The 237,893-nt window shown below is 41.4% G+C and overlaps 2 protein-coding genes and 2 long non-coding RNA genes across 7 annotated transcripts; 1 reads left to right on the top strand and 3 right to left on the bottom strand.

Moving 5' to 3' along the window:
* Nucleotides 1–18,611: 18,611 nt before the first annotated feature.
* LOC309352570 lies at nt 18,612–70,956 on the bottom strand. The gene is made up of 2 exons (XR_014161383.1): nt 70,742–70,956; nt 18,612–19,134 (listed from the first exon to the last, which is right to left on the bottom strand). It is a non-coding gene; the product is annotated as an uncharacterized lncRNA (long non-coding RNA).
* Nucleotides 22,767–26,374, bottom strand: LOC309352563. The gene is made up of 2 exons (XR_014161376.1): nt 26,195–26,374; nt 22,767–23,544 (listed from the first exon to the last, which is right to left on the bottom strand). It is a non-coding gene; the product is annotated as an uncharacterized lncRNA (long non-coding RNA).
* On the top strand, nt 31,332–182,384 carry VPS13A (vacuolar protein sorting 13 homolog A). Of its 3 annotated transcripts, none has more exons than XM_081880886.1 (72): nt 31,333–31,527; nt 34,903–34,946; nt 37,924–37,966; nt 41,094–41,189; nt 42,207–42,308; nt 44,772–44,878; nt 48,382–48,441; nt 49,851–49,910; nt 60,061–60,141; nt 61,192–61,249; nt 63,476–63,603; nt 67,875–67,981; nt 71,928–72,099; nt 76,332–76,394; nt 79,045–79,174; nt 83,640–83,734; nt 85,102–85,244; nt 92,935–93,136; nt 93,226–93,340; nt 93,976–94,112; nt 98,185–98,317; nt 99,256–99,373; nt 100,476–100,614; nt 103,579–103,666; nt 106,376–106,545; nt 108,990–109,146; nt 110,499–110,578; nt 111,585–111,644; nt 111,734–111,884; nt 112,892–113,008; nt 113,116–113,219; nt 115,021–115,188; nt 116,962–117,269; nt 121,667–121,814; nt 123,144–123,294; nt 125,904–126,031; nt 127,043–127,215; nt 128,246–128,469; nt 130,522–130,754; nt 131,798–131,890; nt 132,233–132,589; nt 134,192–134,293; nt 135,294–135,452; nt 135,737–135,998; nt 137,227–137,387; nt 137,719–137,822; nt 139,090–139,387; nt 140,709–141,104; nt 142,298–142,402; nt 144,580–144,726; nt 146,993–147,121; nt 147,964–148,097; nt 149,551–149,680; nt 150,421–150,653; nt 151,302–151,455; nt 153,310–153,456; nt 155,841–155,922; nt 156,775–156,844; nt 157,039–157,147; nt 157,837–157,950; nt 160,354–160,499; nt 160,593–160,674; nt 161,046–161,159; nt 162,894–162,969; nt 163,077–163,240; nt 164,945–164,990; nt 165,666–165,789; nt 167,369–167,483; nt 175,653–175,738; nt 178,444–178,567; nt 180,160–180,234; nt 180,539–182,384. In XM_081880886.1, exons 1-72 carry the CDS (start codon nt 31,428–31,430, stop codon nt 180,587–180,589), a joined length of 9,582 nt encoding a protein of 3,193 aa, XP_081737012.1. In that variant the 5' UTR covers nt 31,333–31,427; the 3' UTR covers nt 180,590–182,384. The 3 variants fall into 3 exon arrangements, with proteins under 3 accessions (XP_081737014.1, XP_081737012.1, XP_081737013.1); XM_081880887.1 differs by having other exon boundaries at nt 127,046–127,215; XM_081880888.1 differs by lacking the exons at nt 175,653–175,738; nt 178,444–178,567; nt 180,160–180,234; nt 180,539–182,384 and adding an exon at nt 170,099–170,641 and having other exon boundaries at nt 31,332–31,527.
* A 264-nt stretch (nt 182,385–182,648) lies between these two features.
* On the bottom strand, nt 182,649–221,276 carry LOC309352512 (guanine nucleotide-binding protein subunit alpha-14). 2 transcript variants are annotated; one of them, XM_081881067.1, is made up of 7 exons: nt 221,084–221,276; nt 198,330–198,514; nt 189,899–190,053; nt 186,486–186,614; nt 185,975–186,104; nt 185,153–185,306; nt 182,649–183,635 (listed from the first exon to the last, which is right to left on the bottom strand). In XM_081881067.1, exons 1-7 carry the CDS (start codon nt 221,208–221,210, stop codon nt 183,445–183,447), a joined length of 1,071 nt encoding a protein of 356 aa, XP_081737193.1. In that variant the 5' UTR covers nt 221,211–221,276; the 3' UTR covers nt 182,649–183,444. The 2 variants fall into 2 exon arrangements, with proteins under 2 accessions (XP_081737193.1, XP_081737194.1); XM_081881068.1 differs by lacking the exon at nt 221,084–221,276 and adding an exon at nt 200,017–200,092.
* Between the last annotated feature and the right edge of the window lie 16,617 nt (nt 221,277–237,893).

A 237,893-nucleotide genomic window follows, 5' to 3' on the forward strand; every position in this document is an offset into this window, starting at 1 on the left:
AAGACTTTCATGACTTCAAACATGGACATTAATCAAGTTTTTATCTTCTTACATAATCCTGCCTTTGATGTCACCAGATTGAAGCCTCTCAGAACAGAAAGAGAAAGCTGTGAAAAGAAGCTCAGTTAATTTATACATTTAAGTGCCACTGTTCTAATTTGCTTGTGTAGCATTTTCATCGTTTTCTGCTTTGCATCCTAAAGACAGGCTTACGCCCAGCAATTATGAATGGCCCCTCTGAACAAATAATTGAAATTCACAAGTGGTTAAACAAAGTCCTGGTTGGAGGTGTGAGGTCAGACATTCTCCCAAAGGCATTATTCAATTGTAGGATACTATTTTCCTTTGACCTGAAATACGTATGTTTGTCTTACATTAGCTTTATAGTAACAACTGATCAGACAAGCTACATGACTAAAATGGCAAATAAACTGTGTGCAGCATTTATTTCCCCCCCAATATTTACCCACCTAACTTTTTCTAGCCTCCTTTTCTCTTGCTAACAAAATTATATATATATATACGAAAGCATATATATATATATATATAGCATATATATAAAGCATATATATATATATATATATATATATATATATATATATAAGCATTGTGTAATTGGAAGATACTTACAGGGCAGCATTAATTATTCTGTCTTTAAAATCGCTCTTAGCCAAAGGCCTTTACAAAAATCCAAACTGACTCAAAGGTATACAACAAATCATATTTGCAAAATGCTGAAAATTTACTATATAAATAAATTGCAGTAAATAAAACACAGAATCAAAGATTTTTAAAAAGATTAAAAAGCAAATAAAATAAATACGAAAAGTATGATCAAATGAGGACATCAACATGTCAGTTTATAGCAATCTCCAAAAGTGCTTTTGCGTGGATCCTTGCAGCAGCCAGAACAAAAAGAAACACTGTGTAAGTCACAGAAAACATCAATATCTGTTAATGGATAATGATATCTTTTCTGAGATGATTTTTGAGTGCAATCCCAATAAAAGAGTATCCAGAAACTTAAAATGTACCCCAGATAGAAAGGACAAAATGAGATGTAATTTGAAGGAGGTCCTATCTGACCAGTTCCCTAAATGGAGCTATGCTGAACCAGAGAAGGAGGATGATATTGGCTAACAATCAGGGCCAATGTCATAATTTGAAAATGAAAAACTAAAAAGACTTTCCTGAGCACTGACAAATTACTACTACTACTACTACTACTACTATTACTACTATATTGTCATTTATTACATTTTTTTGTCTCAAAGTTGCTTCTATCATGGTCCTTTTTACACAGACAAAACCACTGAGAAAATTCTGAACTTAAAATTATTGTTCCATCAGGCAGTGTGCTTTGCTCTGAAATCCTGCAACTGAGTTCAGCATCTGCACTGTGGGTGATAATAAGACTTTTAATCTCACATATGGAAACTAGGAACCAAGGAGGCAAGTATGGAATGTCCAAAGGGAATCTTGGCCACTGCGCTGAAGAGTGATTCCCAAATATCTTATTGTAATCACATGAGCTAGTCACTGACATATACCTGCATGTTAGTTAGAGCTTTGATTGTATATAATCTTGATGAAGCAAGATCCCAAAAGTTGGATTATTTCTTTTTGGGTGCAGTATGTCTGAATTCACCTCATTTTTGTGCAGTGTGCGCCCTCTTTTTTCTCTTAAAAGTGCCTTGTATTATTAATGTAATAACATCACGTGAATCATTTTACTAGTGGCCCTGTCTTTAACAGGATCATCAAGGTTATGTCATTAATTCTTTATTTGTATGTCCACATTCTTAGTCAAACTACCTCTGCAATTTGTGCTAAAACACTTAGTATGGCCCAAAATAGTTTGTAGGTGCTGAGCTGAACAATATTTTAGTAAAAAGATAAAACATCCAATTCACTGCCAAGGCTTCCTGACAAAGTATCCTTTCAAATAACCCAGCTATAGAAGAATGTTATGTGGGTTGACCACCAAATTAGATTTTCACCAGTTTGGACTCTGCTCCCTTATTTCCTCCACTGGAAGAGACCCAAAGTATCAGTTACCAGAACTGATGGATAATAATCACTGTCAATCCTGTTGCAAACCTCAAACCTATTTGATAGTAAAATAAAGAGAAGGAAAGTGCAATATAATCAATGGTACTAGCACCTCAATTAGAAAAGTACGTATGGGTTCCAAAAGATATATCATACTCAGTACTATGAATGCAGCAGAGTTGATAAAAGGATAAGTTAAAGGAATTTCAGGCCTGGTTACAGCAGGAAAAGCAAGTACAGTGGTACCTCGGGTTACATTCGCTTCAGGTTACATATGCTTCAGGTTACAGACTCTGCTAACCCAGAAATAGTACCTCGGGTTAAGAACTTTGCTTCAGGATGAGAACAGAAATTGTGCTCTGGCGGTGCGGTGGCAGCGGGAGGCCCCATTAGCTAAAGTGGTACCTCAGGTTAAGAACAGTTTCAGGTTAAGAACGGACCTCCAGAACAAATTAAGTACTTAACCCGAGGTACCACTGTATAAGGAGGTTGCAGGGCTACACTTTTAGTCCTGCTTGCGTCATTGCAGTGCTTGTGCTGGTGACTCACAAGTTCAGCTAAGACTTCTGCAGCAAGGATCCTCTTGTACTCATGGATGCAGCAATGTAGGGGGACATGACTATCTGCAGCCCCCATGACCCCTATTACTCACTTTCCCTCTTTGTGCCAGTAACGAGTGCTATTGTCTTGGGTGGAAAAAACGCTGTGAAAATGCTTTTTTCAAAACATTTTGAAAAATAGATTGAATTTGCCATAGCTCACAATTGCCATCTAGTGTCACATTTGTATATTGCACTTTACAACACACTTAAAATGTTTTATTTGCAGCAGTATAGCGGAGTCCTTGGTCAATATATACACATTCTGTCTGTAACGGTAAGCTAGTAAAGTTTTATCAAACTAAGGCAAGGTGCAACTAAATGTTTCCCTCTGATGCCTTTCAATGAAGGGTGGGATATACAGTCATGTAGAATCTTCTGGAATTTAATGCCCTGCTCTCCTCTGGTTCCTAAACTAATCAAAACCACACTGTACTGGGAATCAATTGGAGAGTCCTGAGAAGAGTCCTGGGGAAGGAATGTAGCTCAGTTTCTGAGCATCCAATTTGCATGTAGAAGGTCCCAGGTTCATTCCCTGGCATCTTCAGATACAGCTGAAACCTTGGAGAGCTGCTGCTAGACAACATTGAGATAGGTGGACCAACAGTCTGATTCCATATAAGGAAGCTTCCTATATTCCTCACTTTAAATTCCACCTACTTCCTACTTCCTTTGTTCACAGAATCATATAATTGTACAGTTGGAAGGAATCCCAGGGGTCATCTAGTCCAACTCCCTGCAATGCAGGAATCTCAGTTAAAGCACCCATGACAAATGGCCATTCAACCTCTGTTTAAAAACCTCTAAAGAAGGAGAGTCCACCGCCTCTCGTTGGAATCTGTTCCACTGACAAACAGCTCTTACTGTCAGAAAGTTTTTCCTGATGTTGAGTTCCTGATCCCATTAGTTTGGGATATACATTCTGGAGCAGGAGAAAACAAGCTTTCTCTACCTTCCACGTGACAGCCTTTTAGATATTTGAAAATGGCTATCATCTATCCTCTCAGCCTCCTCTTTTCCAGGCTAAACATACCCAGCTCCTTCAACCATTCCTCATAAGACTTGGTTTCCAGATCCTTGATTATCTTGGTCACACTCCTCTGCACAAGTTCCAGTTTGTCAACATCCTTCTTAAATTGTGGTGCCCAGCACTGGACACAGTATTCCAGTTGTGTTCTGACCAAGGCAGAATAGAGTGCTGCTCTGACTTCGTTTCTAAAATTCAAAAATTCTAAAAGATGATGCTATTAAGGTGCTACACTCAATATGGCAGCAAATTTGGAAAACTCAGCAGTGGCCAGAGGATTGGAGAAGATCAGTCTACATCCCAATCCCAAAGAAGGGCAGTGCCAAAGAATGCTCCAACTACCGCACAATTGCACTCCTTTCACACGCTAGCAAGGTTATGTTTAAAATTCTACAAGACAGGCTTAAGCAGTGTGTGGACCGAGAACTCCCAGAAGTGCAAGCTGGATTTCGAAGGGGCAGAGGAACCAGAGACCAAATTGCAAACATGCGCTGGATTATGGAGAAAGCTAGAGAGTTCCAGAAAGATATCTACTTCTGCTTCATTGACTATGCAAAAGCCTTTGACTGTGTTGACCACAGCAAACTATGGCAAGTTATTAAAGAAATGCGAGTGCCTGATCACCTCATCTGTCTCCTGAGAAATCTCTATGTGGGACAAGAAGCTACAGTTAGAACTGGATATGGAACAACTGATTGGTTCAAAATTGGGAAAGGAGTACTGCAAGGCTGTATATTATCTCCCTGCTTATTTAACTTATATGCAGAATTCATCATGCGAAATGCTGGACTGGATGAATCCCAAGCCGGAATTAAGATCGCCGGAAGAAATATCAACAACCTCAGATATGCAGATGACACAACCTTGATGGCAGAAAGTGAGGAGGAATTAAAGAACCTTTTAATGAGGGTGAAAGACGAGAGCGCAAAATATGGTCTGAAGCTCAACATCAAAAAAAATGAAGATAATGGCCACTGGTCCCATCACCTCCTGGCAAATAGAAGGGGAAGAAATGGAAGCAGTGACAGATTTTACTTTCTTGGGCTCCATGATCACTGCAGATGGTGACAGCAGTCACGAAATTAAAAGACGCCTGCTCCTTGGGAGAAAGGCGATGGCAAACCTAGACAGCATCTTAAAAAGCAGAGACATCACCTTACCAACAAAGGTCTGTATAGTTAAAGCCATGGTTTTCCCAGTAGTGATGTATGGAAGTGAGAGCTGGACCATAAAGAAGGCTGATCGCCGAAGAATTGATGCTTTTGAATTATGGTGCTGGAGGAGACTCTTGAGAGTCCCATGGACTGCAAGAAGATCAAACGTATCCATTCTTAAGGAAATCAGTCCTGAGTGCTCACTGGAAGGACAGATCGTGAAGCTGAGGCTCCAATACTTTGGCCACCTCATGAGAAGAGAAGACTCCCTGGAAAAGACCCTAATGTTGGGAAAGATGGAGGGCACAAGAAGAAGGGGACGACAGAGGACGAGATGGTTGGATAGTGTTCTCGAAGCTACAAACATGAGTCTGACCAAACTGTGGGAGGCAGTGGAAGACAAGAGTGCCTGGCGTGCTCTGGTCCATGGGGTCACGAAGAGTCGGACACGACTAAACGACTAAACAACAACAACAACTGACTTCGCTTGATCAGGATACTATACATTGGTTGATTTAGCCTGGACTGACATTAGCTTTTCTGCTGCTGCTTCCCACTTTTGACTCATGTTAAACTTGTGGTGCACTAAGACTTCTAGATCCTTTTCACATATACAGAGGTGGAACCACAGAGGCACTTACACACACACACATACAAACATTGAATTGCTACTGTTCATTCGGAGGAGTCTTTGGCAGGGCTTTTTCCCATACTGAACTTACCAGAACTGAGTTCTGGCACCTTTTTGGTATGTTTTGACACCTCTGTACCATTGTGTCACAGTAGCACAGCATCATGGCGCTCGAGGGTGCAGAGCGGAGGCTGCAAGTGGCACAATCAGTGTGTCGCAGTGGAGGGTGACATTGTAAGGCTCCAAAATCATTGAGAGTGAGGGGGCAATCTCAATAATTTTGGCTGGGTGCTCCCCTACTAAAGCTCAACATGTGGGTGCACAGGCAAGAGCTGTGCACCCACCTGCACAGTCTCAGTCTCCACAATGCCACCCAAGCAAGCAGCAGTGATGCCAGTGGCAGAGGGGTCTCCAGGGCTCCACCCCATGTGTTGTTGCTTTTTTTCTGTACTCCCGCTTCACCCAGTAAAGCTTTGCCATAGCCAAGGAACATTTATTCCTTTTCTTTGGGAAAGGGGGACTTTCTTGGCCCTCTTCCTCCTTTGTTTAGATAGAGCATTAAAAAAGAAAGAAAGTGATCTCTCTCTCTTGCTTGCCCTCTCACTGCATTGAAATTGTCCCTCTTCTTCCCTTCTCAGAAGCTAAGAAATTGCTGGGCACCTTCCTGGGGTTGGCAGCAACTCCACGACTCATCTTGCTTTTACTCCTTTCATCCATTCTGCGATGGCCTCCTAAAAGTAACTATTAAATCGCAACTTTTCTATATTTTCTTGATAAAATTCCATTTCTGATCTCAGCCTGAGTACTTTACAAGATCACACTGCTATTTAGACTAAATGATCCACAGTTATGCATGCTGTACTCTTTTATGTTTGAAAACATGATAGTTTCTGGCCATGGGTGTAGCCAGGATTTTTTTGGGGGGGGCAGTCTTTATGTTAGGGGGCAGAACCAAGTTATCTGTGAGACAGTTGGTCATTTAGTTAAGCATTGTTATTCATCTACTTTATTTAGGGGGCATCTGCACCCTCCTGCACCCCCCTGGCTATGCCCACGTTTCTGGCACTGGACAAGCAACAGCCTCTCCTCCAACAGAAGAAATCACAAGTCACTGCAGGAAAAATAGTTCCACTAACACATTTAAACTAAACCCTGTCACAAAGTAATTTGTGCCCCAGAAGGACTTACTCCCTGAAAAGGGAGTTGTATATGGAGACAAATGTCCTAAGCAAGTGTGGCAACAAATGATATTTATATAATTCATTGTATTTTATTGACTTTGCCCTTTACTAGAAATGAATATAGCCAAATGTGTCCTTTCTAGTGCTAAACAAAATGTTATCTAAAGCAAGTCTAACCTATTCATCTTAACCCTTGATTATGGTCTTTCCTAATGGCTATTAATTTTTAATTTCCACAGAGACATGTTCCCTTTTTTCCTACTCTCTAATGGGAGGTTAATACATTTACACCCTGTTTATTAAAGGTTGCTGTTCCAGACTTTATTTCTCAGGAGAAATATTGCTGGCTTTTATAGCTGACCATAAAACAAATATTTGACAATAACAGCAACCTCTGAATCACTGTGTCTGGATCTGTACTAGTATTCTAACACCAGCCTTTTACACTTAATCATCCAGAATCCATCTAGCCATGGCTATATGCACACAACTCTGTCCTGATCCATAAAGACTAGGTGGTATGATGGTTAAAAATATAGCCCACACATGATCATTAGTATGGGCAAAAAAAATGAGAGGCACAAATACAAGATGGGTGACACCTGGCTTGAGAGCAGTACATGTGAAAAGGATCTAGGAGTCTTGGTTGACCACAAACTTGACATGAGCCAACAGTGTGAGGCGGCAGCTAAAAAAAGCCAGTGCAATTCTGGGCTGCATCAGTAGGAGTATAGCATCTAGATCAAGGGAAGTAAGAGTGCCACTGTATTCTGCTCTGGTCAGACCTCACCTGGAGTACTGTGTCCAGTTCTGGGCACCACAGTTCAAGAAGGACACTGACAAACTGGAACGTGTCCAGAGGAGGGCAACCAAAATGGTCAAAGGCCTGGAAACGATGCCTTATGAGGAACGGCTAAGGGAGCTGGGCATGTTTAGCCTGGAGAAGAGGAGGTTAAGGGGTGATATGATAGCCATGTTCAAATATATAAAAGGATGTCACATAGAGGAGGGAGAAAGGTTGTTTTCTGCTGCTCCAGAGAAGCGGACACGGAGCAATGGCTCCAAACTACAAGAAAGAAGGTTCCACCTAAACATTAGGAAGAACTTCCTGACAGTAAGAGCTGTTCGACAGTGGAATTTGCTGCCAAGGAGTGTGGTGGAGTCTCCTTCTTTGGAGGTCTTTAAGCAGAGGCTTGACAACCATATGTCAGGAGTGCTCTGATGGTGTTTCCTGCTTGGCAGGGGGTTGGACTCGATGGCCCTTGTGGTCTCTTCCAACTCTATGATTCTATGATTCTAGTATGAAAGGGTTGCTGGTGGTGATAGAATCTTAGTGGTCATTTAACACCTGTTGAAAGCCTTTGATATGATTACACATGTTCATGATGCATCTGAAGGACCTGACAGATGTTGCTGAACTGCACTTGAGAGCATAAGGGGTGGCTGCTCAACTCTTCCCAGGCCTGTCCCTGGTTTTATGCTGACTTCTCCATGAAGCTCTATCCAGGGAACTACGGAGGCAGGTTTCTCACTGATACCTGGGTAGGAAATTGCCATGTATTCCTACAGATAGTGTTTTGAGCTGTCTTTGAGCAATTGTATCCAGAAGTGTTTGATATCTGATTATTTGAGAGGAGGAGATAAGAAGAGTTGTCAAGATCCTCAAGGAGGCAATACAGTGAATTCAATGGACATAATCAGCAGGCTTATATGATAACAACTAGACACTGCCATAAATATGACAAAGGGTGACTCTTAATAGGCCAGACCCATTAACTCAGTGGTGGAGACTGCTGAAAGAAATAACTTGTAAGTACCTCTTATACTCTTAAACATATGACCCCCACATACCTATGGGGAAATAGCATTAAAATGCAGAGCATGAGAGCTTTCACTAGACACAAAGGATATTTATCTTATGTTCAGGGTAATGTTCTGTGCTGAGCACAATCAATGTGTTTCTGATTGTAATGAAAATCTAGAGTAGGACCCTGACTTTTAATTTAGAAAGCAAAATAAAATGCTTTTATATTTTACCAGCATCACAAGGAATAGGTATTGCAACTCTTACAGCACAATTATCCTATGTATGTTTACTCAAAAGTAAGTCCCACTATTTTCAATGGGACTTACTCCCAGGTAAGTGTGCATAAAACTGCAGCCTTAAAGGGTTTTCCTCCCTTCATTAGCAAGTGAAGAACTGAGGAAAGCAGATACTTTGTGACTGGAAATACTGGAAATCCTCATTGAAAATCAGGCTTTGTAATTAGGCCTATATTTTACTATGGTTTAAATGATGAAACAAAACTTTATGCAAACTTGCTTTTGAAATGGTGGCATGATATAGTCTCTCAGTGTTTTAGATTCTTTTGGGAAGTGCATACATGGGATTATAGAACATGAAAAAATAATAGTAAAATTGATAACAACAACAACAACAACAACAACAACAACAACAACAACAACAACAATTTTTATTTATACCTCGCCCTCCCCAGCCAAGGCCGGGCTCAGAGCGGCTTACAAGCAATAATAAAAACAAGTTGAATGATTACAAAATTGATGTCTTTCTAAAGTTCAGATAATTGTTCTCCAGTAGGCATTTGACCTGCTGGGTTGACGAATTTGATTGGCACTGAGTTTCATTTTATTTGCTGTTGCTGTCTTCATTTTATTGTTTTGGAATCTTTATTATATTTTGGTAATTATTTTTAACTTGTATGCTGCCCCCTGAATACTGCGGGGGGGGGAGAATATACTTTTGCAGGGGGAGGGCAGAATGTACTTTCTTTCTTTCTTTCTTTCTTTTTTAGTAAATTATAAGTCAATGGAGAGTTTCAGAGGTGATTTTGGAGAGAATCAAACTTCAGATTCTTTACAACAACTCAAGTCCCCACAATTCACAAGGTGCTCATCTGACAAATGCATTTATTGCTGGCATTTGATTACAATAACATTTCTGAAATAATGCACAATTAATGTCTATGCTTATGATTATAATTGTGTCTGGAGAATGTCTGGGTAAAGCTATAGGAAAACGGGAAAGAGCAGGCAGTTTGAATATTGGTTTGTTTGGTTTTGCTACTGGCATAGTGAGAACAGGATTGTCATTAACAAAATATTATAAAGCAATGGTTACTATACTTGGGAAGTCATAATTAAATTGTAGAAATGCTTCATTTATATTGAATACACAACCCTGCGTTCATTGGACTAAAGAGGCTTATGTGACATGCCATGAATAAAATACATTTAAGATTTCAAATATCAATGTTACATTTTTTAAAAATCTGTTAAATATGAATATCTAAATGAATAAAATATGAGCACATCAGTAAATCACCCTGTTTTTGTGAACCCTGACTGGAAAATAGAGGTTTGCATTTTTTCCTGATATGTGAATGGAGATGGAATTCAAGATAAGGTATTAATCATAATTAGAGAGACTATGACAGGTCTGCAACAATAAATTCTTAACAACGAGAAATAATGCTCATCCATAATGAACTGCTTAATACATTAATTTTCTTATTAAAATTGGCCTTACACTAATAGGTTCAAGACAAAGTTTATATAACTTTATATTTGCATTCTCTATTTTTATCAATTTTCATTTAAGTAGTATATTATTCAGAAAATTAAATAAATCATTAAAACATATAATTGCATATATATATTCTCACAGATAATTCCCCTAAGCAATATTGTGGTTATAAGGTGTCAGTGTGCATATTAATTCATCATAGCAACTAAGTCATGTTCATTTATTTGCTAGTAGCCCTTGGAAAAAGCACGCACTGCTCCTCTTTGAAAGTGCAAGGAGACCAAGTATTTGCTTCCTGCAGTTTATCAGGACTTGAAAATTACTAATTACTGTTCTAATATGTTTGTATGCATGACTATTTATGAACATGTACTAAGTATTGCATAAAATGATGCTTTGTGCTTTAATCACTAATACATGTACAGAGAAATAATATTTTAAAAATCTGAATACTTCACTTCAGGGTGAAAATATCCCTGAAGGTGTTTCATTTGGTGTTTCTCAGCTGAATAATTGAACTTCCTCTCTTAAAAAGTATTGTGTTAAAGCAAACGCTAGGTAGCGTGAATTCTCTGTCCACCGTGTTTGATTTCACCACTTACTGTTGAGGTAATCAAGGGATAAAAATGTATGTGCCATATGGACCCTGCCTAAAGGCTTCCCTTGCATGCATGGTAGGGTTGCCACCCATCCCTAGAAAAAGGTGATTGTCCCTTTTTTGGGGGGGGGGGGGATAAAAGTGTCCTCTGTACTGTTTGGACTTCTAACGGGATGCCTTTTATCACATATTCTAGCTCTTTCTCCTCCTCCAAACTGTGTGGGCAGAGGGTGGGTCTGGTGGGAGCAGAACCAAGAGTGAGTTATTGCGGGATGTGGGCAGAGGGTGGAGTGGGGCTGGGAGAGTTGAGAGAGAGAGTTTTCATGCCGGCAGAAGGTGGGTTGCAGAGAGTGAGAAAGGGGGTTTGAGGTGCCCAGGCCTGCTATGGTGGAGTCTCTTAAGAAATAGATTCACAAATTTTAAATTTCACAATAAAACGCAGTTGCTTAAAAAAACAACAACCCTGGCTTTGTTTAAAGCAGTCCTTAAGCTCTTGTTTGAGAAGACTTTAAGACTGAAGTCCAAAAATCAAAATCTGCTTTCAAATACATTGCTGTGATATACAGAAATCTTTCCACTCCATTATGTTGCCAAGGGGCTCCTATAAGGGAAACGTATTGCTGTATAGTTACACACAGTTTATAACTAGCTTAGGTATTTTCGATAAATTGAAGGTCATTGCCATAAGATGTTAAGATAATAAATCTGGCTTATCAACACACTCTCCTGGTAGCAAGGCCATATCCTCCTGAGATCATTTATCTCCAGTTCATTATCTTGTCTGCATTATTCAGCAGCCCCACTCATGCTCAATTGGGTTTGAATAGCTTTTAGCTGCTGAAGTCTTCTTCAATTTTGACATAATCTTTTACTTGTTCTTTAGTAAGAATTTGAGATCCTACTTTAATCGCTATCTAGATAATTGAACTGATGTCAGTGTTCATTGTTCCTTTCCTGTGCATCTCCAGTGTTATTGTTAAACATTTAATATTATCTTCATGGTTCCAAAGTAAGTGTGCATTTAACTATTATGATATTTTACACACACACACACACACACACACACACACACACTTCTTATCTATAGAGGAGATAGGAAAAGATAGCCAGTTAGCAAGAAACAGCTAAATTCCAGCTATCGTCCATAGAAGAAATGAAGACTAAATTTCTCATGGTTATATTTTGTGTACTAGCAGCTCCAGAGTAGCTCTCCCTCCACACATTTCAGAACAGATTTCACTAAACACCAAACTTTCACAACTAGGAAGACTTCTGTAGTGTTGAATATAAATCAATCAAAAGTTTCTCAGTTTGCTAAACATTAGAGGTACATCATTCTCCTTCCCACAATCACACAACAAAGACATAATGTTATAAAATCTTTTCTGTGAAGTTAGAAAACAAAATGAGCAGTGTGAATAAATAATAAAAATATAAAATTAAATATAGTCACGTTTTTCTCAGTACTGGAGTGTATGTATACAGAAAGAGAGGTATCTCTTGTAGGGTTGGGAATATGTTCTTGTTAGAGGTCAAGCTTAGCAGGAACATGACTGGAACAAGAGTGTCACTGAAGTCCTCACTCAGAATTAAGTGTTCATAGGTGAAAGAGATCAGATCAGGGGTGGGGAACCTTTGGCCTTCCACATATTCAAAACAAAATAAAATTTTTTTTCTTTCCAGTAGCACCTTAAAGACCAACTGAGTTAGTTCTAGGTAATAATAATTTTTTAAAAATAAAAAATAAAATTAAAAAGAATTTTTAAAAAATATTTTTTTAAAAATAAAAAATAATTTTTTAAAATTATTTTTTAAAAATAAAAAATAATTTTTTATTTTTTATTTTTTTATTAATTTTTATTAATTTTTTAATTTTGTTTTGACCATGGCAGACCAACACGGCTACCTATCTGTAACTTCCACATGTTGTTGAACTACAACTCCCATCATGCCCAGCAATTGGCCATGCTGGCTGGGATTGATGGGCGTTGCAGTTCAGCAACATGCAGAGGGCCAAGAGTTGCCCACCACTTGATTAGATGATGAAAACAATTGTGAATGATTGCTAGGGAATCTATATTAGGGCCATATATATTTATCATAGTTAATGCTGCACTTAGTATGCTGACCGCTAAAACTGTAAGCTGGAAACTTTTGATCACACCCTTTGGTTTTGATTATTATTACTTTTTAAAGTTCTACTGGCACAAACATCTCACACCCATTCTGTGCAAAGGCTATCTTTATTTGAGAGAGGTAGGTGAGTTCCCTGTAAGAAGGCTCTATTAGCCTACAGTTTCTTCAGTTCAATGTGAACCTATTTCCTATTGTTTGTACCTAAACCCCTAACACTCCTGGTAACAATGTTTAACTACATGTTTACTGCAACGCATAGGTGCCATGAAGGGGCCGGGCACCCACAAATTTCAGTGCCAGGGCCATGCACGCTGCATGGCACTTATGGCCCCAGGCACCCACTGTCGTGGGGCCAACCTGGCACTCCTGCTGGAACATATTATATATAGGGCTGCTTCGGAAGACAGTTCGGAAAATTCAGCTAGAGCAGAATTCAGCGGTCAGGTTGCTCACTGGCACAAGGTGTTTTGAGCATATCATACTGATCCTGGTCCAACTCCACTACTAGCTATAAATTAGCTTCCAGGTTCAATTCAAAGTGCTGGTTTTGAACTATAAAGCCTTAAACAACTCAGGACTGCAGTACCTCAAGGACCGTCTCTCTACGTATGAACCTAGCCGGACCCCGAGATCATCTTCTGAGACCCTTCTTCGTGTGCCTCCTCCACAAGAGGTCCAGAGGGTGACCACATGAGAACGGGGCCTTCTCTGTGGTGGCTCCCCATCTGTGGAACACTCTCCCCAGGGAGGTTCGCACCTTCATTATACACCTTTAGGCACCAGGCAAAATGTTCCTTTTTAATCAGGCCTTTGGCTGATTGACACCCAATGCCCTTTTTAAAATGGGTTGGGGAGGGGGGATTTTTGGGTTGTTCTTGTTATTTTTATTACTTATTTTGTGTTTTTATGTTGTGATTTTATGTTGTGAACCACCCTGAGATCTGTGGGTATAGGGTGGTATACCAATTTTAATAACAACAACAACAACAACAACAACACAATACATGTCAACTCTCAATTAGGAGAAAACAGAGGTGTGTAACAGGAAAGCAAGCATGCTCAACCTCCATCTTTTACCACAATCCCGAAACCAGTGAAGAAGGCAACCTAAGCAGAGCAGATTATAATGATGTGTGATGTTCTCTGGACCTCCTCATGATGTATCCTGCCTATCAGCAAAAGAATATTATACAGAGACATATCTGTATCAGATATATAGGACACAAGTCAGATTATATGAACCGATTAAAAGAAGTGCATTTATTTACCAAAGGGCAAACAGAAGGATAGAATAAGGAGAGTAACAAATTTAATAAGTAACGTGACCTATAGAGACCAAAACAACTCAGGACACAAAGTAGAAAAGCCATCTGCTGAAACCAAGCCAATGCTTCCAAAAAGGGAGGGAAGGGGAAACAACCACCAAAGGAGCCAAATTGGGGATCCATCCCCAGAGACACACAGAATTTATTTTTTAATTCCTTGAACAGGTATACAACATTAACCCTATTCATCAATTTCATACCCGCTTCTTAAATAATGCCAGAATTACATTAGTGTTTAATATCATAAACAAAGTCCAAGACCACAGCAGCTGCACAGATAAAAATGCAATCATACGAAGGGTTATTGGCATTATGAACAGAGAAGTCTTGACACTACTTGACATTCAGTCTCAATTACCAGGTTCGGGTTTTTCTCCTTCACTGAACAATGCTATAGAACACCTCAAGGAAACGAGTGGATACTATGCACTCATCATAGCAAAAGTAGCAATCTCCACTTTTTCGAAGGACCTGGGTCAGCTGACAAAACATCAGACATTAAATTACATTTGACAGCATACACAGACTATGGGAAATACAACTTGCTCTTATTTTTTTCTGATGGAAGAGAGCACTCACTCTTTTATTACAACAATAAAGCCACTTATAATGATTTATTTTTTAAAAGGAAGAGGCAGCAGTCTTATTATTATACACAGCAGCATCTTAATTTCTTTTTCCACACTTCTTTTCACCTACAGGTACTGGTGACGGTGTTTTTTCAGAACATAGAATTAAGGGCAGATGATAAAGAGCTGTCAGAGTTTGTACTCAAAAAAAATTGTACTCAAAAAAATACAAAACTAGACATTCAATGTATTTGAGAAAAAGGAGTTGTGCCCAACTTCAGGTACAGTAGGCAAGGGGAACTTCCAGCCCAAGGGCCTAATGTGGCCTGACAGGCCTCTTCACTTGGCCCCTGAGATTGACATGATGCCCACGAAGCCAAACTTGCTTCGCTTGCGCCACAAAGGAAGCCATCTCTCCTCAATGGCCATCTTTCATCTCATCCAGCTGAGAAAGGGCTCCACTTTTGCAATGCACAGAGGGGAAATGAAGCAATCTCATTATGCAGAAATTTCCTTGTATTGCCAGATCATTGTGTTTCAATGATTTTATTTATCCCTTTTCTAGGAGCACGGCAAGAAACTCAACCTGTGTGTGAAAAGGGTTGCTTTGTGCAGCGGCGGAGCAGGCTCCAGCGGCGCCCAGGGAGAACGTGCCGGGGGGCACAGAGGGCAAAAGGAGCCCAGCGCCCGCCCAACCCAGCCCCCCTCCGTGCCATTTGGCAGTGTGGCCTGGGGGGGTGGCGCGAGAAGGACTTGTGATGCCGCCACCCTCCCTGAGCCAGCTCCGTTTGGCGAGATTCAGATGGGGGGGGGCAATGTGAGAAGGGGGCAAGGCTGGGCTCGAAGGGCAAAGGGCATCCTGCTCACGCCCCCCCCCCAGCTGCTTTGTGAGGCTGGGATCTCAGCAGGGCTGAGCAGCGCCCCCTCCTGGAAAATGTGCCTGGGGCAATCGCCCTGGCAGCCCACCCCCCTCCCCGCTCCGCCCCTGTTGTGAGGAAATGGTACCGTGTGTTTGGCCCCAACCAGTCTGGATATTGACACTACCCACTATAGGCACACCAATTCAAAGAAATTGGGCAATTATTACAGTTTAATCCTATTCCTATCTACTCAACAGAAAACACCACTGAGTTCATTAGGCCTTTTTGTCAGTGAAATGTGCATAGGATTGCAACCTTAAGTTATGAGAAAAAACTTGTCCTCCAGCCGTTAGGAAATCTGACCCAGTTTGGGTCGTATTTACACTATGGAGTTCACCACCTTCAGATTTGTGGACTTAAGGAACACTAGGTTTTTCTTTATTTCTACTCTTGCCTTACAAGGGACTTCAATCTTTCAACAGGTGTCACAAGCAGATCTGAAGCACTGCTGAATTAATTTCCAAATATTAAAGGGAGGGTATCAATTAATTTTTCATCCAAGCAAAACTTCCAGCTACTGAGATATTTTGGTACTGGGTTTATGAGAATCTTATTAAGATCCTGTGCACACAGACTGTGAATCATCCCCATTGAAATAAATATAACTAACCTTTGAGGAAACATATTTAGGACTGGGCCAAACATCTGCCAATCACCTCAGCAGCTAAGATAGTTACAATCTGCAGACTGGGCTTCTCCATCACACCCACCAAATTCTCCATAATCTATTGATTAATTTGTCTACATATTGTGAATTCTTGAGAACTCAAAGCTTGTGATATTCAAATACTCAAATATCTTGTGATATTTAAGTTGGTCCTAATAAAAGTATTGTACTATTGTTGAGTTTTGATTTTTTTTAAGGTAGTAGACAAATATAGTAACTTGACATTTTTATTTACATGCAATATTTGTCTTATAATAAGCAATTACAGTTGATGATATCTGATTTTTTTTTTTATGGAATTACAAACTTGGTAGATCAGGGAAATGTTGTGGACATAGTGTATCTTGATTTCAATAAGGCTTTTGACAAAGTATCCCATGATATTCTCTTGAGGTAGCTGGTAAAATGTGGGTTGAATGAGGTAACTATTAGGTGGATTTGTAACTGGTTGACTGACCGAACCCAAAGAGTACTCATTGATGGTTCCTCATCATCCTGGGGGGAAATGACAAGTGGGGTGCTGCAGGGTTCTGTCCTGGGCACATTTTGTTCAACATCATGTGAGGGGTAGCTAATGCGGCAGAAGACAGAATCAGAATTCAAAATGACCTTAACGGATTGGAGAATTGGGTACAATCTAACAAAATGAATTTCAATAGGGACAAACGTAAGGTTCTGTGCTTGGGAAGGAAGAACTAGATGCACAAATATAGGATGGGGGCTTACTAGCAGTACATGTGAAAAGGATCTAGGGGTCTTGGTGGACCACAAGCTTAACTTGAGTTAACAGTGTGATGCAGTAGCAAAACAAGCTAACACTATTCTAAGCTGCATCAACAGATGTATAGAGTCCAGATCAAGGGAAGTAATAGTCAGACCACACCTGTAATACTGTGTCTAGTTCTGGGCACCACAATTTAAGAAGGATGTTGATAAGCTGGAACGTGTGCCGAGGAGGGCAACCAAGATGATCAAGGGTCTGGAAACCAAGCCTTGCGAGGAACGCTTGAAGGAACTGGGTATGTTTAGCCTGGAAAAGAGGAGATTGGGTGGAGATATGATAGCCATCTTCAAATATCTTAAGGGCTGTCACATGGAAGAGGGAGGTTGTTTGCTCCTGCTCTGGAAGGTAGGACTCAAACAAATGGCTTTAGGTTACGAGAAAGGAGATTCTGACTAAACATTGGGATAAACGTTCTGACAGGAAAAGCCATTCAGCAGTGCAACGGGTTCCCTCGGGAGGTGGTGGACTCTCCTTCCTTGGAGGTTTTTAAATAGTGGTTGGAGGGCCATCTGTCATGGATGCTTTAGCTGAGATTCCTGCATTGTAGGGGGTTGGACTAGATGACCCAGGGGGTCCCTTCCAACTCTATTAATCTCTGATTCTATACTAGACAGATGGGCCTGATCCAGCAGGGCTTCTCTTATGTTAACAGACAGGATAGCTCAGCTGGTTAGAGCGTGGTGCGCATAATGCCAAGTTTGCAGGTTCGATCCCCATAAGGGACAGCTGCATATTCCTGCATTGTAGGGGGTTGAACTAGATGAGCCTCAAGTCTATGATTTCCCACTAAGTCACACTCAGAGCAGACCCACTGAAATTCATCAACTTAGATCTAATGTACGATCAATCTGCAGACAATTTCTAAATGTAGGGTGGTTGAGCCCTCTCTCTGTCTGAAAGCCATGCTAACCTTCCTAATCTTAAAGGTACTGGGCATGCTGTTGTTGCTTATTGAGGAGATTTAATTCTGTGCATTCTGAGAGACGTTGCTTTCTAAGACTAAACCATGGTAGCAACAAATCCTTAGCCAAGGGTTAAGCAACCTGAAAACGCTGAATTCATTCTCTTAATAACAAAACGCTCTTACCTAGCATGAGCAGGTGAAAAATAAATTAGAGCTCCTGCACCTTTAATGCACCCTGTATGACAAGTTGCACCTGGTGAAATTCCCTCTTCAACACAACTATTAATGGGGCAGATACCACCATTAACTCAATTCTGTTCAGTCACAGGTTAGGTAACTGATAGCACTAGCTTTGGGATTATGCCTGCTAAGTATGCACACTAAGAATGCACATTATTGCAACCTTAGCGCAACCCATGTCTACTCTATGCTTCAGTCTCCCACTGATTTCAAAGAGGCTTACTCCCAGGTAGACGAGTGCAAAATTGCAGCTGTAAAGTAAGCTCAAGTTGACAAGAAAGAATTGTGATATATATATATATATTGCCCAAAATGTCATTTATTTCCATTAAAATCTGGGAACTCTTCTTCCCACTGCCTCAAGATGTATGGACATTTTGTATCTTTCAACTTTCAGAAATCTTTAAAACAGATTTCCTTGTGTATGCATGACTGGTGCAAATGTTATTTTTTGTTGTTGATCTCAATAGTCAAAACAAGTGCATTTTATTTATTTATTTGTTTATTTATTTATTTATTGCTTGCTCTGATGGGAAGAGGTTCAAAATAAAGAATACTGTACTCCTCAACACCATCCACTGCCATCTTCTGGCCATATTAAAAAGAGCAAGTATTTTTAAAAGCCACTGGAAGTAGAAAAGAGTGCTCAGAATTTAGTAAAAATAACTGCAGTAACAAATTAATAAAACCTACTGACAGTTCACATGTAGAATAATTCTATTCTTCAGTTTAATGGTATTTTCTTTCACCAAATTTTCATCTACCAAGTTAACAAAAGTCAAATAATTTTAATAATTTTAATACTGCCGTACTAACAGGATTTTTAAACTGCAGCAATCACAATGATTACAGTGGCACCTTTTGCAATATGGCGATCACAAGAATTGGTGTGATAATATGCAAACTTTTCATGTTGGTGACACACTTTTTAGACATGCATCATCTCACAACACAGTAATTCAGTTTGATTAGCAAACCAGAAGTCAAAATAACCCCTTTCCAGTCCTGGGAGGAGTGCGAGGAGCGTTCATGCGACACACCTACACACTGCAGCCGACACACTAATGTGTCGTGGCACACAGTTTGGAAAGCTCTGCCATAACCAATTCACCAGTTCAGTGATGTATTCATACATACTGGTACAGCAATGTGTGTGTATTTCACTTTGTGCTCTCTGACTTATCACATTTTAAGGCTGGTTGGTCTACACACAAACAGTACTATCAGAAGGTTGGCAGTTCAAATCCCCGTGAGGGTGTGAGCTCCCGTTGCTCTGCCCCAGCTCTTGCCAACCTAGCAATTTGAAAGCACGCCAGAGCAAGTAGATAAATAGGTACCGCTGTGGCTGGAAGGTAAACAGCGTCTCTGAGCGCTCTGGTTTCTGTCATGGTGTCCTGTTGCGCCAGTAGTGGTTTAGTCCTGTTGGCCTGTGGACAAACTCCGGCTCCCTCAGCCTGAAAGCAAGATGAGCACCACAACCCATAGTCACCTTTGACTGGACTTAACCATCCAGGGGTCCTTTACCTTTTTTTTTTTTTTACTATAAGTAAATATGAATTATTCAAGCACCATACTTTATGTTGCCAAAACGGCACTATCTACACAAATGAGGGAGATATCAATAGGTTTGGGGAAACCTAAAGGTTTGCAGAAACAGAAAAAAAACCTCAGTAATGATGGAGCACCCCAAAACTGCCCAAATGAGGCCTCAGCATAGGGAGTAGCCAAAGACAACAAAGAATCCTGGGATAGCTTAAAGACTAACAATTTCTTATCACATAATATTTCATGGGCCAGAAGTGTTATTCTAAATTGGGAGGCATATACACACACATGGTTGGAAGGTAGAATGAAGAAGAGTGTGGTCTTAAGGAAACATGAATCAAGAGTCAATATCTGAAGATGCATGGTGTAATCATAAATTAGGAGGCATACACACACATATGGTTAGAGAATGGAATGGAAAGGAATGAGATCAAACAAAATGCAAAGAGTAAATAGTGATACTTATTTAAAAGCCAAAGAGTTACCATGACAATTGAAAAGACAAATATGTGGCATCGGGTCAACTAATTAACATGTGTGGTCTGATTAAATCTTGATTTAAGTCACCGATGATTGAATTGAATTTCCTGATTAATTGTAATTCAGCAGTTTCATGCTTTGAAATTCCTTGGTTTGAGGATGGCCACCTTAAGAATTGCTATAGTTGTTGCTGTTATTAATAATTCAAATTTTTACCTGCCTTCACCATAATGCCTCAGGGTGGGTTACAGCAATTCAAAACATCATATTAAAAACAGTTAAAAACTAATTACAGTCACAGGAATAGTTACAGTTCAGTTTTGCTGCAGATGGACATCTCTTTTTCCCTCCTAGAAAAAAGAGCCTGTAGAAATCATTGTGGCATCTGGGAACAGAAAATTCAAATATGCTGTCTGCCCCAAAAGGTAAAATAGTGGATTAGCATTGGAAAAATGGATAAATGTGCCTCGCAAGCTGTTTGACCTCCGAGGCGCATTTGAAAATGGAAGCATTCACTTCCAGGTTTTCGGCGTTCTGCTTCCGAAACATTCGGCAGCCAAGAAGTTCGAAAACCGAGGTTTGACTGTATTTCAGAAGGACTAGTCCTTCATACTTCAGCATGAAGAACCAATGAAATAGTAACAATGAAAGGGAGATAAATTAAGTGATTTTGAAGTATCCAGATTTTAAGCCATTATTCCACAATGCAAAACATAAAAATCACCCGAAAACTGGTAAGTGCCAGCAACTGGGTTTTTTGTGTTGTTGTTTTTTTAAAGTTCCCCCCTACACACCAGTACCTCAGTTAAAAACACCTTTACTTTGGAGTATGTCTCACAGATTTACTTAGTATTTGGTACGAAGTTCCACATAATAGCAATTCTAAGTCCTGGCCAGGGAACAGCAGAATGGAGTAGTCACAAAATTCAGTATTGAAACAAATTGCAGTCATTTGCACTGGCAAAGGTGGAGGGTAGAACAGTTTTTACGGTACTTCTTTTTTGCTGCACCAGTTCCAGGCTGTTCCAGGAAATAATTAAATAATTATTTAATTAAATAAGGTGATTTAAACTGCAAAAAGGCGCAAAAAAGCCTGAAAAGAGTGGAAAACGTGTCAGAATGGTGCAAAAATAAATAAATAGGAAAGCTGCTAGCAAACCCAGGAACCTTGGCAACTGCAACCCCCTGAGTCTTTGCATCAACCTCTGAGGACTGTGAAGAGTGAGAGACTGAGAAAGGAGGTTGGGCGGGAGCAATTGTTGTGGATTTTTGTGGATTTTCAGCCAATGCTATTGACCATACTCTGTTATACCAAGAATAATTGTTCAGCCCATCACTGGTTTTCCAGTGGAATAACAGCAACCATGAGTCCCACAAAGCTTTTAGAAATGGCATAGCTCCGATCAGTCATGTTGCCTACAGGCAACTCTCCCAGTAATTGCATAATATTATCACTAAGCTAAGCAGTGGGCAACAATGTTTAAAGGAGGCTCCAGATGAATATATTTGGGGAAAATGTGTATAAAAGTGAAGATATTAGTGAAAATAACAAACTTGCATTTTATTTGAGAAATTGCTTGCAAGAATGTGTACATTAGTCAAAACTGCATATAAAAATATGTTTATTAGGAGAAATTTGCACTAAAATTGTGATGAATTTCCAGGAGGCTTTTAAAGTAGTAATTACAGCAAATTGCTACAAAATGTTGAGAACATAATGTTTTCGAACGTAATCCGTTCTGGAAGACTGTTCAAGTTCCGAAACCAAAAACTTAATATGGAAGCCTCAATACAATACGGAAAACTCAATACGGAAGCTGCGGGGCATGTTTGACTTCTGAAAAGTGTTCGAAAACTGAAACAGTTACTTCCGGGTTTACCATGTTTGAAAACCGAAACGTCTGTCAAAGGAGACGTTTGAAAACCGAGGTACCACTGTATTGGAAAAATGAAAAACTGAGAGAACAAAAATTGGCAGATCCTTCCATCTCTCTTTAAGAGTCATTAGCATTTTCTCATCGAAGACTGGAACCCTCTGAGAAAGTATAGGTGCCTGATACAGCAAGACAGTCCAATTTTTCAAAGAAGCTGGACATTTTCCCCCAAGCTGGGAAAGTGCTAACTAGGCTTTGAGGTGGGAGGATTCTAGGACCCTGTCAGAGCCCTCTTGCCTCCTTCCCAAAGTTCAGCATCTCGCTTACCAGGCTATTTCTATGTTTTCTTTCCATGTTTTATACATTTTTTAAAGAACCTTTTGAAAAGTACTTAGGGCATTCTTAATTTAAGAAACAAACTTCCCCAAACTGATCACTGAACATAGGTTCTTGTCAGGGCATTCTAAACATTTATTTTTCTTCTAATGTGAAAACTAATATACTTCTCTATATCCAAGTATGCAAAAACCACTAGCTCATTTTTGGTGGATCAGTATAACTTACAATATGATAGGCAAAAGACAATCGTAAGTTTGGTATTAAAGGGCATGCTATATATGTCTACTCAGAACTAATCCCAGTGAGTTCAGTGGGACTCAGCATAAGGTTAAAGCTTAATGCTTAGTAGAAAGCTTCTGAATTGGGTATCTGTTTAAGAAAAAGAAGCTTAATTTACCAGAAAGTAGACCTGGCATTAAACATGGTCAACTTAAAGAAGAAAGTGAATATACAGAGCAACGTATACACCCAGGATACAATTATATTGCTAGGGAAAGCAAAACTGTCAATTTCAATAAAATTATAGCTCGCATTATCAGCTTCTAACTTGTGCATTCAGTAATGGGTGACATATGAGTATTGAATCAATGCAGCACTAGAGCATGGAGGCCCTAGAGAGGGGATGCCTCTGAACAAGGAGTTTAGAACTGTGGTTAACACAAGTAATCAATTCTAATTAATAAAAACATTTGGGAAAAGTTCTGTCCAAGGAAAAATAGGAAATTGTTTGTCCACCAGATGGTGCTATTTGAATCAACCAATAAACAATTTTCTTCATTTTTGCTATAATTTGTTCAATTTAATTTTCCCAAAGAATTTGTAAAACATAATTATACTTCTGTCTGCTGTGTTCTGGAATGGTGTCTGTATTTTACGTAGTACTGTACATTTATTTGAAAAATAGTGTCAGGGTGATAAGCTCTGCAGCAATACAGCCCTTTGTCTTCCATATGCCTTTCCTACAGAACTAACAACCTAATAGAAAGGGAGTAAAATGAATGAATGAATCATCATCATCATCATCATCATCATCATCATCATCATCATCTTTCCACTGCCAAACCCAAAAGGTAACCCTCGAGTCGTGTCCAACTCTAGGGTTGTGCGCCCGTCTCACTTAAGAGTCCGGGGGCCAACGCTGTCCGGAGACACTTCCGGGTCACGTGGCCAGCGTGATGAAGCTGCTCTGGCGAGCCAGCACCAGCGCAGCACACGGAAACGCCGTTTACCTTCCCGCTATAAAGTGGTACCTATTTATCTACTTGCACTTAGAGGTGCTTTCGAACTGCTAGGTGGGCAGGAGCTGGGACCGCAGACGGGAGCTCACCCCGCCGCGGGGATTCGAACCGCCGACCATGCGATTGGCAAGCCCTAGGCGTGAGGATTTACCCACAGCGCCACCCGCGTCCCTGCCAAACCCAAATGCAGCATTAAAAAAGACAGGAAATTAATTTTAAGCAAAACATGCCATTTTCCCCTTTGTACATTTCATACAGAACAAACAATAGTCAAACTAACACACTCACTAAGCAGAGCCATGGCTACTGGGGAGGCTAGCTGGTAGCTTTTTTGCCCCAGGTGAAGCCTCCAGAGGGGCACCATTGAGGCTTCCAGCCTGTGTTTGTGTGTACACAAATGTGTGTGGGGGGGTGCCAAACTGGGTCATTGACCCAGGTGAAATAAAGCCTTTTTTTTCGCCCCTGCACTAAGCTAAGCGCTGAATTTGCCTTACCCACATGCCCATGTAGCTGTGGGGTTGAGTCTCCTTACATAAAGTGAAAACTAGACCTGTATACTTAAAAGATTTTCCATTTCCATTTCCTTTTACCAAATACAAAAATAGCACACAGAAAGCATAGATTATTTTTGCAGAGCAGGATACCATGAATTATTTTAAAACTACAAATAGGTATAGCAGACCCTCCAAGAGTCCCTATTTTTCAGGAACATCCCCAATTTAGAGATGCTGTCCCGGTCTCTGATTTGATCCTGGAATGTCCCACTTTTCCATAGGATGTCCCTATTTTCATTGGACAAATGTTGCTGGGTATGTGATTACCTGGAAGTAAGCAGTACTACAGAAGAGGGAAATGATATCCACTCTAATTCATGTGGAAATCTAGATATGTCAAATATTATACTGGAATCAGCAAGGGATAATCCACATGACCTGAAGGTGCTGCTGTGCAATGCCAGGTCAGTGATTCATAAGACCACTGCCATCCATGACTTGATTGCGGATGGAGGACTTGACCTGGCATGTGTAACAGAGACTTGGTTGGATGAAGCAGATGGGCCTGTCCTCGCCACTGCTTGTCTACCAGGTTTCTTTTATGCACAGCAACTCAGGCCTTGTGGGCGGGGAGGGGGGGTTGCAGTGATTTTTAGGAAGTCATTAGTTTGCACCAGGCATCCTATTGGGAAGACCCTTTTGGTGTACCGACCTCCCCGCTGCACCAAGGATTCCCTGCCCGAGCTGCTTCAGGCCGTGGCGGATGTTCTCCTGGAGAGACCTAGTTTGGTTGTCCTAGGGGATTTTAACATCCATGCCGACACGACCTTACAAAGGGCCGCTTGGGACTTCGTGGAAAGCATGGCCTCCATAGGGCTGTCTCTGAATAAGTCTGGCCCAACTCTCAGCCGCGGACATGCCTTAGACCTGGTGTTCATTTCTATGGATGTTGGTGATCTAACACTAAGTAAAAGCGAAACTAAAGAAGTGCCATGATCAGATTACTTCCTGGTGCAACTGGACTTCTCCGTGACCCTTCCCCTCTGCAGGGAGGTGGGACTGATTCGGATGGTCCACTTAATGGATCCAAATGGTTTCCAGAGAGTGGTAGGGGATGCTTTATCCCATGTTGATGGTTGAGAGCCACTGTGGTGTAGTGGTTAAGAGCAGTAGTCTCGTAATCTGGGCAACCGGGTTTGCATCTCCGCTCCTCCACATGCAGCTGCTGGGTGACCTTGGGGTAGTCACACTTCTCTGAAGTCTCTCAGCCCCACTCACCTCACAGAGTGTTTGTTGTGGGGAAGGAAGGGAAAGGAGAATGTTAGCCGCTTTGAGACTCCTTTGGGTAGTGATAAAGCAGGATATCAAATCCAAACTCTTCTTCTTCTTCTCTTCTTTCAGCTGATTCCCTGGTGGCCCGCTGGAATGTGGAGTTAACCAGGGCTATTGACTGTTTGGCTCTGAAGCGCCCTCTCCGATTACATGGAGCCCAAACAGCCCCATGGTTTTCCACAGATCTGAGTGCAATGAAATAATTGCTGAGACGGCTAGAAAGCCAGTGGCAGATAACTCATTCTGAAGCTGACTGGACACGGGTTAGAGCTCAATGTCGAGCTCACCAAGTGGCGGTAGCGATGGCGAAGAAGACTTCACCACCTCTATTGCAGCAGCAGGAGACTTTTTCAGGTGGTTCGCAATTTAGCAGAACCACCTGCTTCATCAAGGCCCAGTAAGGGCCACATTATCTCCTGCAATGATTTTGCAAAGTTTTTTTGCAGATAAAGTTGCTCATATTAGGGAAGAGGTAGACTCTACAGTGGGAGCAGGGCCAGGGCGGGAGAGTGCTAGAGTCCCATCTAGTCAAGTTGAGTGGGATCAATTCCAATCTGTTACCTCTGAGGATGTGGACAGGCTGCTTGGACCAGTGAAACCAACCACCTATCTCCTTGATCCTTGCCCATCCTGGCTTATAAAAGCTAACCAGAAAGGTCTGGATGATGGGCTTCACAGGGTGGTGAATGCTTCTCTCTGTGAGGGAGCCTTCCCAGACCTGCTAAAAGAGGCGGTTATCAAAGCGCATCTTAAAAAAACATCTTTAGATGCAGCCAATATCGCCCAGTCTCAAATCTTCCATTCTTGGGCAAGGTGATTGAGCGAGTGGATGCCGAACAACTCCAGGCACGCCTGGAGAATGCTGACCATTTGGATCCCTTCCAGTCTGGATTCAGGCTTCATCATGGGACTGAAACTGCCTTGGTCGCGCTGGTTGATGATCTCCGGCGGACTAGGGACAAAAGTGAGCGATGTTTCCTAGTTCTGCTGGATCTCTCAGCGGCTTTTGACACCATTGACCCTAACATCCTTCTGGACCGTCTAGAGGGGCTAGGAGCACTGTTATACAGTGGTTCCGCTCCTTCCTCCTGGGCCGTGTTCAGAAAGTGGTGGTGGTGGGGATGAGTGTTCAGACCCCTGGGCTCTCACTTGTGGTGTGCCTCAGGGTTCTGTCCTCTCCCCCATGATTTTCAACATCTACATGCAGCCGCTGGGAGAGATCATCAGGGGGTTTGGGCTGGGCATAATCAGTATGTGGATAATACCCAGCTCTACCTCTCTTTCAAATCAGAACCAGTGAAGGCGGTGAAGATCCTGTGTGAGTGCCTGGAGGATGGATGGCGGCTAATGGATTGAGGTTGAATCCTGACAAGACAGAAGTACTGTTTTGGGGGGACAGGAGGCGGGCAGGTGTGGAGGACTCACTGGTCCTGAATGGGGTAACTGTGCCCCTGAAGAACCAGGTGCGCAGCTGGTTTTGGATTCGCAGCTGTCCATGGAGGCGCAGGTCAATTCTGTGTCCAGAGAAGCTGTCTACCGTCTCCATCTGGTACACCAGCTGAGACCCTATCTGCTCGTGGACTGTCTCGCTAGAGTGCTGCATGCTCTAGTTATCTCCCACTTGGACTACTGCAATGCGCTCTACGTGGGGCTACCTTTGAAGCTGACCCGGAAACTACAACTAATCCAGAATAATAATATTATTATTATTATTTTATTGGCAGGGGACTAATAGTCTTTCAGCAAAAGTGTATTGTTGCATTACAAAAACACTTAAGAAATAAATTTCTGCAGAGTTGCTGCAGAGCAACCATACTGAAAGGTCATCTATTAGAAATATGCTTACCCCAAATTCTGAACTCTGAATATTTTCCGTTCCTAAAAACAATCTACCTGTATATGTTACGCTGTCAAAAGAACTGGTCTTTTGCCTCCTAGTTCTGGATCTCTGTACTAAGAGTGAAAATCAATCTCCTGATCATCTCAGAGCATCTTAAATAAATTTTAAATAAATTAGATCGTAAAACTTTGACTGCAATTTTAAAATCAATGCTCAGTACTTCATTGACTTGTTAATGGGGTGTATCTTTTACTTTGGAAATGTTGGAAATGTTACGCTGATAAGATGCACCTTAGGTGTCTTAATGATTTTGGCAGAATGCCTTTCTTTATGGACAGCATGGGAAAACTTCAATCAAGTTTCATTGGGGCAGTGGTTTGGGTGTTTTAATTCTAAAATGGAAGCACTTTCAAACAAAAGAAATTTTAATTGGTGGCGGGATAGAGAGCGGCAGGCGTTGAGGCTCGCTGGGCTGCCTCTTCGACGGAGGTGCGTGGAGCACCGTGCGTTTTGCGCGTACAGGCTGCTCCCCTCTTACATTCGCTTGGGGCGGCTCACATGTGCATTGCCATTGAAATGATGTGCATGTGCCGTGTCTTGTGACTGATTATGTGGGGAGGGGTCAGGTGCATAGCGTGGAGGAGCCAGGGGGCCCATGGCCCCAGGCACAGATTTCTGAGGGGGCTCAACGAGGCGCCCCACTACAGACTCCCTCATTAAGGCCAGAGCCATGGAGACACAAGCCAAGCTGTGCCCGGGCCAGGCCTTCAGGGCTGGTGCAATAGGCTCCATTCACCTTCCCCCCCCCCCAGCATGCATGTGCCCGCCCCAGGTGCTGGCAACCCACACTACACTGCTGGGCAAGACTTAAAGGTAAAGGTAAAAGGAGCCCTGACCATTAGGTCCAGTCGTGACCGACTCTGGGGTTGCGGCGCTCATCTCACTTTATTGGCCAAGGGAGCCGGTGTACAGCTTCCAGGTCTTGTGGCCAGCATGACTAAGCCGCTTCTGGCGAACCAGAGCAGCACACAGAAACTCCGTTTACCTTCCTGCCGGGGGACCTATTTATCTACTTGCACTTTGACGTGCTTTCAAACTGCTAAGTGGGCAGGAGCAGGGACCGAGCAATGGGAGCTCACCCCGTCGTGGGGATTTGAACCGCTGACCTTCTGATCAGCAAGTCCTAGGCTCTGTAGTTTAACCCACAGTGCCACCAGCGTCCCTCTCTAAATTCAATATTAATGTATAATTAATATTAACTGTATAACTTAGCCTATCTTATGTTTACTTTTTTAGTGCACTATATATTCTGTTTCGGTTAGCCATAGGGTAGGGACATAGTGATAAACCTGCAACTGGTTTGTTCAAATTGCCCGTAAGTTTAACTATGATTCTTTACTACAAACAAACCACAATCTGAAACCATGTGGGAGAAGTTATGGTTAACGTGTGATTTTTTAAACAACCAATGACTTAACATTAGACGTGAATCAGTGTGTTTACCTGAAATCTTGCTTAGCCCCCACTCTCATTTCTGAGATTTTACTAAGCACAGTCTTTATATTTTTAAGCCTATATTTACAGTCTTCTGTAGAGAAACACAATTTAAAGGGAAAGTGAGGGTGGGTGGATGTCAGGGCAGGTTGATGTAGAATTTCATACCCAATAGTAATTGGTGAACCATGCCATAGTCCTGAATCTTATAATTATGTATGCTAAAATAGGCCTGGTCTGGTTGGGAGGGAAATAATTTGCATTCTAATAATGGAATTTGAGGCTAATTCTCTGTTGCACGTTCTTCCTGACCCTGCCAGATCTCTCAAAAGTATTCTTCATAGATTTTTTTAAAAGTTGAAGAACAGTTGTATAACCATGCTAATAAAATAAAATTTAAATTGAATCAATTATCAAACCATGTTGGTCAGCACTTGCATTTGAATGTAAACCTCACCTCTGGCAGCTATACAAATAAACACTTCAAGGAACACACTGCAGTTTAATGGTATTCTTCCTGCCATTAACAAAATAATATACTGTATTCTGATGGTCTATGTGTGTGTTTTGAATGCAGCTATTTATGGACATAGAAACTTTTAGCTATGCCCAAAGGAAATGTTGAATTTTTAAACTTTCAAATTCCAAAGATGATGGGTTGCGACATGACTTGGGAATTGAAAATATATTTTGGATATAAATATAATTTAGTTTTGCTTGGTAAGTTAAATTGTGTAAAATTGCATTGAAATAAATAAAAATGATTGCCAAGTACTTGCAGTTATGTTATGTTATAATTACTTAGCATTACCTGACATTTTCAGAAGGTAAAATTTATTTTGTTTTCCGAAAGCAGTTTATGTACTTCTTCATCAAATGTAAACTTACCACGCTAAATGTTGTCCAGGTAGATGGCCATCTGTCAGCATGGGTGTAGCCAAGAGGGGGCATCCACAGATATTATTGAAAAGCATTTAATTAACTGAGGTTCTGCCACCCGCCTCCTCCATAACGCCTTCCTTTTCAGAAAAAAAGTTAAACTAAAGGAGGTGAGGACAGGTGACCCCACCTAGGCCCGAAGTCACCCCCCCCCCCAATAATCACCCCAGGCCTCAAAACTGTCCAAAATTCCTTTCGTCTTCTAAAAATCCACAGCTAAAGCTTTCCTCTGTTTTTCTCATAAGATGCTGTGCATAATCAAAATGTTACTTTTATCAGCACGAGAAGGCTTCAAAAAGCTAATGAATAGGCTCTGTTCAGAGCAAGCCTGAGAAATGACTTTTATCTCATTCAGTTGCAACATCTTGGACATGCTGAACCACGAGGCTCCTCAAGCCCCCCTTGGTTTCTCACCCCCTTTCCTGGGAAGAGCCCCAAGAGAGGAGCTTTCTGTTCATGCTCAGGGGAACTGGAGGCAGGACTTCGGAGGAGGAGGAGGAGGAGAAAGGGGAGGGAACTTGAAGGGGAATATATGCTCTGTGCAAATGACTGTGAACCTGGGCATGTTTGTGAACGATCACACTCGCTCCTTCTACCAGTTCATGGATGGTAGAAATAAAGCTTTTTCTCCAAAACTATTCCTTGAGTGTCTGTTGACCCCCATTTTCCCTTTCCCGGGTGCAATACTTTTTCCCACCCGAGAGCAAAGCCTCATAAGGCTGCACAACAACTTTGGCTGACCCCCCCCCATGTCTGTCATGCATGACCTACTTGAGATTCCTGCATTCCAGGGGGTTGGACTAGATGACCGGGTTCCCTTCCAACTCTAGAATTCTAGATAAATAGTTTCTCTTTTTTAATACATAGAAACGTGTAAATAACACCCGGAGGGCTTTAGAAATCTTGAAGTGACATCGACGCACCCGGGAATTAAAGGGCTGCGCAGCAGACGGCGACCCTCTCGGTGCATTTTGCACCGCTTTAAACCCTTCGCGGGTCCCACGGATCTTTGGGGCTGCTTCGGACGGGGGAGCTGCGCTTGGGCGCCGGCGGGCTTCCTCACCACGCCCCTGGGGCAGAATTAGGTCGACACGCGGCCCCCCCCCCCTTGACGGCACGGTGAACGTGAGGAAGGGCAAGGCACCCGCGGAGGGCGGCCCTGGGGGGCAGTTTAACCGACGCCACAGTCTCGCGCGACGAAGAACGCCGCCCGCCTGACGGAAAGGGGGCGGGAGGCCGCGCGTGCGCGCCGCCGCCAGCCTATCTTTGGCGCTGCCTCGCTGGGCGAAGGGAGAGGCGGGAAGAAGAGAGCGAGCGAGCGCTTCCCTCATGGCCGGCCCTCGGTAGCGCCCCAGCGTCGCCGGTGCGCCTGCGCGGCAGGGCAGGGCCAGTCTGAGGCAGCGGGCGGCGGCGGCGGAGACCTGTGTCGAGCTCGAGAAGGGGCCGGCGGGCGCGGGCGCTCCTCCGCCTCCCTTGGCGCCCTGAAGGCGGAGCGAGGCTCGCCGGGAGCCGCTTCCCAGGATGGTGTTCGAGTCGGTGGTGGTGGACGTTCTGAACCGCTTCCTGGGCGACTATGTGGTGAACCTGGACAGCTCCCAGCTCTCGCTCGGCATCTGGGGAGGTGAGTGAGGGGCGAGGCCGCCCTTGCCCGACCCCTCGCCCTCCAAGGCTGCTCCTCCTCCTCCTCCTCCTCCTCCTCCTCCCCCCGAGGCCGCCTCTCGGCCGCTGCTGCTGCGTGAGGGAGCCCGGGGCGGCTGCCTCACGAGTCCCACAGGCGGCTGGCTCTGCCTCTCCCGGCCCGCGCGTCTGGCCGGCGCTCCTGCGCGCTCCGGGGCAGCGCCAGGCCCTGTCACGCGCGCCTCGCCCTCCCCGCCGCGCCTCGCCTCGCCGGCCGCAGCTCTTGCTCCCGGGTCGGAAGTTTGGGCGGCCAAGAGCCCTGGCCGCCCCGGGCGCGGGAGGCAGGAGCACCTTATGGGCCGCGCCCTGCCCAGCTCGGTGGGGGCGAGTTCTGGAGTTGGGGTGGAGCGGAAGCAAACAAAAACCCACCCATCGTAACTGCTTTTGCCGCTGGCACTGCACGTTTTTTTCTGTGTACATCTGACCGCTCACTTTGTGGAAGCAAAGCATTCGATATATTTTTGAGCGACAGCGGGGGAAAAAAAGTTTCATTTGCATCCATCTGCACTAATCTCTCTGCAGTTTATTTCATATCCATCCTTTCAAGGAACTCAGAGTGGCATTCATAAAGTTCCACCCTGATCATATAAAGAACTGCTTAGTTTCAGCGAGGTTGCAGTACTATTTGCTTTCTTTTTAAAAGTGGAATCCTGTACAGTATATAGAAATTGGTGTGTATTTGCATGATTATTCTGCATCATTGTGGTCCCTCATTTTGTGACACTAACCTCTCAGTATTTTTGAGGAGGCACCTGCCATGCTGCTTCACTGCATTATTGAAAACAAGTAATAAGTACTTTTAAAAACTGTATCAACTGCATTTGTCACAAATGAGTGACTGTTTTTTAATGGAGCCATTGCTTTACTAAACTTTTTGTAGAAAGAAAGAGAAACACTGAAGGCTGCTTTTACAGATTACCACTTTAGCAGGTAGATCCTGCAGGTCTGTAATGTGTATGTATATTTAAAAAGCTGATGTGACTATATATTGGCATAACAACAACAACAACAACAACAACATACATTGCATACAATGAGCAGATGGCTCTCAGCCACATGTATCCATTGTGTACATCTCATGTAAAAGGGCTGCTTCAGATGTTGCATGTCTGTAATGTATACTGGCTTTGAATGCAATAGAAGGAGTTATGTACAAAATGTAGACAAACTGGTTTTCCATCTTGTCAGTGTATTGGCATGGTTCGTTTCAAACAAGCAACACAAAATTCGGTCTAATCTAAGAGCAGGCAAATTCTGGCAGCTGCACTAGTGTGAAATAGTGTCACACGTAAACCTAAATCAGAATGGTTACTCAGCAAGACTTGTCTTGAGGTATTAGTGCCCGGATCTTCAGTATATAGCTTGCAACTAAGCCAGATGAATCTTGAAAGCTGTGTGTAAAAGTGCTTGTATTTAAAAGTATCTTTAAAGTGTTTAGAGTGAAAATAACTGGTGGGAACTGAAAAAAGATAAACAATTAAAGTAGATAGCTTTGTCTGAACTCTGTAGTTAACAAGAGGACATGCTGTGCCTATGTATAGTAAAGGAAATTCATTTTTTCCTAGATTTAATGTAATGTCTCTTAAACCTTATGTGATATTAACAGTAAAATTAGGAAGTTTGCTTGACAGAGTTAATCTGTACCTTCAATTCCATCCACAGAATTGGCACTATTACTGGTGCCATGTAATATTATGTGTAAGAACCTAATGGTTTAGTATGGAACTCTATTGATATAAAGCAGGTGTCTTCAATATATTATTTTCAGTGCCTGCTAAAAATATTCTTGTTTAGTCAAGCCTATCCAGATGCTTATAAAAGCTGATGTGAGTTTTAATCTGCTTTAGTATTTTAATTTCTTGTCTGTTTTAATTTATTGTATTTTCCCCTGATTTTATGGTGTTTTTGTAAACCGCTTTCAGGTTTACCACAACCAAGCCGTGTATACATAAGTAAGAGTGACAAGGCGGTTCAGTTTGGTTAGCACATTTAATTGGTATAGGACCTGGGCTCATAATGTAAGAGGTAGAGGAGTAAACAAGAAACTGGCCTCAGTTGCACATGCTCTGGTTATATTCTAGACTAGGCTACCATAATGTTCTTTGTGTAGGACTTTCTTTAATAACAGTTCAGAAACTTCAGCTGGTGTAAAATTCAGCCACTAGAAATCTTGTGCAGACTACTTGGTTTGATCAAAATTGAACTAGTTATCTATTTGGTTCCAGGTTTAGATTAAAGTGCTGGTGTTGACCTTTAATGATCTGAATGGCAAGAGACAAGTTATTAGGTCCAAAGATCAGCCTGAGAGGCCATGCAGTCTGGGCTACCATTAAAGTTGATCAGGTTTGCAATATTAGGGCCCTTTTAATGGTGACCCCACACTTGTGGATTTTTCTTCTTTGAGAATTGCACATAGCCTCACATTTGCAGTCTTTAACTGGAACTCAGCCTGATGATGTGGACAAGGTGCTTGCAATAATGCAGCAAACCATTTATTGCCTCATCCCTTGTCTGTCATGGCTGTCTATAGTTTCTGAGGGAGTATGACTGGGTGGATCCATGGAATAGTAAATACATCTTTGAGGGAAGGAGAGATCCTGGCTATCTAAGAGGCAATGACTTGACACATCCTGAAAAAGCCTACCCTGGACCCATTCACTTGTGACAACTACCACTTGGTTTCAAATACCCACTTTCTGGGAAAGGTGATTAAGAGGGTTGTGACACAAGGGTAACCAAATACTCTTGGATGAAACTGATTGTCTTGACCCATTCCAGTTGGGGTTCGGGCCTGGCTACAGGACTGAAATTGCCTTGTTTCCCCTGACCTTAACAAGAGGACAGCAGGAATGTGACCATATTATTCTTACTAGATCTTTCAGTGGCTTTTGATACCACTGACCATGGTATCCTTTTGAATTGACTATGTGAGATGGATATTGGGGGTTGTTTTATGGTGGTTCTGATCCTATCTCCAGGGTCAGTTTCAGAGCATAGTGTTAGGTGATTATCTCTCAGTCCTCCAGCAGTTGTGCGGTGTGGTGCTGCAGGGTATCATCTATATGAAGATTTTGGTAGCAGTCATTTGGAGCTTTGGGGTGAGATGTCATCAGTACCTTGCTAATACATCGAAATCAGGAGAGGCCATGCAAAACGTGATGCCTGGTCAAGGGCAAGTTAACTGACATTGAATCCTGGGAAGATAGATGTTATGTGGTGGGCAGTTCCTAACTTGGGGTAATTTGTCAGTTGCCTGCTATAAAAGATATATGTTAAAGTAGTTTGCTAATTACAATTATATATATATATTTCATAACAGGAGCTGTAGCACTTAAGAATCTTGAAATAAAAGAAAATGCACTGGTAAGTTCAGAGCAAACAAAACTTTTAACTATGTACTATTGTCAAGTGTTAACTTTGTAGTAGGCATGGGGAACCTGTGGTCCTCCACATGTTGTTGGACTCCAACTCCCATCATCACCAGCCAGTATGGCCAATGACCAATGATTATGGAGTTGTGGTCCAAGAGCATATGGAGGACTACAGATCCCCTGTCCCTGTTCTTTAGTAAATGAACCAATACAGTACAAACTGTGTTGCCATTGGACAAGTAATTTATGCATGTAATTCAAAATCTATTGAGCTTGCTGCCCTTTTTAAGCCTTTTCTATTTCCTGACCTACTGTCTTAGCACCGGACGTGTGTTGCAGAGGGAAATGTAATGTTTTAAGTCTATGCACATTTACTTGAGAAATTTAGCTTGGTGAGACTTAGCTCTGAGTAAACCTACAAAGGATTGATTGAACATAAATTCTCACATTTTTAAAGCTAGCAAAAACACTGGGGTAGTTTGAGACTCAGTCATAATTAGAATAAATCCATAAAATCCATGGAGCTAATATTAGTCATGACTAAGTCCCACTGATTTCAGTGGGTCTACTCAATGCATAACTAAGTCCTGAGCCAACCTGCTCTATAGAACATAATATATAAAGCAATACAGATAAAACATGAGACCCAGTAATCAATGTAAAACACAGTCAGAATTTTAAATTACAAATGAAACATCTTTGAACAGATTTCACACATATTTAACAAATCTGGGCCCGTCTTTTGCAGTAGCAAAAAGCCAAATGTATATTTTAAACATATTTTAAACTCAATGGATAATCATGCATATGGTTTAGTAAATTCTTTTTACTAAATACATTAAATATATAATGTAAGGTAGTTTTTCTGTAGGGTCATCAACAGTGTGGTCTCTTATAGCTTACAGAAAACATTTTGTATCTGCAATTCCAAACTGAAAACACAAAAACATTTCTTAAATTAGCACATCAAAGTTCAATCAAATAAGCATGTAATATGAAATTTAATATTTGCAAAAAGGGACAAAGATCTTTATTTCACGATGCTTGCTAAATTTTGATGAATGTGAGTCATCATTCCTAATATTAGCCTAAGATGGCTGACTACCAGTTTGGGAGCCTTCTCCTGCAGTGTGGAGAAAAAGGATTCATGCCACAAGACGTACAGGACCCCAGCATTGTGACCCTCTATTAAAAAAAGGTGACCGCCATTATTGTATCAGCTATAATACAATCTCCCTGCTGAGTACTGTGGGGAAAGCCTTGCCTATGTACGGTAGTTCTCAGCAGATTACCGTCACTTGCTGACAAGATCTCTCCAGAGTAAAAATGCAGCTTTAGAGTTCAGCAGTCAACAGTTAACATGATTTTCTCACTGCACCAGCTGCAGGAGAAGTGTCGAGAGCAGAGATGCCCCTTGTGCATTGCCTTCATAGACCTGACAAAGGCCTTACACCTTGTCAGTTGAAAATGACTTCACACTGCTGAACAAGATAAGATGCCCACCTAAGCTTCACAATATGATTGTGTCCTTCCACAAGAACATGCACAGCACCATCCAGTATGAGGGTTCATTATCAGACTCCTTCCCTATAAAGAAGTGGCGTGAAACTGGGCTGTGTCCTCGCGCCAACTCTCTTTGGCATATTCTTTCCCCTGTGGCTCTCCTATGCCTTCAAGGAGTGATGGGTTCCTATCTGGGAGATACTGTTTGTAGATGATGCAGCTTTGACAGTGCACTCTGAGGAAGCTCTACAGAGACTCATCAACTGTTTTGCCCAAACCTCCATGGAGTTTGGCCTCATCACCAGCAATAAAACTGGATTCCTACAGATTCCAGATAGCACCCACCTGGAACTGTTGCTGTTGCTCTTGGGGAGATTGCCAGAAAAAAACTATTGGGTGGAGGAATGGTTCTCCCATGACACATGGGGAAAACCATATTTTTCTCTACGCAGTCATCCTGACAGTAATGTAACATACCATAATAGGAATATAGAAAGCTGCCTTATACTGTCAGACCAATCCTCCATCTAGCTCAGTATTGTCTACACTGATTGACAGTGATTCTTCAGATGGGTCTGCAGGTTCCAGATACTAGTGAAGTAAACTGGGACCTTTGTCATGCAAAACAGATTCTGTACCCCAGAACTACAACCTTCCTTGTGAAAGTTCATAAGTTTCCATTGCCAAGGATGAATCAAAATGAAACTACTTGTTTCTGCAAGTGAAATGGCAATACAGTATATATGAAATAAACATTTGCACAACTGTGCAGAAATTCACTCAGGGACATGCTTGCAGCATGCAGCTGTGTGAAAAAGGCTGGGTAGGGAACCCATGGATATCTGGGTGGTGCTGGACTACAAATCACATCATCCCACACTACTAACCATTCTGTTGGGGCTGATGAGAAAGTCCAACAATATCTGCGGGGCCACAGGTTTGCCAGCTCTGATTTATGGAGTCTAAAGTGAACACTGGCATTATAAAGGGGAACAGAACAAGAAATCTCTGACTTCCTAACGCTTCACAGAGTGAACATCATTAGAGTAAATAAGCAGAACGGTTTGTGCACAGGCACCATATGTGTGATCTAGACCCTGTTAACATGACCAAGAATCCAGCTTTTTTCAAGGTCCCCAGTCATGCATGGAGAGTCTGTGCATGGACAGACAATATATACGTGAGTTCTGTGGATTATGCTGAATGAGTGTAGTCCAGTGACAATGGGCACAATCCCACTTATTTTGTTTTCATTAATTCTGTGTTGTCACATTGTATCCAGGCTCTTGGGCTCACAATATTTGACCAACGTAGTTGGTACCAGAAAGTTGTCTCACTTGCTGCATGATATTTAATTAATTATCTTCCAAGCTGAAAAGCAGTAAAATATATGTGTATGGTTTGTACTGTTAAAATAACTAATTTTGTTGCTGAAATAACTTTTTTTAAAAAAATTATCTTTACAGTATCAGTTTGATGTACCATTTAAAGTTAAGGCAGGGCATATCGGTAAGTTGAATTCTATCATATTTTGCTGCAATAAACAATTATTATATTTAAAATTGTCAACTTGGAGTTGAGTTGATTTTAGTTTGTTATTCTATTTTATTGACCTGTATTTGGATAAGCAGTTAATTGTTGACTTATTAGATTTTGATATATTTAGGATTTGAACATTTACTATGCAATACCATGTCTGGGACACGGGTGGGCGCTGTGGGCTAAACCACAGAGCCTAGGACTTGCCAATCAGAAGGTCAGCGGTTCGACGGGGTGAGCTCCTGTTGCTCGGTCCCTGCTCCTGCCAACCTAGCAGTTCGAAAGCACGTCAAAGTGCAAGTAGATAAATAGGTACTGCTCCGGTGGGAAGGTAAGCGGTGTTTCTATGTGCTGCTCTGGTTCGCTAGAAGCGGCTTAGTCATGCTGGCCACATGACCCGGAAGCTGTACGCTGTCTCTTGGCCAATAAAGCTAGATGAGTGCCGCAACTCCAGAGACGTCCACAACTGGACCTAACGGTCAGGGTCCCTTTTTACCATGCATGTCTACTTGGAAGTAAATCCTATTGACTTTAGTAGGACTTTATCTCAGATAAGTGGAATGGAGGTACGCAGTCTTAGTTGAATGTGCCCCTAATTAAAGAGGAAACAGATTTTAAAAAGTAAGAAATGATTGTTCTTAACACAAGTTCTTATAAAAACAGTAGATGCCAGATGTCATCTTATAGACAAAGCATTCCACCTTCTCTTGCACACAGAAAGCATGTTTTTCATTCACATGCAAATTTTATGCATATTTAATCAACTAAAATCCATATGATTAATTGGTTTATTCTGTAATCTTACGCCAGTTTACCCGGAAATAGGCTCATTGAATGGATTAGAACAGGGTTAGGGTACCTCTGGCTCACAGGCCAAATTTGGCCTGCCAGGCCATTTAAACCATGCATACCTGCCCTACATCTGATGTCATATGTGAAGTCCTGTATGATAGCGAGGCAGCTGGATTGGCTACTGCTACAGACACCAGGATTGAACTCCTGCTGCATCAGTTTATATGCAGGGAGTTCATTCCTTATTGGTTCAGGTGCACTAGTGAGTTTCCTGTGGGGAACTCGCTGGTACGCTTGAACCCTGCAGAAAGGAATGAACTCTGTGCATCAGCTGATGTGGCAGGAATCCAGTTGTACTTGGTTTCTATCGCCTTCCATCCTCATGGGCAGCTTGAACAGGTGGGTGGGACAACCTACCTGACAGTCACCTGAAGTCTCTTTATGATGTCAGATGATTGACAGGTGGGTGGTCTCCCCAGTGTTCAAAGTTGCCATTTGGGGTGGGGGTGGGGAGATAAAGATTTGGCTCACGAAGCCATTAAGGTCCCCCTTCCCCTGGCAAAAAAAAAATTATAAGTAAATATTTATTTATTTTGTTTAAAGCATTTGTATACTGCTTTTAAACTGACAATGCACCCAGAATGAGTTACAGAAAAAAACACACCAACAAATACAGTTCCTTCTCTTGGGCAGCAATATACAAGGAAGAACTGAGGAGGACAGAGGAGGAAAAAAGGAAATCCAGGCACCATTTCTTAATATTGGAGTTCTTATAACTACTTGTGAGGCTCTGTAGCATGATAGAATATGTAAATCTAAATATTGATAGGATTGCATTGTAAGACTTCCTTATTTTGGTGTCAGCTCTACAAATAATTATTGAATAGCATTTTAATATGCAGTGTAGTTTTATTTGTTGTGGACTACTAAATGTCCCATTTTCATACAATTTCATTATAGGTTAAGCATTCAGTTATTCTTGTTCATTAAATGTTGCTTTTCATTGATAGGTTATAAAGAACCCCGAATTTCCCAATTAATACAGCTTTCGTCACCTAAAAGTATATATATACATAAACATGAGAAAGTGCACATTTCATTTTAAAATAGCTATTTTCTTACTTCCAGAATAATTTGACCTTTTTGGGCAACTTGCAGTACATGTGGAAGCTGCCCAGAGTGGCTGGGCAAACCCAGCCAGATGGGTGGGGTATTATTATTATTATTATTATTATTATTATTATTATTATTATTATTTTATTTTTGGAGAATCCTATCAGATAATGTTCACTTAAAAAAAAATCAGAGCTGTTTGGTTTCCAGTATGATTAAAGCAGCTTTAGACTGTGGCTTTTTATCTTTTACAAACCTAATTAGAATATGAATATTAATCTTTTTAGACTTCTGACTATGAAATGGTGATTCAGACTTTGTGTCTGCAGTGGGAAGACTGTGGGGTGATAGAAGTGTGAAGGAAGGAATGATGCAACCTGTAGGAACTTCATTAGACAGGACAAACATTTATTTGCACAACTTCTTTGCATTCAGAAGCACCATCCTGTCTACTGAGTGAAACAGGATGCATAAAAATAGTGGGTGATGTGAACCATCTGTGTGACATGCTAGTGACATGACAGATGAGATCTGGGTTGTACGACTTGACCCTTAGGATTCCTTAAGGCAAGGATGGGGAATCTTTTTCTCTCCACTAGTCAGTTCATTATAATGACCTGTCTTGCAGACCAAAATTGACATGTGGGTAGGGCCACCCACTTGTCAGTCAAATGACATCATCAGTGATCTCAGATGATTTTTCTGTAGTCAGGGACATCAAAGCACTTCACAGACAGCAGGGCCCTACTAAGTGATTTCCCCGTTTTGTTTTAGTACTGTATCCCTACACCCCTTATATGATGACAAGTGTAGGGCAGGTGGGTGTGACTTGACCAAAATGACTCTGCGGGCCAATTGGGGAAGCTTGGTGAGCCAGGTTTGGTCTGTGAATCAGAGGTTTTCCACAGCTGCCTTAAGGCGACTGTTAACACTCAGCCCTTGCTGTTTTCTTTTTTTAAAGAGTCAACTTCAAGTTATGTTGTTAGTGTTAATGTGTAGTAAGGCCCTGATTGTGTAAAGCATTGTAATAGTAGGATGTTATATTCCTTGGTTTAAATATGCATTTGGAGGTGTTGCATTGGCTTAACAAGTGGCCAGAAACAGGGTTAATTTTGTTTATAAAAATAATTACATATGATTAAACATAATACAAATATTTGCAGTAAGAGTATGTGTTCCTTTGTATTCATAGGTCAACTGAATTTGCAAATTCCATGGAAAAATCTTTATACTCAACCAGTTGAAGCTGTTTTAGATGAAGTTTTCTTACTTATTGTGCCTACAGCCAGTAAGTAGATTTGTTTCTTTATGTAACTCGGTAAGATAAAATCATGTTTATGTGATTGAATTTCTTTTTGTTTTTATTCATGCAATAGTTTTAGTCAGTATGATCTATATATCAGATATTACCATGTTTTGACAAAACAAATCTTCCCCAATGAGTTGAAAATGCTGCCAGCCTTCCCAAGTTACCAGCCAACAATTTGCCTGGTAATGTTCAGTGTTGTCAAGTGTCTAGGGTCCATTACTAATGCCTGAGCTACCTTACTATGCCTAGCTATATGGTTCGTTAAATATCAGGTTCCACCCCTGTCCAGCTCTATGGAGTGGTTCTTCCTTACTCTGGTATGATCACTGATTATAGGAGCTGCCAGTGTCTGTGTACTAAGAGCATTAGGATAGGTTTGCAACTAGGAGTAGCTGGCAGGGAGGGGCTTCTTTCCTCTTTAATCATGACTAGTAACCTTGGCTAAAGCTTGTGGTTAAGCAAGAAAGGCCTTAATCATGTTACGTTTAATCTTAACGGCTTTACTTACTTCAAAAGCCTGGTGAAGAGCAAAGCAGCTGCAATCTCCTCAGGATCCAGCATGTGCAGGCTAAGCCCTTAGTGCAATATGCAAATTGAGCCATTGTTGGACTCTAATTCTTATCAGCCCCAGCTAGCATGGCCAGTGATAAGGAGTGAAGGGGGTTGTAGTACAACAACGTATGGAGGGCCACAGGTTCCCCAAACCTGTTTTACCATTGCATGCAGACACAGGAATGACTTTTAAGTAGCTTTCCCAAAGTCACAATCCTCATTAAAAATGAAGCACAAACACAGGATAGGACGAAATATAGAAATTTTGAAGTTACTTTGTGATTGTGAAATTCTATTAAACTGGATTCAGCACTACTATGTGAAAATGTCTTAAATCTTATAGCTTCGATTTGTTTAATAAATTATTTGCCTGTTTCATCACAACTTGTCTTTATTGTGATCTTAAAAATGTGATGTACTGTATTAATTCATCCATTTTGTCAGGTATTAAATATGATGCAGAAAAAGAACTAAAGCAGCAACTAGAAGCAAAGCAGAGAGAACTTCAAAGAATAGAAGATGCAAAGCAAAAGATCGCTGACATAAGTAAGGAAAAAGAAAATACCAATTTTTATTTGTGGGAGTAAGGTAAAAGGTAAAGGTACCCCTGTCCGTATGGGCCAGTCGTGTCCGACTCTAGGGTTGTGTGCCCATCTCACTTAAGAGGCCGGGGGCCAACGCTGTCCGGAGACACTTCCGGGTCACGTGGCCAGCGTGATGAAGCTGCTCTGGCGAGCCAGCACCAGCGCAGCACACGGAAACGCCGTTTACCTTCCCGCTATAAAGCGGTACCTATTTATCTACTTGCACTTAGGGTGCTTTCGAACTGCTAGATGGGCAGGAGCTGGGACTGAAAGACGGGAGCTCACCCCGCCACGGGGATTCAAACCGCCGACCATACGATTGGCAAGTCCTAGGCACTGAGGTTTTACCCACAGCGCCACCCGCGTCCCTATTTGTGGGAGTAGAAGTTGCCAAACATCTAAAGCTGCAATTCTGTACCCACTCACCTGGAAGAAAGTCCCATTGATGGGACACAAATAGTCCAATTTTTCATGATTTTCTTTACCTCATGTCAAATTTTCTTAAAATTTTGTACACTTGTTGAACAATTGGAACTAAGTTTAAATCTAAAAATTTAATATTTTATCTCATCCTGTTTTCGTGTTATGAGAGTTTTAAATTTCAAAAAAAAAATGACAATTTTTTTTTGGGGGGGGGAATGACAATTTGGGCCTTGCTGGACTAGCCTGACTAGCTTTCCAAATACCTTTTAATTGAATATCTTTTTAAAGATATGCCTGAAGTAATTGATAATATGGTGTGAAGTCTTGTTTATTGTGTTACATCTTACTCCAGGAAGACCTATTTATCCTAAACAGAACAATGTACAATACAGTAGCACCTTGATTTACGTTACCTTCGGGGTAACATAAACTTTGGGTTGCGAAAGTGGCAAACCCGGAAGTGTTTTGCCTCGCGCGCATGTGCAGAAGCACTCTACCATGCCAAACGCATGTGCAGAAGCAGTCTGTCCGGTTGCGGAAACCTTGGGATCTGACCAGAGCTCCGGAACGGATCCCGTCCGCAACCGGAGGTACCAGTGTGTGTGTGTGTGTGTGTGTGTGTGTGTGTGTATAAATATATATCACTTAATGTGATCCCATTGAGATCCCAAGATGAAATTTTGCAAGAAGCTCATAGAAATATGAAATAATCAATACATTTTGGGGGAGATCATATTGATGTTTTAAATCACTTTCTAAAATTTTAAATTATGTAAATTAACTTTGAAATTTAAAGTAAGTTCTTCATGTGCCATGTCATATTAAAGCCCATGAAGTTCTGAAGAGATTGGTATATTTAGTTTGGAAATATCTCAGTTCTGGGCTGAGTGTTTAAGGTTTTTGTGTAGTCCGGCAAGCCCAAAATTGTCATTAAAAAAAAAATTCCAACTCTCATAACTCAAAACGGAATGAGATAAAAAATTAAAAACAGAGATCTGGGACCTTCTCTTATACTACTTTTAGGAAAGTGAAAATGAAAGTACGGTAATGTAAAATGGTAAGGTGAAAGTCCTTGGATCACTTGACATGGAATGACCCATGGAACCTGTCAGTTTCATGGGCACATTTCTCGTTCTGCATTCATCAAAATTCTATGTAGGTTTTGTGGTATACCATGCTGAGAAGGTAGAGGTTGAGTACCTGGATGCTCTTAAACAGTTCAGTAGTATAGACACTATCTGGCACCTTTGTCATACTATGACCACTCTGGTTCAAATGTAGGAGGTAGTGGGGAAAGTATGCTTTTTATTCCTAAAAGGGCAGCAACCTAACTATCCTAGATCCAGCTCTACTACATTTGCTTTCTTACGCAGTTTTAACATGTGCATAGTCATTACTGTGAATTGCAATTGCTTTTCACTGGGTGAGCTATTCAACAGTGTGTTTCTACAGGGTGAGTCCTTTAAAAGAGGCCCCCCTGGATACAGAGTACACATGTTCCACGGGGCCTCTTTTAAAAGACTCACCCTGTATAATTGGAAGTGGTAGAACAAGGTAACCAATGTTACACCTTCAAACATTTTGGTCTATAACTCCCTTTAGTCCCAGTCAGAGGAGCCAAGTTGAGAGGAGTTGCAGAAGGGCGGGGGGGGGGGGTGTTGTTGTTGTTGTTGTTGTTGTTGTATATGGCAGGCACGGAATTATTTATTCCTGCCTTAAAACATAAGGAGGCACCCAACAGAACAACAACAAGAAGAGCCCAAATCACATCTGCAATTTAATGTCCTAATATTACTCCTATTAGGTCTCTGGTTAAAAATGTATTGAATTTAAGTACATCAATTTGCTAATCAGTCAACATTGGTTAAGTCTCTGTAGAGAATTTCCAATGTTAGCCATACTCAAAGTAGACCAATGTGTATTGATTTCAATGGGTACACTGAGTATCGCCACTCCTTATGCTTAATCATACTAGGTATTCATTAGTTGTGCTTTAATTTAGATAAACCAGAAGAGAAGCAAGACACTTTCATAGAAAAACTAATTACTCAGGTCATCAAAAATCTTCAGCTGAAAATTTCTAACATCCATATTCGCTATGAGGATGATGTAAGTATTTGTGTATGGAATATGTATAAATAATTCAAGATGTGGTTACAGATAATTTGTTATCAAACTTGCAAGCCTACAAAGAAACTGAACATTGCACTGCTGCAGGGAATGACAGTTAGCTTTCTGCATGTGACTGTGCATGATTGCAGTTTGAAGCTCTCTGGGAGAGGTCAAAATAGTATGTTAATTTTTTATGCTTTGGGATATTTGGAGGAGAAAAAGCATGAAGCTGCTCTATTAATCTATTATTTTTGCTAGGCACTGTTCCCAAATCAAAATAGATAAGGCCCTGTCATCATATTATGAGCCAGTTTGTGGATGGAACTGGAAAATGAACTATAAACCACTTGCTGTCTGTGGCAAGTGGATCAGGCCCAAAACACACATTTTAGGAATCTTTTTTTGCAAAAGGGATTGTAAGGATACCTGGATGAAAAACCAGACCACAATCTTGGATCTTCATTTGCAAGGACAAATAACTAGACCAAAAATGAATGTTAAAAGCTTTATTATCTAAAAATATTTACACAGCAAGATGTTCTTTTCCCTTGTGGAGCTTGATCCTGGGGGAAAAGGAAATGGAGTGAAGATATTGCCCTACATAGTACACAAATGCGAAAATACACAGAGGATAGAGTATACTCACACATACACATATACCACGGACCCAGGCTAAGAATCATGTAACAAGCAATAACAGGAAAAAGGTGAGGCCTGCAGATACCTGTTGCATCTTCAGATTTCTGCTTCTTTTAAGTCTTCTCTTAAATTGTCATCCTTTCTTTCAGTTGCAATCCATTTCCCATTTGGCTTCTTCCAATTGTCCTTCTTGGAATTGGTCTTCTCAGTTCCACTTGGTCTTCTCTACCATTGGCTTCTCCGCCCCATATTCCCTTCTTGGGGTTGGTATTGAGAGGAAACTCTTTTTATAGTCACATGTTGCAGCAAACAAACATTTCCCCCCATAAAAATCCAGAAATCCAGTTGGCTTGTGTGAACATAATTCTTCTTTGCCAATATCCAGGTCTGAATTATTTCAGTACAGTGGACCCTCTGGATATGGATTTAATTTGTTCCGGGGGTCTGTGCGCACCCCGAAAAATCTGTAACCAGAGGCGCCGCTTCTGTGCATGCGTAAGTGGCGGAACCCGGAAAAATGCTTCTGGGTTTTCCGCTTTCGCAACCCAAAGATTACATGTCCAGAGAGGTACGTAACCCGAAGGTCCACTGTATTGTCCTTTCCACACACTCAGGAACTTTTCTTAATGTAGCCAAAAGGCTAGGTTGCTGACATCACAAGTATTGCCAGCTTGCTCATCTGCTAGGTTACACCTGCTTCTTTGCTTCTTAGCTCCCATGTGAGCACACACAAACACACACACAAATGTAACTGTTCTGTTCCGGTTGCTATGCAGCCACTAAGAACTGAGCTATTTCTTAGAGTAGAGCTTTCCAAACTGTATGTTGCAACACATTAGTGTTTGGGCTGCAGTTTGTAGGTATGTTGCCAAAACACTCCCTGCACTTCTCCCAGGGTTGGAAAGGGGTTAGTCTAACAGCGGATTTGCTGTTAAAACTGAATTACTCTGTCATGAAATGATGTATGTCTAAAAAGTGTGTCACCATCATGAAAAGTTTGGAAAGCTCTGTTTTAGAGCTTATCTGTTTTTCCCAGAAGTAACTAAAACATCGAACATTTTCTTGCAAAAGTTAAACTTTTAATTAGGTTACAAACATCTTTACAAATAATTAAAGAATAGCATAGAATTTGAGATGTTTCATACCTGTTTATAAAAGCATCTAAAAGCATATTATGTAGTAAAGAAGGTCCTCTTGCTGTGCTTAGAAGCTACAGTTTGCAGTAGTTTTAGTGGGATGATCAGAATCAGGCCACACTATCTTTTAGTTTTTCATTTTTCATTATCGTTTTATTACCCTGCAGACATAAGTCTCCCCCCTCTCCCGAGCACTCCATGTTTGTCTTTTGCAGAAAATGTAGCATCCTGTAGTCAATGAAAGCTTAACATTCTTTCAGTGGTGGTCTCATTCCTTTTTTATCTTTACTTTTCCAACATTTACTTGACACTGACTTAAACATTTTTGCTAATTTATTTGGTGTTGGGTACCATCTGCAGATCATTTCCATGTAATTTCCTTTTTAATTTACTGGCTGTGACCCACATCTCTCACCCAACAGATCATTGTTGATTTTACCATTTCATCCTTGGTTTCCCATTCCAACAGTAATTTATACATCTTAGATATTAATTTATCACTATTTTCTATCAGATACTTTGCAAAATGTGAATTCTGATCAGTGAAACCACATTTTTTACCAGCTTTGAGCGTTTCATTTAATGGATGTTATTGTAACCAGTCTGTCACCTGGGTACCAACATCTTCAAATTTCTTCAATTTGGCTTCTTGCTCCATAAAGTCCAAAAGTTCCTTATATGCTGTCCATCTCCTTCTCAGGTTAAGTTTTTTTGTGAGATTGCATCAATTGGAGAAAGCCATAAAGGTGTTTTTCTCTCTAGCAGGTTTTTATACTTCTTCCAAATTCTCTGTATATTTTTCCTAATGACATTCTTTTTAAAAAATGTATTTACCTTTACCACATCACAAACATGCATTCCAGCCAAAATTCATACCATAACCCTCCAGATCCAATAACTGAGTGTTTTCCAACATTATCCACTCTTTTAACCAACACAAACATGCTGCTTCATAATATAAATTAAAATCTGGGCAATGTGAAGCCCCCTCTTTTTTAGCATCTATTAATATTTTATATTTTATTCTGGGTTTCTTCCCTTGCCAGATAAATCTAGAAATATCCTTCTGCCATTCTTTAAAGCAGTCTGTATTGTTAATTATTGGAGCGGTTTGAAATAAAAACAACATCTTATGTAAAATGTTCATTTTTATGGCTGAAATCCTTCCCAACATAGATTTTCCCCTATATTTCCAGGTCTTTAAAAAACTTCTTTCCATATTTTAACATAATTATCTTTAAATATATTGGGGGTTTTAGTTGTTAGCCATAATCCTAAATACTTCACCTTTTTATTCATTTTCCACCCACTCAATGATTCTAAATCCTTTTTTGCCTACACATCCATGTTTTTAACCAACATCTTAGTTTTCAATTTATTTATCTTACATCCTGCTACTTTATCAAAATTATTTATTTCTTCAATCACTTTGGGTATACTACTCCCTGGTTCCTCTAATGTAAGAACTACATCATCTGCAAATGCCTTCAATTTATATGTTTGACATTCTACTCTCACAAGTTTTATATTTGCATTTGCTCTTATTCTTCCTGCTAGTACTTCAGTACTAAGACAAACAATAGAGGTGATAGTGGGCATCTTTGCCTTGTGCCCTTGGAAATCTGTTTTGTTTTATTAGATAAATAGTCACAAATCTTAACGTTATCTAATCCAAGTTGCAAGTCGTGTCTGTTTTGGTGAATAACCTTTTTTGTTTATTTTCAGATTACAAATAAAGATAATCCGTTGTCATTTGGTGTCTCCCTTCAAAATCTTAGTTTACAGGTACATAACTTTCAACTACTGCTGCATAACCCTATTTTTATTTTTTAAATCATGTTCTACACTCAAAGGTAGATTTTTTTGAACATGCAATAATGATTAAATTTGCAATTTAAATTCTTCAGAAAATGGAATGTTATAACAAATGGTAAAACCCACTGTTAATACAAATATTTTGGTTTTTGGTATTTCCCCTTAGGAAATACATTTTTATAGCTTTGGGGCAATCATACAATGCTTTTTTGAAAAGATATCATAATGGAATGGGCTTGTCTAGGGAGTGGAAGAACTGTGGTGTTACTCACCAGGGATTTCACAGATAGCAGTAGCCAAATGGAGACTGAGACACCTGCTGGCCACATTCTGCTAAAATAGATGGGGCAAGAGGAAGAAGAGGGTGAAGCAGCTAATGTAAATTTTACCTTTGTACACTAGACTTGTTCCATGCACAGTTACATAGTTGTCTCTATATGATAGCCGGGCAGGAGATTGAGGACAAATTCCTACCTTACAAAAACATTCATGGAAGGTGCAAAGCAATCCCAGTAAGGCTGTAGCATGGAGAGAGTCCCAAGGGTGAGCTAAAGGAGACTAGAGGGCCACATTCAGTCCCTGGCCTAAGGTTTCCCACCTCTGCACTCAACTATGGTTTAGCAAGATGTGAATGAGCATTGCTTGCTTTTTGACTCTCATGCCCCCCCATACAGTCAGGAGGACAAGTTTGGAAGGTTTTGCTTCCACTTTCAGTTAACCATAGCTTGCTGTCTCACCGACTGATGAAGTGTAATTCGCATTAACTATGGTTAGTCTAAAATAAGCCAATTTCAAACCATGGTTTTTGAAGCTGACTTGTTTTTATCTAACCATAATGAATGCTTATCACAGTTTGTCAGCTTGGGTGACCTGATAAGCTGTGGCTTATCAAAAGTGGAAGCTTTGCAAACTCATCTTTGGTAGTGCAGGAGGGGAGAGCAGAACACTTCATCAAGAACTGGACCAGACTCTGTTCATAGAATCATAGAATTGTAGAGTTGGAAGGAACCACAGAGTTCATCTAATCCAACCCCCTGCAATGCACATAGCTGTCAACGTTTCCCATTTTTTAAGGGAAATTCCCTTATTCCGAATAGGATTCCTCGCAAGTAAAGGGAAAAGTTGACAGCTATGCATCACAGCAGTGTTTACATCACAAAGTTCAGTGTGATGTGATGCAACTGATAAGCCAGGGAGGGGGAAGTACATTTTCTCAAAAATTTAATATTGTGCTTTATTGTAGGGAAATTTTTCAAGCTCAGTTGATCTTTGTACAGTATTAGCCATGTGATGTTTTTTAATGTGTTTATACTAAAAATAAAATTCAAGAGATAATTTTGTAGTACTTCTTTCATAATAACTTCCTGTTTGTCTTCTAGACTTCAGATCAAAACTGGAATCCATGTATACAGGATGCATCTACTAAATTGTTTTATAAGGTAAGTCTTAGCTTGGAATGCTTCCTGTATAAATGTGTGTTCAGAATGTAATATAAATAGCATATTGCATATTGCAGTTGCATATTGACAACCTTTCTAAATGCAAATCAGTTGCTGTGTGGCAAATCATATTTTGTTGCAATACAAGCTTTCCATAAACACTTCTGAACGTATCTGTAAATTTATGCCGTAAATCTTGACTTTATCCGATGAAATAAATTCCTGTCCTAATCTTTTATTTATAAGCAATTTTCTATGTGCCCTTGTCACATGGGTCTCTTGTAAACAAATCAAGTCCAAGTGTTCTCTTTTCAAAATATGAAAAACCTCACGCCTTTTTCTGGGAAGGTTCAGTCCGTTACAGTTCCAGCTTATAAATCGCAGAGACATTGTTATTTAGTTAGTTACCTCCAGCTGCTCCCTGCAGCTGTTCTTCTTCCGTTGGTGATTTAAGTCCAAATGTCAGGTTTCCAAGATCTGTTTCAGAGGCCAATTCTACGACTCCTTTCTGAAGGTCCTCCTTGTTTCTATCCAGGAATTGTTCTTTATCTTGTACTGTTCTTATTTTAACTTTCTTTCCTTTGTAATTAAAGGACAGACCTTGTGGAAATTCCCACCTGAAAGGTATATTGTTCTTTTTCAGCAAGTAAACCAGGTTCTTATAATGAGTTCTTGCCTCCAGAATGTATTTTGGGATGTCTTTATAAATTTGCACAAAAGCGTCTTCAATCTCAAGAGTTCTCTGGTAATGTAAGTTTAGTATTTTATCTCTTTCCTCTTTAGATCTCAAAGTTATCAGACAATCCCTTGGAGTCTTTCTGTTTTGCCTTCTACTCAATCTGAAGGCGGCTGTTATCTTAAATTCTTCTTTCTCTGAGTTTACCTGCCAAAATTCTGAAAATTCTTTTGTGAGAAAGTCCACTAGGTTGTCCCCTTCACTTTCGGGGACCAGTCTTAATCTTAAGTTCCTCTCCTTCCTCTGCATCTCCCACAAAGACAAGGCCGCCTCATGTTCGTCCAACTTCTTACAAACTGGTTCTAATTTTTCCTGTGTAGTATCTGCAGTAGATTTGGCTTCTTCAGCAATTTTTCGAATTGTAGCGTTTTCTTCAATCAATCTATGTATAGTTTCTGTGTTGGATGTAATGCTTTTGGTGTTCAAGTCTAATTTTGTTGTAAGTTCTGTCAACTGTCTGGTATTTTCCGTACTCTGCTTTGTCAAATTTTCTAGAGATTCATTTATTTTAAGTAGTGCTTGTGTCACTGAATCCATGAATATATTTGTCCCTTTTTCCTGCCCAGCTGCGCCTGTTGGCAGTATGCCTGATATTGAGCCCCTTTTCTTTTGTGCGGCTTTAGCTTTAGATCTTGTTGCTATCTCTTCTGCTGAGCTGCTCATGTCCCAAGGTCGTTCCCACAGGAGCAAGCTTTTGAATGGAAAAATCCAGTGACTTGTTTTTTACAGTCTGTGTTACAACTGTTGCCTTTCAACCCTCTAGAGGGAGCAATTCAATGTATCCAGTAAACAGAAGAAACAAAGAAACCAAAAGCCCCCAGATAGAGAAAGTTTTTAACAACAATCTTCCGATCTTCTAATTGCAACAGACTGTCAATTTGTTGTTTCAGTAGAATCCCAAAATTGTATCAAATAAAGTCTCAGCTTTGCAGCAGATCTTATCTGACAGTCCCCCGTCACAGTGTTTCACCCAGGCAGTCCGTTCCAAGAGTCAGAGACAGCAGAAAGTTTTCTCTTTTAATTTCCTTTCATGCAGGTTAAACCAAATTCCCTTTTCTTCCCCCCTTGCTCCTGCTTGCTGGGGGGAAGGTTCAAGTTCAATGTCAAAGTTAAACAGTTCAAACAGTTCAAAAATACTTTTCCTTCAATTGCAGCTTTCTAGTTCCGTTGCTTTAAATATCATGCAGTCCGGGGGAGGCAGACTTCCTTTATTTACCGTCCCCGTTTTCGGCCAAATTTCAAGCAATTTTTGTAATCCCAAGTAAGTTTTCCAATCCTACTTACGGGTTTTCAATTTCAGTCCAAATTTCAGGAAGGAATCGGCGGTCTCCGCCTATGGCGACGCGGCTTCACTCCACGGGCTGGGTAGCGACTCTCAGCACCGCACGCACCCCCGATGCGACTCCGGAGCCTTTAAAAAGGCTCCTTTACAGTAAGGGGGGCGCAAATGGTGCCCACCGAGACTCCTTGTTCACAGGCTTCCGTGCCTGTGATTTTAAGGGTCCCCGCTTCGCCGTAGCGGTCAGACCCGAACTCGTGAAGCAGTCCTCCTCCGGAGATCGAAGGGAGGACCGCCATTAAGCGCTGGCGCCGACCGGAAGTCCCCCAGTTCTAACTGTAGCTTCTTGTCCCACATAGAGATTTCTCAGGAGACAGATGAGGTGATCAGGCACTCCCATTTCTTTAAGAACTTGCCATAGTTTGCTGTGGTCGACACAGTCAAAGGCTTTTGCATAGTCAATGAAGCAGAAGTAGATGTCTTTCTGGAACTCTCTAGCTTTCTCCATAATCCAGCGCATGTTTGCAATTTGGTCTCTGGTTCCTCTGGCCTTTTGAAATCCAGCTTGCACTTCTGGGAGTTCTCAGTCCACATACTGCTTAAGCCTGTCTTGTAGAATTTTAAGCATAACCTTGCTAGCGTGTGAAATGAGTGCAATTGTGCGGTAGTTGGAGCATTCTTTGGCACTGCCCTTCTTTGGGATTGGGATGTAGACTGATCTTCTCCAATCCTCTGGCCACTGCTGAGTTTTCAAAATCTTGCTGGCATATTGAGTGTAGCACCTTAACAGCATCATCTTTTAAAATTTTAAATAGTTCAGCTGGAATACCATCACTTCCACTGGCCTTGTTATTTGCAGTGCTTTCTAAGGCCCGTTTGACTTCACTCTCCAGGATGTCTGGCTCAAGGTCAGCAACCACACTACCTGGGGTGTACGAGCCATCCATATCTTTCTGGTATAATTCCTCTGTGTATTCTTGCCACCTCTTCTTGATGTCTTCTGCTTCTGTTAGGTCCTTACCATTTCTGTCCTTTATTATGGTAATCTTTGTACGAAATGTTCCTTTCATATCTCCAATTTTCTTGAACAGATCTCTGGTTCTTCCCATTCTGTTGTTTTCCTCTATTTCTTTGCATTGCTCGTTTAAGAAGGCCTTATTGTCTCTCCTTGCTATTTTTTGGAAATCTGCATTCAATTTCCTGTATCTTTCACTATCTCCCTCGCATTTTGCTTGCTTTCTCCCTCCCGCTATTTGTAAGGCCTCATTGGACAGCCACTTTGCTTTCTTGCATTTCTTTTTCATTGGGATGGTTTTCGTTGCTGCCTCCTGTATAATGTTGCGAGCCTCCATCCATAGTTCTTCAGGCACTCTGTCCACCAAATCTAAATCCTTAAACCTGTTCCTCACTTCCACTGTGTATTCATAAGGGATTTGGTTTAGATTGTATCTTACCAGCCAGTGGTTTTTCCTACTTTCTTCAGTTTGAGCTTGAATTTTGCTATAAGAAGCTGATGATCTGAGCCACAGTCAGCTCCAGGTCTTGTTTTTGCTGACTGTATAGAGCTTCTCCATCTTTGGCTGCAGAGAATATAATCAATCTGATTTCGATGCTGCCCATCTGGTGATGTCCATGTGTAGAGTCGTCTCCTGTGTTGTTGGAAAAGAGTGTTTGTGATGAACAGCTTGTTGTCTTGACAGAACTCTATTAGCCTTTGCCCTGCTTTGTTTTGATCTCCAAGTCCAAACTTGCCAGTTGTTCCTTTTATCTCTTGATTCCCTACTTTAGCGTTCCAGTCCCCTATAATGAGAAGAACATCCTTCTTTGGTGTCACTTCTATAAAGTCTTGTAAGTCTTCATAAAATTAATCAATTTCAGTTTCTTCAGCACCAGTAGTTGGTGCATAAACTTGGATTACTGTGATGTTAAAAGGTCTGCCTTGGATTCGTATCGAGATCATTCTATCATTTTTGAGATTGCATCCCAGTACAGCTTTCGCCACTCTTTTGTTGACTTTGAGGGCCACTCCATTTCTTTTGCGGGTTTCTTCCCCACAGTAGTAGATATGATAGTCATCCGAACTGAATTCGCCCATTCCTGTCCATTTTAGTTCACTGATGCCCAGGATGTCAATATTTATTCTTGCCATCTCATTTTTGACCACATCCAGTTCTTACATTCCAGGTTCCTATGCAATATTTTTCTTTACAGCATTGGACTTTCCTTTTGCTTCCAGGCATATCCGCAACTGAGCGTCCTTTCGGCTTTGGCCCAGCCGCTTCATCAGCTCTGGATCTACTTTTACTTGTCCTCCGCTCTTCCCCAGTAGCATGTTGGACGCCTTCCGACCTGAGGGGCTCATCTTCCAGCGTCATAACTTTTATATGCCTGTTGTCTTTGTCCATGGAGTTTTCTTGGCAGGGATACTGGAGTGGCTTGCCAGTTCCTCCTCCAGGTGGATCACGTTTGGTCAAAACTCTCCACTATGACCTGTTCATCTTGGGTGCCCTGCTCGGCATAGTTCATAGCTTTTCTGAGTTATTCAAGCCCCTTCGCCACAGCAAGGCAGTGATCCATGAAGGGGATCACTTTTACCTTTACTTTTACCTAATCTTAAATTACCAAAAGGCAAGCATAAAGTTTATTTGCATTGGTTGGAATCCATTCACTCATTGGGTATGATCTCAACACTCTGCCCTGATATCGACTGCTTTGGCTTAATCCATTTTTATTTACCCCTGCTTAAATTTAACAGCCATTTCCCCCCTCACATAATTGTAAATTACCAAAAATCAAGCATAAAGTGTTTCCTGTAGGTTAGATGTTTTACATATGACTTCTTAAAACCATTAAATTTTGGAAGGAGTTAAGGTGCACCCAGACTGGCTGGTTTTGTGGCCACTTAAAGATATTTTAGAAGGGTTTTTAATGTAATTTATGTTAGAGGTCAGTGACAGACTGATTGTGGGTAAACAAGCTGAGATATACTCCAGATGAGATGGAGGTTTTGTTGATTCAGTGAATGGCCCATAAAGGAATAAGTGTTTAACCTATTCTATATGTTGAAGGCAAATCTTTTGCATGCCTTGGTTACATCCAGATTAAGATACTGCCGTACAGTCTTTATTGGGGCAAATATCTGGAAAGTTCAGTTGTTGCAAGGTTGTTGTTTGTTTGTTAGTTATTTTATTTACAGCTGAATGCCAAACTGAGCTTCTAAGTAGTTTAAAAGTATAAAAACAATCCCACCACACAGTGTTAAAAGCTGAGATATGAAAGCTAGGAGCTAAATGGCACCTTAAACCTAGGTTATGGGCAGTGCTTTTTTTCTGGGGGTATGCAGGGGTACGCATTCCCCTAAGCATTTTGTAAATCTAAGTTTGGCCTCATTGAGGGGCAGTATTTCAATAGGAGTAGGAAAATCAGAGTACCCCTAAACATTTTTTAAGAAAAAAAAGCACTGGTTATGGGCACCACAGTGGAGTGTCTAGGCGTGCTTTTTTATAACAAGAATACAAAGCTGAAAATGAGTGAACTGCAGCTAAAATCTTGTGTTCATTTTTCACATGGTCTAGTCCTCATCTGAAGACTGCAAAAAACAAAGCCATACTTCCCCTGCCCACTCCCCCAATATACTTATGAGGGTCCCTTCTCTGATCTTCAAAGAGTGGCTGGAAGTGGGGAGGTGGAAAAAGGTCCTCCTTTCCTTCCACCAGTGGCAGTTTTAATCTGAAATTTTAGGCATAGTATTGCATCCAGAGCTCAGAAACTGCTTGCATTAATGAAATTCCCTGTCTCAAAACATTAAAAGATAAACATAATTAATTAAAATATGCAATGAAACAATCCCTTTAAAACAGTACAGCAGTTAACTCCCAACCAGAGTCTCCTGGTTTAAGGGAATGGCTGTGTAAATAGGTGCATCTTCTAAAGTACAATGCCAATACAGATCGGGGCCTCTTGTATTTCATCAGGTTCTATATGAACTATATTTCACTCAGTTTTATAAAATTGGTTCTATAAAACCAGTGCCAACAGTAGAAAAAGCTTTCTTCCCCACCATTGCAAGCTGATAATCATTAGGCCACGGTAAAACTAATTGGGTTCCATTTGCTGATCTTAGTGTCCTTACCAGGCAAGGTGAGCAATTCAGCATTGTGCTAAGGTGATCATTTGGCTTGCCAAACAGAATAATCCCTGTCCTCCTGTGCTGTTCTGGGGGTTCTCCTAAAGCTTCCAGAGCCAATTCTGAGTGGAGCGGGAGTGGAGTGAAGCCCTATATATAGTGCTGGGGAAACCCTTAAGCTGTGCTTCTGCTGATGGGATACATTAGTTGAATCTGACCCATGACATCTAAATTTGATTGATGCCTACAAAGTTGTGACTGTACTAGAAGACACAGCCTTTGAAGATGGAAAAATGCTATAAATAGCTTGTTGATGCAAATGCACAACAGAAATAAGGGTTGTGTACAGACATGCTCAATTATAAGAAGGTACAAGATTTATATAATGAGCATCTTGTATAAGTAGTACAATGGTACCTCATGTTACGTACCCCCCCCCCCTGCGAATGCTTCAAGTTACACACTCCACTAACCTGGAAGTAGGTCTCCTTGTCGCAGACTTTGTCCCGGGATGCGAGCAGAAGTTATGCTCTGGCGGCGCGCATGCAGCGGGAGGCACCATTAGCAAAAGCGCACCTCATGTTACGAGTGGTTTCCAGTTATGAATGGACCTCTGGAACCAATTAAGTTCGTAACCAGAGGTACCACTGTATAAGGAAATAGTTAAACAACATGGAACAGCTGATGCCATCATAGCCATATCAAATCGTTTTTGAAACAGATGCATCCTGCTGTGTAGCATTTGTTTTGCACCGATGTGTCACTAATTCCAGACCAGCAGTGGAGGTTAACTTGTCTATATAAGTGACAAGATGTCAGATTTCTTCTTCCAAACAAACAGTGGTTTGTTCACTCATTAGCAATCAGCAGACCATTGGTCAAATTCTTTAGTGCCATATCTTCTGTTGTCAGGGAGACCACAGGTATGTTGCTATTATCAAGTTTTGTGATTTATGCAGTAAGTATTTTGAATGCACTTAATCTTTCCAGCTGTTCAGTTACTTTTAAAAAATTGCTTGGATCAGTTGTGTGTCTGTCATGAAGATAGACAAAGGAGGCTATGCATGCAGTTTTGTTGCCATCCTTTTTAGCTTGAATAGGCATTTTACATCCATTAGACAATTTCTGTTGTAGCGGAAATAATTAAAAGCCCTGTGGCACCTTGAAGACTAGCAAATTTATTACAGCATAAGCTTTCATGGAGTACAGTCTATTTCTTCAGATTCTTGAAGTGTTAACCTGAAGTTTGCAGGCATGTGGATACATGGTTGGTGGACAGAAATTGTTGTTGTTGTTGTTGTTAATTTATTTATACTCTGCCTTTTTCCCTAGCAGAGACTCAGGGCAGCTTACAGATAAAAACAATAAATAAAAACAATCAAACATTGACAGAGTTACAACTACATATATCTATCTCTATAGCTATCTGTTTCTATCTTTCCAGACATATAATATACAAATAATTAAAATAAAAACAGCACAGGACTACCTCTTTCATTACAAAGCAGTCAGTTCCAAAAAAACCTGTTGGAACAGTAATGTCTTCACCTACTGGCGAAAGGACAAGAAAACCAGTCTAACTTCTCTAGAGAGGGAGTGCCAGATTCTGGGAGGAGCCAGTGAGAAGGCCTAAATGTATGCCAAATAATTGCTGTGATCATTTAACTAAGCAATGTTGATGATAACACCTACTATTACAGTTGGGGTGCCTCGTTATATGGACCTTAGGGCACCAATCCTCCCAAGTTACTTGCAGAAAACTACTGACTTTCAGAGGAAACTACAATCCAATCCATTGACAATCTCTTAGAGAATATCATCCTAGCTGCCAAGAACTTTGAGGCTCTTGAAATCAACACCTTCATAAAGATGAGCTGTAAGCTACATATAGGAGAAAGATAAATTGTGCAGAGTAGATGGTGTAAAACTGCTGTCTGACGATGTATGTGAATGGCACAATGAGTTTTTCTTAGTCTTGATAATTTTCTGATGTTGACATGTTTTGGGCCACCTCATTTTTAACTGTCTATAGACCACCTTTAGTCATTATTTCTACCTGATCTGGAATTTGCACATTACTTTTCATACTGTTGACTCTTCTATTTAGTGTCATTTCATGCACAAAGCTTCCTCTCTATGGTTGCAGTGTACAGATCTGGTGCTGAATTATGGCAAAATAAGAAGCATGGCTTTTCCTTTTAATTACAGGCCCTTTATCTGCAATGATTAAAAAGGTTATGGATGCATCATAGTAAATGAAATAACACATTACTTTGCCAAATTATCATTATTTATTAACATGATACAGCTTCAGTGACATGACTCTGGAAGGGTTAGATCATTCTTCCGCTATCTTGCACCTGTTTTAAAAAGTATGACTTCAGGAATTACAGTCTCTCACAGGTGTGACAATGAGCGGGAATGAATGGGCTACCAGTTAGAGGACATTTCTTTTAATTAGGAAGCCTCATGGCAGTCCCTGCATGATTTTGTACCTTGGAAGATCAGGGTTCTAGATCATGTAGGGAGTCTTCATGAGTACAGCAGGCTCCCCCCTTCAAAAGTTTGCTCTGCAGCTTGCACAGGGTGACAGAACTGGAGCTTGGTCTTCCCTCTCTGCCATATGATGCTACTCAAGTGAGGGCTTATAATGTCTGCAGAGCTCTTACGTCTCCTTTTTACAGCCATAACGTGGTAGGAGTTAATACAATTTGGGCATCCAAACAACAAATGATAGGAAATAAGTTGAATAGCAAATATGTTACAAGCCTGAAATAGCTTGTTTAAATTGGATAAGAACTCATTACTTCCAAGGTACAAGTAATGTAATGTTTAAAATCAGCGTGTAATTTCAGTGAGCTCTGTTTCTCACAAGGCGAGGAAAATGGAGGTGATAGCAATGAAACTTATTTACTGCTAAGCCATTGGGCTAGGGGTAATTTTCAAATAAATAATGCATTTCTACAGATTTCTTGGTTATGTATCTAAGTCACTATTAATTTAACAAGAACAGTGACTGCAGTTTTCACTTTGGCCTAAGTATAGCTAGCGTTCTGGGAGTGTCAGTTTTGCACTGTTTATGCCCTTCCCTTTGGGAAGGAATTTCTCTCTCCTCCTGGTGCTGATCTCTCAGTCCCAGTGATCCCTCTTGGAATATGAAGGATTAAGGAAAAGATACTGCTTGGAATATTGCTGGTGCTTGGAAAGATGAGACGAAAGGCTCTTGCACTTCACACACCACCACCTGACCATGTAATATGATAGTACAACACAGCCATGAGAGCTGAATCCCATATGAGATACGGCATTATGGAGTGAAATATTCAACCTCTAAGAAGCAGAGGAACACAAAAAACAGGCAAAATTAAAAACTGCAAGAGCATACTGGAGAATTTTGTAAAACTGCCATAGTAGCTCATAGAAAAGTTGTTGCAGTGGATTGATGTCTAGAGTGTATATCTGGTAACTAATTTGTACTGAATACTTGAGCTATTTTTGCATATTAATAGAACCTGGCCAAACTGCAATATGTTGGTATTCTGGGAGAAAAAGAAAAATGCTGATCCTTAAACCAGTCATAGTATTCTGACCCTTATCCTTATTTTAATCGATTTCAACAGGATTTGTTTTTAATTAAATGTGTCTGTGATCAGATTCTGAGGGTACCATGTTTTAAAAACTTATATGCTTTAATTAATAGCATTAATCCCCCAAAATGTGGCATGTGTGCAGAAGCTTCCTCTCAAACATTTATATGTTTAATATACCGTATTTTTCTGTTTATAAGGCTAGGCTTTTTTTTTTTTTTTACCAAAAATTAGGTTTAAAATTGGGGCTCATCTTATACATGGATAGTGTTTTCTTAATTTGGAGTTTCCAAAAACAGGGGGTGTCTTATACATGGGGCTGTCTTATAAATGAAAAAATATGGTATATGGATCCTATGTATTTCATGGCAAAGTACTGAAGGTGACAATTCGGTTGATTCTACTTAAATTTTTGATTTCAGCTCGTTCGATTGGACAACTTTTTTGCATATTGGAATGTGAAGTCTGAAATGTTTTATCAGGGTGGTTTTAAAGAATCTTTGGTGAGTGAAAAAAGTATGATATTAATGTCATAAATTGTTTCAAGAGAAGGTTTGCTCAGTAGGGATTGCATTTTGTTGAATGTGTTGGATTTGAAGTCTTCGGACTCAAAATGTGTTGTTCTTTCTACTGTATTAACATTGCAGTCCTGTCCTAATTTACTTGGGAATAAGCCCTACTGAACTTGGTAGAAATTACTTCTAAATACATGTGATTTTATTTATTTAAGGCATTTACATACTGTCCTTCATAACCAAGGCAGTATCAAATCATTCATAAATATCTCTCACCTGGGAGCCAGTGTGGTGTAGTGGTTAAGAGCGGTAGTCTCCTAATCTGGGGAACTGGGTTCGCGTCTCCGCTCCTCCACATGCAGCTGCTGGGTGACCTTGGGCCAGTCCCACTTCTCTGAAGTCTCTCAGCCCCACTCACCTCACAGAGTGTTTGTTGTGGGGGAGGAAGGGAAAGGAGAATGTTAGCCGCTTTGAGACTCCTTAAAGGGAGTGAAAGGCGGGATATCAAATCCAAACTCTTCTTCTTCTTCTTCTTCTTCAAATGATGTAGGATGACCAAATGCAAAATAGGAAAAATTCTCAGTGCCTTTAATTATTAGAGAGGGTGGGGTTTTGACAGGTGTACATTGTGTAGGGTTGGGAGAGGTGGGGCTTGCTGAAATTCTTTCTTCCACACAGTTTTTTAAAGAAAGTATATCCCTCTATGCTTCTGATTAGCATGGGAATCTCATACTTGTAGAAAAATGCTGCTAAATAGAAGGTTTGTTACAGAGTCAAGTCTGACCAGTTCCTGTATCTTTCTAGATCATTCTTCTGGAAATGGGATATATATGTGTGTGTGTGTGTGTGTGAGAGAGAGAGAGAGAGAGAGAGAGAGAGAATGAGACACTTTGATTAGACAATCAAACCTTGTATCTTGAAAATATTTTTATATAGCTGCTGAGCAGGAAAGTACAGCTTGACTTGAAGCATTCTGCTCTTGGATGTTAATATTCCATTTTTACGCTTCATTTCTATTTCCCCTTTCCCCTACAAAAGAGTAACTTAAAAAGTGGAGTTGCGGGCACTAACATGATTCCAGAAGGCTACAGTTTCGGTAAGTTCTTCATAGTATCTGTAATTTCACATATGGTTTCTATGATTGTGTAGTTCTCTGGCTCTGGCCCTTCTGATCATGTGTATATTTATTTATTGAATTTATATACTGCCCTATACCCAGAGGTCTCAGGGCGGTTCACAGAACAAAATCAAAATAAAACCATAATATATATAATCAAAATAAAAACAACAACCCAATAACACCCACCAAAAGAAAAATTTAAAAGGGCATTGAATGTCAATCAAATCAGCTGAAGGCCTGGTTAAAAATGAACCTTTTTGCCTGGTGCCTAAAGGTGTATAATGAAGGCGCCAGGCAAACTTTCCTAGGGAGAGCATTCCGCAGATGAGGAACCATTGCAAGGAAGGCCCGTTCTCATGTTGTCACTTTCCAGACCTCTCGAGGAAGAGGCACATGAAGAAGGGCCTCAGAAGACGATTTCAGGGTCTGGGCAGGCTCATATGGAAAGAGGCAGTCCTTGAGGTATTGCTCTCCTGGGCCGTTTAAGGTTTTACAGGTCAAAACTAGCACTTTGAATTGGGCCTGGAAACCAATTGGTAGCCAGTTCAGTCAGACCAGGATCGGTGTAATATGCTCAAACCATCTTGCTCCTGTGAGCAACCTAGCCTTTGAATTCTGCACTAGCTGAAGTTTCCGAACCGTCTTTAGAGGCAGCCCTACGTGTAACACATTGTAGTAATCTAACCTTGAGGTTACTAGAGCATAGACAACAGTGGTTAGGCTATCCCTGTCCAGATAGGGGCGTAGCTGGGATACCAGCCAAAGCTGATGAAAGGCACTCTGGGCTACTGAGGCCACCTGAGCCTTGAGCGACAGCCAGGTATCTAGGAGTACTCCCAAGCTACGAACCTACTCCTTCAGATGAAGTGTAACCCCATCAAGAGCAGGCGAACTCCCACCCATCTGGTCTTGGGAACCACCCACTAACAGTGCCCAGTCTTATCTGGATTGAGCTTCAGTTTGTTGGCTGTCATCAAGGCAAGGCACTGGTCCAGCGCTTCCACTGCCTCACCTGCAGATGTAATATCAGTCATACCTCGTGTTGCGTTTGCGTTTAGTCCGAGTCATTCGGGTCCTAGAGGTCGGCCAGGGCTTTGACAGGGGCGCCAGTCATATCAGTTGGAATGCCCCCCCCCCCCCGAGCTGTTTGGAATCCCACTGGATCCATCAGTCTCTGAGGGTGGACCTTCCTAATAGGTTCCCTGCCTCTGTGGAGGGGAAAAAGTGCTGACATCCTAAATCTCAACAGGAAGTGATCTGACCATGACAAGGGACTTCAAACCCCCACCTTCAAACCACCCTCTTTCTGCCCAAGAAAACAAGGTCCAGAGTGTGGCCTGCCATGTGCATTGGGCTGGTGACATGTTGGGACAGCCCCATGGTTGTCATGGTAGCCATGAAGTCCTGAGCTGTCCCAGAGCTGGCTGCTTTGGCATGGATGTTGAAGTCTCGCAGAACCAGTAGTCTCTCAGCTAGGAGAATATCTGTTATAACAGCAGGTCAGGGACTGTTATGTTGGAATCTTTCTCCACTATGAGCTCCCTGTTCATCATCATCCTCAATAATAACAGTAATAACAACAATGGTAATTTCTTTAAGTAGATAGTGAGGTATATAGCCCAGGTGTGGTCAGAAGGTAAATCAGGGGTTATTTTTAGTTCCTGGGTAATTTGCAGTAGTTATCAAAAAGTTCAGACTCCCATTAATGTGCTGCACTTCTTCAAGGGAGTTTTCTGGCCAACATAAGCTTGCCTATTTTATCCTTATATAAAGTTTAAACCACTAAGTTTGACTGAAAGTTAGGAAAGCTAGTGACTGTCTCAAGGCCATATTGTGTTTTGTTGATGAGGTCTGTTGAACCACCACATTTCATCTACTATACCACACTGACAGCTGAGGAGGTTGCCTCAGGGATGCTGGCTCATTCATAGGTTCCCTCATTTCACAACAGAACCTTTGTTCTGTGCATAGTTCTACTCATATAGACTACATTAGCAAGCACACTGCTAGTGATTGGGGAAGTTTTCACGAAGACAAGCGTTACTACCTGGTGAGTAGCAGGAAATCCTGTTTTCTTCGCTCACAATAGTCAAAAAAGAGAAGATCTACTCATAAATTAAATGATAAAATTGTTTACATGATCCTCTTCCCTTTTGAGTGCCTTGTTCTAAAATTCAGTTTTTTGTTGTTTTTTTGTTGTAGTATTCCGTCCAATATCAGCTAAAGCCAAGCTCCGTATGAATCCACGATCTGATGTTGACTTTTCTGCACCAAAACTAGATCTTGATGTGAATCTTCAGGATATAGCCATAGAACTTAATAAACCACAGGTAACTTTCCAGAAATGATTTGAATTGAAATAAACTTCATTTTTCTCATGGACCTGGAAGCACATTATAACTTGACATTCCTAACACATTCCCTGTTGCAGATGAACTTTATAAAATAATAACAATAATATAATGATAACACCCCCACCCCCCCATCCCTACAGCTGATTTTTATATGGAGATGGTGTACCCCGGCTTTCATTGCTTCCCACTCCCTCTCACTGCCCCAGTTTCCCTCCCCAGAACTGTAGTGTGTGTTCTTCCTCACTTCCAAACCACAAAAGAGTTGGAAGTCTCCCCTCTGTCTCTCCCTTCCATAGCTTCCCTTCAAAAGAATCTCTCTTCCCATGCTACCCCATTTATCTTTCTTTCCCCCCTATTTCCATCATCTGCTACAAAATGTCTTCCTAGGGGCCAGAGAAGGTGCAAGGAGAGGCCCTCTGCTCCAGGTCATGGAAACACCTCCCTCTCCTATACTCCTCCTCGGGTGACCCAGTCAGATTCAGGTGGATTTCTACAAGGGCTGAATACCAAATTCAGGCTCATTCCTTGTGCCTCTTGCACCTGCCAGTGGCTTAGAGAAAGAATTATCAAATTTGTGTTCCTCATGTTGTACACTGCCCTAGAATCTTTTGATAAAGGGTGGGGGGGAAATGAATTGAATAAAGAAATAATTTTAATGTAACTGAATTGTGAGGTCAACAGATTTCATTCATTTCTGTGTACATAATACCATATTATACAATGAGAGCAATAATACACTGAATGCATAAATCATATATATCAAAAGAGACTGAATCTAATTATACAATCCAATTCAGCTCAGTATCCAAAAACCTGGCTGCATTGATAAATTATTCAATACACCAAAGAGTCAAAAATCAAATCCCTTATGAATACACAGTGGAAGTGAGGAACAGGTTTAAGGATTTAGATTTGGTGGACAGAGTGCCTGAAGAACTATGGATGGAGGCTCATAACATAATACAGGAAGCAGCAACGAAAACCATCACAATGAAAAGGAAATGCAAGAAAGCAAAGTGGCTGTCCAGCGAGGCCTTACAAATAGCGGGGGAGAGAAGGCAAGCAAAATGTGAGGGAGATGGTGAAAGATACAGGAAACTGAATGCAGATTTCCAAAAAATAGCAAGGAGAGACAAGAAGGCCTTCTTAAATGAGCAATGCAAAGAAATAGAGGAAAACAACAGAATGGGAAAAACCAGAGATCTGTTCAAGAAAATTGGAGATATGAAAGGAACATTTTGTACAAAGATTACCATAATAAAGGACAAAAGTAGTAAGGACCTAACAGAAGCAGAAGACATCAAGAAGAGGTGTCAAGAATACACAGAGGAATTATACCAGAAAGAAATGGATGGCTCGTACACCCCAGGTAGTGTGGTTGCTGACCTTAAGCCAGACATCCTGGAGAGTGAAGTCAAATGGGCCTTAGAAAGCACTGCTAATAACAAGGCCAGTGGAAGTGATGATATTCCAGTTGAACTATTTAAAATTTTAAAAGATGATGCTGTTAAGGTGCTACACTCGATATGCCAGCAAGTTTGGAAAACTCAGCAGTGGCCAGAGGATTGGAGAAGATCAGTCTACATCCCAATCCCAAAAAAGGGCAGTGCTAAAGAATGCTCCAACAACAACAACAACAACAATTTATTTATACCCCGCCAATCTGGCTGGGCTTCCCCAGCCACTCTGGGTGGCTTCCAAAAAATATATATTAAAACACTGCAATACATCAAACATTAAAAAACTACCGCACAATTGCACTCATTTCACACGCTAGCAAGGTTATGCTTAAAATTCTACAAGGAAGGCTTAAGCAGTATGTGGACCGAGAACTCCCAGAAGTGCAAGCTGGATCTTGAAGGGGCAGAGGAACCAGAGACCAAATTGCAAACATGCGCTGGATTATGGAGAAAGCTAGAGAGTTCCAGAAAGACATCTACTTCTGCTTCATTGACTATGCAAAAGCCTTTGACTGTGTCGACCACAGCAAACTATGGCAAGTTCTTAAAGAAATGGGAGTGCCTGATCACCTCATCTGTCTCCTGAGAAATCTCTATGTGGGACAAGAAGCTACAGTTAGAACTGTGTATGGAACAACTGGATATGGAACAACAACATGGACTGCAAGAAGATCAAACCTATCCATTCTGAAGGAAATCAGTCCTGAGTGCTCACTGGAAGGACAGATCCTGAAGCTTAGGCTCCAATACTTTGGCCACCTCATGAGAAGATAAGACTCCCTGGAAAAGACCCTGATGCTGGGAAAGATGGAGGGCACAAGGAGAAGGGGACGGCAGAGGACAAGATGGTTGGATAGTGTTCTTGAAGCTACCAGCATGAGTTTGACCAAACTGCGGGAGGCAGCGGAAGACAGGAGTGCCTGGCGTGCTCTGGTCCATGGGGTCACGAAGAGTCGGACACGACTAAACAACAACAACAACAAAACAGTAACAGAGAAAACAATGAAATAACCTATGTAATCTTATGGTCCATGAGAGGCTATCTCAGGGACTGTAGGAAGCATTGGACCATCCTTTCCAAGGGCAGAGAGAGTGTTCCAGCCTCAAAGAGGGAGATCCAGTATTGAATGCCCCTTCTCCAGTACCACAGAAACTACTGAGGATCTCACCCTTATTATTTTGGTAGAACTGAAAAGGCTGTGTGCTAGGGGTAGATCCAGCAATTTCTCAGTCCTCTGACATGCCCTCCCCACAAGCAATGGCAAAAACTACCCCCGTCCAGTTCTCAATGACAAGGAAAATATTTTTTAAAAAGCAAAGGAAGGAGGAGTGCAAGAACATTTCTCTGTCCTCATACCTGCCCTGCTGGCAAGGAGCACAGCAGGGCATTGAATGAAGTGTATCAGCTGCCTTAGGTCTTTCCTCTCTATGCCTAAAATAGTACAGTGGTACCTCGAGTTAAGAACTTAATTCGTTCTGGAGGTCCGTTCTTAACCTGAAACTATTCTTAACCTGAAGCACCAGTTTAGCTAATGGAGCTTCATCCTGAAGCAAAATTCTTAACCTGAGGTACTATTTCTGGGTTAGCGGAGTCTGTAACCTGAAGCGTCTGTAACCAGAGATACCACTGTACTTAAAATATGCTGTAATAAATTTTAGATGCAACTTGTTGCCACCTGCTGGATATCAGAGCAATATGCAGGAAAAATAACAAGTGTGTTCTATACATTGCATACATATTCACAGTGACCCCCCACCCCCTGAGTAAGGCCTGAGCCAAGAAGGGGGAAGGACAGGACAGAACAGAACAGTCTGGGATTTAAGAATTGGCCACGACTTTATTGATTCCAGATGTAGGCAGGATTTGGCCTAGGCATTGGGTGTATATTGCTCACATCCCCTCACATGACAGGGTCAAGCCACGGGTCTACACGTATGACCCTCCCAAGCCGCTGAAGTAAGCTCTATGGCCCATCTGCTGCACACCTTGGCTTTTGGGATAGGATGAAGCTGTTGAGGAAGTTTCTTCTTTTGCCTGGCTTCTTATCAGAAAGAAGTTTCAGCATGCCCTTCAGCTCATTGGTCAAAGACTATATGGTGCTAGTATCAGTCGGACATCTTGTTATTCATTGGGAACATCACCAAGTCAGAGCAAGAGCTTTATCAACAATTGTCTGGGTCAAATGGGGAAATTTCTATGTTATGTTAATGTTATGTTGAAAATCAATAATAATTTTTATTTAAAACAAATAATGGTTTGGCTCAATTCCTTCTGGCAAGATTCTTAGGTCAGGGTCTGACATTAAAGGTTTTGCTTATCTGTCTTTGCTTCTACAGCAGTCGTCCTTTTGGACAATTTGCAGTGCAGGATTAACTGCTCATTTTGGGATGAACACTTGATTATGAGCATTCACGTGTCTTCCTTCACTGAGTGGGCGAGAAAAATGAAATTTTCTGCAAATTTCCATTTACTCAGTAAAAAGAACAAAATTCTGTTTCACCCAGTTTCACCCAGTAGTTAATCTATAATTAGTTAACCTGTGTCTCTAGAGCAGAACATGTTTTCACTCACATATTTGCCATGTTTAGTGTGATTTTCTTTTTTGGCAAGATGATGGTTAATGCAGAATCCTACTTGTATACCTGCATTTCTCCATTAAATACATTATTGGCAGTTTAAAAAAGAAAGTTCTGCTAACAAATAGCTTGTACTAAAAATAATGTTTTTAAGGTTCTGTTATAATTCTTTTGTAAGAAAACTCCTAAGTGTAACATTTTTTCCTGCAGTATTTCAGTATTATGGAGCTTCTTGAATCAGTTGATATGATGACTCGAAATTTACCATACAGGAAATACAGGCCAGATGTTCCTGTTCACAACAATGCCAAGAAATGGTAACGTATCCATTTTTTAAAATAATTTGCTTCTAAAAATTACCTGTGAGGTTTTTTTTAATCAAAACAACATTGTTCTTTCTGAGAGAAAAATCAGGCATGAATTCATTTTCAAATATATTTTCCAGGAGGGTTTTAGCTCATCTCTTGTACATATTAATTCATATGTCTTTAAGCTGTGTATTGAAATGTGCACAACATAATTACAACATATTTCAGACTGTTAAACAAGATAAGTTCTGTCCAGTGTCATACTTGGAGTAAAGTCTTTAAAATCAGTGGACTTAAGTTAGTCATGAATAACTCAAGTTCATTTCTAATAGGTCTGTTCTGAGCATGGAGATGAGCATATTACTTACTGGTAATCTGGTACAACCCTATGATTGGAGATGAGCATAAGTACCTCATTTCTGTTCTACTGCTTTTCTTTTGGAGGCTTAAAAAAAGTTAACACTGCCTGTCTCCAGAAGGCCTCTCTTCAATGGAAGAAACAAAAAGTATCACCTAGAGCTACTTTTTTTTACTATGGCTTTTCTGAATTTGTAACTGGTTGGCGGACCAAACTCAAAGAGTACTCATTAATGGTTCCGCATCAACCTGAAATAAAATGACAAGTGGGGTGCCTTAGGGTTCTGTCTTGGGGCCGTTGAGGGGATGTTCATCGAATTTGCAGATGGCAACAAGCTGGGAGTGGTAGCTAATACTGCAGAAGACATGATTGGGGTTCAAAATGACCTTAACAGATTGGAGAACTGGGGCCAAACTAACAAAATGAATTTCAGTAGGGACAAATGTAAGGTTCTGCATTTAGGCAGGAAGAACCAGCTGCACAGATATAAGATGGGGGACACCTGGCTTGCCAATAGTACATGTGAAAAGGATCTAGGGGTCTCCACAAGCTTAACATGAGGCAGCAAAAAAAGCTAATGCTGGCGGTTCGAATCCCTGCAACAGGGTGAGCTCCCGTTGCTCTGTCCCTGCTCCTGTCAACCTAGCAGTTCGAAAGCATGTCGAAGTGCAAGTAGATAAATAGGTACCGCTCTGGCAGTAAGGTAGACGGCGTTGTCAACTTGGAGTTGTCAACTTGGAGTTGAGTTGATTTTAGTTTGTTATTCTATTTTATTGATCTGTATTTGGATAAGCAGTTAATTGTTGACTTATTAGATTTTGATATATTTAGGATTTGAACATTTACTGTGCAATACCATGTCTGGGACACGGGTGGGCGCTGTGGGCTAAACCACAGAGCCTAGGACTTGCCAATCAGAAGGTCAGCGGTTTGACGGGGGTGAGCTCCTGTTGCTCGGTCCCTGCTCCTGCCAACCTAGCAGTTCGAAAGCACGTCAAAGTGCAAGTAGATAAATAGGTACCGCTCTGGCAGTAAGGTAGACGGCGTTTCCGTGCACTGCTCTGGTTTGCCAGAAGCGGCTTAGTCATGCTGGCCACATGACCCGGAAGCTGTATGCCGGCTCCCTTGGCCAGTAAAGCGAGATGAGCGCTGCAACCCCAGAGTCGTCCGCGACTGGACCTAATGGTCAGGGGTCCCTTTACCTTTATTCTGACTTATGTCTAATTCTGGGCACTGCAGTTTAAGAAGGATATTGACAAGCTGGAACGTGTGCTGCAGGGGGCAACCAAGATGATCAGGGGTTTGGAAAGCAAGCCTTATGAGGAATGGTTGAAGGAGCAGGGTATGTTTAGCCTGGAAATGGGGAGACCGAGTGGAGATATGATAGCCATCTTCAAATATCTGAAGGGCTGTCACATGGAAGATAGAGCAGACTTGTTTTCTCTTGCTTGGAGGGTAGGACTTGAGCCAGTGGCTTCAAGAAGGTAGATTCTGACTCAGCATCAGGAAAAACTTTCTGAGAGTAAGTTTTGAGACGGTTGCTGATTACCCAAATGGGTTGGATATTATCCCTCGTCAAGTGATGGAGGCAGGAGAGCAAAGAACTCTGGGAGGCAGGTGCAGTCCCCTCAGTTTTTCTCTCTCCTGCCTGATGGATCAGATCTTTTCACCTGGCTCTCACTGATCTTCCTTTTCAGTTAACTTTTTCAAATTTCAGCTGTTCCTTACTGTTGTTTTTTCTGGTGTTTTCCAATTTTTCTTATTTCCCTTTAATTTCCTTCTGAGTTTGGTCTCTAACTTTCCTTTCTCTCTCTCTGCTGAGGTAAAATAATAATAATAATAATCCTCCTGTGTCTTGCCGCTTCACTCTTACTTTTTCCTTGACTTTCCCTTCTTTTCTTTCCTTTCATTCAGTCTCTATGAGAAAATGTGTCATATTCCTGTCAGTTTGCATTTCTTAGTGCAGAAAGTATTGATCTCATGTGTAAAGATCTTTCCTATTCTTTCCTATTCTGATCAATACAATAAACTACTAGAAGCTTCTATGTGTGAGAGAAGCGTAGGCAAAAGGGTTAACGATTGTTTGGGTTATACCTTCTGGGAAGCTGCTTTGAACTAGTTCAAACTGCATCAATAGGAGTATAGCATCTAGATCAAGGGAAGTAATAGTGCCACTGTATTCTGCTCTGGTCAGACCTCACCTGGAGTACTGTGTCCAGTTCTGGGCACCCCAGTTCAAGAAGGACACTGACAAACTGGAACGTGTCCAGAGGAGGGCAACCAAAATGGTCAAAGGCCTGGAAACGATGCCTTATGAGGAACGGCTAAGGGAGCTGGGCATGTTTAGCCTGGAGAAGAGGAGGTTAAGGGGTGATATGATAGCCATGTTCAAATATATAAAAGGATTCCACCTAAACATTAGGAAGAACTTCCTGACAGTAAGAGCTGTTCGACAGTGGAATTTGCTGCCAAGGAGTGTGGTGGAGTCTCCTTCTTTGGAGGTCTTTAAGCAGAGGCTTGACAACCATATGTCAGGAGTGCTCTGGTGGTGTTTCCTGCTTGGCAGGGGGTTGGACTCGATGGCCCTTGTGGTCTCTTCCAACTCTATGATTCTATGATTCTATGATTCTACTTCTCTTATCTCTACTCTGCAGAGTCATGCTGACCAGAAATATAGGCCAAAAGGAGCCTGGGTCTTACTTTTCTCTTTCTCTCTCTTCCTTCTGGTGTGGTGTTTCTTAGTGCTAAGGTCTAGTCTTATTATGAGTTAAGTTCATAAATGCTGCAACTGGATTTTATATGGACTTAGCCAATCCTGATTGTATTGGATTTGATAACTATTATGCTCATTTGCCTTCAGCGCAAGTGAAGCTCTGCTGAATGAAGTACTATTAGGACAATTGGTCTTACCTTTTGAAGCGTAGATTTGAGAGAGGTTGCTGATGATACAAATGGTGCCCATCTCTACTGTGGTCTGCAGTAATATGGGAAGGAGGGGAATTTACTATACATTTTCCTTTCTGGCTAAGATCAATGTGTAATGCTGCTTGGCAAATCTGAAAAAACTGAGGTGACCGCACCTGCCTCCCAGAGGTCTTTGCTCTCCTGCCTCTGTCACATGATGAGGGGTAATACCCAACCCATTTGTATCATCAGCAACTTCTCAAATCTACACTTCAGGGAGCGGATTCCCTCAGGAGCTTGTGGACTCTCTTTCACTGGAGGTTTCTATAAGCAGAGCTTAGATGGCCACCTGTCATGTACAATCTTGCTGAGATTCCTGCATCGCAGGAGGTTGGACTAGATGTCCCCTGGGGTCTCTTCCAGCTCTACTGTTCTACGATTTTATGAAATGTTACACATTCCAAAAATGGAAAGCTGGACAAATCTGGATTCTGCTGAAATCTTGTTGTGGTAAAAAGTTCCAAAAATTTGGTAGGGAAGAATTCCATAAGCATCCCATGAGAACATATTAAACTTTTGTGTCCTTTGGAGGAAAATCAATAACTGGGTTCTTTTGCACCAACTTAAGACTCATAATATGTCCTTTAAAAGGAAAAATCCTTTTTCATATTGTGTTTTCTTTTCCCCCATTAGGTGGAAGTACGTTATACTTGGCATTCTTGAAGTAAATGTCCAACCGAAGTTACAGATGTGGTCTTGGGAACATATTCGTTACCATAGGAATAAAGTGAAGAGCTATAGAGATCTGTACAAAACAAAAATAACATCAAAGAAGCCTGCCGAAGAATGTTTGAACATGCTGGAAGTTAGTACTTTGAAATTACTGTTAATTTGGAGATTAACTTTCATAATAAACACTAAAAATTCTGTCTGCTTTTCCTGATAGTTTTCTAAATGCTGGTTTTGCATATTTACTTACATATTATGGTACACCATTTTTAGTTTGTGGGGCATCATATCCAGTGGAAAGGGTGTTCAGCCTGTCGCAAGACACTAGACAGGAGCAAAGACGTGTGGGAAGCAGGCTGGACTCAGTTTTTCCTCCTGTCTAGACGCAGACAGTACATTCCTCCCAGCTCTCCTGATTCAGCTAAGTTTTTTACTAGTTTCTGAACCCCCTTTTTTCCTTTAGATTTACCTTATCATAGTTTTAGTTTTACAGTTCTTTGTGCATTGTGGCCCCCTCCCCAAAGCCCCTTTCCGTTGCTCTTTACATTTGGTTGTTCCGCTTATATGCCCCCTTTCTTTTATTCCTTAGTTGTTTTCTTACATTGATAAATTTTCCAGAACCGGTTCCCTTGCCGCAGCACCAACGGCCGTTCATGCCTTCAGGCGCAGCGGCCCACTGCCAGCGCGCTCTTTTTCTTTCCCTCAGCAGCCTCTGCGGCCACTGCCGTTTTTTGGGGGGGGCACAACTGTATTTCTTTCGTTTTGGTGTACGTGCTACTTGTGTGACGGGTCGTGTGGCGTTTGCGTTCTCCTGCCCTGATTTAAAAACAATTTGGCCACCTCCTCCCAGTTAGCTGTTTTTACACTGGCAATTGGAGTGAGTGTCCCTGTCACATCCCTGCCTGGCTGCTTCCATTGGCCTTTGATCTTGAACCTGCCTGCCTGCCTTCTGGTTTGCTTTGGCGGCGATGGAGTGCCTGCCCCTCATTCCTCATCTTCCTGGTCTGCAGCTGTGACAAGGAGAGAGTGTGTAGCTTCTGCCCCCCCCCCCCGCTCCATGGTGTGGCAAACCAAGTTGAGTGGTTTGGCATGAGGCTTTTGCCTGCCTTTTCTCCTGGTCCACAGAGTGGCAAACAGAGACCTTTGGGCTGAATATATCTATTCCTCCTCCTGGTCCATGGTGTGGCAAATGCAGTTGAGTGTTTATTTGGTGAAAATTGGAGGCTTTTTGTTTCTCTCTCTGTGTGTGCGTGCGTGCCTCTGCTGTTCTAATGGCACATGGAGAACACTTGTGGCTGAAGCAGCCCACCTCCAAAAAAGCAAAGCCCTCTAATCTGGGAGATTTGCTAAGACTGTTCTCCCAGACCTTCCAAAGAAGCGTCTTTCTTCCATAATTTACCTTAGTCCCAGGCTTGCCAATACAAAGAAAGCCTCAGCTCCTAAAAGTGCTTCCACTCTGTCAAGTAAAGGTAAAGGTAAAGGTACCCCTGCCCGTTCTGGCCAGTCTTGCCATACTCTAGGGTTGTGCGCTCATCTCACTCTAGAGGCCGGGAGCCAGCGCTGTCCGCAGACACTTCCGGGTCACGTGGCCAGCGTGACAAGCTGCATCTGGCGAGCCAGCGCAGCACACGGAACGCCGTTTACCTTCCCGCTGGTAAGCGGTCCCTATTTATCTACTTGCACCCGGGGGTGCTTTCGAACTGCTAGGTTGGCAGGCACTGGGACCGAGCAACGGGAGCGCACCCCACCGCGGGGATTCGAACCGCCAACCTTTCGATCGGCAAGTCCTAGGCGCTGAGGTTTTACCCACAGCGCCACCCGCGCCCCTATCCACTCTGTCAAAGGCTAAGACTATACTGCCACTTGCTGGCGAGGGACAGATTGATGCTTTATCAGATTCTGAGCCAGAATTCTTAGGTTTTTCGGCAGAACAGGTACAAGAGTGTCATGTTCCCTCGCCAGCCATTTAAGGTTCCCCACTCCACCCACCCACTTCTCAAACCTTTCCAGCCTCATTGATTGAGCAGTTAAAGAAAGCCCTAATAGTTTTTTTTATTAAGCAACCCATTCTGCCACTGGGGGGGGGGGAGTTGGAGTTGGATCTTAGGGTCTCTTCCCCTAACTCCTTCATCTCTATGGGAAAAGAGGCTGAGGCTGAGTTTTCTTTTCCTTCCTCTCCACTGCTAGAAGCAGAAGTTGATGATGATTAGAGTGATGGTTTTGTTCAAGACGAATCCTTTTCTATAAGACTGTTCCAAGAGGCTAGTGCCCTCATCCTGAAACATAAGATAATGCACACATTGGAATTATCAACTCAGTCTGATAAAATGTCAGCCTCAAAACCAGAGAGTGAGGTGTCTGTACTAATAGCAGCACCTCAGCTAACTTTATGTTGGTGCCATCAGTATTGAAGGTGGTTGTTAAGTCTGAGCTTCACACGCCTATGTATTCTAGAAAGAATAATGCCCTGGCTGACGAGTTATATGATATGGGTCCACGTAAATTCATGAAGCAGCTGCCCTTTCCTTAAGAGCTTCCTGGGTTGCTTCATCATGTGACCAAGCATGCATTGTGTGGCTTGAGGACTTCTTGCAATCAACACCAAAGTCTGAGTAAGCTACTAAAGGCTCAGGCCTTTATGGCTGATGCCTCTATGGATTCCATTCAATTTTCAGCTAGAGCAGTGGTGTCCCAGGTAGTGGCTAGATGCACTTTGTGGCTAGAGCTGGAATGCGGATGCAGCATCTAAAGTGAACCTTTCTACCATTCCCTTTTCCGGCGGTCACCTTTTTGGGAATTGAAAAATGTCCTTATTGAATCAAAGGAAAAATGGAAAGTTTTGCTAACCCAGAGAGATTACAAGTGACCAGCCAGTTTCTCAACAAATGCTTCTCAATCTCAGTCCTTTCTCCTCTTTGAACCCAAATAGACAAAGGGACTTTAGATTCTGATCCCACCCCTTTTGTTAACGTTTTCAAGGGAGGCAAGGGTTCCAGCGGTTCCAGGCTTCCTGAAATGCAGACAACCAAACAATGAACTCACGTCTCTTGTGGATGGCTCAACCAAACAATGAACTCACGTCTCTTGTGGATGGCTCATCTTTCTAGCTTTCTTCCTGCCTGCAAAAGTCTGTCTCCGACTGCTGAGTTAAGGAAATTGTTTCAGAAGTTTACCTAATAGACTTCATTTTGGTTCCTCCCGATCATTTCGTTGCTTCTCCACTACCAAAAAAAAACAAACTTTGTCTTCAAGCTGTTTGGTCTTCGATTCACTGTCTTTCCATGGGAGCTATACTTCCAGTTCCTTCCCACCAGCGTCTTTGTGGTCTCTACTCCATATTCTTCATTGTGCTCAAAAATAGGACAGATGAAACGGCACCTCAGTCTCCTAGTGAAAACGCCAACCTTTCAAGAAGCTCTCAAAATATCATCCTTCTCAGCACCTTCTTGGATACAGTGAAGGGGGAAGTGTCTCTCCAGAGAGGATAGTCAGGATCAAAGCAGCAGCATCTCTTTTGATTTCATTGAAAGTAATGTTCATCAAATTTATTATGAGGCAGCCTGGTATATTTCCAGAATTATTCTGTGCTCTTATTTCATTTATTTATACTTCCATTCTGACCCCTGAAGCCCTAATCTTCCTTCATTTTCCCCAAAGCATTTTTCTGTTTTCATAGCCCCTATTTTGCCTACTCCAAATTTCAAGTCACCATTTATATTTAGTCATTAAGTTTGAATTGTACTAGTACAGAAATGAATAATTAATAAATAAAGAAGGACTCCACTGGGCTCTGATTCTTTACTTTTCTCTATAGTATTCTGTAATTTGATTTCTGGTCTCCTGCAATAGGACCTACCTAAAGCCACCCAGCCTCTTTCCTATATCCCCTGTGTCATTCCCTTCAGTACTCCTGAAATTTGTATTTCGCTATGGTGCCTTTTCAGAAAAGAGTTTGGTAGTAATTTAAATACTAATAAATTTATTATGGCATAAGCTTGTGTGGACTAGAGTCTATTTCTTCAGATGCAAGAAGTGTTACTTTGGCAGGTTGATGGAGTAGAGGGAGGAATTGTAAACTGAGATTAGAGGGAAATGAAATGAAAATTACAGTGTGTAATTGCTACATTAAAGTTTAAATATATGTAACTATTCACACAGTAGTGTTCATGATAATACAAATATCATTTAACCTTGATAAATTGTAACGCAGCTGTTTCACAACTTTCTCTCACAACTTCCTCTAACTCTGACCAGAGTGGTGGGGAGAGAGATCTACCATAACATTTCTCTTTTCATAAATAATTATGGAGGAGCCATTTTGCCATTTCTCTGTGTTACATTTTATGTTACTTTCAACCCCCTTTATAGGAACTAGAGAAGACCTTGGACATATTCAACATCACTCTGGCAAGACAACAGGCAGAATTTGAGGTAACTGCTCTAAAGTGAATTTGATTTTATGGAAACCATGAGTTAGTTGTTTAACATCTTTGAGGTTAAAAGGCTTCTATTTGCTCCTAGCTTGGAGAAATGCATAGAAGTCTTCAACAACAGCAACTCAAATTAAACTTCCGTGGAACAGTTTCTGTGTATACATTTCAAATAAGTTCCAGTACCTCAGTCTTGGCATCTCCTTTTGGGATGTCTATAGATTCAACAATTAAATTTTCAAGTTATAGTTACTTATTAATATGTTTCCAGTATAATTTAAATTACCAAGCAATAACATAGGGTTGCACTTGCTCCTCCAGAGCTCCCACATTCTGATACAGATCTTCTACACACTTGCTCTATTCAGGGCTTTTTTGAGCCAGAATGCCCCTGGAACAGAGTTCTGTCACCCCCAGGAGGCCAGGGAGGGTGTGGGGGAGAGACCTGAGCAGCCTCAGCAAAACTCTGCTGCACCTCTGGCTCATGAGACCCTCCCCAGATTCCAAAGCAGCCGTCCTCTGCAGCTCCAGAGGGGGTCTCCTCAGGAGCAGGAGGTGCAGTGGGGTTTTGCTGAGGCTCTCCCGCCTAACAGCTGACCTCCCTCTGCTTCAGCTTTGCAAACAGCCCTGCTCCTCCTGCTTGCTTGCTTGAGCTGGAGAGGCAGGGCCTCTCTGTGAACCAGCTGAGCAGAGGTGCAGGGAAGTTCATTGCACTTTGCAAGCTGTCCTGTCTCTCCTTCTTTCTCAAGAGGAAGAAAGCACTTTTTCATGCCTTTAAAGTCCCCTTTGCTGCATTCTGCCTGTTTGTGAGCTGAGCTACCCAGCTCAGAAAGCAGGATACTGCCTTGAGCAGGGGTCGGCAAGGCTTACTGGGCATGGGCCGGATCACTCCCATGGAGATTCCCTGTGGGCTGGACTGGCGCAGTGCGATGCCGGAAATCGCTTCTGCGCAAGTCCATGGTGCCGGAAATCGCATCTGCACATGTCCAGATGCCGAAAATCGTGCATGCGCAGAAACGATTTCTGGTGCCTCGGACATGCACAGATGCGATTTCTGGAGTAATGGAAGAGAGTCCCTGCGCCGCGCTGTGCCGGTTTAGCGCAGTGCACGGGGACTTGCCAAGTGGGCAGCTTGGTTTGATGGTGGCTCATGGGCCAGTTAAGCAACCCTCATGGGCTCCTTCTGGCCCATGGGCCTTAGGTTGCCGACCTCTGTCCTTGAGCCTTCCCTTCCCTCTTCCAGACAGAAGCTGTTGCTTAAAATTAAGGGGTGGAGGAGGAAATTGCTATTACTTTAAAGCCCCCTTTGCTCCATTCTGCGTGTTTGTGAGCTAGTTCAGTGTTTCCCAACTGAAGGCCATATGCTTATTCCAAGGGCACCACAGGTGAAAAACGTGTAAATAGGCCATAGTGCAAGGCTAGGGGGCCACAGAGGGAAGTGAGAATTGAAGAAAGGAAAAAAAATCATTTTTTAAAATCCTGATTGGCTGACTATCTTAGCCAATCACAAGCAGGTAAGGGGGCAGCCCACCAGGGCCTAGTGCTCCTTTTTGCCACATATATTTTCTTGGAGCAATCCCGGTTTGTTTCCAGGGGAGGAGAGGGTGATTGCTGAGGCTCCTGCTTTGACCAGTAAAGCCCGTGATACAGAACCCCAATGTCTAGTAAGTGTGGGCGTGGGGTGGCAGTGGGTAGGGCTGGGTGAGCCAGAGCTGCTTGTTGCCAGTGCTGGACCTGGTGGCAGCCTGGGTCTGACTCTGCAAGGCACAGGGTGCAATCCACCCCAGCACCTAGCAGAGTGGGGTCGCCAGCTGCCGCTGACTCCTTAACTTCCCCTTTAAAGCAGCTCATTTAAAAGTTAGGATTGCCTCTGAAATGGGAGAGAGCTCTGTTAAGGCTTGAGACAAAACATTGGATGGAAAGGGGGGAAGGGGAAGGAGCTTCTGACGGGACACTGCAATCCTCATCATGTGTACTCAGAAGTAAATCCCACTCACTCCAGTGGGTCTTGCTGCCAAGTAAGTCAGAGTCAATCTAGGATTGTTGGTATTGAGGAGAAGATAGGATGTAGAGAAAGCAAAGCAAGGAGGTAGTAAAGAAAGAAAAAAGGGGGAAACCCTCTGAAGTAGCCCTTGTGTGTGTGTTGGCTCTTGTGGATTCACAACAAGGGAAATTGCCATCTTGAGCAAAGGTGGAAGAAGCAAGGGACCAGACACCTCGTGAAAGGCGCATACTAGGAATCTGAAGTCACAGTGCAAGCCTAGCCATGTTTACTAGGAAGCAAGTTTTTTAAAGCAGGAACGGGGGAACTGAGTTCCCTTACCTTTTAAAAATTAATAGGTGGTGGGGGACTGGAACAGATATATACACCCAATGCCCAAGCCAAAAATCCATCTACATCTCTAATCAATTAAGTTGTGGCCATTTCTAACCCAGATCATTATCTGCTTGAGTTTATTAATCATTTCTTACATTTAGCCACGGGTGGGGGGGTGGCACAGCAACTGCACCCACGATCTCTCTATCTAGCCATTTATTTATTTATTTTGTGATGAGTTCTACTTTTCCCCCCAGGAAAAAAACACTGGCTCTATTGAATAAAGATATTGAATGTTAAACTTTAAATAAGATTGTGTTATTTTGCATAATAGGCAACTAAGGCTGGATTAAAGATTTTCAAAGCAGGGGCTAAACAAGATGATGAAGACTCTGGTGGCTGGTTTAGTTGGATGTGGGGTTGGACTGGAGGAAAAGGCAAAGAATCCACACAAGAACCCAAAGGTATGTATATGTCTATTTTGATTTAGGAATATTGTGAATGTTCCCAAATTGCACAGGTTGGGAATAATATGCTGTCAACAGGCCGGAGGCCTGCTGAAACTGAGAAGTCTTCAAATGGTGTATAGATGCCATCAAAGAGTCTGGAGTTCACATCTTGCAATGTTGCTCTGGGGAATACCCTGATTTTTTAAAAAACAGCTAGATGCCAAACCCTGCAGAGAACTCCTTTTGTAGACTGGAGATCCAGGGATCATCCAATTGCACTGCAACTATTAAGAACGTAATGAGTTCTTTATGTTAAGAAATTTAACTCTTAATTGAAGTTGTTTTTTTTTTAAAATCTTGGAATTTCTATTTCCTAAGATAATACAAGACCTTCAACTTCTGTATCAGTACCAGCCTTCCTATAAGTCCTCAACATTGAACATAAATCATAACCATATATAGCAGGTGACTGGAAAAGCTGAAATTGTTGGATTTCTACCTATTTAATTTATTGTTACTGTTACTGTCCAGACCACTTTTTTCCATGATGAATATAAACCCAAATCAATTATCTGTCAGAAAGTCATTAGGCATATCTGTAACAGGTGAACAGGAAAGTTCTATTTGCTGAATTTCTGCTTATTTACTGAATTTCCCCTGAATATTTAGTGCATTTTAATTCCTTACAAATTCAAGGTGATTTGTACTCTCAGTATGAAAATTGGTACAAAGGATCTCTTGGTAAAGGGATAGAAGCATTGGTAACTTTGAGGCCGGGCTACTGTAATGCACTCTATTTGGGCTGCCTTTGGGTATGGTTCGGATGCTCCAGCTAGTACAAAACGTGGCAGCCAGACTGCTGATGGGGACTTCAGATCAAAAACATGTTAAATCATTGTTAAAACAGCCACACTGGCTGCCCATCTACTACTGAAACATGTTCAAGGTTGAAAGCTCTGAGCAACTTAGGTCCATGGTGTCTTAACCCTTACACCCCTTGATCACTGAGATCATCTGCAGGAGTGTTGTTGGTCATTCCCCGTGTTGGTGAGGCTCATTTGACAACAAGAAACTGACTGAGCTTTAGTTTCATCACCCCTGTGGAATACTCTACCAGTTGAGATTCAGCAGATGCATTCTGTGCCAGCTTTTAAATGCCTGCTGAAAACTTTTCTGTTCCACCAGGCCTTTGCAAGCAATTAAAATTACATCCTTCCACAATGGTTAGTTAATGTTTGTTTTTAACTCTCTTAACTTTTTATGGTTGTTACTTTTATTGCTGTAAACTGCTTTGATAAATATATTTTTATGATATAGTGGTATATAAATGTTTTATTTAGAAAGAAAAGGACAAATTCTAGCAATGTTACAAAGAAACAAGTCCTAGTGATCACCCAAACACCAAACCACCTTGCTTGTTACTGGGGAAAAAAAGGATGCTTGTTACTGGAAAACAAAAATAGAAACCCAGCCTACATGCCTGCTCCATGGGAGAATAATAATACTGTCAATATATATATATAGAACACATATGGAGAAGATTTTGTAGAAGGGAAAAAAAGCAGCTCACCCTTAGCTGAATTAAGTATCACACAACAATGAAGCATCCAAGCTTATATATCAAAACAGTTTAAAATCTGCACCTGAATGCTGGAAGATCTGGATTTGACAAATAGAGTTGAATGTCATCAGCCTACAAATGATATTGAAACCCATGAGAATGAATAAGCTGGCCCAAGGATAAAACGTTAAAAGAAACATCAGGAGACCCAAAAGAGCACATTGGGGAACTCCATCTGTAACAAGAAAAGTAAATGATAAATGACCTCCTATAGAATCAATAAATGTATGGCCTACAGATACTAGGCAACCCACCTTAGAATAGTATCACAAAATCCCAGGTCACTGAGAAACCCAGCAAAAGAGCATGATCAACCATATCAAAGACTGCAGAAATAAAAAAGGATTAAGGATAGAATATAAGCCTTTTGATTTGGCAATAAAGTCTTTACTGATCTTCATAAGAGCCATTTCAGTGGAGTATAGGAACGGAACCTATATTGCAGGAGATTCAGGGCCAAGCTAGAAGAAAGAAATCAAAACAGAAAGAATAGCCTGCTCCTAAAGTTCAGAAGCAAAAGGCAGCAGAGAGATGGGATGATAATTAGAAAGAGAGGAAGGCTGAATAGGTAAATGACTGCTGTTTCTTATACAGTAGCTGTATTCTATTGCTGGTGTTAAAATTTGAGCTGGACTTTCAGATTTTCTTGTATCTTCAATATTTATATGTGGGGTGTAATACAAGACTGCTTTTTGGCTCACTATTGTTTAATCTGTACATAAATGAAGGCTTTTAATAGCTTTCTTGGCCCCATCCCCCAGTTGGCAGTCAAATTATGCAGACAATTTGGCTCTTATTTCATTATCAGAAGTAGGTGTAAGAATATTGCCATCTAAATTTGAAATTTATTCTAAGCAGGAAGGCTGATCTATTAGATATAAGAGCAAAATAGTTGTGTTTGCCAAAAGGCCTAGGCAGCATAAATGACTCTTAGATGGCTATACAGTGGTACCTCAGGTTAAGTACTTAATTCGTTCTGGAGGTCCGTTCTTAACCTGAAGCATCACTTTAGCCAATGGGGCCTCCTGCTGCCGTCGTGTGTTTTCTGTTCTCATCCTGAAGCAAAGTTCTTAACCCGAGACACTATTTCTGGGTTAGCGAGTCTGTAACCTGAAGCGTATGTAACCTGAAGCGTATGTAACCCGAAGTACCACTGTATTATCAAACAGTGTAACTAATTTAAATACTTGGAGCTTACCGTATTTTTCGTCCCATAGGACGCTCCGTCCCATAGGATGCACCTAGTTTTTTTGGGGGGGGGGATAAAGGAAATTTCCCCCTTTATTCCCCCCCCCCCAAACCAGGTCGGGAAACAGCGGTATGGCGGCGCTGCGCCTCCCAGCTGTCCCCCGAGCTTGTGGGGCTGGCCAATGTCTGCCCGGTGCGAGGGGCGCTCTGCTTCAGGGCGCCCCACGCTCCAGGCGGCAGGCTGCTATCCGCAGCGTGGGGAGGCCAGCGGGAACTCCCGCAGGGCTCCCCACGCTGCGGGTGTCTGCCCGGCGCGAGGGGCGCTCTGCTCCCCTTCATTTTTGGAGGGGAAAAAGTGCGTCCTATAGGGCGAAAAATACGGTAAATGTGGAAGCCACTTATGACATCTGCCTTTTTATTGGACGCTATAGAGGTCGTTGTCTGATAGAATCAGTGATAAATGTTTTTGTTGCTAAACATTGTGACTATATTCTGTACAGGGCAATCACAATTTACACTGACAGCTTTATGTAGACCACCAAAAAATAAATAAAAAGGGGTGGGAGATCCTTGGCTACTAACCTTAAAGGCTCTTGAGATCTTGCAAGGAAATCTCAAGTTCTCTGGAGATCATGCAAGGAAAACCATGGAAACAGCTTGCTTACTGAGCTCTGAGGCAGTTGTGCGAGGTCTCTGGGAGGCTCCTGCAGCATCTCACAGGATCTCAGACAGCCTCAGTCTCACGAGATTCTAGACAATGGAGACAGTTCCTGGGATTGTTCTGACTTTGCACAATATTGCCTTTCCTCCAGGAATGTAACCCTTGCGTAAATTGCAGTTACACTGTATTGCCCTTGATACAGTTTTTTAAGGAATAAAGTCCTCCATTAATTTCAGAATTTTGTAGAAGGTCAATCTGATTGTTTTCAGAGGTGATTTTAAAAATCTAAATAGTTTAGGAAACATTACAATTTCAAATTTTGATTACTTGCAGTTTTCTTTTGGGCAGTAGGACACCTTGAAGTGGGATAGTATTCCTCCTATTGCTTGAAGGCAATAAATCAGCACTCCAAAGGAACCTCTCTATTTAACTTTTTTGTGATTTATCTTGTAATGACGATTCACTACAAATAATTCAAGTCTGACTGACAGACACATTGGGTTGCAGCCAAAGGTTCTCTTCCTCTGATGGAAGGAGGCTCTTCCATTCACAGAAAAGTACATTTGGATTCATCCATTATTCTGTACCCTTGATAATGCAAGGTTTTGAATTGGTGGCTGAATGAACTCTGAGATCAAATGCCAAGTCTTCAGGCTTATGACATTGCCTCTATGGAAAGGCAAAGTTGCATAAGTGAAAACGGTGTGTTCACAACTAAATTACAATAATAAAAAAACAATGTATTGATGTAGTGTGTCAGGTATGCCATGATGTATTATGAGAATTGAGGTGTTTTTTATACTGAATGCATTAACTGCATGATGTCTATGACAATAGTGTGTCATACCAAACGTAAACAAACTGAAAAAGACACTATGAATCAAAAATTGAGACACTATACATACTTTTCCTTGTTTATTTGTTTGTTTTGTGACATAAGAAAATCTTTAATAAAAACTAATAATAATAATAATAATAATAATAATAATAATAATTGTTTTAAATGGTAGGCATTGAACAGCTTATGACCCCACAAGAAAAGGCTAAATTATATGCAGCAATTGGTTACAGTGAAACAGCTGTTGATCCAACATTGCCCAAAACGGTAGGTATTATTCGGTTTGTATAGTATAGGATTTGGCTTTATCTAAAGTCATGGTATCTTACAAAAAAAGAACAATGATTTTCAAGCTTTCAAATACACATGATCAGTATGCAAGAAAAATGTAGTGCTGGCTACCTCCCAGAGGTAGCAATATATGCACACTATTTGCATACAAAAGTGCTCTAAACATTATATATATAGCTGTAAATAGACTGGAGAACAATCACTGTGTTTTATACATTTATACATTTTTTTGGCAATATCAGTGATTTTTAATGTGTTAACCTGGTGATTACTGTTTTTCTCCAAATGCAACTGAAGAGGGAGAAAATGTCTGGTGAATTCTTTATTTCTGATGTAGCACTGTCTCATCATGTAATAAGGGGGGATGAAGTTTTGACCTGTGTACTTCACTACAACACTGCTTTAACTTTAGTAGAAATTCACTTGAGTCGTGTCATGTCATATACAATTTGGAATGCCATGTTTTAAAAAAACCTTTTGCATGCCTTAAATTCTGAATACAATTTGAATATTTTTATTCCTCAAAATTTTTCATGTTAGATGCAGTTACAGTCATATGCTAGTCTAACAGTATTACATACATGTCATATATCTAACTCTTCCTGTGCAATGAATTTTTGAATTGTGAGCTGAGTTTTTAAAATCCAGTTCAGCATTTTCACATTAAAATACATGTGAAAAATGCAGTTGCAACTGGACCTCATAATGAGTTTATTTTGGTTTCCCTGCCTATCCTTTTATCTTTTGTGTGTGTGTGTTTGAAAGAAAGGGTGCATTTCCCCCTTTACTTTCTATTAGTTCAAAAGCTTGTATAATTGATTTTATTAGTCAGGTATCAATATGAAACATCTTACATGTTGACCACATATCTTGCAGGGTCAGACTATTGTCCAATTTTAGGCTTGTCAGAATTTTTTGTGAGCAAAATCCTGAAACCAGGGTGTGATTTCAGGGTATGTGGCAAAGTAGGGGAATTTGAGGGAAAGCAAGCAACCAAATGTTTGTCGAAATAGCAGCTCTTCTTCTGTGCCCCTTTAACTCTATAAACCCTGCTTCTCTAGCAAAAGGGGCAACTAGAAGTCTGCCACTTCCATATTTCTTCCACCCAGAAAGTTCCTTTATAACTGTTAAAAAAAGAAAAGAATGAAGATAAGTTTTCATTCACCTCCCCTGAACCCCCCTCCCAAAAAGGCCACTGCAATTAGGAATAGCAATTAGGGAACCTATTTTGGTTCAAGCCTACTGTCATGGGACTCTGAATTTCATATTATAAAACTGTATTCATGTTTGTATTTTATTAATATATTTTGCTAGTCATGATATATTTTTGTCAATTTGTACAGTATGAAGCCATCAAACTTTATGTAAAACTATTAAGCATGACTGTATCAATAAGGGAAAACAATCAGAAACCTGAGCTGCTGAAACTTGCACTAATTGATCTGCGTACAGCAGTAACTCAACGACCTGGTGCTGAAGCAATAAGGTAGGCATTTGTTGCATTCATATTTATTCCTTGAAACAAAATTAGTTGATACTTCTGATTTGAAAACAGAATTTTAAAATTTTCTAGTTTCACTTGGAAAAGGTTACTAATTTATGGCGGTTGCTGATTATCCAAATGGGTTGGGTTACTACTCTCTTTATGTGACGGAAGCCAGGAGAGCAACAAACTCTGGGAGGTGGGCACAGTCTCCTCAGTTTTTTCTCTCCTGCCTGATGGAGCAGAACATTTTCTCCAGGCTCTCTCTGTTCTTCACAGCTAAGTTCCTTTACTTTCAACTTCTCTTTCTGGTTCCCTCTTATTCTCCTTAACTGTTTTGTGATGATGTGTTTTGATTTCTGTTTCTTGTTTGTTTCTATCTCTGTTCTCTGTTGAGGTAAAAAAAAGAACTCACTTTGCTGCTTCACTATTACTTTTGGTTGCTTTCTGTTCCTTTGCTTCCGTTTTCCTCTGCTGCTGGCAAGGGTTTATTATTGGCCAATTTCAGACCAGCGCGCTCTGCTGTGCAGCACAGCTGCATACTCAGCATTTGGCCTCTTAAAAGCCATTGGTTTACCATTACAGTACCAGCCGCTTCCACTACACCAGAAGCCGCTTTTCTCCTCCTGAGTTGCCAACTGCTACTGCGCTGCATGCACATTTAAGTCACCTGAAGGACTTTCTGCCTGTGTCCACAGTACCGTATTCACCAGAATATAAGCCGCACCTGCAATTAAGCTGCATCTTTAAAATTGAAGGGGGGGGGAGAAAAAAAGACAATACACAGGCTGCTTTCTGTGGGGGGAGCCACACTGCTTTTCTGGCGGCCTTCTCCCTTCTTTCCAGTGGAGGCTTGAGAGTGGCGGGTGGGCTGCGCTCCATTGCCCCGTGCTCCTCGGAGGGGGTGGGGGGAGCCATGTCACTTTGCCAGCAGCGTAAGGTCATGAATATAAACCGCACTTATATATTATAAACCTTTCTGTCTGAATTTGGAAAAAACAGTGCAACTTATATTCGGGCCAATACGGTATTTGTCATTACCTCAGCAGTCCGCAGCTCCTGTCAGTGCTCCTGCCTATTGACCTCCCTATGTGCTGTTTTTCGGAGTGTGCAGTAGTGTTTGGGCCAACTGCACTCTTAAATAGCTTGCTCTGTAATGGAATCCATGGAGGCTGTGCATTGCCCTGTTAATGTGGCACCAAAAAAGGCAAAGAAGAAGGCAAAGCACATGGATCTGTCTGCAGAATTGCTTAAGTGGCAGAGATTGGTTATTAAAGGTTTGCATATCAGGCAACATCATGCTTCTGGATTGCTGTTAAGATCTAATACTCCACTTGTTCCTCTTGATGGGAAAGTACCTGCCCAGACTCAAAAAAACATCAACAGTGGATTGTGAGGTACTGCTGCCACCATGTGGTAAACTCAGACCGGATAGTATGTCCTCTGATTCTGAACCTGAGTTCATGGGGTTTTCAGTTAGTCAACTGGGGCAGGGGATGTCACATAGCCTGCCACCTATCTCAAGACTCTGCAAGCCTTAACTTAGCTGCTGGCATGATTGATCAGAGTAAGGATGCTCCCATTGCTTCTATTTCCTCAAACCTTCACATGGGTTTTCAGGCCCATCATGCAAATTCCTTGCTTAAAAAACACAGCTCCAAGGTTAAAAGGGCTGTGGGTGACTCGTCCCCTAATGCCTTTCAAGGACCGGAGGAAGAGATGTTGGCTCATGATGGTCTTTTACCATCCTCTCATTCTCAACTATTTGCTTGTGATGAGGAGGATGAATGGGGTGATGGTTCCTTACAGGATGAGAAAGTTACGACTCTGCAGTTTACTGAGTTCAATTTTTGTATATTGCTTGACTCTCTCTCCACATGGATGCGCCAACCTCCCCTTCTAAACAAAAACCTCAGTATTCTGGTTAAATTGCCGTGTTGACACTTTGCGATAAATAAGTGGGTTTTGGGTTGCAGGTTGGGCACTCGGTCTCTAAAAGTTTCACCATCACTGGCCTAGAAGGAGACCACTTTGGCAGATAAGCTTTATAGTCTGGAGCCAGATTTTATGGCATATCTTAAGGCTTCATCTGCAGGCCATCCAGTTGTAATTTATTGCCTGAGGAAGGGGATGTTCAACTGATGGATATGATGGATAGGCATTTGGATTTTGCCTTGCATAAGGTGCATAACGCCACAGCAGTGTTTATGTGGGCGGTGTGTACAGCTTCCTCTTGCACAAGGGCATGCATGATTGGGTTGGAGGCTCCAGCAGACGTTAAATAAATTATTGAAGGCACAAGCCTTTATGGCTGACTCAGTTTTCTGCCAGGGCAATGTCACCTCAAATTGTGGCATGCCTTATGGTTAAAAAATTGGCAGGCGGATGCGGCATCTAAAGTCAATTTGGTCACTGTTTCCTTTGTGGGGGGGGGGGGGACGACACACCAGTTTGAGGATGGGGCATTGAAGGATGTGCTTATTGAATCTAAAGATGAAAGAAAGGTAATGAGTCAGAAGGAGAATAGGAGATATGCCAGGTGTTTCTTCCCATATTCTCAACAGCCTCAGTCCTTTTGCACCTTCTGCAACCAAAATCAGCAAAGGGACTTCAGGTTTAGGCCACAGGAGTTCAAACCTAGATTCAAAGGCAGACAGGGCTCCCAGTGTTTCTCCAGCTCTGCTGGTCCCCAAAACACAAAAAAACCAAAGCCAATGACTGGATAGCCAGGTGGGGGGTCGACTGAATAAATTTCTCCCTGCTTGGCAACAGTCAGTTATGAACCAGAGGGTTCTAGAGACCATTTTGCAGGGTTACAGCGTAGAACTTACTGTGACTCCCCCACCTGCTTAATTCCATCACCACTTCCAAAGCATCCACAGCATTGGGAAGCAGTTTGGACTTTCAAGTTTGACCTACTGAACATGGGAGCCATTGGTCCAGTCTCAGCAGAACAGCAAATTCAAGAACCTTACTGAACCATCCCGCCCAAAAAGGCCACAAGGCCAGTGCTGAATTTCAAATTCCTCAATCGCTGAGTGGTTTAGAAGAAGTTCAAGATAGAATCTCTCCGTTTCATCAGAGAAGCGCTCCATGTGGGCGATTATCTTTTGCCCATAGATCTCCAGGATGCCTGCCTCCAGTTCCAATGCATTCCTATCAGTAGCAGTTCCTGAGGTTTGCTTTAGGCAATCTTCAATTCCTCGCTCTTCCTTTTAGCTTGGCTTCCTCGCCGAGAATTTTGTCCAAAGTGATAGTCACGCTAGTGGCACATTTGTACCTTCAAGGGAATCGTGTATCTGTACATGGACGACCTTCTTGTGAGGGCAAGAACACTACAAGGAGCTCAGGATCATCTCCAGGCAGTGATGATGGCCCTTCAGTCACATGGATTCTTGATAAACAAGGAAAAAAACTGCCTTGTTCCATCACGGCAGATTATCCATCTGGGAGCCTTGCTGGACACAGTTCGGGGGTTGGTGGCTCTGTTGCCAGAGCGCATAATCAAGATCAAGGTCGTGTAATCTCTGCTGAGATTGTCCAAGGACATGACATCAAGTGTCTTTTGGCAATTTTGGGTCTTTGTATGTTAGCTTCGCAGATCGCGCCATGGGTAAGACATCATGCCCATCTCTTTCAATGGTTTCTGCTTCCCTAAAGGGTAAAGGTAAAGGGACCCCTGACCATTAGGTCCAGTCGTGACTGACTCTGGGGTTGCGGCACTCATCTCGCTTTATTGGCCGAGGGAGCCGACATACAGCTTCCAGGTCATGTGGGCAGCATGACTAAGCCACTTCTGGCGAACCAGAGCAGTGCACAGAAACGCTGTTTACCTTCCCGCCGGAGCAGTACCTATTTACCGTAATTTTCGCTCCATAACACACAGTTTTTTCCTCCTAGAAAGTAAGGGGAAATGTCTGTGCGTGTTATGGAGCGAATGCAGGGGAATCTGCTGCAGTTGTGAGCAGTCCGTGGCTCGCTTTGAAACAGCAAAGTGGGTGTAAGCGGCTCCTGTCAGCGAGCCTAGCCGGGAGGAGGGAGAGAAGCAGAGCGGGCTTGGCTGCTTTAAAACAACCCCGTGCTCTATGTCCCTCTCTCCTCCCCACTGAGCTCGCTAAGTAGCAGCAAAGCTTTTTAGCCAGCCTAGCCGGGAGGAGGGAGAGAAGCAGAGCGGGGTTGGCTGCTTTAAAACAACCCCGTGCTCTCTGTCCCTGCCTGCAGTTTTTTGCTGTCCGATTTTGGATTAGCCACTATAGGGGCTGTGTGTGTGTGTGCTTGAGCTATTGTTCTCCTCCTCCTGCTTCCCGTTCACTCTCCCAGCGCCCCTGCGCTCTCCTACGACTTTAGGATTGATTCTCTCTCTCTCTCTCTCTCTCTCTCTCTCTCTCTCTCTCTCTGTGAGCTATCGTTCTCCTCCTGCTGCTTCCCGTTCACTCTCCCAGCGCCCCTGCGACTTCCAGCGCCCCTGCGACTTTAGGATTGATACTCTGTGTGTCTCTCTCTGTGTGTGAGCTATCGTTCTCCTCCTCCTGCTTCCCGTTCACTCTCCCAGCGCCCCTGCGACTTTAGGACTGATACTCTGTGTGTCTCTCTCTGTGTGAGGGATCATTCTCCTCCTCCTGCTTCCCGTTCACTCTCCCAGCGCCTCTGCGCTCACCTGCGACTTTAGGATTGATACTCTGTGTGTGTGAGGGATAGCTCTCCTCCTCCTGCTTCCCGTTCACTCTCCCAGCGCCCCTGCGACTTTAGGACTGATACTCTGTGTGTCTCTCTCTGTGTGAGGGATCATTCTCCTCCTCCTGCTTCCCGTTCACTCTCCCAGCGCCCCTGCGCTCACCTGCGACTTTAGGATTGATACTCTGTGTGTGTGAGGGATAGCTCTCCTCCTCCTGCTTCCCGTTCACTCTCCCAGCGCCCCTGCGACTTCCAGCGCCCCTTTATGATTGATACTCTGTCTCTCTCTCTCTATCTCTCTCTCTCTGTGAGCTATCGTTCTCCTCCTGCTGCTTCCCGTTCACTCTCCCAGCGCCCCTGCGACTTTCGGACTGATACTCTGTGTGTCTCTCTCTGTATGAGGGATCATTCTCCTCCTCCTCCTCCCCATTCACTATCCCAGTGCCCCTGCGCTCTCCTGCGACTTTAGGATTGATACTCTGTGTGTGTGAGGGATAGCTCTCCTCCTCCTGCTTCCCGTTCACTCTCCCAGCGCCCCTGCGACTTCCAGCGCCCCTTTAGGATTGATACTCTGTGTGTCTCTCTGTGTGTGAGGCATCATTCTCCTCTTGCTTCCCCTTCACTCCCCCAGCGCCCCGGTGACTTTAGGGCGACTTTAGCATGGATCCACATGGATCCTCAGGATTTTTGCATTGGGCTACCACAAACTCACCATCACAGCATGAACCACAAAAATCATACATCCACTGTTTCGTTTAGAATATTTTTTCTTGTTTTCCTCCTTTAAAAACTACGTGCCTGTTATGGTCTGGTGTGTGTTATAGAGCGAAAAATATGGTACTTGCACTTTGACGTGCTTTTGAACTGCTAGGTTGGCAGGAGCAGGGACCGAGGAACGGGAGCTCACCCCGTCGCGGGGATTCGAACCGCCGACCTTCTATCGGCAAGTCCTAGGCTCTGTGGTTTAACCCACAGTACCACCCGCGTCCTCTGCTTCCCTATCAATGGATAATTACACACAACCATCACAAGGTGCTCAAGTTACCTCCACTACTCAATTTGTCCATGAGATGGTGGACAGTGGAATCAAATCTTCAGAAGGGAACTCCTTTTCACTTGGTGAAGTTCACCAAGGAACTGTGATCCCAACAGATGCCAGTTTGCAGGGTTGGGGTGTGCATTGCCAAAGGCACTTCATGCAGAGGCTATGAACTACAGCAGAGCAGGTGCACTCCAAAAATTTATTGGAGCCGAGGGCAGCCTGGTTAGCATTGGTCCATTTTGTTCAGTTCCTGAGCATCGATCATGTGCTACTGCGCACCAACAACTCCGCTGCAAAGTCACATCTGTCATCAAGGTGGAACAAAATTGGCATGCCTACAGAGAGAATCATCACTCCTATTCAGTTGGGCAGAAAGGAATATTCTCAGTATCACAACAGAGCATATTGTGAGGGAATGGATGCTCAACAGGCAGGTCTTCCTTGTGATTCAGGAGTGCTTCAAAGTACTGTTCTTGGTGGCCATCACCCCTACACGTCATATATCAGAGTTATCTGCCTTGTCAGTGGCAAAACATCTATGCATCTTTCACAAATATAAGGTGGTCCTCCGAACAGACCCTTCATTTCTGCCAAAGGTACTTTCACATTTCCATGTCCAGCAGGAATTGGTGCTACCAATCTTTTGCCCAGATTCTAAGCATCCGAAGGAGAAAGCATGGCATTTCTTGGATGTTCGTTGTGTACTGAAGGTGTACATTCAGATAACAAAGGACATTAGACCCACTGATTACCTATTTGTATCCTTACATCTATCAAGTATGGGGAAGAAAGTTACATGCTTCACCCGTGCGAGGTGGATTTGGGCTTGTATTTCTCTAGCATACGAGTCACTTAAGTTACCACAGCCAACACATATATTGGCTCATTCTATTAGGTCAACAGCAGCTTTGGCTACTTTTGCCGCTAATATTCCATTACTATTACTTCCATTTGTAAAGCAGCTACTTGGTCTTCACTAAGTACATTCACCAGGCATTACAGAGTGGACCTGCTCGCTTTGGCTGATGCTGCTTTCGGCCGCACGGTCCTTCATCAAGTGGTTTAGATCCTATAACTTCAGTTGGGGAAAGCTGTGGTATGTCCCGACACATTCGGCTCATCAGCAACCACTGTAAATAGGATGACTGGTTTAGTAGGTTGCTGATGATTCGAAAGGGGCCCATCCCTATAGTGGTCTGCAGTTCCTTGCTTCTTTCCTTTTCTGTTGCATTGTTAGTGTTAACTCTTTCCATTATTTTATTTGAGCTGAGCCAGTAGTGAGGTAGGCAGATATGTACAGATTCCTTTCCAGATATGTACAATAGCTGATGCTGCTGGGCGAATCTGAAAAAACTGAGGGGATTGTGCCTGTTTCCCAGAGTTCTTTGCTCTCCTGCCTCTGTCATGTGAAGAGGGTAGTAACCCAACCCACTTGGATAATCTGCAACCTACTAAATCTCTGCTTCAGGTAAGACCAATCGTCCTTTTCATGTGAGGTTAAGTACCATGTCTGCATTATCTTCAGCATTGTTTCCTTGATGCTGCTTGATACAGTTTTATAGGCAAATGTGCCCCCCAACAGCTTACTCCCAAGATTCATCCTGTATTTTCATTTCCAAGTCTTGTTTCCCACATATGCTTTAGTCCCCTTGCTGAACACATACCTTGTTTCAGCAGTATATCATGGAGCTATATTCCTCTTTTTGTGTCTCTAATATCTGTTATCATGGTTTCCAGTCACACTTTTATATATTACCATCTACTCATCAAATCATGGGATGGTAATATCGTAAAGTTTTTTTTTTTTTTTTTTTAAGGGCAATATAACCAAGAGTCATCTGCGACAGGACTTAACTGTCAGGGGTCCTTTACCTTTACCTTTTATTGAAAAAAAGCCCCATAGCAAAACCCCAACCTTTTGTTGGTACAACTGTATGTATATATGCTCATGTAATTTTCATAATGTGTTTTACACAGATTTGAATCTAGTGTAAGTGCATTTGAAGTTGAAGGCATGGCTCGGGAAAAAACAGTACCTTGTTTACTGTCATCTCACACAGTCCATTCAGAGCACAATGCATCACTCTTCACCATTATGTTTGAGACCAATCCCTTAGATGAGACTGCCAATCAAAAACTAAGAATAGAATCACAGCCTTTGGAAATAATATATGATGCAGTAAGTAGAAATGAGTTCTAGAAGTTTTCAAAAATTAAATTATATATTACATTAGCAATACATTTTCCTGACCTTTTATACTTTTTCAGATGACTGTGAACAGCATAATAGATTTCTTTCGACCTCCAAGTGATGTTCATTTAGAGCAACTAACATCAGCAACTTTAACAAAGCTAGAAGAATTTCGTGAAAAGACAGCAACAGGTAAACATCAAACACTTGGAATAAGTTTTTGAAAGACTAAATTCTGTGTATTCATAGCACAATGAGCACTAGTGCCAACTTTATACTGCGTAGTGTACACGGGTAGTTCTCACTATGTGGAGATTATCTTAACATGGCTAAGTTCTTCATGGAATTTTTAAGGGTATGTGAATTGGCCTTATTTTTCAAATATCTGCATCTGAAACTCATGTAATACTGTTGCACTGTGTAGAATGGTGAGGAGACACTTCCAGCCCATCAGCCTTGTTAAACCCTCCAGGTCTCCCCTTTAGCGGAGGAGACTGTTTTGGCTAAGCCACATACATCTGCCTTATTCCTAGTGTCATATATGACATCAAGTGTGGGGCAGGTAAATAGGCAGTTTCCTCAAAAGAAGCTTTGTAGGGAAAATCAGTCAGCTGATTGGTGACAGCTGCAAAGTGCTGGATACCTGCCTTTGCCCCACCCAGCTGCCAAATTTGGTCTGCAGGGATGGGGGAGGTGTGGCCCGCCAGTCAGATCAAGTTCTCCATCTCTGGTATAGAAGGTCTTTGTTTTGCTTAAATTTATTCACTCATAAATACAGTGTTCTTGTGATCCTTCTTAATTCTCATGCTTTTCTTGTGGTTTTCTAGGCTTAGTGTATATTATAGAAACACAGAAGGTTCTAGATTTAAGAATAAATCTTATGGCTTCTTATATCATTGTACCACATGGTGGATTCTATGAACCAACATCAAATAAGTTACTTTTGGATCTTGGTAACTTAAAGGTAAAATTCTCAGAAATATCAACTACTTAACACTTATTATTCATGTCCTAATTATGACTTGTATTTTATTGTACCTGGTATGTGGATAGTTACATTTGTGCATGTGGTGATGATCTTAAAATGGGCATTCAGTGCCATCTAGCAGTAGCAAGCAAAATTGCAGCTCCAACAGAATTTTGAATATCCCTCCCTCCTTGGAAGCCAGTTTCTAATTTTGCCTCTACTGAATCTGTACTCAAAACATTCTCTGTCTCTTCATTCCTGCTTCAGTGTTTCTCAATTTGTGTGTGTGTGTTTTTAGAGTGTGTGTTTTATCCTGTGTCTTCTAGAGCCCCCTCCCCCCAGTGTTTCTTAATAAAAAAGAATAATTGGAGTGAAAAAGAATTTTTATCTAGTAGGTGTATCATTTCAGGAGGGTGTTGCTGGGCTCCTGAGTTGGGCTTAGGCTCCGCCCTGATGATGAGGCAGGAGGAAAGAATTCTTCAGGGATGTGGTTTGCTCCCAATCAGTTTTTTTTTCTCCTGCCTGCAACAAGCAGATCACTTCCGCTTCACTCCCATTCTTTCTGTAATATTTACTTACCTTTTATCACTATCTTTTAAATTTTAACTTCTCCTAATCTCTTTTTGTCTCTGCCCATCATTCCTTTCCTAAGCAAAAACAAAAGACAAAAATATTTACTTCATATTCCCTCTGTCTTTTTCCTTTTCCTAAGAAAAAAACAAAAAACACTTGCCTCAGATTCTCTCTGTATTCTGTTTTCCCACCATTTAAGTTCCGCCCTCCCTTTGCTTGGATTGGTGGCGGCTGGTTTTTTCATCTGCTCTTTTGGGTGGGAAAGAGAAGGAGCATTTGAGGAGGTAATCCTCTGTGGCCTCAGCACCAGTCTCTCCAGAGCTTTATTTCTCCCGGTCTGCAGCCTCAGAGCTTGTCCCTTGATTCTCCTCACGACCTGCTGAGCAATGTCTGCTCCCAGTCTACTGAACTTTTCCTTCTGGTCTACTTTTCTATCCATTATCTGTCTGATCAGTCTGGCCTAAGGGTCATTCCACATCAAATCAATGCAAAAAACAAGATTTTGATGAAACTTGATGTACACTCATCCCTTATGGTTGAAAGAAACCCCCTTAATTTTTTTCCCTCTATCACAAACGGTTTTGATTTTATAGCACTTCAAAGTTTCGTGAAATCTGCATTTCTGTCCCTCTTGAGATCCTCTGCCTTCTGTACACCCCCCCCCCCATAACCAATGATCAGATCTCTTTGAAATTTTACACTGGCTGCTTCTCCACTACAGAGATGGAGAGAACAGTGATGGCCTTTCATCCCACCCAAATACATCGGGGGGTTGCATTTGAATTCTCAGTTAGTCAGATCAAGAATGCCTTAATTGCATCAATTGCTTGTGAGATGTGACATAGCTCCCCTTCTCAATTTGGGAAGCAGAAGCAACCGTAAGAGAAAACCCTCCTTCCCAGATGCCCTGTTGCCTGATGGTCATGGTGGTATGTCTCTTGGCTCTCCCAGTCCATGTGTCTTGCCCCCGGGTGGCACAGCAGGGAAAGTGTTTGCCTCATTGGCTATGCAATCTCCTGGGAAAGGCTGCTTCCTTGAGTTGGAAGAGAGTGTGTGGAGTGATGGTAAGGTCGCTGAGGAATAGCAATCGCACCATCGTTTTCAGGATGCTCGTTATATGCAATTACTTTGCAGAGCCTTGGCTGCTCTAGGTTTAATCTCCCCCTCAAGAAGTCCCCCTCCTTCTAATGGAACTGCAGTGCCCCCAGGGCCACAGTCCTCTTCCAAGTTTATTCCAACCTCCACTCTGTTTTAAAAGTTGGCTAAATTGGAGCAGGATACCCCACCCCACCCTCAGTTTAAAAAGTGGTCCAGATTGTGACTAAATATGTTATTCTGAACCCTGAATTTATGTCTTCTTTAAAATCTCTTTGCTTGTGAAGGGGATTCTCAACTGAAGGACACCACAGAGCGTCTCATATACTTTGCCTTACGCAGAGTTCACAGGGCTACTGCTTCTTCTTTTAGAGCAGCTTGTACTGCCTCCTTTTTCTCAAGGGCATCTATCATTTTGGGTTGATTAATTACTGAATAACCCACAGCAGGATCCTGCCAGAAGTAGGTGACACCCCCCTCCAAAAAAAATCCAGGGTGGCAGCCTTTATTGTTGATGCCACTCTGGATGCTACTCAATTTCCAGCTCAAGCCATGACAGCACAAGCTGTTGTTTGCTGCACATTGTGGCTCAATCATTGGGAGCCTGATCCATCTCTGGGAAAGAAAGTTTCATCTGCCACATTATCCAGATGCCTATGTGCTTGTATATCTTTGGCTTATGAGTCTCTCAAGTTACCTTTTCCATCACTTATATTACCACACTCTAACAGATCAGCATCTATGTCGGTGGCCTTTGCTGCCAATATGCCTCTCCTGGATATCTGCAAAGCAGCTAATTGGGCATTGGCAAATACTTTCTCTAGGCATTGCAAACTAGATCTATTATCCTCAAGTGATGCAGCCTTTGGCTGCACAATTCTTCATCAGGTTTTATAGTTAGCTCAACTGCATTTGGGAATCGCTGTGGTATGTCCCAATCTGAAGTTTTCATTGTCCACCGTAATAAATAGGATGATTGGTCTTACCTGAATAGTAGATTTATCAGGTGGATGATGCAGTCTTATCCTCAAAGTTCTCTTTCTATTAGCTGTTACTTCTGTTCTTAGAGGATCTGGGTTGGAGGCATTCCTCAGAAAAGCGTTTACCGTATTTTTCGCCCTATAGGACGCACTTTTTCCCCTCCAAAAATGATGGGGAAATGTGTGTGCATCCTATGGGGCGAATGCAGGCTTTTCGCTGAAGCCGGGCGCGCACGGCTTGCGGGCGGCAGCGCGGAGCACGGGGCGCCCTCCGGAGGACAGACATCCGCAGCGTGGGGAGCCCTGCAGGAGTTCCCCGCAGGGCTCCCCACGCTGCGGATGGCAGCCTGCCGCCCGGCGCGCGTGACGCCCTGAAGCAGAGCGCCCCGCGCGCCAGACAGACATCGGCCAGCCCCACAAGCTCGGGGGACAGCGGGGAAGCACAGCGCCGCCATCCCACTGTTCCCCGACCTGGTTTTGGGTGGGAAATAAAGGGGGGGAAATTCCTTTATTCCCCCCCCCAAAAAAAGTAGGTGCGTCCTATGGGACGGAGTGTGACGGAGTGTGTGTACAAAGCTTGTAGTGTGAAGGCACGGGGAGCTTTGAAACTTCCTCCACCATCTTCTAGTTAGGCAGCTTTCTCTGCTGACAACCCTTTGATTGATATCTGTCAGGCAGCCACTTTGCCATCTCTTACTACATTCACGATGGAGGCTTATGCTTCATCCAAGGTTGCCTTCACTTTATGAGTCTGCACCTTAGTATTTCCCATTGCAGTTGGGAACCGCCTTAGTTGGGTATGCTGTGGTATGTCCCAACACGCTAGTCCAGTGACACCCTCCTGAAATAATATAGTTGGTTCTTACCTGAACTGTAGATTTGGGAGGGGTCACTGGACTATCGGGACCTCACTCTGGTGTGGCTGCAATGGCCTATAAGTTTGTATTGGATTGCCTGGATGTTTTTCCTATAGGTCTTTGTTTTTCCTTATTGGGATGAGAGTTTACTATCATTTTACATACCCTTACTGTGTTGCTCTGATGACTGTCGAGCTTCACAAGTCCGTAAAACTGATTGAGAGCCAACCATATCCCTGAAAAATACTTTCTTCCTGCCTTGTCATTGGGGTGGAGCGTAAACCCAACCCGATAGCCCAGCTATCCCTCCCATATCTACAGTTCAGGTAAGAACCAACTGTACTGTTTCTTAATGGTTCATTGTATTTCCTAAAATTTCCTTTTGATATCCTGTCTTTAATTATCAGTACAGGATATCTCATTAGATCGTCAAGAAGTCTGGAAAATTCTTACAGGTTTTTTTTCTTGGGGGACAATTTAAAAGTAAGCTTTATCTCAATAAATACTTAAAGATGCATATTTGAAAAACTAACAACTGATTATTGCTGTTATTTTCTTTTTAAGATGACAAGTAAAAGTCGATCTGACATGTGCAATATCAAAATTGGTGAAAACACTCTTGAAGATATTATGTCAAGAGCATATGATAAGTTCGACATTCAGCTCAGCAGCATACAACTTCTTTATAGCAGACATGGTAATTATTCATATAAATCAATGCTACATATATTCATATAAATCAATGCTACATATTAAAAAGTATGACAGGTTTAGCATAATTTACTGTTAGTCTGATTCCAGCACATACTATTGTTCAGTGCATGTTGTCGGGTTTTATCTGATTTTTCAAATTTCTGATGCTTTATATTTATTTACCTGGCATTTAAAAAACAAATAGTAGTATGTGCATGAAAGTGAAAATGAGAGAGATCTTTACATCACCTCAGTGAGCAAGAGGATGGTGACCAAACAGGACCCAATAGCCTAAAATTCATTTGGGAAAAAATACTTTAATTACATGTGCAAAAGACCAGTGATTGCATCTTAGTTTACTAAAGATGTATGCTTAAATATCAAAGAGGAACAAAAAACATAAAAGAATCTTGAGGAAATGTGGGGGGATAATGTGTGCAGGAAAAATACAATACATTAGTTCAATGAGGGGAAAAGGTTTACAATATACAGTATTAGATTAATTACAACTTAATCATGGTTGACCCTTTCATCAGCCCACCTGAACACCACCTTACCTCTAGATAAGTTTACTAGATTCCCAGCCGTTTTACATAGCCTTTTAAGGGAAGAATATAGCTCGCCATCAAGAGTAGAATTCAGAAAACAGGCTCCTATAGTCTTAAATGCCTATCAGCAGATAATTATCAGTTTATAATTATCACAAGGATCAAGAAAATCAACTTAAATGGTATGCACACCACTTACGCATCTAGATGCACCCATGCATTTTGACTTCACAGTAACAAAAAAATACTACTAGAATTAATTAACAAATAAATTTGTGAAGTGGTCCATCATCTCTTTAAAACACTACGTGCTTTGGTGTGTATGCAGGCTTTAGGAAAAATGCGCATGAAACTGAGACTCAAACATTGTAATAGACATCTTTTCTATCTTTAGATGAAAACTGGGAGGAAGCTCGAAACTTACGATCCTCATCTCAGCATATCATACAGCCTCTGGATGTGAAAATGGAACTGAGCAGAGCAATGGTTGTAACAGATGCAAGAATGCCCAAGTATGACATTCTTGCTGTTAAGTGAATTTTCAGATTGCTGGCTTGGTAGAGAGCACAGGCACTGCTTCCATTGTCCTTCACTTTGAGAACAAACCATTTATTTTCAGCTTCCTGTTCTTTAAGAGCTATTCTCTAGAAGAGCTCTTATCCCATGACTTCTAAGTTTACTCAGAAGTATTTGTTGAGGGACATTGTCAAAAACTGTTTTGCCTGACAACAGTTCCAGTTACAGATAGGTAGCCGTGTTGGTCTGCCATAGTCAAAACAAAATAAAAAAATTCCTTCCAGTAGCACCTTAAAGACCAACTAAGTTAGTTCTAGGTGTGAGCTTTCGTGTGCATGCACACTTCTTCAGAAACTGTTGCCTGACAACAGTTTCTTTGAAACTGCTGCCCTGAATTCCTTGACAGAAAGGATGTAAGTTTTAAATAAATGCAAATAAAATAACATTTAAACCTTGGCAGAGCTAATCGGTGCAAGCTGATTGGTGCATGTTTCATTTTTATTATGTCCTTCAGATATTTATTTCAATGCATAGGTAGGGCTGAGGTCCTTTTGCCCCCTCCCCCCCAAAAATTGAGGGGGCCAGCTCCCCCATGTTAGTAGGCATTGCCATTGAGAGCCAGTGTGGTGTAGTGGTTAAGAGCGGTGGACTCGTAATCTGGGGAACCGGGTTCGCGTCTCCGCTCCTCCACATGCAGCTGCTGGGTGACCTTGGGCCAGTCACACTTCTCTGAAGTCTCTCAGCCCCACTCACCTCACAGAGTGTTTGTTGTGGGGGAGGAAGGGAAAGGAGAATGTTAGCCGCTTTGAGACTACTGAAGGGGAGTGAAAGGTGGGATATCAAATCCAAACTCTTCCTCTTCTTCATTCAAATGGCATGTGTGTGTCATGTCAATTATGTGGGGTGAGGCTTACCTGCCCCCCAATATTTTATTCAAGTTGGCACACCTGTTTCAATGTTAATTGTTCTTTTTAAAAATCATATATGCCAACCTGGGACCACTTGTGTTGTGGGGCTGGATTTAATTTATCAAATAGATTAATTCCCTAGTTCATGGCCCCCTTTGTTTTCAGATTGCTTTGTCTCTTTGTGTTATAGGTACAAAATGTTTGGTGAACTGCCATTACTGTCTTTCAATATCTCAGATGAGAAATTGAAATGTATTCTGGATCTTATTGATAGTATTCCTTTACCAGAAGCTCCTCCTGAAACTACTGCTACTACACAACCTTCCAAGGCAAGTGTTGTATTGAACTGGTAGAAACATTTGGTTAAGCTTCAACAATACTGGTAATTCTTCTGCCACTTCATCATAGTGCTCTTTTTAGCAATGGGATATTTCTCACTGTGGTAGACGTTCACACTAAATGAGTTTTTTTACCACCATGTATTTGCCGTGGTAGTGCTACTCAGCAGGACTTTGTTTCATATCTGGCTTGTAAGCTGAGGTTAAAGCAGAATTTCCCAATTCAGATATAATAGGAAACTGTGGTTTAAAGAAAGCATGATAAAAATAACAATGTCAGATGTACAGGAGGGAGTTCATGACTTGTTTGTGACCTGATAAAATACTGGAGCACTGACCCTATTGGTAAGTTTACATCCCTCACCTCCAAATATTGCCAAAATGACTCCCTCCCCAAGTTTGTTGACTTAGGGTTAGCAATATATGTGTTTCCCTTTTTCAGATAACATATTTCTAGATTTCCTGTTTTAGCAGTAAAGCAATTCCTATGCTTTTCTGAAGTCTCTTTGCTATCCTTTATGCTATCCTTTATTAGTCTGCTGCTCCTTAGAATGTTCTTTAAGTTTATTTATGGCTATATTCCTTTGAAATGATTTAAATCATTCATTTAGTCCAGATAGTTTCAGTAACTGGCAGTATAGTTTAGTATGTGAATTCTTACACTTTAGAGTTTTCTGAGTGTGTACAGTGGTACCTCAGGTTACATACGCTTCAGGGTACATACGCTTCAGGTTACACACTCCACTAAGCCAGAAATAGTGCTTCAGGTTAAGAACTTTGCTTCAGGATAAGAACAGAAATCGTGTTCCGGCGGCGCAGCGGCAGCAGGAGGCCCCATTAGCTGAAGTGGTGCTTCAGGTTAAGAACAGTTTTAGGTTAAGTATGGCCCTCCAGACTGAATTAAGTATTAAACCTGAGGTAAGGTACCCCTGCCCATACGGGCCAGTCGTGACCCACTCTAGGGTTGTGCGCTCATCTCACTCAAGAGGCCTGGAGCCGGCGCCGTCCAAAGACACTTCTGGGTCACGTGGCCAGCGTGATGAAGTTGCACTGATGAGCCAGCACCAGTGCCGCACACGGAAATGCCGTTTACCTTCCCGCTATAAAGCGGTACCTATTTATCTACTTGCACTTAGAGGTGCTTTCGAACTGCTAGGTGGGCAGGAGCTGGGATCGAAGGACGGGAGCTCACCCCGCCGCGGGGATTCGAACTGCCGACCTTATGATCAGCAAGTACTGGGCACTGAGGTTTTACCCACAGCGCCACCCGCGTCCCAAACCCGAGGTACCACTGTACTAATACAGAATCCTGAAGAAATGTTACAGTTAACATGTAACTGCAGACTGAAAGTTCCCTAGTCTGGAAATCAAAAAAGAGAAGAACATTCCTCTTCCGCTGGACCTCACTCAGCAGCTTTTGATATTTTATTTATTCGTGACATTCATGTAAACAATCATGGTATCTTGGAATGGCTTCCCAGAATGGAATTTGAAGGTGTTAATTTTATACCTGACCTTCCTAGACAGTTGTTTCCAGAAGGTAGTACTGGGTCTACGGCTGGCCTGTGACTGGTTGGGGCTGACGGGAGTCCAGCAACATCTGGCTAGCCAAAGCTTCCCTATCCCTGATTTATGATACCTATTTTGTCTCCTAAGCTGCTTTAAATTCTGTATAAAACTGGTGGGAGAAATTGTTCAGGGATTTGAAGTGCAATGTCTTTGGTATCTGGATCACACACACACACACACACACACGCGCGCGCGCAAACTCTGTCTGTCTGTGTCTGTCTGTCTCTGTGTTTTTCTTTGCCTCCATCTCTCCTTGCAGCCTAGGAAGAGATCTTGGGGCTGGGTGTGGGCAAAGAAATTGAATCTTAATCCAGACAAGACAGAGGGCCACCTGTTCTGTAGAACTCATGACCAGGGACAAGGATCCATTCTATGTTGGATGAGACTATACTTCACCTGAAGCCACAGGTTCATAGTCTGTGGGTGTTTCTGACCTTAACCCTGGATGCCCTAATGACAAGTGTTCTCAAAGGTGTCTTTGCCCAACTTGGGCTAGAGTACCAGTTTCATCTGTTTCTTCAAGTCTCAGTTCTGCCCATGTTAACACGTGCCTTAATATCATGTCTGGAGTATGTAGTCTGCTCTATGCAGAAATTTAATTCATCAGTAACATAGCATAGAGGTTATTAATTAAAGCTGCCTATTGGGAGCATGTAACTCCCCTTTTAAAGCAATTACACTGGCTGTCCATTTGTTTGAGACCAGTTCTCATGACCTTTTAAGGCCTTTGACAGTTTGGGACCAAGATATCAGAAGGACTGTCTTCTCTTGTTCAAAGCTGCCTGATCACAAAGGTAAACTCTGGAAGCTCTCTTGTCTGTTCCATCTCATCTATTATATTACTCCCAGACAAAGGAGAGAGCATTGCATTTGTGGTAGTCATGTCTAGGTTGTGGAAATCCCTCCCCAAAAAGGTTGATTCCAGCTTCCCCTTTTGGCTTTCCACTGGTGAACACCTTCCTGTTTAGGAATGCCAATGGTGTTAAACAGAAAGTCAATTTATGTTTTTTGTGACTTGTTTCATTATTAGTATTTCCTGTTGATGTTTTTTATTTCATTTTAATTGTCTATATTTATTGTTGTTATTTTTGTATCTTATGGTTATTGTTAGCTATCTTGAACAATCAATAAAGATGACACTTAAAATTGTCAAATAAAATATATTAACCAAATAATAGTCATTTTGTACATATAAATTTTTATTTTTATTATTATTTATTAAATTTGTGTACTGCCCTTCAGTCGTAGATCTCAGGGCACTTCATAGCATAAAAATACAAGATCAAAATACATAATAAAAACAAGAACAAACCAAACTAAGAACGCTCCCCTTGCCCCTACCCGCTCCCACAATAAATAAGTGTTACATATTGCTTTCTGTTTTAGCTTCAGGTATCATCACTGATAACAACACCACAAATGTCAACCTCTGTACTTCCATTTCTAGAATCTCTTTCGGTAGCTGGATCAAGTGGTAAATATTTTCTTCATTTTGTTTTTTGTTAATGTATGTTCAGAAAATGTTTATGATATCCTAATATTTATTATCTACATGTTTAAATTTTCAGGCAGTTTCTTTTCTAGGACCTAAACCAGACAAACAGATATGGTGCAATTTGGTGTGTGTGTGTGTGTGTGTGTGTGAAGAATTAGAGTAAAATTCTCACAAAAGTTGAACTTTTGAACCAGAGGAGTGTAGCTCAGAAGTGGTTATAAAAAAGAAAAAAAAAATCAAGCTGTGGAGTCATCCCACTGGAAGGATCCATCAATTATCAACACCTGCTCAAAGAAGTTGCCTCTGCCCTATTTTCAAGAATCCCTTCTCTCTTTGCCTCCTGTGCCATAATAGCTGATCCCATTCAACAAGATCCTCCAACGATTGGGAGAAGTTTTTCAGGGACAGGAGTTGACATGAGAAGGGGAATGTGGGGAAGCCGGTCACTGCCAGCTCCATGATTTTAATCCATATTCTATAGTTCATTTTCTGTTGTATATTTAAAAGATCTTTAAAAAATAGATAAGAGGTTGCATTCATTCAAAATTAGTTGTACTTAAATTCAGTTAAGTCAAATGTGAGACAGGCACCATCTCTGTTGCCTTTTCAGCAACCACTGAAGACCTTTTAATCAACAAGGCTTTAAAGTAGAGCTCTTTCCCAGTAAGCATCTGTATTTCAGTTGTTTAGTTGCTGTGCCTTTTATCTGTTCTGTGACCCTTTACAGTTTTTTCTTCAATCCTCTTTTTATCCTATAAGAATATGCTGGTGAATATGCTTGTGTATGTTGATGCAGAACCTGTCCTGCAAGGAGTTAAAGATATCTGTCCACTTACAGTAGATGTTACCTTAGCGCTGTTCAATTTGCTAGAAATGTCAGAAGAATCCATCTCTTTATTATGCCAGACTCAGAACCTATGGGCTACTGTAGTCGTAGTTCCATGGCATCCATGTCTGACAGGATCAGCAACATCTAGGATGTGGTCCTAGCTATTCTTCCTCTAAGAACAGTAGGCCTCATGACCTTTACTCAATGGCTTGCTATGATAGCTTTCTGTACGGTCCATCCCGTGGACATACACACACACGACGTTTAGGATGGCTTCTCTTCCTAAGCCAGAAGAAGATCAGAGCCAAGCACCACAATCCATTACTCATCTCTGCCCTCCTGAAACAAACTCTCATCCGGTGGCTGGACGCTGATCATCTCACATAGAACATTCCACTAAAAGGGCCTCAGAGAGCAGTAATCACTACTGATACAAGGCTTCATGGCTGGAAAGCTCATTATCTGCATCTTACAGCTCAGAGACAGTTGAGCCACTTAGAAAGGGAACACAGCTTAAAACGGCTGGAGCTCAGGGTAGTGCACTTAGCTCTCAGACACTTTAAAAACAGGCTTAAACAGATGCTCATCCCGGTCGTAATGGATAGTGTCACCACTAGGGTAGTTCTCATCTGACAGGGAAGCGCATAGGAGAACATGGCCTCCTTGGTGGTGCAGCCGATCAGCAGGGAGGCTTGGAGAATGGAACATTGGTCATTTATTGCAAATATTCATTTATTTGGCAGCCAAATGAGCCTGTCACACTGCACCCTACATATGTGCTTCTCAGTCTTCATTCCTCACTTCTCACTGATTGGGCCTTGCCCTTTTCACACAATGGAGGATTCCTATTTCTTTCATTTCTGTCTGGGGGTGCCTTGGCACCTGGTTCAAAAAGTGTTCAAGGGATTTTCCATGAACAGAAACTGTGGACACAGTTGAAATGTGGAAAAATATTAAAATTAATCTACAAGTTTCCTGCCTGGGCTATTAGGAGATGATGTAACCCACAGTGACTGGCTCACATTATCTGCTAGAGAAGACCCCTTCATTATAAGCAACCAGTGCTCCGTTTGCAGTTGTGAATTTACATGTGAGTTTACAAGCTGCTGCTGCTGCTCTTGCCTGCAAGTAGATACCCCAATTTATCACTTGATGTGCTAACTGGACAGATCTGCTTGGAAGGGACATAATTGGAGTGTTTTGTTTTTTTTTTAGTTATTATTATTATTATTATTATTTATACCCTGCCCATCTGGCTGGGTTTCCCCAGCCACTCTGGGTGGCTTTCAGCAAAATATTTAAATATAATGGTCTGTTAAACATTAAAAGCTTCCCTAAACAGGGAAGAAGACAGCCTTCAGATGTCTTCTAAAAGTCTGGTAGTTGTTTTTCTCTTTGACAGCTGGTGGGAGGGCGTTCCACAGGGCGGGTGCCACTACCAAGAAGGCCCTCTGCCTGGTTCCCTGCAGCTTGGCTTCTCACAGCGAGAGAACTGCCAAAAGGCCCTCAGCCCTGGACCTCATTACTAATTCATAAATTAGTGACTTCAGCAGCAAAATCTGGGAACTGTTATAGTGGAGATACTTTCTGTGATGAGGTCTTGATTGCATCAGTTGTTCCTGGTATGCCAGTGTTTCTCAAACTTCTCCAGCTGTTGTTGGACTAAAACTCCTATAATCCATGATCACTGGTCCTGCTAGCTAGGGATGATGGGAGTTGTAGTCCAACAACAGCTGGGGATCCAAGTTTTTAGTTTATAAAGGCAATTATAGTTATGTAATTATTGGATTATGTTAAATATATTTATGGCTTAAGTGTAAGCATTTCATGATAACCATTTAAACTATTATCATTATTAGAATCTGAAGAAGAATTTTTTGATGCCCCAAGCAGTCCTATAGAAGACTGGCCATTTTTTGAAGCTTCTTTGGGGTCCTCAAGTAGGCCTGGCAGCTTAAAGAAAAAGGCAGTGAGACGGGAATCGTTGAAAAATATGATTGATTTCCAACTAAGATTTGAAATACCTGAGGTAATATACTATTTTACCTTACCTTATGTCTCTTCGTGACTGATCCTAACATACTGCTGTGTGTTAAGTATGTTGCGTTCTTTATCGTTTGCATTTTTGCTTCACTTTTCAACAATAATCTAGCTGTTTCTGAGTTTTTTATTATTAGTTATCTCAGTTATGTGAATGAATAGAATGTAGATATTTCAATTAATTTTAACATAGTATTTAAAAAACCCTAGGATTTGAATCCAGAGTGTGTGGAAAAAGAAGCCAATGGTGCAACAAGACTTTCCCCCCTCCTTCTTAACTCTACATTCCCCTATCCCACACCCCAAAAAGCCTCTCATTAGGAGCAATGACCCTCATAAATGGCTAGAGATATGTTGCAGGTCACTGGAGTAGGAAAGGGAAATCTGTAGGAAAGGGAAATCAGAGGAAGTTTGCACAAGTAGACACTTAAAGGGAGGCTGTTTGGCAAGTACAGTTAGCTGTATCCTTCAATGTGGTGTTCCGCAGGGCTCGTTCCTATCCACCACGTTTAACATCTACATGAAACTGCTGGGTGGGGTTATCTGGAGGTTCAGAGAACATTGTCAGCAGTATGCTGATGACACTCAGCTCTATTTCTCCTTTACATCTGTAGGTGAGGCCGTGGAAGTGCTGGACCAGTGTCTTGCCTCAGTAATGGACTGGATGAGAGCCAACAAACTGAAGCTCAATCCAGATAAGACTGAGGCACTGTTAGTGGGTGGCTCCCAAGACAGATGGGCGGGAGTTCGCCTGCTCTTCACTTCCTCTGAAGGAGCAAATTTGTAGCTTGGGGGTATTTCTGGATACTTTGCTGTCGCTCAAGGCTTAGGGGACCTCAGTGGCCCGGAGTGCCTTCCATTAGCTTTGGCTGGTAACCCAGCTATGCCCCTATCTGGACAGGGGTAGCCTAACTACTGTTGTCTATGTTTTTGTAACCTCAAGGTTAGATTACTGCAGTGTGTTATACGTAGGGCTGCCTCTGAAGACAGTTCGGAAACTTGAGCTGGTGCCGAATTCAGTGGCCAGGTTGCTCACGGTTGCAAGACGGTTTGAGCATATTACACCCATCCTGGTCTGACTGCACTGGCTACCAATTAGTTTTTGGGCCCAATTCAAAGTGCTGGTTTTGACCTATAAAGCCTTAAACGACTCAGAAGCGCAATACCTCAAGGACCACCTTGTTCCATATGAACCTACCTGGACCCTGAGATCAACTTCTGGGGCCCTTCTTTGGGTGCCTCCTTCATGAGGGGCCCAGAGGGTGGCAACATGAGAACAGGTCATTTCTGCTGTGGCTCCCCATCTGTGGAATGCTCTTCCAAGGAAGTTTCGCCTGACACCTTCATTATACACCTTTAGATGCCAGGAAAAATTGTTCCTTTTTAACCAGGCCTTTGGTTGATCTGATTTACATCCTATGCCCTTTTAAAATGTGTTGCAGGGGGTTATTGGGTTGTTGTTTTTATTTTGATTATGTACTTTGTGGTTTAATATTCTGATTTTATCCTGTGAACCACCCTGAGACCTGTGGGTATTGGGTGGGGTATAAATTCAATTAACAACAACAACAACTGATAACATGTTAAATGCTGGTAACTAATCCTTCTGTCTATGTATAGCTAAAAACCTCTCACCTTAACTGGATTATCAGTATGTATATGGGGTAGAATCCAACCAAGTCATCGCTTCTACATAAAGATTAGCTCCTGTGCACCCCCTAAATCTGCTCTGGGAGTTCCCCAACCCTCTGGAGCAGATTTGGGGGTGTTGTGGGATATTTGTGGGGGAAGGAGGGGAGATGTTTTGTTGTATAAATCGTTATGCTGGTGGAATGAGTTAGTAGGATACCACCCATTTCTTCTTCAATATTGGTAGTGTTAGAATAATGGATATCTTCATAAAACTTTTCCCCTAAGTAGTTGGAAATGTACATGATCCATAACAGTTACTGATAATAAATCCTATCTCATTACTGCAGTCATCTATCTACCTATCTGCTTTGGAGTTCTCTTGACTGGACATGTAGAGGATTGCATTGTTTTGTAGTAATTGCCTGTAAATTTAAATTTGGTTCATAAAATATGAACATTGAAGAAATAAATACATTTGGAGGCAGGGCCCTTCATGACCAAATAGTATGCAGTGGCACTGAGAATGAAAAAAAACCCAACAGCTTTTCTTCTTTATATTTCTCACTGGATGCAATTGACAACTTTTAACGGAATAATGGAATAAAAGATGCCTAGGATGATGTTCCAAATCAGTTTTGTAGGAATGTGTAAACCAAGGAGGATTCTTGAAACTGTCTTCTACACCATATTCTAAAAAGCTTTTAAAGCTCTGCTTAGGTTTCTTCTCTTTATAAGCAGCTGCCCACCCCCAGCATGTCTGTTGGTTTGGTTGACTTAGCCCCATATTTTGTTTATACATAGGTGTTCCTTCAAGTGTCTCGTTTTACTGAAGGTATTGAAAAGCCAATTCTTCGTTTGGAGATTTATAGTTTAGGCACTGAGCTTAAGCTAAGAACATATGATATGGCAGCCACTGCTTTTCTTAAAGAGATTTGCTTAATGTGTCCAGAATACATGGGTAAGTATTTACCTCTGTGTTAAAATAATTATTAATTATTTGTGGCTGCTATTTAGGTTTCTGCTGGAAAGAGTTGTTGGGAAAATTAGTGTAAGGCATAGGGGGATTGGCAGACAACTCACAGCAAAGGCTTGCTCTTGAATATAGTCCTCCTTATCATTAGTTTATTTCTATGCCAGTTTTCCATATTAAAGCACACTGGCTCAGCTCACACCAGCGCCAGAAAAAAATGTGTAAGTTTGTGTTGTGAGCAGAATAGCATAGATAGCACCAGGTTCAGAACCACCTCTAGACTGTGCGCCCGTCCTTTCAGGAGAAGTATTATTCCATTCAGAGTCAGATCTAGACTTTGATTTTGATTGGCAGCTTTCCAAGCCACATTACTTCTGTCATATGCAAATTGAGCCTTAGCTTGAGCCTCATTCATTCCAGTGTCTCCTTCCCTCAGTATCTGTTCAGGGTTTCGACTGTCTCCCTGGAGTTACTAGGTGGTGGAAAAGAGAGATAGAGCTGTGCTATCATCTGCAAATTGATAACTCTTCAAGCCCAATCTCCTGATGAGTTATTTCGGTGCTCAAGGGATGGAATAGAACTACAGTGGTACCTTGGTTCTCAAACTTAATCTGTTCCGGAAGTCAGTTCCAAAACCAAAGCATTCCAAAACCAAGGCACACTTTCCCATAGAAAAACCAAGGCACGCTTTCCCATAGAAAGTAATGCAAAATGGATTAATCTGTTCCAGACTTTTAAAAACAACCCCTAAAACATAAATTCAACATGAATTTTATTATCTAACGAGACCATTTATCCATAAAATGAAAGCAATAAACCAGGCATGTCCAACTTCAACTAGGCTGCAATCTACCAAGTATCAAATACTGGCAGTGATCTACCCATTGTCATTGGAGGGACGAGGAGCACGCGCAGGGTGTGTGTATGGAAGGAGGTGGCTAAGTGGACACGGGAGGTGGGAGTTTAAGTGGCGGGAAGGAAAGGGAAGCAAAAGTTATCTCTCCCCGCTAAAGCAGCTCGCTCCCCCTCCAATCCAGCCCTTTCTTTCTCCCCCCCTCAAGCAGTTTCCCCCCCTCAAGCCAGCCCTTTCCCTCCCCCCCAAGCAGCTCTCCTCCCCGCAAGCCAGCCTTTCTGGATCCCTCCCCCCCCCCAGCACCCCTTTTTTTAGTTTAGCTTCTGAAACTAATTATAGAAATGATCTTATAATCTAATGATGATTAAATCATATATTGAGATCCTTTTCTGTCACTATTTATTGATCTGGCAACATAACTTTGGAAATACAGTAAGTAACTCCAGTGAGTATGTCATTTTGGCTATACTGTTCTTTGTTTTTTTAGATGATAAAAATAAGCCAGTTTACCTCATTTCAACACTGGATAATTTAATTGATGATCTTCTAGCCATTGAATATGTAAAGGTAAGAGTGCTGAAGGGAAGATACAAATTTTTTCTTCACCATAATACTGATGTGTTTTAAATACTATTTAAATTGACAAATAATCTTAATTATCTAGGATGCTGTAGAGTGGAAAATGTACAAAAAAGGACAGCTTGGGGGGGGTGACTCTGGGGAGGATACCATTGATATGTATATACTTTCTTCTCTCCATTTACACTAGAACTCGAGGTCATTTAGTGAAATGTATTTATTTAAATTATTTTCATCCCACTCTTCAGCAAAGCAGGGGGGGAGGCTCCCAGGTTAGCTTCCAGATACCAGTAATAAGACAGGACAGACAGAAGAGAGTATCATTTCACCTAAGACATTAATTTATGCATAATTATGTCACAAGATGTGGTGATGACCACAGTTCTAGATAGATTTAAAGTGAGATTAAGTAAATTTATGAAGAACGGCTAAATGGAGCTTCCATGTTCATTAGCCATGTGCCTCTGGAAGGGAAGGCAAATGACAAGGGGTGCCATTTTTCTTGCCTTTCGTTTTTGCTGTGGACTTCCCAGTGGCCATGGTTGAAGACAGAATGCTGGATTAGATGGGCCCTTGATCAAGTCTAGCAGAACACTATTTAAGTTAGTATGAGAGCCAGTGTGGTGTAGTGGTTAAGAGCGGTAGTCTTGTAATCTGGGGAACCGGGTTCGAGTCTCCGCTCCTCCACATGCAGCTGCTGGGTGACCTTGGGCTAGTCACAATTCTTTGAAGTCTCTCAGCCCCACTTACCTCACAGAGTGTTTGTTGTGGGGGAGGAAGGGAAAGGAGAATGTTAGCCGCTTTGAGACTCCTGAAGGGGAGTGAAAGGCGGGATATCAAATCCAAACTCTTCTTCTTCTTCTTCTATGTTAGTATCAGAACAAATACTGAGGAGCAGATGTAACAGCATTATCTATATTTCTGGATAGAGCTGGGTTGTATGGTATATAGTGTTTTCTCATTTTAACTGTCTTTATTTACCTTCTGAGAACAGGCAGATATTAATTGCCCAGATCTGAAAACTACTTATAAGAATGTGGTACAGCTCATAAAGGTAATAATGATGGCTTATTTTTGTAATTTTTGCTATGTCCAGGAAAGTGCATTCAAAACATATTCTTACTAAGATTACTTTGTTGTTAGGTTACTTTTTCTTCTGTAGATATCCATTTACACACAGAAGCACTTATGAGTACCATGAATTTCCTAAATAATCTTCTTCCGAAACAAGAGACAAGTACAGTAGAGATCGTCCAGGAAAAAGAAGAAAAGAAGGAAGTTCTTAAGAAACTTAGTAAGGTCTTTCAGTCTCAAACTCTTGTATTGCTAATTTTCTTCCCGCCTCATTTCACATCCTAGGCTTTTAAAAAGTGCATGCAGGAAAGTGTTTCAGGCTGGATGACAGCAAATGAAAATTGTGGGTCATGTTCATTTGCCCAAACCCTAATCTAGAAAATAATTCTCAAGTTTCTGTATAGAGTCGGGGTGGAAGAGGAATGTGCTTTAAACATGGTACTTCAGAATCAATAAAGTGCACATGGCAATCAGTAAAGTGCACATCAGTTACTCTGATAGTGTAAGCATTACTGAAGTGTATTGCCTACACCTCAGGAGAACTTTGTTCCTTCTTATTTCCATGTGTTATTTGAAGGAAGTTTAGTTTGAAGAAATCTCTCATGTACAGATAGAAAGTTGCATTTTGCCAAATCTACAGTCCTTAACTAAAACAGTTGGATGGCACCTCATACGCCTCCTTCTGGCAGCTCTGGCAGCTAAGCTTGTGCCAAGCGTATTGCTCTCCTTTTCTTTGTATCACATCAGCAAAGCTGAGGGGGATTGGTCGTCATCTGGGCAGCCCAGGACCTCGATACACACTGCCCAGGCTTGCACCCCTGGAGGTGCACTCCATTGTCTCTCAAGACAGATGGATGCCAACAGCACTGTCTTACTCAGCTTTGGAATCCTAGTATGTACTGAGGATTAGAGAAAACCTATGAAGTGACAGCCTGTTCTCTGCTTATGTAGCCTTGCCTGTGTCAAGTCATGCCCCGAGGAAAGAGGCATAAAGACATTATTTCTTGGTAATATTTAGTCATTTCTGTTTACTTGAAAGATACTGCTTTAACTCTAATGGCATGTTGCACGAAAAAAATAAAATAAACCAATCTGTAGAGCTACTACTTTCATAGTTTGCATTCCTCTCTGTATTTGTGCACTGTGTTTTTGTACAACTGTGATCCTCGTTGGAATTCAGATCTCTAATTCCAAATATAACATTTTTTGCTTTTAACTTTCCCATAGCTTCAAAAAAGTCAAAGTATGAAGATGTTTGTGATCTCCATGTTTGTGCAGACATGTCCTGTTTACGCATTTTTATAAGAGAACAAAAAAGCTGGATATCTGAAATCCGTATTGAAGGTAAGACTAAAATGCCAATTGCAATATTTAAAGGTTACTAGAACCCAGGGGAAGTACCTTGAAGATTGTGCCATATTAGATTTGTTAATTAATACTGTTAAATTTAGGTCTTGATAGTGAGGTGAAGATGAAGAAAGAAACAACTGAAGTATCAGCAAACTTAAAGAATATCGTTATTTTGGATTGTGATAAGGCAGCACTGCATAAAAAGGTATGTGTGTTCATTTAAAGGGCATGCTAGGCTGTGTACAGAAAGCAGTGTACTTGCAATATAAATATTAGGCTTCAGCCTGGTTTAATTGATAATGACTTTAGTTATCTCTTGCTTTTCCTCATGCTTGGTGTGGTTTCTGGGTATATGTTTTATACGAAAGAGTAGGGACAAAAAAGTCTGTTAACTTAAACTGAAGCCCTTCAGCGAAGGACTTACCGTATTTTTCCCTCTATAACACGCAGATTTTTTCTCCTAAAAAGGAAGGGGAAATGTCTGTGCGTGTTATAGAGCGAATGTGTGGTCCCTGGAGCCGAAAAACCAGGCAAAAATCACATCGAGACGCTTCAAGGAAAAGGGAAAACTGAAAAGAGGAAGCGGCTGCTTTCCTGCGTTCTGCCTCAGGGTCTTACTGCCCACCCTCCTCTGTTTCGTTGCTGTGTTTGCTGAAACGGAACAAAGAGCAGGGAAAGCCCCTCCCCTCCAGGCAAGCTCCGGTGCTGCTGGGGGAGAGGGTGAGAGAGGGGGGAAGGGAGAGAGAGAGGGGGGGAGGGAGAGAGAGAGGGGGAGGGAGGGAGGGAGAGAGAGAGAGAGAGAGAGAGAGAGAGAGAGAGAGAGATGGCTGGCTTGGGTGGGGGGAAACTTTTGCCTTTCTTTCCTCCAACCCGTTAAATCCCTCTCCTGCATTCTTAGCCAGCTGCTTCTCTGCACACCCCTCTAATGTCCCTTCTTTGTTTTTCCTTCGCTCCCCACTTAAAATGTGGTTACAAAGCATAGATCCACATGGATCCTCAGGATCTTTGCATTGGGTCACCCCAAATTCACCATCAGATCACATAGCATGTCCATGCCTACAGCCTGCCCCCCAAAAAATCACGCACCCACTGTTGCCTGGGGCTGCAATGGTGCAAAAATGTGGTTACAAAGCATGGATCCACAGGGATTCTCAGGATCTTTGCATTGGGTCACCCCAAATTCACCATCACATCACATAGCATGTCCATGGCTACAGCCTGCACCAAAAAAATCACGCACCCACTGTTGCCTGGGGCTGCAATGGTGCAAAAACGTGGTTACAAAGCATGGATCCACAGGGATTCTCAGGATCTTTGCATTGGGTCACCCCAAATTCACCATCAGATCACATAGCATGTCCATGGCTACAGCCTGCACCCAAAAAATCACGCACCCACTGTTGCCTGGGGCTGCAATGGTGCAAAAACGTGGTTACAAAGCATGGATCCACAGGAATTCTCAGGATTTTGGCATTGGGTCACCCCAAATTCACCATCAGATCACATGTCTGTGGCCACAGCATGAAGCCCAAAAATGATACATCCACTGTTTCATTCAGAATGTTTTTTCCCTTGTTTTCCTCCTCTAAAAACGATGTGCGTGTTATGGTCAGGTGCGTGTTATAGAGCGAAAAATACGGTACTTTGTGACTGCCGCACATATATTGTATTGAATAGTGTGCAGTAGAGAAAAGACATAGGTTAGATTATGTAATGGACACACATCATTCTTGCCAACCTTTTCCGCTATGCTCCCCAAATATCTGCTCCTGGAGGGTTGGTGAGAGGTGTCATAGGTGACTGCAGGGAAAGGGAACTGGCAGATGTTGTCTCTTCCACCAACACTTCCAATGAAGGACACCTGTGCTTTATCCAAGCCCCTTGTGTGAACAGAAAGACTCCTTCCATCAATGTAAGAACACCTTTGGATGCAGCCCATTACCTTTATTTTGCGCACACCTTGTAAATATTATACTCTTAACACTGAACACTTTTTCTGTTCCAAGGCTCTGTATATTACAGGCAAAGAGGTCTTCAGTTTCAAAATGGTGACGTACATGTATGCTGCAGGTGGCATTTCGTATACTGATATGGAAGCTGTTGACAGCCAGGTTTACTTAACTGTTGGATGCATTCAGATTGTTTTTGTCAACAAATTTGTCTCTGCTATTTTGGTAAGCTTTCTTTTTGTTTTAGAAAATACAATAAGGTGAAGAGATTGTTTTACTTAACTTATAGTGGGAGCAATGGTGTAGTGGAAGAGTAGTGCACCTCTTATTTTCAAAGTAGGTGCAATGATGCCATTAGTTGGAGTGGTAGAGTGACTGACTCTCTTGCTCTGGCAAAGAGTGACTGACTCTAGAAACTTTTGTTTCTAGATTATTGGCATAAATGAAGTGAGGGAATGGGTCCAGTTTCCTAATTTATGACTGTCAGCTGATCCTTATAAATTGGGTATTAAGCTATGCATGGCTGCTAATTGGTGTACACAAGTTTGTATAAATATGTGCATTTTTGTACTGTCATTGGGGTGTGTGGCTATGCAAAGAACATGGCTGTGTGACTGTCACGATGAGCTGTACCTTAAAATTTACCACTACACCACTGATTGGGAGATCCATTTCTGTTTCTCCTAGCCCATTTAATTGAAATTGAATATGAAACCACAGGATCCAGATGCTCTGGTAAACTCTAGGTTAGATTAGTCAATGGGTAGGCAAACTAAGGCCCGCGGGCCGGATCCGGCCCAATCACCTTCTAAATCCGGCCCGCGGATAGTCCGGAAATCAGCGTGTTTTTACATGAGTAGAATGTGCCCTTTTATTTAAAATGCATCTCTGGGTTATTTGTGGGGCATAGGAATTCGTTCTCCACCCCCCCTTCAAAATATAGTCCAGCCCCCCACAAGGTCTGAGGGACAGTGGACTGGCCCACTGCTGAAAAAGTTTGCTGACCCCTGTTAGTCCAACACATTATATGTAGGACTGCCTTTGAAGACAGTTCAGAAACTGGTGCAGAATTTGACTGCCAGGTTGTTCAGCAGGCCAAGATGGTTTGAGCATATTACACTGATCCTGGTCTGATTGCACTGGCTGCCAAAGAAATAGATCCGAACGCAATTCAAAGTGCTGGTTTTGACCTATAAAATGTTTTGGCTTGGCACCTAAAGATATGTAATGAAGGCACCAGGCAAAAGCGTTTCTCTATAACTAGGCCTTTAGCTGATCAACATTCTAAAGCCTTTAAAATGTCTTTGTTGGAGGGGCGTTATTGGTCTATTTTTGTTTTTGTTTTATTCTGTATTATGTGTTTTCATTTTGTTTTTGTTGTGAACTGCCTTATGATCTTCGGATGAAGAGCACTATACAAAGTTAATAATAAAATAAATAATATTCAATAATTTATGTTGTATCCCAGTACTAGTTAAGGAATTATTCAAACTAGAGTTGGATTTTCAAATTTACGCTTGATGTTTATATTCATTTTAGCCACATTGATGTCTAGCAAAACCTTGGGGATTAAAATTAAGTATGTCAATATCAGTGAATATGCTTTCCTAGTTGTTGTGCAATGCTTAGATAATTCTTTGTTTAAAAAGAGGTATAATTTTGTTATAACTTAATCCAAATGGGTCTATGGTGATAGAAAACTAAAATTGGAAGTCAGCCTCTGAGACAAACATGATATATCAATACCTTGTATAATGTTGCCACATGCTTATACCTTTTTTCCTTTTTATGTTTTGTTAATTTGTCTGTGTACCAAGGAACTATATAATGCATTTTATTTTTTCTCTCCTACTCTAAACATGATTATTGCTCAACTGTGTGGAATATGGAAAGACAACACAGATAATTTGTAATGCATAATGAGCAAACTGATACATAAGTGATGTATTCTTGTGACTGTTATCCTCATCTGTTGCTGATTTCCTGTCCCCTTTCTAGGCTTTTGTAAACAATTTTCAGACAGCAAAGGAAGCAATTACTGAAGCCACTGTCCAAGCTGCTGAGAAAGCAGCTACTGGTGTAAAGGAATTGGCTCAACAAAGTTCCAGAATGGCACTGGACATTAATATTAAAGCACCCGTTGTCATAATCCCACAGTCGGCAATATCTACTGATGTTATAGTTGCTGATTTTGGGTTGATCACCATAAAGAATGAATTCCTTCTCATTAAAACGTCACTACGATATAGTGTCCCACCTATTCTTGATTGTATACATGTGAAACTGAGTGACCTAAAGTTGTACAGGTAATATATAAAGATGATTTTCTAATGAATTCTTCTAAATTAGGTTCAAAAGTAACAAAACTGAAGAAAATGTTCAGTTCTACTTACAAACCAAAGTTTTAATTTTGCTAACTAATGTTCTTACAGACAGAAGATTCTTCCATTAGATGGAACTACTGAGGTCATCTGGAGGTTTAGGATGAGGTGTCATCAGTGTGCAGTGACACAACTATTTTCCTTTTTATCTAATTTATATGAGGCAGCAGTACTAAATTAGTGCTTGGATGTGGTGTAGTTGACTGGATGGGGGCCAATAAACTCAGTTTCAATGCAGACACTGTGAAGGTACTGTTAGTAGTGAAAGTAAACCAAAGTTCACTACCAAGTGTGTAAGTTGCATTACTGAGAAAAGTGTGAAACCTTTGTTTCATTCATACACCGAAAAGAGAAGCACCAGGGTGCTAGATTTAATCTACAGTGATGTGTGTGGTCCACTCCAGTGACATAGCATGCGGGGTGAAGCTAGGGGGTTGTGGCCCCAGGCTTTTTTTGAGGAGGTGCAGTGAGCAGGAGCTGTGGGGAGGGAGGTTCCACCTTGGCATTCGAGGCCTGGATCCAGATTCCTTGCACGGTGGCCCAGCACTGCCAGCTGGCTGCAGCTCCACTCCTAAGTCAGGCCTAACTCAGGGGTGGAAGTGGAGGAGAGGCAGCGGTGGCAGCACCCCTCTCTTCCACTGGGCTCTGGCATGCAAGTGCACCTCCCACGCTACGTTCTAAGGTTGGGATTAGATAGTCCAACCCCAGCCATGCAGGGCTGCAAGGACGCCATGTGTACGCCCAGATGGGTGGCAGGAGCGGGAGGCCCCATTAGCTAAAGTGGTGCTTCTGGTTATGAACAGCTCCAGGTTAAGAACGGACCTCCAGAATGAATTAAGTACGTAACCAGATGTACCACTGTACTATGTATACATCTAGGCTATGTAGGTTAGATTGCTGCAGTGTGCTTTATAAAAAGTTACCCTTGAAGACTGCTTGGAAACTTAAGCCAGGTTGCTGATTGGAATTCTACCCTTTTAACTCCAGTTTTGGTAAAATCACTGGTTTTCAGTTCATTTCTGAGTCCAATTTAAAGTGCTGGTTTTGACCTGTAAATCTTAATATGGCTTAAGAGCTTGATACTCAATGGAACATCTCTCTGGACATAAACCTACACAGATTTTAGGTTCACTATCTGAGACACTTTTCTGGGTACCCCTTGACAGAACTTTGGAGGGTAGATACATGGGAGAGAGCCTTTTTTGTTGTGGCCTTTAGTCTATGGCATGCTCTCCTCAGTGACACTCACTTCGTGTAATGTCAGTGTGTTTTGAGTGCCATCTGATGACCCAGAGCAGATAGAAGGGAGAAGATTAGATAAGCAATGAAGTGGGAAAGAATGGCAAATGGGACTTCTTTATTCTTTTCTTTTAATTTTTTTTAAAATGAAGCTGGAATGGCAAAACAATCCAATAACACTTTCACTGATAATAACAATTAGTGAGATAAAATGCTGAGACAATTAGTGAGATAAAATGCTGAGAGAAAAACTAACAGAACACACAGAAAGTGTGATTAAAAGTTACAGAAGCCTCAAAGAATAAAGCAAGCAAGCACAGGCAAAGGCTGTTACCACACCAACATTTGTTAAACAAACACATATACAGTTATGTAAGGTAAAGGTGAAGGACCCCTGGACAGTTAAGTTCAGTCAAAGGAGACTGTGGGGTGCAGTGCTCATCTTACTTCAGGCCAAGGGAGCCAGCGTTTGTCCACAGACAGATTTCAAGGTCACGTGGCCAGCATGACTAAACTGCTCCCTGTGCAACAGAACACTGTGATGAGTGCCAGAGTGCACGGAAATGCTGTTTATCTTCCTGTCGCAGTGGTACCTATTTATCTGCTTGCATTGGTGTGCTTTTAAACTGCTAAGTTGGTAGAAACGGGGACAGAACAACGGGAGCTTACCCCGCTGTGCGGATACGAACCGCCGACCTTCTGATCAGCAAGCCCAAGAGACTCAGTGGTTTAGACCACAGCACCACCCGCATCCCCTTTACCTTTACCACAGCTATGTACAAGCCCCAGAAGACAAGAAAAAGGCACCCTCTAAGGTCCACTCCAAGCAAAGACAGGAACAGAATGAAATTATAGTCAGTGAGGACAAAACAGCTTCAGATTTAACAGATCAGGTTCAGTATTAGAATAATCTAAAACAGCAGGTTGTTCATCTGATAATTGGCAGGCACTAAAGCAGGGGTAGGCAACCTAAGGCCCGGGGGCAGGATCCGTCCCAATTACCTTCTAAATCTGGCGCATGGATGGTCTGGGAATCAGTGTGTTTTTACATGAGTAGAATGTGTTTTTTTATTTAAAATGCATCTCTGGGTTAGTTGTGGGGAATTGGAAATTGTTCATTTTTTCCCTTCAAAATATAGTCCGACCCCCACAAGGTCTGAGGGACAATGGACCGGCCCACGGCTGAAAAAGGTTGCTGACCCCTGCACTAAAGTAACATAATCACAAGCACTTGGCAAACCTTCCTGCAGAAAGCTTTCCACAGCTGGGTGACAACTGAGATGGTTCTTTCTTCAGTAACTCCACCTACTGCATTTTGGATGGTGGGATAACCTGGAGGAGGCCTTCGATGAAGATCTTAGTTCAAAGCTGTGATGGGCTCTCAGTGTCAAAAGAACTTCAGATAGGGCCTGGGAAACTATTATTAGTACCTAACAAAAATAGGATGTGACCCTACCAGCCTTGCTAGCCAAAGGGAAATAGTATGGTTGGTATCTACCTGAAGGGTAACTTTGCTTTGACTTAGCAGGGCTGGTAGGGTTGCACCATAATTTAGTTGACTCTGGAATGAAACCTGTCCAGATAGGGCTGTAGCTGGGCCACCAGTGGAAGCTGGTGTACTCCACATCATGAGGCAGTCTGCCTCAGATGACAGTAATTTATTCAGGAAAACGTCAAAGTGGTACCTCAAAGTGCACCTGATGCTTCAAAGCATCCAGTTAGAGGTACTACTCTTTAAATACTATCTCATTTTTTCTCTTTATTGAAGCCTATACAGTAGTACCTCGGGTTACATACGCTTCAGGTTACAGACTCTGCTAACCCAGAAATATTACCTTGGGTTAAAAACTTTGCTTCAGGATGAGAACAGAAATCGTGCTCCGGCGGTGCGGTGGCAGCGGGAGGCCCCATTAGCTAAAGTGGTGCTTCAGGTTAAGAACAGTTTCAGTTTAAGTACAGACCTCTGGAACGAATAAAGTACTTAACCTGAGGTACCACTGTATACTGTTTATAAAATAATAGTTACAGATAGGTAGCCGTGTTGGTCTGCCATGGTCAAAACAAAATAAAAAAATTCCTTCCAGTAGCACCTTAAAGACCAACTGAGTTAGTTCTAGGTATGAGCTTTCGTGTGCATGCACACTTCTTCAGATACACAGTATCTGAAGAAGTGTGCATGCACACGAAAGCTCATACCTAGAACTAACTCAGTTGGTCTTTAAGGTGCTACTGGAAGGAATTTTTTTATTTTATAAAATAATATATACTCCATGAAGCAAGTACATAAGTTATTAATAATAAATAATAAGAATAAAATAAAATAATAAGAATTAATAAAAACTTCAGTTTATTATAAGAATCGGGCACACTGGATCAGCACGTCCATCTCACTTGCAGAAGATTAAAAGGAGAAATAGATCAGTGCATCATTAAGATGCTAATGGCAGCACACTCCAAAGCTCCAGATGTCTCCATTCAGTGGTTTCATGTACTTGTAGATTTAGTACTGAAAACCACTCTGTGTTTCTGTTTGAAAGATGGGATAGAATTTTCAATAATAAAACAAATAAATAAAAAAAATATCCACTCCAAATGAATACCAAGCATTGTCCTACACAGAGTATATTGTTGGATGTGTACACAGGTACAAAACACTTAATGAAGTATTTCATCAAAGCTGCAATCCTGAGCCCTTTTGCAGATATTGCAGTCCTAAATTTTTATATTTATATTTATATTCCACCTTTTCCCCGACAGGCACAAGGCAGTTTACAGCTAAAATGGAAACTGTCTAAGAACAGGAAAATAAATAATAATTAAAAAACAATTAAACTTGAATGCAGCCTTGTGATGATGCTGCTGCTGCTGCTGCTGATGATGATGATTATACCACCCTTCATCCAAAGATCACAGGGTGGTTCACAAAATGAAAATACAAAATGAAAACACAAAATCCAAAATAAAGCAAAAGAAACCAATACCCCCTTTCCCCCAGACACATTTAAATGGCCATAGAATGCCAATCACCTGGTTGAAGAAAAATCTTAATTGGATTGTGACTATTTTTTCATTTTTATTTACAGATCAAGTTGTATAAGTGGTTTATTGCAAAATGAAATACAGCTGCTGCAACCATTAAATCTTGAAGTTAGTGTTGAACGCAATTTAGCCGCTCTCTGGTATCATGAAATTCCTGACATTAAAATATTTGGACGTCTCAAGCCAATGAATGTAAGTTCTTAGTTGCAAAGAGGTATATTCTTACAGCTATTGTCAATATGAATAGGAATTAAATGCAGGTTTGACCCCTGTCATTTCATATATCCCAATATTTCTTGTATCTTGTGATTTAGCAGCATATATATTGTTTGTGATTTGCTGCAGATGTTACTTTCTGTGAATGTAAGGAGTCTTTTCCATCTGTTTATAGAACAGAACATTTGAATACAACTCAAAGGTCATCAAGATTTGTTAATTGCTTAATGAACATTGTTGTTTTGTCATCCAGGCATTTGTGGTAGGTTGAGGTGTATTGGATTGTATTTTTCTTGCTCCTGTTTTTTTTTTTTTTTGTTTGTTTGTTTGTTTGTTTGTTTACATGGAATTCATGTTTGCTATATATGTTTTAATGTTCCCTGAGGAGCTTTGGGTGAAGGGTGTATTATAAATATAGTAAATAAACAAGGTTTCCATATATGGTACAAATTTAAATAAGCAAAAATATTAGGTCTTCCAGACCACTTCTGTATATAGTACAAAATAAATAATTAGTGCATGTTTCAGTGTTTGCTTATTCTTGGTCCCAGATTCTACAAGGAGAGATTGGAAGTGGGAAGTGTGCTTCATATTTGTATTCTTTCCTCCCTTAATCCTTTTATTGCAGGGAAAATGAGCCATAGAGATGAAATATTCAAATCAATACTCCGTTTCAGTTTTATCCATGGACAGGGAAGGGAGTACATGAGCCCAAGATCTGCTGCTGGTGCCGCTGCCCCACCCCTTCGCTTTTGAGGGCAAAGTATAGTTTGAACAGTCCAAGAAATAAGGAGAGGCAGAGCCTCAGTTTCAATTTTTCTATTATTTTGAAATTTGCTATGTATTCAATAAATATTTTCTCCGCACAAGCATTTGAAAGTAAACATGGAATAAATTTTGATTCCCCCCCCCCATACACTTCAATGCAGTAGCAATGCATGAAGTGGTGGCGGAGGTGCATTTGCCAGGGCAGGATGGGGCAGGATGGTGATGTTGGAGCCCTCGGTTGGTGGCAACGCGCAAGTGCACACGCATACCTGGCAGCTGCAGGGTGCTGCCAGCCCAGTGGTCACTACCCTGCTCTATCCTTGCTCCTGCAAATGCAGCACTGCTGATGCTGTTCTGCCCTCCTTGTCTGCAGCTGGTGCTCCTATACATGTTGTTGCTATTATTATTATTAAACTTAAGATGAATTTATAATCCTTATTACATGGAAAAACTTTTTGATGCTAGAGGACCTGTAACATTTAATACAGTTTATATATACTCAGCCTGCAATTAAGAGTAATCAACTTCTTTTCAAAGCTGATTCTGAGTCAGGATGATATAACAACTATCTTGAGAACACTGAATGAAAATATAGGGGATAGCTCTGGCCCTCCACCTCCTGTACCAGAAAAAAAAGATGTACTAAGCATCCATAGTGGAACAGCAAGTGTTTCCCAGCATTCTGGAGGTATGTGTTTTAAAGCTTAAGCTACAGTTCAATTATCTCTTTCCAATAGAAGAAAGTTATTAATTTAATTTAATAGTTACATGAACTATAAATTTTTGTTTTGAGTGAATTTAAATGAATATCTTACATAAAACTCACTTGCAACATTGGGTCTTGATCTACATAGTTTTACTATTTAATTCATAGACAAAATTCTGTAAATGGGTTGGTGAGCAGTATCATCTACAGTTGGTACGTCATGGAGAGTTACACCACTTTCGCTATATTTTGACAGACCCGTATTATATTTCATATATAGAAGCCTGCTCATATTAATCTTGGACAGTTTCTTTTGAAATCCATTGTTTAGTTCCTTTTTAATGATCCAAACATTCTTTCTCACATGCTGACACACTGGGCACAGGTGTGTTTACCTCTCTCTATTGCTCAAAGACAAGAACATACTCTCATTTCAGGAACTTCTAACTAGTCCATTCCAGGAAGCCACCTCAATTACGTTACTGAGTTATTGTGCAAAGCAGTAGCTTAGTTATTTTGCCATCATTTCTGATTTTGCTTGTGTTATTTTTCTGTTAGTTGTGTGTGTTCAGGACAGGTGATTTGTTTTGTCTGGCTTGTGCATGTTTGTCTCCTTTTGTGGGAAGGGATTCCTCCCCTTCCTGGAGTCATCACTTCAGTTTAGTCTGTGATTGTTTCCTCTTGCTAATACTTGCTGGTTGATAGCTTAATTAATTTTCCTGCTGTAATTTCTTCTGTTGATTTCCCTAGAGTAATTTCTTCTTGAAATGATTTATTTCCTGTAATTGATTTAATAAGATTGGTTTTCCATAAATGATTGAATTTAATAATTAATTCAAGCTCAGTTTTGTGCTTTGACTGAAGGTAAGGCAGATGTTGGGTTATGGTGGGCCCACGAGGCGGTGGTCTTAGCCATAAGGGCATCTTGTGCTGCTTCTACCTTTGTTCGTTCAACACTTATGCCTTGATGATGTTCTAGATCAGGAGTGAGGAACCTCCATCTTAGCGCACCAGGGATTCCAGTTCGGCTTGCACACCCAGCTATCTATCAACTGACATCACTGGTGATGTCAGCTGATGGGCAGGAGGACAGGGTTTAATCCTGCATTGGCTATGTATCCTGCTCCCAGCAGAGCACAGGATTACACAGCCAAGGCATCAGGTTTTAATGCCCACTAACCAGCAGATGAGTTGAAGTTAATGTGCTTTTTAAAAGCACAGTTCATATGCTTTTTGGCAAGCAGGCAAGTGGAAGCAGCAGGATGGTGGGAAGAGTCTCTCCACCCTCCCCTCCACTGCTGCTCACTTGCTTGCCGGAGAAGCAGCACTTCCACTTGGAACCACGGAAGCTGCCTTAAAGCCCTTCTCAAAACAGCTGTTTGAAGTACCCACACCCTTATAACTATACTTCACAAAAAAAGTATGCATATTGGTGGGCATCATCACTTGCTAACCTTTTTACTCCTATAGACCAATATGGAATTATTCCAAAATTTTCATTCTGATTCCTTGCCATGGATGCTCCTTCTCTATCAGTTCCTCTGTACATGGTTTAAGTTTTGGTTCCTCATGGCAGTGACATCTGCAAAGGAATGTGTCTGAGTTGAATGCTCTGTTTGTGGCAAAACACCTGCACACCTTTCTCAAACCTGAGTAGTGCTGAGGATTTACCTTCCTTCATCCGAAAGGTTAGTTCTTCTTTCCATCACCAAGAGGAGCTCATCCTTCCTATCTTTTGCCCTTCCTCTATCCACCACATCAATGTCATGGAATCCTTTTAAAAAACTACATTTTCCAGACTTGTCCCTTCAGTCAAACTAAATCATTTGTGACCTTTTTACCACTGAATTACAATAAAGCAGTTGCAGCGGCTGTGGCCTTTCCCATTCACTCTCTTCTTTATTAAGTTTGTAGGGCTATTGCATGGATTAAACCTAGTATGTTTACTCACCATTATAAAATGTTTTTGTGTACATCTGATGAAGTGGCATTTGGGAAGCAAGTACTGCAGAATGTTCTTCCTCTTAGATAACCCTCCCTATCAGTTCTGGTCAGCTTTGGAGCATCCCTGCTGGGTCCAGTATGCCAGGGTCTCTTGGGGTTATCTGAAGGGTGTGTCTCCAGTCTGTTATCCTAGACCCAGGGCCCCATACTAGATGTGCCTAAACTTTCTGCCATGTTCGCATATTTTGCTTGTGGGTGGGTGCTGTGTATTTCTTATTTATCTAGCTTGGCAAAACATGCTTCCAGAAATGGGCTGCTTAAAAGTTCCTTCAAGATTGGGGGGGACTAAATCCACCTGAATCCAGTATGGGCTGGACCTGTTGTGTGTAAGGAAAACAACCTTAAGAACCCTGTAGCCTATACAAAATCAGTTAACTGAATAACCATGTGTTAAGCAGAGTGTTTCATAACTGTCAGTCTGGCAAACTTATTGCTCTGGTGATGGTCATTGATGGCAAAATTGTTTTATTTACATTCATCTAGTTACGTTTCTTCTCTTTGAAAATGCAGTGCATTAGAGACTATAACTTTTTCTTTTTTCTTATTATGGTAATTATAATTGTGTCTTATGTTCCTAATGTTTTTAGCTGGAGTAAGAATAGTGACATCTGCTGTTGTAGAACCACGTTCCTCAGTTAAGACTAAAATAGTACTGAAACTGGACTTCCAGATTGATTCCCTGACTCTAGTTTTGTACAGTCCAAATTCCAACCAGGTAAAGAAAACATAATTTTCTATAAAATAAACTTGGTGGGTTGGACCCAGATTTTCTGCAACTGGCTAGAGATATGGGAGGAAACAACTACACCTTCAAACCTAGAAAATAATAAAGGTTTGTACTAAAATGGCAGCTAGTGCTGCCAATTGAGCAGAAATAAAATTTGGGGTTACTGGAAATACTTTGCATGAAATGAGTAGTTCAGTTCTTTTGGCCTGAATCTCGATTGGAAGAGGACCAAATGGTCCACATCCTCCAGGAATGCCTGGAGTTGTTAAGCGTCCACCCACTCAATCACTTTGCTCAGGAATGGAAGGTTTGAGACTAGGCAATAATTGGTTTAATAACCACTTATTTAAGGGAGCCCACGAAGAACTCCCTTGCAGAGGGAAGCATTCACCACCCCATGGTGCCCATTGCTCAGTCCTGCCTGGCTTGCTTTTATGAGCCGGGATGAGCAAGGATCAAGGAGACAGGTGGTGCCTTGGCGCTTGCCCTTGGTCAACATTACAGCACTCTTGTTAATACACCAGAATACAAGCTAAATGGTCACTATGGAGGGAATGGCAGCAGGTAGGATAGCAGAGTGAGCAGGGGCACGGTCCCAGTAAAAATAAAAGTGAGTATTGAAGTGTTTTAAAACTAGCAAGTTTTTTTATATTGTGACAAAAGCAAGCATATACCAATAGGGAACTTTTCATTAGGGTTTTCTTCATAAGTCCTGGCCATTAATGTTTATTTTCAAATGGAGCCTTTGTGTGTATCTGTTGTATGAACAAGAAGCCATGGGTATACTTTGGTACAACCGCATATATGTTATGCAAATCACTTGCACAAAAGTTTGTGAAACAGCACTACTAAGTAAACTGCTTCTGGTTGCAATTCTTTCAGTCCAACATTATATGATTTACTAATTAAGTTTTGATCTAATTGCAGTAACAGAATTTGTATTTTTGCAGAAACATTTTCTTTAATTCATGCATTAAACTATCCATTTTCTTTTCAAAGCAGCCTACAAATCAGGGTGAACGAGATGGTCATTTGAAACTTGCAGAATTTAAACTGTTGTTAATATCAGCTGCTGTCAAAATGTTGTCAGATGGGTCAATGAATGCTTCAGTCAAATTAACAAACTGCACTTTAGATGATAAACGACAGACAGTCCAGAACGCTACACCAAGGTTGGTTTTTCCTCAATTTTATTTTATTAAATCAAAAGAAAAACATATAAAAGAATACTAAATTCTAGTTTATGACACTATAGCGATAGTACATAAAATACATATCCACTTTCATATTGTTAGCATATAGAGTTTGTATGTAGCAACTGAAATTAACTTTAGTTAATTGAAGTTTTGCTTGGAGCACATCTTTGGCTGAAAGGTATTTTGACTGAGACTTGGTATAAAATAAGAAAGCTTATGTTTACAGTGGTGCCCCGCAAGATGAACGCCTCGCAAGACGGAAAACCCGCTAGACGAAAGGGTTTTCCATTTTGGAGGCGCTTCGCAAAACGAATTTCCCTATGGGCTTGCTTCGCAAGACGAAAATGTCTTGCGAGTTCCTGCCGGGTTTTTTCCCTTTTTTCCTCCTTTTCCTAAGCCCTAAGCCGCTTATCAGCTGATCCGCTGATAAGCCGCTTATCAGCTGATCCGCTAAAAGCCGCTAAACCGCTAATAGCGCTAATCCGCTAAGCTGTCAATGGGCTTGCTTCGCAGACGAAAAAACCGCTATACGAAGAGCCTCACGGAACGGATTAATTTCGTCTTGCGAGGCACCACTGTATTATGGTTATTATTCTTGATAGGGAAGGAGTTCTGTACTATTTAGTTGAAGCTAGCTACCTACAAAAGAAACAAAAGAAGCCATGCTTGCCTCTTCGTTCTCAGAAGATAAATTCCTCTCACCTCTAGGTTCAGAGAAGGAATTTGAGGAGGAGCAGGAAGTTGTAACCTGGATGCAACCTAAGATTTATCCATCTAGACATCAGAGAGAGAAGTCAGCAGAGCAGTAAACTTACAGGGATAGTCTGGGAATCTGGAGATCCCCTACTCTATGTATCTTAACCCATGCAAATCCCTCTCAGAAACTGAGTTGAATGCAAACTTCTAGCACTTATTAGTACCAAAGTTTTTATTGTCATTAAGAACACTATTGGGCAATGTAATGCTTTTCTAATTATAGTATTTGCTCTACTAACTTGTCTTTCAGAATGGTAGAAATGAAGCGTGAATCCGAAAAGAAAGTCATGATGGATATATCTTATAAGCAGGCGAGAGATGGCAACACTGTTCTTGACACAGTTGTTAATGAGACATATGTTTGTGCTAGCATAGAATTTCTTCTTACTGTTGCGGATGTATTTCTAAATGCTACTGCTGAAAGTGCTGCTGCGCAGAAAAACTTCAAGCAAACTTTGGCTGTGAAGGAACAAGGTAAGTGATCAGTACCAGGAGGACACTGCGGGTGCAGACTGAAAACCTAGTTAATTATAAGTATTTCTCTACTGCCCTATCGTAAATATCAGGGTGGTGTACAACAGTAAAACATAAAACACTACTAAAAACAAAACGCATAATCATTAAAGTGACAAGCTGATCAAGTTAAACATCTGCAAAGGCCTGTTAGCAATGCTATTTTTCTAGAAAAAGAGGTGCTGGAACTCATGATGAATGCCTCCCTCGTTCTCTTAGCATGGCAATGGAGCCTACCTGAGGAGCCAGAACTGAGTTCTGGTGAGTTCCAGCTGGAAAAAAAAGCCCTGCCTGTTAGCATGAAAAGGTCTTCAAGGAACACCTGAAAGTCAAAAGCAAGGATGTCTGCCAAATCTCTGCTGGAAGAGTATTCCACAACTGTAGATACGGGCTTAAATGTTACTTTTCTGTCTTTCCTAATAGAATCGCCGTCTATCTGAATTTCTCCCTTCGGTTATAACTTGGTATATGTTAAACTCACCACATGACACCCCAACCCTTTTATTTTCATGTATTTCTACTTTTACATTTTATCTATCTTGGAGGAAAACCTAAGTCTTTATTTTTAAAGTACCACAAGGCTTATGTATGATAAAAATAATATGAGATACAAGATATACATCTTAACAGTGAGAACGATCTTAAACATAGGAGGAATCTTTTGACAGTAAGAGTTGTTCAGCCGTGAAACAGACTGCCTCAGAAAGTGGTGGACTCTCCTTCTTTGGAGGATTTTAATCAGAGGATGCATGGCCATTTGTCAGGGATTCCGTAGCTGTAATTTCTGCATTTCAGGAGGTTAGAATAAATGATCCTTTGGGTCTCTTCCAACTCTACAGTTCTATGATTCTATCTTCAAAGGACTGGTCTTTTGCTGCTAAATTAAAGCTTTCTATAACTCGCTTTTTATAGCTAAATTATGTGATAGTTAATTTAAATTGAATTGAATTTAGAGTGAGTTTCTGACTATATAGTCTAAGCACATCTTGTTTGGCAATTGACACCTGAAGCTGACCCATTCTTCTATCCCATTAGCATTCCTTTCTCTCTGTTCATGCGCTCCTTTTTCCCTCCCTGGATTCCAAACTTCTTTCCCTCTATGTAGTTTCAGAATAATTAGAAAAAAACAGTATTTTATTTGATAAAAACAAATCTGTTGTGGTGCTGTAGTTTATCCTGACAGTATGGCTTTGGAAAAAACGTTGTTTTCCTCCCAGCTGTCTGAGAACAAATTAATAGGCTTTTGTAATCTCTGTGTGTATACAGCACATTAAATCAGGAAGGATGACTGTTACTTGCTTTCCAGAAAGCCAGTAAAGGCTAGTAGAATAGAATATCAGTGTATTGTGTATAGCCAGAGGCTTTTACAATGTACAGCAGAGGATAAGAACAAGGCTTTCCTCTGGAATCACACAACATGACCTGTAAAAGTTTACAGTATAAGGTTTTAAAATTAGGAAGCATTAGCATATCTAGAACGGAGCTTCTTAGCTGGCAGAGCAAATTTGGCTACCAGCTGTGTAATTTGAAGATCTTTTTCAGCTAAGGGTTCGACTGTCACTTCCGGGGGGGGGGTGTCGGCCTGAGAAGCAGTTAAGAATAGATGATTAAGAATTTTACCTGGGCATTGTATATAAGGAGCAAATTAGCAGGTAATGCATGTTATCCTTGAACTGACTGCATCCATAAATGCATTCGCTTTCCATATAGGGAATTCCCAGGTATCTCCCCTATAAATACGCTGAGGGCATCTGTTGGAACCTTAGTTCAACAAACGTCCTGAAACAAACTGATCACTCCCTGTGACAACAGGCCATATAGTCTAGCATTTGTTTGTCCACTGGGGGAAACAGAATGCTGGACAAGATAGACCTTTGGTCTGATTCAGCAAGGCCGCTCTTAAAATATTAACATTGGAATTTATCATCATTTTTACTTAAAAGCAAAGACTAGGGATGGATTGATGGTTGTGAAGTAAAATTGGATTAATTGTACTAAACGTTGCATTTTTAGTTTCTGTACAACCGGTATCCACAATGGAAATAAATGTCGTCGTTAAAAATCCTGAGATTGTGTTTGTGGCCGATTTAACAAGAAGTGATGCTCCTGCACTGGTGGCTACAGCACAGTGTGAAGTCTCCATGAAATACGGCCCTGAAATGTATAAAATGACAGCTGCTGTTAAAGATATAAAGGTGAAAGCCTGCCCTTTTCTTCCAGAAATGAGAAAGGGCAGTATTACTACGGTAAGATTATAAGATAGCTAAGGCAGAAATGTGCAGTGCTATGCAGATGTAAATTAAACCTGTGCTTATGGTATATAACAGGATGCAACATAAATGAGTCTCTTAAGACAATACTTACCTTCTATAGTGACCCATAGTTCAGTGGTCCTTATCTGACCTCCTATCACTGCAGTTGAGGAGGGGCGAGAATGTTGCAGTCTACTGCTGCTGCATTGGCACCTCATCACTGCCTTGAAGCTAGTGATAAGAGTAAACGCCACCACCCCACTGACTGCCACTGGCCACATGCAAGGGCAATACCTGTACACTGTGACTTCTATGGAGATGTGCAACCTTATTTGATGACAATATAGATAAGATTATACTTTATCATCTGTACTGTGCAGTGCTGACGGGAATTGCACTTGTTCTGAGTCTGCACCCACATCGCAGACCATGAGTTTGGTGCTGCGTGTTCAATTCTCAGTCTAGCTCAAATTAACAGATAAATTACAGGAAAAGGATAACAAAGACTTTAAAAGAGAATGGGAACCATTTACAACATATATGGAGAAACAACATAAAGAATTGGACTTACTGGCAGGGTTTGAATAAACAAACACAATTGAACATAACAAAAAGTAAGATTATATTGGGAAAATTTTGGGAAACAACACGCAGGGTGAGTAATATGGAAATAAAACAAAATGGCAATATGAGGGAAGTCCAGGGCAGGAAGGGGGGAAATATGGAAAAATTTTGGAGAAATATTGTTAGAGAATGTATACATGGAAAAACAAATAAAAATTTTTTTTTTAAAAAAAATCTCAATCTAACTGGAATTTGCTTGAACAGCACCATGTTGTGTGCTTGTATCTCCCTCCCTTCTAGGCAGCTACCCATAGATAAAGAAATTTGTCAATTTTTTTACAAGTTAGGATGCCTGCATTTGTTTCACAGACTGCTGTTTTGCATAGGAAATGTATATAATATTCACTGTGCATTTAGAAAGCATTTTTAACTGGTAAATTTATATTTTTCAATTTATTGTGATTTATATCCAGATATTGCAGCCCTGTGACCTCTTCTTTGAGATGATACAGTCAGGTGGAGATCCTCAGAAAGCTGATCTGTCAATTAAATCCCTCACAATTAAGGTACATTTAAAATTGTGTCTGGATTCATCCCTGGGGGAAAAGATGGTATTTTTTGCCTTTACAGACCATTTTATACATGTCCTTACACTTTTTTGTTTTTCAAGTTTTGAATCCATCATAAGACTAAGACGTCCCTTGGAAAACTGAACAAATAAGTTACTCAGAGGATAGTATTACATTGTTTCAGTCCTTCCACTGCCAATTTCAAACATATAATTCTATTTGTATACCTATAGTAATACTGTATTTGTATTTCTTCTAATATGTAGTGATTTCTTGATTCACTAAGTCAAATTAGAAATACGTAGTTCTTCATTTGAGAATAACCTTTTTTAAACTTAGGTGACGCCAATTATCTTAAATACAGTAATAACCATTACATCAGCACTCTTCCCAACAAATGAGACTACGGAGAAAGACATTAGTCCAGTACCTCCAGATATTTGGGATCAGAAGAATATTAAAAATCTAAAAATGTGGTTTCTTGAAGAATCAAGTGAAAATAAAGATCCTGCTTCTGTAATTGAGTTGGTCCCCACAGGAGAGACGATGAAAATGAGAATTGAAACTGTTGTCATAACCCTTGAAGCTGGGGTTGGCCACAAAACAGTGCCAATGCTATTAGCAAAGTCATCATTTTCTGGAGAAGTTCGAAACTGGAGTAGTCTGATCAATCTCTCTTCTCGTCTTGAGTTAGAGGTGGGTAGAGTTTTGTTCTGTTATGGGAGAAAAAGGCAGACATTTAAAGCTGTTTTGTGAATTGTGTCCACTGCGCAGAAACTGTTAGAAACAGTATTTGCATGTTGGGTGTAATAGTTGCCTAGCTACTTTGGTAGTAAGAGTTCAGCTTTCCCCACAACATTTCAAATTTGGTAACCTTTTGGCACCAGATGGCTACTGAATAATCTATACCATTAAAGCACAGTACTGTATTTAGTAGTTCTGTCTTCAGATATCACATTGCAACGTATCCTCCTTGCCCAGAAAAAATGGATTCAAGGTATCATGCAGTTGTATAGGTCATTATGATGTCTCAGTGCATTAGGGCAACATGGCATTAGAGTATCTTTCACATATTTCCTTGTCCCCTTGAAAACACATGGAGGGATCAAGCTGGGGTTATAACTTGAAAAATAGTTTAGTGTTGTGAACGTGCCCACCAACTTTCACAGGTAGGATTTAGTTGGGAACAGTGGCACCACCTTGCACTGAAGATTGAGGGCCCATTTTCACGTGTGTGAGGCACACTTGTGACTCACACGCACATGTGACATGTGCTTGTGACATTGCACAGTCAAGAGAAAGCCGGGCACTGCGGTGTACAGAGGGTGTGGGGTTTCCGCCCCTGAAAATGCCTATGTATGAATTTGTTTTATGTGTGAAGATCAGTGTATGCTAATCAACACACAGTCTTCACAGGAAGGCGCTATTCCGATGGCATGAGTATCACAATGACCGGTAGATTCTTATCTGCTGTATCCTTCATCCGCCTTCACAGCCGTTGTCACATAGCGCTTGTTATCTTCTGCCTGTTCTGCCATTGAAGACTTACTGGATCATTTTTTCTAGCTCCTCCCCTTTGACCTTACTGCAGTGGGTGACCCTACTGGGAGTATGAGACTCCCAATGGCTTCGCTCACAGGGATAATAGAAACGTGCAAGCCCATTCACCAGGACAAGGTGGTGATCCTATGAGTGAGAGGCTGGGCGCTGCACCAAGCTGTGCGCCCAAGCACACTGCGGTCAGGAGAAGGATGATCACAGTGGCGTATTCCAGAGCACCAGCACCCTGCACATTGAGGGGGCCCAAAACAGCTCAGCCTCCATGAGTCGGTGCCCCTGGTTGGGAAGGTTCTGTAGGCATGGCCAATGCTGAATGTCTTTTTAGAATTAACTTATTCTTAAGATATTTTAGTGCTTTGGGATATAATTAAAACCAAATGTGTTACTCTAAAGCAGAGCTTTCCAAACTGTGTTGGCTGCAGTGTGTAGGTGTGTCACACAAATGCTCCCAATTCTTCTCCTGGGCCTCGAAAGGGATTAGTTCAACTTCCGGTTTGCTATTAAAACTGAATTACTGTATCACGAAACGATGTATGTCTAAAAAGTGTGTCACCAACATTAAAAATTTTGAAAGCCTTCTCTAAAGTTTTTCCTCCAGTTGGGCAAATTAATAATATAGGAATAGTGATTGTCATACAATAATAGTCCATTGAGTTTTTAATAATGTTTTTCATTTTCATTACGTGCTACAAATGGATATCACTCATTGTACAGATTAATTATGTTTTGTATTTTTAGGTACATTATTACAATGAGATGTTTGGTGTTTGGGAACCATTGCTTGAACCACTGGAAGTTGAAAACACTGATGAATTCAGACCTTGGGTTCTAGAATTGAAGGTATACTTTTAGAAATATAAATTCATTTTGGTATAGGATAGATGGACTTTAATGTTTGAATAGATGTTCTTCTTTCTCCATTTTATATAATATTTCAAAATATTTATTTATTTCCATTTATTACTCATTTCCAATATAACATATCAGAATGATTTAACAATAAAAACATAAACAAGTTCATATTTGTGATCCTGCAAACACATATACTTAAAATTCTTCATAATATGAGAACAATAGTCTTGTACCTGTTGTCACTGGGTAGAAATATATCCTCACTTAAGAAGTAAAACATGGAAAGGCACGCCTGTCTTTGAAGCAGTTTTAAAGCTGCATCCATTACTATGTACTGAGGAACCTGACCGAGTTCTGTTTTAGGCTGGAAAGAGTTATGCTGAAAATTTGCTGCTTCAGTCTACTTCATGTCATTTGCCAGGCTGCAATTCAGGAATTATGTATTTATCATGCTGTATTCTGTCCTTCCTCTTTCATGTAGCGTAGACACACTGCACACTGTATGTAGTAGGGGCCCGGCAATATTAGTTCTCCCTCTCCACACATACCATACCTGTCAAGATTCTGAGCTTTTCTAGTAAATAAATTAACTGGAACTGAGGTTATGAGCCAGACTATTATTTAATGTATTTTTCACTTTTCTTTCACTATCTTTAGTCTTTAGGATTCACAGATACTTGAAAAGTTATGTATGGACTTAATTTCAAACTCATAGCCATGGAGGAGAGAACAGCTTCTGCCTGCCCAAATTTTCAGTGTGCACAACGGAGCCCTTTATGCCACTAGAGCACACACACACACACACACACACACACACACCCTACCTCTGAGGCTCAGCAAAAGTAGGTAGAGGGGCACCTTCATTGTATCCAACATACCAAGAGTCTGGATTGCTGTGCCCATATTGCAAATGTTCTAAATGGCATCATCAGCTTTCTACATCTAGTATTAATTTCTCCTCTCTTCCCCTCCCCTTTTTCTGTTAAAGATGAAGAAGAAAGCCAAGAAAGCTTTAGTTGAATCAGTTGCTGAAGAAGAACAATACAAAGTCCCAGAGTACAAGACAGTAATAACTATTTTTTCTCAAGATCAGCTGAACATTACATTGTCCAAATGTGGTCTACTAATGTTGAGTAACCTCGGCACGGTAATAAGACTTCGATTTTTGCATCTGTGACCTAAATAAAGTAATATGTTCAATTTACTGTGGTGGACAATGAAGGCACTGGATTGGGTAATTCCCTCATCATGTGACGGAGACAGGAGCACAGAATTGTGGGAGGCAGGCTCAATCTCCTCTGTCACGTGATGAGCGAGTTACCCCATCCAGTGTGTTCATCATCTATCTTACGAATCTGCTCTTCAGGTCGTTCTTTTTTTAAAAAAAGGTTGTTAGTTAATTCATTGTTTCACATCTCTTTTTTTGGCTAGGCATTTGCAGAAGCAGCTTCACAAACTTCAGAAATCTCCAAAAAAGACCAGGCCCCCTTTGTATTAATGAATTCCTTAGGAGTCCCCACCACTGTCTTGCCTAGTGACTCCTTCAATGTTCTTAATGTTGACTCAAAGGGGAATTCATTTCATCTTGAAGATGGGCAAAGTCTAAGTATGGAGTATGTCAGAACTAAAAGTGATCAAGACCAGTTTACAGCAATGACTACCCTAAGCAGCAGAGTATTCTACATCTGGCTCAGTAAGTAGGCATAGTATGTATTATTTGGTCTCTATAAATAAATAAACTTTGTTTAGTGTTAGGTCAGCAGTGGAAATTCCAGTCCACAAACCTTATTAAGCCTGCCGGGCCTGTCTATTCATGCCTATAACCAGGGCCAAATTTAAAAGTAGAATTGGGAACACACTCTAAGTGCACTCCTGATTCTTCCCTTCCAGCCACTGGTAAAATTTGGTGTCTTTTGAATTCTGTGGTGAGAAGGAAAAGGCACCAAATTCAAAAAGTGCTAAATTACACCAGAAAGGAAAAATCAAGAGTACACTTGGAGCATGTTCCCAATGCTTCCTTTACACCCACAGCTTGTTCAAGCTGCATGGCTCTGCATTAGGTATAGTGATGAAGTAAGAACTAACAGCTTACTTTAAAAAGTACATTTTAATTTTGAAATAAACTTTTTAAGGACATTATGTCTACTTATGTGGCCTGTCTCTATATTACGTCATTGGATATAATGTTTTTTTTAATCCAGCCAAACATATTGTTCACTAACAGACTATCCTCCTCCAGATAGTTCAGTGAACATTCATATGTATGCCAGGAACAAATTACATTTTACTTTGGAGATCTGTGATTGAATCTCTTGATTTGTATTTTTCTAAGCACAGCTAGAATTGGATTGAAGTGAAAGGAGTATGTTAGCAAGTTGAGGGGCAATTTGCTTTGGGAATTTTAACACAACAGGAAACGGACTAAGTGTTAGCATCTAGCACAAATTAGTGAACATAGAAAATGATATCTACTTTCCCCACAACAATACCCCACCTTTAATGGACATGTTGATATTTTCAAATTTTATTTTTCAAGGCAGGGTGCTCTCCTTTCTAGTACAAGTGGCCACGGATTTGATTTTTTTAAATAGCAACAGCACAGGTGAATAGCTATCCTCCTTTCAATTACAAGGACAGAATATTTCACTAAAAGCACTGGGTCCGCACTGGTGTGAGTATAGAGCTAAGAAGAAAATGAATTTTAAAAAAAACTTCAAAAGACCTCAGTCCATTCACTTCAACCTATAGTTTTCTCTGGATGAAAGTCCATCAAGTGGGAGTTTGCTGCCCTCTAACGTATAAAAGCTGAAAATGCATCAAATTCAGAAAAATAGATACCTCTGTTGCTTGCCAGTTCATTTTCAGGTTGTTTTCAGCAGTTTCATTTCAATACAAGTCAGTGTATTGCCTTCTGTTTCTAGCTCCTCAGAATCACTCCACTACAGAAAAGATTCCTCTGACAAAAGTGGGACGAAGTCTTTACAGAGTAAGACACAATGATTCTGGTGTTGTGAGATCTGTAGTTTGCCAAATTGACACCACTGAGGGGAGCAAGATGATAACAGTGCATTCTCCTATTCAGGTAAGCTTTGCTCACTAAACATGATGCCCCAGAGTTCATAAATTAAAGGTCCCCCCCCCACACACACACCTAGATTATCAAGAGTTTCATTTTCATCCTATTGCTTGGCTGAGTAAGGATATATTTGCTATGTGCAGATACATTTTGATATAGAGGTGCTTTCAACCCAACAAACACATATATACTAAAGTAGCACACACCTTTAAGAGAGCAGTACCCTTTGTCTTTTTGCACAGTTGAATAGGCCCTCTGTTGGTGGTGGTCTTTGCTTATTAGTGTGGAAAAAGAAATTTTAGCATTTTATAATATGCACTGTTACTTTTCCGTATAGATAAAGAATCATTTTTCAATTCCCTTGAGAATATTTGAAGATGGAAAATGTTTAGGAATGGCTCTACCAGAGGATGAATTTAACATACCATTGACCTCTTACAGGTGATTTTTAACTTCCTTTTTTATTTTTCTCACTTCATTTACATATTATATGAATGCTGACCATCCAGCTAATTTAAAATATATATAGTTATAGTTTAATACTATTGCTGCAGCAATATTCTATAGATAAACTGACTGTTTATTAGTATGCTGCCTTCCTCATAATTTATTCTTTCCAAACATAACATGGTTGAAGTTTCACATTCTCACTAGTTCGATTCCACTTTAATATTACCCACTCATTATGGATTTATTGAAATGATCGATCTCTTCAATGCATACCTATGGAGAAGTTGAACTAATTTGTCAAACAAATGTGCGTGTTCCTGGAGCAACTATCACAGCCACTGAAATCTTCCTCAAGCCCTGTTGTTACCATTTTATGCATTGATAAAACATGAATTGGGTTAACATTGCATCCGAATCTGAGTTTGTGGATTTACTTGCTTACTGACAAACTGGTGTCAATATTGCGGTCTTTAAACATTGGCACCGTGACTACTCTCCCCTGATGCTTCGAGCTTATTTTAATGCACAGAATCATTGAAATTACTGGAGCAGCTCAGGAAGGAAGATAGTAAAGCAAATGATCTCACAGTGACCTTCCTATGAAAGCGTGTGTTCCTCCTTTTCCTGTGTGAGCAGCCAAGGTTGCAGAAAGAAAAACAACTGCCTGTGCCTTGATAACAGTTGTATGAAAGTAGTCAAAGTTCACTATAGGACATCACTAGTCAAATTTTCAGATTTCAGTTGCAGATTATTTTATGTATGTATTTATTACGGCTATATCACACCTTTCCTCCAAATAGGACCAGGGTGGTAAACAAGTAAAACAAGAAAAACATCTTAAAACAATTCTGATTCTGGAAAGTACTGGACACTGGGAAAGATCTTAACCTAAAAAGCTTGTTGAAAGAATTTTTAGGTGTCTCGAGAATACATTTTAGCATTCAGTGATGTATTCCTTTTATTGCTTTTAAACTGACAAATTTTTATGGCTGCTTCTACAAGTGCCACATGCCTGTCAAATCAACCTGCTAAAAGTTTTGTCAAGCAACTACTGGTATGTGGTTCAAATTGATTGTGATTGTTTTATTTATTTCTTGTAAATATTTATTTATTTATTTATTGAATGTTTCATTGACATAATAACTAACTTCAGCAGAACTTGTAAACATGCCATCTAAATGAGTCATTGTGTCACACTGAATGTTTTCAACTGGAAACTGAAATGAGGATAATAATTGGTGTGCTTATTTATTTACAGAGCGCTCCTGTTTTTTCGACCAGTAGCTGATGAAGGCGGAACTTCTGGAGAGTATGCATCAAGTGAAGGAGTTAGCTTTGATGAAATGGTCAAGAATTTTGGCAAAGTGTTGCAGAAGAAATGTCAGCCTACAAAATCATCTAACCATCCACTCATCATCAATATTGTTCCAATGCAAGATACTCTGATATCTTCAGTTTGTATAGATGATCAATGGGATTTACCATATGTTGTTCATTTATGGCCTTCTGTTCTTCTCCGCAATCTTCTTCCATATCAGATTGCTTATTCCTTAGAGGTAGTTTTCTCTAATTTTTGTTTTCCAATTCTTCTAAGTATATAAAAATACTATTTTATTGTCTGGAACATCACAGTGCATGTTCCATAAATATAAAGCATTCTGGTGATATCCTAAAATGTTCTATCCCTTGTCTAGAATTCAGTTACTAGCTTCCAAGGGTACAAAATTGACTTTGGAGTGCCTAATCTTTCTTAACAATCCTCCTTTCCAACTGGTTCATATCCACCTTTAGTGTACAGTTTGATTTACCTGGTTGCATGCAGGAGGCTTCCAAGACAATGGGGTAACTCCCCCCGCCCACCCACCCACCCACAGCCTACAACAGGCAGGAACATATGAATTTGAATTTAATAGGGCAGCCAGCTCTTTAGAAGAAGAAGAAGAGTTTGGATTTGATATCCCGCCTTTCACTCCCTTTAAGGAGTCTCAAAGTGGCTAACATTCTCCTTTCCCTTCCTCCCCCACAACAAACACTCTGTTAGGTGAGTGAGGCTGAGAGACTTCAAAGAAGTGTGACTGGCCCAAGGTCACCCAGCAGCTGCATGTGGAGGAGCGGGGACGCGAACCCGGTTCCCCAGATTACGAGAGTACCGCTCTTAACCACTACACCACACTGGCTCTCCAGTTCCTTCTCTCCAGTTCCTTCTCTGCTTCCCTTTATTGGTTATATTTGCCATTAGCTTATTATTTATGAATAAGAATTTGCAATCTTTCCCAGTTGTAACCTTTTTGTAATATGTTCCACATGTTTAATAAAATTGCAGGAGCAGAAAGGTATCTATTTAAACTCCTACCCTTAGAAACAATACTAAGGCCAACCAGATATTTATGCAACCTTTTATTCAAAACCTTTATAGGCATGTTTCCAAAGCAGCTTATTTCCAGTAACAGGTCCATAAGACTACAACATCAAATACGGTTGTACCTCGGAAGTCAAACAGAACAGTTTTGCCAGTCGGAAGCCATGGAAGCCCCGTCAGACGTTTGGCTTCCAAAAGAACGTTCAAAAACCAGAACACTCACTTCCAATTCTTGATCATTTAGGAGCCGGAATATTCGACTCCTAAGGCGTTCGGGAGCCGAGGTACGACTGTATAATTGGGAGGATAGATACCAACAAGAAAGATATGAAAGATACGGCATGGTGTCCAAAGGAAAAACCTGAACACATGACATGGTTACCAATATCATTGTTATTGTGGCTTTTCAAACATAGTTGAAGCTAATGATAAATTCCCCCATGTGTTTTGTATTTGAATAGAAATTGTTATTGAATTAAGGACTATATTGACCATATCTTTGAACTTTTCTTTCAAAGGGACACAGTACAGCCTGCCATACTCTAGAAAATGGATGTTCAACTCAGATTCATAACGCAGTATTAGATCAGAGCAAGCTGCAATTACATTTACTTAATTATCTTGGTAAAAATTGGACTGCTGAATACTACACTCGAATGAATCAGCAAGAAATTAGTTTCATCACATTCTCATGCATCACTGACGTTGACAGGACAGAACTGGATATTGCTGTGCACATAACCTATGCCACGGGACAAGTGATTATAGCAATTCACAGTCCATACTGGATGGTAAATAAGACTGGTCGAATGTTGCAGTACAAAGCTGATGGCATTCATCGCAAACATCCACCTGATTACAAGATGCCACTTCTTTTTTCTTTCCAACCAAAACACTTTTACCATAACAACAAGGTACTGTTCTAAATCTCAGAAAATTAAATATCTCCAGAGTCAAAATAAGTTATACAACGCATTAAGCTCTCAATATAGTATTCCAGGACTGGTCAACATGATGCCTTCTAGATGTTTGACTCCAAATCCCATAGCCCCAGTCAGCTTCACCAGTACTCAGGAATAATGTCATTTGAGGTCCAAACAACATCTGGAGGGCACCCAATTTTTCCTGTGCAGGGAAAAGGAAAAGCTCAATTTTTCCTTTTATTACCTCAACTTATTATCATGCAATACAAACTAATGATAGAATACATCAGTATATTTCAAACGATATATTGTGCTCTCTATTCCTACTAATAAGTGATATTATTACTTTCTTATATTTATAAGTTGGGTAGTGGGGATTTTTGCAAGAAGATTTTAAAAAAGAAGATGCTAGATAATAATGTCATTAATAAATGCATAGTTATTCCCAGTCAAGAAAAACCTATCTATTGTGCATAAAGAAGGGTTTGAGATGAAAAGATTCTCTAGAACTACCGTATTTTTCGTTCTATAAGACGCACCAGACCACAAGACGCACCTAGTTTTTGGAGGAGGAAAACAAGAAAAAAAATATTCTGAATCTCAGAAGCCAGAACAGCAAGAGGGATCGCTGCACAGTGAAAGCAGTGATCCCTCTTGCTGTTCTGGCTTCTGGGATAGCTGTGCAGCCTGCATTCGCTCCATAAGACGCACACACATTTCCCCTTACTTTTTAGGAGGGAAAAGTGAGTCTTATAGAGCAAAAAATACGGTATTCTTGTATTTGGAAGACAATAGTTACTACGTATACAGTATGTTAAGCGTGAACTCTGATGCTCATTATGACAGCCACTAAGAAACAAGAGAGAAATATCATAATGCTTAGAAGAACTCCAAGGTTTGCAGAAGTACATAAAACCCATAGGGCGCAAAGAACCCAGTGAGGACTTGACCATGCTCAGCGCTCACAGAATGCTGGTGTCTTTTGTGGTGACAGCAGAACACCAGGGAGGATGAAATTGAATGTCCTGAATGAGAGGACATGGCTGGCTGGAACACTAGTCAGGAGTTATGTAGGTTCCAGTTGCTGCCATCTATTATTCATTTTCAAATGACAGCCAGTGTATTTTTCCTTGCTTTAAATGTCATTTGTAATGAAGTGAGCATAACAAATGTTCTCCTTACAGGTTCAGCTTATGGTGACAGACAGTGAACTTTCTGATCACTTTTCTCTGGATACTGTTGGCAGTCATGGTTTCGTTAAATGTAAGGGCAACATAAACGATTACCAAGTGAGTTGGTTTAACTGATACTATTAAATACATTGTAGGAATAATTCTATGCATGTTTAATTGAAAGAAAGGCCATGCTGTGTTATGACATGTGATATATGATTTCTTTAACAGTCCACAAGCAAAGCATAAGTTATTCCATCAAAGATCAAACTAAGGCTGGCATTGTAAAAGCTGGGTTTTTCCCTCTCCCTTCCATTCTTTACTGCTTGCCCAATAATCTGACTGTCTTTGCAGCATTGTAGCATTGGCATCATCTAAGCACATCACCAGCTCTCTTCCTATTGGCTACCTGCATGAACTGGGCGAGATGTTTTAGTTTGTGGGGCATCATATCCAGTGGAAAGGGTGTTCATACTGTCGCAAGACACTAGACAGGAGCAAAGACTTGTGGGAAGCAGGCTGGACTCAGTTTTTCCTCCTGTCTAGACTCAGACAGTACATTCCTCCCAGCTCTCCTGATTCAGCTAAGTTTTTTACTAGTTTCTGAACCCCCTTTTTTTTCTTTAGATTTACCTTATCATTTTAGTTTTACAGTTCTTTGTGCGTTGTGGTTCCCCGCCCCCCCAAAAACCCCTTTCCTCTTTACATTTGGTTGTTATGCTTATATGCCCCCTTTCTTTTATTCCTTAGTTGTTTACTTACATTGATAAATTTTTCAGAACCGGTGCCCTTGCCGCAGCACCAACGGCCGTTCCCGCCTTCAGGCGCAGCGGCCCACTGCCAGTGCTCTATTTTTCTTTCCCTCAGCAGCCTCTGCGGCCACTGCCGTTTTTTGGGGTCACAACTGTATTTCTTTCTTTCGTTTTGGTGTGCGCACTACTTGTGTGACTGGTGGTGTGGCGATTGCGTTCTCTTGCCCTGATTTAAAAACAACTTGGCCACCTCCTCCCAGTTTGCTGTTTTTACACTGGCAACGGAGTGAGTGTCCCTGTTACATCCCTGCCTGGCTGCTTCTATTGGCCTTTGATCTTGAAGCCTGCCTGCCTGCCTTCTGGTTTGCTTTGGCGGTGATGGAGTGCCTGCCCCTTGTCCTCATCCTCCTGGTCTGCAGCTGTGACAAGGAGAGAGTGTGTAGCTTCTGTTTCCCATCCACTCCTGCTCCACGGTGTGGCAAACCAAGTTTGGCGTGAGGCTTTTGCCTGCCTTTTCTCCTGGTCCACGGAGTGGCAACCGGAGACCTTTGGGCTGAATATGTGCAAAACTCCGTTTTGTGACTGACTACTCCTCCCACCCCCAAAATGTGGATGAAATTCAGGAGTCTTCAGAGAAAAATGAACAGCAGAGGGACACAGGCAGTGCATTGTTAAACATACTAAATCAAAACGTGCCCAAAATTCTTCCTTCACCATTGAATGAGAAATCAGAATTCTGTTCCTCCTAGTGCTCAAAGGCAGGAAACCTCACTCAAAGGAAGTTGATCTGTCTCTTACCTCTGGAGTGGCAGTTTGTTCTTGTCTTTGTCCAAAGCAGTCTCTCTTCTAGCTTGTGCTGCCTTTCTGGCTTCTTCTATCTCAGGCACTAGCTTTTTGGAGTGTTTTTCTGAGTTACTTGTTTGTGCAACTGCTTCCTCCCTAGTTGTTGGTCTTTGTATTTTCGGATGAAATTGTCTCTTAGTGTGATTACCTTTGTGTGCTCCCTCAGAATCATGCTTGAAGCCCTGGAAAGTTTCTGCTAGTCATTATAGGCAGTACTGACAATAATGAGCTAGATGGACCAGTGTTATGCTTTGGTGTAAGGCAGTTTCATGTGGTTAAATATATGTTCATTTGCTCCAAGTGGTGTTGGGGAGCTAATCATATGGATGTTTATGACAGAATTTGCATTGATCTGTAGAATGCTGTGTGAATTGTATCCCCCAACTCTTCTTGCAAAAAAGTTCACAGATTGTGCAAACAACAATAACTACACACATACAGATAGGTAGCCGTGTTGGTCTGCCATAGTCAAAACAAAACAAATTCCTTCCAGTAGCACCTTAAAGACCAACTAAGTCAGTTCTTGGTATGAGCTTTCGTGTGCATGTGCATGCACACGAAAGCTCATACCAAGAACTGACTTAGTTGGTCTTTAAGGTGCTACTGGAAGGAATTTGTTTTGTTTACACACATACAGTTTGGGGGAACCCTTAATAGTAATGAGACTGATGTACACTAAACATTTTTTGTCTTTCCCAGGTTGGTGTCACTATACATAACAGCAGTTTCAACATCACTAGAATAGTGACTTTCACGCCTTTTTTTATGATCACAAACAGAAGTATACATACTTTAGAAGTAGCTGAAGAGGACAGTGAAAAGTGGATACCAATAATTTCCCAGCAGGTAAGTCTTTTGGGATCTTTTTTATTTTGAATTTCTTCTAGTATCTGGGGCACTTGTAAATAATTTCTTCTTCCCATCACACACACAGTTCACCACATAAAGTGCTGCTTATTCTAAAGTTGTCTGATTCTGAACTATGCTATTCAAGCTTAAAAATAATAGAAGGTTTAAAATCCATTTTTCTTTGCCAATCTATTTCCTTTGCTATACACAGCAAAGGAAACAGTTGCACTACGAACTGTATATAGCACCCTGTTAGTATCTGATGTTAATAGCAACATTTATTCTGTCTTAGTCTTCATTAGCTACTAAAATGAGTTTGACCAAACTGTGGGAGGCAGTGGAAGACAGGAGTGCCTGGCATGCTCTGGTCCATGGGGTCATGAAGAGTCGGACACGACTAAACAACAAGAAGTCTTCATTAACTTCAATATAGGATTCTGTAGCCTTGGTTAATTTTCAGTTCATTTGTTCTCCCTCCCCACCTTTTTTTTAAGCACCAATTAGGAACAAAGTGTTGGCATTAATGTATTCATTCTTACACATCAGAAATTAACTAAGGGTTAATAGGCTTAATCCACTGGTTGTCTTTGCAAGCCGTCCTGACCTTTCTTGAAAATGTACTCACTTGAGCAAAATTAGTGTGTGGAAATGGGAAGTGATGACTACTGTAATTGGCAGCAATTCCTATGAATGCAGTGTTAGAGGGGAAAAGAAATATCAGACTAATTAAAATTGCTACTAAACATGAAAACAGTCTGGTCAAACTTAAGTACTTCTGTGTTCCACTGAACTAAGTTAAATGGGTGAAATTGTGGTATTTAATGGTACTTAAACTTCGGCTTGCCAAGTCACTACATTTCTCCAAGTAATCACATACTTATCAAGGCTCTTGTTGTTATTGCACCATTTGTGTACATAGAATCATAGAATCATAGAGTTGGAAGAGACCACATGATGATTTCCAAAAAGGATGGAATAGGTCTGTTGCCCGTAGCATGTACAATTTAAAAATGCACACAAAGAAGGCAACAAAGGAAGGGAAAGGAAATTGATGGAGGGGTAAACTAGAGAATAATAATTATACGATCTGAAGAGAAACCAGAGTATATCGAGAGAATAATAATTTATTATTTCTATTACATGTTCTTACACTAGTTACCATAGGGCAGAGGTAGCCAACATGGCTTCAGATAATGTTGAGCTACGCCTCCCATCAGCGCCAGCAATCATGACCAGTGGTCATGAATGACGAGAACTGAAGTCCAACAGAATTTGAAAGGCATCATATTGACTACCTCATGTTATTCAGCTATTTACCAAAGGCTTTGAAGGAAAGGTGGGGTTTGAGGAGAGATTTGAATGTTTAAGAGGTAGCCTCACAAAGGCATTCTAGGGAGTTCTTCCAGACACAGTGGACTACACAGAACAAAGGATGGGGTTGAGGGAGCTGAGGGTGATGAAGCTGGATGAGCAAAGGTTTGTGATGGGATAAGAGAGTGAAGAGCTGGGGTGAGGCTAGCTGGGGTTTTGAAAGTGAGACAAGATTGTTTTGTAGGGTCCTGAAGTAGACAGGATTAGAGATTTAAGGAGAGGATTTTTGCAGTTGGAATTACAAGAGCGATGAATAATTTTGTCAGTAAAGTTGAATCGATTTAAGGGCACCAAGGTGATACAGTAGAAGAACAGAGATGACATGATTGCAATAGTGCAAATTGTGACTGTTTTGTGGGTTCAGAGTGGGTTAGCCTCGGAGAGTAAACAATTCTTAAAATGGCCATTTCAGAATAGTTACAGTCCACATATTTATACAAATAGTATTAAATGTAGTCTTTGAGTGAGGGCAATGCCCTTTGCTTCTGAAAGCCTGAGTGAGTATGCCACATTTTTTACTTTAGTGTTGTTGTAGTTTTCTTCTAGTTTTATGGTACTAGCCTGTGCAGCAAAATGCCAGGCATAAGCTGCTCCATGAGAATGGAATTTATCTCTATCCACCTGCTCATTTGTTTTTACCTTACTCTTACTAATGTTACTCATCTTCTAAAGAACAGATCCATGCAGATTTCTAAAGCTGAGAGTGTAGTTGATTTTTAAAATAATTGTTTCATCTCCCATGTCCAAATGATGTTTAGTAATAGCATCACAGTCCTTAAAAATACTTAATATTAAGGTAAAAAAGATAAATGGTTGATTTTTGGAGGCTGCTCTTTATTTTCCATTATGTATATCCTTTACAAAATCATGTATTTATCCTTTTCTTCCCCAGTGCACTCCGTTTTGGCCTGAAAAAAATGAAAGCAAGTTACGTGTTAGAGTAGAACATTCTGACATTCCACCAAAAATTATACGGTTTGATAAGCAAGAAAATTGTTTGCTGCTACATTTAGACAACAGGGTGAGTAGCATAATTTACTAGCTACATAACTTTTAAATGCATGTTCTACCTTTTTCCTCTATCCAAAATGCATAAAATTGAAGGGGATTGCCATGAGTTTGATCCCAATTCCAACCCAAGTTAGTTGCACTTAGCTCCCATTGAAACAACTAAGATGTAAGTTAGTCTTGATAACCTATCTTTTCATATTGATTTCACTGGAAACTAAGTGCAACTATCTTGGAGTTTAATCCAACAACTAACTAACTTGGAGTGGAATCCAACAAAGTACAGTCGTACCTTGGATCTCAAATACCTTGGATCCTGAACAAATCAGCTCCCAAATGATTGAAACCTGGAAGTGAGTGTTCCAATTTTCGGAAGCCAAACATCCAGCGCGGCTTCTGATTGGCTGCAGGATGCTCTTGTAGCCAATTGGAAGCCATGCCTTGGTTTTTGAACGGTTTCGGGAGTCGAAGAGACTCCCAGAACGCATTCTGTTTGAGAACTAAGGTATGACTGTCGTTCAGTTAGTATCAGTTACATTTCATTTGTGCAAAGGAACTTCTCCTTTCTCCTCTTCTCTCCAAATCTGCACCAGAGAGTTGGGGGAACTTCCAGAACAGTTTTAAGGAAGGTGCAGTGGTGAACAGGAAGAAGAGAGAAAGGGGATGTTCCATTGCGCTGCCAGAAGTCCTTCCCTTGGCTAACAACCAGCCGCATATAAAGAAATCAAATGAATACTTTTAAATGAGCAAAATATGCCAAACTATTTCAGCTTTTAGAACTAACATAATTGTTGTGATAATAAATTAGACTAATGAATAAAATCAATTTTAATGCACTGTTTTCATATCTGATAGCTTGGAGGCATTATTGTGGATGTTACACCAGCTGAACATTCAACAGCAATTACATTCTCTAATTATCATGATGGTGCAGCTCCCTTCCTGATAATTAACCATACCAAAGAAGAAATTATTGAATACGGGCAAAGGTACGTGTGGTGAAAGTGGGGGGGGGGGGGTGGTTTATTTATTCTACAATAAGAAAACACAGCTCCTTCTCCAGTGGTTCCCCTAAACTCACACAACTACCACCAGTCTCACTTATTTCCTCTGAATCTTTAACTTACCAAGAACCTGGTAGGGTCAGATACAGGTACTACATATGTCAGAGGTATGGAAATATATTTATTACACAATGCCCATTAAAACTTAATTCAAATAAAGAGAATTTATTCACATGATATACAAGATTTCCTTCTAATTCTATAGAACACAGAACACTGTAGGATTTTGTCATATAGTTGCAGCTGGATAACTCAGTCTTGGTAGAGCATGAAACTCTTAATCCTACGGTTGTTGGTTCGAGCCTTGCGTTGGGTAAAAAATTCCTGCATTGCAGGGGATTGAACTAATGACCCTAATGGTCCCTTCCAGCTATACAGTTCTTTGATTCTATCTGAGTAAATACTGGTAATCAATAATACAAATTCTTTCCTGTATTATCTTACTAGTGCTTCACTGCCAAACAGGTATTGGGTATCTTAAAGTAGTTATTTGTTCAATTTAGCAAAGCAAGAGAAGACCATAGGATACTTAAGAAGTCGGTTCTGTCTCTGATGGCTTTTAACATCTGACCCTAATTCAGCAATCTTTTCCAGCCCCAGACACTTTACGCATGCTGGTTTTTGAATTCCATTCAAAAAGTGAAGGTTAAACTTCTAGGAAGAACCTGTTGTACATTTGTTACATTTCTATACTGCCCATATAACCGAGGAAACAATTAGATAGGCAGTTTACAGACCATTACGGTTACAAAGTGTAACACAGTGTTTTAAATGACAAAAACAAACAAGCACTAAAACCAATGTTAAATAAATTAAAACGGCTACAATCTCTGTGAACAGAGCAGTTTAGGCCAACATCTAGCAAGCATAGGAAATAACTTGGTGTAAGAACCTAAAACCACTAAAATAGATATTATAATTAATATTATACCTGGGAAAGCAAAAAGGTTTTCATTTGGTGCCTAAAGGTCCATAGTTGCTACCCAACTCACATCACTTGGCTGAGTAGCCTGAGGAAGTGGTGTCTTCAATGAAGATCTCAAGGACTGGCAGGAAAAAGTCATCCTTCAAGTGTCCCCAAGCTGTCTAGAAATTTGACAACGGTTACTGAGGACCTGAATGGGTTGGGTTATGACCCTCGTCATGTGACAGAGGCAGGAGAGCAAAGAACTCTGGGAGGCAGGCACAGTCCCCTTCAGTTTTTTCTCTCCTTCCTGATGGATCAGGTCATTTTCTCCCGGCTCTCTCTGACCTTCTCTGTCAGCTGAGTGTTTTTAACTTGAACAGAACTTTATTTCTACTTCTTTACTGTTCTCTCCTGTATCCTTTCTCTTTCTAGTATTGTGATTTACTATGTTTTTCTTGTTTTTTGTTGCAGTTCTCACTATGCAATGGAAGATGTTCTGTCCCCTAATAAAGCAGTTCTCTACACATGGGCTGATCCTGTAGGGTCTAGAACATTGAAATGGAAATGTGGAAAGAGCAGTGGGGAAGTAACTCAGAAAGATGTATGTATGCTACTATTAATAACGCTCAAATCAGTGTTCTTTATTAACAGTCAAAGAATCTAATACTTAAAATGTTTTGGCGTAGTCAGGAGCAAAGATCCAGCAACTACAGGCAAAATCCATGAGTCAATTGGATCTGGGCTATACCTTTTGTTGTAAGATGGTTTGCAGTGACTTATACAGGATTAGCTCTAACCTGACCTACAAGGTTATACAAGATTCGCAGCTAATTGGGAGCTTTGTTTGTAGCTGGTTGAAACCACACTTTCTTTATTGGATGCATAGTTAAGGCCTCATCTGGATCAAGTGACATAATTCTGGTTGTGTACAGATTGATTTGGGGCCATGCTGGGCACTGATAACCAACAGCTGTGTCAGATGTGGATTACAGCAGCTGGTACCTAACAGTAGATGGAGATAAGCCAGAACCATTTTTGAAAAGATTGTAAGTGTATCCAAACTTGCAAATATATTTATTTCAAATATTTTTATACCCACCCTTCATACAAATCTAAACACAGTTTACAAGAGTAAAATCCAACTTCAGAAAATAAGATATTAAAGGAAAATAAAAGCACCTCACAATGAATTAACAGAGTAAAATACAAAGAAAAACAATCACAGTAACCAAGTAGTCTCTCAGTGTATGGTATCAGTAAACTACAGAATCCTTGGTTAATAAAAGCATTTTTCGGAGACTGTTGTCTTGAAAATGAACATTTGCTTGTCTTCCATTTTAGGACTTGATGACACCTATCCAAGTGGGAAACAAAACTATTTATTTAGTTTCATTTTTTGAAGGCTTGCAGCGAATTATTCTGTTCACTCAAGATGAAAAAGTTTTCAAACTAACATATGAAAGTGAAAAAGCTGAACTGGCAGAACAAGAAATCATTATATCATTACAAGATGTTGGGATTTCTTTAGTAAATAACTATTCAAAACAGGAAGTAGGCTACATTGGCATCACAAGGTAGTGTTGCTTTAATTTTAAAAACACAATGTTTTCATTTTAACTACATATGATTAAAATGCTTGGATTCAAGTGAACCTGCTTCTGGATGATATAACATAAGAATATGGGCATGATTCAGCCAGTTAAACATTTTTAACAGTGCATTTCTATTACTTTCTATTCTGATCTCAATATAACCTTACACCCAGGCAGTTGCATATAGTACAGTATTGCACTCGTAAGTAATCATTCATTTCAGTGGAACAGTATTAGACACCTGCTTAAGTCTTCTGTCAAAATGATTAGGATTTGAAAATGCTTAAGTATGGCTGGATTGTGCTCAGTATAAATACAGTAAAGCCTCAATTGGGGCAAGTTAGAATTGTATTAGTTTCAGTACTCTAAAAATGCAGATAATTTTTGGAGCTTCCAAAAAGTTTTATTAGCGATTAAAGAATACTTTTTGAAACTGGAGTTCTTTTTGCTTCTAACAAAGAGTTCAATTTTCAAGGTTAAATAAATTTCAGAGTTATCATGAAACATCATTATTTATTGGGTTGTCAGGTGATAGTTTTGTTCATATATTTTTTTCTGCAAAATATATTGTGTTTGATAACTATCAGGCAGGGTGAAGTTTACTGTTCTATTCTTTATTTTGTTTGCAAGTTCTGATATAATTTGGGAAACGAAACCTAAGAAAAAGTCAAGATGGAGGCCACTGAGTTTGAAACAAACTGAAATGCTGGAAAAAGAATTTAATGACTACTGTGATCACTCACCCACAGAAAATAAAATAGTGGAGCTGGATGATAATACTCCGGTAATGTTAAGGGAAATTTTTTTTTGTTTGTCCATTTAAAATACATTCGTAACATAAAGCTTAGCATAACTGGATATTGCTCTTTTACTAGAAACTTGTCAGTACGGGGTCATATTCAACTATGTTTTACTCAGAGTAGACACATTGAAATTAATGAGCATGCCTAAGAAAGTTCCATTAATTTCCATGTGTCTACTCTGAGTAAAATTAGTTGAATCTTCTGCTCCTTGCCTTGACTTTGTGTCCTGCTGTAATTTGTTCCACAGCAGAGGCTTACAGCCGGAGCTTATTTATATTCACTCCGGGATAAATTCCACCAAGAGTAACTGCATAGAATTATGACTTTCATCTGACTCCTGCTGTCTGGTTGGGGGGAAAGGCATGGGCACCCTGATCCCTGGTTCTCAGCAGTTGTGGTTCTCCTTCATGATCTCTATATTGTCCCACAGTATTCTACCAATGCATCTTGTCAGCATAAGGATTTCTGCTTGTACAATGGGACTTTCCCTCCTTTCCTCCCCCCATTCCCCAAATCTCCAGATTTAGGGGGGCACATGGTGGGAATTGGGGGGAAACATCCTGTTGTACAAAGTGAAATCCTTCGGCTGATAAAACGTTTGCCTTAGCTCTATGCTGGGTTCCACCCATGGATTCTGCACCAGGGCAGAGCAAAATTTAGAACTTTTTAGTAATAGGTAAAAGTTTATTCTTGACCACCACACAAGTGAATGCCACTTTCCTCTGAGAAAGTATGAGGTAGGTCCTTTGTTCCTGCTTCTTTTCTTTTTAATTTGTTTCTTCTATTTGTGTTTTGGTCCATTTGCACTGTTGGTGCCTTTGCTGCATTTAATTGGTCACGTGTGTTGCAACAGGCACATTTTTAGAAATATTCTGCTTACAGTAACCTCCTGCCCCACCACCCCTCTGCCTTGGTGATAGAGGTATAATGAATATGTGCCCCCATTTCCAGCATTTTATCAAGCATATGTGCCATAACCACTTGTGTTTGCCTGGAACTTCAGTTCAATGTGATATGCCACCATCATAGACTGAGATGGGGAAGCTTTTTTAGTCCATGACCTGCATTCTCTTGAGGGCTGCATGTTAGTGGTGGGTGGTGCCAGAGGCAAATGTGGGCACAGCAGCTACTGTAAACTGTACTTTTATATAGTAGGCTACTTTCTTCACACACCCCTCCCTAGCTTCCATCTTCCTTTAAAGAAGGAGTTGAAGGTGCCTAACAAACAAAAAAATCTGTCTAAGGAAGCAATAGTAATTTGATTGCATACACCATGCAAAAGGGGATGAGCAGCCAAAGGCCATGTATGTGATCAAATTATTCTTGCTTCTGTTAAATACCTCCAGCTCTTCTCTTTCTTTAAAGGAAGAGATTGAATCTATTCTCCCAAAGGAGATAGTGGAACTGTTGCTGATTCTACAAGGGCTTCTATTCAAAGCATTCTTCTGGCACCACCCATTCTCTCCAGACAGCTCCTCTGAGTACTTCTTCCTCTTCTGCTTTGCATGTATGTGCATGAGATGTACTAAAAGGATGGGGTGACAGAGAGATAGAAAGAGTTGTACACTTCTGTCAGGTTACAGAATGCACATATTTTTTGTTTTGACCACATCTAACATCTGCTAAGCACCCCGGTTGTCTTGTCTCATGTGTCAGAAGCCCTTGAAAGAAAAATGATTCTCTACTGCTGCTTAAGTACTTGCTTAAATGTGTCCCTTAAATAACATTGACACTTAAGTGGTTATATTTGGCTAGATTCTGACTCATATTGTATTTGAAAGATTTATAAGAAATGGCATTAAGATCTGGACATCTTTTTCCTTTCAATATGACAGGTCTGCTTGACACCTACTGGTAATAACATGAAAATGCTTCAACCAAATGAAATCCCTGTGAGAAGAAGCTTCTTGCCAGCTTTAAAAGTACAATATAGTACATCTGAACATCAGTCATCCTTCAGAGTCCAGATTTATAGAATACAAGTATGTTTCAAGGTTACCAATAAAGAATATTCAAAACCCTTTAATGTAACATCATAATTGAGACAAGATAATAAAGTAGCTTTCAGGGTTTTTACCTGAGAGTGATGGATGACATTCCTCATATGGATGCCTCCTGCTGGAAAGAATAAGCAGGGTCCACTGAAGTCTTTTGCCTCCTCTCCCAAGGGAAGGAATCATCCCTCTCACCAGACTGGCCCTGCCTGCAGATGGTGATAGTTGGAGCCTTTTGTTCTCTCTTGAATATTTGGCTTTTCTTGGTCTTGCACATTTCTTATTGCATATTTTGTGAGTTGTGTTTTTAACTGTTACTGCTGTTTTGGTTATGTTTTATTTCAGTACATTACTCCTTTGCCCTGTGTGTTTGTGTGTATGCTTAATTTCCTTTTTATTCCTCCCCCCCCATTTCCCCCCTTGTGGTCTGAGGGAGAAATGGGTCTTCACAAGGGGTGTTTTGACTTCATCACAGTTCCCTGGGAGCCCTTACTTTGATTTCTGAAGAGCACGAAGCTTAGCAGGTCCCTCATTTACATTTACAATACTGAGCAGAGCCACCATTTTGTTTAAACACTTGTTGCTCATAAAACAACCTACCTAAGTGGGAGCACCATTTTCTCTTTGATCAGAATGTTGCCCGCCCCAACATCACCATTAATTAAGCACTTTTGCACACCAAAACACAGCATCATTGCTTGGTTCCTGCCCCGCCCTGCATCATTGATCAGTGTGCTTTGAATTTCAGCTTTCTTTAATCCTTTCAACATCCTCTGCCTTTTGAATTTCTGGGAGGTTGATCAGTGCACGGACAGTTTGTGCATGACCAGCTTCTTCCTTCCTTTTTGGCTATGCTCCTACATAATCGTTATGGCTTTGCCTGTTGCTTCTGCGCCTCTGACCGTGAAGATTGTACAGGAGGCTACTGGTCAGACTCCAATGTCACCTTCTCTTGGAGTGCCTGATATTATTAGGCAGGAGCCTCTGATTCACACTCTTATTCTGCAGGTGGGGTGAGTCATGCTGCTTTCTGTGTGAGTCATATTGGTTTCCTCTCATGGGTAGACTTATGCATTCACAAAGAGGTTAAGGGCTCCTTGCTGTAAACACAGAAGTCAGAAGTGCCTAAGGCCCATAGAAAGCCCATAAGGAAAAGAGTAAGCACCATCCTGGAGGTATATGAGGAATGTCATCTGTCATTCCCAGTAAACAGAAATTCACAGTAAGACAAAATTCTGTTTTTACAGATAATGGATTACACGCAACTGAATTCTGTTCAGGACCTGAAATTAATGTGCTAACTTGGGCTGCAATCCAAAATTACTCTGGGCTGTGGGGATGAGGTGGGATTCAGCAGAGGCATCCCTCTGCTCACTTCTGCTTCCGCCATCATTCCAGCGGTACAGAGAGCCCCATTCATGTCCTGAACATGCATGCAGAAGGTATCTGGAGGTATCTCTTGCAGGGTCCAGCACATAACCTCAAAATGAGGTGTCCTGAGGGCAGAGCTGAGCCAGCCCAGTATTGGCTGCATCCTGGTCTGCTCTCATAGCCATGGCTAGCCAGTCTGTCTGGCCCCACTTTCCAACATGATGAGCTGCCAGACTATGGATGCAGGGATAGTCCTTGAGCCTTGGTCATGACCATTAATTTCAGTGGGACTTCTCTGATTGTGATCAAACCCATGCAATTATGTCCTCTTGACCACTTCATTCCGAAGAACTGGCACTGTTACAGGTGCCATATAATATCCATTCTGCATTTGTAAGAAATCAATATTTTAATGTGGCAGCATCTACATTTTTGAACTCCATGACATTTGCCAGGTGCCTTCCCTGTACTCTTTTTGGCACCTGCTAAAAACATTTTTGTTTAGACAAGCCTACCCAGATATTTAGAATGCTGTTGTGTTTTTAGTTGATTTTTTTTTAATGTTTAAATTGTTTTTACTAATAACCTTGCTGTTTTATTTTTTTCTGTAAACCACTTTGAGGTTTTCTAGAGCCAAGCTGTATATAAATTTTATAAAATAAATAAAGATTTCAGAAATAACACAATCAGTATAAACTGGGCTTCTTGAAAGCATCTTTAAAATAAAAAAACATTTTTTAATTTTTAATTTTCAAATGACAAAAATTGGAAAATAGATGTTTTTGTAAACTGTAATAAGTGCCAAGTATTTTATTCAATTCATCTTACAAATATCAGAATTCGGAATAATATAGGTTAAATGATATACAGACCTTCAACATTTAGAATGCAGCCTTCATATAATGGAGAAGCTAATAGGAAGTATAATTGTAAATTAGGACAAAAATAAGCATTTGCAAATGAACATCTAACATGCATCATATTGTCATTACCCTTATCAGATACAAAACCAGATTCCTGGAGCCATATTTCCCTTTGTGTTCTATCCTATTAAACCTCCCAAGTCCATCTCCTTGGATTCAGGTTTGTTAATACAGTTTAATGCATTGTTATTATTTTTCTGCATCTGTAATAATTAAGAAGAAGGAAACATTGAGATCTTCATGGGGGGAAGTCATTCATAGTAAGATTAGAAAATAAACTACATTTTGTTGATGGGTTTGCATAGTCCTAAATTTGCTAGAAGTTGAAATGTCTCAACATTTCATGAAAGCATATTATGCAAACATTTGTCTTTTCTTTTTTAACAACAATAGGTTCTTTTCAAAGAACAAGACCAGTCAGACATTGCTATATATAGTCTCTTTAGGAAGCAAAGTGATTCCAGTCCTAATCTGGAAGTAATCTGTGGTTCTGCGAGACACAGCTTCTGCCATTTGTATTTTCCATGGTCCTTGTTCTGGGGCAATGAAGGATTCACCACCTTTCCCTGAAATCTGTTAGCTGTAGATAACACTTGCAGACAACATATGATTGTCAAGCAAGAATGTTCTCCTAGGATGGATTGGGAACAGCAAGGGACTCAGTGCCCTTAGAAAACCTAGAACTTACTTTGAGACCTATACAATTGATGCAGTTGGAATTTGAAAATAACTTCTATGTAACTTCATTAAACTGTTCACAGTCAGTGTATATCTGCTGAACTTATATTGAAAATATTTGTGGATGTGCACTCCTCATTTTAGAAAGTAGTGTCATTTCTTCCCATATATGCCTCTGATACCTTAGACCATTGGTTTGTCCAACCCTTCCATTATATCCTTTGCAAATGAACTCAGTTCTATATATTATAGTTTACATGTCAAAATAAATTGAATTCTAAATACGTATGAGTCATTTTTACGCACTCCTGTTTCCTGTTTGGAATTTTCATAGAACCCAAACCCTTTACTGATGTCAGTATTGTCATGAGAACTGCAGGGCATTCTCAAATATCACGTATAAAGTAAGTATATATTCCTTTTTCATTCTTAAATCTAGACTGCCTTTCTACTTAATCCATATGAATTCAGTTGGAACTTTCATTAATAGATTTTTTTTATATTTTTATGAACTGGTAGATTTTAAAGGCAAAGACATTATTAACAAAACAAAAACAAAAAAGCTTCTGCAATGTGACATTTTAAAACTATTTTGCAGGTATTTTAAAGTCCTAATTCAAGAGATGGATCTCCGATTAGATCTTGGGTTTCTTTATGCATTGGCTGAATTCTTTACACTTGCAGACGAGGTGCCCAAAGATCAAGAGGTACAAATTATTGTTCAATGGAGTTAAAAAGCAACAAACCATAATGTGTGTTGGCTCAATTTTTTTATACACTGTATTGAATATTTTGTACCAAATGGTGCTTAATGAGAAATATGGAACATGTGCTACATTTGACATATAAACAAGGTCAAACACTGTTTGTCATCAAATAAGAAGTAGAACATGAAATATTTCTACACATTGGCATCAACCCAGAAGGTTCTTTAAACTCAACAGAATAGCTAGACCATTTGTCATGAAAGTGGTAGTGTATAATTTGGCTTTAAGAAATGCTGGTTTTAAGTTAATGATGGAGCGTCTCCACCCCCATCATTCTGCCTGGACACTGAGGTCCAGCACTGAGGGCCTTCTGCCAGTTACCTCACTGTGAGAAGCAAAGTTACAGGGAACCAGGCAGAGGGCCTTCTCAGTAGCAGCACCCACCCTGTGGAACGCCCTCCATCAGATGTCAAACAAATAATCAACTATCTGACTTTTAGAAGACATCTGAAGGCAGGCCTGTTTAAGGAAGTTTTTAATGACTGATGTTTTAATGTATTTTTAATCTCTTGTTGGAAGCCACCTAGAGTGGCTGGGGAAACCCAGCCAGATGGGCGGGGCATAAGTATTTATTATTATTATTATTACTATTATTATCATCATCATCATCATCATCATCATCTTCATAGATAGAACTCTTCAAAAAGGATGTAGAATCTGTACATGAGGAATTGAAGAATATATCATCAACAGATACATCACAAATCAGCCTATATGAATATTTTCATATTTCTCCAATCAAGGTATGTGTATGTCATAACTGTTATGTTTGGATATTTAAATACACAGCCAATGAACAAGAGTGAAGATGAAGGTGATTATATTAATGCATGAAACCCCACTTTACTCAGAATGAAGCACAGCTTCCAGCCCATTCATATTCCACCTACAAACAGCCCAGCTGCAGTGATTTTTATACATTACATCCATATCCCTTCTTTTGAGCAATAATGCATTCACAGCCCTTCTACCCCAAGAAGGCTGGGAATCTGTGCTGCACATGTTGCTACAGACGCTGCCCATTTTTAAGTTGGAGTCAGTGTCCTTTGCTGCTGTGGGAGATGTGGCCCAAAAGGACAGGAAGGGACAGTCTGGACAGAGCAGAGGGGTTCACTTCTGAATAAATAGAAGGTCTCACTTTAAGCCTGAGATTCTTGATTTGTAATACTCTCCCACTTTTACCATTATAATTAAATGGAGTTAAAATGCTATAGCGTTTAGTTTAAATGCTGATCAGTGTTTAAAAAGCACTGGTAAAACCATGCCTTAAGAAATCCTCCCTGGATTCAGAAAGTCTAAGTAACTAGATTCAGTTGCCAGTAAGCCGGTTGCCAATCTCCCCTTCTTCAGCATGGTTCTTGAGCATGTGGTCATGGACCAGATCCAGGTGCTCTTGGAGGAAACTGATTTTTCTAGATCCATTTCAGTCAGGGTTTAAGCCCAGTTTTGGCACAGAAACTGCTTTGGTTGCACTGTATAATGAATTTGGTCTGGAGAGAAACAAGGGAAATGTGTCCTTGTTAATTCTCCTCGACTTCTCAGTAGCTTTCAATATCACCAACCATTGTATCCTTCTGGAGGGGATGTCCAAGTTAGGGGTAGGTGGCACTACTTTGTGGTGGATCCAGTCCTACTTGGATGGTTGTTTCCAGTGGATGATGCTTAGGGAGTGCTATTTGGTCCTGTAGAACCTTCAATGTCGCATTCCTCAGAGTTCAGTGTTTGCTGTTTACCATCTACATGAAACCACTGGATGGGGTTATATGGAGTCTCGGAGTATGTCACAATACGCTGATGGCACACAGTTCTACTTCTCCTTTACATCTGCAGGTGAGGCAGTGGATGTGCTGGACCATTGTCTTGCCTCAGTGATGGACTTGATGAGAGCCAACAAACTAAAGCTCAATCCAGATAAGGCTGAGTCACTGTTAGGGGGTGGTTCTGTACTGCCAGATGGATGGGAGGTGTCTGCTCTAGATGGGGTTGCACTCCCTCTGAAGGAGTGGATATGCAGCCTAGAGGTACTCCTGGACCCTTTGCTGTCATTTGAGAATCAGATGGGCTTGGTAATGCAGAGTGCCTTCCATCAGCTTCAGCTGGTGGCTCAGCTGTGCCTCTTATCCGGCCAGGGGTAGCCTAACTTCTGGCTATGGTTTGGGAACCTCTAGGTTAGATTAGGGCTGCCTCTGAAGACGGTTTGGAAACCTCAGTTGGTGCGGAATTCAGTGGCCAGGTTGCTCACCAAGGCAAGTCAGTTTGAGTATATTACACAGATTCCAGCCTGGCTGCCAATTAGTTTCCAGGCCTAATTCAGAGTGCTAGTTTTGCCTATAAAGCCTTAAATGGCTCAGGACCACAATACCTCAAGGTCCTCCAGTTCCCATATGAACCGACCCACGCCCTGCAATCACCATCTGAGGCTCTTCTTTGTGTGCCCCCTCCATGAGAAGTGTGGAGGGTGGCAACAGAAGAACAGGCCTTTACTGTGGTGGCTTCCCATCTGTGGAATGCTCTCCCCAGGGAAGCTCGCCTGATGCCTTCATTACATGTCTTTTAGTGCCGGGTGAAAACATCTCTCTATCACCAGGCCTTGGGCTGATTAACATTTTATGGCCTTTTAAATATGTTTGTGGAGGGGGAGTTATTTTTTTTTGTTTTTATTTTATTATGTATTTTGTATTCTCATTTTATATTTTAATGCTGCGAATCGCCCTGTGATCTTCAGCTGAAGGGTTGTATACAAATTTAATAAATAAATAAATAATAGTTTTAGTTTTGCTGCAGCTGATCTTGCAAGACCAGGGCCTCAAAAGTGCACGGCAGCTCTCGTATGGAAGCACTCCACAACACAAGAGCCCCAGGACTTCTAGTGAGAGAGATGCCCAGCACTATATAGCCTTACCCCAAGGTCTCATTTGAGGATTTGAAACCTCATATCCATAGTCCTAGTCATACACTTTGTACCATACTAGTTGATTGTTTATATTTTTGTGCAATAACAGTGGTAAACATTCTTATCAAGCTGACTTATATGTAAGATATAATAATGCAGTATCATAGCAAAAATATTTTAAAGATCTAAGGTAGCATCCCACATACTACTGGTGTTTCCCATAATTTCATCCCCTCCCCCCCTCTCATTTCAGTTACACTTAAGTTTTTCACTTAGCACTCCTGGAGACGATAGCAACAAGGAAGAGACACGCAAGGAGCTAATTCCAGTTCAGTCCTTAAACCTCTTGTTAAAGAGTATTGGGGCCACACTCACAGATGTGCAGGATGTTGTTCTTAAGTAAGTAGAATATTTACTTAGTTGATTTTAATTAAAACATTACATACAGAATATATTTTATTTTGCCATTTTAATGTAATTTACTTGTTCTAGATTGGCATTCTTTGAGCTCAACTACCACTTTTGTACTACAGAGCAACTGCAGTGGGCTGTAGTTATGCATTATTCAAAGCAGGTTAGTATATCATGAACCTAACATGAATTGACCATTTTGCTTGGCACCTTCATTACATAACTTTAGGTGCCAGCCAGGCAAAAAAAAAAACCTCTTTAACCAGGCATTTGGTTGGTTCTATGGGTTTTTAAATGTGTTTGTGGGAGGGGTTTGTTTTCATTTTATTACATATTTTGTATTCTCGTTTTGTATTTTTCTGTTGTGAACCACCCTGGGAGCATAGGCTAAAGGGTGGTATACAAATTTAATTAATAATAATAAATAGCTGCATAGACAGACTCACAAAAATGAGTTATTTGTAGATTCATTTGTAGATTGAAATTATATGCTTTAAATATATATTTTCTATAACATGTTTATTTGCATTTTAGGCTATTAAGCAGATGTATGTTCTTATTCTTGGACTGGATGTTTTGGGCAATCCATTTGGATTCATAAGAGACTTGTCTGAAGGAGTTGAAGCATTCTTCTATGAACCTTACCAGGTGTGTTCTCCACCTAGTTTTTCCTCAAGGCAATCTAAGACAGGCTATACCGGTATGTAAATATTTACAGTGGAAGGCAACAACCACTTCACATAAAATTCTGCCAAAAGTGTAGAAAGATACTGAGTTTTCAAAGGCCTAATCATTGTGGAAGGAACAAATTTGTAGTAGATGGCCTTTGGAGTATTGCAAGACTGTCATGAGAGCGCCTGGACTAAAATTTGTCATCCAAAAGCTTTATTCATCTGGTTTATCACCACAACAATGATTAACATTGGGCTTCAGCAAAGCAAAGAATTTAATTGGACAGTGCCTACATGACATTGAACAACAAAATAATTTGGCCAACATAAGGAAATTTTGTCAATGGTATGATTATTTCTCACCTAGTCTCCTTGACACATTGACACCCTACTTGCAAAATTTAAAAGTTCCAAAATACGGACATGCTTTCACTTATGCAAGATTGAACATACTGTACTTGAGGGTTGATTTCAAAAAATTCCGCTGGAAAACAGTTTATGTCCATGTGGAGATGGCAGTATTGAATTGCCTGCTTCTTGGGAGAAAAGTGATGAGAAACCTAGACAGCATCTTAAAAAGCAGAAACATCACCTTGCTGACAAAGGTCCATATAGTTAAAGCTATGGTTTTCCCACTAGTGATGTATGGAATTGAGAGCTAGACCATAAAGAAGGCTGATCGATGAATAACTGATGCTTTTGAATCATGGTGCTGGAGGAGACTCTTGAGAGTCCCATGGACTGCAAGAAGATCAAACCTATCCATTCTTAATGAAATCAGCCCTGAGTGCTCACTGGAAGGACGGATCCTGAAGCTGAAGCTCCAATACTTCGGCCACCTCATGAGAAGAGAAGACTCCCTGGAAAAGACCCTGATGTTGGGAAAGATTGAGGAGAAGGGGACGACAGAGGACAAGATGGTTGGATAGTGTTCTCGAAGCTACTAACATGAGTTTGACCAAACCGCGGGAGGCAGTGGAAGACAGGCGTGCCTGGCGTGCTCTGGTCCATGGGGGTCACGAAGAGTCGGACACGGCTAAACAACGAACTGCTAGATTGGACTCTTTATAAATATTTGAGGAGTGAGAATCTAGGGATCTTGGTGGACCACAAGCTTAGTATGAATCAACAGTGTGATACAGCAGCAAAAACAGAGCTAATGTTATTCTAGGCTGCATCAACAGAAGTAAAGTGTCCAGATCAAGGGAATTAATAGTACCATTCTATTCTGCCTTGGTCAGACCACACCTGGAATACTGTGTCCAGTTCTGGACACTAAAATTTAAGAAGAATATGGACAAGCTGTAATGTGTGTCACGGAGGGCATCTAAGATGACCAAGGGTGTGTAAGCCAAGGCATATGGGGGAAGGTTGAAGGAGGTATGTTTAGCTTGGAAAAGAGGAGATTGAGAGGAGATACAATACCCATCTTCAAATATCTGACGGGCTATCACATGGAGGATTCCAACAAAACATCAGGAAGAGCTTTCTGACAGTAAGAGCTGTTCAGCAGTGGAACAGTCTCCCTCGGGAGGTTGGATGGCCACCTGTCCTGGATCCTTTCACTGAGATTCCTGCATTGCAGGGGGTTGGATTAGATGACGCTAGAGATCCCTTCCAACTCTACAATTCTATTATTCTTAGCAGAAAAGAACTGGTTGTAGGTTATCAATCAGAATATTTTAAAGATATTTGTCTTTCTTCTTCTTAGGGGGCTATCCAGGGTCCAGAAGAGTTTGTAGAAGGAATGGCGCTGGGTCTTAAAGCCCTAGTTGGTGGTGCTGTTGGTAAGCAGTCATTTTTTTACACATAGGTAAAAGCTGCAAAAGTAATCTTTGCATTTTTTACTCTTTAAAACATTGAATATTTTTCATTAAATCTCTTATGCTAATAGGTGGATTAGCTGGTGCTGCATCAAGAATAACTGGTGCTATGGCTAAAGGAGTAGCAGCAATAACTATGGATGAAGACTATCAGCAGAAGCGAAGGGAAGCCATGAATAGGCAGCCTGCTGGCCTGAAAGAGGGTATCACTCGTGGTGGAAAAGGCTTGGTATCTGTAAGAAACAACACATAACATATTTTAATATTGATAGGTTGAATAGTTTCAACACTAGTTCTTTGGCAGATAGAGTTGAAGTCACAAGCTGCATAAATTATATTCTCATTCACATCAGAAGTGAACATGATGGGTTTCTGACAGCAGAGTTGCTGCTCCCTTGCAAAAGAGGGAAGAGGCACAGCGATGGGGAGGTTGGTGTAATGCAAATAGTGTGACTGCAAACAGCAGTGACTCAGCTGTCGGAAGGTCAGGTGAGCTGGCCCCACCACACCATTTGCTATTGATCCATGCTCTAATTAAGGTAAGATTGAAAATATTGCTATGATTTAGAGTAAGTGAAAGTTTATATTAGGAATTCAGTCTCCATTATTTTTATGCTCCAGTACAGGCGTAGGCAAACTCCGGCCCTCTAGATGTTTTGAGACTACAATTCCCATCATCCCTGACCACTGATCCTGTTAGCTAGGGATGATGGGAATTGTAGTTAACATCTGGAGGGCTGGAGTTTGCCTATGCCTGCTCCAGTACTTTGGCAAATGAGTGTTCAGACCCCTGGGCTCTCACTTGTGGGGTGCCTCAAGGTTCCGCCCTCTCCCCCATGCTTTTTAACATCTACATGCAGCTGCTGGGAGAGATCATCAGGGGATTTGGGCTGGGAGTTCATCAGAATGTGGATGATACCCAGCTCTACCTCTCTTTTAAATCAGAACCAGTGAAGGCGGTGAAGGTCCTGTGTGAGTGTCTGGAGGCAGTTGGAGGATGGATGGTGGCTAACAGATTGAAGTTGAATCCTGACAAGACAGAAGTACTGTTTTGGGAGGACAGGGCGGGTGGGTATGGAGGACTCCCTAGTCCTGAATGGGGTAACTGTGCCTCTGAAGGACTAAGTGTGCAGCCTGGGAGTCATTTTGGACTCACAGCTGTCCAAGGAGGCACAGGTCAGTTCTGTGTCCAGGGCAGCTGTCTACCAGCTGCATCTGGTACAACGGCTGAGACCCTACCTGCCTGTGGACTGTCTTGCCAGAGTGGTGCATGCTCTGGTTATCTCTTGCTTGGACTACTGCAATGCGCTCTGGGTGGAGCTACCTTTGAAGGTGACCCAAAAACTACAACTACCGGTAATCCAGAATGCGGCAGCTAGACTGGTGACTGGGAGCAGCCGCCGAGACCACATAACACCGGTCCTGAAATACCTACATTGGCTCCCAGTACGTTTCCGGACACAATTCAAAGCATTGGTGCTGACCTTTAAAGCCCTAAATGGCCTTGGCCCAGTATACCTGAAGGAGCATCTCCACCCCCATTGTTCTGCCCGGACCCTGAAGTCCAGTGCTGAGGGCCTTCTGGCGGTTCCCTCACTGCAAGAAGCAAAGATACAGGGAACCAGGCAGAGGGCCTTCTTGGTAGTGGTGCCCACCCTGTGGAATGCCCTCCCACCAGAAGTCAAAGAAATAAACAACTATCTGACTTTTAGAAGACATCTGAAGGCAGCCCTGTTTAGGGAAGCTTTTAATATTTGATGAATTATTGTATATCAATATTTTGCTGGAAGCCACCCAGAGTGGCTGGGGAAACCCTGCCAGATAGGCAGGGTATTAATAATAAATTATTATTATTATATAATCAACTTCACAGTCTAAAATCATGCTGAGAAATCCATTTTAGAAGAAAATTGAGATACCATTTTCTTTTAACTTACAGGGTTTTGTCAGTGGAATAACAGGAATAGTAACAAAGCCAATAAGAGGTATGATCGTTCTCTCAGTTCGTACTGTGTTATTTGAACCTAAAGCTGCTGTTTGCTGAGATATACTTTATGTGAAAAACAAACAAGCTACTTTTTGCCTGCTGCTGACAAATGAAGCAAAATAGAAAAAAATAGTGTATGTTTACAATTGTTATATACAATGTGTCATAGTTTTAATTAGCGCTAAGCCAAAATAGCCTGTCTATCTACCATTTTGCAGGCTGTGATTGGATGGGAGTGCATTTTGATAATATTTAGGAGAACTTACAGAGAGGGGTGAAGTTTTTTCAGGACCAGACTGAGGGCTGAAAGTACTGCTTGCACTCTGATTTGGATCCAAATATCCTCAATGTTGCAGGGGGCATGCATTTTGTGAAACCTTTTATACTATTCCTCCCCCTTAAAGCCCTCCTTTAAGCTGGAAAAGTTTATGGAATAACTCACACCTTAGCCTTAATTGTAGCAAATCATAAAAGATGCTTTCTTTAAAAAGATGTTCATTTATTTGTTAAGAGTGTGGTGCTGATAACCCCAAGGTTGCAGGTTCAGTCCCCATATTCCTGCATTGCAAGGGGTTGGGCCTGATGATCCTCTGGGACCTTCCCAACTCTACAATTCTGTGATGCCGTGATTCTATTTTATGTTTTGTTGTTTGCTGCTGTCATTGTTTTCTAGGAGCCCAGAAAGAAGGAGCAACAGGTTTCTTCAAAGGCGTTGGAAAAGGATTAGTGGGAGCTGTAGCAAGACCCACTGGAGGAATAATAGATATGGCTAGCAGCACCTTTCAGGGAATTAAAAGGTAGGAATATATTTATTACCATTATTTGTGACCACCACCATCACAAAGTGACTGCGCCATACTGTTCACATTTCAGCCCTCGATCAGTAATTTTATTTAAACATTCCTTAATAAAATTATCAGCGCTGATAACACAGGTACTTTAAATAAAATGATAACAACTTTAATTTTAAAAAAATCAACAGTTGTACAGATGATTTCCCCTAAATATGAAACATATTATTAGCTTGGAATAGAAGTACTTGAAAAAATAGAATTTTAAATATGTCATTATGTGTTAGTGTATGTTTCTCAGCTTGGCATAGGAGACATCCATGTAGACAGTTGTGTTCTGTAATTCATCCAAGACAGGCACATGTTGGGGTTAGCTAAGTTGCATGTGCTCTGCCCTTTGGACTCCTTCACTTTAGTTCCTGTCATTTCCCAAGGCATATGTGTTTTTTCTACTCTACACTATTGTTTTGCCTTTTGAGCTCAGGTTCTTTCTTTTCGCTGTATTTCCCTCTCCTTTATTCCTTCTCTGCCTTTTCAAAAAAGTTTTACTAAAAAACTATAACCCTTACCTCTTACTCCATTCTTTTCTTACTGTTCCTTCAGATTGTCATAGTTATACCAGTAAAAACTACAAAGAAAAAAAAACATAGCATACTCAGAGAATTATGCGAAATTTGCTGTTATGAACCGTTTTGTACCAGTGTGTTTTATTTTCTTTGTGCACTGTGCGAAATATGAACAAGCCAGGGCTGAATTGATACTACCCTTGCTGGTACATTTCCCGGAAAAATCAGAGGCTCACTATGTCAGGTTCCTATTGGAAGACCGGACAAACGCTAGAACATTAGCAGTGGCAAAGTTTTTATCGGTGGTTGCAAGAACCAATGATCCCTATCTTTAAGTCTGAACAAAATGCTTGTTTAACCTGGAGGTAGGCTGTCTGAATTGTGCATTGCTTTGTAACGATTTGTTGGGTCTCTGGACCGTAATGAAGATTGATTGATTTTCTTTGTGGTGAGAGAGCCTCCCCCATAATAGAGATATTCAGGCTCCTCTGCTCTCAGTCTTCTTTCCCAGCATTCAGATCTCCACTGGCTCTTGGTACATCCATGATATGGGAAATACACCTACTGGAGCTAGAAATATAAAAAATAAATTAAAAAAATTGTCCAGTAGCACCTTAGAGACCAACTAAGTTTGTTCTTGGTATGAGCTTTCGTGTACTTTCTACTACGTCAGACCAACACGGCTACCTACCTGAACCTACTGGAGCTAGTTTTAGTTTGTGGGGCGTTATATCCAATGGAAAGGGTGTTCACCCTGTCGCAAGACACTAGACAGGAGCAAAGACTTGTGGGAAGTAGGCTGGACTCCCTCAGTTTTTCCTCCTGTCTAGACGTAGGCAGTACGTTCCTCCTGACTCAGCTACGTTTTTTACTAGTTTCAGAATTTGTAATTTGTATTGCTTAGCTATTTAACCTTGTTTTTTATGGATGTTTATAATTTATTAAAACATTTTAGAATATTCATGAAAATATTTATTCTATTTCTGTAATGCAAAGGTCTTAACTTTCCTCCCCCTCAGAGCTACAAATGCTTCCGAAGATGTTATGAGCTTGCGTCCTCCCCGCTTCTTTGGTGAGGATGGAGTCATTCGACCATACAGATTAAGAGACGGTGCTGGAAGTCAAATGTTACAGGTGAAGAAACTAAACCTTCAAGGAGACATAATATAATACACTTTTTACATGCACATACATTCCTCTTCCATACTTAAACATATATATATTTTTTAAAAAATATTAGGAACAATTATTCCTATTTATGCATTCAGGAATGTTTTAGTATTTAGTCAGTGGAGACCATTTTTTCAATTTCCATTAACAGTATATGTTACCTGTTGGTTTCAAGATTATTTGACATTTTTTATTTAAGTTTCTGAAAATAATAATAATCTGCTTTTATAATAACAGGGAATAAGTCAGTCTATCGGCGCATCCTTCTCTCTCCATCTGTTGCATGTGTGTCTGTGTGCAGAACTATGGATGCACATTTCTGCATGCTCCGGATGGCCTGTATTGTCCCTCTCATTTTCTCTGTGATAGCACTGTCCACAAGACAGATGTGTTTATTAGACCTAAGAAAGCTGCTAGATTTCAAGATAAGATTTTTTAGTTAAAATGCATTAGAAATGTAGCTTAGAGAGGCAGCTGAAATAGCAGCCTTCGGTTTAAAGGAATGTGAAAACGAAACAAAAAATCAGCTACTGCAGCTGATTTCACTTTGTTTTAACCCTAGCGTGTGGGATTTTTACTGCAGAGATCTTGGATATCATATAAGCATACTTAAAGTTAAGTACGTATCCTAAGTGCTATTTTTTAATTGTTTAATAAAAATAGAGATTTGCGAAATGGCCAGTGTGAGGGGATGTAAGTAGGATAACAGATCCAAAGTAGTGGGGGGGAAAGCAACAACATTTATATTGAAATGTTTTCTAAAGCCTTAACTATATAACCTACACAAATGCCTTAATGTGAAGGGACACAACAAAGAATAAATATTGAGATGAAAAGAAATGCACTTAATCTTTTTGAAATGTTTTTATATTTATAGAAGTCTTTATTTGAAATGTTACTACAGTACTTCAATACAGGTTTTTATTTTATTTAAAAATTATTTTTATAGTCTATAAAACTCATAGTATTTGGAATATTGGCCATTGTTGACTAGTTTTTATCTAGAACAATTTTAAAAAGTAAAAATAAATAAAGGGGTTTATTTTACTATGAAATTGAAACATGATAGTGGGTAGTGGAATTAGTTGTGAGAAATAAGTGTATAGAAATGTTGAGAAACAAAGACTACTGATGGAAGGAGCAAATTGGCTGCGAGATTCTCTCTGGGAGCTCACACACTCATGCCTACCTGCTAAGACAGAGTCTCTTTTAGCATAATGTGTGAACCAAGCCACTGTGTAGTTACTGTTTTCCTTCTTTGTTTGATAAATTGGAACAGTTGAATTGAGAACAATTCCCAGATCCTTTTTGTTAAGTTTGGGAAAGTTCAAAATTGTTAAATCTGTGGCCTCATAGTGAAAAATGGGAATTTGAGTATATTCCCAACAATTGAGCAGCTGCTTCCGCATGTGCATGGAGAACAGCACTCAGTCACTCAGTTCACATCCTACTATCTGAAAGTGGTTGTGCAAGCATGGGTCACAATGATTTATTTTTGATTAATTAATACATTTTATAATAGTTTAGACACTCCATATTCAGATAAAGATTTCTGTAAGTAGATTTACTGTACTTGAGGGTACAGTGAGACAGACATAGAAATACATTCTATAACTCTCCTGTGATTTTCGCAGGAAGGGAACTCTGGTATTGGCACCACCATCCCTAGTAGTACATATACACTTAGATTTAGCCTGTTGTGATCACATATTAGAACTGGATAAATGGACACGGGCTGAGTCCTGATACCCCTTTCCTGCTGTCAATTTACTGGGAGAGGCAATTTAGGATCATTACAATTGACTGTTCAATTTAGTCTGGGAAACATAGGGGATTCTGGCCAGTGATGAGATGGACTTCACCATCTTCTCCTATCCCACAGTACTTAATTAATTTAAGTAGTGTTGTAAAATTGGCTCACAAGGTGGCTTGATCAGCTTATGTATGGAGTGCTTACATGTGCTCCACCATAAGTTGAAGCAGCTATGGTAAACCAAAGCAGTTATTGTAAACCAGATTTGCAAATTGCAGTTCTGGAACTGAATAATGTCTGACTGATACCAGCAATTTATGGTGCAGAACCAGCAATTTATGAGTACAGAAACTTTCACATGCAGAGTTCCTCTGCCTGTGGAGACTTATCTATGCATTCCAAGGTATTAAGCAAATCTGTGTGCAGATCAGTGCAAAGAAAACTCTCTTACTCACAGGTTTCCTGTTTTATACTTTGATTTAAAAAATCTATGTGGTCTAAAAATAGAAAACACAAATAGAGTAGGTTTTATATAGTACAGAAAGCTATGGTTCAGCTGTGACTGTGCTTTGTAAGTTCCAAAGTCTTTTGAGCAATAGGTTTTGAGATTTGCATATATTTATAGAAAAAATAAACTTGGACTTGTTTTAGTGAGTGGTGTGATATAGGATTACATTTGTACTAACTGAAATTCTTCTTCTGCATACTAAAAATTCAAAAGTTGCATCTCATCTTTCTTTTTTTGCATTTTTAAAAATAACAAATAATTAAACTTTCCAGCTTCAACTAACACTTCTGCTTCTTTCTTCTCTTACCATGCTTGCAGAAAAGACAGGCCTGCAGAAAATGGACTATGTGTCATATTAGTGATAGTGATGATGATGATGACAGTTAGAGTAATATGTACTTTCTCTGCTGAATTATCAAGTTAAATGCTGCCACTTTAAGTTTAACTGCCACAGAAAAGCAAAAATTATAGTAGCTGTTTTACAATTGTGTCTTAAATGTAAGTTTAAAAATATACACTAATGAAGTCTAAGCACAAACACAAAGAAAATTGTTGTTTTAATTGTCTTTATTTGAATGCTGTTGCTTTGACAGTACTTTGACAATAATCTTGTAACTATGATTTTTCCCCAGTCAAAATATATACTGTTTTTAAATAGTATATTTTCCATTTACATCATTATTTTAATTTTATGCATTAAATTTAAAATCATTTGTGCATTTTTACGCAAAATGCCATTTAGATATAAGTACTCAGTGTTGCCCTATAACTGTGTTTATTGTTGTTGTTAAATTTTAGTTTTAGGTATTGAAAATTGTGTATGAATATTCTGTAATAACAATAAATGAGTCTATATAAAAAAAGATTGATCTGATCTGTTCAAACATCCCTACCATTATTTATTATCTTACCTATTTGTCACTTGCTTTATCAACTTTTATTTTTAAAAACACATTTATAGTTTACATCCTTTCATTTTCAGAAACTTAATTTAACATTTTTGCCTTAAACTTTCATTTAGTTCAAACTTCTTGTGAAATATAGTATGAAATATGAGGCTTTTAATTCTAACCCTGTGGTTCAAATTGAAACTACTGATGATTTGACTTTTAAGTGAAGGGGCTACAACCACAAGGTGCTGCAAGGTGGAAGAGAGCCAGTGGAAGAGAAACTCACTTGGAAATATTTTGATGATCAGTCACTAGTCCAGCCACTAATCAGCCAATTTGCCAGAGAAAATAAGAATATGTAAAGGCTTTTGACTGAATTTCAGAAATTTGCATGGAGAGAGTAGATGCCCTTCATTTCTTCTGATCAGTGTACAACAGGAAAATACACAGAAATGGTAAAGTAGGGAACCAGTGTCATCCTGACCAAGGCAACTGAAGACATATAAAAGTCCTAAATGAGTTTATTGCTACTGTGCTAGTAGGTGAGGAGGAGCCTAGGTGGTGGACTGTGCATAGCAGTGTCTGTTGTTGGGTATCACTATTACAGGAGCTGCTACTCTACTTAAATGTTTTATTTATAGGTGCTTCATGATGTTTTCTTTCCATTCAGTTACACCATGTGATTATGATAGTATAAGAATATGCCTTCTGTAAGCATATCATTGAAACATTGCAAGGTTTATCTATCTTGTGAATCTGAGAGAAAAGAAATTTTTGACTTAGATATTAATGCTTTTACTTTTCAGTAATCCCTAGGGAATGGACTGTCATCTCTGCAGCAGTGCAGCTGCTGATAAGCCAGAGTCAGAAACTGGGCATCTGTGAAAGCTTATTTCCTTAGATTTATGGACCAATGAGTAGGGATGGGAGTTTTCAGAAATCTGAATGTCAGGATTACCTGCACATATTTTTTTCTGACAACAATCTCACTCCCTAATCATAATAAGAAGCATAGGGTTTATGTATTGATCCACACAAAAAATGATCAATTTGTGCATATTATATGCATTTATATATTTAATATTAGATTTGTATGAATGTTATACACATGTACACTCCAGGTTTCCTAAACGACCAAGCACATAAAAAGATTAATACAAAAAGGCATATGACTATTTTAAAAGGTATGTATTAATATAAAATTACGCTACAGAAATATCATACAGCATGAGGCTTTCCTCTTTAAGCAAACCCAAGCATGAGCTGTTTGGTTGTAAGTGTGTGTTCAGTATAAGAGGTTATCCAATGTAAGCAAAGTCCAATTGGGTCAGAACCACTAAATTCCATGCATAAATTGACAATAATATTTTGAAAGGGGGAATATTTGGGTATTTTAAAAATAAAGATCAACTATGTGGTTGTAAAACAAAATAGTATGCACTATTCTAGGCTAGAAACAGTGAGGGAAATATAAATAGCCAGTTTTCTCATTCTCGAAAAATGGAGGGCAATGGCCAAAATTAATTCTACTCAGAGTAGACCCTAGGAAATAAATGGACGTTGGGGGGGGCCTGTAACTACACTCACCTATTAAATGTTATTAAAACAGTATTTTAATTATTCTAAAACATCAATACATTGGGTTTCTCTTTTGCTTCCTTTTCCACAAGGTCTACCCAGTTTCTCGAAGGGGGTAGCTCTGCAGTGCGATCTGGTGTCACATTTTAATAATGCATTATTAACAGAAAACAACTTCATATGGCTATATGGTTATCTCAGCTATTCTTTAACTCCTTTTTAGCATTCAAAACCATGGGTGTAGATCCGCCCTGAATGAGCTGTGGAGGTAGGAGCCTACAATGGGAATTACAATTCCAACACCAATTTATATCAGAATATTTTAATTATAAGATTTCTATTAGATTTGCAGATTCAGTGCTAGAATCAGGGCAGCATTCCTGCAAGGACCCCCCTTCTGGCCCCTGAAGCCCATTGCCCTGCTCCTTTATGCTGTTGTTACCTCTTTCCCTGTCCTCTTAAGAGTGCAGGAAGCAAAAGGAGCAGCAGGGGAAGTAACCTCTGCTTGCCTTGTCTTCTTGTAGGCAGTAATGCAGATTGGGCCTGAAGGCAGAGGGCCAGCAAATGAGCAGTGTTGACAGTGCTAGCCAGGGTAGCCCACTGGGGACAACTTGCCTAAAGGCCATGCAAAACCTGGATATAGTACAGAACAGATTTTCAGGAAAGAGAATCTTGGCACCTAGTTTGGAAATTGGCAAATGGGTAAGCATCTTTGTACAGAACAGAAACAAGCTAGTCTCTCCCTAGTGATGGTGCAATCCAGGCTTGGAAATAGTTATGAGAAATGTTGAGGGATAAAAACTACTGATGGTGAAGTAGACTGACTGCAGTGAAAACGAAGGTTCAACTGTGCCCTTCTTCCGGGTCACAGCAGCTGACTTTGCAGAATCCTTCTTTTACAGCTGTCTGACGGATGATTGTAACTCTACTGGAAGACTGAAGAACATTTTACCTAGTGCTCTTTTCCATTTCCACCCCTCCAGTGAAATTTGGCCTTTTTCCTACGGGATACATGTTGCCAACACAACAGTCTTTATAAATAAACAGTTTAACATATGAAAGGTTTACATGTATTTAGACCCCCACCCCCAATTTCCAGAATAAGTGATTGGGGATATATATAAATTGTATATTGTTTGGCGTATAACTTCTTCAATGTCAAAGCCTTAAAGAGATATAGCAGTAACCAATGGTTGCACTACTATGTGGCTGCCATTCTCTATTGTTCTCACTTTTCTTTGCTCTGAACATCTTTCCAAAAGCACTGTTGTGATTCCAGTTCAAATAACCCAATCCAGAAGAAGTGTGGTTAATAGAGTAAGGATGTGATTTAGTGGCACTACTAGTCAGAATAATGCTGTTATTGAGTCCTTCCTCTTTTGCCTTGGAAAAAATATGTGTCTTTCAGTGGTATGAGCAAGTAAGTCATTCTTGCATTTGCTTGAAGAGAGCACCAGGCATGTTGGTCAATGGCTACTGGAGGATAAAGAGGGGTGAATGCTTAGTGGGGGTGCCTGAGTAAATTAAGTGATATAATCAAGATGCATGAAAGCATTCAAAAATTAAGCACTTCGTGCAAATAATGGGCTCTGCTACTAAGTATTGAACTTTCAGTTTCAAAATGAATTATGAAAATGACAGTAAGGTGGCATTTGAAAAGAGTGGTAATAACAAGCAGCAAAGAGCAGGTGAAAAACATGGAAGGAAAAATACAAAAGAAAAGCTGAATGATGAGGCAGAACTCTTTATAATTCAACTCAGTTAACACCAGGTTTCTGATACACTTTTTTTTTTTTTTTTTGCCCCATCCAATCTTCAATCCACAATGGAATCACATAGTTGAAATGAGGTATTTTAGGGTCCTCATCAGACATATTCAGTGCCAAGATTCCTTAAACAAGACCTCTCTGGTAACTGCTTTTTCTCCTTGGGAAAGAGATGCACTGAACTTCCCTAAGCAGCTGAAATATTTGCTATTTTGCTTCCTTTGTTCTGTCACTTCACATAAATTTGTAAGTCTGAAATGTCTGTTCACATATAACCTGAATGAAGTATTTCTAGAGAGCTAGAGCCATGTGAAGAGTGTGAGCTGGGAGGTAGGAAGTATAAATCTCCCCACTGCCATCTCCGTCTCCCCCCTCCGTAGGCAATGTGTGGATAATGTTTTGTGAGGATTGCTGAGATTTAATTTGTGAAATAATTTGGTCGCTTGGATTATAAAATAAGTTCTACAAAGCAAACCTACTAGTGTATTGGAATCCTCAGATTCACCTTGTCTACTATATAATAAATGGTTCTATATCAGTGGCTAGTTTGGAATATATTATGGATTGCAGTGTTTTGTATGTTTTGTAGAATTTCTTCTAATGAACTTGCAGTGAAAAATTGGCATTTTTATAAAGTATAATTATCTTACAATCTACTCACTCTCTTAAATGCACCACCAAAATTGTTTCTATGCTATATTTAAAGGATTTAAAATGTTGTTCCTTCTTATTTCCTTTTCATTCTAATTTAAAATCTAAATTAAACTTTTGGTTTTAGTTCAAGAAAACATATTTAAATATATCAGACCTGTTCTGTAAAAACAAACCGCCCATTTTATGTATAGATGTATGATTGACTTTTTATGCAATATAAAGTATTGCTGTTTGACTTTAGGGAGTGTATGAATTGAGGACTTTTTGTTCTCTTTCTGTCATTGGTGTGGTGGGACTGATAACATGATGTAACATTTGTGCTTGAGACTTTTTGAAAATACTGTATATAAACAGTTGAGGAACATTTCAGCATGGGATGGTATTATGAGTCAGAGGTCAGCAGCTTATATTTATTCACTTCAAGTTAAAAAAAAAATCAGCTATGGCTTAAGGAAGATCCACCAGTCTGGATTGCACGCCTCAAACACAGTTCACTCCTTTAAAACCATCATATATGATTGGACGCTTATGTCTGAAACCATGATTATTTACATAGTTGTATTCCATTTACTGAGAAATACAATAAGAAATGGTTTCTGTAACAATTCAGGTTGAATTTGAATGGTCTTCTCTTTTGAGTATTACAGCATAATACTTTCAAGGTTATAAACATCTGAATAGCCCAATGTTATGTACTCATAATTTTAGATAAATGGTTTTTCACGTTCCAGGATGATGAAGCAACATGTGGAAGGATGTTTACAGTTAGGTCAACTCTCTATTACAGTACTACTAGGTGTGAAAGTTCTTAATCATGGCAGATATTAAATGTCCTCAATATATGTGATGTATACATGTTTTATAATAAGCTGAAATTAATAATAATGTAAGCTGAAATTAATAATAATGTTAGACATTAATATTTTCCTCAGAAAGAACTTTCTGTACTCTAGGGAATTCTATACAACTGTCTTTCTCTTTTAGAATATTGAAAATGGAAGATTTGCCAAACTGAGATACTTTACACATGCAATGGTTAATAGTACAGATTTACTAATGGTAACAAAGAGGTAAGGTTCCCCATTTGTCCAGTTAACTTTATAAGCTGCATGCATTGTTACACTTGTTTTTTTTGCTCACTCAGTTATAATATATATAACATAAATAGTGTGTTTAGATTTTCCCTTAGCATTTAAATGAAAGAAACTCCAATCATCCTTAAAGGTAAAGATACTGAAGGCTATATTTTACAACAGAAGACCAAGATTTAGAATATTTTTATGTTACCTCAAAGCACTTGATTAGACTTTTCACAGTACTTAAGACTGGAGATTGTGTTAATATTGTTAGTGTGTATGTGAAAATCTGGAACTGATAAATGGTAGTCGGAATAACAATATTCCTGGGATAAGCCCTCATTCATTCTCTCTCTTAAGAATGATTCTGCCATGTACTTTTGTAACTGATGTGCTTCAATTAAGTAGTTCCTTGTGGGTGCAGGTGTCCATATATATTGAAACTACATCAGCGAAAGCTTCCTTGTTCAATTTAGTAGAAGAGACAGTTCCATGAGTATAAAGAAATTTGCAATGTCTCTGCCTCTCTTGACTGAAGAGCAAGGGCGCCAACAGGATTTTCTGTGCTCAGTGCACAGCATGGGAAGTGGGATATCTGAGCTACTTGTAAAGGAAACCAATTTGCATAAAATTTAGCTATGCTTTGTGTCATATGCAAATTTGTGCCCTTTTTTGCAAGTAGCATCGAGAACTCTCCAGAACATGAATAACGTATGCTTGATAAACATATATATAATTGTATCTTCATACTAGAAAATACTTAACATGTTGAATTTCTGCCTGCCTCAAAGGCACAAGAATGACATGGCAGAAAACATGCCTAAACCTCTTTGCAAAGTTTTCACATTTTATATTTGCCATTTTCAGGGAGGAGGTGGATTCTTTAACACCTACTGTGTAGTAGTATTTGCAGAAAATAACATTTAAGTATATGATCTTAGATGATAAAAGAACAAACTACTTAGATACAAAGGGCTGGAAAATGAGACAGAAGGGGAGGGAGAAACAGCAGCTCCTTTGGATTCCAGGGATTCCAATCACTTGGTTTCCAAACAACTCACTCGTCTATCTCAGCCCTGACTCATTGGCAACACTAAAAGGTGGGAGCAGTCAGGTTGGCTCATCTCAGAGAAATCACTTAGAAGGGTACCTGTGCATTTTGTTTCATAACTTGCTTTCCAGGAGGGCTAGAGACTTAAAAAAGATAATGAATGGAAGCTCAGAGTCTGGGCCCCCTTCATGATGTGGGCTCAGTACATCAGTACTCCCTGTACTCACATCTCAGTGGCCCTATGAAACAAAATAGGAAAGCAACAAGAACTCTGTTTGATTATTAGAACAGGCACCTTGAAATCAGCGGAATATATATTTAGCGGTAGTGCATTAGTTTTATTCTTACATAGGAACCAATTCCTAGGGGCTGTGGGGGCTTTGCCAATAAAATATTTGAGAGGTCTGCCCCCACCCCCCAGATTGATGGGCACTGCCACTCAAATAATGTGTGTGCACCACATCGTGTGATTGATTATGCAGGGTGGGGCCTACCTGCCCGCCCCCATATTTTCTTAAAGTTGGCACCCCTGCATAAGAAATAGTATGTCACTTTGAAGGTATACAGCTAAGGTTCCCCCCACCAAGCCACTGTTGCTATCCAATATTGTGCAAGCTCATTTCCTTTTCCTGCCTTCCCCACTGCAGTTTCCCACACCACTTCAAATATTCTCTAGGGTTTCTCAGATTTCCAGAGCAAATTTGGAAGGATAGGCACAATTGGATACCACTCCACATAACTACAGTCATACCTCGTGTTGTATTTGCCTCAGGTTGAGTGTTTTCAGGTTGCGTCCCGCGGCAACCCGGAAGTACCAGGAAGGGTTACTTCCTGGTTTTGCCGCTCACGCATGCGCAGACATGCAAAATGATGTCACGCGCATGTGCAGAAGCGACAAATCGCGACCCGCGCAGAAGCTGCTCATGTTGCGAACAGGTCTCCGGAACGGATCCCGTTCGCAACCAGAAGTACCACTGTAATTCCACATTTACAAGGGAATTTACGCCTTAATGTTTCTCAAACATTATCCCCACCCCATTATGCTTCTGAAATTGAAGGAAATTTCAGATGCACTTCATAATATGGCATAAATATCCCGCTACCATTAGACGGATAATGTTATTAACCATGCATAATGCACCTCTCTGGATCCTGACCAGAGTTTTGGTTGACAAAACTTGCTTTATTTTCTAACTGAAATATTATTGAAACATGAAACCCTATGAGCTTTTTCAAGGAACTAACAAATTCAATTCAGTGAAGACGCAGGAACCCTTGTTGTTGTTGTTGTTTTGTAGAATGTTTTGACATTAATTATTAGAACGTGACTGAACAAAAGTATGTGTTCAGTTCAACTATTGCTGCTGCCTCGTTGTCATTCTATATGCCAGCTGTTCCTTATTATATATTGATTTCTGCATCTTTAAAGTAGAATGTAGTTGTCTTCTTTGACTGAATTAATATACACACATATATGATTAGGTTCCGCTGGCATCATTGTGCAAATCCATATGTGTGTATTTCATTGTCGAATTAATAAACCATCAAACTGGGTGATAACAAGGCAACTTTTAATTTTTTATTTAAAAAGTAATTGTTGTATTTCTGCTTGCTTTGTTTTAATGGTTTATTTTGTATTCTTGTTTAGTGGCATATTATTCGTGACAAGAGGTACATTTGGACAGTTGACATGTGAATGGCAGTACACCTATGATGAATTTACCAAGGAGCCATTCATTGTTGATGGACGGAGGTTGCGCATTGAAGCAAAGGTACCGTGAGAGACTTCAGCTTGTTGTAGAATGTATTAGATTAGCTTCAGAGTATATTTTAAAAATAAAAGTCATTTGTCTCCAGTAGAATTCAGCAACTTAAATGGCACGTTGTTTTCCTTAACTTGCTAGTTTATTATATTGTTGTTATATAACAAGTCAAATTTACCAAGCTAGTAATACCACCTATGAAAACTTACTTCACTGTTGTTGTTGTTTTTTAATTCAAAGTTTCATGGTCAGATAAAGGGGGCTTCAAATCTCCTCCCCCCCCCCCCCGTTTCTTCCTTTCTTCACACACCCACACGCCCCGTTAATGTTTTCCTGCATAGAGAACAAGACTCTTCTGGAAGACACAGTCTTTTTCAGCCCTTGTGTTCTCTAAAGCAGTGTTTCTCAACCGGGGGGCATATGGCCCCCAGGATATTCCGGGGGGGGCACAGGTGAAAATCGCATAAATGGAGGGGGCACAGCATAAGACTAGGGGGCCACAGAAGGAAATGAGAAGTGGCGAAAACAGAAGTGACCAAGGAAAGAAAAAAGAAAACAGAGAAGTGAGGAAAATGGAAAACAGAGAAGTGACTATGCTTCCCAAGCAAGGAGATTATTACAGGGTTTCTTGGAAAAGTCAAGCAGTATGCCACCAATATTGGATGTCAAGAATTTTCCTCTTTAGCAGTTAGTGATGACTTGAAAGATGAAATAATGGTGTATGTGAATCATTTGAAGCCGCTTTGTAATGATATGGAAGTTTACTTCTGTGATCTGCTGGACTTGGATATTCTGGCCTGGGTAGCCTCCCATTTTCACATGCGGCAGAATTGGTGCCCCAATCCCTCCCATCCATTAGAGAAAGGCTTACACTCAATTGATGTGCAGCACGCCCTTAAGGTATACATCATCTGGACAAAGGAGTTTAAATGTACACACACACCATTTGTCTCCTTTCTCCCTGCTGCTGCCATCTAGAATGATTATTGCTCTATGCTATCTTGGTGGATGGGGACATATTGTGGACATAGGCAGGGCAGCCACCTGGGCATCCCCCAGCACAAGGCACTATAAGATTGATCTGTATTCCTTGGCCGAGGCTTCCTTTGGCCACAAGCTCTTATAAGCAGGGCCTCTAACGTTAGCTCAAGTTGCAGTTGGACCTGCCCTAATTGGGTAAGCTCTTTGAAATCCCAAGCCAGTGTCCCCCATGACGCCAGTAGAAAGGAGATAGTACAATTGATACTGACTCAAAATGTAGAGCTCTAAGGCATCATGGAGTCATTGGAGCCACTCCCTAATATGGACTGCAATATGCCTCTGATTTGCTAATTCATGAGCCCTTTACAAAAAATAGTTAAATGTTTAAGAGGAAAGTGGGCCCCTGTTGTTGCCTTACTACTTGTGACTCCATTGACTGTTTGAGTTTGGCAAGTCCGCAAACCTGATTGGGGGCTGCCTCATGATCACAGTGGAGTCAGTGTGCAATCCACTATAAAGCTCTGAGCTATATTCCGGGAAAGTAAAATAACAGAAGGTAAAAAAAACATTTCATTTTACCTCGGAAAGCCAAATAAATAGAAAACTTATTTATTTTGTAGGAACGAGTAAAGTCTGTATTCCATGCCAAAGAATTTGGAAAAATTATTAATTTTAAAACGCCAGATGATGCTAAGGTGAGTATCGAATACTACTGCTCTAAATATGTTTACTTGAAAATAGTATACAGCCATAGTCCTAGATTCAGATAACCAAAATGTTGATTGTGAGGGTGGCACCACGCATGTGTGACAGTAGTTCTCAGATGTCACATTGCTGCATGTATAGCCCAGCTGGGAGTCTGGCAGCAGCCCCAGAAAATGGGATTTGCCCACATGTGGACTGACTATATAGTTATATACTAATGTTCTGTGCTATTAATATTTAGATGAATATGTTGACTTACTTTCATTGTCTAATTTTTTCCTCAAATTTTCATAGTGGGTTCTCTCAAAACTGGAAGAAGTGAGGGAGAACCATCCAAAATTGTGACCATTTCTGCAAGATTCCAAGATGGACAAAACAGAGAGTGCCAAATTCAACATTTTGATTGAAGCTTAGCATGTGACGTTGCTAAGACTATGAAGGGGATTGTTGATGTCTTCTACATAGCCAGAGTAGAAAAAAAATCTGCCATGGTCAGTGTCATTTAAACTGTTCTAGAGCTGAGAACCTCTGCCAAATCGTGGCTTACTGAGCTTTTTATTTATAAATAATACAGAGTTACTTATATCAGGAGTAAAAATGATGTTTTCATGCATATTCTGTCACATGATTTAAAAAGACTAAGTCTAGATTAATCTTGTGATTTTATGTGATAATCAGGGTTCCCCCACCATCTAAGCTTTATTTCTCCTGTCATCGGGATTTTAATTAATATGCTATAATTGCCACATTACATGTTAATATAATGTAATTCACTGAAATTCAGTTAAATTCTTCAGGGAAAGACTGATTTAACCAGCAATGCTCTTATATTATGAATGATCTTGCTGATCTGTTTATTCAAGAAGCCTTTTTATTTACCAATATATATATCATGAGGTTATTTAGTTTTTTTAATACAAATAAACAGTTTGTGGTACTGTAATATTATTTTTAACACTCACTTTTTATATGATGCAAAAAATTAGCAAGGTGTTCTGGTACCTCACGATGATGGGTAGATGTACACAGATAAACATGAATTATTGAAATGATAACCTAGGCAGGGATGTGTCTTTGCAGCAATGCTTTGAATGGCATGATCTTTACTTTCAATACATAAAATTTTCAGCAAAGTCATCGAAACCTTCTAAAGAGCATGTTTTGAAATGGTATATAAACCTAAGGAACACTCTTGAATGAAAAACTATTTTGAGTGAGGGGAATCTAAATTTCATGCTCATGCTGAATGCATTGTCATTAATTTTAAAAAATTGAGAACATTCATTAACTTTGGGTTGCATCCAACTGTTTTTCTTAGAATAGAGCCACTGAATTTCATGGACATAAATTAGGCGAGTCTCTTAATTTCAGTGGGTCTGCTCAGAGTATGACTAACGTGGGAATACAACCCATTTCAGCTTTTAAATCCAAAACAATTCATAAGATCTTTTTAGTTCTGCATGAAAACAACAAGATTTCAGTATGTGGAGGGTTGCGTACACATTTCTTTTAATTTGATTTTGCTAGGCTATACAATAATGCCTATAAATGCACATGTAGATGAAGAAATCACGTCATAAAAGGGAAAAGAATGCAAATGTATGTAAGTGTATTGCCTAATCCAGATTTGACTTGTTTGATGCATGTAGTAAATGTCTGCTCCAGAATATTCTTTCCAAACTCCTGTTTGGAGGATTGAGGCGAAAGAGATTGGCCCTCCTGAATTTGCTGGTGGTACTTAAACTCCTCAAACTGTAGCTTTGTTGTAAAAGCTAAATAAAGTAAATGGCATGCCAAATGTAATTGTATGTATTTATATAAAAGTCTTGCTTGCTCCATTATGTAACCACCTGAGGTGCTTAAAGGAATACATTGCAGTCTTCCCCATAACATTTTATTTCTTGCTATACAAAATGTATATTGAATTAATGGTTACTGGATATGCCAAAATATAACGTGTGTTGTGTCTCAAGAACATGAACGAACTCTTTCCAGATTCATTGGTTTAACTGACAGTCATATCATACTTGAGCATTGACACTTTGAGTTGTGGCCTTAAGCTGCAGACCAACCATACAGATCACTCCTTCTAAATGTGTACAATAAAGAGTGTGATGTCTCCTAGGCTGGTTACACATTATTTTTGTTTGTGCTTATTAGATTTCTATCCCTGTGTCTGCTAGACCTGTAGAGAAAAACACATACATGTGCTGTCCCAAATACTGAGTTGGTTCATGTCATTTTTAAATTTTAGGAATGTTCACACAGTGAAGAGATGCTAATTGAATTACCACTCTGTCAAACATTGTATTCATGTTATCTTTCTTCAAACAGTTTATGCTGTAGTACTTCATGTGAAGGGGTGACATAGCAATAGTGTAAATGATGCCAAACAAGTGGTAGGTCTTAACTATATTTATTTATTAAATATAAAATAAAGGAAAAGTAAATAAAATGGGAAATGAACACTCACTGCCTTTGCCAAAAATGGCCACCAAAAGATACGGTTCCCACAATGGAACTGTTGAATGATAGATGCCATTCAGGGGTGCCTTTATACATTTTGGAGACAAGTGTACCCTTCCCTTCTCAAGTCACGGAAGCAGTTACTTTTTATAGGCTCCAGCAAAGGGCGGAAGGGAGCTTGTTTTTATTTATTTTTTGAATAACTATGCCCCGAAGTATATAGAAAACAATAAATATTAAACATATTGGCAGCTAGCATTTTACTTATGAATCAAAAATTGCACAACCAGCTGCCGTGTTTCAAGGAAAATAAGATGTATGCCATGTCCTTCAAAGAGGCTTTAAAAACCTAAAGAATTATATAAATATAAGCCATTTTTCATTCAGCTTAGTCATGTACCTTAGTCAAATGACAATATAGCATCCAATCTTCTGTAACTAAGACATCTCTGGCTAAAAGATTATCAAATGAATTAAATTAGCGGGTGCAGGAAGTATCTATAAATAAATGGCAGATAGTTTTTTCTTAAATCACCTCAAAACTAAAATTATGCACCTCAGATCAAAAACTGAAAGAAAAAAAACCATTTTGAAAGTGTATACATTAAAAATCTGTAAGTATCATATCTAAATTTCCATTTTTGTTAAGTAAATATTTTATGGTCAACAGGGACACAAACAATTGCTGCAAATACATACATGGAGTTTTAAATACATTGCTGGGTCCCTGTGGTTTATGCCAGATTGAACTCCTTTAGATTCAGCTGTAGTATTGTGTCTCTGACAGCAGCAAAGACAAATCTAATGTTTTCTGTGTCTGTAGCACATGTAAAATGGGAATAAATCACTTTCTCTTTATCTGTATTCTGATCCTGGTATAACTTCAGAATGAACTCTCTGGCAGCTTTAACATCTTGCTTTGGTCCTGCTCAAAAGCAAAAAATGACACCGTTAAACAGAGAGAGAGAGAGAGAGAGACTCCTTGCAATCTTCAAATAAATTTCTATTTTCACTAGTGCATGCAGAGTTAATTAATTCCAATTAACTATTTTCAAATATACTAATACACACAGGTCCTGCTATCCAAACACAATGCATTCTCAGGAAATTCATTTGTTAGGTGAGCGTTTGCATAACGAGTCAACGATTTCCAATTATTCCTAGGGGGAAATTTCTACCATGTTCCCAACCACAGAATGTTTACCCCAAAATTTTGAAAAAAACCACTGAAACCTTGCAAAAGGCAAGGAGGGAAGGAAAAGGATGCTCTCTTATTTGTCTGATCTTTCCCCCACCCACCATGGTTTTTGGTTGCCATGAACCAGCAAAACACAAAAAGTAAGTCTTGCTTAAGGCTGCTCATTTGTTTACAGTACTGCGACTGTGTCTGGCTGTCTTGATATCAGAATCTGATGCGTGTGTAGTGAGGTTTGGGTACTCATTCCTTATGTTTGGGTATGTAACGAGCGTTTGGACAGTAGGACTTGTGTGTAGTAACAAATGCTAACTTCCCACATTGGGAATATGGATGTGCATATAATTTTAATCATTTCCTTGCAAAAATAGGTGCCATATTTTTCGCTCTATAGGACGTACTCGATCATAGGACACACCTAGTTTTAGAGAGGGAGAACACAAAAAAAATTCTCTCCTTCTCTGCACAGCGCCCTTTCAGCAAAGCGGCAGGAGAAATGGAGCCTTTTCCATTTCTCCTCCTGCTTCGCTGAAGGGGCGCTGCGCAGAGAGGGAAAGCTGTGCAGCACCTCTCCAGCGAAGCGAAGCCAGGAGAGGAAGAGGGATTGGTGCGCACCGACTTCAGTGAAAGCAACGCGAAGCCTCCGGAGGGTGGCGGGAGCGCTCCTGATGCGCTTCGGAGGCTTTGCGTTGCTTTCGCTGAAGCCTGCATTTGCTCCATAAGACGCACACACATTTCCCCTTAATTTTTGGAGGGGGGAAAGTGTGTACAGTGGTGCCCCGCAAGACGAATGCCTCGCAAGATGAAAAACCCGCTAGACGAAAGGGTTTTCCGTTTTGGAGGCGCTTCGCAAAAAGAATTTCCCTATGGGCTTGCTTCACAAGACGAAAATGTCTTGCGAGTTTTTCCGACACCCCCCCCTTTTTCTAAGCCGCTAAGCCGCTTATCTGCTTATCCGTTAAGCTGATAAGCCGCTAAAAGCCGCTAATAGTGCTAATCCGCTAAGCCGTCAATGGGCTTGCTTCACAAGACGAAAAAACCACTAGACGAAGAGAATCGCGGAACAGATTCTTTTCGTCTTGCAAGGCACCACTGTATTATAGAGCGAAAAATACGGTAAATGTTGTCTGTTTTAGTGTAGCCAACAACTGGGGTAGCTAACACTTCACATTAAAGTGCTGGTCATTAGTGAACTGACAAAGCAGCTACAATAATTGCTTATCAGGTGTAAACCACAATTGGTTTACCTGTGAACTCTGGAAAATAGGTGCTTAAATGGGAATGCATAATCTTCTCTTCTAAAAGGTCTTTTTTATTTAAGAACAAGATGACTGAGGAGTTCAGAAACCAAGGGTATGTGATTATTGTTTGAAATAAAGCCTTGCTTTCTTCCAACCGATTCTGCAAGAAAAGTATGAAATGTTAGCAAAGTATTCTTAAAGAAATTAGTGGGTGCTGGGCTGTATCCAACACTGATTTCTGCTTGTGTAACAGAACTTCACTCCACCTTCATACCACTGTTTACACTTCAAATATGCCCCAGGGTTTTGGGGGACCCTCAAGAGCACATTTTGGGTGTGAATAGGGGAAGGAAATGCAGGGCAAGTCTATTGTGTGAGTGGAACTCTGCCTGCGCACCCCATTTCTGTGCTCAGATTAAAGTATAATTATTTCATACCCGAAACCTATTCCCATCTATCATTATTTTCTACCCAGACATGTGTTCCAAGTATAATTAATTATAGCACTAGCTATTCTTCCAGTGCCGCAAAGTGTAAATGGGGTTAAAGATAACCATGTTCTCCACTTTGAGCTCCTTTGAGGACAGGCAGGATATAAATGCAATAAAATAATATAATATTAAATACAATGCAATGGATGCTATATGTGCAAGAATGAAAAACTAAGAGTGTGTCTGTGCCAGAATTTCATCAGGATACATCTACAAAAATTGGTATTGTGCATCGAATAGGAGAGGATGACCATTCTATGGAGAGATGCATTGAGGAAATAATCTGCCACAGTAAAATGCACTAACTGAAACAATCTAGAGCACTCTGTTCTTTTACCTCATTGTTGGATTCTGCCAAGACTTGATCATATTCACTAAGAGCAACCAAGAATATTATTGAGGTAACACTTTCAAAGCAGTGTATCCATTTCCTTCTTTCTGATCTCTGTCCACCAACATCTACCATTCTGTAAATAGAAATAGGAGTAACTGTGCAATAAGCTTCCAGGGCACCAACCAAACAAAATAAACCCAACTCATCTTTGCTGTGAAGAAGACCTGATAGCTGAACAAACTATTTACAGTAACCTGAAATGCTGATAAAGTTGCTCCAGGACCAAACCCAGAAACCATGTTTAGAGGCTCACAAAAGCCCATGTTCAAAAGGGCCTTTTATAGCTGCCAAACTCTTCAGGTTTAGATCAAAATCTAATTACGTCTGATGTTAGTAACTGTAACCAAGCCTTATCTAGGACGAACTTTCCCCATTTGGCTCATATTTGGTGCTGCTGTATCTGGCTACTCAATACTGCTTTACCTCGATTAGTAATTTGCATAACCAAACTTACCTAAAAGTAACATTTTGCAACTCAAAAGGATATTCAATAATTCCAGTGGTTGGCACTCTCACTCTGAGAATATCTTGCTCGTTTGGCACAAATGATGGTGCAGCAATACGGTCAAAGTCTGAAAGGTAACTTCCAAGTCCAATACAGACACACTTATTTAGCAAAGTGTTACATGTTGTCATAAACAAATTAACATATGTTGAAATCAAATACTTATTTAAGTAGGAGATTAATTCACAAATAAATGAGAGCTAATAGACCACCCAAGGTAAAAGATTAAAGAACACGGACATTCTAGATTCAAAACTCAGTGCTATTGTTAATACACAACTACCATTACACAAGACAATTTCAGCCACAGCGCTCCCCCCACCCCCAGTCCGCCATGTATGAATAACAATAGTGGCCTATTTTCAGTTACGCTATTTACTTTTGAGCTGACTATATCAAAAAGAAGCTTGTCAATTTATATTCACATTTTCCACACACTGTCCTCATTTACAAAGTAGTAAGTTTAAAACATTTAAGTGAAGACCAACATAATTGCTATTTCATTGTATAAAAATTAAAATCCTAACCCAGCGGGGGGGGGGGAGTGGGGGGTGACAGCGCAGACCAAGATTGTAGCTTAGTCTCCAAGCTTCTCTCTTTAGTTACTAGAATTCTTTTTAAAAAAAAAACTTCTGAAGCAAAAAAGGAATAAAAGACTTAACAATTTCAGACTTAATGCAAGGGAATTAACATTTGCTTTAAACTAAGACGCTTAGAAACTATTCTGAGACTAGGAAAATAACCGGGCCTGATAATCTGTTTGATGGAACTGATAATGGTGCCTTAAACTCCAAAACTATCAAAGATGAAGAAGTTTTGCTCTCTGAGATCACATTGCAAATAATGCAAGTAAAGCGGATCTAAGTGAAATAATTAAACCACCGGAGGAAAAGGTACATGAGGTTGCTGTGCAAATGGATGGGGTGCCTATAATGGAAGCACAGGATATCAGCATTAAGTTCTCGAAAAAATGGAGAGTGCAATTCTTATGCTTGATGTAAGGTTGGAGCAACTGGAAAATAATTCACACAGACTGAACCTGATACTAGGGGGATTAAAGAGGGCTCAGAAGAGGAGGACGTGGTGGACTTTTTAGTAATTTCTTGAGCTGGGGTACAGCACAGATCAAACAGAAAGCCCATAGAGCCCTCTCTCTGATAAAATTCTTTGCAGCACTATTGTGCTGTAAAAGATTGTATAATGAACCTGATCAGAGAAACTAAATCCACTAAAATGCTGGCAAATTATATAAAGCAAAGTATTGCAGAAATGTGTTGAACTGAGTTTAATTTTGGAACAATGAAACCAGAAATGCCAGACTAGTCACTGTAAGAAAGCAACATTATTTAACATATTAAATCCTAAGACCTTCACTATCCTGCACAGCCCCCAATTGCCAGACCCTTCACTATTCAAGCCTAACCCCTTCAGCTGAGCCAAAGATGTCTTGCTTGCCAAGCTCAACTGTTGAATCACCCCCTTGTTCCCTAGGGAGGTTCATAAAAAACTTTTTGTAAAAAATGCCTGCTCCAAAGGTCTTATCTTACTACACTAGGGATTATATAGCTATCTCTGAAATTTCATGCATATCAGTTAATATCTTGACCCTCCTCCATAAAAATAGCTGTTTACTTGGCTGTTTTCCTATGGCTGAAATTTCAATTCAGTGGAGCAGGCATTTTTTTTTTAAAAAAAAAGTTTTTTATGAACCGCCCTACTACCCACATTTCATTTGCTATCTGGATCATGCTTCACTAAGAAACTATAAACTCTTCTTACCTCGAGCAAAACCAAACTATTGTATTTAGCAAACAAAACAAAACAAAAAAACCCCACTCAATTTTCTACTAATATAATAAGAGAAATAGATTGTATGTATGTATGGGAAGAAGAATAGCTGCTCATCATTTCCTTACCCATAAAAAAGAAAACTAGTAATATTAAAACAAAACTGTTCTTTGTTAATTCATCTACATGAAGGGACAGATGTGATTTCATGCCGAAATTTGAGTTACAAATTGGGGCAGGGGGAGAGTTGGCAGTACAACCCGTCATAATAATACAATCTGGCAAAAGTGCTGAACGGTAGCAAGATTGCAGGGGGCTGGAGACACTCACCCTGGGTCTGTGCTCCTTTGGAGAACTGAAGACACAAAGAAATATGATTTATTTACATATTTACACCTTCACTCTGCATGGAGGGATTCCAGATCTTACAGCCTGGTCATCTCAAGAGGGGCTTGGAGTAGAATCATAGAATCATAGAATCATAGAGTTGGAAGAGACCACAAGGGCCATCGAGTCCAACCCCCTGCCAAGCAGGAAACCCCATCAGAGCACTCCTGACATATGGTTGTCAAGCCTCTGCTTAAAGACCTCCAAAGAAGGAGACTCCACCACACTCCTTGGCAGCAAATTCCACTGTCAAACAGCTCTTACTGTCAGGAAGTTCTTCCTAATGTTTAGGTGGAATCTTCTTTCTTGTAGTTTGGAGCCATTGCTCCGTGTCCGCTTCTCTGGAGCAGCAGAAAACAACCTTTCTCCCTCCTCTATGTGACATCCTTTTATATATTTGAACATGGCTATCATATCACCCCTTAGCCTCCTCTTCTCCAGGCTAAACATGCCCAGCTCCCTTAGCCGTTCCTCATAAGGCATCGTTTCCAGGCCTTTGACCATTTTGGTTGCCCTCCTCTGGACACGTTCCAGTTTGTCAGTGTCTTTCTTGAACTGTGGTGCCCAGAACTGGACACAGTACTCCAGGTGAGGTCTGACCAGTGTGTAGCACTCCAGTCCAAGGCATCTCTCCTACTAATTCTGCTGTTCCTTATTCAGTTGCATCCTAATGGTCAGTTCTTTTGGTGCTTTGGAGTACTAATGATTAGCCCCCCCAGGTGTCACCTAACAAAGGAGTTCCCCTGAGTTCCCACTTGTTGACTGACTAGGATTAAAGACTGGTACACACTTAGGACATTTGCCTAGCTTAATTGGCTCTTCAAATGCTAACTGCTGATGCTAAGAAGTGGGTCCAACATTCATTCCAATACACATGGATCTTGATTACATTTTCAAAGTCTGACACAAGTGTTCTTTACACAAACCCTACTTAAACACCTCAACCCCTTTGCATAACCCCCTTTCTAATGCCCATTGAGACTGTCTTATATACATACAAGTAGGGCTTTTTTCCAGCTGGAACTCAGGAGGGCACACCATTGCCATTATAAGAAAATAAGGCTCATGGTGAGTTCTGGCACCTCTTTTTCTTGAAAAATAGCACCGTATATAAATTCTAGTTAAATCCTAATATTTACTAAACCTAAACATTTCAGACCATAGATCTATTACTGTAAGATACATACTATTTAGCCGAGTCGGACAACTGGTATTCTCTTCGCCTATCATAGCATGCTTGGATTCCTGGATCCTCCCACAGGCTCTTAACGGCTTCCACAAGTTCTCTCTCCAGTGTTGTTACTGAGTCTACATTCAGCTCTTCAATCATCTGGCCAGCCTCCTGCAGCAGGATGGGGTGGGGGGGGATAGTTAGGGGTTTATAATCCATTTAGTCAACATGGAGCTGCAAAATTAGCCACTGCTGGGCATTCAAAGCACAACCAACAGTCCCAAATGCCAGGTTCACCCTTCATGCACTAACTTTGACCTAGAACCACTCGGGGAAGGTGGTGTTGTGAGGGTGAGTGAAGCAAAAATACCCTGCACACTGTATATGACTGAATCAGTGGGAAACAATGAACTCTTCTGTTGTTTCTGTGATGCATAATAATAATAATAATAATAATAATAATAATAATAATAATAATTTTTATTTATACCCCACCCTCCCCAGCCAAGGCCGGGCTCAGAGCGGATTACAAGCAATAATAAAAACAAGATGAATGATTACAACTTAAAAACAAAAATAAAATACAACATTAAAATAATGGAACATTAAAATATAGCCTCATCGCAGCAGGAGAAGGAAAAGAAAAAAGAAAGAGAGGAAATCAAATTGGCTCCAAGCCAAAGGCCAGGCGGAACAACTCTGTCTTACAGGCCCTGCGGAAAGAAATCAGATCCTGCAGGGCCCTGGTCTCATGAGGCAGAGCGTTCCACCAGGCCGGAGCCAGTGTTGAGAAGGCCCTGGCTCTGGTTGAGGCTAATCTGACTTCCTTAGGGCCTGGGACCACTAGGGTGTTGCTATTTATGGACCTTGAGGCTCTCCGTGGGGCATACCGGGAGAGGCGGTCCCGTAGGTACGAGGGTCCTAGGCCGTGAAGGGCTTTAAAGGTCAAAAGCAGCACCTTAAATCTGATCCTGTACTCCACCGGGAGCCAGTGCAGCTTGAAAAGCACTGGGTGAATCACATTACTGTTCCTACCTCATTATTTGGATGTTTTATTTATTTATTTTTAAACACTTCTGAATTAGGTTACATACAGATGTACATAGCTTGATGGGAAGGTGTGCTGGGGAACTGCGCTCACTTTTGGTCAGGGGAAGATGAGCTCACCTTGCAGCAGGGGGAAAAATACACTGGTCCTTGTACGTAGGTATATCAGTATGTACACACTCTATAACTGTGCAAGCTTAGAAAATGGACAGCAATGGCAAGTAAATAATTCTGCAGTGGGACAATGGTCTGGACAATGCTTTTTTGTATTTAATTTTGGCCACTGTGACACAGGGGTGAAAGTAGACTTTATTTCACCTGGGTCAAAAACCCAGTTTGGCACCCCCATGTGCATTTGTGTACACACACACACACACACTTGGAGCCTCAATGGCACCCCTCTGGAGGCTTCACCTGGGGCAAAAGAACCCACCTAGCCCTGCCCCTCCATAGTTATGGCTCTGCTGTAACATACCAGGAAACTCTATCAGCTACTTCAATCCTAACATAAAAAGAAAGATCAGTCTTGCTGGATTAAGTTTCCAACTGAGAGGTCTTTCACATGGTCAGTGGTGGAGCTTCAAGCTCAGGCAGGGGCGTGGCTGGCGCACGTCCCTGGGGCATGGGCAGCAGCCGCGATGGCACCCCACCAGGATGCCATTTAGTTCTCTTTATTGCAGCACTGCAGAAAAATACCATAGAGGCTTTCCCAAGCCAAATGCTAGAAAGTATTTCATGCTGAATCATCGACAATGTGCCTTCTCTTTAGTAGCAATATTCTGTGCACAAACATAGTTAACTATCGGTTTCCAAACATTCTGAATCTTGAACAGCACATTAGATGTTTGCTTTTCCAAATATTTGATTTATTTCTGCTACCACAAGCCAAGAACAGCACATACAGAATCCCTAGTGAAAGACTGATGCTTCTGTTTCAGAAATAATGGTCTGGTTTGGACTATCATTCCAGGCTTCATTAAATCATGGCCTTCCTTCATCCCTACCCCTGCTCCTGCCATGTGCAAGGTTTAGAACAAAGATCTTGCTCTCCTTTGCATTGCATTTCCATCCTCTAACAACTTCCATCTGCACCATTATCTTGTAGGGAACTGAACGCCATTGTTGCTATTCTCTCTCCACATGTTGCACTAACCATTTTAGCAACATATAGCTCTGGATACTGCAGAACAAAAAAACTCGTTGGGTTGCCTTAAAAAAGCCCTGGGTGAAGCTTCCAGACTGCAGGGGTCAGCAAGGTTCACCGGGCAGGGGCCAGATCACTCCCACAGAGATCGTCCATGGGCGCAGTGCGGAAATCGCATCTGTTGCATGCCCAGACACCGAAAATCACGCCTGGGGTAAAATTGAAAAAAAAAAAAAAAGCTCAACAACTTTGGGATTAAAGTTCACTTCATCAAATCTGGCCCTCTTTGAAAAAAGTTTGGGCACCCCTGCTTGGGACCTAAAATGACTAGAAAATTATCACTGAAATGAGTAATCAAACAAAAATAAAATTGGAAGGAATCGTGTTGAAGCTTAGGAGCAAATTTCCACGTCAGAACTCCTTGAAAGGGTTTGCACAGAACCAAGAAGGGGGTGATGTGTCAAAAATCCTCAAAGAGGGTCTTTTAATGATCCTGTGACCAAATAAATCCAATTCAAAACCTGACCTCAGGTCAGTCGCTGAACATGGAAGTTCTACTTTGACAAACAATTTGCTTTTATTGGAAGGGATGCTCATTTTCCCTTTGGTCATACAGTCGAAATGCTTATTAGGATTCCTTTGTATTCAAATAATATATTTCCTACTTTTTATGCCCTTTACAAATAAATGTGTTGAGGGGGGTGGGGGTGGGGGTGTACACAAACATGCATCTGGGGTGTGTGCCAAACTGGGTCTTTGACCTGGGTGACAGAAAGCCTATTTTTAGCCCTGCTTCAAGATTCCCCTGCCCTGCAATATGAGAATAATAGTAGTAGGTAGGGCTGCTGCAAGCATTACTGTACATGTGAATTGGCTTGAATGCTAAAAAATGTACTATATAAGGATAACATATTTATATCACCATCAATGCCTCTATACCTCAGCCTTGCATCTATAATATTGGGATAATATTATTGACTTATATCTCACATCCCTTTACTGTTGCTTTTGTTATGCTTGAATAAAAATATTGTGAGAGATGTACGAATTCTTAATAGATGTGCTGACTTTTCTAAAGTTTGAATCTATATTTTATTTTAGTATTTAGAGAAACAGAAGCCCTTATCTAACCATCCTTTGCAATCTCCCTCTCCTTTCACCGAGTGCTGATCTAAACAAGGGAGTTTCCTCCAATTGCCAGCCAGCCTGCAAGTAGAGAGCTGTGCTCACACAAAAGTTGCAGAGGTTCCAGCTACACTGGGAGCATGCAATTTATATTTTAACAGCTCTACAACTGTGGCTCTCATTACACCAGCCTGCCTTTCTGTGCAAAAGCTTTAGGGTTTCAATGTATTTTAAGACCATACAGAAAGTCAACAACAAAAAGTTGGAGATTATAGCCTAACGCAGGCATAGGGAAACTTGGCCCTCCATATGTTTTGAGACTACAATTTCCATCATCCCTGACCACTGGTCCTGTTAGCTAAGGATGATGGGAGTTGTAGTCTCAAAACATCTGGAGGGCCGAGTTTGCCTATGCCTGGTCTAATGACACATTAGAAACTGAGGCTAAAACATGGTCCCATTGATTAACTAAGATGGGGCTTATTAATTATTTATTCCATTCACTTATAAAAGTCTGTATGTCAAATTGATTAATAGATACTAGATATCTATATAAAGTAAAAGCCTCAAAGGATTCAGTCAAACGTTCAGGTATCTTCATTGTCTTGGATGCTTTAAAAGCTTCAGGCCCAAATGCAGATGTTAGCAAATGTTGTAATTGTAAAAACTGCCACTGTCATTCCCTCTAAGTGATACTTTTATTTTAAGGTAGGATATGTAAAAAAAATTTATTGTTCTCATCTATTAATTTATCTATAGATAACATACCTGCATCCATCCATTTTTTCCACACTACCATTTCCCACCCAATTTTTAAAGTTGGATTTCCCCATAGGGTCAATTGATTGTGAGAAAATTGATCATGTTTATTTTTACGAGCCATAATATTCCATATATTTCCTGACTCATCAAAATCCTGGAGAGGCTGTGATGGGACTGTCCCAAAATCCAACTCTTCTGGACATCAATCATACAAGAAATATGCAAAATAACCAAACAGGTATTAGAACTCACCCAGAACTGCTGCTTTTGAAGATTTTCCAAGATGATAATGCCCACTCACATTATAAAGAGCTTATAACCCACCTACTTGCAGCAGCCAGAAGCATCATAGCCAGACCTGTCAGGAGTGAACATGGACCAGTGGTACCAAATCATATGGGAAACAACCTTACTGGAAAAGCTAACCAACAGACTGAAACTAACACAGTGACAAATAGAAGAGGACACCTTCGTCCCAGTATGGCTCCCCTTTATCACGTACAAAGCACAAAAAGACAACAACAAGAATCCACCGACAGCATACAAATCAATATGGCTAACTTGACCCAACAATCATACCCTTCACAAATGCAAACAAACCTCACTGCAGCCAAACACAGGCAACCAGCCACACCCTGGGCCACCTCTCCATACCAAGCAAATATAATAAGTGAATAGAAAGAGAACCTACCCAGTTGATGCTGACACAAAAGCCCACACGTACACTATAGAAAAGAATATGTTTCCCCACCCCCCACCCCCTTCTCTTCTTCCCCAACCTTATACTGTATACAACACTAATGTCTCATATCAAATGTAACCGATCTGTAGACAGTGGCGTAGCGTGGGGGGTGCAGGGGGGGGCCGGCCGCACCGGCCGCAACATCTGGGGGTTAGGGTTAGGGGGCGCAAATCCACGGGTTAGGGGGCGCAAATTACTTGCCTTGCCCCGGGTGCTGACAACCCACGCTACACCACTGTCTGCAGAAAAGACTCCACAACATGAAAAAAAGAGACAATGCATGTACTTTTGTAAGCCAAGAAAACCTTCATAAAATTACTTAATACTGGGACTCATTGCCCTATCCTTCATTTTAAACGATTGGCCAAGATCTTGCCTGCTTTTTCACCATTTTCCCAATATTTCTGCTTTGTACATGCAAGCATGAATTTTGTCTGCTGTGATAAAAGTATTATTTAATTCATATTTCTTTTTTTTTGTACAAAAACTTAAACAAATGTGAACATGCCTCCACTTTACTCTTTTCCTTAAAAAAGAACATGCAGGGCTTCTTCCTTTTGTACATGCTTAAGTCCCTAAGTAATCCACTCTTCCATTCTAATGAATAGGGATACATGAGGGCGCTGGCCTAATTGTCTTGAAATTTTCTGGCAGAACATTCTCCACTTAAGATTCTAGTTTCTCAAAGAAAACAATCTAAAACCAGATGCACTTAGTATTTATTCATTATCAAAGAAGTCTTAGCAGTCCCTTTTTCCAAAGTCAGTTGTTTGATTTGTTTTTAGTTTGTATCAAGTGAACATTGGAAGAAGTCACTCCACTTTTATTATTTAGCCATACAATTAGTGCCAGATTCACGTATAAGCTAAATAAGCTATAGCATAGGGCCCCACTCTCTTGGGAGCCCCAAAAAAATTTAAAGGAGAAAAAAAACCTGGATGTACATTTCCAAAATATAAGTTCAAAAATTACTTTGATAAAATACATATTTTGTTATGTGCAAACGGCTTTAGATACCTATTAGGTCCATAAATTACCATATAGCATATATTCAACACAAAAAACAGCAACAATTTGTTGTTGACAAAGAGCAGCTGGACATATAAAGGGCCCCATTACTTTCAGTAGCTTAGGGCCTCATCAAACCTAAATCTGGCCCTGCATACAATTGATTGAATTCAATGTGAACCACACCAATATGTTTGGAAGCTATTTATGGTGGGATTTGTAAAAATAAAAATATCCAAAGCCCCTTTACTTGTTCTAGTTTGACAATTACTGGTATATTTGAGCGGTTTTCAAAGTGAAACCACCCAATGGCAAATTATTATTTAATTCCTTAACCAACTTCTTAGTTCCAGTGCCTGACTATCGTACAGCACTCACTGACTTCTTTTTATAAAAACAATAACCAAGCACACAAGACACAAGTCATATTCCTAGATGGGCCTTTAATGTGATTTAATTGCATTCACCCTTTGCTTGAGAGCCACATTGCATTTTCAACAGGCACAAGGTGTGATGCCTCTTAGCGGATAAACACAGGTAGCACTTCACGTTTGCATGCAAAAAGGTCTCAGGAAAGACCTCATAAATTCTGGCATATAATTCTGATTTGTAGGCCAAAAGCAAACCACCATTTGCTCAAAAACAGGAGGGAAGGGAGACAATCATGGCATGGATTGGAGGGGAGGCGGGGGCAGGTGAAAAAAAGAACCTGCTCATCTCACAGGAAGTTTAAGATCAGAAGCGAAATGGCTGTGGCAGAAAGAGATAAATGGGAAAGGAATGTTCCTGGTCCTGCCTACAATAACCACATGGCCCCAGACACACTATCCCTGAGGGAATGAGCCCCTGCCCTCCCCACCCCCACCCCAAAATTCTCACCTCTGCCTTAAATCCTAGTCTGCTGATTTGCATACCTATATCTAAATCAGCTTAACTTGAGAATCCATCTTAACTTTACGTTCCAACCATACCACTTTGTAAGTAATAATCACAGATATGTATTGGCATTGCTTTTGGCACAAATATTATGTTTCAGTGCCAAGATGCAGAATTTGGAATTGTGTGGGGAGGGACATGCAATTACGCTGTTGAATAAATAACTGGTGTCATTTCATTTGTTGCAATTTGAGCCCACTTTAACTGAAATGTTTTTCTGGATGTTTTAATATTTATTGTGAAATTATCCACCATCTGGAAAGGGTTGTGGAATTCTGGAATGTGTCTCACAGGGAGCATTACTGCCACCACAGCAATTTTCATTCACTTTCTATTATTTGTTCAGATTGATCAACATTTCCCCTGTGCTTTGTATTATCAGATGTATTCTGGTAAATTTGTATGTTTCAACAACATAGAATTGTAGAGTTCATCTAGTCCAACCCCCTGCAATGCAGGAATCTCAGCTAAAGCGTCCATGGCAGACGGCCATCCAAGCTCTGCTTAAAAACCTTCAAGGAAGGAGAGCCCACAAACCCCAGAGGGTTGTTCCACTGTCAAACAACTCTTACTGTCAACCTAATGCAGATTAGGTTGCAATTGTGTAGTCACTTACCTGGGAGTAAATCCCACTAAACTGTAATAAATGAATTACATATCCCTAAATATGCTACAAGTAAAGATGTGAAATTATGAGAGCCATATTTCAAAAAGCAAAAAAGACAACACATTTGTAGGCGAGTTGAGGTGGGGGGGGGAGAGAAAGAGAAAGAGTAATAGTGGGCACTGCCATGTTCAGTCTCCTCTGTCACCTCCACCAGTATTGCTGCCAGCGCTGCGTGCCTCTTTCCCCGGCTCAGGCTGGCAGTGGCTGGGGTATGTGGCGATGGCTCAGCACTCCCACCCACCAGCCGAGTGCTTGCCACCCACATGAGCCTGGGAGCTCCCCACATGTCAATGGGCAGCCACCACTGGAAGAGCCGCCCACACCCCAGAGGATGCAGGGTGGGCACCAGCTACGGACCACACCACTCGGGGCAGCCAAGAGTGGCACACACACCCTTCTGCCTGCCCTGCCCTTCTAGGCTCTGGCACTCGCCCGCCTGTGTGCCCAGCTTCCTGCGTTGGTGGTCTGGGCTGGGAGGAGCTCTACACGTGGCAGCCACTGCCATCCCAAGCCTATGCTGCCCGATGGCTCTCCTCCAATGGCTTTCCTCCTTCCAGTGACTGCTCTGCACTCTCTCCTGCAGCCAAAGCAGCCACTTCCACACAATGCTTCTGCTTCCAGGGCACAGGAAGTGCCACATTCCACCCCTCAACAACCCACCCCCTAAAAACCCCCCGGACATTTCCTGAAAAAGGTAAAAAATTGCCATATTGACCCCCCAAAAGAGGACATGTCCAGGAAAACCCGGACATGTGGCAACTTAATTGTATTGCTTTTTTGTCATATGCCAAAGACACACTTCTTTCCTGAAGTCACATGTATATTTGCATTGTGTTAGCGGGCACAAAGACTATGGAAAAGACTGGGGAGAGAAGAGATGCCATGTGCTAGATTCTCTGGCCAAGGTTTAAAACTAAGAGCATAAGAGGTGGGAAAGTACATTCAATGAACTGTTATTTTGGGAATTTCAACTGCTGTATTTTCTGTGTTACTGACACCAATGAAGAGTTTTGTACCTTATTATGCTCAGATGAGTATGGAATTTGTAAAGTATCCATAGCTCTGATCATAGTTTGCATAGCGGAAAATATGTTTTGATAAATCAATTTTGTGAAGCCTTTCCGGTCTTCTTCCGTATAGCCTGATCCGTGAATAATCCTCATCTGCTTAATAAATGTACTCTTTCCGCTTTCTCCTGTACCTGCAAGAAAGCACAAGAAGAAAGCGTATCTTTCAAATTAAACACATCAAAGCACAGAGAGCACCAGCTTCACAGCAGCAGAAAAGAAATTAACAACAAATTCTCTTGATGTATCAAAATCAAGTTATGCACACAATGGTCTGTGTAAGCGTGATATTTGTAAATAAATTAAGTGAGCCCTAAAAGTAGTTCATAAAACACCCATATAGACAATATTAAACAAAATAATAAAATATTCATATGCATATATGTCACCATAAACCTTGATTAAACACAATACCAATAAAATTTCCTGATTGACGCCCAAAAGCCTGGAGAAACAAGCATGTCTTTAAAAGCCCTCTAAACATTCCTATGCCCTGCTTGCTGTGCATCTTGAGGAAGAAGATTCCTTCGGAAAGGCCCATTTAGAGAAAGCTCCACTTACAGAGAAGGCTCCTAAGAGTGCAGCTGCTCCCCTCACAGACATGTCTCCTGACATAAGAGAAAGGGAGGTGGTTTTTGCCAGTACCCCCCTCCTGCTGCAGCCCCCTCTCCCCAAAAAAGAGGATTAGTAGATCCTCTCCAACAGTATGGAATATGGCATAGAGTGCTGCAAATGGAAATGAAAATCCCTGCAGATTCAATGAAGATCCCTCCCCAATGAGAAACCAAACTTCAGGCAGCTTTTTTTTTTAGTCGTTTAGTCGTGTCCGCCTCTTCGTGACCCCCTGGACCAGAGCACGCCAGGCACTCCTGTCTTCCACTGCCTCCCGCAGTTTGGTCAAACTCATGCTGGTAGATTCGAGAACACTATCCAACCATCTCATCCTCTGTCGTCCCCTTCTCCTTGTGCCCTCCATCTTTCCCAACATCAGGGTCTTTTCCAGGGAGTCTTCTCTTCTCATGAGGTGGCCAAAGTATTGGAGCCTCAGCTTCACGATCTGTCCTTCGAGTGAGCACTCAGGGCTGTCCTTCGAGTGAGCACTCAGGGCTGATTTCCATCAGAATGGAGAGGTTTGATCTTCTTGCAGTTCATGGGACTCTCAAGAGTCTCCTCCAGCACCATAATTCAAAAGCATCCATTCTTCGGCAGCTTTACTAATACATTATTATGCATGGGCACCAAAGAGTGGTAGTACACAGTGTTAATGCCTAATTTACTTGGATCGGCATGAGTGCAATCATATGCATTGCTTCCTGGGATCAAGCTCCACTGAATCCAACTGTGCTTACTTCTGACTGCATCATTTCAACTTGCAAGACACTAGTTTAACTTAACAGATCTTCAGCCAGCTGAAATGTTAAGCTCTTATTTAGAAATGCAAATATTCTTCCCAAAGAATTACCACAATTTAAAGCTAGTATAAAGTAGGAACCTCCTCAAAGAAAGGAATGTAGTATTCAACCTTTGCTTTGTTATTATTTTCTGATTTATTCTATACTCATCTGTCAAAAACCAAACTTGAAGGCCTTAATATCACCTCATTTACTTGCCAATGCATAGAAAGCTTGCCAATTACCTTGGTGTTCCAGCAGCTGATGTCATCGTTCCTGCCCTGAAAAACAACATGAAGTGGTGGTCCCACTCTCTAAGAGCCCCCTTATTCTGAAGTGGAGGGTGGACGCAGTGGCGGAGTAAGCCGATCAGGTGCCTGGGGCAGTGTGTGTGCCCTGCACCCAGGGGAGGAGTCAGCTGCCTGTGGGGGTGGAGCGAACCGGGGCAGGACGCTCCGCAGGGCCTCCGAGGAGTCTGCCTGCCTTCTCCCACTCAGCCGCCCTACAGCTGAGGCTGAGGTTGAGGCAGTGGGCAGACCGTTTGGGCAGCGCAAAGCCTGCGGGCGCCCAAGGACTCCCAGGAGAGTTGTGTGGCTTGGGCGCACTGCAGGCCCCGTGGTGAGTGCCACCCGGCATTTTGTCATCCCCTCCAGTGGTGACACTCAGGGCAGCCCACCCCCATCGCATCCCCCTTCCTCCACCCCTGGGTGGAACCAAGGTAGAAAGCCATTTCAGCAGCCCCCTGCCCCACAGCATCTATGGAACACTCTCCCTAGAGAGGCTTATCTTCTAAGCACCAGGCATCCTACCAGTTTTTTATGATACTTTTTAAACAGTGGTACAGTGGTACCTTGGAATGCGAACGGGATCCGTTCCGGAGCCCCGTTTGCATCCTGAATAGAACGTAAGACGTGACTGTTTGTGCGTGCGGGCGTGTCGCAATTCGCCGCTTCTGTGCATGCGCGTGACATCATTTTGACCGTCTGTGCATGCGCGAGCGGCGAAACCCGGAAGTAACACGCTCCGTTACTTCTGAGTCGCCACAGAGTGCAATATGAAAATACTTATCCTGAAGTGTATTTATCCCGAGGTATGACTGTACTTATATTAATTATCTCAGTCACTGTGGTTATGATTCTTGTGTTTTGCCCCATGGTTTTTATTGATTTTGGCACTGTTCTGGAATTGTTATACTTGACTGATTTGTTTGATTATGTTTTATAACTGTTTTTATTTCTTTGAACTGCATGTCCCCCCAAAAAACTCTATTATGGGGTGACTCAGAAGTACAATAAATAAAATCATTATACCTCTTCATTGCCTTAAGGCAAGGGGGAAGAGTCATAGCTCAATGGCAGAACACCTGCTCTGGAGTCAGACTAGCCCAGCTTCATTCTCTGGCTGGAAAAGACATTTGCCTGGGATCAGTGCAGACAGAGCTGACCTGGGTGGACCAATGATCTCACTTGGGACAAGGCAACTTCATGGAACCGTAATGCACCAATGCATCTTTTATTCAATCAACAAAGCTCCCAAAAGTCCTATAAATCTCATTGTAGTTCTCATTATTATAATAATGACATTTTTTTAGTATAGTGCCTATGGTTCTACAAACAGTAGACTTCGTTCTTTCCACAAGAGTCCTCTAAGAAAGTAGACGACCAGTTGAGGGCAGAAAAAATTATAAACGACAAATTAGATGTTCAAGAGTAATGCAGCCAGAGGACACCAGTGTTTCATCTGCCCCCAATTAATTGGAAGTGTGTCTGTCAAAGAACCAGAAATGGGTACAGATAGAAAGTGCCCACACAAGACCATCAGCTCATGCTCATGCCTCACATGGAACAAGAAAAGGTGGGCAACCCATTTCTAAAAAGTAGCATTGATGGAGTGGCAAAATTGGAACTCAGGACTGGCTCCTAGGCCTTCACCATTGATGTCTCTGCTAGATCACCCCTCGTTTAAACATGCAGCTCCACCCTTACATCTGAATAATTAATTTAACTGATTTTATATGTACTGCTTTTTGTATTTTTACTGTTGCTACAATAACTGCTTTTGTTTCTGATGTTTTTAATCTGTTTTATATTTGTTTTTTTTTGTTGTTGTTGTTTTATTGTTCTCTTTTGTAGGCTATCATGAAAATCTAAATTAATAACATTTATTTTTAAAAGAAAGAAGGGGAAATGCCAGAAATGCCCGCTCTCACTCTGGCAGTCATGTTATTGCATAAATTTTTGAAGGAAAAATAAAAGACGCTTGTCAGTATCACTACTGGCATATTAATCAAACTATTTAGCATTTCCCACATGCCACCACTAGAGGTCATAAAATACCTTAATGGAGAAGTAAAAAGGTAAAAAGAACCCGGGCCCTGACCATTAAGTCCAGTCGTGAACTACTCTGGGGCTACAGCGCCCATCTCGCTTTACCGGCCGAGGGAGCCAAGAAATACTGAAAAGTAAAAGATTCATATATGCCATAGCTGTCAACTATCAGATTTGAAAATAAGGGATCAGAAGCCTCACCTGTCCCAGGGACAGTCTAAGGCAGTGTTTCCCAACCTTGGGCCTCCAGCTGTTTTTTGACTACAACTCCCATCATCCCTAGCTATCAAGACCAGTGGTCAGGGATGATGGGAATTGTAGTTCAAAAACAGCTGGAGGCCCAAGGTTGGGAAACACTGGTCTAAGGGATATCGAACAATCCGGGATAGCAGCGGGAAGCGGTGCTGGAATAAGGGGATTTCCAGCCAAAAAAGGGAAGGTTGGCAGCTATGATATATGTTTTATATCTGCAGAAACATGCATCTCTATGTGGTCTATAAACTGTTTCAAAATTCAATAATAAAGTGAAATGTCATCTAGAAATCTGTTGTTGAACAAACTTTAAAAGATTCACTATACTTAGTTATATGCTTACCTTACAAAGTGTTTTAAAATATATATAATTTAATTCTCCTCTTTCTCATCTTCCCTTAAGACTGCTTAGCAAGTTTTTCCTTGTTAATCCAGAAATTTGACCAATTCAGCTTCTAATGGGACTTACTGTTCCATTGCTCAGAAGCATCAGAGAGGCTCCTTGAAGCTGAAGGCCAGCGCTTGCTGAGGTAGCAAAATGTGTCTGGCAGTAGCATTTTAGACTGGGCTGCAGGTAACATATCTCATTATTTTTGCTCTATATAAAAACTATAGAATACCATGGACAAGACAAAGCTACAACCCTTCTCTGCATCTCACTTTCAAGTGAACAGAATTATGTGAACCACCACCTGCAAACTAAAACAAAACACATCCCAAATTCAAGTTTACCACCTCACAGAGAGCTAGATTTCAGTGATAACTGATTACAGCCCTGAGCTCATTTTGGCACTTGAACTCATGTGGAAAAAGAACAAAGCTTTTATATATGCTGTGTTCATGTAATAGTTTTAAGAAAGTGTGTTACTGTGATCTGACCAAAGTGATAAAACTTTGCTAGAGGCAGTCTCATCATTGCACCAACCTGCAGTTATCTTAACAAATATGCCAAGTACAGAGAACTCGCACTTTCCTGGGTGTGCCAATTCTAATAGGAATATAGAACGCTGCCTGATACTATTGGTCCATCTAGCCCAGAATCATCTATACGGACTTGTCGTGCCTCTCTGGGGTTTCAGATAGAAGTCTTTCCCAGTCCTACATACAGTACTAGGGATTCAACCTGAAACCTTTTGCATGCAGCTGCTGTGCTCTAGCACTGAGCCAAGACAGCTTACCACATTTGGCCCGTCCCAGAACTTTCACTACAGGTTGCCCTAAAGATGATTACTTACAAAAACAGTTTCCTACTGCAGTTCCTTTAGGCACCAGTGCAAATTATCCCTCAATCATTCTGCTTTTCTAATAAAACACACAATCTGAAAGAAAGGCTTTGCTCCCCCATACCATGACCTCAAGCAGAATTCACAATCTGTATATGGCAGAGGTTTTCAGCCTTCTTGAGCCCATGGCTTCCTTGACCAACTACATTCTTTCTGGGGTGGAGAAATGCCCTTCAAGCCTCAGAAGCCCAGTCATGTCACCCCTTGCCTGCAGAGCCAGCAGCCCCTCATCCCTTTTCCTTGTGGAGTGTTCCCTCAGGCTCCTCTCCCCTTGTGAGCCAACCCCCCACTCCACACTGAGGAGCCTCCAGCCTTAGTAGCCCAATGGAAACTGGCCAAAGGTGAATGTGAGGCCAGCACCTTACTCACCTTGGGAGGCTGCAGTGGAGGCAGCAGGCGTCGCTGGACCTGCATGGCGGAAAGGCTCCCTTTTGGCACCGGGCACTCGGCTCCCACACAGGCATTGCACACAGCAGGCACAAGAAAGGCCTGCCTGCCCGGCCTCCCACTAGGGGCCATCCATTCTCACAGCCAGGGCTGGTTTACTGGCTGGCTGGCTGGGCTCCCTCACCCCCTTGCTTGCTTACACCAAGGTTGCCTCTGCTCCTGGCAACCAGCACCCCGTGGCCAGCCCCAGAGACATCATTCGCCTGCAGAGCTTGTAGCCAGGGCCGCTGCAACAAATAGCCATGCAAACCTTTGGGAGGCAGAGATGTGAAAGGGCATCAGAGGAGAAGGGAAGAGGGAGAGCCCAGTGCTGCTCACGACACCCCTGACCATCATTCAAGGCACCTCAGGGCACCAAAGCACACTGGTTGAATACCACTGGCATATGCAATGTAAATCCTAAGAGTGGTGGCTCCATGCAGGCTTTGAAGCCCCACCATTTTCCTCTAACATCAAGCAGGCAAGATTATCTCCAAAAGCAACAATAAAGGCCCTTTGCTTTTCCATTGATTGGGGTTCATCATCTACAATGAAGCAAGGTACTGCTTCACTGCACATTTTGATGCAGTACTGTTTTGCTGCCTTTTAATGAACAGAAGGGCTGGGCGCTATCAGCTTTTCACATCATGGTGTATCGCCAGCCAAACATCACTGTTTGGCGATATACCGTGATGTTGAAAAAACAAGATGCATCGGCCTCTGCCCACAAGACACCGGGTGAAACTACCCCAGCTCTCACTTGAGAGCTGAGGCGGTTTCATCCAGGCTCGCAGGCTGCGACAATGCAGCTAGTTTGCACCGCTCAGTTGGGGGGAGGGGAGGTTCCCCCCCAGCTGAGACAGCCCCGGTGCTCTCACTACTCACACATAAGTGGGCGGAGCATCAGGGCTCCTTTGACTGCTCACTGCAGAGAGCAGCAACCCCCCCTCCTCAGCTGAGCAGTTTCACAGAGCCCCCACCCTGCCGCCAGCTTGTGGGAGCCAGTGCTGGGCTAGGGGCTCCTTTAACTGCTCGGCTGAGGCAAAGGCAGCTGCACACTCCTCAGCCGAGCAGTTTAAAGATGAAGAGGGAGGAACAAGCTGTATCAGCACCTCAACGACACAGCTTGTTTCTCCCTCTCCGTTGTACAAGGGCAGAGTGGGATGGTGGTTTCACCAGCGATGTGAAACCGGCCGCTGCTCCCGAGTCCCAGCTGGAGGAGGGAACTCCTGCATTTACAGCACATTACTTTCTGTAAAGCGTTCCAGGAACTGTGGCTTGTCCCTTATGGAGCTACAATTCCCAGCATCCTTTACCTTTCTTAGCTTTTTATTACTATTAATTTCTAAGTGAGCCTGATAAGAGTTCACAGCTTCCTCCCTGAGCAGTCTATGTGAAAAAAGTGCACACATTATTCTGTGAGAACTCCTTTCAGAGAGCCAATTAGGAACAGGGAAGTAGGGCTCTCCACAGTCTGCCAGTGTTCACATCTGCAGGGCTTCACTGAAGAAGAAGAGAAGAAGAAGAGTTTAGATTTGATATCCCGCCTTTCACTCCCCTTCAGGAGCCTCAAAGCGGCTAACATTCTCCTTTCCCTTCCTCCCCCACAACAAACACTCTGTGAGGTGAGTGGGGCTGAGAGACTTCAGAGAAGTGTGACTGGCCCAAGGTCACCCAGCAGCTGCAGGTGGAGGAGCGGAGACGCGAACCCGGTTCCCTAGATTACGAGTCTATCGCTCTTAACCACTACACCACACTGGCTCTCCAACTGCTACATGGAAGCTGTACAGATGGATTTCTCCCCTCCATCAAAGAAAGAAAGGGTTTTAAAAACAAACCACAGGACCTATATTTTTGACTGTACATGTTCTGCGGGAATTGAGAGATTACCTAGCCTAGAACATAAAACCATGCACCGTTATTCCACAGTTGCTGGAATGTCACAATGGTGTTAGCATAACCGCATTAGCGCATACCCATTTGGGTATATTCTGCAGCATTAACTTGACACACCATGTGTTGATCACTGCTTAGTGAATATGTTTGGGCAGATTTAACTACACAACAGAGATAGCAGCTGTGCTTCTGAAGAACCTGAAATGTTGGAATGACTGGGCCCTTGTCTGGAAAGCATATGACAATTCGCAGTTGTTCACACTGTTTATTGCATCTGTACCACACTTCTCAGCTACAAAAGTCATCAAGGTAGTTCACATGCACAACCACTAAAAAAAACTAATAAAGGTCATAATATTTGAAACCAACATTTACTGGCTTCCTTCCACGCCCCTGAAAAGAAAAACCCTCATGTAAAAATATTAGTCACAAACAGATAAAGAAAATTACGTGAAATATAGGTATTCAAAAATACACACACACACACAGAGAGAGATTGTATCAACTGCTATATTCATCCTTAGTGAAGCTGAAAAATCAACTGCGTTTTTTGTTACCAAGGAAACATGTTATAGCTCCCTCTTCATCCCTGAATGGTTTTTTTTTATATCTCAGAAAAAGCATTGGTTACATTTATTTTTCTGCTTACAAAAACAAAATGGCTATAGTGAGAAAAGTTGTTACAGGTGTGGCGATAATATTTACTCTCTTGCAATAGCTAACTTTTGAAAGAAAAAGTATCAGGTAACCTTGATGAGCTGAAACCATTATGAGAGGCTATCAAAACACTCCTTCTTTCAAAGAGTATGTGAGTTAATCCTGATCATCATATAAAGCCCCTTGTTTGAGAACAATATACCACCCAAAATTCTGCATGGAAAACATTGAAACACTTGAATAGGGAGTGCTTTTAAAAAATCATTCTACCCATGTATAAATTGGGCTCACTTAAGCCAAAATCACAATAATTGCACTGGCTGCCAATTAGCTACCAAGCTAAGTTCAAGGTCCTGGTTTTCATGCATAAATCTTTTCCTACTTGGGACCAGAATACCTAAAATATCATCTCACCCATATACACTGTGCTCTGCAGGTGAGGGCCTCCTGTAGTTACCATCTTATCAGGAGGTCTGTTTTGTACAATATATGAAACAGGTATTCAGCGTTGTGGCACCCAACCTTTGGAATCCTCCCCATTAAATACAATGGTACCTCGGGTTAAGAACTTAATTCGTTCCGGAACCTGAAACTGTTCTTAACCTGAAGCACCACTTTAGCTAATGGGGCCTCCCACTGCCGCTACGCCACCGGCGTGCGATTTCTGTTCTCATCCTGAAGCAAAGTTCTTAACCCGAGGTAATATATCTGGGTTAGCGGAGTCTGTAACCTGAAGCGTCGGTAACCTGAAGCGTCTGTAACCCGAGGTACCACTGTATTAGACAGGCACCGTCTCTGCTATCTTTTTGATGCCTGCTGAAGGTCTCCATCTTCCAACAAGCCTTTTAAGAAGAGATTTCCCCCAGAATGCATCTGTATTTGAATTGTTCTTAAGGCATTTCAAGCATGTTTTTATTGCTTTATCATTTGCTTTTTACAACCCTGGACTCCTTTAGAGGGAAAGACAGGATATATATTTAATTAACAAATATATTAGTTCTGAACTTAAGCAGTTCAGCAGACTCTACTTTCCATGCCACTTTCCAGAACCAGCATCTTAAGGATGCATAAAACATCTACCACAATGTTGCAGGAGATGGCATGAGGGTAGCTGTTGATAGAGCAGCTCTACTTTTGGGGCAATGTAAGGTAAAGGTAAAGGGACCACTGATCGGCAAGTCCTAGGCTCTGTGGTTTAGACCACAGTGCCACCCAGTAGATCCAATGTTTAAGGACCCCTGACCATTAGGTCCAGTCGTGACTGACTCTGGGGTTGCGGCGCTTATCTCGCTTTATTGGCCAAGGGAGCTGATGTACAGCTTCCGGGTCATGTGGCCAGCATGACTAATCCAATCAATTAACAGGTATAGTTGAGTAAAGTACCAATCCCATGAGAATTTGGTGGGGGGAGTCAGAAAACCCTGAGCAGGAGCAAAAGGGGAAAGGCATAACTCACAGAAGTAAAGTGCAGCAGTAAAACTGCTAGCACATTTGCAAAGCTAAGCGACCCGTACTCCTTCATTTGGTTTCCCATACACTTGCTATTTTGGCACTAGTATGTATCCTATTAGTTCTTTGAAAACCATTTTCATAGTGTTTTCATACAGGTAAGATAATATTTTATTCATCTCCTGGGCTGACTAAACAGAGCTAGGTGTACAGAATTTACATGTGTATCATGTTCATCCAGGGGACATTATTTGCCTAAAGAAAAATGAGGTATAGTTAGAGCTGTGAGCTTGGTTTACTCTCCAACTGCAATCCAGTGGAAGCTTTTCTCCTATAGCTCCTTGTGAACTGCAGTCTTGTTGATGGCATTCACACCCTTACCCGTGTATAGGATTAGAGAATAAGTGCATCTTACACTGGGGTTCGGTTCCAAGGAATCCACGTTTACTAAAAAATGCATATACTCAAACTACCCCTTTGGTGCTGCCCACCCCTGCCAAGGGGACGCGGGTGGCGCTGTGGTCTAAACCACTGAGCCTAGGGCTTGCCGATTGAAAGGTTGGCAGTTCGAATCCCTGTGACGGGGTGAGCTCCAGTTGCTCGGTCCCAGCTCCTGCCAACCTAGCAGTTCGAAAGTACGTCAAAGTGCAAGTAGATAAATAGGTACTACTCCGGCGGGAAGGTAAACGGCGTTTCCGTGCGCTGCTCTGGTTCACCAGAAGTGGCTTAGTCATGCTGGCCACATGACCCGGAAGCTGTATGCCGGCTCCCTCGGCCAACAATGCGAGATGAGCGCCGCAACCCCAGAGTCGGTCATGACTGGACCTAATGGTCAGGGGTCCCTTTACCTTTACCTTTACCCCTGCCAAAAAAGGCAGAGATCTTAAATGGGTTTTTTCACCCAAGCAGACCTGGAGCTAAAAAAAGCTTTAAAGCTTTTTGCTCCTTGTTCCTTGCTGCATTTAATGTGCAGAATTTCAACTGCATATGGTTGAAATTGTGTAAGTCAAATACATGTAAAATGTGATCATACTGTATTTTAAAATATATATCCTGTTGTGGCTCTAACTATAAAAAATATAATATGTACTAAGGCACATACTTATGCATGTTTAGTCATTCTTACCACCACTAGCACATTATATAGGCTAATGGCAAAGAATTACACTATGTAATTCTCCTGCAATCCAAACCCCCCCAAAGGATGCCAAGGACTGAACCCGGGATCTTTCACTGGCAAAGCACATCTTCTACCACTGCTCTAGGGCCCTTCCTTTTAGTTCTGACCTAAGAATGTCTCACACATGAACAAACATATTCGAATTTTTATTCTAGATATGCACCCAAACCCATACCAGATGTTTGCCCCCCCCCAAGTGTCATTACTTTTAAGTGTTTATTGCTGTTGTTAAGCAAAATAATTATTGGAATGTATGGCTGAGCCGTGAAGAGGCTGAGTCAAAGTCAGCATGCCTCCATCTAGTTTTGCCCATGTAGTTTTTTTAAGTTATACTGTACTGATATTCAGCAGCAGCACCTAAAATTATGTTTTGCAGCCTTTTGCTTGCCCACCCAATTGAAGCTAGCATAAATGAAATGAATTGCTCACATTGACATTTTTGATGTTTTCTCAGTCTCTTAAATCTGTTAAGGACTGACCATTTGACTTTTAAACAAGATTTATGCAAAACAAAAGAGCTAACAGGATAGCCATTTTTGTTAATGGAAATTCCATTCTTCCCCTCTGTCACCAAGGACAGGTATACAACAGCATGATATTTGAAAGGCAAACTTATGTCCTTACGGATGTACTATTTAGCATAGACTTCCTAAATCACTATTGGCAATCAACACTTTGCAGAAACAGGATATAAGAGAACTTTAGTTTACTTAATTAAATGATTGCAACCAGAGAGTTTACTACCTTCTTACAAAGTCTTTCATGTTCCATGCCTGGTTCCTATGGAAATCAAGATTAGAGAATGCAACCTGGGTGATAACAATATAAATCTATCATTCTCCCTTTAAAGTAACAAGGAAGATGTTCTCAACCACATATCACAAAATATGAAACTATTGTCTCCATGCTTTCACAGAATAGTCATAAAAGCCACAAAGTGAAAAACAACTATTAGATGTTTTCATTTTATGCCTGGCACATTCAAACCCTGCCACAGCAAAAAATAAATAAATAAATAAATAAATAAATAAATAAATAAATAAATAAATATTTCTAGATCAGTTGGTCTTAGCAGAGATTGTAGTTATACTTCTGAGTATTTTAGCTGTACCACTTCAGATCACTATCAACAATTTTCAAGATTTGAAAATTACCTTGATGGTATTAGTCATAAAAGACTTTTAAGCAAACACAATGACAATGGATTGTATGACAAATAAATGCTATTGCTTTCATTGATTTTCAAAATAATTGTACTGAGAAATAGAAATAAGATTCCAAAAGATTCAGTCAGGAAGATGCAGCTGCTCCCAGAAAGAGATTAAACCTGACTCTTATCAAGTCAGCTTCACTTACATGATTTAGGAAGTCTCATCAGAACTTTTTAGAGCTTTTGCTTTCTTTGACTTCATCAGATACCAGAAGTGTTGACCTCCATTGGCTGATATCAGCCTTTTGCATTTCTATCTAGACGTCTGTCATACTGGCTCTAAGCATTCATTTGAAATCCCAACTTGGGTACATGGGAAATTGTGTTGTACCAGGTCAAACCACTGGTCCGTCTAGCTCACTACTGTCTGTACCAGGAGTCAAAATCCCTTTTGAGCCTGGGGCAGCATTCCTCATACAACACCTATGAGCTGCACACCAATGCTTGGCAGGGGTAAAGCCAAATGTAAAGTTAAAGGGACCCCTGACCATTAGGTCCAGTCGTGGCCGACTCTGGGGTTGCGGTGCTCATCTCGCTTTATTGGCCGAGGGAGCCAGTGTACAGCTTCCGGGTCATGTGGCCAGCATGACTAAGCCTCTTCTGGCGAACCAGAGCAGAGCACGGAAACGCCATTTACCTTCCCGCCACAGCGGTACCTATTTATCTACTTGCACTTTGACGTGCTTTCGAACTGATAGGTTGGCAGGAGCAGGGACCGAGCAATGGGAGCTCGCCCCGTCACAGGGATTTGAACCACCGACCTTCTGATCGGCAAGTCCGAGGCTCTGTGGTTTAACCCACAGCGTCACCCAAATGTAGGCAGGGCCAAAACCATATACACAGCCCACTCACAAACTTCCACCCCCAAAACAAGTATTTAGGCTACCGCTCCCTGCAGCTCAATTCAAGAGGTATTTCACCTCTCTCTCTGCCATGCACCGGGTAGTTCAACTTCTCCTCCCATCCTTTCAGTATTGCTCTGCAGCTGGCCTGTCCCACCCAACTCAATAAACACAAAAATACATTCAGTGCTAGTAATAAAAAGAGAGAAAGATAAGCACTCCCGATTCACTTTCTCTTCCACACTACTTACCTGGTAACAAAATAGTGTCTCTTCTCTTCCTTTTCTTATGTACAGGTCTGAGAGAAGGCCACTTACGGCAACTCCAGCTGTGCCCACTATCATCATTTACCCCAACAAAGATGGAGCTGACTCAGAAGGTACTTGAATTGAAATTAGTCAGGCTCATGAAGCAGGGACAGTGCACAGTTTTGCCAGCCTCATCTACTTCCATACCAGCTGAGTGAAAACAGTCAATTCTTCTGTGACCAATATGGGGCAGGGGAAGAAGCAAGTGTATGCTTGTTTTGCCAAGCCCAATGTCCCAACACCCTGCTTCACTGGCCAGTCACAGAAGGGGGGAGAGAAGAGTCTTGCAGGGCGTATGGAAAGGCCTGGTGGACCACCTTCATTTCAGGACCAGGCAGGGGCATATGAAGTGGGGGCACAGGGGGCTGGCCACCCTGGGTGCCACTCTGGGGGGTGGGGTGACAAGATGGCCCCTGCCTTCCCCCAGCTGTAGAGCAGCCGAGGGCGCACGGAGCCAGTATGGGTACCGCTTGCACAGCCACCATGCAGTCTGTACGGGATGCCGCACATGCGCAGTCCATACAGGATGCCGCTCAAGCGGCAGCCCGTACGGACGCCACATGCGAGTGGCAGTCCATACGAATGCCATGCATGAGCAGCAGCCAGCACGGAGTGTGCACGCGCGGCAGCCCATATGGTCACCGCACATGCACACTCTGTATGGGATGCCGCACATGTGCACTCTGTACAGATGTTGCACATGCGCCACCGGGCAGTTTGCCCCGCCCCTCGGCGTCCTGCCCCGGGTGCTGGAGAGGGCTCCCCACTCCTGGTCTACAGAGTCATAAGAATAGAAGTTGCTGGAAACTGCAGGATGAGAGAATGTTTGTTGCCCTTGGGTCCTGTTTGTGGGCTTCCCATCAGCACCTAGCCGGCCGCTGTGAAAGCAGAATGCTGGACTTGAAGGACCATTGGCCTGATCTAACAGGACTCTTCTTGATATGTGGGCCCCAGTCTGCTTTGAAATGAATGAAGTAAAATGATGGGAAGAACTCGTCGCCCTGCTGGAAAAGGACTCCAGTGTAAAACTATTTTATTTCTTTAAAATGAATATTCACCAAAAACCATCTACTTCATTTGCATAAAACTCGTATAGCAGATGGTTAGTAACCTGCAGTCTGTTTTCCAAAGGATGTAGATATGGGCCGTGCTTTTTTGTTTACATACAGAATACATCGTTCCTTGTTTGGAATACAGTAGCTATTCTTGGCTATTTGTTTGTCCTCTTGCATTTACTAGTTTTCGTTCTTTAAAAGTAGTAGTAGTAGTATGTTTTAGTATATGTCAGGCACCTTTTTATATAATACTAAACAGAAGATGCTCTTATCTTCCATGAATTCCCTCCTTGGATATTGCACTGTCCAAGCAAGTTCATGTTCAGGGATAGAAAATGAGTATCAGATGCTAAGGACACATATTGGGGAAGGCAGGGGCAGTTGTCTCATCCTTTTAGGGCAGGCCGGGTGAGTGATAGTTCAACTTTTTAGCCTCCACCAATAGCTCAGTTGGTTAGAGCATGGTGCTGATAACACCAAGGTTGCAGGTTCGATCCCTGCATGGGGCAACTGCATATTCCTGCCTTGCAGGGGCTTGGGCAAGATGAACCTCAGAGTCCCTTCCAACTCTACAATTCTATGATTCAACTGGCAAGCGGCATGGCACAGCAGCAGAGCATGTGCTTTGCACGTAGAAGGTCCCAGATTCAACCCCTGGCATCTCCTATTAAGGTAGGAAAAACTCCTCTCCAAAACGTGGAGAGCCACTAGCAGACAGGAGTGGGAAATCTCTGGTCCTTAGCTGAATGTGGCCTACCAGTCCTCTTAATCTGCCTAGCAAAATAGATTGAGAGCTCAGACACATATTAGAAGAGCACAACCCAATCAAAGTATAGCAATCAAAGTACACATCCTCAACTAACTTTACTAGGACATTTTTGCATACATTGAACTGTGGGTACTATGGCTTTGAATCCTAAACAATTATTTAAAACCAATTGCTTAAGAAACATCTAAAACTTTTAGTAATGTTTTATTACCGCCTTGCCAAAACCCACTGTTCTGTCATTTCTGCTGATTGTATACATTGTGCAACCACATTAAAGAACTAGGAAATGACTGCATGAAGAGTCTTAAATTGAGAGAGAGAGAAATGAAAAGGACAAAGCAATGCGTTATTAAAAAGTTAGCGAGTCCCATTGACAAAAAGCGATGGAGCAAGCTGATTGGGCTCCTGGGGCGGCGTGCATGCCCTGCGCCCAGGGGCAGGGCCAGCCAGGGCAGGAGGCTCTGCGGGGCCTCCGAGGAGTCTGCCTGCCTCCTCCCACTCAGCCACCCTACAGCTGAGGGGGAGGCAGCGGGCAGACCATTTGGGGCAGTGCGGAGCTTGCGGGCACCCAAGCCACTGTATCACTCCCAGGAGAGACATGTGACTCGGGTGCGCTGCAGGCCCTGCGGTGAGTGCTGCCTGGCATTTTGTCACCCTCCTCAGTGGTGACACCTGGGGTGCCCCGCCTCCACTGCACCCCCCTTCCTCTGCCCGTTGACAAAGCATCTTTACATGTATACTCCATTCAGCACTGACTCTAGGGTCACCCTTCAGTACCTGACTGATACAAAGCTGCTGCTGCTGCTGATGATGATGATGATGATGATGATGATGATGTGTGCAAAGTTAAGGCCCAAACTTAAGCCACTTAGAAATGCTAATGATTAAGTGGCATATAAATGCCTGAAACAAACAAACATAGTCTTTGAAGCAAATTCCAGTGCATTCAATGCCAAGGAGTGTGGTGGAGTCTCCTTTGGAGGTCTTTAAGCAGAGGCTTGACAACCACATGTCAGGAGTGCTCTGATGGTGTTTCCTGCTTGGCAGGGGGTTGGACTTGATGGCCCTTGTGGTCTCTTCCAACTCTATGATTCTATGATTCTATATGTTTCCCAGCAGGTGAGACTGGAGTGGGGACCAGGGAGAGCCAATTGGCATGGGCCTACAAATTTGAGGGGACTTATTCAAATCCCCCTGGTAAAGGCAAAAGGAAACCCTTTGGTAAAGATTATTTAAATGAGGCCTACATTTCCTATCTGGCCTGGGTCTACCAGCTTTGCACAGCCCTGTTTCCCAGCAAGCATTTTCAGTATTGTAGCCAGCCATCCTGACTCTCTGCATGGAAGACAGTCACAAGGGGACTTACTGCCAAGTAAGTGGGCAAAGGATTCTGCTGTTAACAATTATATTTTCTTTGACAATGTTGTTTCCATGTATGTCCACAGAGTTATCCTTAATTAACTGAACTTGGCTCAAGCCACATGTATTTGGAAATTTAATTTCTATCTCAACCACCTTTTTCCAAAGCATATGAAAATTGGCTAATGAAATTCGCATTCATTTGGGGCAACAACAAAAAGAGCTCTCTTATTAAGCTTAAGTGAATCAAGCTTGACTGTATAGTTCCCAGTAAACTTACAGGAAAAGGTGCCTGAAAAAATATATGGCACAGTAAGTTCATCAAGTATCTTCCCAAAAGAATCATTTAAGATTGTAGCTTCTGTAAGCTTGCCGAGCTCCACACGTTTGTGTGACGAGTCAAGGCTGGTCCATACAGACTTCCAGATGTGGTCCTGTGCAATGGCTCTCTCAACACTGGAGAGAGGCACAGATGAAGGAGAAGAGAATGAATGGGGCTAAATTGTTTTCTGAAATCTCCCAGGCTGACTAGAGGCAGACAGAGGCACTGGGTGCTAAGTACTTCGCCCTGATGCAAACCCCGCCCCCCATCGCCATCAAGAGTGGAGGTTCTCCTAATAATTGGGAGTCAATTGCCATTAAGTAAAGGCGTGCACCAGAGGAGATGTGGACATTATGTGGACAACAACTGTGGATTATCCAGCTGCGTGGAACTGAAGTTTGAAATCAGGAGAAAATTCTACTTGTGTTGGCAGTGGATGGAGGAGAGGGGGCTCTCTGCTATATTATGGAAGTCCTTAGGTCTATGATTTGGCAACCCTCTCTCGAAACAGTATAAAGTTTGAAGATATACAAGTGAGGATTGTTTGATTCACAATGTAACTTTGATATTTAAAAGAAGATTTGAGGCTGCATGTGGACTGAAAGGAATGAAGAGGGGGAGCCTTTTTGTTTTGATGGATGTCATTGGGAAATTAGAGCTTATCCCCTCCCCACAAAAAAGGCTCTGAGAACATGAACTTAAAGAGATGTCGAGATACAATTTATTATTAAGAGGAAGGATATTGGCTTAAAGAAAAATGCTGCCCTGGAGGGGAGAGGAGTTCAGTACCTGTGAGCAGAGGCGAAGCAGGGTCTCTAGTGATGCTGCTAAAGGGCAGGTGCTGCCTGACTGTCGGTGGTCACATTTGGAGAAAAAAGTATTTCCTTTTTTTTTTTTAATATAATATTTATTGAAGTTTCAAATAAGAGAAATACACAAAAAGACAAAGAAAACACACAAAACAAGTATACTTTCAGTCCTTATTTTCTTATACCTTATTTCCCACGACTTCCTCTCGCCTCCCCTTCTTGTATTCCAGTTCCAAATATTATTTCAACAAGTTCTTAAGTTTTTTACCTTATTTCATTGTTATATCAGTCCTTCTACTTAAACCCTTTTTCCAAGGTCGACCCAGATTCCCTTCCACGAATTTCCCAATTTTATATTAATACCAAACCAAAAATACAAAATAAGAAATATATATAAAAAAAGTATTTATACAACCTTTGGATTGATCAAACCCCACCCTCCCTTTCCCGGTTTCGATCCCCAAACCAATATCCATCAGTCCATGTGCTATCAGCCTGGCGATCTCACATCAGAGGCTTTTAAGTCTCTCTCAGTTCCTCTTTGCCGGTTCTTTGGATAGTCCTTCATATTAAAGCCCAAGTCTCGGAGGAGCACAATCCCAAAAAACTCCATATTTCTTCTGGCCAGGCCTCCATGTTTAGAAGAATTGATAAATTAAAATGTCCCAAACTCTCGAACATCCATCTTAATCAAATTTGTATTCCACAAGTCTTCAGGTCTCCTTCTAGATAGGTCTCTCCATTCTTCCTTCTCCAATTCAAGCCAAATCTTCATCACCCAGTTCTTATTTTCCTTTGTGGCCTTCCTGCCAGGCCTCTGGCCTTCCTTAGCCTTCTGCAAAATTTTAACTCCTCCTTCCTTTCCCTCCAGATCCTCATATTTCTCTTCCACTTGTTCCACTTTCTCAAGTTTGTCAAGTTTCTTTTCCTGCTCAGCTGCAAAGTCTTTTAATTCTGCTACAGGGGCTTTTGGTTCAAAGACAAAGACTTGAGTCAAGTCCCTTCCATTTTCAGTAAAGTTATTTACTGTTTCATTCAGTCCCATGACCCCTGTAGCCAAAATATTACTTTGTTCTTGAAGCTTTCCCAAGAGATAAAAAGTCTTGTTCAACTCAGTGAGTATTTTTCCACTTCCAGCCATTCTTGCAGTGTCCCAAAACCCCCTCTAGAGGGATTATGGATATTTACTATCCTTCTAATTCCAGTCCCAAAAACAAAATAACTTATTTTTCAACGATTTATAACCAACATGTAACAAATCCAACTAGCAAAGGCAGCAAAAACAATGTTACTTTGTATTCCCCAACTTTGACAGCTACTTTTGACAGCTGTCAAAGTCTTCTGTATCTTTCCAACAGGCTCTCTCGCTGATCACTCCCGGGTCCCAGGAGGTTGCGCAGCTCTCAAAATCCACTCTTATCCTCCAGCAAAATTACTTATACTGTTCAATCGTGAAATTAATGACTTTGTTCCATTACAATGAGAGATATTCTCTCGACCTTAGTTATTTAGTCCTTGCTTTAAGTTGTCTACAAGAGGGGAAGACGGACTTCCTTTTTGTATCTTCCCCGGTCGTTCCAAATTCAAAGAAAAAATTTCCTTTTTAAGTCCAATTTCTATATTACTCACGGGTTGTTGCTTTTTGGTCCGAATGTTCTCAGGAAAAAGTCAGCGCTCTCCGTCCATGGCATGCGGCTTCACTCAGCAGGGGAAGCAGAGGACTCTCAGCACCGCGCCGCTCCCGTCCCCCGTTCCGAAGCCTTTAAAAAGGCTCCTTCGCAGGTCAGGGGGCGCAAATGGTGCCCGCCGAGTCACCAAGTCCACAGGCTTCTGCGCCTGTGGTTTCTAAGGGTCCCCACGTCGCCGGCGTGGCAGAACCCGATCCCTGCAGAGCCGATTCCCTCCGGAGCTCGGAGGGAATTCGCCATTAGACGTTGGCGCTAACCCGGAAGTCCCCCGAAAAAAGTATTTCCCTTTCTAGACTGAGGAAGAAAATGGTGGGACCTTGAAACTTGTTTATTCAGGCGACTAACTGAAAGAAGAGGACTGTTGTTCCTTTGGAATTTCCTGAGAATTATAGGATAGAAAGGACGACCTGAGCAGAGGAGGAATGGAGGAATGTCACTGACCTCAGTTGCACCTACTGAGGTTCCAGATAAATTGTAATTGAGAGGTCAGGAGCAAAGGTGACCACTGCTTGACTTGGTCAAGGTATAGAGCAGAGGCAGCAGCTGCATGAGTGTCAACAATCCCTTATTTAGCGCTCCCTAATTTACACACGAGGGATGCGGGTGGGGCTGTGGTCTAAACCACAGAGCCAAGGGCTTTCTGATCAGAAGGTTGGCAGTTCAAATCCCCACGATGGGGTGAGCTCCCGTTGCTCAGTCCCTGCTCCTGCCAACCTAGCAGTTCAAAAGCACATCAAAGTGCAAGTAGATAAATAGGTACCACTCCGGCGGGAAGGTAAACAGTGTTTCTGTGTGCTGTTCTGGTTCTCCAGAAGCGGCTTAGTCATGCTGGCCACATGACCCGGAAACTGTACACCGGCTCCTTCGGCCAATAAAGCAAGATGAGTGCAGCAACCCCAGGGTCATCCGCAACTGGACCTAACGGTCAGGGGTCCCTTTACCTTTAATTTAGACACAATCATTCTGAACACCCAGAAACTTCGTTGTTTATTCCGCAACTTTGTTTTGCAGGCTGAGATCTCATAAGCTCACGCACTCCTGTGTGAGTTAGCAGAAGCCAGCACAAGGGCTCCCCCTAGTGCAACAGGGCTTCCCCACCTCCTCCCAAACCGCTCTGGAGGGATGGGAGAACACCTACAACAGGGGGGAGGGGATCAGTCCATTTGGCAAGCAGAAATGCTTGCACTGACAATTTAGAATGATGTTGACTACCTCCCTATGTCTCTCTGTACCAGTCACCATCATCAAGGCTTTACCTCAGCAGCAAATGGCGCCTCCTCTTTTCTTCAGTTCTTGCCACCAGTGTCTAGTACTCTGGCGCTAGCCACCTGTAGTGTTATTGTCCAAAGGAAGTCATATATTACAGTGCTTCTGAATGCTTAACTAAAGTTCCATTTTTTCTGTGTTGAAACCCTCCACCACACTTCACTGCTCTTTATGCTTGTTCCTGGGTTTTCCCATTAACCTTGCAAACCTTGCATGGTGCAGTATAGGACCTGCAAGGTCAATGCTAATTGTTAAAATAATAATAATTATTATAAAATTAAAGAGCTGGAAGGGATCTTGGTGGCTATACAGCCCTGTATAGGGGAGTTTTTAATGTCCCAGAGTGGCTGGGGCAACCCAGTCAAATGGCAGGGGTACAAATAATAAAATGATCATCATTATCTAGCCCAATCTGCTGTTCAGTGCATGATCCACAATACAAGCTGCAATTACAGTTTCCCTGGCAGACAGCTGTCCATACTCTGCTTAAATGCCTCCAGTGAAGGAGACCTCATAGAATCATAGACTTGTAGAGTTGGAAGGGACCCTGAGGATCATCTAGTCCAACCCCCTGAAATGCAGGAATATGCAGCTGGTCCAAACAGGGATCGAACCTGCAACCTTGGTGTTATCAGCACCATGGTCTAACCAACTGAGCTATCCAGGCTCCCTAGGCAGTCTGTTCAAACAGACTTTGGAAGGTTCTCCTTACATCTAGTCGAAATCTGCTTTCCTGCAACCAGCACTCATTGGTTCTAGTCCAGCCATCTTGAGCAACAGAGAAACGTCTACTCCATCTTCTGTATGAAATAGTTTCAGATATTTGAGGACTACTATCAAGTCTACCCTTGGGGATGAATTCAACTTTGTTCTCCTCTGAGTAACTGAAATTAATGGACCTAAGGTATCCATGTTTATTCATTTGAATGGATGTAGTAGTAGAACTAATATTGGATTTAGCCTTAGCCTTCTTTAGGCTAAAGATTAATTACCCCCAGTGTTCTTTGCATAACAATCCTGGGAGGTAGATTAGGCTGAAAGATAGTAACTAGTCCAATGTCACCTCAGTGGGGATTTGAAACTCCATTGAGTCCACATAACATCTATTCACCGCGTCAGATAGAAGGCCTGCAGCTCCCACACCACAGAGGCAATATAAGAACCCAGCCTTAGTGGCATCACTGGAAAGTGCCTGTCCAACCATACTGGAAATCTAATGGCAACAGAGTGGTGAATAAATCATACAGCTACACAACTAGTGCACACAAATTCTGCCCCTATTCCTTTAACCCACTTTTTAAAGCTCACTTTCAAACCTGAGTTAATTGGCCTTCAAGGCCCACCCTGAAGATTATGGAATTACTTAGCCATTCCAGATAGAGTCCAGGGGATGGACTGTTGCTTGTCCCCAGACAATTAGTGAGGCAGCTTCCTGCATTCCACTCTCTGTATCTGCATTAAAAACAAAAGAGGTAGGAGATGTAATGCTAGAAACAGTTCTAAGTGGCCTTGAACAAGTATCTTCCTCTTAGTATACTAAGTTCACTTCCAGACAGTCATCGTTTTCAGCTGAACTTCAATCATATATCAGCAAATTCAGGCTGTGCAATTAAAGTTGATTTGGAGGTCCTGCAGAGCTAACCTGCTTCCAAAAGAGATAGAATGTTTTTGCAATGCAGAAAGTGATGGGAAAACACACTGGAAAGTGTGGGATGATGTTTGATGCTTGACATTGCCAAACCTTGCCACAAACAAATCAGAGTGGATGCTCAATTAACAGCCAATGTCATCTCACCTCCCTGCAAAAAAATGAGGGAGATCCCTTGGAAGGAACTTCAGTCTCTGTCTAAGCTTAGAGCAAGGATGGTCTAATTTACAAAGTACCCAAGCAAGAATGCAAAACACCATGCATGCACATTAAAGGTAACATCTTAAATGAATAATAAGTAGGTTTATGAATTGCAGTCCAGATTTTTTTAAATCACTAAAGTGGTTATAAAAAACACTGCAAATGTGCCAACGGTACTGAAAATGCAGCCTGCACACACCCAGAGCCTCGAGCATCGTTTCACCTGTCGCAAGACGGGTTGGGCCGAGCTGTTCTCGCGGGCTCAAGTTATGGAAAAGCAAAGCCGGAATATCCTACAAGCGGAGAGCTCTCGGTGAGCATCCTGGCTGGAGAGCGCGGGAGGCTTTCCTCGCCCCAAAACTCACCCAGCAGCAGCAGCTTGAGCTCCTTGCGCGAGTCTCGCTTGTCCTGGCGCAGCCGGCGCTCAATCTCCAAGCTCAGCATCCTGTTCGCTTTCTCCTCCGAGGATAAGCAGCAGCACTGCCCGCCCATGCCGAGGAAGAGTCTCGCCTGCCAGGGACACGCCGAGTCCTGCTCCGGCTCTCGGGCCACGGAGCGCGCGCAGCTGCCGCCGCAGGGAAGGCGCCAAGGCGGACGGGCTTTGCGCGGGTCGCTTTCTGCGCCAGACGCTATCGCCCGCGCAGCCCAAGCCCCGCCTCCGGCGGCGGCCCCGCCCCTGCCCCCGATCCGGAGGCGCTGCTCGGGGCCGGTCGCGGGCTGGGCTTTCTTCGGCCGTGGCGCGCCTGGGGATCATATTTTCTGGGTTTGCAAACTGGAGCGCTAGCTGGGCCAAAGAGACTCTCCGTCAGCTTTGCAAAAGAAGAGCCCTGCAGGCTGCAGCCTCAGGTGGACCCAGTGGCGTAGCGTGGGTTGTCAGCACCCGGGGCAAGGCAAGTAATTTGCACCCCCTAACCCGTGGATTTGCGCCCCCTAACCCGTAGATTTGTTTTTTTTTAAATAAAATATTTATTAAGGTTTTGCATAATAAAACAAGTATCACAATCAGACAAAACAAAAGAGAAAGACAATCAAAAACAGCACAATCCAAAAACGAAAAAAAGTAAAAGTAATCAGAAAGAAGAAGAAAAAACAGAAAAAATAAAAATCTCGTTTTTTGCTTACTGTCTTTATAACCCTCTTTCCTGACTTCCTCACATCTCCCTTATCTGTATTCCCCTTTACACAATCAAGTTCAGCAATTCCTTACCCTCTTTCCAATCTTATTCAATATTATACATTTCAATCTATTATGTCTTCAGTTTTCCTTTCCTTTTAAATCCATTTATCACATGTTCTTTATAACTTAATCCCTTATATCATTTGTTTAATTTCGACATAATTTTACTCTGGTCTTACCCTTTTTTCTTATTTTTGCATATTTCTTTTTACTATGTCACTGATGCCATATTATCTTTATATCCAACATCATTTTAACATTCAAACATTTTACAATGTTTTTGGAGATATTCTTTGAACTTCTTCCAGTCCTCTTCCACCGACTCTTCTCCCAGGTCTCGGATTCTGCCAGTCATTTCTGCCATCTCCATATAGTCTATTACTTGCATCTGCCATTCTTCCAAGGTGGGCAAATCTTGTGTCTTCCAATGCTTTGCGATAAGTATCCTTGCTGCGGTTGTTGCGTACATAAAGAGTGTTCTATCTTTCTTTGGTACCAATTGGCCGACAATGCCCAGAAGGAAGGCCTCTGGTTTCTTAGGAAAGGTATGTTTAAATACCTTTTTTAGTTCATTATAGATCATTTCCCAGAAAGCCTTAACCTTTGGGCATGTCCACCAAAGGTGAAAGAATGTTCCCTCAGTTTCTTTACATTTCCAGCATTTGTTATCAGGCAGGTGGTAAATTTTTGCAAGCTTGACTGGGGTCATGTACCACCTGTAGATCATTTTCATAATATTTTCTCTTAAGGCATTACATGCCGTAAACTTCATATCGGTGGTCCACAACTTTTCCCAGTCAGCAAACATAATGTTATGACCAATGTCCTGTGCCCATTTAATCATAGCTGATTTAACTGTTTCATCCTGAGTATTCAATTTTAACAGCAAGTTGTACATTCTCGAAAGTATCTTAGTTTTAGGTTCTAACAATTCTGTTTCTAATTTCGATTTTTCCACCTGGAAGCCTATTTTTTTATCCAAGTTAAAGGCCTCTCTAATTTGATAATAATGTAACCAATCTCGCACTTTATCTTTTAGTTTCTCAAAACTCTGCAATCTCAATGTGTCTCGATCTTGTTCTAATATCTCCCAATATTTCGGCCACTTGGCCTCCATATTGAGTTTTTTCAGAGCCTTAGCCTCCATAGGTGATAACCACCTTGGGGTCTTGTTTTCCAATAAGTCTTTATATCTTGTCCAGACATTAAACACAGCTTTCCTGACAATATGGTTTTTGAATGCTCTATTAGCTTTTACCTTGTCGTACCACAAATATGCATGCCACCCAAAAGCATTGTTGAACCCTTCCAAATCCAAAATGTCAGTGTTCTCAAGAAGTAGCCAGTCTTTCAACCAGCAGAATGCTGCTGATTCATAGTACAACTTCATGTCTGGCAGGGCAAACCCCCCTCTTTCTTTAGCATCAGTCAATATTTTAAATTTTATTCTGGGCTTTTTGCCCTGCCAGACAAATTTAGAAATATCTCTTTGCCACCTCTTGAAACAGTCCATCTTGTCCACAATCTGTAAAGTTTGAAACAAAAACAACATTTTTGGCAATACATTCATCTTTATAGCAGCGATCCGACCCAACAAGGAAAGCTTCAATTTTGACCAAATTTCTAGATCTTTCTTAACTTCTGTCCAACATTTCTCATAGTTATCTTTAAATAAATTCAAATTTTTAGCCGTCATGTTAATCCCTAGGTATTTCACTTTCTTAACCACAGTTAAGTCTGTCTCCTTCTGAAACCTTTCTTTTTCCATTGTTGTCAAATTTTTCTCTAAGACTTTAGTTTTTTGCTTGTTCAATTTAAATCCTGCCACATGACCAAATTCTTGAATCAAGTCTAACACCCTTTTCGTACTAGATTCTGGCTCCTGTAATGTCAAAACCAAGTCATCTGCAAAAGCCTTAAGTTTATATTGTTTAGCTCCGACCTTAATTCCTTGGATCAGCCGGTCCCTTCTAATCATGTTCCTAACCCGTGGATTTGCACCCCCTAACCCTAACCCCCAGATGTTGCGCCCGGTGCGGCTGGCCCCCCCTGCACTCCCCACGCTACGCCACTGGGTGGACCTCTCTTGGGGGCTCTGAGCTGGGGGGGGGGACTCCCATTGAGGAGGGACCCAGAAGAAGGTGCCTTAGGCAGAGTCCCGCCATTGGCCCCTCGACGCTGACTGCAGCCAGCATGGTCCAGGTCATGGGAGATGCATCGTTCCTGTAATGTGGCGTCTCTTGAATGATCAGCTGAGAGAGAACTTAGAGGAAAACTACACGGAATGGTGAACAAAGATGGTTTGGGTGAAGCTGACGGTGGAGAAGTTAAATAGTGCTGGGGGGGGGGGATACTGATGGAGGATTGCCAGAGCAGAAGAATGGCATGGGAATGCTGGAGGCAGTAAATGTCAGCATCGAAAGACCCTCCACACAGGTGTTGGGAGGTCAAAGTGTGGATTTATGTCAGAGGAAGAGAAGGAAACCACGGGTGGAGAGATTAATGAATATACTGAACTGGCAGACGCAAAGCTGAGAAGGAAAGGATTCTGTAAAATTTGGATTCAAATTAGAGGAAAATGCTTCTAAGCCACTGACAATGCTTGTGGAAAAAATGGAAGAGTAGAAAGCAGAAGCCATTTTTTCTCTCTGTAAAAAAACCCTCAATAAGTCATGATTATGGCTCACAGTCTTAGTATATTAACACAGCAAAGAAAAACCCTGTGGGGATAAGGATTTAAGGAAGTATTGTTTCTCACTATTGGAGGCAAAGCTGGTATGCTGAACTGGAGGAAAACTAATGTTGACTTCCATTGATAACAGTGCTCAGAACCTCTTTTGGACTTTTTGTGTGGATGGAAAATGAACTTGAGATGCCCATCATCCAGCAGAAGGAAGAATAACTGGCTGTTATCTTGGAGTGATCATTTCAAATATTTTCAAGAAATTTGTACGTACAATAGGCTTATAACGTTTTTGCAACCTCATGTTCCTGAACTTTTGACTAAAAACAAAGGAATGAACTGTCATTTCCAAATATTTTGAAAAAAGGTCACCCTAAAATCAATAAATTGATTTTTGTATATGTAACTGTATTATGTAATATGCATAACATGTATTATAATACAGGTAAAATTGAGCTTGCAAATTTTCTGATACTTGTACAATGTTTTGTACATTGTATATCACTTCTTTTTTATAATTTTTATTAACAGGCCTGTCAAATCACATTAATTCCAAATCACATTAGTTCCAAATCATACAGCCAAATTTTTAAAATTTTGTTGGGGGTACCCATACTTCGAGCTCCGAAAGGGATCCAAACATCACTCTTGCTGCTGCTTTAATTACACAGTTCTGTCCAGTTCTGTCCAGATAGTCTCTTTGTTATTTTCTTCATATTCTTGTTGTTATCATATATTCCTTTCTTTGTGATCTCTGATAATCTTCACAAGTGGGTCGAAAACAAACATATCCTGTGTGGATTTTACACACTCCAAGAGCCATATCACATAAAGGACAGACGCCATTTCCAAACCTCCGTAAAGAACATTCCCACAGTCTGTCCGTTGATTTCCACAGGCCTGCCAATCTGTATCTCGGGGGGCCCTGCCAGGTCAAATTCACATTCCGATAACCATACATTCACATTCCGATGACCATGGTTCTCCTCCCCCTCGTCCTCCTGTGGGCAGGCCTGTCTTAACAAATCTCCATTTGTAACTGCGTCACAAAGCTTTCTTTCCATTCCCGATGATTCCCACCAGTCCTCCCTTTGATCAGTAATTCATTTCCACACAGTTCTTAATCTCCTGCTTGTGATTAGTAATTTGCAACGATTCTTTCTCTCTGGGGGAGGGTTATTGGGTACTCACATAAGACAAAAAAATAAAAGTTTTTTCCTCCCCCCCTTTCTGTTTCGCTCCGACATACCGATCTTTTAATGATGAGTCTTCACTTAATTTATTGTCCAGCCCGTCGCTCCGCATCACAGAGATCCCATTAATCAGCAGTCTTTACTCCCGATCTTCACTTGAAGTATGTGCATTTGCTTCTTTTTCCAATTATATATTTCGAGCTGATGCAAACCAGTGCGTGATTAGAGACAGCCTCCGGGAGAGCCGACCCCACCCGAGGGCTTCGTGCCTAGTGCCCTCACCCCCTTCTTTCAAATCCGGGGGTGAATTATGGGCACAGCAGGCAAGGCAGTGCCCCCCATTCCCTTGGGGGGCAAGGGAGGCTGCATACTCCCATATCAGCCTCTTAATTACCTCGTGTGGGTCGGAGAGATGTTATTATCAGCCATCTTCCAATGCGCCCCCTGGTGGCCCCCCCCACATCACTTCTTATTGCTTAGAATAAATCGAGGCTGCAGTTTGTCTGTTTCTGCTGCAAGCTCTATTAGGTTCCCACATCACTTTGATTGTATGTTTTGTGAACTGATTACTTCTTGGTATCTGGAGTACCGATGGTTCCTGCTTCCAGTGATTCTCTAATACCCACAGTGCTTTTTTGTAAGGTTTCAATATTTCTGGCAAGTTATTGAAGTCATTTTCATTGTACATCTGATTAGTAAACCAATAGATTGCCCAGCCATATGAAACGAGTCTGCGTACTTTCTCCAAAGTCTTCCTTGTTGTAGGTATAAGAATGAATACAAGGACAGTGAGAATGGCTCTTGAATTCCACCTTGCATTGCTTTTGTTAGGAACTTCCGTAAACTTAACCAATGGGGGAAAAAACAACCCCTTTTTCCTCAAGGAATCTGAACACCCATGTATGATAGTATAAAATGTTCATGTCATCTCTCCAGCCTGCTTTACTGAGGATTTCTTCTGTTCCATTCACAAACTTTGCTTTCAGTTCCTCATACTTGTTCATCAGTTGTTCATCAGTTGAGACATAAACGGATATTCCATATTGGGAGATCTGTTGTTACCACCAAGTTCCCTGTACATGACCACTCTGAGAATTTTGTCCAGAATGTGATGCTGGCAACTGATAAGTTGTGGTTTGTTGACATCCTTGCCTGAGAACATTTGTTGCAATTTGACAACGCCATTATTTTCCCCAGTGTTAACACTGGTTGTATCAGCAATGATAATCTTTATTGCATTCCATAAGTTGTATTCATCAAGAAGTTGGAAGTCCTTTGTATTTGTATTTTATTCTTTATTCCTTTCTGATCCTTTTTGTGATATTTGTTCCTCCTCTTTTTTGCGTTATTTTGTTTTTGTTTTAACTTATTTTCTGTTGCTGTTGTCCTCTACTCTGGATTAAAGAATTAATTGCATGCAGATGAAGGCGATGAATAGTGAAGGACCCTGTGTGAGAGGCAGGGAAGGGGAGATTCCCCAGGGTGAGAGGCTGAGGGAAGAAAGGGATGCTCTCAGGTGAGAGCTGGGAGGGTGCACCTTTTCTGCATGGGACAAAAGGTAAGTTATTCAGTATCTGTGAGACAGGAGTTTGCATTCTTCTATCTTTTTCTTTTCTTTTTCTTTAGATGAGTTTGGTTTTTACTGTACAGCGGAACCTCTACTTACGGACATAATCCATTTCGGAGGTCCATCCGCTGGTCAAAATGGGACGCTAGAAGAGGCATCTTGTGCGTGTGCGCTCTGAAGATTTATTGTTCAGAGAGATAAGGTCCGGCAGGCTTCTGTTGCGCAGCACACATTCCAAAGCTCTGAGCAAGCAGAGTCACACAGTGTTCAGGAACGAAGCCTTCTATCTTCTGTTCATCGGTGTGGATAAATCAGGCTCTCATGCAGAGTTACTAAAACTAAAAGCAGTTTATTTACAGCAGAATCTAGCCATTATCCAGCAACATCGCACAAAAGTGTCTGTCCCGGACAAAAGCGAAAGCAGACGAAACAAAGAACTGAGACTCTCAGAAGTCACACAGAGTCTCTCTGCCCCACAATAGGGCAGGACGCACACTCTGAGCTGTTTAACCCTGTAAGCTCAGGTTCTCCTCACACTCCCTCTCGTCCTGCACTACTGGGGGCAAGCAAGTATCACCACTTACCCCAACTCCAAACCACCACAGAACTCCCCATGACACTGGAAGCTCAATGGTTTAGCTCAATGTGCCTCAATGAAGCTTTAGAGAAGCTAGGTTTCAGGAAGAGTCATGCTGACAGCTGCCTGTACCTTAAAGGGTTAGGAGAGTCACAGGAAATGGTTTTAGTCTTTGTTGATGATATCATTTATACCTCAAGGGCAGCCAAACAGGTACAGAAGTTTGCCAAAGAGCTCCATGCAATCGGAGAGGGCGCTTCTGAGCCAAACAGTCAATAGCCCTGGTTAATTTGCCAGTGGGCCACCAGGGAATCAGCTGAAAGGCCATCAACATGGGATAAAGCATCCCCTACCACTCTCTGGAAACCATTTGGATCAAGTTGCAGGGGCGGACCATCTGAATCGGTCCCACCTCCTGCAGAGGGGAAGGGTCACGGAGAAGTCCAGTTGCACCAGGAAGTGATCTGACCGTGGCACTTCTTTAGTTTTGCTTTTAGTGTCAGATCACCAACATCCATAGAGGCGAACACCAGGTCCAAGGCATGTCCGCGGCTATGAGTTGGGCCAGACTTATTCTGTCTGGGCCAGACTTATTCTGTCTCCTTGATCCTTGCCCATCCTGGCTTATAAAAGCTAGCCGGGAAGGGCTGGGCAATGACCTTTGCGGGATGGTGAATGCTTCTCTCTGTGAGAGGGCCTTCCCAGACCAGCTGAAAGAGGCGGTTATCAAACCGCTTCTTAAAAAACCATCTTTAGATGCAGCCAATATGGCCAACTATCTTCCAGTCTCAAATCTTCCATTCCTGGGCAAGGTGATTGAGTGAGTGGTTGCTGAACAACTCCAGGCACGCCTGGAAGAAGTGGACCATTTAGATCCCTTCCAGTTGGGATTCAGGCCTCATCATGGGACTGAAACTGCCTTGGTCGCACTGGTCAATGATCTCTGGTGGGTTTGGGACAAAGGTGAGAGCTGTTTCCAAGTTCTGCTGGATCTCTCATCAGCTTTTGACATCATCAACCATAACATCCTTCTGGACCATCTAAAGGAGCTGGGGGAACTGTTATACAGTGGTTCCGCTCCTTCCTCCTGGGCCATGTTCAGAAAGTGGTGGTGAGGATGAGTGTTCAGACCCCTGGGCTCTCACTTGTGGGGTGCCTCAGGGTTCTGTCCTCTCCCCCATGCTTTTCAACATCTACATGCAGCCGCTGGGAGAGATCATCAGGGGGTTTGGGCTGGGTGTTCATCAGTATGCAGATGATACCCAGCTCTACCTCTCTTTCAAATCAGAACCAGTGAAGGCGGTGAAGGTCCTGTGTGAGTGTCTGGAGGTGGTTGGAGGATGGATGGCAGCTAACAGATTGAGGTTGAATCCTGACAAGACAGAAGTACTTTTTGGGGGGGACAGAAGGCCGGCAGGTGTGGAGGACTTCCTGGTCCTGAATGGGGTAACTGTGCCCCTGAAGGACCAGGTGTGCAGCTTGGGAGTCATTTTGGACTCACAGCTGTCCATGGAGGCGCAGGTCAGTTCTGTGTCCAGGGCAGCAATTTACCAGCTCCATCTGGTATGCAGGCTGAGACCCTACCTGCCCACGGACTGTCTCGCCGGAGTGGTGCATGATCTAGTTATCTCTTGCTTGGACTACTGCAATGTGCTCTATGTGGGGCTACCTTTGAAGGTGACCCGGAAACTACAACTAATCCAGAATGCAGCAGACGAGACCACATACCAGTCTTGAAAGACCTACATTGGCTCCCAGTACATTGCCGAGCACAATTCAAAGTATTGGTGCTGACCTTTAAAGCCCTATACAGTCTCGGTCCTGTATACCTGAAGGAGCGTCTCCACCCCCATTCATTCTGACCGGACACTGAGGTCCAGTGTCGAGGGCCTTCTGGCAGTTACCTCACTGTGAGAAGCAAAGATATAGGGAACCAGGCAGAAGGCCTTCTTGGTAGTGGCGCCCACCCTGTGGAATGCCCTCCCACCAGATGTCAAAGAGAAAAACAACTACCAGACTTTTAGAAGACATCTGAAGGCAGCCCTGTTTAGGGAAGCTTTTAATGTTTGATGGACTGTTGCATTTTAATATTTTGTTGGAAGCTGCAAATAATAATAATAATAATAATAATAATAATAATAATAATAATAATAAATTCTGTAAGCTGAGTCACACAACACAATAAGCCAAACTAAGGCTTACTGAGACTGTGCAAATGTGGGCTTCCAGAGGGGCTCACTGCCACTTTAGTTCCCATGCTCCCTCAGTTCTTTTTACTGATGCACTGAATTAAGCCAAAAATTGGTTTAGCAAAGGTGTGGAGCAACTTTGGCCCTCCAGATGTTGCCAAACATCCCTGGCCTGCACCTTTGAAGCCTCAGGAAGCCATAGCTTGGCTAACCACGTCATGCAAATGTAGTGTGTATAGCAAACTTTGTTCATGGGACAGCATTCCAGCAGCTTCACCTGTAAGTGAAGAAAGCGACTGCTTGTGAGAACTCCCTTATGCTGGCATCACATTTTTAAAAATGGTTGTAAGCCAGCATTAATTTTCCAGCTTTTTTCCTTCATTTTATTTGTTGCTTTTTCAGGCTTTGCTCTTCTTGTTTCTATTTGCCTTCTCATTCCTATTCTCCCTCTTGCACTTGTGCCTTCACAGGTTGCTGTTGAACAGAACAGAAATAATGGAGCTGAACTTTTGAACTCCTGATGGGTAGATGCCAAAGTTACCTTTGAGGCTCTTATAAATGTTGAAAGGTAGGGTCCTTGAAACCACAAACGGAACAAACAAAAGCCAACCTTCATTTGAAATGCTTACCCTGGAAGGCTATGTTTTGTATTATTCAACTCATTTTTGTTTGTTTGAAAAATATACTACTACATTTTAACACTACATTTAAATATTAATTTCATATTTTTCATTATTTGAGCAGCACAGTTATTCAAGTCATTCCCACAACAGCCTGCAACAACCAATGCCATTAGTCATTGTAAGGATGGGCAGTTGCTAAATTCTGAGATTAACATGTTAGGGCAGAATATCTCAAAAATTCCCTCCCCAACACACACTTTAAACTTTTATGCACTGCACAACCTATACACTTCATTAGGCATTTCTACACAGCTTCTATGTCCCTTCGGTCTTCCTGCCCACTTTCCCCCTTCTCCCTGTACCCTCTCTGGTGCCACTGGAGTCAGGCTTTAGGGCAGAGGTTCAGGAACCTACTAGCAGAATGAACAGAAGGGTTCCCAAATGCAACGAGTGAAGTGGAGAGAGCTCTATTAAGTCTAGCTTTGCCACAGGTGCTACTTACTCTCCAATTCCCTCCCCTCCCCCTTACACAGAGTGCCACTTTCCCCATGTACACTCCAGTTTCTCACTAACCTCTTCATGTGCCACAGCTGTGTTACCCCAGAAGGGAAAACCCCCTCCTCTGGGGTCCTGCTATGTTGTTGTTGTTGTTTTCTGCAATTATCTTAGAAGGTAAAAATTATGCAAAAAATTGGAAGGCTATAAAAAGTACATGATCTTTACAGGAGAAAATCCAGCTTTCCCTGGTGCAAAATTTGAGACCTCCTACCCGGAGCACAGTGAAAGTAATCTGATTCTAGAAACAGAGGCTTCAATCAAAGGGCCTGGTGTAAGGGACTTGTGCATACTTGCTGGGTTTCTTGAAGCAGCTAGTGATTGCATATGCCATTTTTGTTGTTAAAAAGTGTGGCACTTACTGTAACAATTTCATGGCACCTATTTTTCTAGGGGGAAAAGCACTGGATTGTGTTAGTTCCATTCATGTCCCAGTGAAACCAGTGAGACAGGCTAGTCATGACTTAAGCCTGTTGATTTCAATGGGAACAGAGACTGCAATCCTTTACACACTTACCATGGATTATCCCCCATTGAATTCAGTTGGATTAATTTTTGAGTAGATATGTGTATTATCTGGATCCCTCTTAAAATATTTATGTATTCAGAGGATTAGCTTGCTGTCTTCTGAAAGAATGTGGTGAACATCAAATTGGGTAATTGGTTACATAAGGCAGTTCCCGCATCATTCAGGCAGGGGCATAGGAAGGGGGGCAGTGGGGGCAGTCCGCCCTGGGTGTCATCCCTGAGGGAGGGTGACAAAATCCCCCCTGGGCAGATCGTCGCCCTACCCCCTGGGCACTTATCGCCTCCAATGGCCGCCAATTGCTGTGCCCATCGTCCCCAATGGGCACAGATCACTGCTCTGATTGCCCGCTGGGCGGCTCACCCTGCCCCCTGGGTGCACGGCATGTGCGCTGCTCCGGGTGCCCGAACGGGTAGCTCAGCTGCTGCATTCAGGCAGTGTACAAATCTAATTAATACAGTAGTGATTAATACATCAAACATGGGGTTCATACTTAACATAAACTACAAACCCCAAAATCTGGAATCCCCTCCAAACCTGTGCCAAACCTTTGCAGTTGTGTTGTAGTGAAAACCCCAGGTTTTGTAGTGCCCCACAAACTGAGCAATTGCTATTCCAGCCTAGGGTCATAGCTTTCCAACTAAACAGGAAGAACTTTCTGATGGTAAGAGCTGTTTGACAGTGGAGTGGACTCCCACAAGACTCTTCTTCCTTGGAGGTTTTTAAGCTGAGGTTGGATAGCCATCTGTCATGGATGCTTTAGTTGAGATCCCTGCACTGCAGGGGGTTGGGCTAGATGACCCTTGGGGTCCCTTCCAACTCTACAATTCTACGATTCTATGAAATAGCATTGACCTGTTGTGTATCATGTTTCCTATGATGCATATAGGATGCATTATAATTTTCTTCTTCTTCTTCTTCTTCTTCTTCTTCTTCTTCTTCTTCTTCTTCTTCTTCTTCCTCCTCCTCCTCCTCCTCCTCCTCCTCCTCCTCCTCCTCCTCTTCTTCTTCTTCTTCTTCTTCTTCTTCTTCTTCTTCCTCGTGGGTTTCTTAAACTCTAAGTCTTCTTAAAGTTTCATTAGAGAAATGCAAGTTATGTTGGGAGTTCGGAAATAAAATGAGGAAGGATTTGGCCTTGCTGTTTGTTTTGGGTCACTCACTCTCAGCCTAACCCACCTCTAGCTCGGACTTTGTCTCATATATTAATATTCATAGGAACAAAATCTAAGGACGCTGCTGAAGACCTCCATTGGCATAGTGCTGGAAGGGATGAGTGATCAGTGGTGAACGTATATCTTAAACATGCAGAGGCAAGATAATTACTTCTGTGGCCTGCTGCTCTGCTCCACCAAAACTTTTTTTAATCATTTGCTCTTCACAGAGCTTGGTATATTTTGGCCAACAGTGGCAGGGCACGCCCAGGATGGGAGAGCAAGCACACCAGAAGCAGACTCCAATATGCAGGTCTAAACCATAACTCTGATATTTCATTAGTTCCATTACATACCAATTTGATTCTGGGCCTAATTCAAGATGCTATTTTTGGCATTTAAATCTCTATATGATTATGAATCAGTCACCTTAAGGAGGGCCCGGGCACCAAGGCTGCAATTCCACCTCCACTTACCTAGGAGTAAGCTCCCTTGAATTCAATAGCACTTGCTTCTGAGTAGACATGGTTAGGGTTGCACTGTGAAATGAGTCCCTGCTCTCACTGCCACTTGCTTCATTGTGTCAGGCAAGCATAAGAGACATGGCTTTTTGTGTGGTGCTGCCATGTTTCTGGTCTCCTTGTTGAAATCCATCAGCGACTCTCCTTGATTCCCCACCCCCACCCTGGAAACTGAAGGTATTTTTATTTTTATTGCCGTAGGCTTTTAATGTGTAATTGTAGACCTCACTGCTGCCTGACTTCATTGTGATTTTCCTGTGATAATGTATTATCTGTTTCAAACTGTTAATTGCTGTGATTCTTTTTCATCTACACTGTTAGCCACTCTGAGCACCAATAGAACAATAAAATCACAATAATCAATTATGCAAATGACTACTGTGCTTCATTTCTTCTATTTTCTTCTGTATTGTTATTATTACTTAAATGTCTATACTGCCCTTCATCTGAAGATCACAGGGTGGTTTACAATATAAAAACACAACAATATATAGCATAATAACAAAAAAAACCAACCCCCCAGCTTAAAAGACCACTGGTTGCTTAATTAACCAAAGGCCTGGGAGAAGAGGAATGTTTTTGCCTGGCACCTAATTGATATATGATGCAAAGGGAATGCATAATCTTTAGATTTCCCTTTAGATTTAGATTTCAAGTTTTTATGTGGAGATTGCAGTTGTCATTCTGGCTAGTAGTAATCAATAAAAGCCATTAAGTCATTATTATAAAGAGGAAGAGCATGAAATTATTCAGGACATCAACATCTAAAGAGAATATCATGGGTGGAGATGCTCGTCCTGTTTCAAAAGAATTTCAGAGAACAGGATGCATTCTTCATAGCGTACTCTTCAACGTTTGCCTTCATGACAGTAACACTTCAGTTAATTGTACTGGAAGACCGACTCCTATATTCAAATATATAATTTTTGGATTGCATCCAGCATATTACAGTATTTCTGGAACATTTCCCTGTAGCCTTTTAATCCATTAAAACCAACACACCTAAACCCTTGTTAGTTCAGATACTGTGACTCCCACCCAGAGGATAAATTGCACATTACATACAATGCTCTTCTAAAGATTGTTCAAATATTAAAATCAGCCTTTGAAGTTGCAGTACTGTTTGGAAGAGTAGTTTGGGGAGAGACTGTGCAAACCAGGGGTAGGAGACCTCTGGATGATATAGGATCCCAACTCCCATTTGCCTCAGCCAGTTTGACTAATGGTCAGGGATGTAGTCCAACAAAATCTAGAAGGCCGTGGGTTTCCCACTTCTAGATTAAACCATTCCTCACTGGCTGGTTCCCACAAAAGTCATCTCAACAGGGCAGAACCCGTGGCAATGACTCATTCCACTTACATAGAGATACAGTCAATAAGATAGCATGCAAAAGCTACAACTGGAATGGAAAGGAAACTTGCATTGAAAACAGATGGCAGCAGCATAGAGTTTAATGCAGGGATGGGAACATGTGGCTCTCTAGGTGTCAAGACTCCCAACTCCCATCAGCTCTAGCCAGCATGGCCAGTGGTCAGGGATGTTGAAAACTATAAGCCTAACAATATCTGGAAGGCCACATGCTTCCCTGTCCCTTGTTTAACCTGACAAGGACTAAAGGGTAGGAAGGCACTGATCCACAAAAAGTAGCTACAGAATCTAAGGGCAGTGCCAAAAGTTTGGAAGGTGGTGAGAAAGTTTTAAGGTTGTTGTGTGTGCTGCAGGTAGGGCTGCCAACTGACCAGGGTGGTACTGGAATTACAATTGTGCCTTTTATCAGCAGCTTGTTCTGCAAAAATCAGCAAGTGAAGGTCTTCAGGATATGTAGATAATAAACACATTTTGCACCTAACAAATGCCTCCTATTCCACAAAGACTTCTGCTTTATCAAGGGAACTTCCCTTCCCTCTCCTCAAATCTCCTCAGGAGGGTTGGGGTAAAACCCAGAACAGTTTTTTTTTGGGGGGGGGAGGAGAGGAGAGGAGGGGAAGAAGGGGAAGTTCCATTGTATGAATGGAATGACTTGGTTGGGAAAACCCAAAGTTTGCATATCAAGCTGCTGTTAAAGCAGAGGAGAGTAGCTAGTCCAAAGCTGGCAAGCCTTAATCAATTTACATACATTATGGCTCAAGGTGGTTTTTTGTTTAAAAAAACCCTCATGTGTAGTCTCTCCCACCACTGCCTTATTCATCAATGAATTTTCTTGTGAGTTCTAGTTAGAACATGTTCCAGTTAAGGCCTCCTGTTGCCTTCACCTTTCCACTGCCTCTAGCATTCCTCTGCTTCTTCATGGCAATGGTAGCAGTGATGGCCCCTTCAGTGCTGGTCCCAGCTTAATTCTCCATTTTTGCTACCACTTTAGTGACAGTTACCTTTGTCATATTACATTTTCCCTGTTACCTCTGTTTTAGTGGTGAAAGTGTCGATAAGCTCCACTGTCTCCATCTACTTTCTCTCCATCTTGCTCTTTGAAGGCAGGAGGTGGAGAACCTCAAAGGGATGCAGGAGCAGCTGGGTTGGCCATCAGCCCCAGGAGCCCCCTAAACAGAGGGCCTTGGAAAGAGGTGTTTCCCCCTATTAAGTTGCCCATCAAGTCCTTCACTAAAAGAAAGTCCACGATTTATACAACAAATTTCCTACTCTGCTCAGACTTTCCTTTCATTACATAACTTTCTTGATACATGCTACAACACAGCAGAGATTAAGACATATTCACACTAATAATTATATGAGTAGTATAGGAATTTAAGCAGTCATGGCTTTCCCCATACAATACTGGGAATATTGGTTAAGTGCAAGGTTCTCAGCTGGAGATCTCTGGAACTTTCCAAGAACTACAGTTCTCAGGATTCACTTAGGGGAGAGTGACTTTATGCCAGTTTATGTATGCATAAACATTCTTGGGAGAATTTCGATTAAAAATTCCCTAGATGAGATAACAACATGGGACAAAGGCTAAGCCTCAACTTAAAGCCTCTTGTGTCACAGAAGCTTAAAACCAATCTCCCAACCTGTAGACTTCTCTCTCTCTCTCTCTCTCTCTCTCTCTCTCTCTCTCTCTGTGTGTGCGTGTGCGTGTGTGCGCACGCAAAGAGAAATGGAAATGCAACCTATTATCTCCATTGGCTTTTACTTTATACCTTATCACCTCTACTCCTTGCAGGGAAAAGGGCATCCCAAATCAAACTGCCACCCTTGCCAGGCCTAAACTGACCTTCAAGTTTGAGGTTCGCCATCACTGCTTTATTGTAACTGAAATAATTTATATCAGCCATAATTGGTGTTTCAATGTACATGACTCCCCTTCCCACACTCCCAGTTACTTTTTGGAAAGGAACACCTGGAAGAAAGCAGGAGGCAGGGTGGGGGCACAGGGTGGGTGGGTGGGGTGGGGAGCACAGTCAGAAGCGATGTGTCTCCTGTAGGCAAATGATGGCATGCTATGGACTGTACTTAAGAGTGCACTTCTATATGCATATACTTGAAAGTAACAGTTGTATGCAAAGGACTTACTCTGTGGTGTGTTTATGATTGCAGTTCTAAAGTACCGCTGTTTAATGGACCTTATTCAGAGTGTGCATAAAATTGCAGCCAAAGATATATATTCACTCCTAATGTTTCAAGTGAAAAATTTGAGTGAATGAAAACCAGCCAGGTAGTTCAGTATTAGCCAGGTGGGAACTCTTCAAGAGATAGTAACATAGTCATGGCTATGAGATAGATTACAGCAGCCTCAGGGTCTTTTATTATAGTGGCAAAGGCAAGGAGCAGTGAAATGGAAAGTGGAGGGGCTCCCAGCAGTAGGATAATTCAGGTCACTTTTACTCATGGCCAAGCAGGAACTCATGAGAATGTGGAGTGGTTATTTAAGGCAAGAAAAGTACCTACCGTATGACAGCTTTACCAGTTAGCACTATTGAGTGATTTATTTATTCTTTAAGGAAGCAACATTTTGCAACTGGTCTTTAATGCTAGCAATGCACAACTCCTTTAAAACCAAAGTGCTGGTGACGTGGCCATTTGGTTTCTCATCTACCAACTGAAATAAATTTAAGGACTCATATCATATCTAGTAGGACATGCTTAATACCATGTGACTGTTATCCCAGCATGGATCCTTTGGTTGAGCAGTGCTGTCACGAGATATGGGGCGGGTGCTATTCCAAAAGGGGAAAGGTCTCGGCCGGAAAAGACGGCTTTCCGCCTTCGCAAACTCCCCCGGCATGACTCTCCGTTTATTTCTCCTGTTCGTAACCGCAGGGATTTACCCTATTTAAAAAAGTCTCCCCTCCAGCGGTGGGCGTTGCCATAGCTTCCGACATTTCTCCGATGGAAATAGGGACGTCCCACAGAACAGCGGAACCTTCCGGGATCCCGGCAGAAACTGGGCTGGATTCTTCTATCCCGGGAGAGAA

The sequence above is a fragment of the Podarcis erhardii genome (genome assembly GCF_964252035.2).
Source record: "Podarcis erhardii genome assembly, chromosome: 11".
Classification (NCBI taxonomy): domain Eukaryota; kingdom Metazoa; phylum Chordata; class Lepidosauria; order Squamata; family Lacertidae; genus Podarcis; species Podarcis erhardii.

What these genes read in the sequence shown, in the direction of transcription:
- VPS13A (XM_081880886.1), top strand. Translation starts at nt 31,428, where the DNA reads ATGGTGTTCGAGTCGGTGGTGGTGGACGTTCTGAACCGCTTCCTGGGC. An exon ending in CCTGGTGCTGAAGCAATAAG is followed by an intron (nt 85,245 to 92,934) that starts GTAGGCATTTGT and finishes TGTTTTACACAG; the next exon opens with ATTTGAATCTAGTGTAAGTG. An exon ending in ACTTCTTTATAGCAGACATG is followed by an intron (nt 98,318 to 99,255) that starts GTAATTATTCAT and finishes TTCTATCTTTAG; the next exon opens with ATGAAAACTGGGAGGAAGCT.
- LOC309352512 (XM_081881067.1), bottom strand. Translation starts at nt 221,210, where the DNA reads ATGGGCGGGCAGTGCTGCTGCTTATCCTCGGAGGAGAAAGCGAACAGG. An exon ending in GCTCAAGCTGCTGCTGCTGG is followed by an intron (nt 198,515 to 221,083) that starts GTGAGTTTTGGG and finishes GCTTTCTTGCAG; the next exon opens with GTACAGGAGAAAGCGGAAAG. An exon ending in TGGCAGAATCCAACAATGAG is followed by an intron (nt 185,307 to 185,974) that starts GTAAAAGAACAG and finishes CTTTTCTTGCAG; the next exon opens with AATCGGTTGGAAGAAAGCAA.